The 288,358-nt window shown below is 42.2% G+C and overlaps 1 long non-coding RNA gene across 1 annotated transcript; it reads right to left on the minus strand.

Moving 5' to 3' along the window:
* Window positions 1–7,097: 7,097 nt before the first annotated feature.
* On the minus strand, window positions 7,098–220,368 carry LOC140204537 (uncharacterized). Its single transcript, XR_011887664.1, has 3 exons — window positions 220,302–220,368; window positions 43,299–43,389; window positions 7,098–7,158 (listed from the first exon to the last, which is right to left on the minus strand). It is a non-coding gene; the product is annotated as an uncharacterized lncRNA (long non-coding RNA).
* Window positions 220,369–288,358: the final 67,990 nt, after the last annotated feature.

Consider the following 288,358-nt stretch of genomic DNA (forward strand, 5'->3'; position numbering starts at 1 on the left):
TACCAACTTGGCTGACATCCCCGGGGCCAGTGCTGCTCCGGAAACATGCGAGGAGCAATAAATACTCCCCGATGGTTGAGAGGGTTCACTTACTTCATGTGAACCCCCAGTATGCCTATGTGGTTTTACTTGATGGGTGGGAGGACACGGTCTCCATCCGCGACCTGGTGCCTGCAGGAGCACCGGGCCCCTACCCTGAACACTCCGTGGTGACTATTAACCCTGTATTCACCAATATATATACCCACCAGACACCGCGCACTCCAAGCACTACACAGACACCACATGACACTCCCATACCGGCACGACACAAACGCACAAGGGATTACCAACGCCTAACGTGCTGACACCCCAAGTCAGGCCGGAGCCAGCACAACTGCCGTCACCGATGTAATCACCACTAGTGCTACGTAGGTCACAGCGACGGACTCAGCCGCCTGATAGACTTAACCTGTAAATATACTTGTTTTAAATATTGTCAGTCACTTCACCCTGCAGGACTCTTTTTTTTTAAAAAGGAGGGATGAATGTGGTAAACCATATATGTAGGTTGTAACTAAGTTACCTGTCTGGACACGCCCCTCTGCTGACTGCCCCTGTGGCTCCTCCCGCAGACCCCTGAATAAAAGCAATTGCGCAATTGCTCCTCCTCCTCAGTCCGCAGCAGATACTCAGCATGGACGTTGCTCCATTTACTGTTAATAAAAGCCTTTCAGTATTTACTCTACTTCCAGTCTTTTGGAGTAATTGTTAGTGCATCAGTGTTACAGGAAAGATACTGGCATGGATAGGCAGGCAGGAGGCAGTGAGTGGGAATAAAAGGACCTTTTCTGGTTGGCTGTCTGTGACTAGTGGTGTTCCTCAGGGGTCAGTATTGGAACCACTACTTCTCATATTGTTTGTCAATGATTTGGATAATGTATTTGATGGCATTGTGGGAAAATTTGTGGATGATATGAAGATAGGTGGTGGGGTAGGTGATGCTGAGGAAGCAATGCGGTTGCAGCAGGACTTAGGCAAATTGGAAGAATGGGCAAAAAAGTGGCAGATGGAATACAGTGTTGAGAAATGTATGATAATGCATTTTGGTAAAAGGAACAAAAGTGCAAACTAAATAGGGAGAAAATTCAAACATCAGAGGTGCAAAGGGACTTAAGAGTCCTGGTGCAAGACTCCCAGAAGGTTAATTTACAGATTGAATCTGTGGTAAAGTAGGCAAATTCATTTCAAGCGAAATAGAATATAAAAACAAAGAGATAATGCTGAGCCTTTATAAGGCACTAATCAGGTTGCACTTGGAGTATTGTCAACAGTTTTGGGCCCCATATCTCAGAAAGGATGTGTTATCACTGGAGAGAGTCCAGAGGAAGTTCGCGAGGATGATTCCGTGAATGAGGGGCTTAACATATGAGGAGTGTTTGGCAATTTTGGATCTGTACTCACTGGAATTTAGAAGAATGTGGGGGATCTCATTGAAACCTAGTGAATGTTGAAATGACTAGATAAAGTGGATGTGGAGAGGATGTTTCCTATAGTGGGGGTGTCCAGAACTAGAGGGCACAGCCTCAAAATTGAGGAATGACCCTTTAGAACAGAAGTAAGGAGGATTTTTCTTTTGGCCGGAGAGTAGTGAATCTGTGGAATGCTCTGCCACAGACTGCAGTGGAGGCTGAGACCGTGGGCATATTTAAAGCAAAGATTAATAGTTTCCTGACCAGTCAGGTCATCAAAAGTTATGCTGAGAACACAGGTGTATGGGGTTGAGTGGGATCCAGGATCAGCTATGATGGAATGTGGAGACAACTCAATGGGCTGAGTGGCCTAATTCTGCTCCTATGGCTTATGGTCTTATAAGTACATGTTTATTGCCCAGAAACTCAGTTTGTGGCAATATCTGAATGGTTGAGTTAAGCACCCTAGTTTAACTACAGATTGCCCTTTGTTGGCCTATGTTCTAATTTAAGTATATTGCTAAGTGGTCTCATTTCTGACTAATAAACTGATCAGGTTATGAATGATTCTCAGAAACTTTATCCTGTGGAGGATCTATATGTGTAATATTGTTTTTTATGGATAATATTTGAAAATATCCCCTTGTTACCAAGATATTCTGATGCACAGAGTTAATTGAATGGATTTTTGTCCAAGAGTTAAGAATAGATCATACAGCACATTAAACAAAATGGAATGATCATAATCTAGTCTCTCAGTGACTTTTTTACTACTGGAATCTTGTTTTACTCAGAACTAATATTAGAACTTTTAGCATTTCCTCTTATGCTTCCCATTGCCATAAAAGATGCCTGTAAATGCCATTGAAGATAATTTCCACAGAGTACACGAACTTTCAAAGAACATATTGTTGAATATAAAGCTAGCCAGCTGGATAATGTCCACATTTGTGGAACTCTGTGAAAATGCGGGAAAGGTTTACTGAATATTTAAAATTGTTTCAGCTCCGTAATTGTTTGCGCTACAGTGAGAATGCATATTTGGTTACAGGTATGTGTGAAGACTTGTAAAGTGCAGTCATTCAGGCATTGAAAGTAAAAGATGTTTCACAGATACTAACAAAGATAACAGTTGTTAAGGAAAGACTGGCAATACAAGTGGAGGGAGCGGTACAGAAGGATTATGACATGCTTGTTGGGATGTTGAACATTAAAGTCGGGTATCATGTTGCAGCTGGGTAAGAAATTGGTTAGGCCACATTTAGGGTATTGTGTGTAGTTCTAGTTACTGGTACTTGAGGGCACAGGTTTCAGATGAGAGGGGTGAAGGTTAAAAGAGATTTGTGTGGCATGTTTTTTTGCACAGTGTTTGGTGTCAGGATGTTCTGGCAGGGGTACTGGTAGAACAGATAAGAAATAACATTTAAGAGGCATTTAGGCAGAGAAATGAACGGATACGAGATGAAGACAATGTACAGCAGATGGGATTAGTTAGATTGGCACATACATAGTGGACAAGAAAGCTACTCCTTGCATTATACTGTTCTCCATGTTCTGTTCACTGTGAATGTCCTGCTCTGTTTTCACTTCTGAAAAGTCATGATGTCATATTTCCTTGAGTTAAGCTCCATCCTCTGTTCCTTGGCCTTCTTTCCCATTTGACTTAAGTGCTGTTGTTTTCTTTGACCACCTTCTTCACTATCTATTGTATGGTATAATCTTAAGCGTACTTATTATGTCACCTACCTTCTCTTCTAAATCATTAGTATGTATAACAAACGTTAGTGGACCCTGCATTGATCCCTGCAGCACACCACTGGTCACAGGCCTCCAATTTGAAAATTAACATTCCACTACAATCCACTCCGACCTGCAAGACATTTTTGTATCCAGTTGTCCAATTCCCCATGAATCGTGTGTATTCTAGCCTTCAAGACTAGCCTATTATGAGTACCTTTTCAAATGACTTGCTAAAGTTGATGTAGATAATGTCTACTCCTCTGACCTCATCAACCCACTTACTCACTACTTCAGAAAACTGTATCAAATTTTTGTGACATGATTTCTCATGCAATTACCTTATTCTGGCTTCTTTCCCTTTTTTTTCTAGTCCTGATGAAGACTCTGGGCCTGAAACAATTGATTCTTTATTCCTTTCTACCAATGCCGCCTGACCAGCAGTCTCCTCTCTTGCTTTCCATGATAGCATAGAACATGAACACATCATAAATCGAAGAACTGAGACCAGGAGATGGGATGCAATGTTGAAGTTGTATAAGACATTAGTAAGGCCTAATTTGGAATATTGTGTGCAGTTTTGATTACCTTCCTACAGGGAAGACGTAAATAAGGCTAAAAGAGAAAATTTACAAGAATGTTGCCAGGTCGGGAGGACCTGAGTTATTAGGAAAGATTGAATAGGTTAGGAGTTTATTTCTTGGAACGTAGAAGTTAAGAGGAGGTTTGACAGAGGTATACAACAGTATGACAGGTATAGATAGGGTAAATGCAAGCAGACATTTTCCTCTGAAGTTGAGTGGGGCTACAACCAGAGGTCATGGTTTAAGGATCAAAGGTGAAAAGTTTAAGGGGAACATGAGTGGAAACTTCTTCACTCAGAGGGCCGTGAGAGTGTGGAATGAGTTGCCAGCTCAGTTGGGCATGTGAGAAATGTGGTTAGGTACATGGAGGGGAGGGATATGGAGGGCTACGTCCCAGTGCAAGTTGATGCAGGTAGACAGTTTAAATGGTCGGGCAGGGACTACATTAGCTGAAGGGCCTGTTTCTGTGCTGTATTTTTCTATAACCCTATGTGTCCTAGATGGTCAGGTTCCAGGAATATTTCTACCTTAAGCAAGTTCAGGACCTATAACACCATCTCCTTCATAATGTTGATATGCTCCAGAATATCACTCTTCATCCTGAACTCACCAGCTTTCATGTCCTCCACTGTAAATGGCTAACATGAGGTGGCATCGTTTTAAGGTGCTTGGAAATAGGTACTGCGGGGATGTCAGGGTTAAGTTTTTCACACAGAGAGTGGTGGGTGTATGGAATGCACTGCCAGTGGTGGTGCTGGAAGTAGATACAATAGGGTCTTTTAAGACGCTCTTAGATAGGTACATGGAGCTTAGAAAAAGTAGAGGCCTATGTGCTAGGGAAATTCTAGGCAGTTTCTAAAGTAGGTTACATGGTCAGCACAACATTGTGGGCAGAAGGGTCTGTAATGTGCTGTAGATTTCTATGTTCTATGTTCTATGTAAACGTTTGTTCCCTCTTGAGAAATTCAATTAATGGGTCCAGATTTGCCTATAGGCAGTTGTCAAGAAACTGCAAAGTAAACTACTAAGTAAGGTCAAAACATTTGGAATCAGGGAAAATAATAAGATGTGCAAGAAGGCAGAAGCATAGATTCTGTGTAACTTTATCTATAACTGTTAATAGCAGAAGTTTGGGAATTGTATTCTATTCAATGCAATTGTTGACACCTTTTTATCAATGATTTAGGATTTGTGAATGGCTCCGTGTTGCGAGTGACTGTCCGACAAAAAAAGGTTGGCTGAAGCCAGCTGCAGTTTTTGCTGAGACACATTGAATATTTAAAGAAAGGTTATTACCTGTAATCTAAATGAGACAGAGAAGCAATGAATTATAGAGCACAAATACCGCAAGGACAAATCAATATCATGGAATAATTATGACACAGAAAGCCAGGGACACAAAGAGAGATGGACATCAAGTGTTGCTGGAAGATCAATGAAAGGCATCCTTTGGTCTCCCTGAAACTTGTTGGTCTGCCAGCACATGATGATGTCTGTAGAGGAATGCTGATGACGGCACATTCCAGGCTACAGGAGTATATGCTGAGGGATGCACTGAAGCTTGGTACAGCCACTGTAAGAGCTAGGTGATGGAGAACCACAGTATAGGGTCCTTCCACTACTGGGCAGGGAGGGGCAGGGTCGGATAAGGAAGCCCCTCAATTACTGTAATAGTGCACTACCTGAAGGAGCCACATGACTGACAGCAGTGCAATTGGTTTTAAGAAATGTAATAGAACACTACTTAATGAATTGACTAAGAATGTAAGAATGTAAAGGCATTATACAATTTATTCTTGTCAATAATTTTAATACAAAGAATTTTTATTAAAAAATTTATATTTCAGTTCTTCAAGTAAAACAACTCATTACATCCCACTGTTAGCCTTGCTCCATTATCTTGCAAAATTGTCACACTGCATATCTCCTCAATCCCACCAATGAAACTGCCTCCACCACATCTGCAATCAGTGTATTCAGCACTCGGCTACATGCTATGCATTTAAAGTACAGGTCCCATAAATGCTAAGCCTCTTACTCTTAATTTTATGTCTGTGACCATGAGTCTTCAACAACTCCACCGACAGGAATAATGTTCTACTGTCCATTCTTTCTGTGTGCCTTTATCATTTTATCTAATGCAATCAGATCTCCCCTCAACCTTTTGTTCTCTGAAGAAAACCTAAACATTTCATTTATTTCTAAAATAAGCTTCATTCATGAAATACATGCTAGAAACACAAAACAGTACATTGCTTTCTTCACATTCATAATGTTGTGCCGTCTATACAATTGTCAGGTCCATTCATTTATATTGTTATTAAATTAATATATTCTATGTACACATCACCAATGCAACTCATCTAGCTTCTTTGAACTACATACCTTCAAATATTTGTGAGACTGTTGTATTTGACCCAGGCCCTCAATCCCCAGTGTGTCAGGGTCTTAGACTGCAATACTTCCTCACATAACCTCTGTCTTGGCTGTATCCCTTGACATGTGCTCCCATGGCCCACAATGTGCCAGGCAACAGCATTTACTTACAGACATCTTGCTCTGCTGGAAGACCAACAAGTTTCGGGCAGACCAAAGTGTATCTTTCACTGAGTTATTGATCTTCCAGCACTACTTGATGTTTGCCTGTCTGCATGTTCTTCAGAAAAGCCTGTTGACCAGAGAGTTCTCTGCTATGCAGCTGCTAAGGACAAATCTCGACAAGCACCCTTGCGTCCTCATCCAGAACTTCTTTGCAAGTGCACAGTTCACAAAGAGGTGGACAATTGTCACATCTTTGACAAAGCCATTTTGAGGGTAGCCTGAATAGGGAGTGAGACTCTGAGACCACACAAGATCTGAGGAATGTCTTCCACACTGCCTGCAAAGTGGGGTCTTTGTGCTTGATTGTGAGTTCTGGCAATGATGCATTCTGCCAAGTAGTTCTAGCAGTCCTCACAGGAAATCATTCCACAGGATCCATAGTGTCCCATGGGACATTCCATGCTGACCACTCCCTGATGGATTTGTCATCAAAGTTATTTTTCCTGATTGTTTCCATAAAGGACAGGTACAAAAAATAAGTTCCACTGAATTACAAGGCCAGGCCCATCATCCACAGCGCTGTGGACAGGTAGAACTTCAATGACATATGGTGATACTTGGTGTTTGTCCACGTCAGTTCTATACCAGTCAAAAAAGGCAGCAATCAGAGAAGAGCACCGGTGTGATGTTTGTGGATCTGACTGTGACGGCTTTCAAAATGAAGAGGAAGCCTATCCAGGATGGGCTGAGGCATTGGGTATCATCCGTGAGAGTTACTGCTGTTCTCCATCCGTGAGTTTACTGAAGATCGGAGAAGCAAACACACTCAGCGAGTCAGGCAACATCTGTGGAGGGACACAGGCAGTAGATGTTTCAGAAGGAGACAGAGCCACGATTAAAACAAATCAATAATTCGTATTAAAACAAGAAAATCTTTAGATGCTAGAAATCCAAGCAACACACACAAAATGCTGGAGGAACTGAGCACACCTGGCAGCATCCATGGTTAACTAATCCTCAATAATTAGGATTTATTCTTTTATTGAACATATCTCTTATTGAACAACTTAAAGCACAGGAACAGGCCTTTGGTGCATTATGTCTGCACTGGACATGATGCCATATTAAATTAAATCTCCTCTGCTTGTGCAGGTTCCATCTCCCACCAGTCCCTGAATATTTATGTGTCTGTCTAACAGCCTCTTAAACACACTATTATATTGACCTCCACATTACTCCAGGCAACTTGTCCCAGGCACCTAGACATCTCTGTGCATTAAAAAAAATAACACCATTCATCTCCTTTAAACTTTCCGGCTCTCACCTTAATTGAACGTCTCAATTATATTAATATTTTTACCCTAGGAAAAAGTTTTTGACTATTTACCCCATCTATACCTCCAATAATATTTTTAAAAATTCTATCAGGTCTTCATTCAGTCACTGATACTCTAGAAAAAACATTCTAAGTTTATCTAAACCCTTCTTATAGCTGATTATAGCTAAATTAGGCAGTACGCAGAGTACACAGTACTCTGAGAATAGTGTATTTGAAGTTTTCTATAGCTGCATCATGACCTCCTTATACTTATACCCAATGCCTTGACCAATAAAGACAAGCATGCTGTAAACCTTCTTTACTACCCTTTTTCTTTACCTAGCCATTTTCTGCAAGCTATAGACTTGGACCTCAAGATCCCCCTCTGCATCACAGCTGTTAAGGGCCCTAGCATTAAGTGTATACTTTCCTTTATATTTAACCTCCCAAAGTAACACCACACTTGCTTGGATTATCTCCATCTGGTATTTCTTCACCCATACTGTAACTGACCCATATTCTGTTTGCATCCTTCAGTAGCTTTCTATATAGTTCAACACTCCCAACAATATACATATATCTCAAATTTCAGGCAGAGTAATTTTATTATGAAAGTACATATATGTCACCATATATAACCCTGAGATTCATTTTCCCACAGGTATTTACAGTAAATACAAAAAAAAAACACAATAGAATCAAAGAAAAGACTGCCCCAACAGCAAGGACAAACACGCAATGCGCAAAATACAACAAACCAAATACAAAAAGAAAACAAAAAAACACTAATAATAATCATCATAGTAATAATAAATAAATAAGCAATAAGTATCGAAAGCATGGGATGAAAAGTCCTTGAAAGTGAGTGCATAGGTTGTGGGAACAGTTTAGTGATGGGTTGAGTGAAGTTATCCCCTCAGGTTCAAGAGCCTGATGGTTAAGGGGTACTAACTGCTCCTGAACCTGGTTTGTATGGGTCCTGAGTCTCCTGTACTTTACTAATGACAGCAACAAGAAAAGAGCATGGCCTAGATGGTGATGGTCTTTGATGGATGCTACTTTCCTGCAACAGTGTAGATATGTTCAATGGTGGGATGGTAAAACCCTCCCAACCATTCAGCACATCGACATGAAACATTGCCATAGAAAAACATCATCCATCATCAAAGATCCTCACCAACCAGCTCATGCTCTTTCTCACTGCTGCCATCAAGTAGAAGGCACAGTGCCTCAGGACTTACACCACCAGGTTCAAGAACCATCAGGCTCTTGAACAAAAAGGGATAGCTACACTCATTTAAGGACTTATTTAACTTTTTGTTTCAAGCTCATTATTTACTGCTTTTTATTTACATCTAAATTTGCACAGTTTTTTGTCAATTGTTTACAATTGCTGGTCTATAAATTTGCTAAGTATGCACGTAGAAAAAAAATCTGAGGGTTGTATGTGGTGGCATGTATGCACTCTGATAATAAATATTACTTCGAATTTTGAACCCAGGATAGATAATCTGAAATGATAACACTGAGGAATTTAAAATTGCTGACCCTCTGCACTTCAGATCCCCCAATGAAGACTGGCTCATGGTCCTCTGTTTTCCAGCTCCTGTAGTTAATAGTCAATTCTTTGGTTTACGTATAAACAGTGGATTCCAGTTAATTGGGCCATTGTTTAATTGGGGCAGCTGCTTCTTTGGGACGACTCTTAAAAAGAACAAAAACAATCAAGAAAATAGCAGGGTTTCCCTTCATGTATTTGGACCACAAAGCCACTTAATTGGGACAGGAGAATGTTGCTGAGCAGTTTCTAACTTGCATCTATTGCGTGCACTTGTGCGGCCATAACACACTACACCATATTTAGTGTGAACAGTTTTTAAAATATTGTCAGTTTTGTGTCTTTGTGTTCAAAAAGCAGTGATTTTTATCACTGATACTTGGTGAGAGATAAGCAGTAAGTCAATTCGTAACTGTTTAGGTAACTCTGATTTCAAGCGCTTAAGCTTGGAGATGCCGGAAATGACTGGGAGTGAAAACAAAATGATTTCACTACTTCAATGAGTTAGGAATTATGCCAGTATCAACAGTCATCTTGAATTTTACAATGAAAATGCAGATTTGGAGGATGCAATAGTAAAAGTATTGTATGATGGCAGTCCATTATCTGCGCTCGGTGTCTGCATTGATTTTGTTAATTTACAATCAATTAGAAGAATATGGCAGCCAACACTGGATAAATTCCTTCATCAGTAGCTATTGGGAACAACTGCACAGTGTTATAGCACTGTAGAGGTATTGATAGTGTTCAAATTTGTTCTGTATTTCATTTAAGTACATAAATTGCTTCTCAGTTAAATGGCAATTTGCCTTTTTCCAACTATTTCTATGGAACTTTGGTTTTGGGCATCACGGTAGTGTAGTAGTTGGTGCAACAGTATTACAGTTGAAGGTGTCAGAGCTTAATCCCAGTATTTTATGTAAAGAGTCTGCACACCCTGTCCATGGAATGCATGGTTGTTCTCTGGATGCTCTAGTTTCCAGCAACAGTCCAAAAAGTCTTTGTCTCCTGTGATTCAGCCAATCGTCTATCCGTGCCAGTACTTTTCCTGTAATATCAGTTGTCTAGTAGCTTCATGTGTTGATACCTTGTCAAAGGCCTTCTGAAAATATAAGTAATCAACAGCCACTGACTCTCCTTTGTCTATCCTGTCTGTTATTTCCTCAAGAATTTCCAGCAGAGTTATCAGACAAGATAACGTCTTAAGAAAACCATGCAATCTATCTGTATATCTATACACACTCAGAGCTGACTTTATTAGGTACATCTGTACTTGTTAATGCAATATCTAACCAGCCAATCATATGGCAGAAACTCAGTGCATAAAAGCATGCATGCAGACATGGTCAGGAGGTTAGGTCATTGTTTAGATCAAGCATCAGAATGGGGGAGGAAGGTGATCAAAGTGACTTTGATCGTGGAATGATTACTGGTGCTAGAAGGAGTGGTTTGAATGTCTCAGAAACAACTGATCTCCCAGGATTTTTACACACAACAGTTTACAGAAAATGGTGAGAAAACCAAAAAAAGATATCCAGTGAGTGGCAATTTTGTGGGTGAAAATGACTTGTTAATGAGTGAGGTCGGAGGAGACTGGCCAGGTTGGTTGAAGCTGATGGAAAGTGAGTGTAATTCATATTACCATGAGTTACAACAGTGGCCTTGCCTTGGCTTGCTGGTAACTCTCGCCTTGTCTCGCCTGCAGTCTTGTCCTGGAGCCACCCTGTACCTAGCTCCCTTCCTGTCCCTTGCCTCCGCCCAGGTAAGCCAGGCCATCTTGCCATTACCTGCAGTTGGTTCTGTCCCTTCCTGTCCCTTGCCTCTGCCCAGGTAAGCCAGGCCATCATGCCGTTACCTGGGGTTGGTTCTGACCCTTCCTGTCCCTTGCTTCTGTCGAGTAAGCCAGGCCGTCTCGATGTTACCTGCAGTTAGTTCTGTCCCTTCCTGTCCCATGCCTCGGTCGGGTAGTGAACCGCGCCTTGCCCGGGTGAACCGTGCCCTTCCCCGGTGGAGCCTACCTAGCCTCAAGCCTGAAGACTCCAGCCTCCTGCCTAGCCTCAAGCCTGAAGACCGCAGCCTCCTGCCTAGCCTCAACCCTGAAGACCGCAGCCTGCTGCCTAGCCTCAAGCCTGAAGACGGCAGCCTCCTGCCTAGCCTCAAGCCTGAAGACGGCAGCCTCCTGCCTAGCCTCAAGCCTGAGGACCGCAGCCTCCTACCTAGCCTCAAGCGTGAAGACTCCTGCCTCCTGCCAAGCCTCATCTCTAGCCTCAAGCCTGAAGACTCCTGCCTCCTGCCAAGTCTCGTCTCTTGCCTCTAGCCTCAAGCCTGAAGACTCCAGCCTTCTGCCTCCTGCCAAGCCTCGTGTCTAGCCTCAAGCCTGAAGACTCCAGCCGCTGCCTCCTGCCAAGCCTCGCCTCAAGTCTCTAAGACTCTAGCCTCGTCCTTGCCTAGTTCTGGGGCCCCAGCCAGAGGCAAGACCCAGTACTGGGTCCTTGTCCAGTCTCTGGTTCGGAGTCCAAGCCTAGCCTCGCCTCAAGGCTCCTGCCCTCTGCCAAGCCTCGCCTCAAGGCTCCTGCCCTCTGCCAAGCCTCGCCTCAAGGCTCCTGCCTCCTGCCAAGCCTTGCCTCAAGTCTCCTACCTCCTGCCAAGCCTCACCTCAGGTCCTAAGACTCTAGCCTTGTCCTTGCCCAGTTCTGGGGCTCCAGCCAGAGGCAAGACCCAGGTAGTGGGTCCTTGTCCAGTCTCTGGCTTGGATGTCCATGCCCGGGCTCCTAGCTCTTTTGTTCAGTCTTGTTCCAGGTTCCTGGTTTTCCTGCTCATGTCCTTGCCCACAGCCTGTATCCTAGTCCTGTCCCTAGTACTCCAGTGTCTGCTTCTTGCACTTGGGTCCGTTCCCAGCCACCACCTTATGACAGAACAATCCAGCCAACCATGGACCCAGTGACACAGGCACTGTCATTTTCCTCTTGCCACCCGAGGTTCCTTTCTGTTAAATACCCTCCCACCCGCCCGGGTCGTCCATAGTCTGGATTCCCTGTTTGGTCACCAGGAGGCTCCCGTAGAGGTGGGTTATTGTCATGATCCGGTCCGTGAAGTTCGTATTCCGGGTCGTGGTCCGGTCCATCGACCCTTGCTCCAGTTTTTCCTGCCTACCCTGTTTCTGGCTTGTTGAGCTCTAATTGAGTCAGCTGATGCTCTTAGGGGCTGGCTGCTGGATTGTTCTTGTCCTTACTCCTTGTATCCCTTGCTCTGCCTTCTGTTTCCTCGCCTGAAGCCTGCCTTGTCTTGCCAGTAACTCTCGCCTCACCTGAAGCCCTCGTCTCGCCTTGCTTTGCCAGCAGCCTTGTTTTGTCTTGCGGGTATCTCTTGCCTCATCTGAAGTTCTCATCTCGCCTTGCATTCCCTGAAGCCTTGCCTTGTCTTGCTGGTAACTCTTGCCTTGTCGCGCCTGCAGTCTTGTCCTGGAGCCACCCTGTACCTAGCTCCCTTCCTGTCCCTTGCCTCCGCCCAGGTAAGCCAGGCGGTCTTGCCGTTACCTGGGGTTGGTTCTGTCCCTTCCTGTCCCTTGCCTCCGCCCAGGAAAGCCAGGCCATTTTGCCGTTACTTGGGGTTGGTTCTGTCCCTTCCTGCCCCTTGCCTCCGTGGGGTAAGCCAGGCCGTCTCACCATTACTTGTGGTTGGTTCTGTCCTTTCCTGTACCACGCCTCTGTCGGATGGTGAACCGCGCCCTGCCCAGGAATACCGCGCCCTGCCCCGGATGAGGCTGCCTAGCCTCAAGCCTGAAGACTCCCGCCTCCTGCCTGGCCTCAAGCCTGGAGACTGCAGCCTCCTGCCTGGCCTCAAGCCTGGAGACTGCAGCCTCCTGCCTAGCCTCAAGCCTGAAGACTGCAGCCTCCTGCCTATCCTCAAGCCTGAAGACTCCAGCCTCATGCCTATCCTCAAGCCTGAAGACCGCAGCCTCCTGCCTATCCTTAAGCCTGAAGACTGCAGCCTCCTGCCTATCCTGAAGCCTGAAGACTGCAGCCTCCTGCCTATCCTCAAGCCTGGCCTCAAGCCTGGAGACTGCAGCCTTATGCCTCCTGCCAAACCTCATCTCTAGCCTCCTGCCTCCTGCCAAGCCTCGTCTCTAGCCTTCTGTCTCCTGCCAAGTCTTGTCTCTAGCCCCCTGCCTCCTGCCAAGCCTCATCCCTAGCCCCCTGCCTCCTGCCAAGCCTCGTCTCTAGCCCCCTGCCTCCTGCCAAGCCTCGTCTCTAGCCTCCTGCCTCCAGCCAAGCTTCGTCTCTAGCCTCTAGCTTCCTGCCAAGCCTCATATCTAGCCTCTAGCCTCAAGCCTGAAGACTGCAACCTCCTGCCTAGCCTCAAGCCTGAAGACTGCAGCCTCCTACCTCCTGCCAAGCCTCATCTCTAGCCTCTAGCCTCAAGCCTGAAGACTCCAGCCTCCTGCCTCCTGCCAAGCCTCGCCTATAGCCTCAAGCCTCGTCTCTAGCCTCCTGCTTCCTGCCAAGCCTCGTCTCTAGCCTCTAGCCTCCTGCCAAACCTCGTCTCTAGCTTCTAGCCTCAAGCCTGAAGACTGCAGCCTCCTGCCTAGCCTCAAGCCTGAAGACTGCAGCCTCCTGCCTAGCCTCAAACCTGAAACTGCAGCCTCCTGCCTCCTGCCAAGCCTCGTCACTAGCCTTCTGCCTCAAGTCTCCTGCCTCCTGCCAAGCCTCACCTCAAGTCTCTAATTCTCTAGCCTCGTCCTTGCCCAGTTCTGGGGCTCCAGCCAGAGACAAGACCCAGGTACTGGGTCCTTGTCCAGTCTCTGGCTTGGATGTTCAAGCCCGGGCTCCTAGCTCTTTTGTCCAGTCCTGTTCCTTGTTCCTTGTTTTCTTGTCCATGTCCTTGCCCTCAGCCTGTATCCTAGTCCTGACCCTAGTACTCCAGTGTCTGTTTCTTACACTTGGGTCCGTTCCCAACCACCACCTTAAGACAGAACAATCCAGCCAACAATGGACCCAGTGACACAGACACTATCATTTTCCTCTTGCCACCCGAGGTCCCTTTCTGTTAAATACCCTCCCACCCACCCCGGTCGTCCATAGTCTGGGTTCCCTGTTTGGTCGCCAGGAGTTACTGTCATGATCCGGTCCGAGAAGTTCGTATTCTGGGTCATGATCTGGTCCATCGACCCTTGCTCCAGTTTTTCCTGCCTACCCTGTTTTTGGCTTGTTGCGCTCTAATTGAGTCAGCTGATGCTCGTAGGGGCTGGCTGCATAAATAACTTCAGAGACCAGGGTGTGGCCACTGGATTGTTCTTGTCCTTAATCCTTGTATCCCTTGCTCTGCCTTCTGTTTCCTCGCCTGAAGCCCTGCCTTGTCTAGCCTCCTGCCAAGCCTCGTCTCTAGCCCCTAGCCTCCTGCCGAGCCTTGTCCCTAGCCTCCTGCCTCCTGCCAAGACTTGTTTCTAGCCTCTAGCCTTAAGCCTGAAGACTGCAGCCTCCTGCCTAGCCTCAAGCTTGAAGACTCCTGCCTCCTGCCAAGCCTGTCTCTAGCCTCTGGCCTCAAGCCTGAAGCCTCCAGTCTCCTGCCTCCTGTCAAGTCTCGCCTCAAGTCTCCTGTCTCCTGTCAAGCCTCGCCTCAAGTCTCTAAGACTCTAGCCTCATCCATGCCTAGTTCTGGGGCCCAAGCCAGAGGCGAGTCCCAGGTACTGGGTCCTTGTTCAGTCTCTGGCTCAGAGTCCAAGCCTAGCGTCACCTCAAGTCTCCTGCCGCCTGCCTTGCCTCACCTCAAGTCTCCTGCCTCCTGCCAAGCCTCGTCTCAAGGCTCCTGCCAAGCCTTGCCTCAAGTCTCCTGCTTCCTGCCAAGCCTCGCCTCAAGTCTCTAAGACTCTAGCCTCATCCTTGCCTAGTCCTGGGGCCCCAGCCAGAGGCAAGACCCAGGCACTGGGTCCTTGTCCAGTCTCTGGCTCGGAGTCCAAGCCCCCGCTCCTAGCTCTTTTGTCCAGTCCTGATCCAGGTTCCTGGTTTTCCTGTCCATGTCCTTGCCCTCTGCCTGTATCCTAGTCCTGTCCCTAGTACTTCAGTGTCTGTGTCTTGCACTCGGGTTCATTCCCAGCCACCACCTTATGACAAGAGGCAGTGGTAAGGGTGCAGAAAAATATATAATAATAGTGAGGCTATATGGGAATAAAGGAAAATCTAGCTCCCTTTTCGTTTGAAAAGAGGATGCTCAGAAAGTGGCCATGTAGAATATTTATTTTAAGTTTGGAAGATTTTGACAGAATAAGTGTAGAGAGATTTTTTTTCCCACTGGTTATGAGGGGCCATTCACTCACACAGAATAAATTAGGGAAATAGATGCACTTAAGAGGAATCTAATTAAATAGATCAGACTGCAAGAAACAGATTGATATGCCTTAAGATTATAAATATGAAGAGAGGGCACATATGGAAAGTGATAATGAATTGCATGGGCTTACTGATCTCTTTTCCGAGAGGTATATTTTGAACAATTCTACTCCATATTAGAAAGGCAGTGTTTGAATTTGCGGGTGTTTCTATCTGGATATAGACAAAATACTTTATTATTCGAAAAATGATTTGCAACATTTCCGAAATATAAATGTTTTTAATTTCTCCAAACATTTAATTGAGACAAAAACTTGAAAGGAAGACCAGCAGATAGAGATAATCCTTTTAGATACACAGAAATATTCAGAAGGAGGAAACTGATAGGTCTTGTGGTTTTAAATGGGTTTTAAAAAGTTGAAAAGAGATTTAAGGACTGAATATACTCACTTAAGAGAAACATACTGATGAGATAACATTGTGCAGTGGTAATATAGTGCTGAGAAATGGGACTGTGAAGCCACCCTGATTTGTATCATTGACGTGGCAGCTGTTAATGTCATTGTCAATATACACACCAGATTATAGTTCCATCTCCTTTCACCTAGACAATTCACAAATATGTCAAAAATCTATTTTTAAGATTTCAGATATTTCCTCAAGGAATCGACCTTCTCAAAATGCCTTTGTCTGTTTATAAAATACAGAGATTCATTTAAAATTTGTCTGATATTTCAGATGTTGGGCTGAGGGAATATAATTCCCCAAATAGGATGGATTATCCATAAAGAGAGCAGTTGACAATCTTCAGTTGCTCAACCACCTTAACAAAATGTTAATATTATTATTTTAATTCTTTCCAAATATTAAAAGGAGCAAAGAAGCAGGAAAACAATTGTGAAGTCTAAAAACCCCTTAAGTCATATTTTTATTTCAATAAGCTGCCACAAATCACCTTAACTTGCAGCTTTTGTGATGTTAAAGGTTTAGAAATTGAGAAACTGTAAGAACTGTCCCAAAGTGATGGTTCTCACTTAAGCACCCACCAGAGAAATGATCCCTGATCCATGTGGCCAGGCCATTACCCACACTAGTAGAAGTCAACTGTCTTTTGCCTAGATTTTTAAATGATCTGAATTGTTTCTGAACATCTTAGATAGACCAGTGTAACATGGAAACAGGTCTTTTGGTCCTCCGATTCTGTGTTATTATCAAACACTAATGTAATCTACACTAACCCCATGAGAGCATAATACCAACTACATAGTAACAGAATTAGACCATTCACGCCACCAAGTCTACTCCATCGTTAATTATAACTGTTTATATTTTCTCAACCCCATTCTACCACCTTCTCTTAATCCTTAACCCTCTTACCAATTGAGAACCTACCAATATCTGCTTTAAATACACTCAATACACCAAGATCGTTTTGCTGAACACCTACGCTCTGTCCGCCAGAGAAAGCAGGATCTCCCAGTGGCCACACATTTTAATTCCACATCCCATTCCCATTCTGATATGTCTATCCACGGCCTCCTCTACTGTAAAGATGAAGCCACACTCAGGTTGGAGGAACAACACCTTATATTCCGTCTGGGTAGCCTCCAACCTGATGGCATGAACATCGACTTCTCTAACTTCCGCTAATGCCCCACCTCCCCCTCGTACCCCATCCGTTATTTATTTATATGCACACATTCTTTCTCGCTCTCTCCTTTTTCTCCCTCTGTCCCTCTGACTATACCCCTTGCCCATCCTCTGGGTTTTTCCCCCCTCCCCCTTTTCCTTCTCCCTGGGCCTCCTGTCCCATGATCCTCTCATATCCCTTTTGCCAATCAGCTGTCCAGCTCTTGGCTCCATCCCTCCCCCTCCTGTCTTCTCCTATCATTTTGGATCTCCCCCTCTCCCTCCCACTTTCAAATCTCTTACTAGCTCTTCCTTCAGTTAGTCCTGACGAAGGGTCTCGGCCCGAAACGTCGACTGTACCTCTTCCTAGGGATGCTGCCTGGCCTGCTGTGTTCACCAGCAACTTTGATGTGTGTTGCTTGAATTTCCAGCATCTGCAGAATTCCTCGTGTTTACACCCAATAACTTTGCCTCCATAACATCCCATGACAATGAATTCCACAGATTCACCCTTTATTCTGAGATTGTGATCTCAGATACTAGACTCTCATACTAAAGGAAATATCTTCTTCAAGTCCACTCTATCCAGAACTTCTGGTATTCGGTAACTTGAAATGTGATTTCCCCTCTCATCTGAACTCCATTCTGTGTAGGTACAGAGACATCAAATGCTCCTCATATGTTAAGCTTTTCATTGTTAGAGTTATTCTTGTGAGCTTCCTCTGGACCCTCTCCAGGGCCAACACATATTTCCTTAGATATGGAGCTCACAATTGCTCATATATTCCAAAACTGGCCTGACCAACACTTTATATAGTCTCAGCAGTACATCCTGGCTTTTGTAATCAAGTCCTCTTGAAACGTATTCCATTTTGCTCTTCCTATGTTGCCATAAACTCCAACCCCACCCCACCTTCCCATTCTACCACTCGGCAACACTCGAGGTAATCTACAGTCACCAATTGGCCTCCCAACCCACACAGCTCTAGATATGGGAGGATGTCAGAGCACGCAGGGAGAGTTGCACACAGACAGCACCAGAGGTCGGGATTGGATCGTAGTCAATGGACCTGTAATGCAGCAGCTCTACAGCTGTGCTAGCCACTTCTGAGTATCTTTAAAGACATTTAAAAACCCATTCCTACAAAAGTAATCCTTATTGTGCAGTAGTCATGTCTTACCAAAACTATCAATGCCAGAGAGAGGTAAAGATAAAGAACAGTTTTGTGTTTCGTAACTCCAAATCATAAAACAAAACAAAAACACAGAGCTGGAAATAACTCATGTATTTTCTTAGTTTTACTTTAAGTGAGGCACACATACTGTATCATGTGGTAGCAATGATGATGTATGCAATTCACTTATTTTTACATACAACCCATAATGAATTATATCAACAAAAAAGAATGCTCAATCGAACAATATATTTACAATAGTACTCAATTATTACTGAAATATTAAATACACGACAGTTCTCCCTGCTTAGCTATAAACTTTAAATCAATATAGAATGTATCTCAACTATATACACAATATACTAAATTGTACAACTACCGTACAGACATCCATGGCATAGTAAATTTTAAATTGTCCTATTCAGGCCTGAAGATTCAATCACAATGGAGGCCTTCTTACTCTTGTTGAATAATGTCTTTCCTGACAAAGGGATCATTCTGTTTGGTAGCAAGACTTGTGGCTGTGATTCAATCTCAGAGTCTGGAGCAACTTCTGTGGAGTTTGTAGGAGTTGACTCTGGGACTGAAGGAAATGGTTCTGACAGCTCATGCTACCTTTCTTCTCTAACAATTGAATCTGCTTTCCTCCACTGATCGATGTGTCATCTCCATATGATGTCAGACACAATCTCCACTGTGTCGGAGAGTGGACTCATTCTGACCTTAATCTTTTCAAGTACTCACTTCTGATCGCCTCTGTAGTCCTTCAGCAGGACTGCTAGTCAAGGAGTGAAACATCAAGCGTCCTTATTCAAGGAGCCTTCAGTTTGTCTCAGCTGTTTGCCCTGCATTCTCTTACTGAGATTGGGACTGAGCAGATCCAAGTGTGAATGCGAAGGTCGACCTAGGAACAGCATGGCTGGTGAGTTGTTGGTATGGAGTGTGCTGCATTGTAATATGCAAGGAGGAAATTGACGAGCTTCTGATTCGGCGTTAGTGTAATTTGTTTTGCTGACATTGATCACAGTGCATTCTTTAGATTCTAGACAAACCTTTCCGCCAAGCCATTTGTAGCTGGGTGGAACAGTGCAGATGTAACACGTCTTATTCTATTCATTTTCAGAAATGACAGAAACTCTTGTGCAACGAACTGTGTTGTCACCAATAAGTGTTCTGAAACACCAGTACTTGAGAAGAGGCTTTTCAAAACATCAACAGAATGCAAGGATGTAGTGGGGGCTATTGGGAACACTTCTGGCCACTTTGTAGCTGCATCCACTACTACCAAGAAATGTGTGCCTATGAATGGTCTAATATGAATCCTATGCCAGGGCAATGCAGACCATTCCCAGGGATGACGAGATGCTGCTCTTGGCATGTTATGGACATGCCGGCATCTCGAATAGCCAATGAGAGGCAAGTACCAATTTTGCTGAGTGCATTGGATTTAAAATTTGCTTAGAAGTCTAACTGTTCCAACCAAACCAGCTGAAATAAGCTTTGCTGATATTGTGAAATGAACGCAGGAACATTTGGAACTGAAACCATGATTGTGGAATGCTTTACTTTTCATAAGCCGAATCAAAAGGAAAGGGAGTCCATTTCTACTATGTGGCTGAATTGAAGATATTGTCTAAGCATTGCCAGTTTAGTAATGGGCTTCGTGATGCACTGAGAGATAATTTAGTTTGTGGAATCTTACAGGAAAGTATTCAAAAACAGCTCTTAACTGAAGATTGTAATAGCTGTATTAATGGAAACAGCAGTCAGCGATATATCGGAGATGCAGTCACTAATGAAAGTGACCATGAACAAAATTACAATGGCTAAACAGAAACTGGCCTGGCTGAACAAACTGTGTTACTGTTGTGACAGGGGATCACTTACACCAGACCAATACAGATTTAAAGGGGAAACCTGCAGAAAATGCAACCAAGTAGGGTACATTCAAAGAGCTTTTCGAGCAGACAAAAATAAATGGACTGTACAGGGAAGAGATAAAGTTAAAATCATTGCACTTTCAAAGAGAGCACCAGTCTGCATGCTCTTGATGAAAAATCTAATTATGATGTGACACAACACTGGTAGCCTTGAAAGCTACAATGTTGAAACAAGCTATAGACAAGCAATATGGCTTACACTGGAAATTAATGGAAAATTAATTATAATGGAATTGGACACTGGCTCTGGTGTTTCAGTTGTTCCACAAAATGAGTATGAATGGCACTTCAAAGATACTAAACTGAAGTCTTCAGATATACAGCTAAGAACTTATACTGAAGGACAGATAATTCCTGTGAGACTGATGTTCATAACCATGAAATACAACAGCCAACAAGCCACATTGAGCTTGTGTGTGGAAAAAAAACAGGAGGGCCAGCATTGTGGGACTGTTATTGGCAGAGACAGCTACAACTTGACTGGATATCCATTCAGCATTCTCATCCTTTGCAATAGAGTCAACTGAAACTGAAAACTGGATGATGCCACAGCAGTGTTCAAGGATGGCACTGGAAAACTCAGACATATTAAGGATAAAACAGGGTTAAATGAAAATGCCATACTCAAATTTTACAAAACCCATCTGGTTCCTTATATCATCTCTGATAAAAGTAGCCAGTGAGCTAGATTGAATGGAGGTTGCAGGAATTTTTTCCAAGGTTATGTGGAGCCCATGGGAAATGTAGGTATCCAGTGGCCAAGAAGAATAGGTCTGACAGCATTTGTGATGATTTTAAGGTCACCATCAACCCAGTACTGAAAGTAGATCCATACTCTCTGCCCAGGTTAGAGGATAGATTTACAAACCTTTCTGGACGAGAACACTTCAGCCAAGTGGACTTAGATGAGGTCTACCTTTGGAGGCAGTTGGAAGAAGTGTCAGATTCAGAATCAGAATCAGGTTTATTATCACTGGCATATGATGTGAAATTTGTTAACTTAGCAACAAATCTAGCAGAGAGAAAAAAATAGTAATAATAAATGAAATAAAATATAATAATAATAAATAAACAAGTAAATCAATTACGTATGTTGAATAGATTTTAAAAATGTGCAAAAACAGAGATACTGTATATTTTTAAAAAAGTGAGGTAGTGTCCAAAGTTTCAATGTTCATTTAGGATTTGGATGGCAGAGGGGAAGAAGCTGTTCCTGAATCGCTGAGTGTCTGCCTTCAGGCTTCTGTACCTCCTACCTGGTGGTAACAGTGAGAAAAGGGCATGCCCTGGGTGCTGTAGGTCCTTAATAATGGACCCTGCCTTTCTGAGACACCGCTCCCTGAAGATGTCCTGGGTACTTTGTAAGCCAGTGTCCAAGATGGAGCTGACTAGATTTACAACCTTCTGCAGCTTCTTTCGGTACTGTGAAGTAGCCCCTCCATACCAGACAGTGATGCAGCCTGTCAGAATGCTCTCCACAGTACAACTATAGAAGTTTTTGAGTGTATTTGTTGACATACCAAATCTCTTCAAACTCCTAATGAAGTATAGCTGCTGTCTTGCCTTCTTTATAAATACATCGATATGTTGGGACCAGGTTAGATCCTCAGAGATCTTGACACACAGGAACTTGAAGCTGTTCACTCTCTCCACTTCTGATCCCTCTATGAGGATTGGTATGTGTTCCTTCGTCTTACCCTTCCTGAAGTCCACAATCTACTCTTTCATCTTACTGACTTCGAGTGCCAGGTTGATGCTGCGGCACCACTCCACTAGTTGGCATATCTCACACCTGTACACCCTCTTGTCACCAAGTGAGATTCTACCAACAATGGTTGTATCATCAGCAGATTTATAGATGATATTTGAGCTATGCCTAGCCACACAGTCATGTGTATACAGACAGTAGAGCAGTGGGCTAAGCACACACACCTGAGGTGCGCCAGTGTTGATCGTCTGCGAGGAGGATATGTTATCACCAATCCACAAAGTCTGTGGTCTTCCGGTTCGGAAGTCAAGGATCCAATTGAAGAGGTAGGCACAGAGGCCCAGGTTCTGCAATTTCTCATTCAGGATTGTGGAAATGATCCAAAGTTCAAAAGAGTCCAAAGTGTTTCTCATCATAAAGGGCTTTATCACTACAATAGGCTTATTTTTGGAGTAGCATCTGGTCCAGCGCTCTGGTAGAAAACTATGGATCAGGTGCTGCAAGACTGCCCAGGCACTCAATGTTACCTGGATGACATCATTGTTATCGGTAAAGATGACAAAGAACCAATTCCCCGGGATCAATGAAGTATGACTAACTTTTCCAAAATCTCAGGACAGTGCTAAAAAGAATGGAGGATTATGGGCTCAGATCACAATGCAACAAGTGTGAATTCTTTAAACCAAGCATCGCTTACTGTGGTAACACCATTGTCATACAAATATTACGCAAGTGTGCTGAGAAAATTCAAGCGCTGGTGGATGCCCCAAGGCCAAGGGACATGTCACAGTTGTGGTCTTTTTTAGGATTTGTCAAATACCATAACAGGGTCCTGCCAAACCTGACTACTGTGCCCCACCCCTCGAACTCATTACTACAGATCGGGAAGAAATGGTTCCCATCCTCGAGCTACTGTTATGTTTTGTAAGTGAAAAGCATAAAGAGAGAAGGTAATAACTTGTGTAGGTTATTATTTTTACTTTTAGCAAGGCATGCACGTATGAAGTGATAGTGTCATGATGTATGCAGTTCACTTATCTTTATAATACATTAATGATTTTACCGTTGAGAATTCCACAGACTTCCTCTTCTTTTTCTCTATTCAACAGAAGGAGGAAACTGAGTCTTATTGATTTACCGCTAGCCTGTAGAGCCAGCAAATGCCTGCCAACCACAAACCAAACAGAAAACAAGATGGTGTCTGACCAAAATCAGGCAGAAGCACAAGATGAGCCCCAATGAACAAAGATCCCTTAGACATTACCACATCCACCAACAACCTTCCTCAAAGTTAATTCAGCATTAACCATTCCGCAGTACATTTTTTTAAAACTAAGGATCTCACATCATCCAGCAAATCTGCCCATTTTTAGATAGAAACCAAGCATCGGGTGGGGAGCACATGCCTATGTAATAGAACCAGGTGACCCGTATGTTAATCCCAGTGTATGGGACATCATTTACTTGCATTCTTTGGCAGGTGATCAGAGCTCCACTTGAGGCAAAACAGAATCTCTTGCTGTCTGACTTGCTCAAATGTCCAGATAAGTCACTAATACCGTTGTCCTGTATTCCTTCACCCATGGTCATTCCTGGCACCAGAGAGCATTCATGCTCCATAACATTTCCCTTCTTTGAAAATAATAGTTTATTCATAGGTTCTCAATGTAAATGATTACATTTCATCAGACAGGGACATCAGGTTTTTGTGCTCTGTGTAAGTAATAAAACGATATCCTTATGTGCACCTTTGGACCATGGCTTTCCAAACTTGATGCTAAACCTTCCTTATCCAGCCAGAACTGCTTTCCCTTTGCTACTGGGAGCTGTCTGGTCATATACCCCAGCTGCTTTTTAAAACTATCTTCAATTTAAGGGGATGTCAAAACACATGTGATGCTTCACAAAATAAGGTTCATTATCTGTCTGTTCAGCAGTAGACTAGCACAGACTGCAGTATTTTTTTTTGGAAAGAACCTTTGGAATGAAAAGCCATTTCCTGATCTACGACCCACCTCCATTTCACATCTTTGCATAGCAACTGATAACATTGGAACCAAAAATGTTAGTTGGTTTGGCAGGCAGTTATAATAATTCAAAAGTCCCATACTGTGGGTGGTTTCTGCTAAAGCTATTTTTTCCCGGAGTTTGGTCTGAACTACTCTGGGTGGTAAAAATTAAATGATGGTTACAGAGCAGCGCAGTTGGAAACTCCTTCAAACAGCTGAGTAAAACCTGGTCAAACACAAAACAAAAATGAAATAATATGAATACAATCACTATAATTGATACATAATAGTCTTGATAATTAAATGTTGCAAACAATTGCACTCTAACAAGAAATGCTGTAGTCTGCATTCGATATGTCTTAACTCGTAAATATAGCTGCTGGCTTCTTTCTGCTTACTGATATTGTAAGTCTGGTCAAACACAAAAAAGGGAAGCATATGTAAGATTTAGGCAGCTGAAACTGGATTTAGCCCTTGAGGGATATAAATGAAGCAGGAAAGAACTGAAACAAGGAATCAAGAAGCTTGAAAGGGAGCATGGATTATCCTCTAAATAATTATAAAATGCCTTCAGATGTTTCTTACTTAAATACAAAAGAGGTCAAATAGGGAGAGGGTAGGTTCACTCGAAGACACAGCCGAATATTTATGCCTGGATAATTATCTCTGCCTTATAGGATGTTGAGAGGTCACCTGATGGAAGTCTATGAAATTCTGGGAGATATAGTTGGGACAGATGGTCAGTCTTTTTCCTGAGGGTGGAAATAACGTACAAGAGGCATAGATTTAAGGTGAGATGGAGAATGTTTAAAGGAATTGTAGAGGGCATGTTTTTTTTTTGCAGAGGGTGGTTGACATGGCTCAGATTACCAGGGAAGTGGGAGATCGCCATGTTTAAGAAGCATTGGCACAGACCCATGAGCATACAAGAAATGGAGAGATACTGTATGTACCTTGTGCGGGCAGATGAAATTAGCTTAGAATTGGATCTGATCAGCACAGACCTCATGGATGTATTTCTGTCCCGTGCTGTAAAATTCTGGCACTGCAGTCTCACAGCACCTTGGGTTAGGAATATTAGTCCATTTTTTGATTGACTGTCCCTCTGCTGTCATATTTCTAAACAGTCCATGAACTCATGAGCATTACCTTGCTTTTCTCCTTTTACACAACTTACTTATTATCTTTATTTTAATTTGCAATCATTTGTTATGCCTGCACTGTACTGCTGCCATAAATCAACAAATATCACAATTTATATCAGTGACAATAAACCTGATTCTGAATAACCAAAATTCAAAGTTCAAAGTAAATTTATTATCAAAGTACATATGTGTCATAATATACTACCCAGAAATTAATTTTCTTGTAGGCATTCACAGTAAATACAAAGAAAAACAATAGATTCAGTTCAAAGTGCATGCAACAAGGACTGAGAACTAATGTGCAAAAGACAATACACTATGCAAATGCAAAAAGAGAAAGTAAATCAAATTAATAATAATAAAGAAATAAGAAATAAATATCGAGAACATGAGTTGCAGAGTCCATGAAAATGAATCCGTAGGTTGTGGAACCAGTTTTGTGTTGGGGTGAGTGAAGTTGTCCCCTCTGGTTCAAGAGTGTGATGGTTGAGGGGAAATAACTGTTCCTGAACTCATTGGTGTGGGACCTAAGGCTCCTGTACCTCCTTCTTGATGGCAGCAGCGAGAAGAGATCATGGCCTAGATGTGGCTGGGGTGGGGGGGGGGGGGGAGTCCTTGATGGTGGGTGCTGCTTTCCTGTGAAAGTGTTTCATGTAGATATGCTCAATGACGGGGAGAGCTATACCCATGATGGACTAGGATGTATCCACAACTTTTTGTAGGCTTTTCCATTCAAGAGCATTGGTGTTTCCACAGCAAGCTGTGATGCAGCCAGTTAGTATATCCTCCACCGCGTATCTATAGAAGTTTGTCAAAGTTTTAGATGATATGCCAAATCTTTGTAAACTTCTAAGAAATTGGAGTGGCTTGTTAGAGTGAGTTTTTTGGGTAGGTGATTCGTTTACACTTAAGTGACTTTGGGCACCAGACTTCTATTTGACAAAGTACTGTGGATTGAGTCCATAACAATGCGCTTCCTAAAAAGGTGTGAATACCAGATGCTTCTGGTGCTGTAGTTTGACCAGATGCTGTAGTTTCAAAGACAATATTATCTATAATTTATAAATATCAATTGTCTTCTATGTTAGCACGTAAAATGCCAAATAAATGTATTGTGGATTGAACTAAAGGCTGTGGATACCAACCCAGACATGTTGGCGTCGGAAGGAAAGGATGAAATCCGAAGGTGTGATGTTTGTCTGTAGCTTCAAAAGGAAGCATTGTCTGTAACTTTTTAAGTAGCAATTGCCTTTGTGATTAGCATATAAATATTGAGCCCACATTGAGCTAACGGACCTTTCTACGGAAAGTGTCTTCGTCTGTATGATGCCTGCTTGTTGTGTCGAATAAAGAAGCTGCTTTGTATCTACCAGTGACTGTCTCTCCCGTGACTTCATCCACGCTACAATATTTGGAGTCAGGAGTGGGATGCTTCATGACCCGTCGAGTGGACAGCGTTCCTAGCAGTCTAAGTTGGCGAGTATATTTCTAAAATAACACTCACACTTGGATCTGTTCGGTCGGTGGTGCATGGGTCATGAAGTATCACGAACATGGAGAGCTGAATTGGTAGATATAAAAGCAGTGTGTGTGTGTGTGTGCATGAGTGTTTATGTAAGTGAGGAATCTTTGCGTGTTAACTTGGACCACCAGTTGCGAAAGGTGGTAACCAACGGTATGGTTCAAGATGCCAAAGTAGGGGTGTGTATACTCATTCGGGGAGCTGCATTTTTGTGTATGCGTTTGCAAGTGTGATGCAAAGGAATACAGCAAGCATCATGAGTTCGGGTACTCAAAAGTGGCAAATTGTGGAATACATACTCTGCGGTTTTAAGTATGTATTGCTTAACTGCTACCTGCCTTTTATATTTTGCTTAGTGTGGGAATTAGTGTGTGGATATCTCAGGAAGAGGTTTTACCCAGACAGATCTACCAGAATGGCACCTACTGAGGTCAGGCAACGTCAGGTTGAGAACCCTGATGATCCGAGCCAGCCCTTGACCTTGATTACGACCATTCATAAGCCCTTCACCCCCAGGTAGAAACAGAGCATCTTGTCTAAGCTGCCCTCACTTAAAATTGCCTGTGGGAATTCAGAATTCTGTTGCAAGCTTGAGGAAATTGTTGAAATTCACCAGATGCACCCTAAAGATAGACATGTGTTAGTGAAAGTGAATTGCCCAAGGAATATGTGGGACAGTATGGATCAGGGGGTGTGGGATGGTACATGGGCAACTACCCGGAGTGCCAGTAATGAAAAAAGGTATCTCTCTTTTAAAGGGGAAGTGAGGCAGCGACAGGCGGAGGCCAGAGTAGCTGGGGAATGATAATGGCAGTGACCCAGAGGGCTGACGAGACAGCCATGGATTATGCAGAACATAAATACTGAGTGTACGTGGAGTATTCGGGGTTGGATATTCCAGGGAGGGATGACCCAGTCTTCCTAAAAATGCTGAAGGAAGGCCTGAGCTCAGCCCACCAGGACATTTTCAATTTAGGCATAACAATGGGGTCCAACTACTCTGCGATAGTTTTGTGGGCCAGTGAGATAGACCAAAGAAAAGGCAAGAGAAATCGTAAAGTGGGTATAGTGGATGCAGCTGCTATGATGTCCCAGAGAGTTTGTTTTGCTTGCCAGCAGCCAGGGCACCTAGCAAAGGACTGCCGGACCAGGTACAATACAGTGAAGGAGTTGATATGCTACAGCTGTGGCCTATCGGGACATGGCTGCAGACTGTGCCCAAAAGGGAGGGGGAAAACCCAGGCAAAAGTCACGGCAGACACCCAGTCACTCACCCCATCAGCAACCGGTCCTACTGTGGATCAGATCAAAGAACTAGTAACAGCGCCTCTTAAGGCAGAAAAAGATGTGGCAGCAGGTTCCACTGCCAGCGCTGGTGACCCGCGGACGTACACAACGGTATTGTTAGGGGGACGGCAATGCAATATGTTAGTGGACACAGGGGCATCGGTATCGATAACAGAGTTACCCTTACCAACAACCGGACAGGCCAGTTATATCAGGGGTGTAGGAGGGAAAACAGTAAAAGCAGAGAGAAGCGAGAAGCAAATACTAGAAATCGGGGGAGTGCAGCTTCCAGTGTACTTCTAGGTATATCCAAATAATGAGGGCACGAGTCTTGGAATAGACATCCTAAGGGAAGCAGGAGCTGTTATAGATTCAGGAAAAGGAGAAATAATATGGACAAGTCAGGGGCAGCGAACGCGCACAACCAACAGAACACATAGCCTGGCTAGCATAGGCCCAGCTGCCCCAATCATTAGAGACTGGAGCCAGGATGGTGTCTGTGAGTTACCTTGTCAGCAGTTCCCAGCAGTATGGGCTAGACACAAGCAAGATTGTGGTCGAGTAGAGATAAACCCAGTTAAAATAGAGGAGAGTCTGTATAAACCCCCGAAGCAGGACCCTGTACAAACTGACACACTGACCACTGTTCAGGGTATAGCGAAGGAACAAAAACACCAGGGGATACTCAGAGAGACTGCAGCCACTCCAGAACATAATGTTTTCCCAGTTCCTCCGAGAGCAAACATTACTGTGAATAAGGCAGCAGGGAAATAAGAGGCAATTGAAATTGCAAGTGTGCAGGAGGAAATGACAGAAGCCAGCTGAGTAAAATTATATGAAGAGGTAGAGGCAGAAGAGAAGGAAAAATGGAGGAGAAAAGGAGCAAAGGAGGGACCAGATGGGTGCTGGACACACGGGGAGGAAAGAGTCACGGTGGCCCCACCCTGTATTAGACAGATACTATTGAAGTTATATCATGGGGTGATGCATCAGGGAAGGCAGAGCATGATCACAACCCTCCAGCAGGACTGGTGGTGGCCAGGGATGTTGAGAAATTCTGCCGCCGTTGTATCATTTGTGCCCAGCATAATCCTGGTAAGGGCAGAAAGCTACAGCTGGCAAATCAGCCTCGGCTGAGGGGACCCTGGGAAAACATCCAGATAGACTTCACAGGGCCCCTGCCAAAAAGCAGGGGGAAAAGTTACTGTCTAGTAATTATGGATCACTTCACCCGGTGGGTGGAGGCTTTCTCAACAAGGGACTGCACCACCCGCACTGCTGCATGGATCCTAGTTCAGGAAATCCTCCCAAGATGGGGAACCCCAGTTCAGGTGGATTCAGATCAGGGAGCACACTTCACGGGGAAAGTGATGAAGGAAATATGCCAACTGCTAGAAATTCGACAGCGGTTGCACGTACCCTACCACCCCCAGAGTTCAGGGATGGTAGAAAGAATGAACTGAACAATCAAAAATGCATTAGCCAAAGCTGTAGCTGAGACAGGAAAGACATGGGTCGATGTATTACCAGGAACCCTGATAAGATGACATGCAATCCCGATCTACACTTTGGGGCTCAGGTCCTATGAATTATTGATGGGGCGAGCAATGCGACTCCCCTATGCGGTAGTTACGGGTTGCGGGGAGCCTGGGGCTTACAGGGATAGAATGACCCAATATCTGAAAGACCTTTGTAACCAGCTTAAAGTGTTCAAGGACCGAGCGAAATAACAGCAGCAAATTGCTGATCAGAAAGAGCCAGAGGGAAAGGAGATAGTCCTTCCACAGCCCGGCGACCAAGTTATAGTGAGCGTGCTGCTGGAAAGGCCGGGGTTTGCCCCCAGGTGGATAGGACCACAGACGGTACTTTTAACCAATGATATGTGTGGCTGTGTATAGACTCAGCAGGGCAGCCAGTGGAAACACTGGACCCAGATTAAAGCATATGACTCACCCTCTTGTTGCTCCCACAGACAGAGCGAGGGACCAAGTGTACCCAGTAACCATGTAATTACAGAGAACCTAAGAGAGGAACACCAGCCAGCCATGCCAGACCTGACCACAGCTGATGAAAACATACCCGGAGGAAACGCAAAGGCAGAAAACGCCGATAACATGGCAGAAAACACTGAGGGCGTGTTGGAAATCTATGAATAGCCTGCTAAAGAGTGATGACGGTGGCACTCTGTAAAGAAGGCTGGCTATTGAAGGTAGATGATTAATTTTATGGCATAGTATAGAAAATTATTTGGGAAATAGATGGGGAGGGATTTTTGAGTTAAAGCAGAGACGACGAGTTCCACCACTTCGATGGCATTTCAGACTGCACTCGGCATCTGAAAGCAGTCACCCAAGTTTGAGGAGCTGGGCCCTTTTTAGCAGTTGGGCCAGTGATCGACTGGGCAGTTCGGAAGGGGGTGCCACCGGGGAGAGGTCCTTGTAGACGTTTACTTAGAGGCCATCCCAACCTATTCCTGTACATCGATGACAGAGGCTGTGGGTGCTCCTGAAAGGAGAGTTTCAGCGACCAGAGGACAAAGGGCTGAAGATTGAGCTGCATGGAAAGAGCCCACAGGCACACGAAAGGAGCCACATTCCTAAAGACTTGGAACAGTCTGCTTAACATTTGGTAGGTAGCAATTAGGGAATGCTAGGGTAGATATCGAGGTACATAAAATTGAGGGGGGAATTTCGAAACAGGGCATTTTTGCGGCTGTATTTGAGCAGATCCTCCTAGGTTGGCCTTTCCTGATACAAATTTAATTTTTGTCCAGGAGGGCCAAGAGGAGGGGCTGATAGAGTGAGTTGTTTGGGTAGATGATTCGTTTACACTTAAATGACTTTGGCCACCAGACTTCTATTTGACAAAGTACTGGTGACTGAGTCCACAACAATGCACTTCCTAAAAAGGCGTGAATACCAGATGCTTCTGGCGCCGTAGTTTGAGGAGATGCTGTAGTTTCAAAGACAATATTATCTATACTTTATAAATATTAATTGTCTTGTATGTTAGCACATAAAATGCCAAATAAATGTATTGTGGATTTAACTTGCATTCCCAAAAACTGTGAATACCAGCCCAGACCTGCTGACATCCATGGGATGAATGTAATCAGGTGATAAGTTTTGAAGCTATATACAAAAGGACACATTGTCTATACTTCTAAAATTGTCCTTGGTGTTTAGCAAAAAAATATCAAGCCCATATTGGGCTAGCAGACCTTTCTATCAAAAGCGTCTCCGTCCGTATGATGCCTGCTGTGCCTTGTTTTGTCGAACAAAGAAGCTGCTCTGTATCTACCAGTGACTCTGTCTGTCCGGTGATTTCATCCACGCTACAACATGGCTGCTGTGCCTTTTTTCTAAGGGAGTTTACATGTTGGACCTAGGGTAGATTCCTCCGAAATGACACTACTGAGGTACTTGAAGTTGCTGACCCGCTCCACCTCTGATCCGTTGGTGAAGATTGGCTCATGGCTCTCTGGTTTTCACCTCCTGTAGTCAATAATCAGGAAGGAGTTACAGGAGCCTGAAGGCAAACACTCAGCGATTCAGGAACAGATTCTTTCCCTCTGCCATCCGATTTCTAAATGGGCATTGAATCTTTGGAGACTACCTCATTTTTTTAATATACAGTATTTCTGTTTTTGCACATTTAAAAAAATCTATTCAATATACGTAATTGATTTACTTGTTTATTTATTATTATGTTTATTTTATTTATTATTATTATTTTTCTCTCTCAGCTAGATAATGTATTGGATTGAACTGCTGCTGCTAAGTTACCAAATTTCACGTCACATGCCAGTGACAATAAACCTGATTCTGATTCTGATTCTGTTCTTTGGTTTTATTGATATTGAGTTAGAGGCTATTGTTGTGGCAGCATTCAGCCAGATTTCAAATTCCCTCCTCTATGCTGATTCATCACCACCTTTGATTTGTCTAACAACAGCGGTGTCATCAGCAAAGTTAAATATTGCATTGGAGCTGTACTTAGCCTCAACATCATAAGTATAAAGTAAGCAGAGCTGGGGAATAAGCATAGAACCTTGTGGTACAACTGTGCCGATGGTGATTGTGGAGGAAATATTGTTGCCAATCCGAATGCCTGCTTGCATTCAGCCTTCTGGGTGGACTGTTGAGTCAACTGATGCTGAAGACTGGGATTGCCTTTTATATTTAGATTTTCCATTCAGCCATGGCGTTGGTATCTAGCTTTCTATTTGAGGGTTGTAGTTAACTGCCCTATTTGGCCTAGCAATTATTGTTTTCTTTACCCTTACAATTCTGTTTGCATTGAAGTCTGAACTGTCAACCAGCATTCTCCATACTTGGGCTATATTCAAACATATTGACACTCTGTTTTCACAGTGTGCACTGTTGTTCCTGCCCTGTGCAGCTCCTTAGCTTGTGCTTGTGTGGTCTCCACTGCCCTACACATATTTACAGCCTTTTCTAGCATCAAATCTTTTTCATGGGAGCAAGCTTTATCTGAGCCCATTATCTGGGATTCTACAAACTATTTTGTCTCTGAGTAGTAAGTCTCCCAAATCTCCAAATTCACAGGATTTATTTAGTGTGAGAAGCTCAGTTATGTATTGGTCAAAGCTAACACCTTGTTTCTGGTCAGAGGAAAATAACTTGTATCTTTCAAATGTGATGTTTTTACTGGGGACAAAATACTCCTCAAATTTTGTCACCAGAGTGTCCAACGTAAAGGCTGTCTCATCAATTTGAAAGCTGTTATAGATGACTAAAGTATCATAGTCAATTACATGCTGAAACATACACGCTTTCAGTTTTTGTTCTGCCCCATCTGCTCTGCTCACCATTGAATATATATTGAATCACTCTTTGAAGTGTTTCAAGTAATCTATTAGATTGCTGGTAAACTGCATAAGAGTGGGTGGACTTTGGTTATCCATACCAGATTTTATCAGGCTTCTCTCACTTTAATCTCTTGGTTTCTGGGGGTGCTGGGGTGTCCCAAGTAAAGTGAGGTCAAGCTGAAGCCATTCTGTAAATAAGTGTAATGCCCTGGTTCATATTTTTTACTGTTACAGTGCTGCAAGCTGCTTGTTTGGGTTAATTGTTGAAGATAAGTGATAGGAGAATTGTGTGGCTTAAGGGGAGGTTTCTCTGATAAGAGACACTAAGGTTGGGCTTGGGGCTTTGGTTTGGGGGGGGGGATGAAGAGAGAAGATGCCACATAAAGCTAAATCTTTTAGTTGTATACGGTATACTGTCTGTTGTTTTGTGGTACCTATTTGTAACAGAGTAATGAATCACATAATATCCACACAGTGTTTTGGAGTGGTGTAATGTATTGTGTGAGTATTCGTAGCGTCAGAGCGCCTATGACGTCAGGACGTAAAGAAGTAAAAATGGAAACCTCGTGAATAAACTTGGTTGTTCAATCTACAGCGGTGTCCAAGTCACATCGATATTACATGGTGTCAGAAGAAATCGCGAAAAAAAAGGAAGAGAAGACACGTAAAAGATGTCACAGTTACAGCCACCGTCAAGTTTAACCTACAAGGTAATCTTGCTGAAAACTGGAAAATATGGATCCAGAAGTTTGAGCTGTTTAGCCAGCGGCCTAGCTGAAAAGATGGAGAAAGTGCAATGTGCTACGTTTCTGCATGTGGCAGGAGAGGAGGCAATAAAGGTTTGCAATACGTTTGTCTTCCAAGATGATGAGCAAGATAAAATTGAAGTGTTGAAGAAAAACTTTCAAGATTACTGCGAACCGAAAAAAAACCTACCATACATCCGACATGTTTTTCACGAGGGCTCAAGGACCAATAGAGACCATAGATGCCTATGTAACAGATTTGAAGGACAAGGCAAAAGACTGTGAGTTCGGACAACTGCATGACTCTTTAATACGTGACAGGGTTGTATGCGGCATACAAGATGATCAAGTGAGAGGCAGGCTATTGAGAGAGGTGGATCTTACATTATAAAAGACAATTGATGTTTGCCGTGCCAGCGAGATCACGTCAAGTCAGGTTAAAGTGCTCAATGAAGAGACTGAAGTGCACAAAATAAAAACTGTGAAAACTGACAAGAGCAGGACAAAGCCAGCTCCACAGGATCATCAAAAGGAAGTTAACTGCAACAGATGTGGTTATAAACGTGGATACAGAAAATGTCCAGCCTTACGTCAGACATGCAAGTTATGCCAGAAAAGAAATCACTTTGCAAAGATGTGCAAATCAAAGGAGCACGCAAGGAAAATGCATGCTGTGGAGCAGAATGAGGGCAACAGTGACATGTTCATTGGCACAGTTGAAGTGGAATAGGAGGTATGCATCAAGAATATTGACAATGCAGAGATGGAGGATGAAGATGATTAGACTCAAGATCTGATAACAGGAGGAATGTGATATTTAAGCTTGACACTGGGGCAAAGTGCAATGTAATGTCAGCAGAAACATTCAACTCACTGGACATCAGAGGAAGACTGAGAAAATCGACCTGCAAGCTTGTTGCCTATTTCAGCCGCAAGACGGTGCCACTGGGCAAAAAAGCACTCACCTGTGTGTACAAAGGTCAAAAATACAAGATCGAGTTTGAACTAATACAGTAACATGTTCCAGCAATACTGGGCAAAGCAGCATGCACAAAGCTAGGCCTGGTGAAGCGAATCTATGGTGTTGAAAAAGAAAATGACACTCTCGAAGACTTTGATGGCTTGTTTTCTGGATTAGGATGTTTACCAGGGAAACACCATATCCAGATTGATCCAACTATTGCACCAGTCGTGCATGTCCCGAAAAAGATTCCAGTAGCTCTCAGGGATCAAGTAGGGGAGGAGCTACACAGAATGGAACAGATGGGAGTCATAACAAGACAAATAGAACCAACCGACAGAGTGAATAGTATGGTGACAGTAATCACAGAAAAAAAAGACGAGGATTTGCATGGATGCACAAGATCTCAACCAAGCCATCAAAGCGGAGCACTATCCCGCTGCTCATGGTTGAAGAGGTTGTCTCCCGCATGCCTAATACAAAATGCTTTTCAGTATTAGACGCAAGTCAAGGTTTCTGGCAGATCAAGCTGGATGAAGAAAGTTCACTTTCAAGACACCCATAGGGAGATACCATTTCCTGCGTCTACCCTTTGGGATTTCCTCTGCATCAGAGGTATTCCAGAGATCCGTGGCACAGATGATTGAAGACCTGGACGGGGTGGTCAACATCATTGATGATTTGCTGATATGGGGTGATACAATTGAGGAACATGATCAGAGACTGAGGAAGCTCCTGGAGAGAGCACGTGAGTACAACCTAAAACTGAACAAAGGTAAATGTAAGATCAGAACTACAGAGATCAAATACATAGGTCATGTACTCAGCGCTGATGGGCTAAAACCAGATGATGAAAAGGTCAGAGCTGTGGTACAGCTACCACCACCCGAAGTCAAGCAAGAACTATTGAGGTTCATGGGCATGATACAGTATCTTGCCAAATTCGTTCCCAACTTATCAGAGGTCAGCGCTCCACTCTGGAAGGTACTAGAGAGCAACACTGAAGGGCATTGGAAATTCTAACGAAAAAAAAGTTTTGACACATTGCAGCAGTTGGTTACCAATGCACCAGTACTCAAGTTCTATGATGTCAATAAATCGGTGATGATGTCTGTGGATGCCAGTTTGGAGGGAATAGGAGCTGTTATACTGCAGGATGGGAGGCCTGTGGCGTATGGATCATGAGCACTTATGGACTGTCAACGCCGATATGCTCATATCGAGAAGGAATTACTCGCCATAGTTCATGGGTGTGAGAAGTTCCACCAATATGTATATGGTAAAGAAATCCAGGTTGAGAGTGATCACAAACCACTTGAGAGCATCTTCAAAAAGCCACTCCACCAAGCTCCTATGAGGCTGCAAAGGATGCTTCTCAGGCTACAGAGGTACACTCTCACAGTCACCTATAAGCCAGGAAAAGAACTGTACATCGCTGATGCTTCGAGCTGTGCTTACCTCAAAGAGCAATAGGAAGAGAGCTGGAGGTCAACTGGATTACACCTCAGCTACCCATCTCTGAGAAGTTGAACATGTTCAGGAAACCAACTGCAGATTATCCTGAAATGCAAATGCTAAGGGACATTACAATGAATGGATGGCCAACAGAAAGAAAAGATGTTCCAAAGGCAATGCAGAAATACTGGACATTTAAAGGGGAAATCAGCTATGCATTGTTGTAGCGTGGATGAAATCACTGGAGAGATAGAGTCACTGGTAGATACAAAGCAGCTTTATTCAACACAACAAGGTACAGCAGGCATCATACGGACGGAGACGCTTTCGGTAGAAAGGCCTGCTAGCTCAATGTGGGCTCGATATTTATATGCTAAACACAAAGGCAATCGCTACTTAAGAAGTTATGGATGATGCATGGATAATGCTTCCTTTTAAAGCTACATACAAAATATCACAACTCCTAACTTCATCCTTTCCTCCTGATGCCAACATGCCTGGGTTGGTATACACAGCCTTTAGGAATGCAATTAAATAGACAATACACTTATTTGGCATTTTACGTGCTAAAATAGAAGACAATTAATATTTATAAAATATAGATAATACTGTCTTTGAAACTACAGCATCTGGTCAAACTATGGCTCCAGAATCATCTAGTATTCACACCTTTTTAGGAAGCGCATTGTTGTGAACTCAGTCCACAGTACTTTGTTAAATAGAAGTCTGGTGGCCAAAGTCATTTAAGTGTAAACAAATCATCTATCCTAAAAAACTCACTCTAACAGTCCTTCCTCTTGGCCCTCCTGGACAAAAATTAAATTTGTATCAGGAAAGGCCAACCTAGGAGGATCTGCTCAAATAGGGCCGCAAAAACACCGTCTTGAAATTTAACCCCCCAATTTTATGTACCTCAATATTTATCCTAGCACTAACTAATCGCTACCTACCAAATGGTAAGCAGAGAGGTTGCTCCAAGACTTTAGGAAGTGCAGCTCCTTTGGTGTGCCTGTTGGCTCTTTCCCTGCAGCTGACTGCAGCTTAATCACATTCCTTTGTCTTCAGCCCTTCATCGTCTGGTCGCTGAAACTCTCCTTCTAGGAGCACCCACAGGCCTTCTCATCGATGTACAGGAAGGTTTTGGGGTGGCCTCTACGTAAATGTCTGCAAGGACCTCTCCCCGGTGGCACCCCTTTCTGAACTGTCCAGTGGATCACTGGCCCAACTGCTAAAAAGGGCCCAGCTCCTCAGACTGGGGGTGACTGCTTTCAGATGTCGTGTGCAGTCTGAAATGGCATCAAAGTGATGGAACTTGCCGTCTATGCTTTAACTCAAAAATCCCTCCCCATCTATTTCCCAAATAATTTTCTATACTATGCTATAAAATCAATCATCTACCTTCAGCAGCCAGCCTTCTTTACAGAGTGCGACCATCATCACTCTTTAGCAGGCTATTCATAGTTTTCCAACAGGCTCTCATGTCTTCTGCCATGTTCTCAGTGTTTTCTGCCTTCGCGTTTTCTCCGGGTATATTTTCATCAGCTGTGGTCTGGTCTGGCACGGCCGGCTGGTGTTCCTCTCTTAGGTTCTCTGTAATTACATGGTTACTGGGTACACTTGGTCCCTCGCTCTGTCTGTGGGAGCAACAGGAGGGTGAGTCATATGCTTTAATCTGGGTCCAGTGTTTCCACTGGCTGCCCTGCCGAGTCTATACACAGCCACACATATCATTGGTTAAAAGTACCGTCTGTGGTCCTATCCACCTGGGGGCAAACCCCGGCCTTTCTGGCAGCACCCTCACCACAACTTGGTCGCTGGGCTGTGGAAGGACTATCCCTTTTCCCTCTGGCTCTTTCTGATCAGCGATTCGCTGCTGTTGTTTCGCTCGGTCCTTGAACACTTTAAACTGGTTACAAAGATCTTTCAAATATTGGGTCATTCTATCACTGTAAGCCCCAGGCTCCCCGCAACCTGTAATTACCCCATAAGGGAGTCGCATTGCTCGCCCCATCAATAATTCGTAGAGGCTGAGACCCAAAGTGCGGTTCGGGGTTGCGCACAATCTTATCAGGATTCCTGGTAATACATCAACCCATGTCTTTCCTGTCTCAGCTATAGCTTTGGCTAAAGCATTCTTGATTGTTCGGTTCATCCTTTCTACCATCCCCGAACTCTGGGGGTGATAGGGTACGTGGAACCGCTGTCGAATTCCTAGCAGTCGACACATTTCCATCATCACTTTCCCCGTGAACTATGCTCCCTGATCTGAATCCACCTGAACTGGGGTTCCCCATCTTGGGAGGATTTCCTGAACTAGGATCCATGCAGCAGTGCGGGTGGTGCAGTCCCTTGTTGGGAAAGCATCCATCCACCGGGGAAAGTGATCCATAATTACTAGACAGTAGCTTTTCCCCCTGCTTTCTGGCAGGGGCCCTGTGAAGTCTATCTGGATGTTTTCCCAGGGTCCCCTCGGCTGAGGCTGATTTGCCAGCTGTAGCTTTCTGCCCTTACCAGGGTTATGCTGGGCACAAATGATACAACGGCGGCAGAATTTCTCAACATCCCTGGCCACCACCAGTCCTGCCCAAGCGTTGTGATCATACTCTGCCTTCCCTGATGCATCACCCCATGATATAACTTTAGTAGTATCGGTCTAATACAGGGTGGGGCCACCGTAACTCTTTCCTCCCCATATGTCCAGCACCCATCTGGTCCCTCCTTTGTTCCTTTTCTCCTTCATTTTTCCTTCTCTTCATCCTCTACCTCTTCATATAATTTTACTAAGCTGGCTCCTGTCATTTTCTCCTGCACACTTGCAATTTCAATTGCCTCTTGTTCCCCTGCTTCCTTACTTGCAGTAATGTCTGCTCTCGGAGGAACAGGGAAAATTTTATGTTCTGGAATGGCCGCAGTCTCTCTGAGTATCCCCTGGTGTTCTTGTTCCTTCGCTATACCCTGAACAGTGGTCAGTGTGTCAGTATGTAAAGGGTCCTGCTTAGGGGGTTTATTCAGACCCTCCTCTATTTTAACTGGGTCTATCTTTACTCGACCACAATCTTGCTTGTCTCTAGCCCACACTGCAGGGAACTGCTGACAAGGTAACCCATGGACCCCATCTGGGCTGCCGTCTCTGATGATCAGGGCGGCTGCAACTATACTAGGCAGGTCGTGTATTCTGTTGGTTGTATGCGTTCACTGCACCTGACTCGTCCATATTATTGCTCCCTTTCCCGAATCTATAACAGCTCCTGCTTCCCTTAGGATGTCTATTCCAAGACTCGTGCCCTCATTATTTGGATATACCCAGAAATACACTGGAAGCTGCACTCCCCCAATTTCTAGTATTTGCGACTCGCTTCTTTCTGCTTTTACTGTTTTCCCTCCTACACCCCTGATATAACTGGCCTGTCTGGTTGTTGGTAAGGGTAAATCTGTTATCGATACTGATGCCCCTGTGTCCACTAACATATTGCATTGCCGTCCCCCTAACAATACCGTTGTGTACGTCCGCGGGTCATCAGCGCTGGCAGTGGAGCCTGCTGCCACATCTTTTTCTGCCCTAAGAGGCACCGTTACTAGCTCTTTGATCTGATCCACAGTAGGACCGGTCGCTGATGAGGTGAGTGACTGGGTGTCTACCGTGACCTTCGCCTGGGTTTTCCCCTTCCCTTTTAGACACAGTCTGCAGCCATGTCCCGATAGGCCACAGCTGTAGCATATCAACTCCTTCACTGTCTTATACCTGGTCCGGCAGTCCTCTGCTAGGTGCCCTGGCTGCTGGCAAGCAAAACAAACTCTCCGGGACATCATAGCAGCTGCATCCACTATACCCACTTTACGATTTCTCTTACCTTTTCTTTGGTCTATCTCACTGGCCCACAAAACTATCGCAGAGTAGTTGGACCCCACTGTTATGCCTAAATTGAAAATGTCCTGGTGGGCTGAGTTCAGGCCTTCCTTCAGCATTTTTAGGAAGACTGGGTCATCCCTCCCTGGAATATCTAACCCCAAATACTCCGCGTACACTCGGTATTTACGTTCTGCATAATCCATGGCTGTCTCGTCAGCCCTCTGGGTCACTGCCATTATCATTCCCCAGCTACTCTGGCCTCCGCCAGTCGCTGCCTCACTTCCCCTTTAAAAGAGAGATATCTTTTTTCATTACTGGCACTCCGGGTAGTTGCCCATGTACCATCCCACACCCCCTGATCCATACTGTCCCACATATTCCTTGGGCAATTCACTTTCACTAACACATGTCTATCTTTAGGGTGCATCTGGTGAATTTCAACAATTTCCTCAAGCTTGCAACAGAATTCTGAATTCCCACAGGCAATTTTAAGTGAGGGCAACTTAGACAAGATGTTCTGTTTCTACCCGGGGGTGAAGGGCTTATGAATGGTCGTAATCAAGGTCAAGGGCTGGCTCGAATCATCAGGGTTCTCAACCTGACGTTGCCTGACCTCAGTAGGTGCCATTCTGGTAGATCTGTCTGGGTAAAACCCTTCCTGAGATATCCACACACTAATTTCCACACTAAGCAAAATATAAAAGGCAGGTAGCAGTCAAGCAGTACATACTTAAAACCGCAGAGTATGTATTCCACAATTTGCCACTTTTGAGTACCGGAACTCATGATGCTTGCTGTATTCCCTTGCATCACACTTGCAAATGCATACACTAAAATTCAGCTCCCCGAACGAGTATACACACCCCTACTCTGGCATCTTGAACCGTACCGTTGGTTACCACCTTTCGCAACTGGTGGTCCAAGTTAACATGCAAAGATTCCTCACTTACATAAACACTCGTGCACACACAAGCACACTACTTTTATATCTACCAATTCAGCTCTCCACATTCGTGATACTTCATAACCCGTGCACCACCGACAGAACAGATCCAAGTGTGAGTGTTATTTTAGAAAAATACTCACCAACTTTAGACTGCTAGGAACGCTGTCCACACGACGAGTCACGAAGCATCCCACTCCTGACACCAAATGTTGTAGTGTGGATGAAATCACCAGAGAGACAGTCACTGGTAGATACAAAGCAGCTTCTTTATTCGACACAACAAGGTACAGCAGGCTTCATACGGACGGAGACGCTTCGGTAGAGAGGTCTGCTAGCCCAATGTGGGCTCGATATTTATATGCAAAATACAAAGGCAATCGCTACTTAAAAAGTTATGGACAATGCATCGAAAATGCTTCCTTTTGAAGCTACATACAAACGTCACACCTTCTGACTTCATCCTTTCCTTCCAACGCCAACATGTCTGGGTTGGTATCCACAGCCTTTAGGAATGCAAGTTAAATCCACAATACATTTATTTGGTACTTTACGTGCTAACATAGAGGACAATTAATATTTATAAAGTATAGATAATACTGTCTTTGAAACTACAGCATCTGGTCAAACTATGGCGCCAGAAGCATCTGGTATTCACACCTTTTTAGGAAGTGCATTGTTGTGAACACAATCCACACTACTTTGTCAAATAGAAGTTTGGTGGCCAAAGTCATTTAAGTGTAAACAAATCATCTACCCAAAAAACTCACTCTAACATGCATCAGGACTAATGTTCAAAACGGCAAAACTCATCGTACCAAACCAAATGAGACAGGAAATGCTCAACAGAATTCATGAGTCACAACTGGGGATAGTGAAATGTAAAGAAAGAGCAAGGGACATTCTGTATTGGCCAGGCATGTCAACTCAGATAGAGGACATTGTGTCTCAGTGTGCTGTCTGTAATGAAAACAAAAACAGCAATCCAAGAGAGCCTCTGCTTCCCCACCCACTACCAGGAAGACCATGGGAGAAGATTGGCACAGATCTCTTTCACTACAATGGTGCAGAATATCTGCATTGTGTGGACTACTATTCAAAATATCCGCAGATCACCACATTAAGTGACACGTCAAGTCGAGGTGTCATTACCACAATGAAGTCGACATTCGCAAGACATGGTATTCCAGATATTGTCATTAGTGACAATGGTCCACAATGTGCCAGTGGCGAGTTCAGAGGGTTCTCGGAAAGCTGGGAATTTCAACATGTTACTTCCAGTCCAAAGCATGCTCAGTCTAATGGACAAGCAGAGAGAACTGTACAAACTGTCAAGAACATGCTCAAGAAGGCATATAGCAGCAACGGTGACCCTTACATTGCTCTGCTTGAATACCGCAACACCCGATTGAGGGTGTGGGGTTCTCTCCTGCGCAGCTGTTCAGATGTCGTCTGAAGTCCAAATTTCCAACATCCACAACTCTACTGACTCCTGAAGGTAATGCTCAAGTACATGACAAGCAAAAATACAAGCAAATAAAGCAAAAGAGCTACTAAGACAGACATACAAGACAGTTGCCAGATCTGCATACAGGTGAAAATGTCAGAATACAGAGTGGAGGCACTTGGCAACCAGCTGTGGTTGTGAACAGACATCAGCAACCAAGATCCTTCATAGTTCGCACGCCAGATGGAAGAGTCTACAGGAGGAATAGGACGCATCTGCTGAAGACAGGCGAGAGGGAGTTTCCATGCACAGATGCACAGGACATTTCCACATATACAGACATGGAATCAAACGACACCAAGAGTGATGCAGACCCCAAAGACACAGGGGTCACTCGAGAGACTGACACTGATGAAGGACAAGCACAGTCACAGTTGTATCACACACGGTCTGGGAGACAAGTCAATCTTCCAGCTAGATACAGAGACTAGACATACATGCAGTCTCACACAGTTTGAGGCAAAGTCACACATGTTATAAGTTCCAAGGTGTGAAATAAAAGGTTTATTAATCTATGTTAGTAAAAGAAAATACATTGCTGTTAGTATTGTAAGATACAATGCAGAATAGAAGGGTCTCGGCCCGAAACATCGACTGTACCTCTTCCTAGAGATGCTGCCTGGCCTGCTGCATTCACCAGCAACTTTTATGTGTGTTGCAAGAACTTAAGATTTTTCTTTAGTTTATGTCATGGTTGTTGCACTGTAGGAAGGGCATACTTAAGGCATTGTTTTGGTTATTCACAGTGTTGTAAAAAAAATCCTGAGAAGGGCGATGTAATGTATTGTGTGAATATTCGTAGCGTCAGAGTGCGTATGACGTCAGGACGGAAAGAAGTTAAAATGGAAGCCTGGTGAATAAACGTGCTTGTTCCATCTACCGCGGTGTCCGAGTCACATCAATACTACAAGTGGGCTCGAGCCTCAATCTCACACATTTGGCTGGGGCCAGAGATTACCTTCCTTAGACTTACATAGCTGACAGAACCAGAGAGTTTAATAAACTATGTGTTAGATCTTTTTTTACTGACACATTTGTCTTTAGTTAAAAACAAACGTAACATCATCATGCTGACCTCTCAGGTATTCTGTCTCTGACTTCTTGCAAAGGGTTCCTTGCAGCACTTCAATCCTTAACTGCAGCAGCTGTTTTCTCTCTCACCATTCCTATAAACCAAAAATCAAACCCTTAATAATTTCATTAATACAACTTTTCCTTCTCATTATACCACCTTGCATCCTGAATGCCGACTGTAGAGATGTTGAATGTACATTAACACAATAGCGTTGCTTTGGTGAATAATTTATTTAATTTTATCAGTAATCCTCATTAGCTCACAAATGCAATCAATAGCGAAGCTAAAACACTGCTCAAGCTACTTAGCGATGATTTGTTACATCAATGACATTGTTGTAGCATAGACCTGGACAAACAGTTTGTCTTTTAAATTGATACTTAAGGCCTTCCTTTCCTCACGGTCAGTTTTGGTTCTGACACTGCAACCCCACAGCATCTTAGAATAGGAATTTCAGTTAAATTTTTGATGTGTTTTGTTCCCCTCTGCCATTAGTTTACTAAACTGCCCATAAACTACCTTTGCTTTCTCTTTTTACTATTTATTTATTTTTTTAATTGTAACTTATAGTAATTTGATATGGCTGCACTATACTGTTGCCACAAAACATCAATTCATGTCAGTCACAATAAACCTGATTCTGATTCTGAGTAATGCATTCTTACTGCAAATATCTGACCTATAGGCTTCAATAGGTACATTTATTGTCAGAGAAATGTATACAGTATACATACTGAAATTCTTTTTCTTCGTAAACATCTAGGAAAACAAAGGAGTGCCCCAAAGAATGAATGACAGTTAAAACGTTAGAACACCAAAGCCCCCCCACCAGCAAAAAAGCATTAGCACCCTCCACCAGGAAACTCAAGTGTGCAGCAAGCATCAATAAAGGCACAGACTAGCAGTACCCCAAAAACTTCAGATAATTCCACATACCACAGGCTCTCTCTCTCTCCCTAATAAGGGAAAAAGAGACGTCCCCATTTCACAGTGCGAGTGGAGACATAACAAACAACTCACTGATTTACATTTTTAAAAACCTGTTGCTGCATTGCTTTTTCTGAACTCTGCACCCAGAGAGTTGGTACCAGAAAGGTGCAGCTCTCTGGACACACAACTCCCAGAAGCTAGTGATGTTCCGTGTTCTCCTGTGACGCTTCGGTCAGGGGCACCAGCCTAGAATCAGCACATTTCCAGAGCCATAAAAATCCAGAACCCTGAAGGCGCACTTGCCTTCCAGGCTTCATCCTTGGGATATCAAAAAGCTGCCGGTCGTGAGGCCTTGACAGCAGGTCCCATTCCCACTAAAAACTGAAGTCAGAGTGTAACTCCAGGCCAGGGTTTTCAAAAGAACCTTGAAAAGGGGAAAAAAGATATCAAAGATAGAAATAGAGCTGTTTCCGAAGATGCAAACAAAAGAATTACCGTTTAGCACCATCTTGACTTTGCTCCACCTCCAGAAGTCCCACAGATGTGTGTTCAGCTCAGTTACATTAGTAGGGATAGAATCACTTGAAGGGTTTTTATTTCTTGGTTTGGGGGTAGACCTTTTGCTTTCACCTCAGTACAGTAAGTGAGTTCATTTTCTGTTTGCACATAAGTCACTTTCTGACTTGTAAGAAGCATGAGAGAGGAGCTTGCCCAGGTTGACAGGAGGGGTTACTGGTAGGGATGACAGCAGAATAGAGATGGCTGAAGTTTCTGGGAATAGTTCACAAGGTCCAGGATAGATAAGTCCCACAGAAGTAGTAGTTCTCAAATGGCAGGGGTAGGCAACCGTGGCTGACAAGGGGAGTTAAGGATTGCAAAAAAAAAAGCCAGAGAAAGGGCATATAAGGCAGCAAATGTGAGTGGGAAATTGGATGATCGGGAGGCTTTTAAAATCCTGCAAAAGACAACTAAAAAGATATAAGGGAAAGGATGAAATATGAGGGCAAACTAGCCAGTAATATAAAGGAGGATACTAAAAGTTATTTTCAGCTGTATAAAGAATAAAAGGGAAGTAAGTGAGAGTTGATATTGGACCATTGGAAATTGACTCCAATGAGATAGTAATGGGGGTCAAAGAAATGGCAGATGAACTTAAGAAGTATTTTGCTTCATTCTTAATACTGTAAGGCACTAGCTGTATGCCAGAGTGTCAGAGAGCAGGAATGAGAGCCATTGCTATTACAAAGGAAAAAGTGCCAAGCAAACTGAAAGATCTTAAGGTGAATGTCATTTGTACCAGATGGACTATATCTCAGAATCCTGAAAGAGGTTGCTGAAGAGATAACAGATGCATTGGACATGATCTTTTACTTAAATATTGCAAATGTCACTCCTCTCTTTAAGAAGGGAGGAAGACCAAAGAGAGGAAATTATAGGCCAGTTAACCTAACCTCAGTGTTTGGGAGAGTATTGGAGTCTATTATTAAGGACAAGGTTTCCGGATACTCGTAGACTATTAATGAAATCTGCATGGTTCCTGTAAAGAGAAATATTGCCTGACAGATCTCTTAGAGTTCTTCGAGGAAGGAAAAGGCAGGGTGGACAAAGGAGAGGCAGTGAATGTCATTTACTTAGATTTTCAGAAGGCATTTGATAAGGTGCCTTACATGAGGCTGCTTAACAAAATAAAATCCTATGGTGTTGCAGGAAATGGACAGAGGAATGGCTAACAGGTAGGAGGCAGTGAGAGGGAATAAAGGAGACTTTTTCTGGTTGACTGCCAGTGACTAGTGGTGTTCCCCAGGGGTCAGTATTGAGACTGTTACTTTTCACATTGTTTGTCAATGATTTAGAAAGTGGATTGATGGCTTTGTGGCAAAGTTTGTAGATGATATGAAAATAGGTGGAGGGGTAGGTAGTGCTGAGAAAGCAATGCAGTTGCAGCAGGACTTAGGCAAATTGGAAGAATGGGCAAAAAAGTGGCAGATGGAACATAGTGTTGAAAAATATATGATAATGCAGTTTGGGAAAAGGAGCAGTATTGCAATCTATTATCTAAATGGAGAGAAAATTCAAACATCAGAAGTGCAAAGGGACTTAGAAGTCCTCGTGCAAGACTCCCAAAAGGTTAATTCACAGATTCAATCTGTGGTAAAGAAGCGAAATGCAATGTTGGCATTTATTTCAAGGGGAATAGAATATAAAAGCAAGGAGATAGTGCTGAAGCTTTACAAGACACTAGTCAGGCCACACTTGGAGTATTGTCAACAGTTTTGGGCCCCTTATCTCAGAAAGGGGTCATTGTCATTTGACAGAGTCCAGAGGAGGTTGACAAGCATGATTCAGGGAATGAAGGGGTTAATGTATGAGGAGTGTTTGGCTGCTTTGGGTCTGTACTCACTGGAATTTAGAAGTATGCAAGGGGATCTCATTGAAACTTCCTGAATGTTGAAAGGACTAGATAAGGTGGATGTGGAGAGGGTGTTTCCTATGGTGAGGGTATCCAGATCTAGAGGGCACAGCCTCAAAATTAAAGGGTGACCTTTTAGAACAGAAGTACGGAGGATTTTTTTTTAGCCAAAGAGTGGTGGATATGTGGAATGCTCTGCCACCAGCTGCGGTGGAGTCCAAGTCCATGAATATATTCAAAGCAGAAGTCAATAGATTCCTGATTGGTCGGGGGATCAAGGGATATGGTGAGAAAGCTAGAGTTCTGAAAGAGGTAGCGTTAAAGATTGTGGCGGCATTAGAAATGATCTTTCAAGAATCATTGGACTCTGGCATGGTGCCAGAGGAATGGAAAATTGCAAATGTTATTCTACTCTTTAAGAAAGGAGGAAGGCAGCAGAAAGGAAATTATAGACCAGTTAGCCTGCCCACAGTGGTTGGGAAGATGTTAGAGTCAATTGTTAAGGATGAGGTGATGGAGTTCTTGGTGACACAGGATAAGATAGTACAAAGTCAGCATGGTTTCCTTCAGGGAAAATCCTGCCTGATGAACCTGTTGGAATTCTTTGAAGAGATGACAAGTAGGATAGATAAAGGGGATGTAGTGGATGTTGTGTATTTGGACTTTCAGAAGCCCTTTGACAAGATGCCACACATGAGGCTGCTTACCACGTTAAGTGCCCATGGTATCAGAGTCGATGGGCCGAATGGCCGGCTTCTGCTCCTTTGTCTTATGGTCTTATGGTATTACAGGAAAGTTACTACCATGGTTAGATCATTGGCTGATAGGTAGGAGCCAGCGAATAGGAATAAAAGGATCCTTTTCTGGTTGGCTGCCAGTGACTAGTGGTGTTCTGCAGGGGTCGGTGTTGGGACCATTTCTTTTTATGCTGTATATCAGTGATTAAGATGATGGAATAGATGGCTTCATTGCTAAGTTTGCAGATAATACAAAGATTAGTGGAGGGGCAGGTAGTGTTGAGGAAAGAGCTAGGATGCAGAAGGATTTAGACAGATTAGGAGAATGGGCAAGAAAGTGGCAAATGAAATACAATGTTGGAAAATGCACGGTCATGCACTTTGGTAGTAGAAATAAATGTGCAGACAATTTTTTTAATGGGGTGAAAATCCAGGAATCTGAGATACAAAGGGACTTGAGAGTCCTTGTGTAGAACACCCTGAAAGTTAACTTGCAGGTTGAGTCAATGGTGAGGAAGGCAAATGCCATGTTAATATTCATTTCAAGAGGTCTAGCATACAAGAGCAAGGATGTGATGCTGAGGCTTTATAAGGCACTAGTGAGCAATGTTCCCTCTAATTTTTAGTAGTCATTGTGCACAAAAATCTTATGTTGTGCAATTTTTTTTCCTGTGACAGAAGTATGTGCACACTGAATGCACACATGGGAAAGATTATGTAGGTTTACAAAATATTTGACATAAAACTGCACAGCATAGCAACAAAATAACATACATATTTAAGTCACACACAAAAAATGCTGGTGAACACAGCAGGCCAGGCAGCATCTATAGGAAGAGGTACAGTCGACGTTTCGGGCCGAGACCCTTCATCAGGACAAACTGAAAGAAGAGATAGTAAGAGATTTGAAGGTAGGAGGGGGAGATCTGAAATGATAGAAGAAGACAGGAGGGGAAGGGATGGAGCTAAGAGCTGGAAAGTTGATTGGCAAAAGGGATACGAGGCTAGAGAAGGGAGAGGATCATGGGACGGGAAGCCTAGGGAGAAAGAAAGGGGGAGGGGAGAAGCCCAGAGGGTGAGCAAGAAGTTATAGTGAGAGGGACAGAGGGAGAAAAAAGAGAGGAAAAAAAGGGGAAAGAAAAAAAAAAGCATAATAATAAATAAATAAATAAGGGATGGGGTACGAAAGGAGGAGGAGCATTAATAGAAGTTAGAGAAGTCAATGTTCATGGCATCAGGTTGGAGATAGTTAATTTTTATTATATTTAAGTCACTTAGTTATTTTTTCTCTCTCCTGTCTTTGGCATTTACCCATTCTTCGTAAACTCTATCTTGACTAATAGAACTTCCATCCCATTGATAGCTTTTGATTCTCATTAACATATCCAAATGACATTCACCTAAACGGTTTCTCAGCTTGTTTTTGAGTTGATTCATTAGGCTAAAACCTCGCTCACAGTCTGCACTAGACGCAAGAAAGGTTCCCCCAATGTCCATCAACTGTGCAAGGTTGCAAAACTGTTCATTTTGAAGTACAAATACCACCATTTGAGCAAAGTTTGAAATCGGTTTAGATTTAATTTTTTCTTGCACAGAAAATTTGAAATCACTAAACTGTCTAACTATTACAATAATTTCTGCTAGAAAATCGTGATATTTTAGACTTAAGGCATTAACTTGTTCATTCTCAAATGTGAAGTCACAATCTGCAATTGCGGAGAAATCAAAAGCTGACCATTCTTGTACCTCAACTTTGATCTCTGGGTTTGATCATTTTCGCTCTCACTCATCTGCACTCAACCGTAACATGTGTAGCACTCCTGTAACGGGTAATGACGGGTCTCTTGTCTGAGCTTTTGTACACCGTCTAAATGCGATTTACTTGCCAAATGACGCTTCAAAAGGTCGAGTTTCCAAATATCATCCCACTTCTTTCCACTAGCAAATTCTCCAGCAACTTTCGCATCACGAAAATACAAAGAGATAACTCCAGTTTCCGAATCATACATAAATATTTCTCTTAGCTGAATGTTCATGACCTCATGAGCTTTCAGTGTAACAGTTTCTACTATTTTGTTAAGCCATTTAATGTTAAACACATTTGCTGTTCCTTTGCACTTTACACCCTTCGCTTCTTTTGAATTCGACATAGTGAATCAATATTTTTTCCAATAAAAACATAGTAAGCTAACCACAGAATTTGAAACAGATCTTTGTAAACTTTACGATATGAACGCTGTCTGCCAAACATGGCTGCCGCTGTGATGCAGCTGTACAAACCGGAACAGGATAGGTGAGGTGACATAAGTTAGTGACGTGCATTGTGGTATTTGAAAAACTGACTAACTAGTTAACAGAAACAGTTAGGTAAACGATTATTTTCAATAAGTATAATTATTACCGACTACATTATTTTAGGTAACTAACCTTTTGTGCGCACATTAATTTCCTTTGTTCGCTGGTTGAAAAACGTGTGCGCGTGCACACTTGCACAGCTTAGAGGGAACTATGCTGCTGAGGCCTCACTTTGAGTACTGTGAACAGTTTTGGGCCACTCATCTTAGGAAAGATGTGCTGGCATTGGAGAGAGTCCTGAGGAGGTTCACAAGGATGATTCCAGGAATGAAGGGATTATCATATGAGGAATGTTGATGGCTCTGGGTCTGTACTCACCAGAATTCAGAAGGATGGGTGTGATTTCATTGAAACCTTTTAAATGTTGAAAGGTCTAGACAGAGTAGATGTGGAAAGGATATTTCCCATGGTGGGAGAGTCTAGGACAAAAGGGCACAGCCTCAGGATAGAGGGGCACCCTTTCAAAACAGAGATGTGGAGAAATTTCTTTAGCCAAAGGGTGGTGAATTTGTTGCCACAGGAAGCTGTGGAGGCCAGGTCATTAGGTGTATTTAAGGTAGAGATTGATAGGTTCTTGATTGGACAGGGCACCAAAGGTTATGGGGAGAAGGCTGGGAACTGAGGTTGAGGAGGAGATAGATAAAAGGATTAGCCATGATTGAATGGTGGACCAGACTTGATGGACCAGATGGCCTAATTCTGCTCCTATGTCTTTTGGTCCTATGTTCTAAAGCAGGTGTATGGGGTTGAATGTGATCCAGGATCCAACGTGATGAATTGGCAGTGTGGACTCAACAGGCTGAATGGATTAATTCTGCTCCTATGTCTTATCACCTATGGTCTAAGTCGGCCTTTTCAGTCTGCTCAACACTTCTTCTAGTTTCTGGATTGGTGTGCTACAATGAAGGTTCTCATACAGAAATAACATCCAGTGACCCTGAGAATGGCTTGCAGCAACTCAGACCCCGAGGTACTCTGGATGAAAGTACATGTATACAAAATTCCAGAAACCAGTTGGATGTATGTGACTAAGCCCTGGTATGTGTTGACAGTCAAAGCCACATCCAAATAAACAATCTGTTGCCCTATTTAAACTACTCATGTTCATCCTCAAGCCATAACAACCCACCTGTCCTTTGATCACATACAAGATGAGTTCTTAACATAGCTGCAGATGCTTCCTTTGACATAAACAGTCACTCACACTGCAGCCCTGACATACACTCTCACACGCTACCTCCCACTGCCCACTCCCCCCACACACACACATATACATGCACACGTTCACATTCTCACACTCTACAAAAGCTGGCACACCCACACACAATTGCAGCCACATAGAAATAAAGTTCAAAATAAGTTTATTATCAAAGTATGAATATGTAATATACTACCTTGAGATTAATTTTCTCGCAGGCATTCACAGTAGAACAAAGAAGTACAATAGAATCAATGGAACACTGCACACAAAGTCTAACAACCCATGTATAAATGAAACAAAATGCAAATACAATAATAATAATAAATAACTAAGTAAATAAATAACACTGAGAACACGAGTTGCGTGGTCCATAGTTCAGTGATAAGGTGAATGAAGATATTCGTGCTGGTTCAGGAGCCTGATGGTTGAAGGGTAATAACTGTTCTTGAACCTGGTGTTGTGTGGGATCTGAGGCTCCTTTCCAATGACAGTGGCAAGAAGAGAGCCTGGCTTGAATGGTGGGGGTACAGGCTGGATGCTGTGTTTTGGTGGCTTTGTTCCATGTAGATGTGTTCATTGGTGGAAGGGCTCGTCCTGTGATGGACTGGGCTGTTTCTGCTAATTTTTGTAGGCTTTTCCATTCTTGAACACGGGTGTTTTCATACCAGGCCATGATGCAACCAGTCAGGATACTCTCCACTGCGCATTTATATACTTTTATCAAAGGTTAAGATGACATGCTGAATCTGCACAAACTCCTAGGAAAGTCAAAGAGCTGCTATGCCTTTTTGAAATAACACTTACACACCGGTCCCAGTACAAATCCTCTGAAATTATAACGCCAAGGAATTTAAACTTACTGATGCTCTTCATCTCCAATCCCCCTAATGAGGACTGGCTCATAGACCTTCATTTTCCTCTTTCTGTTGTCAATAATCAGCTGTTTGCTTTTGCTGATATTGCGTGAGAGGCTGTAGTGGTACCATTCAACTAGATTTTCAATCTCCCTCCTAAATGCTGATTCATCATCACTTTTGGTTCAGCCAACAATGGTGTTGTTTTAAGGGTAATATAATGGATGGAAATGTGTATAAGTTGAGTTGAGTTGGGGGTTCACTTTAAGAGGCTGGTCTGACAAAATGACATAATTACATGAAGTACTTTTACCACGCTTTGTGTTTAGTGTTCAATAAATGAGTTTTTTTTTAACATAAAATGCCTTGCGCCCTTTGATTTGCAAAAATGTACATTGGTGACTGTGATGCTCTAGGATGGTTCTAGAGCTATTGAACATGTGGTTGGACAACCCACAGTATGAAATGTGTTATCAAGCTACCTTTTAATCAGGACAACAATTAAGATTTTAAAGGCAGAGTTACTCACAATTTATGAAAACGCATTGATCAGCAATTGGCGTTTGGGATTGATTAGTAAGAGTAAATTAAAGGAAGGCAGTGGCAAGCACAATGGCCGTCGTTGAAGTGAATATCTTGAAGCTTTTTGAGATTTCAGTCAGTGAAAGTAAAGGGAAAAAAATCTCAAGATTAATTGTTCTTCTTTATTTAAAACAGTTATGGATGAGCATGTCTTCATTATATCATTCAGGGCTTTCTACAATCAGTAGCCCTGGATGAACAATGAAATCTGGAGCCTGCTGAGAGCCAGGTCAGAGAGATCCAAGTCTGCAGGTCAGGAATGCTACAAGAAGTGCAGGTATGATCTCCAGAAAACCATCTTTTGCGTGAAGTCGAGATTCTGGACTAGACTGGAATCAACGAGGGATGCTTGACAGCTGTGGTAGGGTTTGAATGCCATAACCTCCTACAAAGTTAAATTTTGCAACATAGGGAAAAGCAGGGCTTCTCTTCTAGATGAGCTCAATGCCGTCTATGCTCACTTTGATCATCAGAACAGAGCGGAACCATTGTGTACCCCACGTCTCCAGATGATCATTTGGTCTCAGTATTTGAAGATGACATGTGAATTGCCTTGAAGAGAGTGAATCCAAGGGAAACATCCATCTGGACAGATTACCTAGCCAACTGGTGTATTCACAAATATCTTCAACCTCTCACTCTGGTAGTGCGTGGTACCTGCACTGAAGCAGGCTTCAGTCATACCAGTGCCCTAGAAAAGCATGGTAACCTGTCTAAATGACTATTGCCCATTGGCACTTACATCCACACTGATGAAGTGTTTTAAGACACTGGTGTTGAAGCATATCAGCTCCTATCATAATGGCGAATTGGATCCACTCCAATTCACCTACCAAAGCAATAGGTCTACAGTAGATGTTATCTTGTTGGCTCTTAACACAACCCTGGAACATCTAGAGAGCAAAGATGCATAAATCAGGATGGTCTTTATCGATTACAGCTCGGCATTTAACGCCATCATCCCCTCAAAACTAATCAGTAAACTCCAGGACCTGGGCCTCAGTAACCCCTTGTGCAAATGGATTCCGGATTTCCTCACTTGTAGACCCCAGTCAGTTCAGATTCACGAAAACATCTCCTCTACAATCTCAATTAGCACATGAGTACCACAGGGATATGTACTTAGCCCCCAGCTCCACTCCCTTTACACCTATGACTGTGTGGCTAAGTACAGCTCCAACACCATATACAAGTTTGCTGATGACACCACTGTAGTGGGCTGTATCAAAGGGGTGATAATTCAGCATACAGAAGGGAGATTAAAAACTTGGCTGAGTGGTGTAATAAAACCTCTCACTCAATGTCAATAAGTCCAAAGAACTGATTGTAGGCTTCAGGAAGGGGAAAGCAGATATCCATGAGCCAGTAATCATTGGGGGATCAGAGGTGGAGAGGGTCAGTAACTTTAAATTTCTGGTTGGCAATATCTCAGAGGTCCTGTCCTGGATCCATTATATAAATATAATTGTGAAGAAAGCATAACAGTGCCTCTGCTTTCTCAGGAGATCCAGCATGTCATCGAAAACCTTGGCAAACTTCTATTGATATGTGGTAGAAAATTTGCTGACTGGCTGCATTATGGCCTAATATGGGAACAACAATGCCTTTGAGTTGATTTGGCCTAATACATCACAGGAAAAACCTTTCCAACCATTGAGCACATCTACATGAAACAATGTTGTAGAAAAGCATCATCCATCTTCAAAGATCCTCACCACCCAGGTCATGCTCTTTTCTTGCTGCGTCCATTGGGTAGAAGGTACTTACACAGTTGTTTACCGTTTACAGTTACTGTTCTATAGACTTGCTAAGTTTTCCCACAGAAAAGTAATCCCAGGGTTGTGTGTGAACTTTATCCTTTCCTTCTTTCTATCTACTCAGTAGAGATGCCAGGCAGGATAGTTGAATGCTCCTCTTGTGGGATGTGGGAAGGCAGGAGATACCCAGTATCCTTGATCACAAGTGCGAGAAGTGAATCCAGCTGCAGCTTCTAACAATCTGCGTTAAGGAGTTGGAACTGGAACTGGATGTATTCTGGATCACTCGGGAGTCTGAGGGGGTGATAGATAGGGCATATAGAACAGTGACATAAAACATATAAAACACCCAAGGTGCAAGACACAGGAAAGTGGGTAACAGTCAGGAAAGGGAAAGGGGTTAAGGAGCCAGTGCAGATTATCCTGTGGCCATCCCCCTCAACAACAGGTCTATCACTTTGGATGCTGTGGCGGGGAGGAGTGGTTTGACCTATCAGAGGAAAGTCATCGTGGTCAGAACTCTGGCATTAAGTCTGCCTCTGTGACTGAAATAGAGGGGGAGAGGAGGCATGCTGTGGTGATAGGGGTTCATTTATTAAGGGAATGGACAGGCGGTTCTGTGGGCAAGAATGGGATTCCCGGATGGTATGTTGCCTTATGAGTGCCAGGGTCTGGGATATCTCGGATCGAGTCCTCAGCATTCTTAATTGGGAATGTGAACAGCCAGAAATCGTGGTCCATGTAGGTACCAATGACATGGGTAGGACGAGTGACAAGGTACTGCATAGGGAGTTCAGGGAGTTAGGTGCTAAGTTAAAGGGTAGCATGTCCAGGGTTGTGGCCTCAGGACTGCTAACCATGCCACATGCTAGTGAGGCCAGAACGAGGAAGATTATACAGTTTAGTGTGTGGCTAAGGCGATCCTGTGTGCCAAAGGTCTATTAGTCGATCTAAACATCCGTCAGCTTGTCGATGACACGGACTTTCATTTGTTACTCTGCTCCCCCAGTAAGCCCCCAGAATGACTCTGTCAAGCGCATGCACAACCACATTGAGTTCACTCAACCACTGGGTGAATTCCCAATTATCACCCACATTCTACACTAGAGTCACAAAACGTGGGCTTGAGCAGCACATTTCCACAGCTGGGTCGCCAGTCCATGCTCGCGTGCATAGACTGAACTCTGAAAAGCTCCCCCTCGTACCCCATCCATTATTTATTTTTATACACACATTCTTTTTCTCTCTCTCCTTTTTCTCCCTCTGTCCCTCTGACTATACCCCTTGCCCATCCTCTGGGTTTTCCCCCCCTCCCCCTTTTCCTTCTCCCTGGGCCTCCTGTCCCATGATCCTCTCGTATCCCCTTTGCCAATTACCTGTCCAGCTCTTGGCTCCATCCCTCCCCCTCCTATCATTTTGGATCTCCTCCTCACCCTCCCACTTTCAAATCTCTTACTAGCTCTTCCTTCAGTTAGTCCTGACGAAGGGTCTCGGCCTGAAACGTCGACTGTACCTCTTCCTAGAGATGCTGCCTGGCCTGCTGCGTTCACCAGCAACTTTGATGTGTGTTGCTCTGAAAAGCTGGCAACCGCAAAGGCTCAGGTTGCCAACATGGAAAGACTTGGCATTGTATGCCGGCTGAATAGCCCCTGAGTTTCACCCATCCATATGGTCCTTAAGTTGGCACCCATGTGGCAACTACCAATGCCTTAGTGAGGTCACCACCCCCGACTGTTACCTGGTCCTACACATCCAAGACTCTTTGGCATGTTTAGCCTGAAAGTTAATTTTTTTCAAAGTCGATTTAGTTAGGGGCTGCCATCAGGTACCTATATGCTCAGAGGACATTCCCAAAATGACTGTGATAACCCTGTGTGACCACTTTGAGTTTCTGTGCATGCCATTTAGCTGAAAAATGCAGCATAGGCTTTCCACGGTTGATGGACTCTGTATTAAAAAACTTGGATTCTCTTTTTGCTTACCTGGATGACACACTTGTCACCAGTGTGTCCAAATCTAAACATATATTTAATCTCCGTTCACCTTTCGAGCACTTAAGCCAACACGGGTTGATTATTAATCCTGCTAAATGCTAGTTTGGGCTGTCAACCATTGACTTTCTTAGCCATTGCATCTCCACAGAAGGTGTAAAACCCCTCCATCAAAGGTAGCCATTATTATGGATATCTCACCACCTTGCACTACTGAAAAACTACAGGTGAACTTCTATTACTGCTCCATTCCGGGAGCTGCTGAACTTTTGCTTCCCCTGTATCATGCGCTTCAAGGCAATAGCCCTAATCACATGTTAGACTGGTCAGCAGAGATGACCAGGGCATTTGATGATACCAAATGAGCTCTTTCCAACGTGACTCTACTGGCACACCTACCTCCCAATGCACCTATAGCCGTTATTACTGACGCTTCAGAATTTTCTGTGGGTGCTGTGCATGAACAGTTGATCAGGAGCACGTGGCAGCCGCTCACCTTCAGCTGGCAGCTCCATCCCGCCAAAAGGATGTTTGACCATAGACTTCTTGGTCTCTATCTGGCTGTCTACCATTTTTTGTTTTCTTCTAGAGGGTCGCCATTTCACAGTGTTCACTGACCACAATCCCCTCGTGCACGTAATGGGTGAAGTATCAGACCCTTGGTCTGCACAGCAGCAACGCCAAATGGCCTACTTATCAGAGTTCACTACTGATATAGAGCATATCAGGGGGAAAATAATGCCCTGGCTGATTGCCTCTCACAGCCAGCTGTTGAGTCCATACACACAGGAGTTGACTATGCTGGTGTGGCACCCGACCAAGTTACTGACCCAGAGGTCCAGGCTTATCGAACAGCAGTCACGGGCCTGTGATTGGCCGACGTCACAGTGAATGTAAGTGCTATTGGATGATAGTTATTGAGGCAGGTTACCATATTCGCTCGGGAACCGGCGTGATTGAAGTCTGTTTGAAGCCGCTGGGTACCTCAGACTGCCAAAGAGAGAGTTTAAAGTTTGTCAGTAAATGCTCAAGCCAGTTGAACAGCACAGGCCTTCAGCACTCAGCCAGCTGCGCCATCTGGACCAGCTGCTTCAGGGGTTCATCCTCCGGAAGGATGCCTTCACAAGGTTGTCAGGGGCTGCGGGAGTTTGTGAAGGTGCCTCCATGTTCTGTCGGTCACAGTGCGCATAAAACGCTTTGAACTCATGCGTGGTTTTGCTTTGTAGGAAACGATAGCATTCAAGCCCTACCACAGCTGTCAAACGTCCTTCCGTGGTTCCGAGTTGATTCAGAATTGCTGCTTTGCATGTGAGATGGCTGGACCCCTTGTAATTTCCTCGGTCACTGGACCTGAACGCCACTGATCCAGCCTTCAGCAGATTGTGGATCTCAGGGAATACTCTGAATGATTTTGTGTGAACCCACTCATCCACAAGTGTCTTTATAAGGTTTTTGATAACCATCATTTGCTACCCTGAGGAAAATCAGGGTGGATAAATCCCCAGGGCCTGATAACTTTTCCCTTGGACCCAAAGGGAGGGAAGTGCAGAAATTACTGGGATGTTGCAGAGATCGTTAAATCATCCTTAGTGACATGGGAGGCACCAAAGGATTGGAGGATAGCCAGGTTTGTTCCGCTGTTTAAAAACAGCTTCTAAACATAAACCAGGAAACTATATGCCAGTGAGTCAAACATTAGTAATGGGAATGTTAAGGGAAGGTATTCTAAGAGACTGGATATATAAATATTTGGGTAGACATGGATTGGTGAGGCATAGTCAGCATGGCTTTGTGTGTGGTAGGTTCTGTCTAACCAATCTTATAGAGTTTTTTAAGGAAGTTATCAGGAAAGTAGATGAAGGCAAGGCAGTGGATGTTGTTTACATGGACTTTAATAAGGCATTTGACAAGGTCCCAAATGAGAGGCTGGTCAAGAAGGTTTAGTTGCTCAACATTCAGGATGAAGTAGTAAACTGGATGAGACATTGGCTTCGTGGAGATGCCAGAGAGTGGAAGTAGAGGTTGCTTCTCTGACTGGAGGCCTGTGACTAGTGGTGTGCCACAGGGATCAGTGCTGGGTCCGTTGTTGTTTGTCACCTATGTCAACGATCTGGATGATAATGTGTTTAACTGGCTCAGATTGGGGGCTGTAGTGGACAGTGAGGAAGGCTATCATGGCTTGCAGAGCGATCTGCATCAGCTGGAAAAATGACAGATAGAATTTAATGCAAACAAGTGTGAGGTATTGCACTTTGGTAGGTCCAACCAGAGTAGGTCTTACACGTGAACAGTAGGGTTCTAAGGAGTGTGGTAGTACAAAGGGATGAGGTGCATAATTCGTTGAAAGTGGTGTCATAGGTAGATAGGGTTATAAAGAAAGCTTTTAGCACATTGGCCTTCGTAAATCAATGTACTGAGTACAGGAGATAGGATATTATTTTGAAGTTGTACAAGACATTGATGAGGCCTAATTTGGAGTATTTTGTGCAGTTTTGGTCACCTAACTACAGGAAAGATGTAAGCAAGGTTTAAAGAATACAGAGCAAATTCACAAGGATGTTGCCAGGTATGGAGGACCTGAGTTATAAGGAAAGATTGAATAGGTATTCTTTAAAACATAGAGAGGATTTGATAGAGGAATACAAAACTATGAGCGGTATAGATAGAGGAAATGCAAGCAGCCTTTTTTCACTGAGGTTGTGTGGCTTGGAACAAAAGGTCATGGGTGAAAGATGAGAAGTCTTAAGGGAAACATGAGGGGAAGCTTATTCTCTCGCAGAGTCATGGGAGTGGAATGAGCTGCCAGCACAAGTGGCATATGTGAGCTCAATTTCAATGCTTAAGCGTATTTTGGATGGATACATGGATAGTAGGGGTATGGAGTGCTATGGCCCCAGTGCAGATCGATGAGGAGCAGGCAGTTTAAAAGGTTTTAGCCAGGACGAGATAGGCTGAAGAGTCTGTTTCTGTGCTGTACTTCTCTTTGACTGTAAGACCCACCCCATGACTCTGTGGGTTTCCTCCATGTGCTCCAGTTTACTCCCATTGTCCAAAAAAATACCAGTTAGTAGGTTAACTGGCTATTGCAAATTGCCCCATGATTCAGCTAGGGTTAAACTGGAGGTTGCTGATGGTGCAGCTTGAAGGGCTGGGAGGGCCTGTTACACACTGTATCTCAGTAAATAAATAAATCAACTTTCCCACTGCTGATGTCAGGCTGACTGGCCTATGAATTCCTTGCTTCCCCTTGCTACCCTTTTTAAATAATAGAACAACAGTAACCACCTTCCAATCTTCAGGGGCTAACAAAAAAATCAAGTATGACATATGGTAATGTGTTTGGAAATGGGGGAGAGTTTAGCATTAATGGAATGTTTAGAGCTTTGCCGGCAAGATATGAATGTTGTAAGTGAGTCTAATAAAATGCTCAGTACAGAAATTAATATAATCCAATTAACTGCATCATTTAACTGTATATGAATAAACATAGTTTTTTGGAAAATAAATCTTTTTTAAAAAAGCATACTTAGAAACTATTACCAACAATTGAGATGAGGTTTTATGAATTTTAGAACATATTGTTCTTATTTGCTTAAATCAGGTTTGTGCCTGTCATCATGGTAAGAAGACAATCAAGTCCAATCTGTCATTTGTAGATGCTACTTACGATCACTGCTCCCGCTGTCAGTTTGGTCTTATGCATGCAGTTAAAAGTCCAGGTGTCCATTCTACCATCCATTGCTCCATTTTTCCTCCAAACCTCATCACTTCATTTCTTGTTAAGATGAAATGAATGGCAGCAATTTTTTCCAAGAAATCCAGTTACATAACATTCATTTTTTCCATGACATAAGATGATCTGCAGCTTGCTTTTCAAGAGTTTAGAAACTCTTTCAAAGTACTTTGAGTTGTCATTCAAACTTGGAGATCCAGCCATGATTTTCATGCTGTGGATGGTGTCACAGGGGATGACATAATTTCTTGTTTGGCAGTGCATTAGGTAAGTGCTGAGAAAAACGGAGGATGGTGTACTGGGAGATCCCACTGTTGTGTGCTCCTGGAACAACTAAAGTACCTAACATAGGGACCATTAGATAAGGTAAACCGCTTACTTAGATATATCCGTAGGGCCCCTTCTGTAGAGAAATAATCAACCTAATTCCCATAATTTGATGACCTCCCTGCAACAACATCCACCCTGCTGCTTGAAACTTCCTCTTGCACCCGATCCATTCCCTGCAGGAAGGTCCACCCTTCCTACCTCCAATCCATTACGCAGTCTGACTACTGCTTCCTATTTCTCTCCTCCCCCCATCCTCAATCTGTCCTGATTTCCCAGTCCACAACCCAAGGACCCTAATACTCAATCCCACCACCCCCCCCGCCCCTCTGGAATAATGGCAGTCAGTCCCTCTAGCTGGAAACGTTGGCCGGACCTAACCTGACGCATAGGCTTGTTAATCCAAGTTTCCTGTTTGTCCTTCCAACACTCCTATAGGGTGCCAATGTTAGCTCCCAAACCCAGTTTGGGAAAATAAGGTCTGGGCAGTCAATGTTGGGCCTTGACACAACCGGAGCTTTCTGAAGATTAGAGTAGCCCGCATCAATGCTATTCTATGACCTCTGCTGGTCATAGTCTACCCAGCTGCAGTGCCGGCCACTAAACCAACAGGCACCATCCTGTGAGTTGGTAACATCTCTAGCTTAATGTCAAAGCCGTCTGCTTTGGTAAGTATTCCTTATGTATTGGTGTAGTGTGGGAAAGCCTGAAAATGGGACTATTTTAATAGCAAAAGTTAAAATTATTAATAACAATTGCTGTTGGGTGTATTGACTAAAAAGCAGACAGCTCATTCATTGGTATGAGGGGTGCAACATACAAAATCTTTGGTCATCAGGTATGTAATGTATGGATCTATTTCTTTTAGAGAAATGACACCCCTACCTTAGCACTACATATTGATCTGTTGTTGGCTCATGTTCGTTATTCTGTCACTCTCACTGCAATGTGAATACACCAGTTAAAGCCATCTCCCGCATGTGTGCTTTTACTTAATTGATATGTAGTTGTGCACAGATACGCCAAATTGGCGACGAGTATGAACCTGAATGTCGGAAAATTGTCATAGGTGGGGGCACTGGGAGCGGACCCAAATGCAAGACACAGACACTAAAGTACTAGGAACAGGGCTAGGTGTGTCAAGAGAGCAAGGGAAGTGGGGAAGAAATGATGCTGGATAAGACACAGGCCTCGGACAAGACTAGGATACAGGGCCTGGGCTAGGACTAGACTAGGATAGCAGAACCAGGACATGGAACTGGGAACTAGGAGCCTGGGCTTGGACTCTGAGCCAGAGACTGGACAAGGACCCGGTACCTGGGTCTTGACTTGGGCTTGGGCCCTGGATCTAGGCGAGGATAAGACACGGCTACAGGACTGGACGTGGCCACAGGACTGGACATGGAACTCCTGCACAGGACGAGAGCACAAAGCTGTGGCTTGGACTAGATGAGGTACTTGGATGTGGCTTGGACTAGATGAGGTACTCCTGGGCTGGGTGAGGCACAGGGATAGGATGAGACCCGAAAGCCTTGACTTGGTCTTGGGAGACATGAACGTGGAATACAGAGCCGGGACCCCTCCTTGGGAACAGGACTTGGGGCCAGGGCTCTACACAGAGTCAGGACCCCTCCTAGGGAGCAGAACATGGGGCTGGGACTCGTACACTGAACACAGAGAGACAGCTCCCAATACAAGGTAGCGGCAAACGGCCGACCTACCTAGTGAAGGCGTGGATATAAAGAGACAGTTCCAAACAACGAAAGATAGTTCCTTTTCTAGACACAGCAAGACCCTTATCTTGCTCTGGAGGTAGAACTTGACAGCAATACAAGCGAGGACACAGGTGAGGTTGCAGGCAAGGCTTCAGCCCAAGGCTTCAGGCAGAGGCTGCAGGAAGAAGGTGAAGGGAAGGGAACAGTCCAGCAAATGAAGCTGAACCCAGGAGCTAGTTATGTAACCAGCCCAAAATCAGAATCATGTGCCTCAATTAAGGCACACAACAGGACATTAGATTTTACATTTTAGGTTTTAGGTTGTACATTAGATTTTATTGCAATATGGGTTAAGCATAAGAGTAAAGAAGTCTTACTGAACTTAAAGAGGGTGCTGGTGTTCCTACCAAAGGACACAAGACTATATTTGTGTTAGATGGAATGCAATGAAGGTTTACCACTCTGATTCCAAGAATGTGGGGATTGTTGTACGAAAAGAAATTAAGCATTCTAGATTTACAGAATAGATTAAGTGTTTTAAAATTTAAGGAATGGGAAGCAATCTTACTGAAATGTACAAAATCCTTGCAGGACTAGACAAGATGGATGGTAGGAGGTATAGAAATATCCCTGCATGGATATCTGGACTGAAAAAACAGCTGATTTCCCAGGGCTGTCATGCAACTGCACAACGAACCCCCTCCCCCACCCACCCATGAGCCTTCGGCACTATAGACAATCTCTAAGTGCAATACATGAACATAATTCTTGAAACACACACAAAATGCTGGTGGAACACAGCAAGTCAGGAAGCATCTATAGGAAGAAGCAACACACACAAAATGCTGGTGGAACACAGCAGGTCAGGTAGCATCTATAGGAAGAAATACAGTCAACGTTTGGGGTCGAGACCCTTCATCAGGACTAACGGAAAAAAAGATAGTAAGAGATTTGAAAGTGGGTGGGGGAAGGGGAGACCCGAAATGATAGGAGAAGACAGGAGGGGGAGGGATGAAGCCAAGAGCTGGGAAGTTGATGGGCAAAAGGAATACAAGGCCGGAGAAGGGATAGTATCATGGGGGAGGGGAGCACCAGAGGAAGATGGGGAACAGGCAAGGAGTTATTGTGAGAGGGAAAGAGAGAGAAAATAAATAAATAAATAAATAAAGAAAGAAAGAAAGGATGGAGTAACAAGGGGAGGAAGGGGATTAATGGAAGTTAGAGAAATCAGTGTTCATGCCATCAGGTTGGAGGCTACCCAGACAGAATATAAGGTGTTGTTCCTCCAACCTGAGTGTGGCTTCATCTTTACAGTAGAGGAGCCCATGGATTGACATATCAGAATAGGAATGGGACATGGAATTAAAATGTGTGGCCACTGGGAGATCCTGCTTTCTCTGGTGGACAGAGCGTAGGTGTTCAGTGAAGCGTCTCCCAGTCTGTGTCGGGTCTCACTAATATATAGAAGGCCACACTGGGAGCACCGGACACAGTATATCACACCAGCAGACTCACCGGTGAAGTGTCGTCTCACCTGGAAGGACAGTCTGGGGCCCTGAATGGTAGTGAGGGAGGAAGTGTAAGGCCAGGTGTAGCACTTGTTCTGATATGTCAATCCATGGCCTCCTCCATTGACGAGATGAAGCCACACTCAGGTTGGAGAAACAACACCTTATATTCCGTCTGGGTAGCCCCCAGCCTGATGGCATGACCATTGATTTCTCTAACTTCCGTTAATGTCCCTCCTCCCCTTCTTACCCCATGCAGAATTTATTTATTTATTTATCTCTCTCTCTCTCTCTCTCTCTCTCTTTCCCTCTCACAGCAACGCCTTGCCTGTTTTCCATCTTCCTCTGGTGCTCCCCTCCCCCTTTCTTTCTTCCAAGGCCTTCCGACCCATGATACTCCCCCTTCTCCTGCCTTGTATCCCTTTTGCCAATCAACTTCCTAGCTCTTGGCTCCATCCTTCCCCCTCCTGTCTTCTCCTATCATTTTGGGTCTCCCCCTCCACCTCCCACTTTCACATCTCTTACTATCTCTTTTTCCTCTTAGTCCTGACGAAGGGTCTCGACCCGAAACATTGACTGTACTTCTTCCTATAGATGCTGCTAGGCCTGCTGCCTTCCACCAGCATTTTGTGTGTGTTGTTTGAATTTCCAGCATCTGCAGATTTTCTTGTGTTTGCATTTTTAAATTAACATCATTCTTGATGTTATTTTGTATTTAATTATTGTATTTTGTAACATGGACATGTGCAGCATTTGAATGGGGCAGCCACTGTTTCTTTTAATATTAAAGTTGTTTGTTTTTAATGCTTTAATAACATAGATGTCATTCTAAATAACTCAGGCATTATTTTTAATTTTCATCAGTGTAGTTTTGGTAATTGAATTGCCAGTTTACTGTTTTGCTCTGAGTGGATTAGCACTACAATCTCATTGTCCTCAGCAATGACAATAAAGCTCTAACTAACTGGGAGGATTTTGTTGAGGCAGTATCTCTCCAGTACTTTGGGGTGGCGATTGTTGTTGGACCTAGAGATGATATTGCCCATGGATTCTTTGGAAGTCAAGCATAAGGTGCCTATCTTGTAGTTGCAGCCATTTTATTGGATACTCATAACCAAGAAATAACAATAAAGTATTACAAACAACACAGCAGCAGGTAACTAACTCTAACTGTAACCAAACAACCTGCCTCATGATATCGCAATATACTGGGAGCTGCTGCATGCCAGGCAGATAATGGAATCTTCCCTGATACGAACAGCTTGTGAGGCTACAATGACAATCTTGATTTACGTTAACTAGATGTCTCAGGTTTGCAAAGAAACTATAGAAGTACATAACCGGCTACACTACAAATTACTGAAAATCCACTGGACATTTACAGACAAGCAGGCAATTATATAAACATAAGCAAGCATAAATAATGTTAAACTACAAAAAAGACAAATTGCAACCTAATCCAATACAGTAGATAGTCCAAAAAACAAGTTGGAAAATGATAATTGCTGCTACCAGATAGTTATAGGCTTTGGTCCAGGTTAGAGGTCTTAAGTTTCATATGGGGTCATAGCCAAAGGAGATAAAGTAGGTATTTAGTGCTGCGGTGAAGAGGAATTTCTTCGGCCAAAGAGTGGAGAACCCATGTAAGGCTCCACCACAGAGGGACAAATCATTAAAGAATGAATTAGATAAATTACTAATGGCTCAACAAATGAAGGGATATGCAAAAAAGAACAGATCCAGGGTACTGAATTAACCTCGATCCTCTTGAGTGGCAGAACATGCCCAAAGGACCGAATGGCCTACTCGTGCTCCTGGTTTCTGTGTTTCTATATTTCAAACATCCTTTGTTTCAGCTGTCTATAGATTACGCAGGTGACTAATGTTACTGATAAGCTTCATCACTCATATCTGCCTTTGCTAAGAGGATAATTCTAAAATACAAAAGTTCTCTGAGTTTTCTAGGACCTAGCTGTAGGCATTTTTTGTTAGAAGGTGGTGATGTTCACCTCTATCTGAGGGCAATTTGGTAGAGGAGTTTGGTTTTATTTTGTTTTGTTAGTATTAGAACTACTTTTCTATGGCTAAATACATATTTTCTTATATTTTAATACAATTTTGTAACTTAAATTCAGATGTTTTTAATAATTATAGCTGAATGTGAGTTTTGCTGTACTAGTCAGAATAATATAATGTTATTACTTACTCATTTATTTCGCTACAAAGTGGCCAAAATTATTAATCAAAATATATCTTCAACTAAAAGTTAATGTTCCATTATACACATTATAATAATAATATACACATTATAACTAATATCCTTTTAAACACTGAACAGTTCCAACCCTTATTGTCTGTCTGTGTCTGATTGAGTTAGCATGAGAGCAGTTACCTCAAAGTCAGAGGATCAGAAGTGGAAAAAGTGAGCATTTACAAGTTCCTGGGTGTCAAGATTTCTGAGGATTTAACCTGGTCCCAACATATCGAAGCAGCTATAAAAAAGGCAGGGCAGCAGCTATATGTCATTAGGAGTTTGAGGAGATTTGGTTTCTCACATAAAACACATAGAATCTTCTACTGATGTACTGTGGAGGACATCTGACAGGCTGCATCACTGTCTGATGGAGCGGGGATGGTGGGGTTCTACTGCAGAGGATGGAAAGAAGCTGTAGAAAGTTGTAAAATTAGTCAGCTCTATCACAGGTATGAGCCTTCATAGTATCCAAGACTTCTTCAAAGAGTGGTGCCGCAGAAAGGTGGTGTCCGTCATTACAGACCTTCACCATCTAGGACGTGCACTCTTCTCATTGCTACCATCAGGAAGGAGATACAGAAGCCTGAAGGCACACACTCAGCAATTCAGAAACAGCTTCTTCCCTTCTGCCTAAATAGACATTGAACCCATGAACATTACCTCACTTTAAAAAAAAACTATTTCTGTTTTTGCACTTTTTTAAATTTATATATATACTTGCTACAATTGATTTACTTATTTTTTTCCTATATTATCATGCATTGCATCATTCTGCTGCTGCTAAGTTAACAAATTTCAAGACAAATATCAGTGACATTAAATGTGACGCTGATTCTGAAGTCAAAGTGGAGTTTGTTCTCATTTGCACAAATACGTGTATTCTCAAGTACAAAGAAAGACTTACTTGGAGCAGCACCACAGGAAAGTAGCTTTCTTGAACCATGTGGTTTAGAACTTCAAGCTTTTGTACCTCATGCCCCATGGCAAGTGTGAGAAGATGGCATGTCCTGGATAGTGAGGACAAACCAATTAACTGTTGAGTCCCTTTCGAAGCAAACACATTGCCTGCTCAAATTGATCTGGCTTTATGATGGAAGACTACGAGTCAGCACAGGTTGAGGATACATTTCTAGACTGAGGTACACTGAAGTTATGCTGAGTTTCAGTGGCAGAAGCTTAGAACAGGAGGTTAAAGTGGGACAGAGAGTTAATGTGATAAGCTACTGGAAGTTCCAGATTTGCTTGCAGAGTGAAAGGCAATCTGCAATTTCAGGTAACTACATTGAGACCAGTAATAGTGTGTATGAAATGAAAGGGTCTATAAAACAATCACTCAACTCGAATGAGTACTATCAATTCTGGTTGGAGAAAAAGGAGGAGATAAAAGGATAACAGTTATAACTCTTTTGAGTGTAGAACTTTGAATGGAAATAGGGGATTGTAGAGTGGACTGCAGCATCATGAACACAGTCACTAATTCTTTCCACTCTGAGTGGAGTAATGAAGGTGAAGTTGTTGGCATTTGCCATCATTTGACAGGACTTCTGGAATTTCCTTTTGCGCATGCCCAAATGTAGAAATCCCAAAACTGGTCTGACTGACTTGCCATTAGGAAGCAGGCTGTGGTCCAAAGCTGGACTTTTCATGGAGTTCAGTGGGAGAATGGGAACACAGACAAACAGTCAGATGCTTTGAAATTGAACTCCTAAGAGAACTATGCACTAAGTCTAAGGATTTCTCCCAGGGATCTTAATGGAAGGAACATCTGTGAGTGCCTCAAGTAAGTATTTGGTGACTTAAAATATTTTAGGTGTTTTATTATTTAACAATGTTCTTATAAATGTTCTTATCTCCATATATCTTTTTCAAAGCACTATAAAGTGTTTGGAATTACTTAAAATAGTATTTAAATGTTATGAAACCTTAATTAAAAGTCTTTAAGCAATTCCAAAGATTTTTATTTTTTGTGTAGTCTTTCAGATGTTTTTGAATATCTTAAAAACAGGAAAAAAAATTCTTAAATGTCATTTCCATCTAATTCTGGGCGTAGGCTAGTCAAACAAAATATGGCCTTTTCATTTCCTGGAATTGTTAGTTTCAGCTTCTCCTTACAGGGATCCTTTTACAAATAATCCTAATCATGTTTACCAACATTAATCCTAATCATGTTTACCAAAATCATCCCATTTAAACAGAAAGCAACCTATGTTGCTAAAAGGAACAGAACTTTAGCACAGTCTTATTTTTGTTGCAAAAGAATGGAACTTCAAATATTATACCTCTTCTCAAAAAAGAGATTAGTGAAAGATAATTTCAGTAATTTTAGATGTGTCAGCCCACATATTACAAAGGGAAAATGGATTGTTATGTGCCAAGTAATGGGTTGATAAATGTTAGCATTTCATTCACAGTAGTTCACGACTGACATACCTATAGAGTCATAAAGTCAATATAGCAGAGAGGTGCTTAGTTAGCTGATTGATTCTGGGTCATTCCTCCACAGAGCAATCCAATTAGTGCATTTCCCTGTTTTTTCACTGTAATGCAATAAAATTAGTCCCATCAAATGCCTATCCAATTTTCAGGTCAATACCATATTTTCTTTGTATCTCTTATCCAAAATCTTGAATTTGTATTTTCTAGTCCTTGAACCATCAGCTTCTTGGTTTAACTTGTCTAAAATCATCCCTGTAAGAACTTCTGTCATTCTCCCTCACTCCAAGAACAAGTCTCAACTTGTGGGGCAGCACAGTAACAGAGTGGTGAGTGAGTGATTCAGGTTCAATTCCCGCCACTGCCCTGCAGAGGTTGTACATTCTCTCCAAGATCGTGTGCATTTTCTCTAGGCGCTCCGGTTTCCTCCCACAGCCCAAAGATATACCGGTTAGTAGGTTAATTGGACATTGTAAGTTATACCATGATTCGGCTAGTGTTAAATAGTTGGGTTGCTGGGTGGTGTGGCTCAATGAATCAGAAGGGCCCAGTCTGGACAGTATCTCAGTAAATAAATAAATAAATAAAATGCATCTGACTGAGTATTGTAAGCACACACCCCTGAGGTGCACCAGTGTTGATTGTAAGCGAGGAAGATATGTTATCACCAATTCGCACAGGTTGCGGTCTTTCGGTTAAGAAGTCGAGGATCCAATTGCAGAGGGAGTTACAGAGGTCCAGGTTCTGCAACTTCTCAATCAGGGTTGTGGGAATGATGGTGTTAAATGCTGAGCTATAGTCGATGAACTGCTTCCTGACGTAGGTGTTTGTGTTGGCCAGGTGGTCTAAAGCCATGTGAAGAGCCATTGAGATTACGTCTGCCGTTGACCCATTGTGGCGATAGGCAAATTGCAATGGGTCCAGGTCCTTGCTGAGGCAGTTCAGTCTAGTCATGACCAACCTCTCAAAGCATTTCATCACTGTTGATGTGAGTGCTACCGGGCAATAGTCATTAATGCAGCTCAAATTATTCTTCCTAGGCACTGGTATAATTGTTGCCTTCTTGAAGCAATTGGGAACTTCCGCCCATAGCAGTGAGAGGTTGAAAATGTCCTTGAGTACTCCCGCTAGTTGGTTGGCACAGGTTTTCGGAGCCTTACCAGGTATTCCTTTGGGACCTTCTGCCTTGCAAGGGTTCACTCTCTTTAAAGACAGCCTAACATCGGCCTCTGAGACAGAGATCACAGGTTCATCAGGTGCAGTAAGGATCTTCACAGCTGTAGTTGTGTTCTGTCTTTCAAAGTGTGCACAGAAGGTGTTGAGTTCATCTGGTAGTGAAGCATCGCTGCCATTCATACCATTGGTTTTCGCTTTGTAGGAAGTAATGTCCTGCAGACCCTGCCAGAGTTGCCATGCATCCGATGTTGCCTCCAACCTTGTTCGAAGTTGTCTCTTCATCCTTGAAATAGCCGTCCGCACATCATACCTGATATTCTAGTACAGGCCTGGGTTGCCAGACTTGAATGCCACAGATCTAGATTTCAGCAGACGATGTACCTCCTGGTTCATCCTCGGCTTTTGGTTTGGAATGTACAGTAAGTCTTTGAGGGCACACACTCACCTACACGGGTTTTAATGAAGTCCGTAAGAATTGCAGCACACTCATCCAGATTCCAAGATGAATCCCTGAATACAGTCCAGTCCACCGATTCAAAGCAGTCCTGTAGGCGCTCCTGTGCTTCCCTTGTCCATACCTTCTTGGTCCTCACTGCTGCTGCTGCAGTCTTCAGTCTCTGCCTATACTCAGGGAGTAGAAGTACAGTTAGGTAATCAGACTTCCCGAAGTGACGGCGTGGAATAGCGTTCTTGATGGTGGGGTGTAACAATGGTCCAGCGTGTTGCTTCCTCTGATATTGCAAGTGATCTGTTGGTGGTAGTTGGTCAGTAATTTTTTCAGACTGGCCTGGTTAAAATCTCCCAAAACGATGGTGATGGCGTTAGGTGCGCTGTTTCATGCATGTTGATCCCATTACTCAGATCATCTAAAGCCTACTTGACATTGGCCTGAGGTGGAAAGTAAACTGCTACCAGAATGACCCCGGAGAACTCCCGTGGTAGGTAAAAGGGACGACACTTTACTGCTAGATTTTCCAGGTCTGGTGAGCAGAATTGGGACAGCACTGATATATTTGTGCACCAAGAAGAGTTGATCATGAGGCATACTCCTCCACCTCTGCTTTTTAGAGACTCTATAGTTCTATCCTGGTTCATAAATTACTGGTATAATTTACATATTACTATTTAACTATTTATGGTTCTATTATTATTTATGGTGCAACTGTAACGAAAACCAATTTCCCCTGGGATCAATAAAGTATGACTATGACTTTGACTATGATTATGGAGTATAGTAAACCCATCTGTCTGAATCACTGCATCCGGTATGGAATGAGTTAACCAGGATTCCTTGAAACAAAGGACACACGGGGTCCTAATGTCCCTCTGATTCAGTGCCCTGGCTCTGAGATCATCGATCTTATTCACCAGAGACTGCACATTCGCCAGCAAGGTAGTTGGTATTGGGAGTTTAAAACCCTGTTTCCTTAAACACACTTGTAATCCTGATCTACACCTGTGCTTCCTCCGAGGTGTCCTCCATGGGCACTTCCGAGCACAATCGGTGTTATTTCCATCGGTTTTAAGCAGCGATAAAATGCATTAAGACATCCTTGTTGACTGTACTGACCTTGGAAGCAGTTGTGCTTTTTAGTCGTATCAGGCTGAAAGGGGAATATCCATTGAGAGTACTGCTACTACTCTATGTTCGTCCGCGTTACTAAATAAACATGATCTATATCCCTATTTACTAGTTATTATCCCTCACTATTCTTTCCCCTCGATCACATGCTCTTGCCTTGTTTGACCTTTTTCTTTGGGTTTCTAACCAGAGTTGGAAATGGAAGTACAGTATTTTTACATGTGTTTCACGCATAGTTTTTCAAATCATTATTTAATATGTAATGTTGTAGCGTGGATGAACACCGGAGAGACAGGGTCACTGGTAGATACAAAGCAGTTTCTTTATTCGACACAACAAAGTACAGCAGGCATCATACGGATGGAGACGTTTTCAGTAGAAAGGTCTGCTAGCCCAATGTGGGCTCGATATTCATATGCTAAACACAAGGGCAATTGCGACTTTAAAAGTTATAGACAATGCATAGACAATGCTTCCTTTTGAAACTACATACAAACATCACACCTTCTGACTTCATCCTTTCCTTCCGACGCCAACATTTCTGGGTGGTATCCACAGCCTTTAGGAATGCAAGTTAAATCCACAATACATTTATTTGGCATTTTACGTGCTAACATAGAAGATAATTAATATTTATAAAGTATAGATAATACTGTCTTCGAAACTACAGCATCAGGTCAAACTACGGCGCCAGAAGCAACTGGTATTCACACCTTTTTGGGAAGTGCATTGTTGGGGGCTCAATCTATTTATATTTTGTCAAATAGAAGTCTGGTGGCCGAAGTCATTTAAGTGTAAATGAATCATCTACCCAAAATCTCACTCTAACATGTAATATTTTTAATGATCTCTATTCATAAATAAAGATGGTAGTGATTGTGATTTGTACCTAAACACTTGATACATTTCCTATGGAGTGGAGCCGAGTAGTACATATTGTATTTTACAATGAGGGTTTATTGAGGTCTTAACATCTTGACATTTATATCCTATACCTCATAATAGAACCTAGAGTTCTGTTAGTTTTTTTTAAAGCCTTGTCAAATTGAACTACTGTCTTTAATGTTCTGTGAACCTGAGATGCTAAATCCCTCTGCTCTGCCACAGTACAAGCCTACTTTGATTCAGGGTGCTATCTTACACACTGATTTAAATCTCAACTGCAGATCACTAGTTAATTTCTCAGTCATTGACAAGAAATTTGTTTGCTCATTAAATAAACATTATACTCCTTAATTTGGTATTGTTTTAAATGGCAACATTCCTCTGCATGGTTTCCCATAGCAATCACTTTCTCCATGACTCCCTTGTCAACTCACCTTCCCCCACTCATCTCCCTCCTGGCACTTAACTCTGCAACTGTGGGAATTGCTACACCTCTTCCCTCAACAGCATTCAGGGTTTTAAACAGTCCTTCCAGGATCAAGGTTCCAGGTTCATTTCATTGTCAAAGTATGCACGTACAATATAATTCTGATATTTGATTTCTCCAGATAGCCATGAAATACACATGAACAAGAAAAAAAGAAACCAAACTTGCAGACCCCAGAATCCATGACCCCCTCCCTGCAGAAAAAAAACGACAATACAATCCCTGAACCCCTCCCCCACAGAAAATATAGCAATGATAACAATCCTTGACCCCTCCCTGCAGAAAAAAAAACAACAATAACAATCCCCAACCCTCTCCCTCACAGAAAAATACAGCAACAATAACAATCCCTGACCCCCTCTCTACAGAAAAAACGACGATAATAAAAATCCCTGACCCCCTCACATGCGGAAAAAATGACAGCACTAATAGAACACATCCCCAAACTTTCCCCGCAGAAAAAAAAGTGATAAACCCCTCACTCGCAAAAAAATGTACAGTGACAGTAGCATCAACAGCCCCTTCCTCTTCCCCCCCCCCACCCACACACACAAGGAACCTGCAGATCATGCACAGGCAATCAGTTACAAGAAGCAAAATGCCAAAAAATTGTAGGAGACGGTCCAATCACATAAATCTCAGAACATCGAATAGTCATTCTGAGACTCAGAACTCGAGCCTTGTCCGAACAGTGGCCTCAGTAGGGAGCGATTACTGACTCTCTGGCCCCATTGGGACTGTTTGCTGACCCTCTGGCCTCCATTGAGAGCGATCGCTGACCAGGCGTGAATGCCGTTGTCCTGGCGTTGCTTCACCTGTGAGTTGGTCGGGATCATTTATTGCTTCCAGTGCTCCCAGTGTAGCCACCTCTACATCAATGAGTCCTGATGCAGATTGGGGGCCAGTTCTTCGAGCACCTTCTCTCTGTCTGCTCAGCAGCCAGGATCTCCCAGTGGTCACCCATTTTAATTCCACATCTCACTACCACACTGGCATGTCTGGTTTCCCTATGGCCACAATAAGGCCAAATGCAGGTTGGAGGAGCAACACCATATATTCTGCCTAGATAGTCTCTCACATGATGGCATCAGCTTCGATTTCTCTAACTTCCGTGACTACTCCCCACTGTTTCCGACCCCCCCAACCCCACCATTTGTTTTCCTTCATTCCTTTCTTCCTCTCCTCCTTCCTTTTATTCAACACTGTTGAATTCTCCTATCAAATTCTTTCTTCTTCAGCCCTTTACCTCTCCCATCTGCCATCAACTGGCTTCCCACATTATTCCCTTTCATCTCCCCCTCACTTCCTCACCCACTTACCTTCTCCGTCGCCTGGTGCTACCTATCACATGCCAGATTGTGATCCTCTTCCTCCCCTTACTATTTTATCCTGGCTTCTGCCTTCTTCCTTTCCAGTCCTGATAAGGGGCCTCATCCCAAAACATCGACTGTTCATTTCCCTCCATAGAAGCCGCTCGACCTTCTGAGTTCCTTCAACATTTTGTTTGTGTTGCAATACTCCCTTTCATCAATTGTCCCAGTGATATAAAACAGAGAAAAACGTGCATTGAAATAATAGATGTATTGATGGAGTTTCATTCACACTTACAAAATACCCAAAATATTTTATTTCAAAACATTTTTCATTAACTATGTCATCACTAATGCACTGTAGGAAACATTGTCCAATTTTACACTGCAGTGCTCTACTAACAGCTGTTAAATAATTTAGTGAATTATCAGCATTTAGTGATGTTCGGTTCAGGGATAAGTATTTGTGAAGATATTGCATTGGAGAAGGGGCTTCAATTTGAAATGTTAGTTCTGTTTCTCTTTCCACAGATGCTGCCTGACCTGCAGCATGTTTCTCTCATTTTCTGTTTATACTTCAGATATGCAGCATTTACTGTTTGTGAAAAAGCTTTCCTGCCCTTCCTCAGAAGGTGCCCTGGATTGTTTTATATCACTTTGTAAGACAGCTAGGTGCTTGGTCTAATATCTCATGAGGGAAGAGGCACATTACACGGTGCTGCACTCCCTCCAGTCCATACATCCAGAATGGCTCTTGAACACACAAGCTCAAGATCACTACATCTGACCAAAGGAATCGCCCTCCCAATCACTATCAGCACCCATCTGGTATCACTACCCGCTGACAGCTCACCTTGGCAAAGCACACAACATAGTCCGGGTAATTTGACTTGTGACAAAAGTGTAAAGGACAATCAGTAAGATGCTTATATAATGCTGCTGCTGCTGAGGTGCATCCTAGGATTGCCTGAGGCACATCATCAATGGTGTAACCTGGACTCATCGGGTCTTTCAACATCAGACGCTCTCACCCAGGTGACCCAGCCAGTGTTGATCAGGCCTTGGCTTGTGCAGCAGCAGTACTAGTCCACCTCTTGATCCATAGCTATCTGGAGGCTCACTCAGCAGCCTCTGTGACAGTCCTGATGGCTCTTCTCTTTGCAGCCCCTATAATGCCAATGGGAGAGTAGGTTCTGCGCAGTGAGCAGCCAGAAAAACCTCCAAGACCCACCTCTAGAGGCTTGCATCATGCTCTCCACCCCTGTCTCTGGCACTGCTCTACTTGTTCCTGGTACTTGGCTTTCATATGCTCAACTGCCTTTGCAATCCAGTCTTCCCAAAGAACTGTCAGTTCTACCATGACCACCTGCTTTGAGATTTCTGACAGAATGACCATGTCTGGCCTCAGGGATGATGATGCAATGACGTCAGGAAGCTCTAATTGTTTGCCAAGATCAACTTTCAGTTGCCAGCGGAGCTCTGATGAGCAAGCAGGGTGGTGATCTGGGCTGAGGCTGTGGTTGATCTCCAGCTTTGACAAAACTATGGGCTTCTGGGTTGGCAGAGGTGCCTACTATTAATGGCCAAGGAGAAACTTTCTGCCATATCCTTCAGCTCCTGGTCCTGGTGCTGCTGTAGCAGCCTTCTCCCAGGGCTTTTGGGCAGCTGCTGAGGATGTGTTCCAGGGTCCCTCTTCCAGGGCAGAAAGGACACAATGGTGCCTCACTTTTGCCCCAAGCAAAAAGGTTCGCTGGACTAGGCAGGTTATTATACACCACCTGAATCATGAACCTGATATGCTGGGTTTCTGCCTGGCAGATGTTGGAGCAGGAGCTAACATTGAACTGCACAATTGCAAATAGTTCTCAACAAATGTGAAATCTTTCCTTAACTGCTTATGTTTCGAGCCTTCTAATCAATTTTCAGTTAATTTATTTTCTTGTTAACTTGCCCTTAATTCTATATCTCTAATCTTCCCTAGCAAAGTCCTTTTAGAATTCAGCCAGCTCACCTTTCCACCACTGAAAACATTTTCAAAAGATGGAACTTCAAGAAGGTGGCATCCATCATTAAGAAACTTCACCATCTGGAGCATGATCTTTACTCATTATAAACGCGAGAAATTCTGCAGATGTTGGAAATCCAAAGCAGCACACACAACGTGCTGGAGGAACTCAGCAGGTCAGGGAGCATCTGTGGAAATGAATAAACAATTGATATTTTGGGCCAAGACCCTTCATCAGGACTGCCTTTTCTCATTGCTACCATCAGAGAGGAGGTACTGCGACCTGAAGGCTCACAGTTAACCTTTTAGAAACAGCTTCTGTGCCTCAAGCATCAGATGTATGGATAGTCCATGAACACAACCTCACTATTTTTTTGTCGGCGCTAATTATTTACTTGTAACCTTATAGTAATTTTATGTCTTGCACTGTACTGTTGCCACAAAACAAATTTCGCCACATACTCTATGTCCGTGATAATAAACTTGATTCTGATTCTAGAACATTTCTCAACCATTTTCTGAGAGTCCATGCCCACCAATCCATTTTCTCTATCTATCATGTCCATTGCCATCACAAAGACTTATCTAAGTTTTGTTAAAACTTTTCATCTATTTTAAGGACTATGGGGGTTTTCTCCAATGATTTTTAAATTTATATTTTTATATTATAATTTTTATATGTATTCCAATTACATTATAATTCACATTTAGTTAAAGACCTTAAAAATTCCCTTCCACAGATATTAAGTTAACTGACTTACAATTATCCACGTTAGTTCTACCTACTTTTTAGAAAAAGTTTCATAATTTGGCTTTACCCCAGTCGAGCATCTATCTGTATACTCACACTCGAAGAGATCCGAACATATCATTTCCTGTTCCTTGTCAATTGCCGCCTCCAATTCCCTCAAGATTATGGGATTTTTTTCCTGTACTTTGTCTTTCTTAAGCATAATTAATTTAATCAATTTTTTCTTTTTATCCATCATAATATCACAGCTTGTTCTCACCACTTCAAGACCAGCTCAATCCTCTACAGTAAGGATTGATGTGAAGTACTTATTAAAAGCCTTCACTATTTTTAAATCATAATGTGGAGCCTGACAATGCTATTATCTCAGAAGTGCCACTTTGCTTTTAACATTTTTTTAATGCAACACTTGTAAAATCCTTCACTATATTGACCTTTTAATGCTCTTCCTACATATTTTCCTCAATGTTCACTTCTAACGTTCTAGTCCTTTAACCTGTTATGTCCTTATTTTCCTTCAGTTAATTCTCACAATAATTACTTTTTTTCACGCCCTTTATTTATATGTGATATCGTTAAGAGAGCAGAATGGATTGTAAATGGGAAGTGCTGTAAATGTTTATCAGGACACCTTTCAAGTCAGGCTGAAGCTCACATGCAATTGCTCCAACCCCATCTAATACATTCAGTGCTCCCAATGTTGTCTTCTCTACATTTGTGAGAGCAGGCATAGACCAGGCAATTCTTTTGCACAGCATCTGGATTCATAAGCAAAGGTCACTTTTGCATCCATTTGTATGTCATTTCAAATTCTTTCTGCATTCCCATCCCAAACCGTCTGGAAATGGCCTTCTCCACTGCCATCGGGTCAGAGGCAATCTAATGAACTATCTCATACTCCACTTTAGTAGTCTACAGTGAACACTGAATTTTCCTTTTTCAGTTAACACACATGTATGTTCCTTTCCCACTAGTTTCAGCCCATGTATGTTTTATGCCCTTTTAGTTCCCCATTCCATTCCCCTGTCCACTTACCTATATTTTTTACCCCCCACCCCAACCTGTTCCATCTGGTTATCATCCATGCACATATGCACTTGAATTTCTTCTCCCTCAGCCTACCCTCCTTGTCTCCTCCCCGATCTGTCCATTTTTCTTGCTTTATCTGGTTCCCCATCACTTTCCATCCACTATCTCTATTCCCCCCCAAAAGAAAATAACCTAGTTCCGCCTAACCTAGCCTAATTTTTTATTTGTTGTTCCTTATCTATTTCCACCTATCATCCACCAAACTCTGCCTCTACACTCTACTCCCCTCCCCCACCTGACTCCATCTGTCCATCATCCCCCACCTCACCTCTATCATCTATTAAACAATGCCTCACCCCTTCCCCTTGTCTCTTTATACTGCCAATCAATCCCCTGCTCTCTTAGTCATGACCTAAAGCCTCTAACCAATCCTTTGTCTCCACAGATGTTGACTTCTTCCAGCGGATTGTTTTTTGAACTTATATTCTCCCTCATTCTACCCGTATTCTCAACAACATCCCTCAGATTTTCCTTTCACCTACACAATGGAGGTAATTTATAGTGACCATTTAACCCACCTACCTTTGGATCTTTCGGATGCAGGAGAAAACAGGAGCACCTGGAATAACGGGAGCAACTGCTAACCTGTGTTTGGCAGCACTGGAACTTAGAAGAATGCTTGGGGATCTCATTGAAACCTACCAAACGTTGAAAGGTGGATGTAAAGAGGATGTTTCCGCTGGTGGGGGTATCCAGAACTAGAGGGCACAGCCTCAAAATTGAGGGGTGACCTTTTAGAACAGAAGTAAGGAGGAATTTTTTAAGCAAAGGGTGGTGAATCTGTGGAATGCTCTGCTACAGAATGCAGTGGAGGCCATGTCTGTGGGTGTGTTCAAAGTGGACGGTGATAGATTCCTGATTAGTCCGGGCATCAAGGGATATGGTGAGAGGGCAGGTGCATGGGGTTGAATGGGATCCAGGATCAGCCATGATGAAATGGGGGAGCAGGCTTGATGGACCGAATGGCCTAATTTTGCACCTATGTCTTATGGTCTTACGGTTACAGAGAAGTTGAATGTATCTCCATGCAGGCAGTACCTGAGGTCAAGATAGAACCTGGAATTACTAGCTGTGTCATTTGCCTTAATCTAATGTTTTACCTTTGGTACAGAATGTCTCCATTCCATTTAAATGTTAAGCTTTCCTGAATTGTATTCATCGCTCTCAAAGATCTCCTCTCATCTATTGGACATATTGTGGTAAGCATTTGGTCCATGATGACAGATGAGAAAAGCTCATTTATCTCTACTGCCATTTTTATTGCAATAAACACAATAGCAGACGGACTGCAATAGCTCGGTGAGAAGTAACTCACCCACGCACAAACGGGGTGGTGATTATTACGCATTCTGGTTACAGTCAGGATGGCACACAAACCCACAAGTCAGCAACTGTGTAACCCGAGCTAAAATAAATGAACTTGAGCATGTCACTACAATTCTATTGAACGTGCGAACAGCGAACACACTTTAAAACAGGAGGAATAAGTAGCGCTTGCCGTTAGGAGTGAGCCATGCCCCGGAGCGCCACACTGCCCCCTCCTGAGGGGTCAGCCAACCCCGGCAACTCCAGAGTCCGTAACATAGTCCGAAAGTTCCGGTGGTGGTTGATTGCACTGCCTGGTGCGTGCTGTGGTGGGGGGCAGGGGGGTGGTTTCTGGGGCTCTCCAGGGGAGGCACTGTTTGATGAGGCATGAGGCAGGGCACCCAGAGTGTCACCTCCTTCCTGCAGTCTCACTGGGTTAGTGGGGGCCAAGGGCCAGTACGGTGCTAGAAGGTCCGGTGCAGCACGACTGTCTTTCGCTGCTCAGGCAGCTGCAGACAGTACACCACACTGGAGATGCAATTGAGCCCCTCTCCTGGCCCCTTCCTGTTGCTTCACAGCTTGGGGGATAGTCCTTTCTTCCAGGTGGGCCATACCCATACTCGGTTCCCCACAGTAAAGCCTGCTCCTGGCTGCGGGCTTCAGAAGCTAGTTTTGGAGGCCGCTGGCTGCACTTTGGTTCTGCTGAGCTGCATCATGAGCAGTCCACAGGCGGCCCCTGACGTGGGCAGGAACCCCAACCCAGTCTCCCCAGAACTCTCTGGCCTGGGAGGAGGGCCAGCCACCAGATCCACCGGCGTGTGTCGCTCCCGAACATGAGCACAGCCAGCGTACACTTGGTGCTCTCCTGAACTGCTGCCCGGTACCGGTATGCCCACATTACTATGGTTAGGTGACCATCTGAGTCGCGCTGGTGCTGGCTGACCAGGGCGGCAAGCTGTGCAGCCAGGGTGTGGTTAAAACATTGCACCAGCCCAGCACTTTGCAGATTAAGAGGGGTGGCCTGCGTTTTGGTGATTCCCAGACACTAGCAGACCTCGCTAAGTGCCTGTGCCTCAAAGTTGTGCCCCTGGTCACTGTGGAGCTTCTCAGGGATGCCAAGGTGGCAGTAGAACTCCTCCACGAGTCTCTCAGCACTGGTGGTAGCACTCTGGCCCAGGACTATGTACACCTCTGAGTACTACGTGAAGTAATCCTTTGCCAGAAGAACGTAGTGGTTCCCGGCATCAGTGTGGGGGTAGGGCCAGGATGTCCACCCCTCCATACTCCAATGGGACCCCCACTAAGTACTCCTGCATTAGCGCCCTGGACTGGCGGCCTGGCTCCTCCTGGGATGTGCAAGCATGGCAGCAGTGCACGAACAGCTCCACATCCTGCCTGCACCCAGGCTGTAGAAGCGTTCGAGCAGCTTGCCCAATGTCTTTGCAACTCCGGAATGACCAGCCCCACCAGCCCCGTGGCGTGGATCCCCCGGGGGAACACCAGCTGCTGGAGATATCTGTCGCTGTTGGAAAACTGCTACCACTGGATTAGCAACCTGTCGCGCACCTCCAGCGTTCCCCACTGTGAGCACAGGGCTTTGGTCTCTGGGTCCAGGGCAGAGACCTCTGCCCACTTTGACTGCTGTTCCACACTCAGCTATCCCCTCGCCTGGGCCAGCATGGGACCTCACCTGTTCACTGCGCAGCTGCTGGTGGTCATTGGTTGGTAGGTCTACCTCACCGCCATCCGCCACCACTGCCTCTTGCCCCTGACTCCACTCCTCTGGGTGGTGACAGAAGCAACACTTGGTAGCCTCACAGAGACGGTGAGAGAGAGTGTCAGCATTGCCTTGGTGCCTTCTGGAGCAGTGATGTACCTCGAAATTGTAGTCCTGGAGAGCCTCCAGCTGTCCTCTTGGCACTGCGGAAGCTCCACAGCCAGTTCAGCAATGCATGGTCTGTGTGAAGCAGGACCCGCTGGCCAACGAGGTAAGGGGTGGACCACGGCCAAGAACTCCTGGCGGGTGGCATAATAGCTCTGTTCGGGGTTAGTGTGCGGCTGAGTGCAGCACAACATGTTTTCCTTGGTTCCCTTTCTGTGACGGCCCTGTGCTGAGCCCCTCCCCCCCAGCGCTGGCGCTGTGTCAACAATGGAGACCGCGCTGGATCGGGGTACACCAGCACGGGACCTGGGCGAGCGCAGCTTGGAGCCGGTCGAAGCTGGCAGTGCAGCTGAAGGGCCTTCCCCTTCTCGGTGAGCTGGTGCAGGAACTGGCGGTGGGGGTGAAATTTCAGTTTGCACAAATCTACCACCAACATTATTTTCACCGTTTCCTTGCAAACATCAGGCTAATATCATTTAATTTCTTAACTTTCATATTTTATGTTCAGTTGTGTTTATTTTACATTCCTGTCCATTTTACAATCTGACTCTGTTAATACAGTGAAATCTTCCATGCTTCAATTTATATGACGGTCATTTCACAATTCAGGTTTTAGAGCAATTTTTTATTGGTTTAACATCAGTCCTCTTCCCATTATATATTTACTGACATGTTTCATTTATATTTCAGTCTTTGTTGCTCACTTAGAATCACACCATTGCCTGGTGTAATTCCAAAATTGATTTTGCTTGACCTAAATCATGCTTGCAATTATTGCTAAGTGAAATTGTACCATTTGAGAAATTTGTCTTTAGAATATAACCTAAATTAGCATTTCCCAATGCAATTTGGGAACCTAATGATGCCAATCATCCTGCAACATGTTTCCAACCCTTCTGATGTAAATTGGAACTTCGAACTCCGGGAAGTGACCGTCACTGTTGGGCTCAGGACAGCTGGAAGCACATCATCTTACACTGTTCAGTTAGTTCCACTTTAAAGGGCCCCTCTGCCTCTTGGGGAGATTTCTCAAGGCAGCTCCAGATCTGAATGCAGATTCCTGAAACACTTGTCAGAGACCTTAGAGTGTGTTTGGTATAGAAGGGAGACACTGTTGTAGCTTTGAACTGGTAATAAAAACATTGATTTGGCATAAGAGTGGCAAAACAACCCTTTGGACTGGGAGTCATTTAGAGATAGAACATGGGGCATGATGGGGCACGATAAGGCCTGTGATGTCTGAGCTACCTATGATACCAAAATAACTAACCGTGTCTCTGCATATACTTGGCCTATATCCCTTCATTCCCTACCGGTCCATGTGTCTGTCTAGATGCCTTTTAAATACTGCTATTGTATCTTCTTCCACAACCACCCCAGCAGCTCTTTCCAGGAACCTACCACTCTCCGTGAATAGAAAATGTGACATTATCTTGTAACAAACAAGGGAAGATCTGCCCATGCTGGAAATCCAAGCAACGCACGCAAATGCTGGAGGAACTCAGCAGGCCGGTTAGCATCTATGGACATTACCTGCTGAAGGGTCTTGACCCGAAATGTCAACTGTACTTTTTTCTATTGATGCTGCCTGGCCTGCTGAGTTCCTCCAGCATTTTGTGTGTGCTGCTAACATATCTTGTAAATCTCCTTTAAACTTCCCCGTTCTCACTTTAAACCTACAGTATCCCCTCTGGTATTTGACATTTCCACCCCTAGAAAAAGACTCTGACTATCTGCTCTGTAAATGACTTGCATAGTTTTATATACTTCTATCAGGGTTTCCTGCAGTCTTTGACACTTCAGAGAAAACAACCTAAGTTTGTGTAACCTCTCCCTGTAGCTAATACTCTGTAATCCAGATAACATCCCAGTGAATTTCAGCACTCTCTCCTAAGCCTCCAAATCCTTCCTGTAGTGGGGGTGACCGAAGGACTGTCTACATGATGTTTCAAATGTGGTTTAACCAAAATTAAAGCCAAATGCTGCAGATGCTGGAAATGAAACGTCGACTGAAACTCTTCCAATAGATGCTGCCTGGCCTGCTGTGTTTACCAGCAACTTTGATGTGTGTTGCTTGAATTTCCAGCATCTGCAGAATTCCTGTTGTTGCAGAATAGAAATAAACCCTTTGGTCTACTGTGTCCCTGACAACCTTTATTCCCTGCCCCCCAGACATTAATCTTAATTTCATTTCAAAATGTTCCCACTATTTTCTGGTTTAAGATGCTTGTGAAGCAAAATGATGGCTTACTGACAGCAAAAACAGCTATTAATTAACATCTATTAATCAGCATCTAACAGACTCTTGGGTTGGCTGTGGACTTACTTTTGTGAACTTCAGTCCTGAATGTTATTTGCTTATTTTTATTGCTTGCATGGTTTGTTTTTTAGTCTGCACATTGGGTGTTTGATGGTCTTTTTTAATGGATTCTACTGGGTTTCTTTGTTTTGTGACGCCCTGTCAGGAGACAAATCTCAAGGTTGAATAATGTATACGTATTTTGATAATGTCCTCTAAACTTTGAACTTTGAAATGAGGCCATCCAAATCCTTGCTAAACTTTGAAAGTAAGGTGGTAAACTGAAGGATACTGAAAGGAAAGTAGTGGAAACATTTTGAGATCAATTTGGAATTAGTGTTCATTAGGGGAAAAAAGGTTGCCGTGGACACATTGGACCAAAGGAGCTATTTCTATGCTGTATAAATCTTTGACTCTATCTGATTCTATTTATTAAGACCTATCATAATTTAATACATATTATTTAAGTCTCTGCTTAGACTTTAGGTCTAGGTACAATTAGAAACTTACGAGCAGAAGACCATCATAAACACAAGAGATTCTGCAGATGCTGGAAAGTTTGAGCAATGTACACCAACTGCTTAAGGAACTCAGCTGGTTGGGCAGCACTGTGGATGAATAAACAATGGACAGATCGATCATGTCCTGACGAAAGGTGTCAGCACAAAATTTATTCCCCATCATAGATGCTGCCTGACCCACTGAGCTCCTCCAGCAATTTACGCGTGTTGCAACATTACATTTGAAATAACACACAAAACATGATTTACATATAAATTATATATGCAAAACAAGGCATTAGTGCAAATGAAAAGCACAATCTGAACCAAGTCCATGGTAGGTGCAAGAGGTAATTGTTGTATTGTTTGCTGAGGTAAGGTTAGGGTTGGGGTGGTATGAGAGAATAGCAGTGGTTTGATGTTTTCCATAGCTTCATCAGGTCATCTTTGCTCTTGTACTTTCTGCTTCTGTTTACAAAGCCCCATTTAACCACTTTCACAACATCTCCTGCCACTTATATTGCACATATAACCTGGCATCACACTATTACTGTGCCCCATTTAAGGATTGTGCTGTTTAGCTCAAATTGCTTCATCACATTTGAAAATTATGCTAACACCCCTTTTGTTCTGTGGCTTCAATCTTGATGAACATATTGCAATGTTTAGAAGTCCATATGTACCACATTGTCTTGCATATCTGCTGTTTCCTGCAGATCTGCCCTTGAATATCCGTCCCATTACTTAACAGCCCAATGAGTGGTCCCAGGTGTGTAATTGCAGTTATGAATTTATTTAACTCTAGACAGATAGATCCTGTTCTTTATTGTACCAGAGAATCCTCTTTTTCTCAAGGCACTGCAGTATTCTCCTTTCTCAATATTACCACTTTCCTTGCTTTTTCCCCTCCCTAATCTTTACTGGATGCCTTGATTCAAGGCATTTTAGAACACATTCCTGCCCCTTTTTTTTATCCAGGTCTCTGCTATTGCCACAATATTCTAATTCCAATTCGCCAACCTCATTGAGCCCGCTTCAGACATTTACAGGCAAACACAATGTACCTATTGCAGACCATGTACTCTCGCTTAGCTTGGTCCTGTCTATCCTGTCTATAGGTTTATTTCTTGTTCTGCTCTGCTCCAGTAATTATCTCTCAACGTAACTCTTTACAGTGGTTTTCTCCTTTTCAGTTCTACTTTTATGTGCCCAATCTCTATATGTTAATTCAACTCCATCCCTAACCGCACCAGCAAATCTTCCCAAGAACAGAATTGTTGCTGTTCTGTTGACGTTAATCCCATCCACCCAGTGTAGGACTTAGCTCTGTACATTAAGTCCATCTACTGTCATTCTCACCTGCCCTTGTACTGGCCCCAGTCTAAAACTGCACCCCTTGCACCATTTCTCAGCCACACATTTATCTGAGATACCCTCTTATTTCTTTATTGCCTAGCACATGACTCAGAGTAATCCACACGGATACCTTTTGAGGCCCTGCTTCTTAATCTTTTTCCTAGCTTCTTAAACTTTGCTCACAGGACTTCATTCTTTTTACACATTTCATATTGTTAGTAGCAGAAATCATTACCTTTGGCAATTCACTTTCTTCCCTTCAGGATGTTCGTTGTCTGATCAGGAAGATAACAAATTGTCTGTGACACAATTGCTCGATCCTCTACATTCAGTATTTGCTCACTTATTCTTCGTCAGCTCTTCCAGATACAGTGCTACGTTTTTGGCTCTGGCTGTGCTCTCTAGAGGAACCCGCTTCCTCAATCAAGAACTAGAAAGCATAGGTTTAAGGTGAGAAAGGGAAGATTTAATAGGAACTGCTGTGTATTTAATATTTGAGTAATCTTGTACATGTATGTTGGGTGATTAAGCATCTTGTTCATTTAAATAATTCATTATGAGATATGTATAAGTACGTGAATTACATACATCATCATGCTGCCACATGATATGTATGCACTATGCTTAAAGAAATAACAAAGTTACTAAACATAACATTGGTGATGAGGTTTTTTTTAAGCAAAACACGAGATGGCTATTGATCTGTTGAAGTACAGTGAGATGTTCGAACCTAAAGAGAAATACAGATAGGAAAAAACACAGCCCAACACTTGCAGGGACTGTTGAGTAAAAAAAAACACAATGCAACATGTGTCCTTTGGAAGGGAGACACAAAATATTAAAAAAGTGTTAGAATTCACAGATTCATAAAGAATGAGTGACAATGGTCAGAAAAAAGAGCAGAAATGCTGGCTACATTGGAAAGATTTGTGAGTTTGATTCCACAAGAGATAACTGGCTTGTTGAGCTAATTGAACAGTATTTTGGAGCAAATGAAATAGTCCATGAGAAATGGTTGTCATAAGAAATGATTTTAAAATGACATTTGCAGATTTTCCATTGAAAAAGTTCCATTCAATTAGGCCTACAAATACTCATTAATTTTAATGGTATTGCTACACGTATGCTTTAGCAATATGAAACCAACTATCTGGAAAAAAATGACAATAATTATTTGGAGCTGAAATGAACTGTAGTGAAATAAACCTTAGCAAGTGGTAAACAATCTTCTAAATGCTTCATGTGTGTCTGTGCATAACTGCTTCACCTTTACCTATACACTTACAATTAACTCACTTGCAATTGACCTTTTGAAGATGAGAATACAAAGTATAACAAAATGTACTTGTTGAAAATACTCGCTTTATAAAAATATCCACATCATGAAAGGAGAGCAAAGGGTTTCTCCCCATCTGATATTAATTTAATTAACATCAGCAAACAAAGTTATTCATTGTTATTTATAAGGTGAGCAGAAGATCTCAGTGGCTACGGCTTATAGTATCACCTTGGCTGGGAAGGACACCAAGTGACGCAGCATGGAAACTGAGAAGGAGGCAATCTAATGAAGGCACTTTGTAGATACAGCAGCATCTGTAGAGGAAGGAATCCCTTTTCCTCCAAAGATACCACTCAAACTACCGAGTTTTTCCTAGTAGATTGTACCTTGCTCCATATTACAGCTTCTGCATTCTCTTGCATCTCCATGTAAATGGCCATTTGCCCTACCACGTCCACACCAACCAGTGCACATCCATCCATATTAATCTCATCTACCAAAACTTGATTTATAGCCTTATTTTCTTTGGCAATTCAAGTACTGACCTGGACACTTCTTAAATGCAATGGTGTGTCTTCAGGCCATGAAAGTCAAGTATAAAGACTCATCTTCTCTTCATAGATGCTGCCTGACCTGCTGAGTTCCTCTAGCATTTTGTGTGCTTTGCTTAAAATAGGGACTCTCAATTTCTCCATAGGAAGCATACATTTTAAACATGACAAAAACTCCAAAACTATGTAGAGGGAAAAGGGAAACATTTTCCACATTCTTTTCTAATTCCTCGTACCAGCGATTATTGACTGGACATTCCCAGAAAGCTGACAGGAGAACATAAGAATCTTAATTTCATGGATGACAAATATGATCTGGCTTAATCGGAACAAATCAAGAGAAAAAACAAACTGCAGGTCAGGTGATGTACATAGTAAATTATTAGAACTGATCTTGATATTTTTCCACAAAAAGCTTGAATTTGCAGTGAACAAGAATTGCTTCCTTCTAACTTGCACTGTCTCCAGGGAGCTTGTAAGCGAACAAGTTTTCTAAGATAATGATAGGGAAACCAATGTCAAACTTATTGTATAGGGACTTAGGGACTTAGGAACAAAAGATGCAGCACCAGTGGTGAGGGTCAAGAAGGTTAATGTATTCAATATTTTGGTAATATTTAAATAATATTATTATTATATTTTTTGATTAAGCGTACTTTGTTTACATAATTCATTATGTGATACCTGTAAGAAGTAGGTTGAATGGCATTTGTTATTATGCCACCATGTCATACACGAATGCTTTGCTATTGATAAACTAAGCAGACAAACACATCCCAGCTCCTGTGTTCTTCTAATTAGTTTCTGATCGTACAAAACATAACAGTGACAATAAGTTTACAAAGAACTTGAGATGACCACCCACCTGTGAAGCGCAGCACGTTTTACTTTGGAAGGAAAGGGAGACATTTGAGTTTTTAAAAAAGCAGCAGATTTTTCTACAGAAGGGGACAGAGACATTTTAGTTTAAAATGTGCAGCATGTTTTTCTTTGGAAAGAAGAAGTGTTTGAGTTAAAAACCTGGGCAGAAAATTGATGAAGTTAGCAAGAAAGTTTTACAACCATAGGTTCATAAACAGTGAGAGCCATATGATAATAGTAAATTTAAAAAAAAACAGAAATGGCCAGCTACATTGGAAAGATAGATGTGTTTGTTTCCACAACAGATAACTGGATGATATATACTGAATAAATCGAGCTGTATTTTGAGGCAAATGGAATAACCAATGAAAAATGAGTGCCAGTGCACTGACACATTGGGTTTAAAGGCATACAGTTTACTTCAGAGTATAACTGCTCCAACCATACCAGCTGAAATGAGTTCTGCTGATACTGTGAAAGTGATACAGGAACATTTAAAACTGAAACCATTGTTGATTGCAAAACATTTTAGGTTTCATAAGTGAAATCAAAATGAAGGGGAATCCATTTCAGCATACGTGGCTGAATTGAAGAGATTGACAGCATTTTCAGTTTGGGAATAAACTTAATAATGTACAGAGAGATTATTTAGTTTGTGAAATCTAATAAAGCATTCAGAAATGGCTTCCAACTAAAACACATTTAAACGAATAGTTGGAATTGCTGATTGAATGGAAATTGCTGTCAGAGATGCAATTGAGTTGCAGTCAAGAATGACAGTAAGTGGGAGCAATATTGCAGCACCTAGACGGATGCCTGTCTGGGTGGACAAATTATGTTACCATTGTGGCATGGGCTCACAAACACCAGACCAATGCAGGTTTTCAAAGTGAAACTTTTGGAAATGCAATAAAGTAGGACACATATAAAGAGTATGTCAGGCAGACAAAAATAAATACACTGCATAGAGAAGAGAAAAAATCTAAAAGTCCAGTTGCAGTTTTAAAGAGAGCACTAATCTGCATGCATGCTGTTGATGAAATATTTGATAATGATGAGAGTGACACAGGACTATGTAGACCTGAGGTTTACATTGTGAAAACTAGCAACAGGCAAGCAATATGTTTTACGCAACAAGTGAATGGCAAATTAATTAAAATGGAATTGGACTCTAGCTCAGCTATTTCAGTCTTTCCACAAAATGAGCTTGAGATGCATTTGAAAGTTACAAAACAGAAGCCTGCAGATGTCCAACTTAGAATTTATATTGGAGAAAAGATAACTCCTGTGTGAATGGCATTTGCGACAGTGACATACAACAACCAACAAGCCACATTGAGTTTGAATGTGGTAAAAATAAGAGGACCGGCATTGTGGGACATGAGTGGTTGAGGCAACTACAACTTGATTGGAGATCCATCCACTATTTGCATGCCACATTCCCTACAATAAAATTAACTGAAAGCAAATTATGAAAGGTATTGAAAGATGCCACAACATCATAAACCATTTCCCAACAGAGGACAAACAGGTATTAGTGCCAATTGGTTGGAAAGCTTGTTGTACCAAGGAAGGACCATGCTACTCTGAGGAACAGTATTTGTGATGAAAGCAGTGGTCTGACGACAACAGTTTTTGTAGGCAACATCTCTGAGAAAACTAATAAGTTACTTGTGAAATGTAGCTTGTTTTTAAGCTGGAAGAGAGTTCAAGTATCTTCAGGAAAGTTGCAAGCATTCGGCTTTTGTGAGTATAAAGTACCAGAATTGGCTTTGTGTGCATTAAAGTTATTACATGAACTGCAATGGAAGACAAAAAATCTGCTTGGTAAAGTAGTTGCAAAGACCGAAGCCCAGTTGGATGAATGAACAGCCATAAAGAAAGGAATCAATGGAGACATGAAAACAGAGGATTCATTAGATGATGTTGTAGATGAAGAAACCAAGAGGAGAGTTAAGATTGTAAAAGGAGCATTAGAAGGATTAATAAGAGAATACTCCAGTGAACTAAATTCACCTTCCCAAGATCAAGATGCACAAACTAGAAGAAGAAGAAGAAAGCTGTCAGAACCATTTCCTGCAGTGTCAGAGTCAACTCCTACACTCGCTCTCAGAGGAGGCCCCAGGACCTGAGATTGCTTTCACAGCTGCAAGACTCATCTGCTAAGCAAAGTCATCCTGCTTGTCAGCAAAGACATTATCCCACAAGATTAAGAAATCCTCCACAGCAATTAAATCTTTAGGCCTGCATGGGGCAATTTAAAATGTACTATGATGTGAATGTCTGTATAGAGCAGTTGTATTAAACAATATACTGTGTATATCGTTGAGATACATTCTCTATTGAGTGGGAGTTCATAGCCTATCAGGGAAGAGTATTGTGCATTTAATATATCAGTAATATTTGAGTAAGCTTGTACATGTATTGGTTGATTAAGCATTCTTGTTTATTTAAATCATTCATTACGTGTTATATGTGTAAATAAGTGAATTGCGTATGTCATCACACCACCATATTTTATGTGCATGTCGCACGAAAAGACAACACAAAGTTGCAAAAATATAACAGGAACCTAAAGGCAATTTTTTCACATAGAGGTGGCGCGTATGTGGAATAAGCTGCCAGAAGGAGTAATTGTGGAAGGTACAATATCAACATTTACAAAATAATTAGACAGGTACATCGATAGGAGAATGTAGAGTGATGTGGATTAATCACAAACAAATGGCTCTTGGCCTGCATAGATGAGTTGGCTAAAAGGCTATCACTATGCTCTATGACTGTGACTCAAAGTTCAAAGTTAAAAGTACATTTATTATCAAAGTATGTATAATATATTCAAACTTGAGATCTGTCTCCTTACAGGCAGCCACAAAACAAAGAAACCCAATAGAACCCCTGAAAAAAAATCAGAATCAGAATCAGGTTTATTATCACCTAAAAATGTGCAGAAACAGAAATACTGTATATTTAAAAAAGAGTGAGGTAGTATCTGAAGATTTAATGTCCATTTAGGAATCGGATGGCTGAGGGGAAGAAGCTGTTCCTGAATCACTGAGTGTGTGCCTTCAGGCTTCTGTACTTCCTGCCTGATGGTAACAGTGAGAAAAGGGCATGCCCTGGGTGCTGGAGGTCCTTAATAATAGACAGTGACTTTCTTAGACACTGTTAAACATTCAATTTGCAGGGGGAAATAATCATGTAAATAATAAAAGTAAGAAAATAAGATTCAGAACTGAAGTTCATGAAAATAAGTCCATATCTATGATGCCAGGAGCCCATTAGTTGAAGGCAGGCCATAGGCTCAGTTCAAGACAGAGGTGAGTAAGCCTCGCGAACGGTTGGCTGAACACTGGCCAGTCCCTCTCCTCTTGCCTCAATACCCTCACCATTTGAATCTGGCCCAGTGCTTAAATTGGACAAACAGCAGGTCACTCCTCACTGTCAGACCCACGCACTGCTGCTTTGATAATGCACTCAGGCCTGGGACCTGCTGCCTCAAATCAGCCTATACCTAACCTTTCTAATTTAGCCCAGTTCTTAAATCGGTGAAACATCAGCTTGGTCCTTGCTCTCAGGTCCAGGTGCTGCTGCCTTGATTCTGCCTCTTCAAATCTCCTCCAAGTCCATTCCAGCAACCAAATATTAGCTTGTTCCCTGTTCTGAAGCCTGGACCCCACTGCCTCAGTTTGGCCCGTACTCGCCACAATTGTTCTACACCTTCGAGACTTCAGTTCACACTGCAAAAATGCCAGGTCATACATACAGTTCAAAAGCTCAACTCTGAAAAGGAAGTTACTGGCTGTTGATTGCAGTGATCGTTTACCAGAAAAAAGTATGATTAATAAAGTAATTAGTAGTTTTATTTGCTGCCAGCAGGTAAACACTGTACTTCACCAGGGCCATCTTAAACCATAAATGACCCAGGTCTGAAAAGGACAAGTCAATGAGCAAGGTGTTCTCAGGCAGTCTCCTGAACTTATCTGTTCTCTCTATCTCTTGGAGTATTCACCCAGACCATCTCTACTAGAGATCTCCTGATCTGCTGGATAAGCACCTCCTTAAAATGGTACCCATAACATAATTAGCCTTGTGGATGGGCGGCAATAAGGTCAGTTGTTCAAACTTCAAAATCTAAAACTCAAAATGCTCCAGATAATGCCACTTCCGGATCTGATTGTTCTCTTGGACAAGAAATGACCTGGAGATCCCCCGTTATAATACTGCGAGCAGAGCTGTACACAGTTCTCAAGCCAAGTTGTTTAAAGTTGACGCATAAATTTCTTGTTTTTCATATTCTATTCTATACCTTGGCTAATGAAGGTGAAATCTCCATCGACCATTTTACTCACATTTTTGTATAACCTGTTTACTTGAAGAGTCGATTTGTGTTATGTTTTGTAACTCCAAAGTATTGAACTAATTGAGTGCAAAAACACAGAGTTGGGAATAATGGGTCAAAGGTTCATTTTATTGTCAAAATATGCATGTGTGATACAACTCTGATATTTGTCTACTCCAGATAGCCATAAAATAGAGAAAGACCATGGGTGTTGATGACAGAAAAGACCTCAGCTCCCCCCCAAATGGTATGAAAAACAAAGGAAACAAAACTCATAGACCCCAAGATCCCCACCCACCACCTGCGGCAAAAAAAGCCACAAGAACAATCACTGATCCTCTACACATGACAATCCCTGACCTCCTCACTCGCAGAAAAGAACAGTGATAGTAGCTCCAAATCCCCAACTCTCCAAACACAAAAAAATTAACAGGTCACCCACCTACCAACTGACCACAAGAAAGAAAACACTAAACAACCAAAGGAAAGCAATATAAAGTACAGTCCATAAATCTCAGTATATGGGAGAAGTCCTTTCACTTCATGTGTGGAGAGCAGCCACAAGAACTCAGTCCTTCCATAAAGAGTGACCACCGACCCGGGCTCGTACGCTGCCCGCCCGGGGTTGAACATGCCGATCTAGGCTGAACGCTGCTCACCCAGGGCCGAACGCACTGAACTGGGTCTGAACACCAACCTGGGGCCCAATGTGCCAATCTGGTTGCCGACCGTCCTGCGCTGGGCCATCGCTGGCCCCCGGCGCAAGCATCTCAATGCTTCAATTTTCCTCACCACTTTAAGATGGAGTCGTTCATGATCCTGCACCTTATCTCCGGTCTTTTCCATGAGTGAGCTTCTCTGCTCAGACCTTTTCACCAAACCACCCCGCACCCCCTCAGTCTCTGATCTCCACAAGGCAGCTCTTTGGACACAGAACAGCACTAGATCCTTCGATCGAGATTCAAGCTGTATGTCACAGGCTCCAACAGTTTCTGTAACAGAAGCAAGACAAAAAGAAAAGCAGAAGCCATAGAGAATGTGAAATAATTGGGAAGTTTTGCTATCCGGAAGATGTCACCTGTGGAGTCATTGCTCGCTGGTGCCGTCTTGACCGGAAGTCTAAGACCAGAATGTATCTTAGTTTTGTTTTGACTTTAAGCGAAGTGTGCACATATGACATGGTAGCACACTGACATATGCAATTCACTTACTTTTACATAGAACTCATAATGAATTATTTAAATAAATGAGAATACTTAATCAAACAATATATTTACAATATTACTCAGATACTGCTGATATATTAAACACACAACACTTCTCCCTGCTTGGTGATAAACTCCAAGTCAATAGAGAATGCATCTCAACGATATACACAGTATATTGTTTAATGCAAACTACTATATACAGACATCCACAGCATAATAAATTATAGATTGTCCCATTCAGGTCTAAAGATTGAATTATCGTGGAGGTTTTCTTACTCTTGTGGGATAACATCATTCCTGACAAGGGGGATCACTGTGTTTGACAGGTGAGATTTGTGGCTGTGAAACAATCTCAGGTCGGGGGTCTGTGAAGCAATCTTAGCTTCTGGGACTGCCTCCATGATGGTTATAGGAGTTGACTTTGGAACTGCAGGTAGTGGTTCTGGCCACTTTCCTACTCTAACAATTGACTCTGTTCTCCTCAAATGATCACTGTTCCATCACCAGATGACATCAGATGTAATCTCCACTGTGAATTGAATTAACTTTATTTCTTACATCCTTCACATACACGAGGAGTAAAAATCTTTACACTACATCTCCATCTAAATGTGCAATGTGCAATCATAGTAATTTATAATTTATAATAAATAGAACAGTCAATATAACATAGAGTACACTCTAAGTCAGCATGAGTTAATCAGTCTGATGGCCTGGTAGAAAAAGCTATCCCAGAGCCTGTTGGTCTTGGCTTTTATGCTATGCTACCGCTTTCCAGATGGTAGCAGCTGGAATAGATTGTGTTGGGATGGCTGGGGTCTCCAATGATCCTACACACTTTCCTTGTAAATGTCTGAATCATGGAAAATCCACAACTACAGATGCACTGGGCTGTCCGCACCACTCTCTGCAGAGTCCTGCGATTAAGGAGGTACAGTTCTCATACCAGGCAGTGATGCAGCCAGTCAGGATGCTCTCAATTGTGCCCCTGTAGAAAGTTCTTCAGATTTGGAGGCCCATACCAAACCTCCTCATCCATCTGAAGTGAAAGAGCTGGTGGTGTGACTTTTTCACCTTATAGCTGGTGTGTATAGACCACATGAGGTTCTCGGTGATGTGGATGTCGAGGAACTTGAAGCTGTTTACCCTCTCAACCCCAGATCCACTGGTGTCAATAGGGGTTAGCCCGTCCTCATTTCTCCTTTAATCCACAATCAGCTCCTTTGCTTTTGCAACATTGAGGGAGAAGTCGTTTTCTTAACACTACTGTGTCAGAGAGATGACTTCTTCCCTCTAGGCCACCTCGTTATTGTTTGAGATAAGGCCAATCGATGTAGTGCCCTCGGCAAACTTAGTTAGCAGATTGAAGTTGTGGGTGGTGATATAGTCATGGGTGTACAGGGAGTAAAGGAGGGGACTCAGTACACAGCCCTGAAGGGCTCCTGTATTGAGAGTCAGAGGGTTGGAAGTGAGGGAACCCACTCTTACAACCTGCTGGCAATCTGACAGGAAGTCCAGGATCCAGCAACACAAGGCAAGGTCAAGGCCGAGTGTCGAGAAGAGTGGTCCAGTTTCTCACCTTAACCTTTCCAAACACCCACTTTTGATTACCTCTGCAGTCCCTCATCAGGACTGCTTGTCTAGGGGTGAAACATTGGACTTCCTTCTGAGATTGGATTTGAGGAGATCTAACTGTGAAGACAGGAACAGCACAGCTGGTGAATTATTACTTGTGGAATGTACTGCATTATGATAAGCAAAGAGGAAATTAACGAGCTTCTGATTCAGTGTTGGAATAGTGTGCTTTGTTGACATTGCTCGCAGTGTGTTCTTTAGACTCTGGACAAAGTCTTTTGCCAAGCCACTTGCAGCTAGTTGGTTCGATGCAGATGTAATATGTCTTATTCCATACATTTTCAGGGATGTCTGAAACTGTTTGATAACAAACCGTGGTCCATTGTCACTGACTAAGCATTCAGGAGCACCAGTCCTTCAGAAGAGCCAGCACTGAGCACAAGGTTACTGAGAACACTTCTGGCCACTTTGTAGCTACATCCACTACTACCAAGAACTTCCTGCCATGAGTGGTCCCATTGGAGATGAGAATGAACCATAGGAGAAAAGGAAGGAGGAAGGGGACCAGGGAGAGTTGATAGGCATTAAGAGGTAAGAGGCCAGAGTGGGAAATAGAAGAAGAGGGATGTGGCAAAGATTTTTTTCAGAAGGAGAAATCGATATTCATGCCATCAGGTTGGAGGCTCTTCCATCCTGTGGATGGCCTCATCTTGGCTAAAGAAGAGGGCATGGACCGACATGTCAGAATGGGAATGGGAATTGGAATTGAAATGTTTAGTCACCAAGAGTTTCGCCTTTTGGCAGGTGGAGCAGAAGTGTTCGTTGAAGTGGTCCCCCAATTTGCAAGGGCTTCACTGATGCAGAGGATGTCACATCAGGGGTGGACGGCCCCTGGTAGATCAGCAGATGAAGTGTTGCCTCACGGAGGACTGTTTGGAGTTGTGAATGGAGGTGAGGGAAGAGACGAACGGGTAGGTGTGGCATTTTGGCCATTTGCAGGGATAAGTGCGAGGAGAGAGATTAGTGAAGAGGAATGAATGGACAAGGGAATCATGGAGGGAGTGATCTCTGAAGAAAGTGGACAGTGGGAGTGAGGTAAAGATGTGTTTGGTGGTAGGATCCCTTTGGGGATGGCAGGGTTGTGGAGGATGATATGCTAGGTGCAGAGAAATTCTATCACAGTTAAGGCGGTGGGAAAATATGATGAACACAGATGTCTGGGAAATGGAGGAAATACAGGTGAAGGAAGTGAAACACTATTCTTTGAAGAAAGAGGACATCTTTCCCATTCCTTCCCTCCTCAACGTTATTTTTACTCTGGCATCTTCACCCTTCCTTTCCAGTCCTGAAGAAGGGTCTCAGTCCAAAACATTGTTTGTTCATTTCCACGGATGGTTTCGGACCTGCTGAGTTCCTCCAGCATTTTATGTGTGTGTAGCTTTGGATTCCAGCATCTGCAGGTTTTCTTGTGTTTACCTATATCATAAGGAGAGGTGTCACAGGCAAGTTTCACCGGACTATATGGATCATAACAAGTGAGAGTACAGTGTCTGATTCATCATTTCCTTTACCATTATGAAAGCCACCTCACCAGCTTTATCCATTGCTATTTCTTCTCAATCTGTAGTGATGAGTTGAAGGGATGAAGCACGGTAGCCAAGTTTGTCAGGAACCTGATATAGTAAATGACAACTTCTAAAAAGGATTGCAACTGTGACATGTCCTTTGGCCTTGGGACATCCATCACTGCTTGAATTTTCTCAGCACACTTGTATAATTCTGATGCATCAATGGTGTTACCACAGTAAGTGATGCTTGGTTTGAAGAATTCACACTTGTTGTGTCATGCTCTGAGCCCATAATCTCCTAATCTTTTTGACGCTGTCTTGAGATTTTGGAGATGTTTCTTGTCATCCTTACCGGTACAATGATGTCATCCAGGTAACACTGAGTGCTTGGAGAGCTTTGCAGCACCTTGTCCATAGCTTTCTGCCAGAATGGAGGTAGTGATGCTACTCCAAAAATAAGCCTTTATAGCGATAAAGCCCCTTGTGAATATTTACGATGAGAAACACCTTGGACTCTTCCTCTATTTCTATCTGTAAGTAGGCCTCAGCTAAGTCCGCTTTAATGAAGTGTTTCTCTCCAGAAAGCTTTGCAAAGTTAGCTTTTATCCTGGCAGAGGGTATTGATCTACTTTCAGTTTATGGTGACTTTTAAATCACCACAGATTCTGACAGACCCTTTTATCCTGGCTACTGGGAGTCCTGGTATTGCCCAAGGGCTTTACTCAAACATGGAAAGAGTTCCTTCAGCATCCATGCGATCTAGTTCACACAAAATAATCTGCAGATGCTGGGGTCAAAGCAGCACTCACAAAATGCTGGAGGAACTCAGCAGGTCGGGCAGCATCCGTGGAAAAGTTCGGTCGATGTTTCGGACCAGAATCCTTCGTCAGGATTGGGTTCCAGCCCAAAATGTCGACCAATCTTTTCCATAGATGCTGCCCGACCTGCTGAGTTCCTCCAGCATGTTGTGAATGATGTGATCTAGTTCATTGGCCACTTTATCATGGATGCTATAAGGTTCTGGTTGGGCTTAGTACAAATTATGTGTGACACTTTTTTTTAAAATTAGGAGGAGGAGAAGATGATGACGCGACACAGCGTGCAGCAGCCACTCCAGTGAATGATATCTGTAATCTGTCAAGTAGGGTGCCGTGCACAATCCTGATTTGATGGAGACAGACGTGAGAGAACGGAGGAACATCTGGAGAAACTTCTGAAATGCCTTTTTCGCTGCTGCTGCTACTGTGTGATTCAGATCTCCAGAGGAGAAGGCCCCAAGTCCTCGGCTTTGCTTGTTGCTCGGCGGCCGGGGTGAGGTTGGAGCGCTCGGCAGAGAGGGTGCTCGGTGCTCGGTGTTGGAGGGCTGGTTGGAAGCTCGAAATTTTCGGACGGACTAAGATTCGGCTGTGGTCGGGTGCTTCCAACGCAATGGCAGTTGTCGGCACCTGGAAGTTTATGGCAGGGAGAGTTTCTCCCTTCTGCCACCTGCTATCGGGGACTATCAGGAGTCGATCGGAACTTTGAGACTTTTTTTTTACTGTGCCCATGGTCTGCTTTTTATCAAATTTTTGTATTGCTGTAATTATATGTTATAACTAAGTGGCCTTGTCAGTGTTAGTCTTTGGTTTGTCCTGTTTTTTTTGTGATATCACTCTGGAGGAACATTGTATCATTTCTTAATATATGCATTTCTAAATGACAATAAGCGAGGACCGAGTCTCTTCATAATCTAATCTAATCCTTGATATTTTGAGTTTTCCAATGCCATCCTTGAACACTGCTGTGGCATTATCCAGTAAATGTCTTAATTCGTGTTCAGTTGATGCGAATTGCAGGGTATGTAGCATGCAAATGGTGGATGGATCTCCAATCAAGTTGTAATTGTCTCAGCCAGTCATGCCCCGACAATGCTGGATCGCCTGTTTTACCACATACAAGCATAACGTGGACTGTTGATTGTTGTATTTCACTGTTATGAATGCCATTCCCACAGGAATGATCTTTTCTCTGGTATAAGTTCAGACCGACGGTTTGAGATGTGTCTATTTTAATTCAAGGAGTATTATGAATAAAGCAGATGAGCTTAGAGCATGGATCAGTACTTGGAGCTATGATGTTGTAGCCATTACAGAGATTTGGATGGCTCAGGGGCAGGAATGGTTACTTCATGTGCCAGGCTTTAGATGTTTCAGAAAGGACAGGAAGGGAGGCGAAAGAGGTGGGGGTGTGGATCAGAGATAGTGTCACGGCTGCAGAAGAGGAGGAAGTCATGGAGGGATTGCCTACAGAGTCTCTGTGGGTGGAAGTTAGGAACAGGAATGGGTCAATAACTCGACTGGGTGTTTTTTATAGACCACCCAATTAGTTACAGGGATATCGAGGAGCAGATAGGGAGACAGATCCTGGAAAGGTGTAATAATAACAGGGTTGTCATGGTGGGAGAATTTAATTTCCCAAATATCGATTGGCATCTCCCTAGAGCAAAGAGTTTAGATGGGGTAGGGTTTGTTAGGTGTGTTCAGGAAGGTTTCTTGACACAATATGTAGATAAGCCTACAAGAGGAGAGGCTGTACTTGATCTGGTATTGGGAAATGAACCTGGTCAGGTATCAGATCTTTCAGTGGGAGAGCGTTTTGAAGATTGTGATCGCAATTCTATCTCCTTTACCATAGCATAGAGGGATAGGAACAGACAAGTTAGGGAAACGTTTAATTGGAGTAAGGAGAAATATGAGGCTATCAGGCAGGAACTTGGAAGCTGCTGTTCTCAGAGAAATGTACATTAGAAATGTGGCAAATGTTCAGGGGATATTTGCGTGGGGTTCTGAGTAGGTACGTTCCAATGAGACATGGAAAGGATGGTAGGGTACAAATCCATGGTGTACAAAGGCAGTTGTAAATCTAGTCAAGAAGAAAAGAAGAGCTTATGAAAGGTTCAAAAAACTAGGTGATGATAGCAATCTAGATGATTATAAGGCTAGCAGGAAGGAGCTTAAGAATGAAATTAAGAGAGCCAGAAGAGGCCATGAAAAGGCTTTAACGGAGAGGATTCAGGAAAACCCCAAGGCATTCTACAAGTATGTGAAGAGCAAGTGGATAAGACATGAGAGAATAGGACCAATCACGTGTGACAGTGGAAGAGTGTGTATGGAACCAGAGGAGTTAGCAGAGGTATTCAATGAATACTTTGCTTCAGTATTCACTATGGAAAAGCATATTGGTGATTGTAGGGATGACTTACAGAAGACTAAAATGTTTGAGCATGTAGATATGAAGAAAGAGGATGTGCTGGAGCTTTTGGAAAGCATCAAGTTGGATAAGTCACCGGGACCGGATGAGATGTACCCCAGGCTACTGTGGGAAGCGAGGGAGGAGATTGCTGAGCCTCTGGTGATGATCTTTGCATTACCAATGGGGATGGGAGAGGTTCTGGAGGCTTAGAGGGTTGTGGATGTTGTTCCCTTACTCAAGAAAGGGAGTAGAGATAGCCCAGGAAATTATAGACCAATGAGTCTTACTTCAGTGGTTGGTAAGTTGATGGAGAAGATCCTGAGAGGCAGGATTTATGAACATTTGGAGAGGCTTAATTGATTAGGAATAGTCAGCATGGCTTTGTCAAAGGCAGGCCATGCCTTAAGAGCAGTAGATGCAGTGTATATGGATTTCAGCAAGGCATTTGATAAGGTACCCCATACAAAGCTTATTGTGAAAGTAAGGGGGCATGGGATCCAAGGGGACATTGCTTTGTGTATCCAGAACTGGCTTGCCCACAGAAAGCAAAGAGTGGTTGTGGATGGGTCATATTCTGCATGGAGGTCGGTGACCAGTGGTATGCCTCAGGGATCTGTTCTGGGACCCCTACTCCTCAGGATTTTTATAAATGACCTGGATGAGGAAGTGGAGGGACGGGTTAGTAAATTTGCTGATGACACAAAGGTTGGAGGTGTTGTGGATAGTGTGGAGGGTTGTCAGAGGTTACAGTGAGACATTGCTAGGATCTCAAACTGGGCTGAGAAGTGGCAGATAGAGTTCAACACAGATAACTGTGAAGTGGTTCATTTTGGTAGGTCAAATATGATGGCAGAATATAGTATTAATGGTAAGACTCTTGGCAGTGTGGAGGTTCAGAGGGATCTTGGGGCCTGAGTCCATTGGAGACTCAAATCCGCTGTGCAGGTTGACTCTGTGGTTAAGAAGCCATATGGTGCATCGGCCTTCATCAATCGTGGGATTGAGTTTAGGAGCCAAGAGGTAATGTTGCAGCTGTATAGGACCCTGGTTGCCTCACTACAGGAAGGATGTGGAAACCATAGAAAGGGTTCATAGGAGATTTACAAGGATGTTGCCTGGATTGGGGACTGTGCCTTATGAGAATTTACCAGCATAATTTACATATTAACTATTTATGGTTCTATTACTATTTATTATTTATGGTGCAACTGTAACGAAAACCAATTTCCCCCTGGGATCAATAAAGTATGACTACATCTACTATTACTACTACTAGCTTTGAAAAATAGAGGGCTATGGGTAACCCTAGGTAATTTCTAGAGTAAGGACATGTTTGGCACAACATTGTGGGCCAAAGGGCCTGTATTGTGCTGTAGGTTTTCTATGTCTCTATGCTTCTATCAGTTTTTAGCTTGATACCTGCGGGCTGCAGTTTAGTATCCTTGAAATTCCATTCAATTCATTTTGTGGAATGACTGAAACAGCTGAACCAACGTCCAATTCCATTTTAATTAATTCACCATTCCCTTCTGGTGTAAACCATATTGCTTGTCTATTATTAGTTTTCATATTGTAAGTTTTAAAGTTACACAGTTCTGTATCACTCTCGTCATTATTAGATTTTTCATCATCTGTATGCAGATTAGTGCTCTTTTCAAAAGTACAACTTGAATTTTTATCTTTTTCTCTTGCCTGTGCAACCCATTTATTTTTGTCTGCCCGATATGCTCTTTGTATTTGTCCTATCTTATTGCATTTTATGCAAGTTTCACCTTTAAATCTGTTTTGTCTTGTGTATGTGAGCCTCTACCACTATGGTAACACAGTTTGACTAGACAAGTTGCTGTTTAGACCCTGCCATTTTTTTAATGTTTATTTTCATTCCTGACTGCAACTCTATTGTATCTCTGACTACTGTTTCCTTTAATACAAATATTTTAATTGTTCATTTAAATATGTTGTGCTTCAGTTAGGAGCTATTTTTGAATGATGTAAGATTCCAAAAACGTAAAGATCTCTCACTGCATCATTAAGCCCATCATCGAATGACAATGCTCAGACAATCTCTTCAATTCAGCCGTTTACACTGAGGTGGACTCTCCTTTTTGATTACGCTTATGAAAGCTAAAGCCTTCTGCGAACAACAATGGTTTTCCTTCTACATATTCCTGCATTACTTTCATAAGATCAGCAAAGATCATTTTGGCTGGTTTGGTTGGAGCAGTCAAACTTCTAAACAAACTGTATGTCTTTACATCCAATATACTCAGCAAAATTGGCACTCGCTTCTCATAGGCTATTACATTTTCTTCAAAATACTCCTCAATTTGTTCCGTATACATTGTCCAGTCATCCTTGTGCAATTGAATGCATTCATCTTTCTGATGTAGCCAGCCATTTCTTCCTTTTTTAATTTATGATTTTTATTACCTGGTACACTGTTTATGAACCTGTGAATTTGTCCTGTTTTCTGCTTTTTTATCTTGATTGTCTCAGTCTCCTTTTCTGAAGAGACATGTGCTGCGTTGTTTTTTTTTGACTGGAACATCTCATTGTGCTTCAACAGGTAGGTAGTCGTCTTGGGTTCATTTAAAACTTACTCGTTACCACTGTTTTGTAATTCCAAAATATTAAACTAATTGCAAGAAATAGACAGGAGCTAAACAGCCAGGGAGAACATGTCTTAGTTTCATTTTTTACTTTAAGCAAGGCACACATGTATCACATGGTAGCATCATGACATACACAATTCACTTATTTTTACATATAATCAGTAATGAATTATTTAAATGAACAAGGATGCTTAATCAAGCAATATACTACTGAAATGTTAAATACACAACACTTTGTACTGTTAATATTGATATATAGATTGATACTTTATTGATCCCAAAGTAACTTACAATGTTACAGTAGCATTACAAGTGCACAGATATATAAATATGCTGCCACTTATGGGATTGGCATCACTATGGGCTGCATAGTGGTGTAGCAGTTAGCGCAATGATTCAGAGCACCAGTGATTGGATTTCAATTCTGCCACTGTTTGTAAGTATTTGTACCTTCTCCCCTTGATCATGTGGGATTCCCCTGGGTGCTCTGGTTTCCTCCCACAAACATTCTAAAGATGTACAGTTTAGTAAGTTGAGGGGGCATACTATATTGGTGCTGGAAGCATGGTAACACTTGCTTTCTTCCCCCAGCACATCTTTGGCTGTGTTGGTCGTTGATGCAAAAAACACATTTCATTGTATGTTTCGATGTTTCAATGCACATGTGACCAATAAAGATAATCTTTATCATTAATCATTCATCTTTGCTGTGTATTCTTTCACCTTTTTACACCAAAGTACATCATCGTGCAATTGGATCAAATTTCATATGTAGCTTCCTGCCCAATTAACCAGATCACCTATAGATCACCTGTAGTCTTACTTTTCACTCTCAACCGCATGTGTATTTTTTATATTATCTACAAAATCTATTTACATTTTGTTGATGAATTGTTAATGCATACTGTAAAAAAGAAGAAACTCAATACTGAGTCTTGTGGAATCCTAATGGTAACAGATTCCCATTCACAAGAACACTTCACTCAATTTTGGATCCAATTTGCCATTATCTCTTTGATCCCTGGGTCTATAAACTTTTTTTTGACCAAGTTCCCAACTTGGAAATTGTCAATAGCTTTGTATCAAATTTGCATCAATACTTTGTCATCATCAGTTCTTCTTGTTACTTCCACAGAAAAATTCAAACACGAGGTACACAAGAACACAAGATTTGGACTCTTGGCCCCTCAAACTTGTTCTGCTGTTCAGTGTAATCATGGCTGATTTAACCTAGGCCTCAACAACTCTGCTGTGCAGTTCCAATTCTCAAACATAAATTTTCCTTAAAAAAACTTCATGCTGACTATTGCTGACTAGTTGAAGTATTTCTAAAAATGCAATGCTTCCCTACAATGTTTTGTAAGGATAACTGCCCCAGGTCAGAAGCCTTGTGAAACATATGGATCATAACTGGAAATGCCTGATCTAGTTTTGCATTAGTACATTTTTACTAATTTGAACTTCTCTGGGAGCACTAAAGCAATTTTCAATCATATATCATTTTTAATTAAGCCCCATGCAGTGCAATTTATGTCTATCTGAGAAGGAAGTCAGGATATGAGTTTAATATTTCACTGAAATACAGCTCTTTTGACAGCGCTGCATTCCCCATATTTTGTGCTGAGATTCTTTAATTTTCTGCTGGATGCAGGCATGCAGACAGTGTATTAGATATTGCATTCAATATCCTGGGAGGCTCTTATATTATCCCTGAAAAATTATAGCAGATATGGAAAACTGACAAATACAGGAACATATTTTCTTCTTATTTCATTGAAGGATTGTTATGTACATCAGTTTTATAAGAGAGCCCAAGGCAATCTATGTTCTCTGTCAATCCCTGTGCAATGCTGTCATTTAAAAATTACATTTTAGAAAGTGGCTGCCAGCTGATTTTTCTCTCCAGTACCAATCCTGGGAAGATAAGGTATCAGTTTACTTTACCAATCCTTGCTAAATTAAAAAAGGAACTGGACATAAAGTGTTATGAGGCCACTAAACTACCAAAACCATATGTTTTCCATGAAGTATGTACATAAGAAATGTTCCCTGACAAAGAAACAAAGAAATTATCAAGAAACAACTTAAATAACTGATCAAGGCAATAAGATAATTTTTTGAAAATAAGGAAATAAATCTGTAATTCTTTCAGTTGCAATCTCTCTATTCACCATTAAGTTGATTCTCTATTCTCTTGTAATTTCTTTTCCTCTGTTTGTCATTTCATTCTTTTGTGCTCTTGGAATGTTTTTCGATGTTAAAATGCTACCTAAATCCAAGTTAGTGGTGAATGCATTATTTCCCTGGAAACATTTCAATGTACTACTCTCAAAAAATTATGCAAAGATTAATTTATATTTTTTGTGACTGTGAAACATTTCATGTGTAAAACTCCATTTAACATAGATAGAATGGAAAATCTATAAATACTTACGCAAATAGAAATTTGAAATTAATTGTGCAATTGGAAATATATTTTAAATATTCCAATAGCCATACAATACATAGATAGAATGTTATAATCGATATCGTTCTCTAAACTGAAAACATTGTGGATCTTTAATCTGCATGTAGATATATCTGCAGCAGTGTAGTGTTCTGAATGGAAAATTTCAAGTCATCTGCAGAAATGACTGGCATTGGTCCTACTGAAATCTCATTCCTCTTTTGAGAGGCTAAAGTCCATTCCGTTTTTTGTCACAGACTCTCCTATCTGCTAAAGATACTCGACAAGGAGCGGTAATGCATGAAGGTTAGATCTGTTTCTGGCTGCTAGCTTCCTCATGGTGCTCCATTCAGACTGGCTTATGTAAAGGGATTAAAGAAATAAGCGGAGCTTTCAGCTGTCCACAGCTCTAATGAAGGAATTTGAGGTGGAATTGTCTTGGTGTCAGTATTGTTGGTTATCACACCATTCAGGTAAATGCTTAATTTTAAAACTTATCAAATATGCCACATTTCCAAACCCTTATAAATGATGATAGCAATTGTGAGCTTATGACTTAATGCTGTGTAGTAGAACAGAAAAGAAGTGCAAAAAAGACTCAGAAGGGTATCTTTGATTTGAGGACAATATGCTAATTGACAATTATATTTTGAATTTGTTTGGAATATGTAGTTTAGAATGCTGTATAGTCTTAAAAATGCAGAATGAAATCTAAAATGATACCTTAACCAGACCTGGCAAAAGCTGGCAAAACATTCAGCTGTTAAGTTCTTGTCTAGTTCTGATAAGATCCAGGCAGTGAAATATGGACCTTCTGTAGTTTATACAGATGTTACATTTAGCCAACCTATTCTCCAATAAGAAGGAAGGATATTGCGATGTTTGTGTCTTTGACTTTATTCTTCTATATTTATTGTCCTGTCTTTTTATTTGAACAGTTTTTAAAATGTTGCAGTGATGTACCATTTTGTGTGTATTTTAATATATTGTATGGCAGAAACAAAATGGGAAAAAAAAGCTCTAATTGATGTCATTCAACAAAACTCCAGATTTTTTTTGGACGGTAGCCTGTTAATGCTAGACATTGCTTATATTTTGTTTCAGGACATCATCTAGATATTAACATACTCTTCTTGCATATAAAACAGTTTCTTACAACGATATCTACAGTCACCAACTTTTAACCTAAGAACAGATAATGAAAACATTACTGCAGCTGTAGCTTTTTTGTGTTTTTGAATCTTGGTGCTAGTTATAATGCCTTTTTCATCAACTGTGAAGCTTTTTATATTCTCCCTTATCTTGTAACACCGAAACATCCCTAAGCAGTTCATTTGCAGTGCTGAACTCAATATTGCCACAGGTTTCTTTGAACTCTGCAGTCATTTTGTGCAGTGTAAGATTCAACAAATAGCAATTAATTTGTTTTGGTGGTCTTGGTTGAGGAAATCATGAAATTATCCAGCAAATTGCCAAGGGACTCAGTAGAACTCTGCTCATATTTGTGATATGTTTTAACATCTATTGGAAATTGCATGAGATAAAGGATAGTGCCTTCAGCAATACAGTATTCACTCAACACTATTCAGATATATCAGTTCAGATATGATTTAAATATTTCTGTAACATAAGTCACTAAATGAACTCAGTGATATGATGAACTTTGATTACAATAGTGATGTATTACAGTACATGAAATATTATTCATTGAATTTGGAGCTTAAATGATGAAATGTGTAGGAATTATTTAATTTAACAGCATTTTCACAAATTCAAAGAATTTTCAAGGTTAGTATGAAATACTTTTGGTATTCTTTTTGACTCATCTTCATAGTAACAATGAAAGCAGTTATTCATGAAATGTGTATAATACTTACCCACTTCACAAACAGAAAAGCTCTTCACTCTTGGCACAATTGTCTTTCAAACACGTATTGGGGAAAGCAAATTAATGTCTTTCTTTAAATCAAATTGATGGGTGAATAGATAGGGGATAAGCAAGTAGCAAACTACTTTCCCCTTCTCCCCCCACCACCCCACAAAACATAATGGTCATGAATTTAATTTTCTAGATATTAAGTGTCTCTGTCGGTCCCAAATTGACTTCAACTGGATATGATGTTTGGTCAAATAGCAGAAGAGGACTTGATTCACCAAAGGCTGCTGCCAGTGATCCAAAGAATAGTTTGGTATGCTTCGGAGTTGATGGCAGGGATTGGAATGGATCAGAGGCCTAAGCTTCCTTTTGGATCACAGAGTAGCATATTGGTCTTTCTGTCTGACAAGGAACTTAAAAGTAAAAACGAATCTGACAGCAGCCTCTTTTGTTCTCTGATGCCATAATGAAAGCATTTCTCAAATCTCCGACGGTTAGTAATGGTTAAATTCATGCTGATCTGCAAATCCCTTCTTAGCCAGATCATATTGGAATGTTTGAAAGCTTCTGGCATCTCCAAGCAACACCTAATAGAAGTTTTTGTAACCCTTCTCTTTAAAGTCAATTTAAAAATATGCTTATGTGCAGTATATTTCAGTTTTAATTTTCCACATATAGAGAGCAAGGTGGCCAGTGAACTAATATGTTTCTTGTTGATTATGATTAAATTCATCAGTCTTGAAATGTACACTTCTCCTGACTTCAACAAAGAGTCATGCTTAGGCTCAAATAAAATGTTATTTTAAGATTTTTTCTTTTATTGTGCTACCAGCAAAGCAAGTGTTTAAGCCAGATTATTCTCAGTGTATAGCCCCATGGAGAAGTTGAGGCTGGTGTTAAATGTTACCTCATTCAAAGAAAGCCCAGCTCTCCAATATGATTTCCCATTAATACACACTGAAAGGCCTCTGTGTCATCTGCAAAGCTGAACAGAGGATTTGGGTGACTAATACATTAGTTCAATTTCAATTCAAAAATTTCCTTGAATTCCCTATTGCTTTTAATGTTTAATGCATTGACTCCCACTTTTCTATCCTTTTTATGTGATTCTACAAACCAAAGATTCTTGACTATTTTAAGTAAAGCAAGTTAGTGAGCATAAGGATACAGACATCACTTATCCAAACTTTCAAGCCATACTGTATATATCAGAAAGTATGGATTAATGCTTAGGTGATAAAACGGGTAAGAAAATCGAATCATTGATGATCTCATTAGTGTCAGCTGAGCTTTCAGAAGTTGTATTTCCAAAAACTGTCCTTTGAGAGGGGATGTAATTTTATGTCTTTTGTATTACACTGCTAAAGTTCTCCCTCCAACATTTTGGAATGGTCATAACAATTTAAAAGTAAAATATCTTATCGAAAAAGTCTGCAGCTATAATATAGTGAAATTTATGGCAGCTTAAATAATTATAGGCAAAAACACATTTGTAATATGTTATGAATCATCTCATCTAAAAAAAGACTACTTTTTCATTTTCTTAATACCACATGAATTCCAGCTCCTTTGTCTCCGAAGCAGAGCATTTTAATACTATCATATCTGCTAATGTAAAATTAGTTTGCTTGGTACTTTAGAATGACATTTCCCATTATCAAACCTTTAAACATTTGTGGACAATCATCTTCTGCCTATCATGGAGGTCAATGAGCTGTCTTATCCAAATGCAAAGCTTCTATTACTTCATGACACAAGTAATTTGAGACGTGATGTGGGTGAAATATATTAGGGTAAAAAAAAGTGTTTAATCCTGAAGCTTCTCAGCAGCGGAACGTTTGTGATATTAGTTCTGGATATGCTGAAAATATTTTTTTATTATCTGATCAAGGAATGTAACGTACCAGCATTTATTGCTTGTTCCTAAGTGTCTTAATAGAGGAAGCAATTGAGAGTATGTATCGCCAATGGACCTGCAATCACATGTAATCTTAACAATTTAAAGACAATAGCTTTCCTTCCCTGAAAGCTACTAGTGAACAAGATGAGTTTAATGACAACCTAGTCATTTCAGGTAGTCGTTACTGAAGCTTGAGCAACACAAACATTGGAGAATTTCAGTGGGTCAGGCAGCATCTCTGAAGGGAAATGGACAGTCAGTGTTTTGGGTCAAGACCTTTCATCAGGATTGGAAAGAAAGAGGGGAGATGGCCAGCATAAAGATGGGGGGGAGGTAGGATGGAGGAAGAACTGGCAGGTAGTAGGTGGATGCAGATGAGGTGGGGGGTTGATAAGCAAATGAGGGAGGGAGGAGAGTGAGAATGAGTAAGAAACTGGGATGTGATAGATGGAAGGGGTAAAGATGATGGAATCTACAAACATACCAGAGGAAGATGAGGCATGGAAAAAGGCAGAGAGGGGAACCAGTAGGAGGAAAGTGTGAGTGATGGGGAGATGGATTTGTTGGGGAGGGGATAAGAAGAGTGATGGGTGCCAGCTGCATCAGGAAAAGAGAAAAGGAAAAAATAGGAAAATAGGGGATGTGGTTACCGGAAGCTTGAGAATTTAATTTTCATGCCACCAGGTTGGAGACTGCCCCAGGCAGAATATGAAATATGGAAGCTAGCTTTAATTCCAGATCTATTTAATCACAGGAATTAATTCCTCAGTTGTGTGGTGGAATTCAAACTTATGTCTCTGGACCAAAGGTCCAATAACTTGGACTACCTGTGTTGGTCCCTATCTGATCCGTTACATCACCCAGTGTGTGATTCCCTTGCTTGTCAGCAACTCTTTTATCACGTCATACCACAGGAAGATCTAAATTACATTTGTTTATTTTCATCTAGTATTGTCCATGTACCACCCTTCTTCAAAAAAAAATAGGGCAATCTGTGACCTTATAATAATAAGGGCTTCATATCATAAATGCCTGCTGCAGCAGAACAGTCCGATGAATCTATTCAATGGTGTGAACTGCAACTCTTTTTATAAACTGAGACATTGACCTTTTCCAAACACCAAGGCATTGTGTGATAGCTCACCTCATGAATAGACTCCATTGCTGACAGATAAACATACATGTAAGCAACAGAAAGCTAACAAAGAAGAAATGGGCAACAGCATAAACTGTGTGCCTACGTGGTGGGGGGGAGTGATATTTCATAGAAAACAGTTTTCTTGTGTCTTGACAACTATAGCTTACTCTGTGGGACTAATGGATCATGTGATTGTTGGACATGTGTAATTTATGTTCCATACAGTACTGCTGTCTACTATTTTGCATTTGCATATGGGACCATCAAGTATGAAAGGTGAAATGTTAATAGGTGTTGATTTTTGCAGTTCTTCAAGCTTCACAGCTTACTGAAATGTCTCAAAAAGCTATAAGAAAATTAAGCTATCTGACTGAATTCTATTATAGGATTAACCATGGAAAATATTTCTGTAAACAAAATGTTGATACCAGAGGCACTAAAGTGTCTCTGTATCTTACTTGTTTATTTATACATTTATAAAGGAATGTAGCCCAGTCTGGGTCACCTAGCAACGACTATTCAGGTTCCTTCCTCAGCACATCCCCTACGCCATCCAGTCTTTCCACTCTAAACTGATAGGAGGCTATAAAGGTCACAATTTAACTCAAAAACAAACACTCAGAAGCAAACCATATTTCTGCTAAGGTTTGCCACAACTTAGCAAAGAAGAAATTCAGACACAATGTTATTTCATACCCCTCCCCCACCCCACAGCAACTAGAAGGTAGCAAGGAAGCATTCCTGAGAACCTCAGCGATCATTTGAGTGGCTGCCTTCTAGAAAGGGGATTGAAATAGCTCCCTCTGGTTTCTGCAGCAAGGAAAGTCATCTGGAGCACTTATCAACTGACTCTTCTGGGTGGCTGAAGAGCTGTTCCTTCCATCACTGTGTCAAGAGGTATGGTGATCTTTGCTGCAGAACAACTCCAAGAGAAATGCTGAGAGCAGCATCTTACCTAAAATATAGCTATTTGACCCTACAAAAGGACTTTGATTCTGGTTGCCTCCTCAAATTTGGTTTTCCTCAGAAACTTGTATCCATTTTATATCTATACATGCTTGCCATGATTCAAGTCAAGTCCAGTGTATTGTCACTTGCACAAGTACTGTAGGGTACAGGTAAAATGAAAAACTTGCACACAGCAGCATAACAGGCACAAGGGTTCAGGTAACACACACAACAAACATTGTTTAAGTTATAAAAGAGACTGAGGAAAAAATAGACTGTTCAAAACAACGTTAGTGCAAAAATCTCCACAATCAGAGGTGTCCATTGTGCTTCAAGGTTATCTGTAGTCTTCCATGACTGAGGTGGCGTTAAGGGTTGTGCAGGTTAGTTCAGGTGTCTGCAGAGCAGAATAGGTGTTTCTGAACCTGGTAGTGTGGGGCTTCTCAGAATATAGAGATGCTAGCAGGCCTCCTTCATGATTGCATCTATGTGCTAAGTCTAGAACATTTCATCTCAGATGTTAATGCTAGGAATTTGAGGCTGCTTACTTTCTCCACCTCTGACCCATCAATCAGAGCTGGTATGTTGTCTCCCAACTTCCATTTTCTGAAGTCAGTGATGAGCTGCTTGGTTTTGTTGATGTTTAGATGGTACTGGAGGTGTACACAGTCACACAATCTTTGGCGTAAAGAAAGTGGACCAGAGACTGAGCACAACCCTTGAGGTGCACCTTGGCTGGAAGTCGTTGAGTAGGAGATGTTTTATGCTGATCCTTACTGACTGAGGTGAGTCGATGAAGAAGTCAAGAATCCACTGGCAAAGAGAGGTATAGAGATTCAGGTTGTGGAGCCTGATGATATATTTGAAGGGGATAAGAGTGTTGAATGTTGAGCTGTAGTTGATGAATAGCAGCTTAATGTATGCATTACTGTTTTCCAAAGCAGGAAAACAGTGAAATAGCATTTGCTACTAACCTATTACAACCGAGGGCAAATTGAAAGGGATCCAGGCTATTTCTAAGGCTGGAGCTGATTCATGCCATAACATACCTCTTGAAGCACTTCACTGCAGTGGAAATATGCGTTACTGGGAAGTACTTAATGAGGCAGATCTTTATGCCCTTCTTGGGCACTGGTGCTATGGAAGCTCTCTGCACTTGGCCATGTTTTCCATATGGGTGGAATACTTTTGAAGTGGTGGTGTCCAGCCACAGCTTTTGAACATTTGTCTGTGCTTCCAGTTTAGTATGATATTGTTTCATAATGCTTGTGATGGCCTTCTTCAGATCATACTTGGACTATTTGTATGACCCTGGATCTCCTTTCCTAAATGCCACAGATCTAGCCTTCAGCAGATTATGAACCTTCTGGAGCATCTAGGACTTTTGGATTCGGAAGAATTCTGGGTGCACAGTTATCCACATAGTCGTTTATGAAGTTGTGACAACTGTAGCACATTTATTCAGATCTTCTGGTGAACCCTTAACCATAGCCTTGAACAGAAATAGTCCTGTATTCGTTCCTCTGCCAGCCTTGACCAACTCTTCATAGTTCTCACCTCTGTACTGCACTCTTCAGTCTTAGTCTCTATGCAGGAAGACGAAACATATCTAGGCAGTTGGATTTGTGGGCAAGGGATGGAGCAATAAGTGTTTTTGATGATGGTATAGCAGTGATTGAAAGTGTGCAGGTACGTCGTCTGATCTTGAAGGTGACGTGTTGATTGTGGTGAGGCAAAGATATTTTCAAGCTTGTCCGGATGAAGTCCCCAGCCATGATACATAGGGAAGGAGCTGGGGTAAACAGTTTCAAGTCTGCTGATCACAACACTCAATTCCCTAAGTGTTCATTTGACATCTGCCTGAGATGGGATGTAGACTCTGATCAGGATAACAGCAGAGAACGTCCTCATTAGGTAGAATATTTGGCATTTAGCTGCCAGGTGTTCCATATCAGGGGAACAAGAATGGGGTAAAGGCTGTCACATCTGAGTATCTTGATGAGTCTATCTTGAGACAGACACTGACACCACTTCCTTTCCCTAATGATGCCATCTGGTCTACATGATGGATGGTAAGATCCTTGAGCAGGACCACCGTGTCTGGAGAGTTGGTCTGAGCTTTGCTACCTTGCTGTTATCACAATACTGCTGGTGTTTTACAGAGGCAGTGAGAGACACAAAACCAATATGTAGACAGATATGAAAGATATGCTATTTAAATAGGCTTGTAATAAAACAAGATTTATTTTCCTAAATATTAACTGGGATTGCCTTAGTGTAAATAGGGGTGTGGTAGAACTTTTGAGATCTGTTTTTTGACATTGTTAGACTTTATCTTGGGGAATAAAACTGGTCTAGGGACTGAAAATGGGTGTAATCAGAGGGGGAGCACTTTGGGAAAAGTGACCATAACTCCATCCATTTCAAATTGGTTATGGAAAAATGTATGGGTGAACCAGAAATAAATGTTTTAAATTGGAGGAAGGCTAATTTCATTAGAGTAAGTCAGGACTGAGACGAGTATGACTGGAGCATTGGCTTCAAAGGTAAGTCTATGTGAGAAGCATTCAAAGGAAAAATAACTTGAGTTCAAGGCCAACATATTCCTGTAAGAGCAGCATATTCAGGGAACCTTGAATGTCAAAGGTTGTTGAAAGTCAGAAATATAAAAAGGAACGTATGTCAAGTATGGGGTAGTAAGGATGAGAAAGGATTATCAGGAGTAGAACAAGTTTAGAGAAGCAATTAGGAAGGGAGAAAAGAGTGACAGAATTCCGTGGTCTGACAGGATTAAGGATAATCCAAAGAGGTTCTATAAATCTATTAAGAACAAATAAATTACCCGGGAAAGAGTAAGGCCCCATTAGGAGCAACGTGGGAAGTCTATGCATGTACCCATGTATAGGACTGGTCCTAAATCAATATTTTTCATTAGTATTCATTAAAGAAAGTGACTTTGTAGTTAAGAATTTAGCAAAGGAGAAGATGGATATTGAAGGGAAATGTGGGGAATAGGATTAAATATTAACTTTTAACATTTTGTTATTCCACCTTCCTCATGGATTTTGGAAAAAGATAGGCCCTCTAGGTAATGATAGAACAGGTCAGTTGCAGTTGGGAATCACAATCATTGTAAGCAATCTGAAGTAACATTTGTCATCCATTGCAGAAACTTGCCTGCACTGTGTATGGCCAGTATCCTCTGTGCGGGGAGGACCAGAATTGAATCTCTTGTAGGATGCTGTCCATCACAAAGAAGGAATATGATGATCGAGCACAAAGAAACAGGTTGATCTGTAGAATTTACTTGCTGCAGTTTGCTCCCATTCCTTTAAATTTGAGCATTCTGAATCTACAGTAATGCTGCCTTATCTAATGATAGCTGTGTGAGGGTCCTTCGTTGAAGCAAGTTAATGCCTTGAGTTACAAGGAGGAAGCTCCAAGGAAAAATGGGAAGAGGAAGTTAATCACAGCACTTCAAGTTTAGGACCTCTACCAAACTATTCCCACACTGTTGTAAACCCTGAACATGAAACAATTCTTTTAGCCTCAACACATGGATGATCAGTAGGCACTGTCGGGTTTACTAGTATGGCCACCTTTCATCTCGGACAGGCACTGACCTACACGATTTACTGTCTATGGTCACACCCATCAAGGTGTTCAGTTTTGGTATGGGGAAGAGAGAAGTGGAGTCAGCAGACAAATGTATTTTGTTAAAAAGAACAGTGCAACAGGAGGAGGCCTGCATTCCTAGAAAGCCAGAGGTTTTCCCCATCTGCTGGATTGGCAAGGGAAAACAAAATATAATTAGCTCTCTTTGAACCAAGAGCAAAGTACAGTACAGATACTGTGAGATCTGCAGTTCCAAGATGGAAGGATATTGAAACAGAAAATGTAAAGGCCACAGTTATTACTCTCACTGCATTGCCGCACTGAGATTGGAGTTGCACCTGCACTTGCTGAGAGATCTTAAAGATTCACAATTCAAGTACATTCATTATCGAAGTTTGTATAAATTATACAACCTTAAGATTTGTCTGTTTACAGGAGCTACAAAGCAAGAAACCTGAAAGAACCCAATTTAAAAAAAGAAAGAGCAATACCCAATGCACGGCCGAAGGGAATATAAACACAAATTATGCAAACAATAGAAGCAAGCAACAGCATTCTGAACCAAACTGAGTCCTGAGAGGTGAATCCTCGGAGCAACCAGAGTAGGCCCAAAGCTTCGGTCTCAAGTTTATTATGTAGTGGGGCAAGCCATCGCCAAACTCGCACATGAAGCACATAGCGGCAGAAACAGACTCAGAGCCCCAACGCCACGGAGAGAGGAGTGAACATCAAGGGAGAGTGCGGAAGATCTTAGCCAAAGTGCAGATGTCTCACATCTTGCTTAAGGAAACTCACTTCCATTGGATCTATGTGGCTGAATGTCCTTTTATACCACTTCCTTCTATCACCAGCATTTTGTCTTGCTCTATGCGTTGTCTGTATGGTAATGCATCTTAAAGCACCTATATCTGGAAGTTGATCAGGGGAGATCTGAACAAAAATATTCACGAGCCTTTGTAGCCTTCTGCAAATTGGGATGACCTTGGAAGGACCAAATCAACACAACTAGAAGAAATCAATCAGTAACAAATCTAAATAGTTGGATGGCAGTGACAGAGAGAGGTCTTTACTTAACATGTGGGATTGCAAAAAGATGTTAACTGGAGCACCAAACTCCAGTTGCAGCACCAATAGACTATGTCATTATGCAATTTGTACAAGAGCGGGAAACTCAGAACAAAAAGAGGTAACTAATCAGAAGTTCAGGAAATATCAGTGAAGAAACAGTAGTCAGCTAGTTCAATACTATTTTCTTTTAAAATGTTCCTAAACCAACACAACTGTTATTGGCAGAATCTTAGATGGTGACGAGCAGACATACAGGAGTGAGATAGATCGAATGGTTGAGTAAGTTGCAACAAGTAGTAAGGCCAAAGAGTTGACTGTGGACTTCAGGAAGCATAAGTCGGGGGAGCACACAGCTCTTTTCATAAAGGAGCCGCAGTAGCAAGGGTGGGCAGCTTCAAGTGCATGCATGTCAGTTTCTCTGACCCTGGGCCCAACATATTGATGCGATTACAAAGAAGGCACACTCAACTTCATTAGGAGTCTGAGGAGATTTGCTACGTCACTAAATACTCAGCAAATTTTGACATGGAGAGCATCCTGGTTGGTTGCATTGCAGTTTGGCATGAAGGCTCCAATGAATAGGAACGGAAAAAGCTGCAGAGGGTTGTAAACGTAGTGAGCTTCATAGTGGGCACTAGATTCCCACTATTAAGGATATCTTCAAAAGGTGATGCCTCAAGCATATAGCATTCATTATTAAGGATCCTTATCATCCAGAACGAAGATTCAGTTATTGTCAAAGTATGTACGTAGTATACAACCCTGAGATTTGTCTTCCCCACAGCCAGCCCTAAACAAAGAAGACCATGGAAACCGGTCAAACAAAAACATCAATTCCCCCGCCCCCACCCCCAGTGCAAAAAAAGACAGATTGTGCTATTGGCAATAAAAAAAAAAGACAAGCAAAAAACATAGAATATAAGCAGACAGAATTGAATGAGTCCAGGTAAATTCAGTTCAGTTCAGTTTGTTATCTGCAAGCCACACTGATTCAAAATTGTCCAGAATACCCGCAAAAAAAGAGTAACAAGAAACTAGAAGCACTTCATAATGTGATCTGCAGAGTCCAATCCACAAACTGCTTTGATTAAACCTTGGCCAAGACCCATGGACTCTGGCAGCATCGATGGAGAGAAAGAGAGACCATTCGGATGCAGGAACCTTCCTCTGGGAGCAACAAGCGAGAGAGAGAGAGAGAGAGAAAGAGAGAGAGAGAAAGAGAAAGAGGCAGTCACAGGCAGGCATCTTCCTCTGGGAGCAACAAGCGAGAGAGAGAGAGAGAGAGAAAGAGAAAGAGAAAGAGGCAGCCACAGGCAGACATCTTCCTCTGGGAGCAACAAGCGAGAGAGAGAAAGAGAAAGAGAAAGAGGCAGCCACAGGCAGACATCTTCCTCTGGGAGCAACAAGCGAGAGAGAGAGAGAGAGAGAGAGAGAGAGAGAGAAAGAGAAAGAGGCAGCCACAGGCAGACATCTTCCTCTGGGAGCAACAAGCGAGAGAGAGAGAGAGAAAGAGAAAGAGAAAGAGGCAGCCACAGGCAGACATCTTCCTTCGGCACTGAACACCCACTCGGCCTTCCGCACTCATCTCGATGATTTCAATCTCCTCGGCACATTAATGGACTCAGTCATAGACTTGTGCCACATCTCTAGGCCTCTTGGTACAAGAGCCTGCAGACACACTCTCAATGCTTTAGGAATAGCCTGTTTTCCACCCCACCATCTCATTTCTGATCTGCCCATAAATCCATGTATGCTACCTTACTATTTTGCTCTATTTTTTTCACCCATTTATTTATTTATTCTTATTGTTTTTTTTTGTAACATTTATGTATTATACTGCATTTCTTCTACAAAACAGCAAACTACATGACATACTAAAGCTCGTTCGGATTCTAATTCTGAGGCTTGACCTGAAATATTGACTGAACGCCATTTGTTGCTGTAGAAATGCCAAAAGGGTCAAGCAAATCTCCTTGTGCTTTTGGCCTTTGTTGAACAGGTTCAAGCACTGGGACAAGTAAAGGGAATGGTAAAAATACGAGAAATTACTGTTCATATTTATTTACGAAATAAAAGTCCTGATCAATATAAAAGGCAGCTTGACAATGGCATATCAGGTTTATAGAAATTGATTATATTTTATCAGCAATTCAACAGCAACAATGATAGTCTTTGTTCTATTTCAATAGATATTAAGACAAAGTGATTAATTATTCAGTCATGTTCATTTCCTTCTGTTTTACTGAAATGGTACTGAGGACTTTTCACTAAAATCTTGTGCATTTGTATTAATTAGCAAGTAAGCTAAGAATATTCATATAATGTGCTTTCCAGGAAGCTTTCCAGATTGCTGTTGCGAGCTGATATTCTTTAGCATTCGAAACAAATAACAGTAGTGGTAGCTGTTACGTACTCCGTAACTGGGTTGCCAAACTAGCAGAAATGGATCACTCAGTTGGAGTCTGGATTACTGGAACTAAAAAAGTTTTATTAAAGAAATAAGCAACACAGTACTCTAATCAAAAGGATAATAAATGCAACAGTTCAGCAATGATAAACACACATGTACACAGAATTAGGATAACAGGATCAATCAAGCTTTATCGTCGTCTAGGGGTAAATGACCAGTTTCAAAGTGACGCAAAGTTCAGTTCAATTGAGTTCAGTTCAGTTCACAGTAATCACTGCCGTGGCTGTGGACAGGGGCGGGGGAAGGAGGGAGAGAGCAAAAGCGAATGAATATTCAAACGGCTTCCACACAGACCTTCGATATTCTTCGCAGTCAGCTTTCGGGCGAGCCCTTTGTAATGTCTTCTGAGGTCACCGACTGTGCCCCCTCTGTTTTCAGGTACGATTGTTTCTCTGCAGTGAACCTGGCACCCAGGCAAGGGCGGACACACATCAGGTTCCCGCCGATCGTACCTTTCCACCCTGTGCGTCTATGGCTTGGTCCCACGACCAGCCCTCCAAAACTCCCACCGACTTGTGGGAGGCGCACCACTTCCAGGGTCTTGTTACCTCGTGGTGTCGTGTGTGTGCTGCCTTAGCGAACCTGTCCCTTTTTATCCCCCTGCTGGGGTATCGCCTGTCCATCACTTCAAACAGTTCAGGGTTCAAAGAGGAGCCGATCTTGACAGCTCTCAGACCGTGTCTCCTTCCGTTAAACTCTCCCATCCCTTCATTAACATCTCCAAATGCTGCTCCATTGTTTTCCTTATCTCTCTTTCTCCTGAAGACAGGTGGCAGACCAACTGCTGATCCCACTGGTGCCAGCACAGGACAGTTAACATCTTAGTCTATGTGTACTTTCGTCACAACCCTCACCTTTAAGGATTTTTACCGGGGTAAAAATTACAAACATAAATAATTTTGATACACACAAATATACATCTTCATCAGCTATTTGGCTAATACAGCGAATTTTAAGTTGTCAACACCTGACAGACAGTCAGCAATCACATTTTCTGTTCCTTTTATATGTGTTATTAATAATCCCTTAAACCAGGCTCTAATTTAGCAAACTTCATAGTGGCCGAAAACACTGATGAATTGCGATCAATGTAACCTCTCATTGGGTTTCGTCCCGGACCACAATACAAGGGTCGTCCCATCCCGACTTAGTTTTCTTTCGCAAGGGCTTAGTAGGAGGGGGAGGGGTAGTAACCGCAGAGTTATTGCAAAACTTCCTACAGTACCCCACCATCTCCAAGAGCCTTCTGAGGGCCCTCTTGTCTGTCGGGGTTGGGATGTCAGAGATAGCCCGCACTTTAGCTTGCATCGCTGCCAGCTGCCCCTGTGTCACCACAATTCCCAGATAAGTGACCTTCGTGTGGCCGAACTCATTTTTTTCAAGGTTCACTATCAAGCTGGCTTCAGACAGCCGTATTACATCGCCAATACACACCTCTGTGTTCGTCAGCCCTTTCGTCACTGAATTACTCATTCTATAAGGGTGTTGCTCACTAGGCTGACCTAGCATGTCAAACACCACCCAACGTCCCAGTTCTTTGCATCGCCTCGGGATAATCAAACACACGTGTGCGAGCCGTTTAATTACTTCTCCTAAAGAGTCGCTTTGTTCGGGGATTAAGGGAGAGACCTTATCAGTAGAGCTGGCCAAAACAATAGCCTTCTCCCATCTGGTCGAGACCATACTCATCTTTTCAAAATGGTTTTTTTCTCTTATCGGGGGGACCCTAGCTTCATTGATTTCCGCGCTAACACCGACTAGGTTTGTTAGCAAAAAGCCTGTGATCGTCTCAGTTCGTATCTGCCATAATCAATAACATCCTTCCTCCTGTGCAGCCGGTAAACCTTTTTCATGATTCCACCAACTGTTTCCTCCAGCACCTCAAAATGTCCACCGAGGGGTACCTTGTGAGCCAGGTTAAAAATCTCATCCCCATAACTCTTTTTCACCACCCCCTATTCCTCATCTGCGGGTACGGTACTTGGTCTCCCTTTCTTCCTTAGCACTTCCTCCTCCACACAATAGCCTACTGGCTCCCTTCTTAATTCTGCGTCAGAGAGAGCTGTCTCCGCCAAAACCATCAGCCCCTCGTCTCGCTCCTGCGCCTGCACAAATTCCTTCCTGGCTAATGCTAAGTCTGTCTCAGCTCCCTCACTACCTCTTGTTTCGCTACACTCGTTCTTTTCACTTTCTACCTCCTCCTGGTACGTCTCAGCTAAACTTACTTCGGCAGTCCCGGGATGAACCTGTGAGTCCATGGGCGGAGCCTCAATGCTGGCAGGCTGACCTGTCAATCTCACGGCTGGGAACACGATTCCCCCGGCGAGGTCATTACCGAGCAGGACTTCCACGCCTTTCATCGGTAATTCGGGCCTCACCCCGATCGTGACTAGTCCAGAGACTAGGTTGCTTTGTAAGTGTATCTGGTGCAAAGGGACTGCCTCTGTCTCTTCCCCAATACCTTTGACCTTGACCTCCCCAGTCTGGGTCTCTGAGCTAAACTCTAATACACTCTTCAGTATTAGTGACTGACACGCTCCCGTGTCTCTCCAGATCCGCACTGGAACTGGTTTTAACCCCTCCTTCACCGACACCAATCCGGCCGAGATAAACCTCTCGCGCCCTTCCTGAACTTTGGCAGACCTTTCCTCTCCTAGCAGTTTGTTCACCAGCTCAATACAGCTAGTCGAAATCGCCGTTTTTCCTTTCCCCATCTCCTTCTTTGGGGCAAAGCACCTGGACGCAAAGTGTCCGGCTTTCCCACAATTATAACAGACGACCCCAGGAGACTTCCTAGCAGACTGCTCCCGGTCTACCTTGTCCTTCTCACTAGTCCCCGGCTTACTTACTGACTTTTCTGGCGGACTCTCCCCACCGTCCTAACTACCCTTCTGGTAGCCTTTACTCGGGGCAAACTTCATTTTATGCGTCAATGCGTACTCATCCGCTAACTTAGCAGTTGCGGCTAACATGGCTGCCTCTTTCTCATCTAGGTAGGGCGTCATACCTTCAGGGACACAACCTTTAAACTGCTCAATCAGGATCAGCTGTAGCAGTCTGTCATAATCCCCATCTACCCCCTTCGAGGCACACCAACGCTCACAATATGTCTGCATCTCACAGGCAAACTCTAAATACATGCGGTCCCACTGCTTCCTCGCATTCCGGAACCTCTGCCGGTATGCCTCTGGGACCAACTCATAAATCCTGAGGATGGCCTCTTTCACCACCTCATACCTCTGGGCATCTTCCGCGGACAAAGCTGAGTAAGCTTGTTGGGCTTTCCCTTTTAGTACACTCTGAAGCAAAATAGCCCACTTATCCCTCGGCCAGTCCTGACTTGTAGCAACTTTTTTGAAATGGAGAAAGTACCGATCCACATTGGTATCGTCAAATGGGGGAACCAGCCTAACCTCCTGGGTCGCCCTGAACCCTCCACCTTGGTTCGGCATGGGCCCCTGCTCTGCCCTTATCTTTAACTTCTCCAGCTCAAATTCCCTTTCCCTTAGCCTCTCTTCTCGCTCCAACTGTTTATCCCTCTCTTCTCGCTCCAACTGCCTCTCTCTCTCTTGCCTTTGTCGTTCTAACTGTTTCTCTTTCTCCTGCCTTTCTAACTGCTTCTCTTCGTGTTCTAGCTGCCGTACCCGGAACTCGTGCTTGAGACTCAGTTTTTCAAGCTGCACCTGTACTGCGTCTCCAGCAGGTTTTTCAATAGACACCACCTCCAGCTCCCCTTGGGGAAACACACCTTTAGATACATAGTGCTCTACGATAGCTCTGTGTATCTCCTCTCTCCTCATTGTCAACTTCCCCTTAACAAGATTCAACCGTTTGGCCACAGCTGCCAATTCCGCTTTCCTGGCATCCTCTAATGTCTCCAAGGTCGGCGCCTTTAGAAATTCCTCAATCTCCATTTCTGCTGTTTGCCTTTTCTTTCTTTCGGGAATTTTAACCCAATCAATTTACTCCGTCCCAAATTTAGCGTTCAAAATCGCGGACGAGAACCCCACTTATGTTACGCACCCCGTAACTGGATTGCCAAACCAGCAGAAATGGATTACTCAGTTGGAGTCTGGATTACTGGAACTAAGAAAGTTTTATTAAAGAAATAAGCAACACAATACTCTAATCAAAGGGATAATAAATGCAACAGTTCAGCAATGATAAACACACATGTACACAGAATTAGGTTAACAGGATCAATCAAGCTCTATCGTCGTCTAGGGGTAAATGACCAGTTTCAAAGTGACGCAAAATTAGTTCAATTGAGTTCAGTTCAGTTCACAGTAATCACTGCCGTGGCTGTGGACAGGGGCGGGGGAAGGAGGGAGAGAGCAAAAGCGAATGAATATTCAAACGGCTTCCACACAGACCTTCGATATTCTTCGCAGTCAGCTTTTGGGCAAGCCCTTTGTAATGTCTTCTGAGGTCACCGACTGTGCCCCCTCTGTTTTCAGTTACGATCGTTTCTCTGCAGTGAACCTGGCACCCAGGCAAGGGAGGACACACACCAGGTTCCCGCCGATCGTACCTTTCCACCCTGTGCGTCTATGGCTTGGTCCCACGACTAGCCCTCCAAAACTTCCACCGACTTGTGGGAGGCGCACCACTTCCAGGGTCTCGTTACCTCGTGGTGTCGTGTGTGTCGTGCCTCAGCGAACCTGTCCCTTTTTATCCCCCTGCTGGGGTATCGCCTGTCCATCACTTCAAACAGTTCAGGGTTCAAAGGGGGAGCCGCTCTTGACAGCTCTCAGACTGTGTCTCCTTCCGTTAAACTCTCCCGTTCCTTCATTAACATCTCCAAATGCTGCTCCATTGTTTTCCTTATCTCTCTTTCTCCTGAAGACAGGTGGCAGACCAACTGCTGATCCCACTGGTGCCAGCACAGGACAGTTAACATCTTAGTCTATGTGTACTTTCGTCACATAGCGATCAGAGTGAAGGCTTGGCTTCTCCATTCATCTCTGTCAGAGAAAATAAATATCAGGCTTCAGAACTGGTAAATCAATATAAGCACATTTTTTCCCATTTCCAACATCAATAAGTCAATTTCTTCAATAGAGTAAAGTAGATAAATAATTAAAATGGTTCAACACAGACTAGATGGGCCAAAAGGCTTGTTTCTGTGCTGCACTTTTCTATGACTCTATCACTCTATTGCTCAGTTAATTGAGGGATGAGGTTTCTTGCCCAAGAAACATACTTAGTTGAACAACTGCATGCTGACCTGAAAGCATAAAGACTAATCTTTCTAGACCAGTAAAACATAAGCAGAGTTGTTAGATGGAGATGAACATGGCCGTAATAAAGCATAGTACATAGAACAGTATAGCACAGGAGCAGGATATTCAGCCCACAATATGGTACTGAACCAGCTAAAAAGCAATTGAAAATCACCCAAACCTACAAAATGTCCATATCCCTCTGTCCAAATGTGTCATAAAAGCCTCTAATGTATTTACCTCTACCACCACACCAGGAAGCACATTCCAGGCATCCCTGACTCTCTGAGTAAAAAAAAATTACCCCTCACAACCCCTTGACCCTACTGCCCCCCCCCACCACCACCTCACCTTCAATGCATGCCCTCTGTCCACTCTATCTATGCCTCTCATAACCTTGTAAACCTCCATCAGATCTTCCCTCAGACTCTGGTGCTCCAGAGAAAACAATCCAGCCTCTCCTGGCAGCACATGCCCTCTAAATCAGGCAGCATCCTGGTAAACCTTTTCTGCACCCTCTCCAAAGCTCCAAATCCTTCCTATAGTGGGGTGACCAGACTGTTTGCAATACTCTAGATGCGGCCTAATCAGAGTTTTATAAAGTTGCAACATAACCTCTTGACTTTTGAACTCAATGCCTCGACTATCAAAAGCAAACATTCCATAAGCGTTCTTATCCACCTTATCAACCTGTGTAACCACTTTCAAGCAGCTATAACCTTGGATCCCAAGATCTCTCTGCTCAGCAACACTGTTAAGGATCTTGCCCTCAACAGTGTACTGTCTCTTTGCATTTGCCCTACCAAGGTACAGCACCTCACATTTATCTGCTGACCCCATCTGCCATTTTTCTGCCCATACCCACTGAATTCTCTGCACTACCCTCTTCTTTTGAACCCAAGAAGCCAATTCGATGTGGATCCCATGATACTTAATCTTCTGGATTAGCCTCCCATGAGGGATTTTGTCAAACACCTACTAAAATCCATTTAGACAACATCCACTGCCCTACCATCATTAATCTCCCTTGAGACCTTGTCAAAAAACTCAATCAAGTTGGTAAGGCATGACCTGCACCTCACAAAGCCATGTTGGCTCTTCCTAATTAGGCCACAGTTTTCCAAATATTCATATATCCTATCCCTAAGAATTTTCTCTAGCAACTTCCCTACAACTGAGGTGAGACTCAAAGGATTTTCCCTTGTTCCCTTCTTCCTAGAGGTGGACCTTGCCTGTGCCTAAAGAGGACATAAAGATACTGGTCAAGGCTCCAGAAATCTCAACTTCTCCCTCCCTCAATAACCTGGGATAAATCCCATCAGACCCTGGGGACTTCTCCAATTTAATACTCATTGGAAGGCCCAACACTTCCTCCTCCTTGACCTCTAAATGCCATAACATATTTATATATTCAGCACCTTGCCAATGAAGATATGGGAGCAAGTTTTTTTGTATATACTGTTTTAAGGTCTGCTACAGCTCAACAACCGCATGGAGTTGATATATAAAAAATAACACTATGCACCCATTGCCTAATTTGGCCAGAAGTACCTGGGATCTTTATTTACTGGATAGCTGTTAGAGAGATTTCATTGGGGGGGGGGAATAGTAGGATGATCAGAGAAACAGGAAAATGGAAAACTGAGTAGAGCAACAAGAGAAGAAAGTGGAGAAAGAGCAGAATTCAATTTCTTAAATGCTATTTTCCATAAGATCCTTCTATCCCAAAAAAGCCTTTAGACCTGAAATATCGACGAATGACACTTGTGTTTCTTGTGTTTCAGAGGGGCAAATAAATCACCTTGTCCTATTATTTAGAACAAGGGAAATCTGTTTCATGCTTCAAGAATCTTAGCTAATTGCTAGGGTACATACTGTACAAATGCTTCTGTGGGGTTAGGCAATGGAATGAGATTGTTCCTGTGATAGAATGAAGCTGGCTTGTAGCAACAAGATCTAGGTAAGTAGCTTGCTTCCAGGATTACTAGATTAGATAAGAGAAAGGGAGTAGGCTTCATCATACAAGAATGCATGGTATTAATACATTAAATTATCTATACTTCTTATTAATCCCTACACTAAAACTGCACCCGGCTCCACACTGTCTCTAGGCACAGCCAAAGCTCTGAGTTGGAAATCATCATCAGGTTCAAAGTGAAATGCAGTACTCATATTAGCATTTGCTTTGAGTTATGCAACTTGGAAATTCATAACAAGAATTGAAGGTTAATACGTACATAGAGTGGATTTGTACATTTCTTTGAATTTTGACATGTAGCATGTCGAAACAGATATTGGCTAATGCGTAGCCAGTTAGTTCAAATTGGATATAATGATATAGGCTTGTTAAATGTGGTTTGATTTAGGCAGTTTCTCACAATACAGTAGAAACATCTTTCATTGATCAGGTTAAGAGGAAGGACTGTCAGAACTAATCACCATTACAGTGAAATGCAAGTTGAGCAGCTGGTGTCAGCTTCAGTTACCCAGTTTGATTGACCTCGGTCGTCTGTCTGTGTGGAGTTTGCTCGATCCACCTGTTCACAGTTTTCTTGTGATCGCTAGACCTGTTGGACACTGGTAATATAAAATACTGCAGGTCTGGTTTATTCGTTTATTGGTGAAGAAGCTGCATAGTCTCGTTTGTTGAATGGACCAGGCTCTCATGCTCTGGTGTAGCCTGTTACAGCCACCCGGGGGGGGGGGGGGTGCTGGAGTCATTGTGGGAGAGAATAAAGGCATGACAAGCGTGCTGCAATCTATACTGGACATGGGACAGCCACTGCAGGCCAGCTCTCCTGTGTTTGCTTCCTGGAAGACAAGCTGATTTGCCTTCATCTGCATTAGACCTAGCGCAACTAGGAACTGCTATATACTTGTTATTACAGAAACATGGTTCCAGGCCAATATCCCATGCACTATCAGTCTTCAGGCCATGCTGCTCAGGGGTTTGTACTAATATTAGTTTACTGACCATACGTGCTGTAGTTACTATATGTGCTGTATGCTGTGTGTGACTGTATGCACTGTGATATGCACCTTCGCCCCAGAGGAACACTCTTTCTTTTACAGAGCAACGCATACAAAATGCTGGTGGAACTCGCAGGTCGGGCAGGGCAGCGCCTGTGGAAAGGAATAAACAGTTGACATTTCACACCGATCCTTCATCAGGAATTGATAGGAAGGGGAAAAAGCCAGAGTACAAAGGTGGGGTGAGGGGAATGAGTACAAGCTAGAAGGTGGAGCAAAGGTGGGGGAAGGGGATGAACTTAGAAACTGGGAGGTGGTAAGTGGAAAAGGAAAAGCAGTGAAGTAGAAACCTAATAGGAGAGGAGCGTAGACAATGGAAGAAAGGAAAGGAGGAGGGGCACCAGGGATCTGATAGAAGATCAGGAGGAGAGGAGAAGATGTAAAAGGACGCCAGTGTGGGGAAAGGAAGAAGAGGGAAGGGGGAGAGGAAAAATCACCACATGCTCATGAAATTGATGTTCATGCCCCCAGATTGGAGGCTACCTAGATGGGGTATGAATATAAGAACATAAGAAATAGGAGAAAGAGTCGGCCATCTGGCCCGTTGAGCCTGCTCTGCCATTCAATAAGATCATGGCTGATCTGGCCATGGACTCATCTTCACCTACCTGCCTTTTCCCCATATCCCTTAATTCCCCTACTCTGCAAAAATCTATCCAACCTTGTCTTAAATATATTTACTGAGGTAGCCTCCAATGCTTCATTGGGCAAAGAATTCCACAGATTCACCACCCTCTGGGGAAAGCAGTTCCTCCTCATCTCTGTCCTAAATCTACTCCCCGGAATCTTGAGGCTACATCCCCTAGTTCTAGTCTCACCTACCATTGGAAACAACTTTCCTGCCTCTATTTTATCTTTCCCTTCCATAATTTTTTATGTTTCTGATAGATCTCCTCTCATTATGAGATGTTACTTCTCCGACCTGAGGGTGGCCTCATCATGTTAGTAGAGGAGGCCATTGACTGACATGTCAGACTGGGAATGGGGACTGGAATTAAAATGGTTGGGTATTAGGAAATACTGCTTTTTGTAGATGGAGTGAAGCTGCTTCACAAAGTAGTTTGCCAATGCGCATCAGGTCTCAGTGATGTAGAGGAAGCCACACTGGGAGCACTGGATACAGTGGACGACCACAACAGATTCACAGGTGCACTTGCAGGGATAGGTCCCAGGAGGAAGATTAGTAGAGAGGGACAAATGGACAAGCAAATCATGGCGGGAAACAATCCCGGCAGAAAACATAGAGTTATAGTAGAATCAGATGAAGGTGGTGAAAGTAGCGGAGAATGTTAGGAAACGAGTTAGGACAAGTGACGGATGTCTGTGTAGGGGAGCACTTTGGTTCCAGTGATCATAACACCATTAGTTTCAATTTGCTCATGGACAAGGATAGATCTGGTCCTAGGGTTGAGGTTCTGAACTGGAAGAAGGCCAAATTTGAAGAAATGAGAAAGGATCTAAAAAGAGTGGATTGGGACAGCTTGTTCTCTGGCAAAGATGTGATTGGTAGGTGGGAAGCCTTCAAAGGGGAAATTTTGAGAGTGCAGAGTTTGTATGTTCCTGTCAGGATTAAAGGCAAATTGAATAGGAATAAGGAACCTTGGTTCTCAAGGGATATTGCAACTCTGATAAAGAAGAAGAGGGAGTTGTATGAAATGTATAGGAAACAGGGAGTAAATCAGGTGCTTGAGGAGTATAAGAAGTGCAAGAAAATACTTAAGAAAGTAATCAGGAGGGCTAAAAGAAGACATGAGGTTGCCTTGGCAGTCAAAGTGAGGGATAATCCAAAGAGCTTTTACAGGTACATTAAAAGCAAAAGGATTGTAAGGGATAAAATTGGTCCCCTTGAAGATCAGAGTGGTTAGCTATGCGTGGAACCAAAGGAAATGGGCGAGATCTTAAATAGGTTTTTTGCGTCTGTATTTACTAAGGAAACTGGCATGAAATCTATGAAATTGAGGGAATCAAGTAGTGAGATCATGGAAACTGTACAGATTGAAAAGGAGGAGGTGCTTGCTGTCTTGAGGAAAATTAAAGTGGATAAATTGCCGGGACCTGACAGAGTGTTCCCTCGGACCTTGAAGGAGACTAGTGTTGAAATTGTGGGGGCCCTGGCAGAGATACTTAAAATGTCACTGTCTACGGGTGAGGTGCCGGAGGATTGGAGAGTGGCTCATGTTGTTCCGTTGTTTAAAAAAGGATCGAAAAGTAATCCGGGAAATTATAGGCCGGTGAATTTAATGTCGGTAGTAGGTAAGTTATTGGAGGGAATACTAAGAGACAGAATCTGCAAGCATTTGGATAGACAGGGACTTATTAGGGAGAGTCAACATGGCTTTGTGCGTGGTAGGTCATGTTTGACCAATCTATCGGAGTTTTTCGAGGAGGTTACCAGGAAAGTGGATGAAGGGAAGGCAGTGGATATTGTCTACATGGATTTCAGTAAGGCTTTTGACAAGGTCCCGCATGGGAGGTTAGTTAGGAAAATTCAGTCGCTAGGTATACATGGAGAGGTGGTAAATTGGATTAGACATTGGCTCAATGGAAGAAGCCAAAGAGTGGTGGTAGAGAATTGCTTCTCTGAGTGGAGGCCTGTGACTAGTGGTGTGCCACAGGGATCAGTGCTGGGTCCATTGTTATTTGTCATCTATATCAATGATCTGGATGATAATGTGGTAAATTGGATCAGCAAATTCGCTGATGATACAAAGATTGGAGGTGTAGTAGACAGTGAGGAAGGTTTTCAGAGCCTGCAGAGGGACTTGGACCAGCTGGAAAAATGGGCTGAAAAATGGCAGATGGAGTTTAATACTGACAAGTGTGAGGTATTGCACGTTGGAAGGACAAACCAACGTAGAACATACAGGGTTAATGGTAAGGCACTGAGGAGTGCAGTAGAACAGAGGGATCTGGGAATACAGATACAAAATTCCCTAAAAGTGGCGTCACAAGTGGATAGGGTGGTAAAGAGAGCTTTTGGTACATTGGCCTTTATTAATCAAAGTATTGAGTATAAGAGCTGGAATGTTATGATGAGGTTGTATAAGGCATTGGTGAGGCCGAATCTGGAGTATTGTGTTCAGTTTTAGTCACCAAATTACAGGAAGGATATAAATAAGGTTGAAAGAGTGCAGAGAAGGTTTACAAGGATGTTGCCAGGACTTGAGAAACTCAGTTACAGAGAAAGGTTGACTAGGTTAGGACTTTATTCCCTGGAGCGTAGAAGAATGAGGGGAGATTTGATAGAGGTATATAAAATTATGATGGGTATAGATAGAGTGAATGCAAGCAGGCTTTTTCCACTGAGGCAAGGGGAGAAAAAAACCTGAGGACATGGGTTAAGGGTGAAGGGGGAAAAGTTTAAAGGGAACATTGGGGGGGGTTCTTCACACAGAGAGTGGTGGGAGTATGGAATGAGCTGCCAGACGAGGTGGTAAATGCGGGTTCTTTTTTAACATTTAAGAATAAATTGGACAGGTACATGGATGGGAGGTGTATGGAGGGATATGGTCCATGTGCAGGTCAGTGGGACTAGGCAGAAAATGGTTCGGCACAGCCAAGAAGGGCCAAAGGGCCTGTTTCTGTGTTGTAGTTTCTATGGTTCTATGGTTCTGTGATATGCTGGATGCAGAATCCATGGGGTGGTAGGTGAGGACAGGAGGAACTTTACCTCTGTTATGGCAGCGAGAAGATGGGGTAAGCATTAATGTCCAAGAAATGGAGGAGATGTGGGTGAGGGCAGCCAGTGATGGAGGAAGGAAAGCCCTTTGAAAAAGTGAAACATCTCTGATTTTCTGGAAAGGAAAACCTCATCCTGGAATGAGGAAGAAACACGTGAGTAAATGAGATTGGAGTGAAAGTTGGCGGAGACTGGATAAAATAAATAATCTCCTCCAGTTACATAGAATAGAATAGTACAGCACATTACAGGCCCTTCGGCCCACATTGTTGTGCCGACCCTCAAACCCTGCCTCCCATATAACCCCCCACCTTAGATTCCTCCATATACCTGTCTAGTAGTCTCTTAAACTTCCCTAGTGTATCTGCCTCCACCACTGACTCAGGCAGTGCATTCCAGGTACCAACCACTCTCTGAGTAAAAAACCTTCCTCTAATATCCCCCTTGAACTTCCCACCCCTTACCTTAAAGCCATGTCCTCTTGTATTGAGCAGTGGTGCCCTGGGGAAGAGGCGCTGGCTATCCACTCTATCTATTCCTCTTATTATCTTGTACACCTCTATCATGTCTCTTCTCATCCTCCTTCTCTCCAAAGAGTAAAGTCCTAGCTCCCTTAATCTCTGATCATAATGCATACTCTCTAAACCAGGCAGCATCCTGGTAAATCTCCTCTGTACCCTTTCCAATGCTGCCACATCATTCCTATAGTGAGGCGACCAGAACTAGACACAGTACTCCAATTGTGGCCTAACCAGAGTTTTATAGAGCTGCATCATTACATCGCGACTCTTAAACTCTATCCCTCGACTTATGAAAACTAACACCCCATAAGCTTTCTTAACTACCCTATCCACCTGTGAGGCAACTTTCAGGGATCTGTGGACATGTACCCCCAGATCCCTCTGCTCCTCCACACTACCAAGTATGCTGCCATTTATTTTGTACGCTGCCGTGGTATTGAATATGAAATATCACTGTGTCTGTTGGCCACAACTTTTGTTTGATAAATAATAGGATGAAACATGTTTAAATGTTTGTATTAAAGGCAAAATAACTGGCACACCCAAATTGCAAATCTAAAACTTCTACCTTTGCAACATAAAGGGATGCTCTGCAGACTACAGGGGAGGGATATGGCAGATGAAGAGGGCAAGCATCAACAGTTTGGTGATTACTTTGCTCTTTTGCTGTTCAATAAGATCATACACTATCCTCCAACTTCAGGCAACTTTCCAGCCCAGTCAACATTTGGATGATGTCAAATAAACTGCCAATCTCAGCCATGAAAATACTTAATGACTGGACATCCATATCCCCTAGGCTCGAGTTCCAAAGATGCACTGAATCTTAATTGAAGACATTTCTTTCCTTCTCATCACTAAATACAGTGAGGCCACAGATTGTCAAAGGGTTCTGCTCATAATTATTCATGAGCCAATTTCCTAATTTTCTATAGAAACCCATATCATATTGCTCTACATACACTTACTATCCACCTTGCATTTCATTAAATAATTGCCTTAGCACTCTCTATAATTAAACTACTGGAACATGAATGAATACCATGAAATATTCAACTATTGTATTATTATTATTGCTACTAGCTTGAAACATTATTTAACAATGTGTGATAGAATTTGTTTCAAATCAGATTTCTGCAGGTCAAGCTGTTTGTAATTCAGGGAGACCCTGTATTCTTGAGACTATGTTCCTTATCTGCCAGGATGCTAAAAATAGCTTTCAAATCACTGCCTTCAACAAATTCCTTGTTTCATTCTTTGCACTGAAAACTGCACCAGACTCTGCTCTCGGCAACCCATTACTCCTTTATTTTAGACATGCCCAACCAGGAGGAGGGGGCAGTAATAATATAATAGCTTCAATTTACATTATTCCTCCTGCGCCTCATTGCAAACACCACTACTCCATCGGAAGCAGCTCCGAGAGAAACACCCTTGAGAATTAAACAGTGGGATATTTCAAAGTTCAAAATAAATGTATTATTAGGGTAGAGAGATCCTGCCAGGAAAAATGAAATCCAATAGAATTTTATGAAACCTTATACATAAACAGAAAAAGGCAGATGGAAAACCAATGTGCAAAAGAAAACAAACTGCAAATAAAAGAATAATACTGAGAGCTAGTTGTGAAGTGTTCTTGAAAATTATCCTGTAGGTCATAAAACTAGTTTAGAGAGTAGTGATTGCAGTAGGAGTAGTAGTAGTAGTGTTGAATACCCTGGTTCAGATGGGCAATAAATATCCCTGAACTTAGTTGTATGCGATTTAAGGCATCTGTATCTCCTGGCCAATGGTAATAATGTGAAGAGGAGAAAATAGCCTATACAAACCAGTGCAACCACACAGTAATCTGATTGTAAAGAATTAAAAAGGTTTCCTTTGTTTACTTGTGCCATTGTGTACACTGTACAAATAATTTGAAAGTGGAGCTGCTGCACTAAATAGGCAAAAATTCAAAATACAGTCTGTTCGCAGGTTATGAATGGTATGTATTACTATAAGTTCATTTTGTCCATCGATTGGACATAGAAAATCACAGATGTGGTAACCATACCTCCACAGTATTGTAATGAAAGGTGTTCATGAGAGCCAATTAACCTGAAGTTTTATTTGTGGTCTTTCCCACACTAGGTAATAGTATAGAATCAAGATGTCACAAACTCATTGTCTAGTTTCACTAGGTTTGATATACAAGTGAGTGTTACATTGCTTAATGGAGTATTGTTGTACAAGTATCAATAGAAGTAATACTTGTCAATTTCCCAAGAAACTCTCTTAAATGGCCTTTCAAGGTTTAACAGGTTCCCTGTGTTCTTTAGAAATGCTGTGTTTACTGCAGAGAGCTTACACATCAACAGGTTTTTTCCCTCAAGACTGGATCTCATTTGAATTCTACAATATTGATGCAAGCTTGCTCATATGTTTGGGTAAGTAAGAAAGTAAAGGCATCCGTTAGTCTTGCGAGACCATGGATCTGCGCCTGGAAAGTCTTCACTCTCCAGGGCGCAGGCCTGGGCAAGGTTGTATGGAAGACCAGCAGTTGCCCATGCTGCAAGTTTCCCCTCTCCACGACACCAATGTTGTCCAAGGGAAGGGCATTAGGACCCATACAGCTTAGCACCAGTGTCGTCACAGAGCAATGTGTGATTAAGTGCCTTGCTCAAGGACACACACATTGCCTTGGCTGGGGCTCGAACTCACGACCTTCAGGTTGCTAGTCCAATGCCTTAACCACTTGGCCACGTGCCCACACATGGGTACCTATAAGTCATTACCAGGGAGAGCCTGTAGTCCATTGATCAGATCAGAAAATATGGATAAATGGGTTACTGTAATTATGATGTCTTAATATCATAAATGGTATCAATGATGTAAGTTTTCTATTAAATCATGAAAAATCAGGGTTTGAAATTACGCTTCACTTTAAAATATTTGTATCATAGCCACTTATTTATTTTTAAATACGTATTAGCAACTTCCTTCATTGACAATTTCTGCTACTAAACATTCACAGTTGCTTTCACAGGTTTGATTGAAAAGGGGTGTTTACTCCACAGCAGCCATGCTGATTCGAGAAGTAAACAAACTGTCTTTGCAGCAGTTGAATAGTGGAGACTATCTGACTGTAGCATTGTCACTGACTGTCAATAAAATAAGTTCGTTCGTGTAGATCTGAGGAGGACTGCATGTTCTAGATCTATAAGGATATTGTAGTCTTTGGTAGAAATAGTGGAAGTACAAGTTGAATTAAAATTCAAGGTTTAAAAGTAAATTCATTATCAGAGTACGTACATGTCACCACATGCAACCCTGAGATTCTTTTTCTGTGACATACTTAGCAAATCTATAGAACAGTAGCTGTAGACAGGAGCAATGAACAACAAACTGTGCAAATGAGTGGGATAGGTGAGACCACATGATAGAAAGAGTGCCTTACCTGCAAAACCTAAAGTTGTAAGTCGAAGAGGAATCTAATGGAAAACAGTTGGATGTAGGACCATGGATCAAATCTAAGCGTAAAGTAATAAAGTTAATAAAATGCATGGGAGAATTTGTCGAAAGTTGGATGGATCAATATGCCCTCTTCCTAGGATCTAAATCTTACAAACAGTTACTTACATATATATAAAAAAAGATCTCTTGGATGTTCAAAACTTATTCTGCAGGACCTCATCTCTTGTTCTACCCTTTTCACTTGTATCAATTACCTCTGGCTGTTTGCCCTCCCCCTCGAGAATATTCTGAACCTGCTCAGAAACATCTTTGTCTCTGGCATCCACGAGGCAGCACACCATCCAGACGTCTCTCCTATTACCACAGAATCTCCTGTCTATCCTCTTGCCTGTCTTGCCTCCTATCACTAATACCCTGTCTAAATGCCCCTTCACTTTCAGCTTTAAAGACTCTGACAATGCCAGGGACCTGGCTGCTGCTGCCAGCCCTTGAAAGATCAACTCCGTCAACAGTAAACGAAGAGGTCCACCTGTTAGAGATTTGCCACCATATTTCCAGAATTAAAACAACTAAAAATTTGCAAAGTACTTCATTTGTTGTAAAGTAATTTGGGAGTCTCTGGTATTGAACAGTACTACACTCAGTGGCCACTTTATTAGGTACATCTGTACACCTGCACGTTAATGCAACTATCTAATCAACCAATCATACGCAGCAACTCAGTGCATAGAAGCATGCAAATGTGGTTGTTAGGTTCAGTTGTTGTTCAGACCAAACATCAGGATGGGGAACAAGTGTGATCTAAGTGACTTTGACCATGGAATGATTGTTGGTGCCAGATAGGATGTTCAGAGAATCTCAGAAACTGCTGGTACCTGGAATTTTCATGCACAGCAGTCCCTAGAGCAGGAGTTCCCAATGTTTTTTATGCCATAGACCCCTCCATGGACCCCAAGTTGGGAAGCCCCTCTCTAGATTTTACAGAGAATGGTGCAAAAACAAAAACACACGCAGTGAGCGGCAGTCTGTGGGCAAAAATGCCTTGTTAATGAGAAAGGCCAGAGGACAATGGCCAGACTGGCTCAAGCTTCCAGGAAAATGACAGTAACTCAAATAACCAGACATTACAACAGTGGTGCGCAGTAGAGTGCCTCTGAACACACATAATGTCAAACCTTGAAGTGGATGCAGCAGCAGAAAACCATGAACGTGCACTCAGTAGTTACTTTATCAGGGACAGGATGTACCTGATAGGGTGACCACTGCATGTATGTTAATAACTTGGATGTGAATATGGGAGATATGATTGTCAAGTGATTAACAGGAAAATTGGTAGACAGTGTTAAGAGGATACTGTTGGGCATAGATCAGATGGAAAATATGCTGAAGCATTGGCAGATGGAATTTAATCTCAGCAAGTATGAAGTGGTGAATTTTGGGAAATCAGGTAGGGGTAGGACATGTACAGGAAATGGCAAGTCACCAATAAGTGTTGATGTAAAGAGCGTTGAAGGAGTTCAAGTCCATAGATCCCAGATATTGCGACACAGGTTGATGGGGTGATAAAGAAGATGCATGGCATGCATACCTTCACAGGGTGGAACATGGATTATAAAAGTTATGTTGCAACTCTTCAAATCACAGGTTAGGCCACACTTATTGCGTGCAGCTGCAGTCACCGTCTTATAGGAAGGATATGGTTGTGCCAGAGAGAATGCAGAGAAGATTCAAAAAGATGCTGCTGCATGGACCGGATTTTCATTATAGGAAGAGATTGGACGGATTAGGTTTGGAGTGAAGAAGTCTAAGGGATAACGTGATGATATTATAAAAGGCATAATGAGGGTGGATAGTCAAAACTTTTGCCCATCATATTGATGTCAAAAAAGGTCATAGTTTTAAGATGAGACAAAGGAGTTTTGAAAGGGTTATGAGGGGGTTAGGGATCATCTGAAAAACATGACGCCAGCAACAACGCAACCAAAGGCAACGCACTTCAGACAGTTCAAACACCACTCTGTTTACTTCTTCTTGTTTCAAACTTGCTAATCATACTTCTTGCATTCACATCCAGGTTGCTATTATATATCACAAACAGCTCATGTCCCAGCAATGAATGAAGAATAGTTTCCTGTAATCATAAGACCATAAGATATAAGGGTAGAATTAGGTCATTCGGCCCATCATGACTGCTTCATTTCCCCCTCAGCCCCATTCTCCTGCCTTCTCCCCTTAACCCTTCATAACCTGACAAAGCAAGAACTTATCAACCTCCACTTTGAATATACCCAATGACTCGGCCTTCACAGCCACTCTTGGCCACAAGTTCCACAGATTCACCACACTCTGGCAAAAGAAATTCCTCCTCATAACCATTCTAAGTGGATATCCCTTTATTTAGAGGCTGTGCCCGCTGGTCCAAGACTCCCCCGCCATAAGGAACATCTCCTCCACATCCACTCTATCAACGCCTTTCAACATTAGATAGGTTTCAATAAGATCCCCATTCATTCTTCTGAATTCCGGTCAGTAGAGGCACAGAGCCATCGATTGGTCCTCATATTGTAACCCTTTCATTCCCAGAATCATTCTCTTGAACTTCCTCTGAACCATCTCAAATGTAAGCACATTCTTTCTTATATAAGGAGCCAAAAACTGCTCCAAATAGACCAATTGTCATTAATTAAGACATTAACCAATTCTACAATCTCTAAAGATCTTGGACTTGCACTCCAAGGTCCCCTGTTTCCCTATGACTGTCAGTTTGTTAGACTTCTCCAAAATTAACTTGCATTTCACTGGATTAAATTCCATTTATTGTTTTCTTGCAGGAGCAAGTGGGAGGAGGGGAAGGGCCAGAGTTGATGTTTCTGCTGCTGCTTGTGCTTGGGAGAGGAAGCGGGCTTTGGAGTGCAAACATTTTCTGTCATTCATTCCTTGTGTTTTTTTTTTCTGTTTTCTGTTTTTTGTTTGGATGTCTGCGAAGAGTAAGAATTTCAGGTTGTATAGTGTATACATTCTCTGATATTAAATTGAACCATTGATCTAGCCAGATCATTTCTATCTTCTTGCAAACAATATCTTCTCTTCTCATTGTCAGGCACCTGCTGCAGATCTAGTACATCCCAGGATGTGGTGGGACACAGCGTCAGTGATGTAACCTGGGGTCATCAGGTGTTTCAGGTCTTTCAACATCAGAAACTCTTACCCAGGCAACCCAGCCAGGGTTGATCAGGTCCTGGCTTGTGTCCCGCAGTATTGGTCTACGAGTCACACCTCTTAGTCCATTGCCTTTGAAGGCCCACTCAGTAGCCTCTGTAATGCTCCTGATGGTATTTGCAGCCCTGTAATGCCAGAGGGTAGGTTATTCACAACAATCAGCCTGCAAAACCTCTGCACCCCACTTCTATAGGTTCATATTGTGCCCTCTTTTCCTGTCTCTGGCACTGCTCGACCAGCTCCTTGTATTTGACTTTCTTACGCTCAAACGCCTCCTCAATCCGGTCTTCCCAAAGAACTATCAGTTACCACTTCATGACCACTTACTTTGCGGTTTCTGACAGAATGGCCTTGTTAAGCCCCAGGGATGACGACGTGATGAAGCCAGGGAACTTTAATTGCTTGCCAAGATCGACTTCCATTTGTCAGTTAGACACTGCAGTGAGCAAGCTGGCTCGTGATCTGGGCTGAGGCTGTGGTTGGTCTGCAGCGTTGACAAAGGCTATGGACTTTCTGTGTTGGCAGAGGTGCCTACTGCTGTTAATAGGTGTGCCAATACTTTCTGCCACTACTTTCAGTTCCTGGTCATGAAGCCAACTGCAGCACCCTTCTCCCGGGGCTTTTGGGCAGCTGCTGAAGATGTGCACTGGATCCCTCTGCCAGGGCAGAGAGGGTATGGTGGTACCTCACCTCTGCCCAAAGCAAAAAAGATGTTATACACAACCTGGATCAAGCACTTGATGTGCTGAGGTTTTGCCTGCCAGATGTTGATACAGGAGATCTCTTCAGCACATCCTTCCACCTTGAACAGGCCCCCTGCTACCCCATTCTGATCATTCTGGTGGCACAGAATTCCTTGCACCTCTTCATTGACAAGTTTGTGTCTGTCCCTGCCCTGGGTCCTGCTGTAGTGGGTTGAAGAGAAGCCGCCCATCCCACCTGACTAGATGGCACTGTCCCTACCAGATCCCTGTGCTTCAGACGTGATTCAGCCATATCTATCACATCCTTGTCCTTCCATTTACTGCCTGTCCAGATCTCAATGCCTGCTGATGAGACTTAGGGGTCACTGGAACCTCTGTACAGCAGCAATCCTCTTGTATGGAAAACCATAAACTTTTGTTTCAGGCTGCTGAGAGGAACCTGCAGTTTATTCCTCTTCCCATACATGGCAATGCTGCTCAGGCTATGTGGGAAACCTAGCCGTTTCCAAAGATGGCCATTAATCCTTCCTTCAAGAGCTTACTCTGCCTGGAGTTGGAGTTGCTGGCACTCGGAGGTCCTGGGCACTGTGGGGTGACTCCAGGTCGTGCTCCTCCTGCATCTCACCAGGAGTGAATCCTATGCACTGTGTTGCTCTCTCCTGCTCCAGGAAGTTCATTTTGGCCTAATGTAATTTTAAGCCATGCACATTCTTGCATCTCTCACTCATAATCGATGGTCCATTTACAAAAGTTGACATTCTTCGATCTGTTCTGGTGAGGAGCTCATCCTCCCCCCTCTCAGGCTCCCCTGGGGTTGTGTCTCCACAAGTTGTCCGTAGTATGTAGTGAATCTTCCTGTTGGAAACATGCAGGTTGGATTGCTAGCCCTTCCTGCCCAAGTTGCCATCTTTCTGAGCTGTCAACTGTCTCTCTGTTCGTCACCAACCTGTCCTTGGCCATCATCCAGATGTTCTTAAGTGTCACTGTCTGAGCCAGAGCTTTTGATGCTGAGATGCATCCTAGCATGTGCTGCAACACATCATCAGTGATATAAACTGTGGTCATCAGGTGTTACGAGTCTTTCAACATCAAATAAAGGAAAGAAAACAGATGTTGAGTTCTGCAGAACCCAATGGTAAGAGCCTTCCAGTTACAGCCATGGCTTTTAACATTGCACTCTGCTTCCTGCCACTGTGCCAAACCAGGTGGCCCTAGGTTTTGATTTACGTAGAGAAAATAGGTAAATGGAGTTCAGGAAGATCCAAACTCCAATTAAATCATGGGAAAGATTTGCTGGGCTCCACTCCCAATTCGTGTTCCAGTTCCTACACCAGCAATTTTGTGGAAATCTTAGGAAAAGAACAATAGCACTGATGATATTTTACTGGGTTTCTGTGTATTTTCTGGTATTCAGCGACATGCAAGAAAATTATTAAGGAGATTCACCACATTTAATTCAACAAATAACTAAGTAAATATTTGACCAAACTGGAATGATTAAAATAATGGCTGTTCTAGAATGAATTAATAATCTTGTACTCAATATTTTCGTTCATTCTCCTTTCAAATATTTACAGATAGGATGCTGATCCCTCTACCATGTGTACCACTGTTCACATCAAACTTCTTGTGATTTGTCTACAATGAAATCAAATTAAACTGTAATGTATTTAATTTTTCAATGATACTTGAGTAATATTGTAAATATATTCTTCCTCCAGCTCCGTCTTTGAACCTACTTCTTCAGCAAGGACTCTCTCACCCCACCGATGACCCCTTCTCCCGTCTTCAACCCTCTTCCTCTTCATGGACACCCCGCTCTGGTCTTTTGCCTGCTCTGGTTCTCTTTATTGCTAACTGCCGACAGGACATCAACCGTCTCGACTTCACCGCACCTTGTTCCCATTCCAACCTCACTCCTTCTGAACACTCTACTCTCCAATTCCTCCGCGCTAATCCTAACCTTACTATTAAACCTACCGATAAGGTGGGCGCTGTTGTAGTCTGGCGTACTGACCTCTACCTTGCCGAGGCACAGCGACAACTCGCGGATACCTCCTCTTATTTACCCCTCGATTGTGACCTCCCTAAGGAGCACCAGGCCATTGTCTCCCACACCATCACCGACTTTATCCGCTCAGGGGATCTTCCAACCACTGCTACCGACCTTATAGTTCCCACACCCCACACTTCCCGTTTCAACCTCCTACCCAAGATCCACAAACCTGCCTGTCCTGGTAGACCTATTGTCTCAGCTTGCTCGTGCCCCACCGAACTCATTTCTGCATACCTCGACATGGTTTTATCCCCCGCTTGTTCAATCCCTTCCCACCAAAGTTCGTGACACTTCTCACTCTCTTAACCTTTTCGATGATTTTAAGTTCCCTGGCCCCCACCACTTTATTTTCACCATGGATGTCCAGTCCCTATATACTTCCATCCCCATCAGGAAGGTTTCAAAGCTCTCCACTTCTTTTTGGATTCCAGACCTAACCAGTTACCCTTTACCATCACTCCGCTCTGTCTAGTGGAATTAGTCCTTACACTTAATAATTTCTCCTTTGGCTCCTCCCACTTCCTCCAAACTAAAGGTGTAGCCATGGGCACCCGTATGGGTCCTAGCTATGCCTGCCTTTTTGTTGGCTTTGTGGAACATTCTATGTTCCAAACCTATTCTGGTATTTGTCCCCCACTTTTCCTTCTCTACATTGACGACTGCATTGGCGCTGCTTCCTGCGTGCATGCTGAGCTCGTTGACTTCATTAACTTTGCCTCCAACTTTCACCTTGCCCTCAAGTTTACCTGGTCCATTTCCGACACCTTCCTCCCCTTTCTAGAACTTTCTGTCTCTGTCTCTGGAGACAGCTTACCTACTGATGCTTACTATAAGCCTACTGACTCTCACAGCTATCTGGACTATTCCTCTCCTCACCATGTCTCTTGCAAAAATGCCATCCCCTTCTTGCAATTCCTCCATCTCCGCCGCATCTGCTCTCAGGATGAGGCTTTTCATTCCAGGACAAAGGAGATGTCCTCCTTTTTTAAAGAAAAGGGCTTCCCTTCCTCCACCATCAACTCTGCTCTCAAACGCATCTCCCCTATTTCACGCACACCTGCTCTCACTCCATCCTCCCGCCACCCCACTAGGAATAGGGTTCCCCTTGTCCTCACCTACCACCCCACCAGCCTCCAGGTCCAACATATAATTCTCCATAACTTCCGCCACCTCCAACGGGATCCCATATCTTATAAACATATCTTTCCTTCCCCTCTCTCTGCTTTCCGCAGGGATCGCTCCCTACGCAACTCCCTTGTCCATTCGTTCCCTCCATCCCTCCCCACTGATCTCCCTCCTGGCACTTATCCTTGTAAGTGGAACAAGTGCTACACATGCCCTTACACTTCCTTCCTTACCACCATTCACGGCCTCAGACAGTCCTTCCAGGTGAGGCGACACTTCACCTGTGAGTCGGCTGGGGTGATATACTGCGTCTGGTGCTCCCGATGTGACCTTCTGTATATTGGCAAAACCCGACGCAGACTGGGAGATTGTTTCGCTGAACACCTATGCTCTGTCCGCCAGAGAAAGCAGGATCTTCCAGTGGCTACACATTTTAATTCCACGTCCCATTCTCATTCTGATATGTCTATCCACGGCCCCCTCTACTGTAAAGATGAAGCCACACTCAGGTTGGAGGAACGACGCCTTATATTCTGTCTGGGTAGCCTCCAACCTGATGGCATGAACATTGACTTCTCAAACTTCCGCTAATGCTCCACCTCCCCCTTGTACCCCATCCGTTATTTATTTATATACACACATTCTTTTTCTCTCTCTCATTTTTCTCCCTCTATCCCCCTCACTATACCCCTTGCCCATCCACTGGTTTTCTCCCCCATCCCCCTTTTCTTTCTCCCTAGGCCTCTTGCCCCATGATCCTCTCATATCCCTTTTGCCAATTAACTGTCCAGCTTTTGGCTCCATCCCTCCCCCTCCTGTCTTCTCCTATCATTTTGGATCTCCTCCTCCCCCTCCTACTTTCCAATATCTTACTAACTCTTCGTTCAGTTAGTCCTGACGAAGGGTCTTGGCCTGAAACATCGACTGTACCTCTTCCTAGAGATGCTGCCTGGCCTGCTGCGTTCACCAGCAACTTTGATGTGTGTTACTTGTAAATATATTGTTTGATTAAGCATTCTTTGTTTACGTAACTCATTACGGTTTATATGTAAGATGTATGTGAATGGCATTCATCATTACGTCACCAAGTCCTATGTAAACTGCTCGCTGAAAAAAAATGAAAAGGAAAACTAAGTAGATCAATATCCTGGCTTCTGTGTTTTTCTTCCATTTAGTTTCTGGAGTTACAAAGCATAACACAAACTAGCCCTATGTTTGGCAGTGAAATACAGGCTGAGGCGCATTTGACAATGCCAATATATTGTTAGTTCACTCAGGCCAGGCACAGTTGAAACACTAGGCTCAGAGCAACTCTGGTGCTCCGCATCTCCTTTCTTCAGACAATATGGAGAGTGGATAGTTGATGTCAGGTAGCCTACTGCAGATTTATTCTAGTGACACAAATAGTTCTATCATTAAACTGAATATTAAGTCATAGAGTTATTTGCTGTGTCAGCTGATGCATTCGGTGATTCATTGAACCAAATTGGAACCACTATTAATGAGGATTCTGTTGTAAAGTGTAGAGTCCTGTGAGTATTTAGCTCTAATCCATATATCTGGCATTTTATCAATTACATGAATGATGTCCTTATGTAATCTGCCTAATTGGCCAGTGAGTGGCAGTTAGCTTTAGCTACTAAATGGAGGGCAGCCTTTACATTTTATTCATGGTTTCTGCCAAACAGAAACCATTGAGAAAGACTGTCAGAGGTCATTCATTTTCAACCCCAGAACAACATTCCAGAAGCTTTGCATTCTCCACACAACTATATTTACCAGTTTCATCAGTGATTCCCTTGTAAAATGTAGGTCTAGTGGAGATATTCACCAGTGATTTTACAATATTCATTTATGCTTGCAACTTTTTGCCATAAGAAGCAACAAAATCCAGACAACATTAGACATGAGCTAAGTAGTGGAAAGTAAGGTTTGTGCCACCAAAGTACCTGCACTGACCATATCAAACAAGAGGGAGATTTGCCACTTATCTAGGACAGTAACAAGCTTGACAAGCCCTCGCTATCAACATTCTGGAGTCCTCATTTACCAGACGGAACCACAAACATAAATACCATGGCTACAGGAGCGCTGGGTATGAAAAATGTCCACCTCCAAACATTTGGCTTTCTCTCCATCAGCAAGGCACAAGTCAGGAATGTAATGGGTTACATTTCATTTGCCCTAATGAGTGCAGCAAAATCTCAAAATGTTTGACACATTCCAGGACAAAGCTATTTGACTGGTATTCCCTCAACCATACTCAATATTCATTCCCTACACTATTCACAACACCTTCTAAACCCACGATCTCAGTCAACAAGGAGAATAAGCAGACAGAATGGAAACATCACCAAGCCTAAGGTTCCCCTGTAAAATGCTCGTCATTCCTGTTTGGAAATATGTTCCTGGAACTAAATCCTATCAGAAGAATTATGAGAGTACCTGTATCAAATGGACCAGAATCATTCAAAAATATGGTTCATCATCACATTCTCAAAGGCAGTTAAGGATAGGAATTAAGTATCGTCCTTGCCAGTGGTTCTGGTTCTGAAGAGGAATAATAACATACTTTGCTGAACATAAAGCTCTTCTGTCTAAGGTCAGCAGTTTCCCTTACGAAATCAAAATTAACCCCACAGCCTGATAGATATGCCTTTCAATTGCTGGTTAGATCCAATGTCGCTTCTCTCATAAAACACTCATTGGAGTAAATTGACAGGTATTTATTAATGAAGCTCAGTCTATAAAATCAAGTAAATCTACTTGCTGGGGCTTCTTAGTGGATCAACTTTCAACTAAACTCTATCCCGCTTTAGAGTAAATGTATATTCATCGGCAATATAATTCTTAAATAAAACATGAGTGATTATTCATACTACTGATTCATATCTAAATATATTGCAAGAAAAATATTGACATTAGATACAATTTTGAACAGCATACTGAAAAAATGGTTATTGGAATTAACTAAGAAAGAAAAATGGAAGTTGTTGCAGATTTACAAGTTCTCAATGACCTCAGTCTAATTTATTATTTTAGTACATTTTCTATCAGAGATTTTTGAATCCTTTACAGAACATGGAATTGTACGAAAATTACCAAGACATTGCTTATTTGAAACAGATAAACTAGTTTTTCACAAATTTCAATATTCCTCAACAGAATTCAATTATTGCTTGGGGCAATTGTTCTGATTCATTTGAAAAGTTGTGTACCACCGCATCAACTAGCTGCAAATTCTGAAAGCAGGGCTTTGTTGAGATGCCACATTAGTCAGTTTGATAACTTGTTTTTAAAAGGGATGAGACAAACAGTCTAACTTATTTCACAGTAGCAATCAAGTAGCAACTGCACCTTCATGATTCATAATAAATCCCAACACCCACATATTCCAGCAGCTACCCACTTTGGGAACAGTTGTGACTTCACAGCATCTTCACTTCAGCTCCAGAGAGTGAAAAGGTCAGATATGTTTCATTTTATCTTATTCCTGTTTACCAACTTCCGGAGAAACTGACTACTTTAGGACAACATTGAGATTGTTCCCTCGATTACATGATGTTTCCTGATAATTTTGCAAAGATTTGAACTGGTAAGAAATAGCTACCTGGAAATATTGTTGCTTAATGCTGCCTTTTTCATCAGTACTCATATAGAAATCAGCATTTTCCAGAGTGGAAATTGATTGTGATGGTTTTCAGATCCAAATCTTGCCACTCTGGAAATTTAGCTTGGTGCTTCTCCTTGTGAAATGTACTTGAATGAATCAGCTGTTTTCTGGGTTGGATATGTGCATGGTGGTAATTTCCTGTGTAAAGCTCGCTTAGAAGAGAGCCAAGTGAATCTAGCTCTTGTCACATCCATGTTGGATGCCCTCAGCCCAAACAGGTTTTAGTAGCTCAGTGATTTTTTTTTTGGTTTAAGGAGAACCTCCCTAAGCAGTTCCTGGTCCAATACTAGATACCTGACTTGGATTGAATTCCCTTAATCCTTTTTCTTCTTTTTTACTATTGAGTTTTATTCTAACAGTTCACCATACTTTTCTGATTCTTATTCCTCCAAGCTCACTAGTCTCACCTGTTATCTCCACTCTTTTATCACCTGGCTCTACCGCCTACCAATTAAATAATTCCCTTTCACTGATCATCCCACTTCCAGGATTCAGTCATCAATGTGACATCTCAGGCCCTTAATCATCCACATTACTTTTCGTCCCTGGATAGTCTCAATCATCAGTTCCTTCCCAACCTAGAATTCCTTACCCCAAATGAGCATCCACTGACCACCAACGCCAGCACACCCTTTCTTACTAATCACCAATCATAGGCCCCTAGTTGTTCTTTATACTTATCTCTTGGCTGATAGCTTTACCAATTGTCAACTCTCAAGGAATCTTTGAACTGTACAGCACAGAAGTGTGCCCTCTTGACCCATCTCATCCTTTCTGACCATAATCCTTATCTTCGCTCATCCCAGTTATCAAAATGAGGTATGTCTCCATTTCTGTCTAAATTCCTGTACAAATATCTTTTAAACCACCTCTTTCTGGAAGATCTAGCCACCACACTTTGTGTGAAGTTCACTGCAGATAATGACTATACTCTGTGTGGCTTATTCTAGATAACCATCACCTTCTGTGAAAGCACTTTTAATTTAGGAACAAAATCAAAGAAGATAATAGAAAGAAAAATGGAGCTTCCTTTTCTTGGTCAAATTAAAGTGATAAGGCTAAGGTCAATAATCTTTAGTAGGAGAAGGAAATGACACATGATTTAGCTGTAATCTAGCAGAATGATAAAAATAGTTCTGAAACACTACTGATTTACTCATACTTAAAGAGATGTTGGGTAAAATTGATTCCAGGCTATAAACAGGAGCCTCTGAAGGTAACCAAGCAACTGTAATATATTTTTATCAAATTGTTGAGAATTTCCTGTTTGCTAGTAGATTGCCACAGATCCTGTGAATGAAAGCCTAAAGAATTTACAAGTATATAAGATTTAATTAGAAAATAATTACTAATTGAAATTAACACCAATTATCTTCGCTATTTATGGTAAGAAAAAAAAACAATTTGGCAAATGACATTAAGGTATGTGTGGATATTTGTTCATTCCTTTTGAAGAGGCAGTTGAAGATTCCTGAGGGAAAGAGATTCTGTTCCAAATGTTCCCAATTTTTTTTTGCCCAGCAACATTTTGATCAAATGATGTACTTTGGTAGGGAATTTTGGAGTGTTGGCATTGCTATACGCTGGTTTCTATGAATTAATAGGAGGAGTTGTTTTGGGTGAAGCTGTTAAATTCCCTTAGTGGAACCAGCAGAAGGTAAATACCATGGCTCCAGTGTTCCTCTGGTGCAGGAGAGAATGTTTCCAAAGTAGTAGATATGATGCTGAACAAACAGTATACTTTGATATGATGTGTCTCAAGTTTCTTGAATTTTTTTTTCCCAATTATGTTCATCCAGGCAGGAGGTGAGTTTTATGTTGCAGTTCTTACACGTGTCTTATAAAAATAATGGACAGTTTTGAGGTGATAAAAATCAATACCTGATTTCTGATCTTCTCTTGTAGTTAAAGTACTTTTGAGGAGGGACAGATACGAGTTTTGGCTATTGGTGATAGTAAAGGTGGTGATAAACTTTAATAAGGCTAATGAATGTCAAGAGCAGAAGAATAGACTGTTACTTGTTATTTCTTGACATTTATGTGGTGGAAAAGTTGCTTGCCATTTATCAGCACAAGCCCAAATATTTTCTTTCTTTTCTTTTCAAGTCTTTTTATTGTTATATTATACAGGAAAAATAACATGAGTACATTGAAGTAACAATGCTTACAAAGCCTTAAAAAAAATTATCTTAAAGATTGAAAAAAAAATTTGTGATAACAAAAAAGTTATACTTCTTCTACTAAGCAGAAAAGTGAGAGAAAAAAAAGAACCCATTAGGTGTACAACCCCGGAGTCATGCGTCATACAAAAAGCTTCTAAAAATAAACATCAAACCACCAGCAAGAAAAGAAAATGCCCAAATATTTTCTAGAGCATGTGGGTACATACCAAATTAATACCCTGTAAAATCCAGATGGAAATTAATTGTTGTGTAATTGTCAAGGTGGTTGGGGTTGGGATACTGTAGAAAACACCTTCAGCAGCAAGGTTCTGGCATAATGATGATCGATCTCCAACAATCACAAATACCTTTATCTAGTTGTGACTCAGGATGGTGGTGAGTTTTGCCCTTGATTTCCGTCAATGTTAATTCAACCAGGGCTCCTTGACGTACACTACAAAAGGAAGAACCCTGGGGTCAATGAAGGTGGAAAGGGTTAGTAACTTTAACTTCCTCACTGTTTTTATTTTGGAGGATCTGTCCTGGATATAGAATCTAAGTGTCATCACAAATCACCTCTACTTTCTTAGAAGTTTGCAAACATTTGGCATGTTATCTAAATCGTTGACAAACTTCTATGGATGCATGGTAGAGAGTTTACTGACTTATTGCATCATGGTCTGGATTGGAAATACCAACACCCTTGAACTGAAATGCCTGAAAAAAGTAGTGGATACAGCCTAGTCCCTCACAAGTAAAGCCCTCCGCACCGTTGAACACATCTACAAGAAGCACTGACGTAGGGAAGCAGCATTCAACTCCCATCATCCAGGCCATGCACTCTTCTTGCTGTTGCCATCAGAAAGGATGTAAATGAGCCACAGGTCCCACATCACCAGGTTCAGGAACAGTTATTACCTCTCAGCCACAAGGCTCCTAAAGCGGAACGGATAACTTCACTGCGACACTGAAATGTTCCAGATCTATCAGCTCACTTTTAATGACTCTGCAAGTCATGTTCTCAATATTTCTTGCTTATTTACTCATAATTATTATTTTGTTTTTTCTTTTTGTATTTGCACGATTTGTCAAATTTTGTACATTTGTTCATCTTTGTGTGCAGTTTTTTTATTGATTCTATTGTGTTTCTTTGCATTTACTGTGAATGACTGCAAGAAAGTAAATTTCAGGGTAGTATATGGTGACATTTATGTACTTTGACAATAAACTTACTTTAAACTTTGAGCTTTTTAAATGGTGCTTTTCTTTCAATAGCAGTTATTCTAACATCACCATTGAATCACCTCTTTTTCCTAACTTGAGCAGAACTGTTTTGTAACATGTAGCTCAGGGACCATTGATAATTGGGTTATTAGTTAGATTATTTGTTTTCTCAGCATAACCACTCAGAAAATTTGTGTACATTTTGTTGCAGATTCCTTGCAATCACCTATCTAGTTTTCTTCTGCTTTTGTAGTATCTGTTAGTTTAAGATACAGAGAGAGATAAAGAGACAGCTAGATAGATAGATAGATAGAGAAAGAGAGAGAGAGAGAGAACACGAAGATAGGAACAGTCTCTTAACCATCAACCACCCATTTACATCAACCTTACTTTAATTCCATTGTTTAATTCTCCCCCATATTCTCAGTTCTCCTCAGATTATGCCACTTTGCCGCACACTAGGGACAATTACAGTGACTAGTTAACCTACCAACTGCATATCTTTGGGACATGGAAAGAAACAGGAGCACCCAAAGGAAACCGGCATGGTCACAGGAAGAACATACATGCAAACTCTACATAAGAGGTCGAGTTGAGTTTTGTCATATGCAAAGCTACAGAATCAGAATCAGAATCAGGTTTATTATCACCAGCATGTGACGTGAAATTTGTTAATTTAGCAGCAGTGATTCAATGCAATACATAATCTAGCAGAGAGAGAGAAAAATAATAAATAAAATAAAACATAATAATAAATAAACATGTAAATCAATTACTTATATTGAATAGATATAAAAGAATGTGCAAAAACAGAAATACTGTATATTAAAGAAGTGAGGTAGTGTCCGAAGCTTCAAAGCCCATTTAAGAATCGGGTGGCAGAGGGGAAGAAGCTGTTCCTGAATTGCTGAGTGTGTGCTTTCAGGCTTCTGTACCTCCTACCTGATGGTAACAGTGAGAAAAGGGCATGCCCTGGGTGCTGGAGGTCCTTAATAATGGAGACTGCCTTTCTCAGACACCGCTTCCTAGAGATGTCCTGTGTTCTTTGAAGACTAGTGCCCAAAATGGAGCTGACTAGATTACAACCTTCTGCAGCTTCTTTCAGTCCATACCAACCAGACAGTGATGCAGCCTGTCAGAATGCTGTCCATGGTACAACTGTAGAAGTTTTTGAGTGTATTTGTTGACATGCCAAATCTCTTCAAGCTCCTAATGAAGTACAGCCGTTGCCTTGCCTTCTTTATAACTACATCGATATGTTTGGAGCAGGTTAGATCCTCAGAGATCTTGACACCCAGGAACTTAAAGCTGTTCACTCTCTCACTTCTGATCCCTCTATGAGGATTGGTATGTGTGTGGTACATGCCTGGACACGCCCCTCTGCTGACTGCTCCTGTGGTTCCTCCCACAGACCCCTGAATAAAGGCAATTGTGTCACTGCTCCTCCCTCAGTCCAGGACAGATATTCGGCATGGACGTGGGTCCATTTTGCTGTTAATAAAAGCCTTTCAGTATTTACTCTACTTCCAGTCTTTTGGAGTAATTGATAGTGCATCAATGTGCTCCTTTGTCTTAGCATTCCTGAAGTCTACAATCAGCTCTTTCATCTTACTGACGTTGAGTGCCACGTTGTTGCTGTGGCACCACTCCACTAGTTGGTATATCTCACTCCTGTATGCCCTCTCATCATGACCTGAGATTCCACCAACAATAGTTGTATCATCAGCAAATTTATAGATGGTGCTTGAGCTATGCCTAGCCACACAATCATGTGTATACAAAGAGTAGAGCAGTGGGCTAAGCACACACCTCTGAGGGGCACTAGTGTTAATCATCAGCGAGGAGGATATGTTATCACCAATCCACATAGACTGTGGTTTTCCTCTTAGGAAGTCGAGGATCGAATTGCAGAGGGAGGTACAGAGGCCCAGGTTCTGCAACCTCTTAATCAGGATCGTGGTAATGATGATATTAATTGCTGAGCTATAGTCGATGAATAGCATACTGACGTAGGTGTTTGTGTTCTCCCGGTGGTCTCAAGCCACCTTATCTGCAAAAGCATCATAGGCACAAGGCATCATATAAGCATCATTCATAAGGATAAAAAATATAAATTACACACAATTTTTACAAGAAAAAATTATGAAGTGATCATAGTGTTGCTAGACTGTGGTGATGATTGCATTTTCCTAGTTCATTAAAAGGAAGTAGCTGTTCTTGAACCTGGTTGTGTGTAATTTCAGGCTCCTGTGTCTCTTCCCTGATGGTGGCTGCAAAAAAACAGCAAGGCCTGGGTGGTGGGGATCTTTGATGATGGATGTTACCTCCAGGAGGCATCGTCTCCTGTAGATTATAACAATAGTAGGGAGGGATGTGCCCATGAAGTATAGATAATTTGAAATGGAAGTTATAGCAAGTAAAATCATTCCAAGTTGAATTAAAACAGAAAAAGCTTAAATAATATGGAAGTTTAAGAAAATATACTGAAAAAAGATGATAGGGGTAAAATCCTATCTGTAAACTTTACTGAAATATCAACATCTTTTATTCTTTCTCCTTTACAAATTTGTTTGCATATGTACAAGATGTAATATATCTCTATTTGTAGGTTTGTATAGCTGGCTAAATTACTATACTGTGTGAATCATGAGATGTCACTTGGCTGGTTTTATGAATGCTGGTAGACAGATCTGCAAATATCAGTCCTTAAATAATGTGGTCATTTATTTTATTTTAAATTTTACTTTAATCATTCAATAAAAATCTTTATGTTTGCATATCCTTTTAATTTTCCCAAACCTAATCATTTAATTCCGACTACTTTTGGATTCTTTTTCTCTCCCTTAATCAATTTCACCTGAATTGTTTTAGTCATTCTCAATAGCCTAGGATTGTAAAATAGAATTAGTCAAAGATTTCCTTAAATCATGGTTTTCCTATGTTTTCAGTCTCAGACTATTGGCATACTTCTTGCTGGTGCTTTCCTTTCCAGTCAACAACCATTGCTTCCACTTGTGTTTTTGTGGAACAGATGGAACTGAAAGTACAAGTACATCATTCTCTGAAGGCAGTGACATGGGTAAACATGGTGGTGAAGAACTGGATTTAGCATTCTGCAGTTGTACAAGACTTTGGTGAGGACACATCTGGAGAATTATGTTTACTTTTCATTACCCTGTTAATAGGAACAATGCCATTAGGTGGGAAAGAGTGTGAAGAAGCTTTATGAGAATGTTGCCATTGCTTTCTTCTGGGCAGTGTCTTTACAAGATGGGTGACCCCAACCATTATCAATACTCTTCAGAGGTTATTTGCCTGGCATGAGTGGTCACATAGCCAGGACCTGCGATATGCATCGGCTGCTCATTCAACCATCCCCACCTGCTCCCATGGCTTCTCATGACCCTGATCGGATGGGGAGGGGGATAAGCAGGTGCTACACCTTGCTCAAGGGTAACCTTCAGGCTTGCAGAGGGAAGGAGTGCCTTATATCTCCTTTGGTAGAGACATATCTCCACCTCAGCACCCATATGTTTGCTATACCTTCCTATTAACTGAAAGTTTGTGATGCAAATTGAAATAGGAAATTATTCCACTCTTGTTAACAAATATAGCACAAGACATGGCAAATTATAAACTATTTTTGCCAACTACTCAATTCCCTAGCTCTGCCAGAATGTATTCTTTTGCCATCTCTGAGTCATGAATTAGTTATCAGTCAAGTGATATTACTCCCCGCACTTTGGTTATTACTGTTGGATCTCAAACTGTTTTGGAATGAAATGTATGCATCATATGCTAGTGGAATAAATAAATAAAATTTATCTGAAACTTTTTATGACCTTAGGGTAGGCAATTAAGTATTTTTGAAATGTGGTAACCAGTGGTATGAAAGAAACAAATTTAGCAGGAAGCAGTCTTACCATCAGCAATAGGTAATGACTGGATAATCTCTGTTTATTTCTGTTTGTTGAAGGATTAATGCTGACCAAGACCAGGAGTAAACTAAATTGCTCTTTTGCAGAATATTTTTACACCCACCTAAATCTTTCTATTCTGTAATGTAATTATGTTTTGTCACTGTGATGATTCACAAGGGTACTATGTTTTCCATGTTCGCTTTAACAAATTATTGAGTCAAGGTCAATCGAATGGAACATCTGCTACTCCTGGGAGGAAAAAAGAACGAGTATTATTTTAGATGTCAAAGATACTCTGAATGCATTGCAGATGAACATCTATAATTTTAGATTAAATAGAAAAACTTTCTTGTCATGTTTTAATGTTCACACACACGGTTTTGCAACTGAAAGGACAACCAATGAACTCACTGTGGATTGTACAAATTTCTCTTCTTTTGTTGAAATACTTGGCTATCACCATTATACGAAGCTTAATATTTTGAAATCCAGAAAACCTTATAAAATGCTTGTATCAGCAGAATGTGTTCATAGTTGGAGAACATTTCAAGGAAATCTACTAACACAACATTAGACAAAGGTGGCCTGAGCCACTGAGAGTTATTTGGAGTGTGAAGATAAAAACAACTATGAAAGGCACAGCTGTAGAAATTCATTTGCAATTGCTCTTTAATGAATATTTTAAGCCTGAATATATGTTGCACATTCATGGATATTCAGTCTAAGGCTACTATCACATTCATAGAGATGGATGGGCAAATGCAGTGATTGATGTCAATGTGCAGTATGCTTGGCATCATTTTCAAGTAATTCTACTGGGGATATAAATTTCACGAGAGCACAGACCTTGAACACTAAAGCAGAGTGACGGTCTGATATAAAGGTCTAATACTGATCTTTCTCAACATGTTCATTTTTAATAACACACCCTTTTGCATTCTGATGGCATCTTTGAGACCTTTAGGATCTCTGATACCCTCTGAATTTCTCCCCATTCTCTTTCATCATCACATTTATTTGAATTTATTTCAATCTTACATCCAGTCCACAATATGAGGGAGTAAGAATCTTTGCACTATGACTCCATTGCAATGTACAGTCATGTGAATTTATAAGTCTAATGGTTTGTAGAAAGAAGCTGTCCCGTAACCTTTTGGTCCTGGCTTTAACGGCGTAGTAGCATTTGCCAGACGGAAGCAGCTGAAGCAGCTTATGGTTGGGGTGACTGGTGTCCCCAGTGATCTTCCAGGCCTTCTTTCTGCACTTGCTGCTATAAATGTCCTCAATGGAGGGAAGTTCACATTCACAGATGCACTGGACTGCCCGTATGTGGTAAACCATATATATGTTGTAACTGGGTTAACTGTCTGGACACGCTCCTCTGCTGACTGCCCCTGTGGCTCCTCCCACAGATTCCTGTATAAAGGTGTTTCGCCTTGCCCCTCCCCCTCAGTCCGCGGGCAGACACTCACCGTGGAGGTCGTATTGTACAGCGAATAAAAGCCTTTCGGTATTTTACCTAACATCAGTCTTCTGGAGTTATTGAAGGTGCTTCAATTTTATTTGCTGTACAACACGACCTCCAGGGTGAGTGTCTGCCCCCAGACTGAGGGGGAGGGGCAAGGCGAATTCATCTTTATACAGGAATCTGTGGGAAGAGCCACAGGGGCAGTCAGCAGAGGGGCGTGTCTAGACAGTTAACCCAGTTACAACATTTATCTGGCTTACCACACCGTACCAGTCTCTGCAGTGGCTAGCAATCAAGGTTGGTGCAGTTCCCGTATCAGGCGATGATACAGCCAGTCAGGATGCTCTCAACGGTTCTGCTGTAGATCTATATACTCCCAATGGTAAATTCAGTTCCCCCACTCAAACATCTGCCCTCCAACCATCCTCTATTTCATCTCCAACATATCAGTGTCCTCTGCCAAATTCTGATTCTGTTCCCAGATCTTTCTTCCACAGATGGGTAGTATCTCTGCCTCCATCCTGTTGCCTATTACACTTACTCCATAGTGCTATTCTACCCATTGACAGAATAGCCTGGAGAATAGTTTTGGTACTTGACTATACGAGAACATTGGTACCCTGAGACACATGCAGTATAATGTCAAAGGCTCAGCTTCATGCTCTGATGAGGGACACGGGTGTACCTTTTCAAAACTGTTTTCACACATTGATGAGATTCTCATCCATTAATGAGAATTTTAAAAAGGGGATAGAGGTGAAGAGAAAAGTACATTAGGTAAATTGGTAATTTGGTTTATTATTGTCATACTTACCAAAATACAGTGAAAAGAACTTGGTTTTACCAGCCTTTCAAACAGATCACTTCATTATATCATTGCATTGAAGGAGTATAAGGGAAAATAAACTGGCAGTACGAGGACATGATCTACTGTCGCTGATCTCAGTTCATAAAGACTGAGAAGGACATCACTTTAACTGGGACACTGTGGAGGTACTGACACAGCAAACACGAAGTAGGCACTAGAATTTTTAGAAGCGTAATTCTCTTCTGATAACTCCATAATCAAACACATCAAAATAGATTCCATCTACGAACCACTAAGAGCCAAAGAAACACAAGCCAATAGGATTCAAAGGTCAACTGTAGGGGTAGCCAATCAGAACAAAGGAAAGTGAATGGTGGCCTATATAAATGTGAGCACTCCTAGAGAGAAACACCAGCAATTGCCCACTGAGGATGTCACCTTGACTGGTGATGAACCCTTTGCGAGCTAATTGCCAAGTTCGGCAAATAATGCAATATCAAAGGCCTCGACCTGAGCTACCAATATTCAACACTATCTTAAAGGGAAAACAAAAACAGAATGGTGATTAAAATGTTACTGTTACACAGAAAGTGCAGTGCAGGCGAACAATTATGTGCAAGTCCACAGTGAGGTAGACTGTCAGCCATGAGTCAATCTTATCATTCTAGATGGCTATTTAATAGCTTTACAATAGCAGGATAGAAGCCGTTCTTGAGCATGAAGACTTTTGTATCTTCTGCTTGATTGGAGGGATAAAAAGAAAGAATGTCCGGATCGGATGGTGTCCTTGATTTACTGAGACTGCAGGCTGGTTTCCATGATGTGCTGAGCTGTGTCCACTGCTCTCTGCGGTTTCTTGTGGTCTTGAGTAGAACAGTTGCCATACCAAACCGTGATGCATCTGGATAGTACTTTCTATGGTACTTCAATAAAAATTAATGAGGATCAAAGAAGACGTGGCAAATTTCTTTCACCTACTAAGGAAGTAGAGGCATCGGTGCATTTTCTTGGCCATAGCAACTATGTGGTCAGACATGACATTTAGACACATTTCCTGAATATGATCTAAATGTTACAACATTGAGTTTCTAATGGTAAAGACTATAAGACCATAAGGTATCAGGAGCAGAATTTAGCCATTTGGCCCCACAGAGTCTGCTCCACCATTTCATCATGGCTGATCCATTTTCCTCTTAGCCCCAATCTCTGCCTTCTCCCTGTATCCCTTCATAATCAAGAATCTATCAATTCTGCCTTAAGTATACCCAACAATTTGGCCTCCACAGCCACCAAGACAACGAATTTCACAGATAGGAGTGAAAGTAAGAGTGAAGCCAACATAATGTAAACCTCCTCCAAGAGTTGTTGTGAAGTTGAAGAAAGACAAGTAAATGAATAGCTTTAAACAGGAAAATGAGAATTTTAATTGGAGGTTTTGACAGACTGAGACCCAAAGTGATAGGATGTGTAGTGTTTGGTGTAGGATAGGAAATAAGCAGCTGAGCATTGGATGAGCAGTACATTATGGAAGATGTCCATTGCAACAATACATCCTTTTCTGCCTATTGTCAACTTCGCAGTTATCTATGGAACCAAGAGCATAGAACAACACAGCACAGAAACAAGCCTTTCAGTCCACCATGTCTGTGTTGACCATACAACTGATTTAAACTAATCTTCTCTACCTGTACAAGGTCTATGTATTTCTGTTCCTTGCCTGTTCATATGCCTGTCCAAGTGCCTTTTAAATGTTGCTATTGTATCTACTTCCACCACTTCTCTTGGCAGCACGTTCCAGAAATCAACTGCTCTTTGTTTAAAAATAAATTTACCTCATAAATCTTAAAGCTTTCCCTCTCTCACATTAAAACTATGTCCTTTTGCATTTGAGCTTTCCAGACTGGGAAAAAGACTCTGTCTACCCTATGTATGCCTTTTGTAATTTTATATGGGGGTTGTTCCTGACTCTCCGATCCAAGTTTGTCTAACCTTGCCTTGTATCAACACTCCAATCCAGGCATCATCCGGATGAACCTCTTCTGCACTTTCTCCAAAGCCTCCACATCTTCCTGTAATGTGGTGACCAAACTACACATGGTACTCCAAATAAGGCCACCCAAGGTTTTATACAGCTGTAACATGACTTCTCTACTTTTAGACCCAACATTTCATCCAATGAAGGGAAAAATGCTGTGTGCATACTTTGCTACCCTATCTACTTGTCTTTCCGCTATTACAGAGATATGGATTTCTGCTCAGATCCCTCTGTACATCAATACTTGGAAAGATACCGCCATTTAATGCATACTTTCCCCCTGCATTTAACTTACCAGAGTGCGAAATCTCATGTTTGTCTTGACTAAACTCTGTATGCCATTTCTCTGCCCACATTTTCAAATGGTCTATATCCCACTCAATCCTTCGGCAACCTTTTTCATCATCCACAATGTGTCGATACTCTGTTGTATGCAAACATATTAATCAGCCAATCTACAATATTACCCCTATATATCACAAACAATAATGGTCACAGCACTGATGCTTACATAGCACCACTGATGACAGACCTCCAGTGAGAATGCCACCCCTCCAATACTGCATTCTGTTTTCAATGGCCAAGCAAATTTAAATCTAATTCACCAAGTCTGCATAGATCCCATGTTCCTTAATATTCTGCATCAGCCTAGCATGAAGGATCTTATCGAAAACTTTACTAGAGTCAAGTAAGTATCCACTGCCCTGTCTCTTAAATCATTTTCATCACCTCTTCAAAATATTAAGTCAAGTTCATCAGACATGACTTCCCCCACACAAACCCATGCTGACTAGCCCTCTGCTTTTCTGGATGTGAGCTGATCCTATCTCTAAGATACATCTCCAATAATCTCCCTAGTCCTGGTGTAAAACTCAATAATCTGTTATTTCCTGATTTGCCTGTATAACCCTCGTGAACAAAGGAAAAACATTGGTTATTCAGCAATGCTCTGGGAACTTATCTGTGACGAACGAGGGTACAAAGATCTCTGGTTAGCCTCTTCTTCACTAGGTAACGTGGGATAGATCCCATCAGGCATTGGGGCCTTATCCATTTTAATGTTCTTCAAGAGCTTCTCTTCCTTGATATCAAGTGCTCTAGTATATCTTCAATCCCCTACCTGATCTCACTCTTGCCCATGTCTTTCTCCTCAGTGAATACCTATGAGGAGTACTTGTTCAGTACTTTGCTATTTCCTCTAGCCCCATCCAGGCATAAATTCCCTTCTTTGTCCTTGAATGTCCTACCTTTTCCCAAGTTACATTTTTTATTCATCTATGTATGACATTTTTTGATTTTCTTTCATCTTTCTCTCTAAAGACATTTCAAAGCCACCTTTAGCCCCATTCCCTGTTGAAATTCTCACCCACTTCCTTTGTATTCTTCAAATGTCCTGTCTGATTTCAATTTTATAAATATTACATGCTTTCCGTTTCTTTTTGTCCTGGAGAACACTTTAGCGAATACTTGCATATTAGAATATCTAGCTGTTTCAGAATAATGTAAAACATGCATTTCTGTGTCTATGAAGACATCAAAAAAGCCTTTTGTTTAAGATGAAGCAATGAGTAATAAAGAGGGATTAGCTCTAATGGCAAGGGGACCAAATGGATGGAATATATATAATATAAAATATCCACATGTCAGAGTGACAAAGGAGAACACATAGGCTCGCTCACAAGATATTAAAATATATCGCTACAGGAAATTAGATGCATGACAGGTTTAAATATTTGTCCAAGTGAACTGAGAGCAAGTAGTTAATCAAGTAATTTAATGTAGCATTTTGTTTCAGTGATGGTAAGTTCCTTCTGAATAGACTGCATGATTTACTGCTGCTGACATAGAGTACAGCCAACTCCTGAGCAAGCAGTATTTCTTATATGTATTGATATGCATGACATGGTCATCAATGTCCATGTTGTTTTAAATGTACTGTAGTTTGATGTTGTGTTCGGCCACAACTGTGACTGATTAATGAGTATTTCATCTGATACTGTCAGATCTGAGATTAATGAGAGAGACTGAAAGCCAATTGCAGCTTTCAATTCCCATACATCTTCACATAGACTTCATAACAACTAAAACAGAGGTAATGATCTGCTGGAGGAACTCAACAGGTCGAGCAGCATTGGCGGTGGGCAGGGGAGAATTTACATTTTTCAGACTGATTCCCATCCCACAAATGCTGTTTAATTGTTTGTTGCTGCAGACTCCAGTATCTGCAGTCTCTTGCATCTCCAGAGCCAAGCTGTATTTAAAACTAATGCTAAGAATTTATATTTTTTAATTTTAAACTTCTGCAGTCCTCTGTCATCCTTTTGAAAAAAATATATTTATTTTAAAGCAAAGGTGAATCGGAAACAGCTTTTGGAGATCATTAAAATAAGAGGGTTTTTCCTCAGTAATGCATCTAGCCCAATGCATCCTCATTTATCTTGAAGATGTATTGTGCAGTCGTCACAAGCCTAATATCTGAAATACATCTTATGGAAATGTTTGCTTGATGATGGACGTCTATAAAAAAATAAATTACAAAAAAAAGAAAGAAAAGGATCAGACATATATCACGTTTCCCTTTTGCACTGCGGGACTAATGCTTACATAACCATAGCTGTATCATCCATACCCAACCTAATCCATTGGAATATAAACTGGAATGTCAATATGAATACCACATGCAAATATTTTATATTGTCATATGAATTTTTGAAGAAATGAAGCTCAGATTCAGCAGAATGACAAGTGTGTGCAATGTTGAAAGTAGTTTATTTAAACTGATGATACACCCTTGAGTAAGGAAGACTCAGGGGTTTACTAGTATGAAGAGTGTTATATTGTGTAATGGTGTATGAGGATGTTGTGTAAGGAGATACATATAAAGACTTGTCCAGAATTTGATGTATTAACAGGCTTCAGGAATATTGAAAAGAACAATTTGTACAGAGGCCGAGGAAACAGTCTGTAATCATCCACTTTTGTGCTAAATTTAATGTTGATTAACAAAGAAGTTTGTCATTGTTTAGCCAATGGGTTATTAAAATATTCTAGTAGATAGTGAAGTTCTTCTAAATTTCCAGAAAAAAATCAAACTCAGATATTTTCTTAATGTGGCATCTTTAATACAGAAAATCACACCATTTAAATTGAAGATTAAACTGAAGGTTGTGTGGGTATATATATTGTAACAAAATAAAGAGTAAAGACTAATTAAGAATAATTAACTTTCTCTTGGGAACAAGATGTCTTTGCTAGTGGGCATGTTTATTTAAACTGAGCTGCATTCGGTAACTTATCAAGCCCTGATGTACTCGGGCCCAGGAAATAAGAAATCACGGAGTCATTGCAGCTGTTTGATCACCAAGAAGCTGTTTCTATGTTGGAGCTTGTATAATGATCACAGTTATAGATTGATACCAGCGTACACTTGCCTTAATCAGTCAAGGCATTGAATATAGATGTCAGGAAGTCAGGTTGCAGCTGCATAAGACTTTAGTTACACTACATTTGGAGAGCTGTGTGCTGTTCTGCTTGCTACATGACAGGAAAGCTGTGGAAGCCTTAGAGAGGATGCAGAAGGGCTCACCAGGATCTTGCCTGAATAGGAGAGTATTGGCTATAAGGTGAGGTGTGACAAAGTTGGTTTATTTTCTCTGAAGTTTCAAAGGCTGAGTGGCGATCTGATAGAGGTTTATGGGAGGCATAGATTGGGTAGATGGACCGAGTCTTTCTACCAGAGTGGAAATGTTAAATATTCAGTGAGTGGATGGCTTAATTCTGCTCCTTTGTCTTATGGGCTACCAGAAGACTGGTTTAAGGTGAGAGGGGGAAATTTTAAAGGGGTTGAATGAGGCAAGTTCTTTCTTACATAGAGAATGGTAGTCACCAAGGAGGGTGTGAGAAGCAGATATGCTAACATCATTTAAAATATTTATTTATTTATTGAGACACAATGCAGAACAGTCCCTTCTGGTCCTTAGAATAATGCTGCCCAGCAATCCCACCTCCCCCTCCTCCCTCCCCAGTTTAAACCTAGCCTAATCATAGGACAAATCACAATTAACCTACCAAACCGTATGTCTTTGGAATGTGGGAGGAAACTGAAGCACCCGGAGGAAACTCATGCAGTCACGGGAGAATGGACAAACTTCTTACAAGCAGTGGCGGGAATTAAACTCGGGTTGCCCGTACTGTAAAACAATGTGCTTTACCACTATGCTACTGTGCCACCAGACACCTTTAGGCAAACATATGATCAGGCAGGGAAAAGACCATGGGCAGAAGATGGGATTAGTTAGGTGAGTGTCAGATATGGTGGGCTATGGGGTCTATTCCTTGGTATGTCGTTCCATGTTCTACATTCAATATTTTTAAAAGGAAGAAGTATAGACAGGGCTGACACAGATACAGTATACTGAAGGGCCTGTTTCTGTGTCATGTGAGTTCATGTAAAAAATTTTAAAGCAAAGTGTTAATTCTTGAAGTTATTTTCAAAGTGAAAGGGAAAACTTTAGTTGGAATAGGGAGCTACAATTAATAGTTGTATTTAGTTCAGTTCAAATAGATACTGAAACTGTAAAATGGGCACTTCAGAAGATACATCATGTTATACAGTCTGACCAATGCAATTCAGCTACAGGTCTTGGCCTTGGATTATCTATTTGTGTGAGAAGTATCTGATGCATGAAACAGAACGACAGGAACACAATGCTGAGGGTTGAGGTGAAAAGCTGCGTGATTGGCCTCATTATGAATAGCAGAAAAAGCTTTTTCTTAGTAATATGTTTATGCATTTTTACAATTGTAATGCTTGTGGAAAGTAATTTGTCCATCTGACATTTAGCACCATTGGGTCACATTTCCTTTGTTGAGCTCTAGATGCAGAGTTGGGAAGTTATGGCCACAGTGCAAAATCACTGGGGAATTGCCTGCATTTTCCTGCTTGTTTTTCTGTTTTCGTATTGTTCAACACCATTTTCAACAACTATTTTGTTCAGTCTGGGGAATATTCTTTTATTCCTACTTTACTCAAATAAGCAATGCTCTGAAAGATCCATTCATTTTATATTTCCTTATGAAATAAGAACCAAGAGCACCGAGTTTCTTGGCGTGCACATCATTCAGTCCCTCAACACCACCTCTTTAGTCAAGAAAGCACAGCAGTGCCTTTACTGCCTGATAAGATGGAGGCCAGCATGGCTTCTCGTCCCCGTTCTAACCACATTCTACCAGAGCACCATCGGGAGTGAGCGACCAGCTGAATCACTAACTAGTCTGCAAATTGTAAGACATCTGACTGCAAGGTTCTGCTACGGATTGCGAAGACTGCTAAGAGAATCACTGAGGTCTCTCTCTCCCCACCGCCATCTATGACATAACAAGAATCACTGCATTTGCAGAGCTCTCAGCATTGTCAACGAGCCCTCACGTCCATCCCACAGTCTCTTTGACCTCCTACCATTAGGCAGAAGGTACCACAGTTTAAGAACAAGGTCTATTATGCTGGGTAATTCCCCCAGGCTGTGCGACTTTTGAACACCCTGCTACAACCACCCAGAACAAATTATTTATGACAGCACCAGTAGCATTATACTGCTGTCTATATGATGTATATGTATTTATGCCAACTTGGACTTCTGCAGAATTTTTTATGATATGTTACGTTTTTAATATTACTTTATGTGCCATATGTGAAATATGTACTGCATTTTGAACCTTGCTCTCAGCAGAGTGTTGTTTCGTTTAGCTGTGTATGGTTGAATGACATTAAACTTGAAGTTGAACAGACCCATTGTGCTTATGCTGCCTCGTGGACCGATTCTATCAGTTCCATTCACCCAATTGTGAAATGTACCAATTGCAAACTGTTTTGATCTTAACATGGTTTACAAGTAAACCTTAGCAATTGAAATAATTATGAATTTACAGTCAATATCATTATGGATGCTTTAGCACCAGCACCAATCAATGCAATGTATTGGGATATATTGCAATACTTAAACAGGAGGCACACTAGTTGAAGCAAATGCTGGTAGCGAATCAACAACTAAGGGAATAACTAAGGAAAACTGTAAAGAAAAGCAGGATGGAATAGCCAGCATCTGTTTCTTGTATGGTATACTGGAGACTATCATTGAGCAGGAGAAATGCCTCGTATCCACGGAGACCCACTTCCATCTTATAATTTCTAAACATTGAATGACAATCATTAATATATTTCCTTTGCTTTTTGCAAGAAAGGTTTTCAGACAATGGGAAATGAACTGCAATGGGCACAGATACAATACAGGACCATCGGAGTAGGTGCCAGCTAGAACTAAATCTCCTGTTGCTAAGACTCAAGTCAAATTCAAGCTTATTGTCATTGAACCATATACATGTATACTGCCAAACAAAACAATGTTCCTCCAGACCAAGTTGCACAACACAGTACATAACTCACACACAACAAAGTAATATTATCACAAATAAATTAACAAATATTAAGGTGTATTTACGGCACAAGTCAAAAAGTAAACAGTATACACTACTGGCATTCATACATGATGAGTCCTGGGTGATGGCAGGGAGCTCAGTAGTCTGAGGGAAGAAGCTGTTTCTAATCCTAACAATCCTTGTCTAATGCTACTTAAAGGGTCTCAATGTTCTAACGTTGTCAATGGCGGGATCTGAAAATGATTATCCTACAAAAATGAAAAAGATGAAAATCCTACAAAAAGTAGTGGATACAGCCCAGCCTCTCACAGGCAAAGCCCCTGCCACCATTGAGCACATCTGCATGACATGCTTGTGCAGGAAAGCGGCATCTGTCATCGAGGACATGCACCACTCAGGGCGTGCTCTCTTCAAGCTGTTGTCATCAGGGAGGAGGTACCAGAACCTCAGCACTCACTACACCAGGCTCAGGAACAGTTACTATCCCTCAGTGATCAGGCTCTTGAACAAAAGGGGATAACTTCACTCAACTTCACTTGCCCCATCGCTGAAATGTTCCCATAACCAATGGACTCACTTTCAAGGCCTCTTCATCTCATGTTCTTGATATTTATTGATTATTTATTTATATTATTCTTTCTGCTTTTGAGCTTGTTGTCTTCTGCACTCCACATTCTTCTGTACTTGAATACCCTAATTGATTCAGAAATAGTTATTATTCTATAGATTTATTGAGTATGTCCACAAGAAAATGGATCTCAGGGTTGTATATGGTGACACATCAGTACATTGATAGTAAAATTTACTTTGAACTTATACTCCACCTTCCCCTGTATTTCTTCCAATTGCAAACTGAAAGTACAAGAGGCATAAAATTCTTATTCTACCCTTACCTCTGTTTACATGATTCCTCCAGACCTCCCACTGCTCACTCTGACACTAGCAGGTATATGGGCAGAAGGAAAGGGTAGACTATGTGCCAGCTCACTCAAAGGCATCAGTTCGTCTGTAGAGAGCAGTTGGAATATTTTGTGACAGCTTCAAGAAAATGGCCGGTGGGCATTTAATTAATTTCAGAGGAGACGTCTGAAGTATGTTTGAACAGTACAGAGGAATCACAGAACCAATGGCAGTACCAGTATAAAAATCCACAAATAAGGTAAGAATCAAAAGGCTCAAAATGGGGCTCATTAATGAGATCATATTATTTGAATAAAGTCGAATGTATGCTGAAGCACTCAATGTTTACAGAACTGCTGTCACAGAGCTGATGAAAAGCTTGAATCAAGCGCAAACTGAATTAGATGCATCAAGAGAAAATTACTTTGCAATGAGAAATTAGTCTCAGAACCCTAAAAATCCTATGACGAATGCCATAACAGAAATGGACTTAGTGATAGCAGCTGATTCACAGCGTAGAGCACGCCTCTGCTTACATCAAAGCATAGATTGAGATAATCCAAAATGAGTTAAACAGAGATCGTGACGCTGTGACTTCAAGGAGCAGGAAAGAAGAAATAAGACAGGATGTTAGAGTGGGCGTTAGGATGTAAAACAATGTTAATCAGAGGCACATAATGGGGAGCCTTCAAAGCACCTTATGTAAACCTTATTGTGATAAATTATATGGGATCCAATAATGTACAATGCCCAATGTACAAATTACTGCAGTAGATAACAAGCCTATTTTAAGTATTATGTGAACTTATTTTTGTTTAGAATATGTAATTGTATTTATTCATAATTATGATGAAGCAATAATTGCAGGACAGGAATAATTGTAATTAAATCTATCTGGAAGAGCAATTATCAGTATGTAGAGTAAATATTTCAGTAACATTACTAACCGCTTACATTGACAGATCAGTAAGTCTAGAGAATAAATGAATATATATTTTATCACAGTTATAAATGTGTAAGGTATATTTGTAAATAGTTAATTATTAATAACGTAACTGCAAGAAGTTAACTGCATATGTTTATGAATGTAAATAATTAATTGCATGTATTTTTAAAAGGAAAATAGTGTGGAGTGTAGGTGACCTATATATTAATGGAAACTTTGCCTCATTTGCACAGTTACAAGCAGTTTACAATATCCCTGCAGCTAGTTTTTTAGATATTTACAAATTCGAAATTATGTTTAGAAAGGTATACCTAACTTCGAAGTTTTAGACAAACATGAGTCCCTGGAGGCAATAAATAAATTTGATCCTGTCACTCATAGTGCAGTATCTTATTTTTATCAGATCCCACATTATGGAGCTCCAGTGAATACTGCAGGTTTTAAACAGGCATGGGTGGATGAATTGGGTATAGAACTGACAGAGGAGGTCTAGGATGAATGTTTAAAGAGTAGACATGATTGTTCGGTCAACGTCAGACACAGACTTATACAGTTTAAAACAATACATAGACTCCATTATTCCAAAGAAAAGTTGCACAGTTTCTACCCTGTTTCACCAGTTTGTAATAGATGTAAATCTGTGAACAGTAATTTGTCACAGCAACACACATCAAAGTTGCTGGTGAACACAGCAGGTCAGGCAGCATCTCTAGGAAGAGCTACAGTCGACGTTTCAGGACAAAGGGTCTCGGCCTGAAACGTCGACTGTACCTCTTCCTAAAGATGCTGCCTGGCCTGCTGCATTCACCAGCAACTTTGATGTGTGTTGCTTGAATTTCCAGCATCTGCAGAATTCCTCTTGTCTGCGTGAGTAATTTGTCACATTCATTCTGGTCATGTTGTAAGCTTTATGTGTACTGGAAAAGTATTTTTCACTGTTTCTCTGAGGCTTTTGGGAAGCGGTGGAAACCAGACCCATTCATACCCATCCTTGAAGCAACAAGCTCCCTACCTTCAGCCAATATGTATGAAAAAAATGGTTGTATTGTTTGGAATGGTGATTGTTAAGAAGTTAATCCTGCAAATGTAGAAAATGGACTCTGTGCCCACATACGATCTGTGGCTGAGAGAATGGCAAATACTTTACATTTGGAGAGACTGAGACTATGTAATGAGGACAGAAGGAACATCTTTGAAAGGATATGGGCTTTATTGGACTGTATTGGACTTTCTTACGGGGTGAGGACTGAGGTTTTTTGGTGTGGTGCACCTCTGCTGTGTATGTTTACTTTTGCCTTATATTTTTCTCCCTTTTGCTGCTCAATATTTAATTAGCTTTTGTTAAGGTCATGGTTTTTGTAGATGCACTGTTTTTTTTTTGTTTTTTTATTTGTCTGTTTGTAATAAAAATATATAAAGAATATATAAAAAAAAAGCCATGAAGTTTGGTTGGGTTTTTACAAACCTTATCAAAATACTGAATTATGCTGCTCTGTGACTTGCATATGGCATAACATCTGAAATATCATTTCATCAGATACTGCTGTTAATGGAAAATTTACTGCCTTACAAAGATGCCATATTGGTACTTCTACTTCTGTTACATGTCTTAGTAATTAACAACATTAAAGAGCCGAAGGACACTACAATGGCAGAAGGAAGCACATTGGAAGGTAAGGTACACAGAAATCACCAGGTATAGGGATTTGATCAGAGCTTAGAGGCATTCTGTTCTACAACTGGAACTATCATATCTGCCAGTGTGCAATGCTATACAAGGAGTTCAGCAAAGATTCATCTGTAATGTGAAGAGATTGGGATGATTAGCTTTATCTTTGCCAGTGTTTTGAAGAATTGGAGAGGACTTCACTGAAACGTAAAATTATAATGAGAGTGGACAGACTAGATGAAGGGGACTCCCCCAATAATAAAGAAGTCCATTTCAAGCTGACAATAGAAATTACCTACTGGGATTCATATTTTATAACTCTGTGTTCCAATGATCATCCCTTTGGTCACAAGGGGACAGAATTGTACCAATTTATAAAGATGTCAGGTAAGACCCAGAAGGTGCATTCAATAGGACCATAAAACCATAAGATATAGGGGCAGAAGGTCATTTGCCCCATTGAGTCTGCTCCACCATTTTATCATGTGGATTGATGAGCCTCCTCTCTGTATCCCTTCTTGCCCTGACTAATCAAGAATCTATCAACCTCTGCCTTAAACTTAACAAATGACTTGGCCTCTACAACAGTCTGCAGCAACCAGTTCCACAGATTCACCACTTTCTGCCTAAAGAAATTTCTCCTCATCTCCATTCTAGAGACATGTCCCTCTATTCTGAGGCTGTGTCCTCTGGACTTAGACTCCCCAATCACAGGAAATACCCTTTCCATATCTACTCTATTGAGGCCTTTCTAGTTTTGAAAGGATTCAAAGAAATTCCTACCTCATTTTTCTGAATTCCAGTGAATACATGGCCAGAGCCATCAAATGCCCCTCATATGATAAGACTTTCAATCCCAGAATCATTTTTGTGAACCTCCTTCGAATTCTCGCCAATGTCAGCACATCTTTTCTTAGATAACTGCTCATAATACTCTGAGGCCTCACCAATGCTTTACAAAATCTCAACATTATAGCCTTACCTTTATATTCTAGACCTCTCAAAATGAATGCTAACATTACATTTGCCTTCCTCACCACCAACTCAGCCTGCAAGTTAACCTGTAGGGAATCCTGTATGAAGACTCTCAAGTTACCTTGCACCTCAGGTTTTTTTAAAATTTTCTCTCCATTTAGAAAATAGTCTATGCTGCTATTTCTTCTACCAAAGTGATGACTATAGACTTCCTAACATTGTTTTCATCTGCCATATCTTTGATCTTTGCGCAATCTCCTAATCTAAGTCCTTCTGCAGCTTTTCTGTTTCTTCCACATTATCTGCCACTCCACCTACCTTTGTATCATTCGCAAACTTGGCCACAAATCCATCAATTCCATCATCCAAATCATTGACATATTAACGTAAAAAGAAGCAAACCTAACACAGACCCCTGTGGAATATCACTAGTCAACGGCAGCCAACCAGGAAAAGCTTCCTTTATTTCCACAGTTTGCCTCCTGCCAATCAGCCGATGCTCTATCCATGTGAATTTTATTCCTGCAATATCAAGGGCTCTTAGCTTATTAAGCAGCCTCGTGCATGGCATCTAATCAAAGGCCTTCTGAAAATCCAAGTACACAATATTCTCTTTTGTCTATATTGCTTGTTACTTTTTCAAGGAATTCTAACAGATTTGTCGGGCAAGATTTTCCCTTAAGGCAACCATGCTGACTTCAGCCTATTTTATCACTTGCCTCCAAGTACCCCAAAACTACATCCTTAGCAATTGACTCCAACATCATCCTAACTACTGAGGTCAGACTAACTGGCCTGTAATTTCTTTTCTTCTGCCCGGTCCTCTGAAACAATGCTAGAATCTATTGATTCTTGAAAGATCATTACTAATTCCCACACAATCTCTTCAGCCACCTCTTTCGGAACCCTAAAGTGTAGTCCATCTGGTCCAGGTGACTTATCTACCTTCAGGCCTTTCAGTTTCCCAAGCACATTCTCCCCAGTAATAGCAACTTAACTCACTTCTGCTCCCTGGCATTCTCGAACTCCACAGTGAAGACTGATGCAGAATACTTATTCAGTTCTTCTGCCATTTCCTTGTTCCCCATTACTACATCTACCGTATCACTTTCCAGTTAACTGATATTTACTCTCACCTCTCTTTTATATTTTATACATCTGAAGGAACATTTGGTATCCACTTTAATATTATTGGCTAGCTTACCTTTGTATTCCATTTTTTCCATCTTTATGAATTTTTAATTGCCTTCTGTTGGTTTTTTAAAACTTCTGGATTTTCTAACCTTCCACTAATTATTGCTCTATCACATGCATTGCTTTTATGTTAGTGTTTACTTTTCTTGTAACGGACACTTCGAAACTTTCTTAGTAGTATCAGGTGTCAGTCATTTAAAACTGAGGCATGGAGAAATTTCTTCTCTCAGAAGGCAATGAATTTCTTGAAATATTTTCCTCAAAGGTAATGCAAGCCAGATAATTAAATGCATTTAAGGTAGAGATCAATAAATATTTGAAAGATTAAGGCATTGAAGGTTATTAGGAGCTGGCATAGAAGAATTAAAACTGGTATGAATTAGCCATGATTGTATTAAATGGCAAGGCAGACTTGAGGGGCTGGATGACATATTCCTGCTCTTATTTTCCTGTGCTCTTGTGGAGAACATGGGCCTACTAAGCCTGACCTATGCTTAAAGGTGTACAGTAAGATGCTACCCTCCCTGCTGTGCCTTCTTTTTAGCTTGCTTCTGACAATGTTAAAAAAATTGCTAGAATTATCTTTTCACTGTTCATTATAGAGGAACATAATCCTGCCTGAATTCTAACTACAGAATATATTTACTTCAAAAGTTTAAGATATGGGTGGTTGAGGGGAGACAGGATAAGTTACTGAAGGGTCGTCACCTAGACTTTGCTGCGATACTTTCTGGAATCTGGCCTTGGATAATGAGTGGACAATTTTGAAAACTGTACATTGGAATTTAGGAATATTCTTTAATCACACTTCATAAAGATCTAAGTAGTAACCAATGCCAGGATGAAAGCGCGAGCTCATTAGCTGTTGAATCCGGAGTCCCCCATTGAGTGGAGTGAACAAGTTAAGATATCTTGTCTTGATGTATACTGTAAGTTGTCAGTTTGCTTTAATTTCACTTCAATATATCATAGCGACTAGCTACTGCTTTCTGTTTATAACCATATAACAATTACAGCACGGAAACAGGCCATCTCGGCCCTTCTAGTCCATGATGAACTCTTACTCTCACCTAGTCCCACCGACCTGCACTCAGCCCATAACCCTCCATTCCTTTCCTGTCTATATATCTATCCAATTTAACTTTAAACGACAACATCGAACCTGCCTCAACCACCTGTGCTGGAAGCTACCACTCTCTGTGTAAAGAAGTTCCTCCTCATGTTACCCCTCTGTTTGGTGTTCTACTTCCGATAACACTTGCAGAATCTGAATGTACCAGGTCAAAAAACAGATCATTCTGTTCTGTTACAAAATGACAATTCCTTTATCCCCAAGAATGAGGTATATAAACATTGCTCCATTCTGTTTATCACAAGCACATCCTTTCTAAGGAGGCTGGATAAATATTCCATGTGTGGTCTCATCAGGGCCTTATATAATTGTCATAAATATCTTTTATTCATCTTACTCAAATCTTCTTGCAAGCATGTTCTCTTTAATACTCAATATCCTTTCAAACCCATCTTCCAATACATTGCTGCACTGAGTCATCACATGTTACTCAACAGTCCTTCAGTTTCCCTCATTACAACATCTTCCAACTTTGGCAAAGTCATTGTCTCCCAGAAGATCTAAATTTATTCCCCATTCATTTTCTCTGGTCATTTTTTGGCATACGCAAAAGTGACAAGTTGTGAAAGCAGCTAACTAAGGTATCCCATTGAGATTTTCTCTATGTCCACATCTGAGACTTCATTTGTACATGTTGATGATAGTAGAATCAGCAACGTCCATTCCAGCAAGGGCAACAGTTTCCTTCATCTGCTCACTTATAGCAGGTTTGCGTTGTTATGTGACCTTCCTGACATGTTGCAGTTATTGTTAGTCCTCTAGACCATGTGTGGGAATGCTGTATATTTTCCCTTCGCTCAAACTTCCAATGTTTTTGCTATGTCTACTGCCTACCATCATCAATGTACTATGAAGAAAATATGGTTCTATGCGAACCGAATCATGGTCCTGCCTCCCAGTTGAGTAGCAGCTTCCAAAACTTACTGCCAAGATGTTGTATGGAGGTTATATTGTTTTGCTAATTGCATTGACAAGTATGGAAAAAGAGGCACCAATAGAGCATTCTTTATTAAAAATAGTCACTCCCAAATAATCAGTGTTTGGTACAATGATATATCAGAATAAAGCCATGTAATCTCGTCAATCTTTGTAAATTGTAGATTTGCCTATCAAATTCCCCAGGACACCCCGAGAGTGTAACTGGTGTGCAATCCTGAATTTTGGACAGCTGACACAAAGCTACATGGTAGAATCTGATACTTGAAATGTGGCTCCATGCCAACTATCCAAAATTCAGGGGTGCACACCCAACACACTTTCAGAAAGTCCTGAGAAAAGCATTCTGGTATTTGTGCTGAAAATTTGATCTCTCTAAAGGTGTTGGACTTTTGTTTGATGGCAGTTATGTACATCCCTGCTACAAAGGTTTGAGTTAACTATAATTATCAGTGGAATTAATTCAACATGATCTCTGGAAAGGTTAAAACAGTGCACAAAGTTTATCGGAAGTAAAGGAAGTTAGAACCATTTTTGATTACATGTGAGGTTGAGATAGAGCCCATTACATTTTTTTAATAAAGAAGAACTAGATAGCTGTTTGAGAAGAGAAATTTTAGAGGAGTGTTATTGACCACTGGTATTGGACAACAACTGATGTGGAGCTAAGAACTGGTATTGATTTGATTAGTCAAAAGACCCATTTCTGTGCAGCAATATTCAATGATGAAAATGGTGAATGTAAAGTTTAATCACAGTGGTAGCTGCACTGCATGTTATAGAAAGGTTTACAATTTAAATAACATCAGGAAACACAGATTCACCTCCCTATTAATCAAAGAAACGCTTCCAATCTATCTAAATAAATCTAGCTAAAGTAATTACATTACTCTTTCGGGCTCCATTCATTTTTCTTAAACTGTCATGGCATTGCTCGTGGGTTTCAGGATCCTGAATTGTTTTTGATGCTTAGTTTGGGTCTGGTCTAATCAAATCACCCATCACAATGCAGCAATACACAGATTGAAGAGGTTCAGCTCTCTCCCAGTTAATGAACAGGTACACAATTAATTTTAATGCAACAAGAGGTATAATTTAACCTCATTGATCAGAGAATAAAACCTCCTTTTGTTGGAACCAAAGTTAGAGAAACCACTTTACATCTCACACAGCACCGACTCCCACAATAAGCATTGCTTTTCACCAGCATCTGTCTGCATGGAGCAGTGATATATTTAGTAAAGCTGCTGCCTCACAGCTACAGTGACCTGGTGCTGATTGTGTGGAGTTTGTTCATTTTTCCTTTGACTGTATAGGTTTACTCACAAAGTTCTGGTTTCCTCCTAGATCCCAGGGATAGTTCAGTAAGTTAATTGGTCACTCTAAATTGCCGTAATGTGAGGTAGAGTGGTAGAATATAGCAATTTACCACCCGTTTACACTAATCCTATTTAATTCTCCTTGCAAGGGAATACAATAGGGCTAACGTAAATGGGTAGTTAATAGTTGTGTGAACTCAATGGGACGAGAATCCTGTTTTCATGCCAAGTGATACTTTAACAATCTCCTAGCATCAGTTTACAAATTATCAGCTTTCCTTGTGCATGTTTCTGAAGCTAAGCAGCATACTGACAAATTTTTGCAACCCTATCCAATGAATATGATCTTCATACATCCCAGTGAAGAAAAGGAGGAGCGCTATAACACTCAGGATGAAGGCCGATGTGCGAAAAGGGAAGATTGAGGAAAAAAGGCACCATCTCTGCCCGGCAATGGTGGAGTGTACCATCATCATTACAGTACCATTATGACAAACAAAGAGGGTGAGCAGTATAGTAAACTTTCACCATAAGAAATGTGGAGATCGGATGATAGAGGAACTAGAGCAGACATTAAACATATGGATCAAGTGCCCACTGTTGCCTTCTTTTCATTAGCATCATTCAAGGGAAGATATGCAGCATTTAATACCACAAAAATTGGTCTGCTGGACTGGAGGGACCCTCTACATCTGTTGAGCAGAAGCAGCCAGCTGAAAATATTATTACTAGCCATAAGTGACTTGATCATCATTGAATAATAATTTAGAATCAATTAAGGTGGCCATAGAGGATTACAGCATTATTATATTCTGTAGGCCAAAGACATCCTGATGAGCTGTGAGAGCCATGCTCTGGGATAAATGTTTAAATTCAGTGAGGTGAATTTAAAGGCAAAATCTGGATGTCAGGAAAGCAACTGAGCAACAGATATCTGTAACATTGTATATAATTAAATAGAACATATTGGTTTATCTTTATTTATTTGGACTTCAGGTTACAAAGGATCGTAGCACCAAGTCTGAGATTATTTTCCTCCCATATAAAAGCTACCACCTGTCATTTGATTTTCATATAATGAAGGGTACCTTAGGAATTTAACTGCTTTACTAACCAGCAGAGGGTTATATATGACATGATTGTACAAGGTGAAAATAATCTTGAATGACAGATGACTGAGTCATGCAAAATAACAGTAGCCAGATATGTTGAGCATGATAAAGATTGGTGTGCTCTGGTGAACAAATTAACTAATCTAGAACTTCAGGCATGATGAGCTGGAGTCACAGGATCCTACATAAAATAAGATTAAACTTTATTTATCCTGAAGGAAATTATACTTTATACTTTAAAGTCGCCAAACAATTGATACTAGAACGTTGAATCATCACAGCTATATTTGATTCTGCGCTTCCCACTCCCTGGATTACAAATATTAAATATTTAAAATATTAAAAATAGTAAAAATTAGTAAATATTAAAAATTTAAATGACAAATCATAAATAGAAAATAAAAAAATGGAAAGTAAGGTAGTTCAAAAAAAACAAAAGGCAGGTCTGGATATTTGGAGGGTACGGCCCAGATCTGTTCAGCAGTCTTATCACAGTTGGAAAGAAGCTGTTCCCAAATCTGGTCGTACGAGTCTTCAATCTCCTGAGCCTTTTCCCGGAGGGAAGAGGGATGAAAAGTGTGTTGGCTGGGTGGGTTGTGTCCTTGATTATCCTGGCAGCACTGCTCCAATAGCGTGCGGTGTAAAGTGAGTCCAAGGACGGAAGATTGGTTTGTGTGATGTGCTGCACCGTGTTCACGATCTTCTGCAGCTTCTTTCGGTCTTAGACAGGACAACTTCCATACCAGGTTTTGACACACCCTAGAAGAATGCTTTCTACGGTGCATCTATAAAAATTAGTGAGGGTTTTAGGGGACAGGCCAAATTTGTTTAGTTTTCTCAGGAAGTAAAGGCGCTGGTGGGCCTTCTTGGCAGTGGACTCTGCTTGGTTGGACCAAGTTAGGTTATTTGTGATATTGACCCCGAGGAACTTAAAGCTTTTGACCTGTTCCACTTGCGCACCACTGATGTAAATGGGGTCGTGCGGTCCGCTACTCCTTCTGAAGTCAACAACCAATTCCTTTGTCTTGCTGACGTTGAGGGATAAGTTATTGTTTTCGCATCATGCCACCAGGTTCTTAATTTCCTCTCTGTACTCAAACTCATCATTACCCGAGATACGGCCTACAATTGTTGTGTCATCAGCAAACTTATATATTGAGTTTGATGGAAACTTGGCTACACAATCATGGGTGTACAGTGAGCACAGCAGGGGGCTGAGTACACAGCCCTGTGGGGCACCGGTGGTCAGAGTGATTGTAGACGAGAGCTTGTCCCCTATTTTTACAGCCTGGGTCCTGTCTGTGAGGAAGTTGAAGATCAAGCTGCAGATCTGAGTGCTAAGGCCCAGGTTCCAGAGTTTAGGAATCAGTTTATTTGGAATGATGGTATTAAAGGCAGAGTTGTGGTCAATGAAAAGGAGCCTTACATATACGTCTTTATTCTCCAGGTGTTCTAAGGAGGAACGTAGGGCCAGAGAGATGGCATCTGGCGTTGACCTGATGCTCCTGTAGGCGAATTGCAAAGTGTCGAGGTTGACCGGTAGGCTGCGGTAGATGTGTGCCATAACCAATCTCTCGAAGCACTTATATTATAGTTGCAAGGTTGTTCAGTCAGCAATATATACTTTAAAATACAAAAAATTAAGCTTTGAGGTATGAAAAAAAAATAAAATGTGTGTTAAAAACTAATAGTGCAAATACAGATGTGCAATGGAATTGTGTACTTATATACTTAAGGAGGGGGAGAGTAGAGTCTTATAGCCACAGGAAGAAAGAATCTCCTGTGGCATTCAGTGGTGTACCTCAGTGAAATCAGTCTGTAACTAAAGGTGCCCTTCTGTTTGTCCAGTACTTCATGGAGAGGGTGAAAGGGATTGTCCATAATGCTCCAAAGCTTTGACAGCATTCTTCTCTCAGACACAACCACCAGGGGATCCAGTTCCACCCGCAGAATAGAACCAGCCTTCCTGATGAGCTTATCTATTGTCTTCCCCTATGTGTGTTTTAAGGATACAAGGCACGTTAACTCCAAGATATTCAGTGATTCTGATACCTCTTGTATACTGTTTCGCAGTATCAATGACTGTTCACTGCAGCCTAACACATTTCACTCCATTCGATTATCCATAGATCTCTCTCCTCCTGTTTGAAGTTTTGATGTTTCTCTCGCACAGTTAACTGGAATTCAATCAACATGGACCTTTGCCTCAACTATGGCCCAATGCTCCTTGGAGCTTTTACCCAACCCTTGCCATGGTCATGTCACAGTTTCTGTGTCCAAATATTGAACAGATGCCTATCTATACAGAGGGGAAAAAAATCATTGCCTTATCAGTTTGCTAACCACTTATCGGGAATGACTTGTTTTGTGACCATGCAGATTATTCTTCACAGAGAGAAGTGTTTGTATAGCACTGAGCAGCAATAGGGTCCTTGAGTCCAGCAAGTCCTTATGTAGTATTCATTCCTTCAGCCTAAAAAACAACATCAAAATATGCATTTCGTTCTGGTTCTAGAATAAGCAGGATGCATAAACAGAATGAGTTTGCATTTGTGAGGTAAATATTTTTAAAGTAACACCAAATATCTTGGCAGCCTCATAACAAGTGATGGCAGGTGTGACACAGATATCAAATACAGAATAGCAATGGTAAAAGAAGCTTTCCAAAAAATGAAGACCATATTAACAGACAGAAAGATGAGCATGTACACTAAAAACAGAATACTGCAGTGCTACATTTATTCTATCCTGACTTATAGAAGTGAATGCTGGACCATTTCCCCAGCAATGGAAAAGAGACTAGAAGTAGCTGAATTATGGTTCTACAGGAGAATGTTAAAAATATCATGGACCACACACACGTCAAATGAAGAAGTTCTCAGAAGAGCCCAAGGGGTTAGATCACTCATACCAACTATAAGAGAAAGACAACTCAGATTCCTAGGACACATCATGCGGAGAGATAAGCTAGAAAATCTCATACTATCCGGAAAGATCGAGGGGAGCATGTACATCAAAAGCCTAGCCAGGTGGCTACATATCGAGGAAATGGAAGTCATCTGAAGAACAAGGGATAGTGCTATGTGGAAAACCATCGTCACCAACATCGACATCGGATATGGTACCTAGACAGAAAGACAACATCATAGATTTACAGTAAGCCTTCATATAATGCATTAAATGGTGTATTGTTTTCTCATTAATTTCCTTTTGCTGTTTTAGACTCAGTTTCTAAACAATCTCTAGTTAATTTGCTAAATGTGCATTACTACATAATAGATTAAGAAATTTGATTCACATTATATTTAATATTTATTCATAGAATGTAGATTTTACACAGTAATTATATCAATGTAATTGGATGGTTTTAATTGGGAACACAGAAAATGTACTGACATACTGTATTTGAATTGAAGGACCACCTTAATCATATCTTGCTGTTCAAGCAAAGCAGGGCAATGCAGAACATTTGTGTTAGTTTACAGACACATTTCATGTTGCTTTTAAACGCAAGTGCTAGTATTATTTTAAAAGTCAATGTCAGGGTCATCCTCACTCTCAGAAACCTTGCTCCGTATCCTTACAACTTGTCTCTCTACTGAGTTACGTCATATTCATCATTTTGAGTCCACTGTTATTTTTCAGAAGTCACAAAGACTATTGCTCTCACTATTATTGGCTATCTTTCTCTAAAACAGAAGAACGCAAGTAAATTGGAGCAAGAATAAACTCATCCAACCATCATTAGGGTCCTAGCAATTTGTCAATTCTCTCCTGTACCAGCCCTAGCTCTGCTTTCTTACCCTTACAATTAGCCAAGTGAAACCAAGGAATCTTTTTAGATTTTTTTTCCAAGCTGCCAAATATGAAATTGCTGTTAGTTTGCAGGGCTTCTTCTGGGATTTTTGTCCAACTGGTATTGAGAGTAACTCTCTGATTCAATCTTGAAGTCTGGAACCTGGAAACCTCATTTGAGTCAGTCTACTTGATGCATGTTTACAAATATGTGAAGCAACAGCATGGGAAACCATCTTGGCTCCTCAAGCTTGTTATAATATTTAGTAAGATCCTGACTAATTTCAACTGCACATTCCTTCTCCGAGGGTAACCTTCCTGTCCCTCACTGATGAAGTGTCTGTCTATCCCTGCTTTAGAAGTGTTCCCTATTGTTTTATTGGCTTTTCAAAGTTAAAACTTTTTTTTCAGAATCAACCTGGAGATGGGGTTACCACCAGTCCCATTCACTATAACCTCTCCTTTTATCATGTCCATTTACTCTGACCTAATTTTCTTACCATCCTGTGTTAATGGTGTTTTTAAAGTAACCTGCTAACCTTTCAACTTGCACATCTTTAGAATATGGAAGTAACTAGACCAGCAGGAGAAACCTACATTATCACAGAGAGAATCTGCCAGCTTAACACACACAGCTTCAGAGATCAGAATTGCAGCTGGGTCTGAGGAACTGTGAGGCACCAGCATTACCCACTGCAATATTGTGGTACTCGGAAGGAAAATCTTCCTCTTCTGATCTCAGTACTTAAGATTATGACAAATGTCCAAAATCACCATTCTAAGGTCAGGGCATACTCCTTCAGTTTATCAATAGGATTGTTCCCCTGGTGTGTGAAATGTAAATTTGTTCACTCCCAGGCATAAAAGATACTTGGATTTTTAATTGTAAACTTTTAAAAGCACTTGTCTGTATTCATAATGCGATGATTTATTAAAAAAATGTTTTATAGATCCACATAAAATGAGTGGAATGTGAAATATCTTGACCATACACTGACTTATAGATATAGGACCATAAGACATAGGAGCAGAATTAGGCCACTCAGGACGATCAAGTCTAATTTACTATTCCATCATGACTGATTTATTATCCCTGTCAACCCCATTCTCCTGCCTTCTCCTTGCAACTTTTGATGCCCTGACTGATCTAGAACCCATCAAACCTCAATCCAAATGCACTCAATGACTTAGACTGAACAGCAGACCATGTCAATGAAGTCCACAAATTCACCACCCTCTCGCTCAAGAAAGTTCTCCTCATTTCTGTTCCAAACGGACATACCTCTATTCTGAGGCTGTGCCTCTGGTTCTAGACTCACTCACAATAAGAAACAACCTCTCCACATCCAGTCTACCGAAGCCTTTCAATATCCCATAGGCTTCAATGAGATCCCCCTTCGTACTTCTAACCTCTTGTGAGTACAGCCTCAAAACCATCAAATGCTCCTTTCATTCCTGGAATTATTCTCATTGATTTGCCTGGACTGCCATAGGTGCTTGGTCTCCCCTGGTTATCCCGATATAACCCACAGATTGATTAGTCTCTTATAGCACTCCAAGAGTGGGATGTGGGATGCCTCCCTATCTGTCTGGACCCAGCTCAATTTCCAGTCCATGAATCCCCTCCTGTGTCAGCTAAGGATGTGGACCTCTTTGGTATTCTAGTTAAATGTGCTGATCTTCTGAGGTCTTCAGTAAAAGACAAGTCACCTCCCAGCCTCCACACCAACCATCCACCTGTGCCATAGACCTCCTACCTGCACTAGTTCTCCCCAGGGCTGCCTCTTTTCCCTCTTTCATCCTGAAATGGTGGCCATGGAAATTTACATAAAGGAGCCAAGGGGTTTATCCATCCACCAACCTTGTCAGCAGGAGCAGGCTTCTTCTTCATGAGCAAGAAAGATGGTAAGCTCCATCCCTGCATTGATTATCGGCACCTAAACAATATTACTGTGAAGAACTGCTACCCTCTTTCCCTGTTGGCATCTGCCTTCAAACATCTCTAGGGACCAACCATGCTTTCCAAAATTGATTTGCACAATGCTTACACTCTGGTTTGCATGACAGAAGGGGATGAGCGGAAGACAGCTATCAACACTTCTAATGGCCACTATGAGTAGATTGTGATGCCCTTTGGTCTGGCCAACACCCTGCTGTTTTCCATGTCTTAGTTAACAAAATGCTCAGGAACATGTTGAACCAGTTTATTTTTCTGTATTTAGACAATGCCCTTATCTATTCCTGCTCTCATCAGGAACGTGTGCTGATTGTCCAGAGGGTTCTCAGATGTCTCCTCGAAAATAACCTGCATACTGAGCCCCAGAAGTGTGTGTTCCATAAAGAGCAAGTGCTGTTTTTGGAAAATATACTTGCCCCGTACAGTGTTCAGATGGACCCTAGTAAAGTTGAGGCAGTTACAAAGTGGCCCAAACCCTCTACAGTCAAACAGGTATGGTGCTTCATGGGTTTTGCAAACTTGAAACGTCACTCCATCTGGAAATTCTGCTTTACTGTGGCTCTCATAAATGCACTCCCCAGGAAGACCTTTGCAGGATTCCATTGGACAAAGAATGCCAAGCAAGCATTTTTGGAGTTAAAATGACGTTTCACCACTGCCCCAGTGCTGCGACATCCAGACCCCTCATGGCCATTCATAGTCAACATGGATGCATCTGATGTCGGCATTGGAGCTGTCCTCTCTCAGCACTCTTCTGAAGATAAGTCAGTTGCACCCTGTACCTTCCTTTCCCATTGCTACACTCCGGCTGAGGGTAATTATGATGTTGGGAACTGGGAACTTCCGGCTGTTAAGGAGGCCCTGGATGAATGGCGACACTAGCTGGAGGGGTAGCACATGCTTTCTTGGTCGGGACAGATCACAAGAACTTGCCCTATATTCAGGATGCAAACAGACTCAACTCCTGACAAGCCTGGTGGGGTCTCTTCTTCACTCCGTTTGGTTTCATCCTCACTTTAACTTCCCGACAGAAAGAGTACCAAGGCAGAAGCTCCCTCCTGGCAGTTTTGACAGATGTGAGGACAAGGCTGATCAGGAGCTCATCCTTCCTCACTCATGCACTGCAGACAGTGATCTGGGGAATAGAGGTGGAGGTGAGGGCCACCCAACAGTCAGACCCAGGCTCAGGTGGGGGGACCTCCCAAATAACAGTTTGTCCCTGCTATGATGCACTCCAAAGTGTTGGAATGGATTCACTTCTCCCTTCTGGCTTGGTCATTCAGGAACTCAACAGGAGTTTATAAAGAGATAATTTTGGTGGCTTTGTCCCACAACGTCCATGGCTTTGTATCTACCTGTCACACCCGAGCTCAGAACAAGATATCCTGCCTGCATCCTGTGGGGCTGCTATGTCCGCTGCCTGTGCCCCACCACCAGTGGTCCCACCTCTCAGTGGATCTTATCACTGGGCTGCCTCTGTCTAGCAGAAGCACTACCATTCTGGTCACTGTGGTTCGATTCTCCAAGGCAGGCCATTTCATTGCCCTCCCTAAGTGTGACAAGGATCCTAGATGAGGATGGCTTGGCCCCAAATGCTAGAGTGTCTGAAGCAAAGATCAAGACACGGTATCAAACTGGATCGAGAACTGAGCACAAAACAGATACTAGACAGAACAAACGCTCGATGAAATCACTAGTATGGCTTATGATTGAGCACTGAATCCAGCACCGTTCCTCAGGTCTGAATCCCTCCCAGTCCACAAGGAACTGTCGAACACGCCAAGCAGTTCTTCCTGATAAAGATAGATAGATAGATAGGTAGACATACCTTATTGATCCAGAGGGAAATTGGGTTTTGTTACAGTTGCACCAACTGAGAATAGAGTATAAATATAGCAATATAAACCATAAATAATTAAATAATAATATGTAAGTTATGCCAGATGGAAATAAGTCCAGGATCAGCCTATTGGCTCAGGGTGCTGGCAATCCCTGGGTGAGCAGTCATTCTCGCGGAATGTCCCCATTGGAGTACCTAGGACCGGATAGAACTTGGGACGAACAGCCAACGCGAAGGATCGTTCTTACCTCCCTTTGCCCTTGGACCCTCCGAACGAGGGTGTCAATTCCCCAACAAGTTGCTGCTACAACCCTGGCTTGGTGCCAGATGGCGGTGGGCTGCTCTTCTCATTCTGGTTCATCAAACTGACAGGACAAGACATCTGGCTTCTGGTTCTTTGACCCCAGTTGATAGGCCAGCATGAAATTAAAGCAGTTAAAGAATGAAGACCACTAGGCCTGTCTGGAATTCAGCCTCTTGGCCTCCTGAATATAAGCCAGGTTCTTGTGGTCTGTCCAACCAAATTAGTTCTTGGCTCCCTCCAACCAGTGCGGTCATTCCTCCAAAGCTAACTTAACTGCAAGTTCCTAATTCCCAATGTCATAGTTCACCTCTGCTGTGGATAGCCTCCTGGAAAAGAATGCACATGGGTGCGTATTATTGTCTAAAGGTGTCCATTAAGACAACACTGCACCTACTCTGACATCTGAGGAGTCCACCTCCATGATGAAGGGAAGGTCCAGGTTACGTGCAACCAAAATGGAAGCTGCCATGATCCGCTGTTTGTGCTCTTCAAAAACAGCCTCCGCCTCGGTAGTCCAAACACAAGCCCATTGATTTCTTGAGGACTGTCAGCAGAGCTGCCACTGAGCTGAAGTTTCTGATGAACTTTTGGTAAAAGTTGGCAAATCCCAGGAATCATTGGACTTGTTTCACACTGGATGGCTGTGGCAAATTTCCAACTGCCTGCATCTTACTAGGGTCCATCTTGAAATTGCCATTAGAAGTGATGAAGCCCAAGAAAGAAATGGTGGTTATGTGAAATTCAGACTTCTCCAGCTTGATGTAAATATCGCGATCAAGAAGCTTCTTTACGATATCCTTGACATGAGTTGCATGCTCCTCCTTGGACTTCGAGAGAATTAGGATGTTGTGCAAGTCGATGAAGGTGTACTTATGGAGTGCATCCTGAAGCACATCTTTTACAAAGACCTGGAAAATTACTGGCGTATTCAAAAGGCCGAACGGCATGACCAGGTACTCACAGAGCCCTGTTGGTGTGTTGAATGTCACCTTCTATTCGTCACCCTCCTTTATGCAAACCAGGTTGCATGTACTCTGCAAGTTTAGCTTAAGTGTACTCTTGCCCCTTGAAGAATCTTGAAAGCAGTGTTCATGACTGGAAGAGGATAATGATTCTTGATCATTATGCAATTCAACCCTCAAAAATCAATGCATGGCTGCAGTCTCCAATCCTTTCTCTGTATGAAGAAGAAGCCAGCACCAGTTGGAGAAGTGGAGGGCCAAATCAATCCCAGGGCAAGAACTTCCTTTATATACTCCACCACAGAGCTTCTCTCTGGGCTTGAGAGCACGTATAAGCAACCCCATGGAAGACTGGCACCAGGCAGGGAGCTATAGCACAGCCGTGAGGTGGAAAAGTCAATTCCTTTTCATTACTAAAGACTTCTTCCAAATTCTTGTAGACAGAAGTGATTTGTACTGGCTTGGGTGCTGCAATTACCGCTGGGGACGACTGCTGAGATTCCGTCGGTGGTGGGGTTGATTCAGCAGACTTCAGAGTCTCCCTCATAGGTTCACTAGAGTCTTTAGTGCAAGCAGAGACCACGTCACAGTCTAAATCCTCGTGCATCTCCTCAGACATCGGTGGTGAGGTGTGACAAATGGTCCTTGTGCTCCTGGGATTTGGTTCCAAGGGTCTACTCTTTGGAGCCTTCCCCTTAGATGGGACCTAGCAACTGGAGCCCTTTGGCTTAGCTGCTAGTTTTCCAGACTACTTGGGCACCTCCTTGGTTTGCTCCTGAACTAGATATCTAGTTCTGAATTGACTAGGTTGGGACTCGCACAGACCTATCTGGAGATGGCTTGTTTTCCCTTGAATGTAGGACTGAGTTTCCAAAAATCTGTCTACTTTTTAACTGCTGATGCAGGAGAGTCTGGGGATTGGAACACAAAGCCAAAAACATACCTTCTTACAGCAACTGGATTATGCAATGATCCTCCCTTCCTTCCAGTTGTCAGAACAGTTATGTTGGGACAGCCATACGTGCCCAAGGATCAAGGGTATGTGAGGAGATTCAATGATATAGAAACTAATAACCTCCACATGATCTCTACCCTCACCCACAAGACCAATGTCCATTGGCAACCTGCCCATAACAAGCAAACAGCTATCCTCGACAGTTGTGGGCATGGGCTGGCTCAACACCTGCAGCAGTACGTTGAGCCAAAGGGCAGTCTCCAAGTCCAGGAAATTTCCCAGTGCTCCAGAGTCCAAAAAAAAACATCTACCTCCCATCAGTTTATACTTCCGGCGATCTCCACCCTCAGTGTGACACCAAAATCCATGAGATTGGGGGTGGTAGCTGCTCCTGTCACAGTCCTCCCAACACTAGTCGGTTTGAGCAGTTCTCCTGACAGCTGCAGCTTCAGACATTCAGTCCACAGCTGATCTGTTTCCCCACGGAAATTGCAGCAAACTTGATTCGGAAGCCAGAACCTCTCATCTGTGGAGATTCTTATGTGGCTGATTAGCATGGGCTCGACAGGATCCTGAGCAGGAGACGGGCTGGTCATGGTATGAGATCAGGGGATGGAACAGCTATGTGTTGAGTCCGGGCTCGGACTAGCCCTCTTTGATCTCTTGATGTTGTTCTACTTACACTCTGTCAGACGATTACCTAGACGAGTGGATTAGTCGATCAGAACCTCTAAGTCCTCAGCTGGTTCTCCTAAGGTGAGGACAACCTTCAGTTCATCTCGGAGCTGATAAAGTGGTCAAGACCTCCCTGTTCCAGCCAATCCCTTGATTGTAGTCAGCTGATGACCTTCCACCCTGTCCAATCTTCATCAGGTGGTCTGAGGCTCACTGGCTTCAGCAAGGTGATGGAACACCTTCCTCATGATGCCCACAAATTCCCCTGAATCCGGGCAAATTTCTGAGCTACGTTCCCAATGCTCTTTTAGTCAGAAGAGAGATAATGAAGGCCACCTTTCTGTGCTCTAAAGAGAACTGGGTAGTTGGAGTTAAAACAGTAATAAGCACTGGATGAGGAAGCTCTGGCAAGAGCCTGGGTCACTGTCGAATCTCTCCATGGTTGGAAGATGGATGAGCTCCATAGAGTGACCGACAGCTTCACCCAAGCGACTCTGACTTCCCTCCTACAAAAATTGGCACACGGTGACCTGGAGGTTGTGTATCTTCAGGCTCTGTCTTGAAATTTTCTTGCTGTGGCAGGCCACATTTGACAAAAGGCTCCGCTACCCCACTGGGTCCACATTGGCTCAGTGGTTCTGTGACAAGAGTCCTTCCTGAGAACGAATTGGATCCAGATGGAAGGATCGAGGCATGGTATCAAACTGGATCAAGAACTGAGCACAAAACAAACGCTAGATGAAATCACTAGTAAGGCTTGCAATTAATCACTGAACCACACTTCAGGTGCCCTTTAAATACTCAATTCTTGGTGCCCAAAACATGATTGTCAATTAGCGGGACAGTCCTGAATCTTTAAAGGAGTCAGCTATCCATACTCCAGAGATTTAGAGTGTCTAAACCCCAGAAGCTGGCATGATTGGGTTTCTGTCGTAACGCTAAGCTCTCATCGGCTTGTGAGACTGCCACTCTCGTGGTTCAGGCTCTATAGTTTCCCTCAAGCCAGAGTGTCTGATCATGGACCATAGTTCACTTCCTGCTTTTGGAAGGCTTTCTCCTCTCTTGTACGAGCCTCAGCCAGCTTTTCATTTGGTTTCCACCCCCAATCTAAGGGCCAGACTGAGAGGGTGAATCAGGAGTTGGAACAACCCTGCACTGCTTTGTCTCTTCCAACTCCACATCCTGGAGCTCCCACTTGGTTTGGGCAGAGATCACCCACAATAACCTCCAGTCATTCTCCACTGGTATGTCTCCCTTTGAATGCCAGTAGGGATTCCAGCCACTGCTCCTCCCTGACCAGGAGATTGATGTAGGAGTTCCTGCCACTGACAGCTGATCTAGTGCCACAAGCGAACCTGGAGATGAACTGGGGCTGCACTGCTGTGTGCCGAGAAACAACATGCCCAGCAGGCTGATCGGCTCCTCGACAGGTGAGGCCTTTCGAGCTAGGTCTGGTTGGCATCAAAGGACCTTCTTCTGGAAGTTGGGAGCTGCAAATTGGCTCCGTGCTATGTAGGACCATTTAAAGTGGAAAAGGCTGTCAACAAGGTCTCTTATAGATTGCGTCTGTCAGCATCAATTAAGATCCATCCAGTATTTGTCATGGTCTGGTCTGAAGTCTGCATTCCGGTTCACGGTCCGGTCCACGGATTCCGGACTCCGGGTCTTCCGGCTGTCCCTTGTTTTGGTTGGACTTAACCTTAGGCACCTAATGCTCATCTTGGGGCTGGGAATGTAAGTGGCCCTGGGATCGAGTGTGGTCATCTCGTCAGTCTCCCCTTTGGAGCAACCCACCGGTGGAAGGCTAGTGCAGTCATCGAGATATGGATTTGGCTGTTCCGCCACCCGCCGGGGCTACAGGCCGCATCGAGTCTTGGAGCCACCCTGGACCAAGCACCCTTCCTGTCCCTTGCCTGCGTTGGGTAAGCCAGGCTGTTTGCCGTTACCGTGCGGTTGGTTCTGTCCCTTCCTGTCCCTTGCCTCCGTTGAGTAAGCCAGGCCGTTTGCCGTTACCCTGCAGTTATTTCTGTCTCTTCCTGTCCCTTGTCTCTGTTGGATAAGCCAGGCCAATTGCTGTTACCCTGCGGTTGGGTCTATTCCTCCCTCTCCTTGCCTCCGTGGGGTGGAGTCCCATGTCCTGCCCAGGAGTCCTGCGTCCTGCCCAGGAGTCGCCTTGTCTTGCCCCGTCATGTCCTCGTCTAGCCTCCAGGAACCCGAGCCTCATCACATCTTCGCCTGGTCTCCAAGAACCTGGGCCTCGTCACATCCTCGCCTGGTCTCCAAGAACCTAAACCTCGTCACGTCTTCGCCTTCTCTCCAAGAACCCAAGCCTCGTCTCGTCTTCACCTGGTTTTGGGGTCCGAGCCCAAGTCAAGACCCAGGTTCTGGGTCCTTGTCCAATCTCTGGCTCGGAGTCCATGCCCAGGCTCCTTGTTCCCAGTCCCTCGTCCTGGTCCTGCTTCCCTAGCCTAGTCTGTGTTCCTGTCCCAACTCCTCGTCTGCGTCCTGACCGTCATTTAGTTTTGTCCGTTCCTGTTCCTAGTACTTCAGTGTCTGTGTCTTGCATTTGGGTCCATTCCCAACGCCCCCAACTATGACAGTATTCCATGTTTCCCAACTCCAGTCAGTTTCTACTTCTCACCTGGTTCCAGTCACTCCACCTCCCCCTCCCGCTGGTGAGTAGTTCCCTGGTCTATACTGTGCGGTGCCACCTGGCATCTCGCCGGGTATGGGGTAAGGTTCAATACCCTGTGGATTGGGAAGGGTATGGTCTTGAGAACATTCCTGGACCCTGGTGAAGAACAGCGTGGGACTTCCTGCGGGCACAGATCTATGCTGCTTCAGGAGCAGCACCCAGGGAAGGGGGCCCTGTTTTAACAATGGACTTTGCTGCAGGGTCTTTGCGCCCCCGCAGGCGGGCTTCACAGCAAATTTGGCGATTTTGTTCATGAATATGCACACTCCAACTCATCACAGTTTTATTATGGCAGTTATAACTCCCTCCTTTTTGTTGTAGCGCTTGTTGAGACTTGAGCAAAGTACAGGAACATTACGCTACCTGCTTGCATTTGGCCTTGACTGAGAAATTGGACTGTCAAATCGATTGATGTTGAAAACTAGCAGTATTCATTTTATATTTTGATATTCCTTTCTGCTGTGCTACTGGCATCTAGTTTTCTGTCTTTTAGTTAACGGCCCTGTTTAGCCTAGCATTTATTGTTTTCCTTTCCCTTAAAATCCTGTTCGTATTAAAGTCTGTGAAGTATCAATCCACTTCAGTGTCTCTCTCTCTCTCTCTTTCTGCAGTTAGGTCATATCCAAACACCATCACAGAAAATTTACAAGGATGCTGCCGGTATTGGAGGACCTGAGTTATAAGGGAAGATTGTATAGGTTAGGAGTGTATTTCTTGGCACATAGAAGATTGAGCAGAGAGTTGATAGAGGTATACAAAATTATGACGAGTATAGATATCGTAAACGTAAGCAGGCTTTTTCTTCTTAGGTTGGGTGGGACTAGAACTAGGGTAAAAGATGAAAAGTTCGGGTGGAACATGTTAGGTTAGGTCTTTATTTGGAGCGTAAAAAGTTGCGGGGGGACTTGATAGGAGTATTTAAAGTTATGAGGGGGATAGATAGAGTTGATGTGGATAGGCTTTTTCCATTGAGAGTGGAGGAGATTCAAACAAGAGGACATGAGTTGAGAGTTAAAGGGCAAAAGTTTAGGTGTAACATGAAGGGGAACTTCTTTACTGAGAGAGTGGTAGCTGTGTGGAACGAGCTTCCAGCAGAAGTGGTTGAGGCAGGTTCGATGTTGTCGTTTAAAGTAAAATTGGATAGATATATGGACAGGAAAGGATTGGAGGGTTATGGGCTGAGTACAGGTCGGTGGGACTAGGTGAGAGCAAGAGTTCGGCACGGACTAGAAGGGCCGAGATGGCCTGTTTCCATGCTGTAATTGTTATATGGTTATAAGATAGGCTGAAGAACTAGTTTCTAAGTTGTACTTTTCTATAACCCTGCAACTTTATGAATAGGGACCCAAAGATGCTCACAATGCTCCAAGTGCAGTGCGACAATGTTTTAAAAAGCCTCTGTATCATATCCTAGCTCTTATGTTCTAGTCTTCTCAAACTGATAGCCAACATTGCACTTGCCTTCCTTACCACTAACGTAACCTACAAATTTAAATTTTAGGGAATCCTGCATATGGCCTCCCAAGTCACTTTGCACCTCTGATTTTTGATTTTTCTCCTCTTTTAGAAAATCGGCTATTCCATCTACCAAACTGCATTTCCATACACTTCCCTATGTTATAATCTATCTGCCACTTCTTTACCTATTCCTCCGATTTTTCTAAGTCCTTCTGCAGACTCCTTGTTTCCTCAATACCACTGGCCCCTCCAGCTAGCTTTGTATTGTCTGCAAACTTGGCAACAAAGCCATCAATTCCATCATCCAAATGGTTGACATACAACGTAAAAAGACGCAGTCCCGATACCGACCCCTGTGGAACACCATTAGTCCCTGGCAGCATCTAGAATTGGCTCCCTTTATTCTCACTCTTCACCTCTTGCTAGTCAGCCAATGCTCTATTCATGCTACTATCTTTTCTGCTCTTATCTTGTTTAGCAGCATCATGTGCAGCACTTTGTCAAAGGCCTGATAATCCAAGTAAATAACATCCACTGACTCTCCTTTGTCTGTCCTGCCTGTTATTTCCTCAAGGAATTCCAACAGATTTGTCAGGCAAGATTTCTCCTTAAAGAAAACATTATGATTTTGGTCTATTTTATCATGTAGTTACAAGTACCCTGAAACCTCATCCTGAATAATGGACTCTAATATCTTCCCAACCACGAAGGTCAGACTAACAAGCCTATAATTTCCTTTCATTTGCCTCTCTTCCTTCTTAAAGAGTGGCATGACATTTGGAATTTTTCAGTTCTCCAGAACCATTCCAGAATCACTTAATTCTTGAAAGATCATTACTAATGCTTCCACAATCTCTTCAGAACACCAGGGTATACGCCATCTGATCCAGGTCACTTGTCTACCTTTGGACCTATTAGCTTCCCAAGCACCTTCTCACTAGTAATAACAACTACTCTTACTTCTGCCCTCTGACTCCCGAATTTCTGTCATACTGATGGGAGTCTTCGACAGTTAAGTTCACTCACCATTTCTTTGTCTCTGTTCTGTACCACCCTCCCTCCCCCCATTACATTTTCCTCATTTGCCTCTCTTTTACTATTTATACTGTACATCTGAAAAAAAACTTTTGGTATCCTCTTTTATGTAGTTGGCTAGCTTATCTTCATATTTCATTCTTTCTCTCATAGTTCTTCTTTATTGCCTTCTGTTGAATTTTAAAAGCTTTCCGATCTTCTAGCATCCCATTAAGCTGGTATACTATATGCCCTGTCTTTTGCTTTTATTCTCCCTTTGACTTCCTTTCTCAGCCACGGGTGCCTCATCCTACCTTTAGAATACTTTGAAATGTATCTTTCCTGCGACTTTCCACTGCCTCTGCCTAGCTGTCTATCCTTTAAATATAAGGAGTATCCTTTGATGTTAACCTCCTAACTATGATCTTCTTCCAGCCATAACTCGGTGATGCCTACAATGTCTTAGTCTTAGCTGCCAATCTCTAACTGCACAACAAAATAATCTATCTTATTCTGTCTACAGCATTCATTCAAATATAACACCTTCAGTCCTGTATTCATCACCCTTTTTGATTTTGTTCTCAATTTTACACTTCAACTCATCCCAGTTCCTGCAATTTTGCCCTATCATCAGCCGATCCTTCCTCACTGTTTCACTACACAATGCATCTACTTGTACCTACTTGTGTCATGCTCAGCCTATCACTCCTGTTCCCACCCCCCTACCAAATTTGTTTACCCTCTTAAATATTCATAAATTGACCAATGGAAAGAAGCAGATAATGGACAGTGACCAATTAAAACAACAGTAAACCAATTCCTTAATTCTATTTTTAAGATTAACTGAGCAAATGTGTTATTTTTAAAAGTACAATTCCAATCATTCTATTTCTATATGAAGGGGATGATAGCTTGATCTTTCCTCTCACATACCAATTTATTTGAATTAATTTAATTGACAAAGTGTATCCAACCTAAACATACTTTTAGTGATAGGTGTTTAAATCCAGACAAAATTAAAATACATTTAAAACACAGCGGTTTTCTACTTTACAGAAAATTTCCAAATTACAAACCATTTCTAAAACACAAAGGATTTCCAAACCTCTGATACAATTGCTATAAACCAGGGATTTCCAACTTTTTTTTATCCCATGGGCCCCTACCATTAACAGATGGATCTGTGGACTCCAGGTTGGAGAGCCCTGCTATAAGCTAAAAACACATAACAGTAAGTTGTAAGTGAACACATTGTCCACTGTATAAATCGAAGAGAGAATAGATTCTGGTCTCCTATCTTCCTATCATTCTTCTTGCTATTCTGTGACCATTCTTAACAAGTTTGACAGCCCTCTTACATTTATACTTTTTTTTTGCCACGAGTGATTTTTTTTTCAAATACCTTTTTACACAAGTGGTCTAAAAGCTTCTGGGGACAGAGTTCCAGATACCCAAACTTAATGCTGTGAAGCAGACTCTTCGAGCACACAAACCTTCCAACTATTATTTGATCAGTTATCAAGGTTGAGAGTAATATATCATCTTCAATGTATTGAAGGCTTCCTGTGCCCTATAGGCAGTGCTGTTTATTTTCAAAGCTGTCCTTTTAACTTCAGATTGATTATTGCTTGCCATCTAAATTAAGAACTGAAAAATGGCTCCTGTTCATGATACAAAGCTGAACAAGGAATATTGATTGGAAATTTATCTTATTTAAAAACAATTCTTTGATCTGTCAAGTGTCAGCTGCAATGTTAGAATGGCGTAAAAGGTGCTGTACCGTGGACAGTGAATATCCATCATAACTGCAGCAAGAATTATACAGAAAGAAAAGTAAACTTCTGAGTGAAGTTGGGGCAGATCCTAGGCAATTTCAATCCTGAAAATTTCTGGATATATGAGTCCCACAAAGTCTCTACTGTGCAGTTACATAGCTCTGTTTATAAAGCGAGAGTGATTTTTTTCTTCCCTGACATCTCATGCCTATACTGCCAATCATTAATCGTAGATCTTTCATGCCAGTGCCATTTCCCTGCACTAAATCTATTTCTCTTCATAGCTTAATATCTAAAAATCTATCATTCTTTGCCTTGAATGTGTGCTATAAAGTTTCTACAGGCATGCATAATATATTTTGAAGATTCAGCACCCTCTGGCTATAGAAATTTCTTTGCATCTCCTTGCTGTATGGCTGATCTATATTCAGACTTTGATTCCTAGTTGTAGACATTTCATACCAAGGAGACATCAGTGTCACAGAGACCATTTCAAGACCTGTAAAAAATAAAATTTAATTGTTTTAATGAGATCACTTCACATTCTTCTGTACTCAAGAGTATAGGACAGCTTGCTTAATCTCTTCTTGTACATCAAGTCCACACTGTCATAATGAAGACTCATGCAAGGTTGAGGAGTAGTACATAATCTTCAATCTGTTGCAGGCTTCCAGATTCAGTGTCAAATTCTCTGACTTCAGATAACCCACTTTATCTGTATCTGTCAGAACAAGCCATGTGATATTGGTTCAGTTTTTCACTCCCCGTCAGTAAAGCCTGGCCTGCTGGACATGACCTACAGCTGAGTTCTAATTATGATACATTCTACCACATCTTTTAGTTGTGTTTATTAACCAGAGGATCTCCACCAATAATTTGCATAGGAATTCTGGTCTTCCACTAACACAGATATTTCCTTTGTCCGGTCAATCTTTCATCACAATCTCTCTGCAATTTAAAGTAAATTGTTATTCTTTATTTCTTAGTTCTGATGATGGTCCCTATCCTGAAGCATTAACACTCTCTCTCTGTTTCCATAGATGCTGTCAGACCTGCTGAGTATTTACAGCATTTTCTGTATTTTTCATTATGGATTTCTAACATCTCACATGGACTCTCACAGTATCTTGGCTCAACAATACTGTGTTGAACAGGGAAACTTGGTTGCACTAATTTTACCTAATGCTATTTCATTCCCCTGACATTCCTCTAGATTCTGTCACTATCCAACACTTAGGCTAGTTTGCATCAACGAAATAGCCAACCCCAGCTGCACACCTCTGGGATGTGGAAGGAGCTGTAGCACTTGGGGATGACTCACACATTCACAAGTAAAATGTCCTCCACGTAATTCCTCATGTTTCAAACTTAATTTTAGCTTTTATATTCTATATATCAACTGACATGCGATTTTCTTTATTACATCTGCACTTTTAAATTCTGCTTTCCCTTTCCTTATCGCTGCCTTGGTCTTCTTTTGCTGACTTATGCAAAGTTCCTAGGTCTAGTTTCGTCAGTGAAGCACATTCAACCAAACAACTTCCACTTTCCTACAACTGTTTGTAATGCCTAATGAAGTGAAAACTGTCTTCCACACTCCAAATTTCAAGTGCCATAATCAGTTCTTGGATCTTATTTACTTTACACTAGTTTGTATCTGGATAATGTTCTGCAGTTTGTTATCATTGTTGATACTGATTTTTTGTTAAATTGGACCCATACAGTATCCCTTAGCGGAACCTCCCTTTATTGTCTCATTTCATTGTTTCCCATATGAATGACCAACTTAGTCTTTCCCCATCCATTCTATTATTGCAACACTATTATCACTATGTTTCTTTTTCCAATCCCCCAACTCATAGCCATAGTGTTGTCATCATCTACACAGTCTGTATAAACTTTATAGCTGTTGGACGGGTGTAAGTGCTATGGCTCCTCCAAAGCTCTCTACTGGAGCCCATAACTATTGTCCTGTCCCTCTTAACTGGTTAATTTTACATGACTTAATCGAATTTGGGAAGAGAGGAGGTAGCTATCTGTCAGAAAAAAGAACCTAATCTCTTCCAGATGCAACACAATGTCTAATTCTTGGATTCAAGAACCTAGAATTGACAATTAGCAAGTTACAGACACGTTACAGATATACTTGCTACAGCTTACAATAATTTCCATCAACTCCCAGATACTTACTACAACAGCAACATGTCACCTGCTTTGTCATGTCTATTTATGGAATTTAACCTTTTTCATGTAATTCAGTTACTGTTGCCTTAATCTCACCAAATTCTACACTCGAGGGATGCTGCTAAAACAGACTGCAGTTTAGCTAACTGCATTGATTATACTCCCAGATACTATGATGCTATGTGCCTGTAGTTCTGCTGCAATGTTTTCACTTCGCCTGCACTTTCATGTGCTTGTGCATATGACAATAAATTGAACTTTGACTTTGAAGCTGTGGTGCCAGTTTTCACTGCTTCCTACTTTACATGAGTGTTATCTAAAACTACAAGCTCAAGAGAATTTAACTTTGAACCTAAATTAAATGAATAAGTATTTAAACTTAAAATTAAATCAGCAAAGTGTGTACTCTGTAGACACTACAGCCAGAGGATAAAGTATAAGTTGTGAACTGAAAATTAAAAACTTTAAAGTAACAGCAAGATATGATAGAAAAACTCAGAAAACGTGCAGCATTTGTCGGGAAAGAGACAGAATTACTGCTTCAGGTTCTGCTTGGCTGATGGTGTATTTTGAGCATTTTCTGTTTTTGGCAAGTTGTGCTCTGGAGATGAGTTGCCAGGCAACATGTAACAACAACTTCAACTTACAGTGAATGATACTGGTTGAGAATAAAGGCCTTTAAGGTTGAAATCAAATGTTAAAGTAACTAGTGGGAAAATTAAGGATCAAATAATAGCTTAGGATTTCCTATATAAAATATTCTGTCACTGGGATATTTCCTGCTGAAATTGTCAACCCATTTTCTTCGAAAAGGTGACTGATGTAATAAAATCAAGTTAAAGATTAAAAGAATATCTTGGATGGTGACTGTTTCGGTAAAAGCTAATCTAGTTACTGTTGTCAATGTAAATGTCGGTTTGGTTCTGATTTTTCCATGAAAGAAGACCCAGGGCTGTCAAATCAGAGTTTAGAATGAACAATAATCCACCGATTTTACATGATATAAGTTCCCTACCTAGAAGCTAGATCACGTAGAGACCATTTTCTGTTGAATTGACAAGTACATTGAATTGAACTATAAAAGATTTGCTCTAGCAATCATCTCGAGATAAGAACGTCCCCACTAGGAATTTGGACTGGACTCCAGTGCAGTAGTACTAACCTGATATCTTCTGGTACCAGGTGTGCAGTTCATTATGTTATTATTTATCCAAAGTCTGCTTCAACCCTTATTGATATAATTTGGAGATTTTGGATTAATTTATGATCTTGCACTACTTTCCTGTATAATTGATCACTCAAAGGCAGCTGACATACAAAGTGGGAGGCTTCAAACCTTACAACTATCTTAAAATGCCTCACCCAGTCCACAGATTGAACTTAGCACCATAGTATTCTTCTAGATTTTAGCTACTGACCCTGTCAATGCGTGCATCATTGTGATCACCACTGACAGTATTATGTTACAGAGCATTATTATGGCAAAGATTGTTGGGTTCTGGATCTTGGGGAGAAAGGTAAGGATGTGGCTATCTACCAAGGTATCAGTGAAACCAAATCAAACCTGGACCTTTCATTATGCAAAGGTTTAGTTTTCCAAGGCTCTATCTTTGAGATTTGTGAATTACAGAAGGGTGATCTTTGGAGAGGCTGTCATGACTGAATTTCTCTCTTCGTCCAAGACTAGGACACATTGACTCTCAATTTCAAGATCATGGGATCTTTATAAGCTGCCTCTGATCTCTGATTACTTTTGAAAATTTTAGAAATCTGAAATAAAATTGCTGGAAACAGTCAACAGATTAGGTTGCATGTGGAAAGAGAAACATAGTTAGCATTTCAAGTAGAAACCCTTTGTTTAAAATTTTAGTTATCACTCTTCTAAGTTTTTTTATTCTTGTTCCTAAGCCTATAGAATTTATTAAAAATTCCCCATTGTATGTTTTCTCATGGTCTCTTACTTCCCCACCAATATTTGCAGTCAGCTAAATCCTCAGTTGTTTTAATAATCTTCCATCTGTCCTACACTCATTTTTTTCCTGTTCCATTAAACTCTTGATCTGCTTGTTCATCAGGGATGTTGGACTTTACTTTCCCTACCCCGCCCCCCCACAATGGTAGTGCACCTAGACTACAAATTAAATTTCTTTACTTTAAAGTCACCCCAGTTCTTCAATTCAGTCTGAAATTATGAGAAGTTATTATTATTTATCTGGGTTAGACGTATTCTCTCCCCATTGAATTGGCCTTCCTTTCTCCAACATTTACTTGAAATCTTCAAGGTGTATTTCTATTGTCGTTCTGATCTTAATGATATTACGTTTTCTGTTTTCTAGATGTTACCCTGCTTGTTGCACTTTGTTTGAACTAAGACCAACAAAGGAACATTTCTTGTTGAAACCTGGCTCAAACCATTCAAAAACACATCATTCAGAACATCCACTTCTCCTTTGACTGTTTTTTTATTTATTGAGATACAGCATGGAATAGGCCCTTCTTCCCCTTTGGACTGCACTGCCCAGCGATCCTGGATTTAATCCTAGCCCAACCAGGGGACAATTTACAATGACCAATTGACCCACTAACTAGTATGACTGTGGGAGGAAACCAAGGCACCCGGAGGAAATCCATGTGGTCATGGGCAGAAAGCCCAAGCTTCTTACAGACAGCGGCAGGAAATTGACCCAGGTTGTTGGTACTGTAAAGCATTGTGCTAACCACTATGCTACTATGGCTCCCTATTACGGTATTGCCATTCCATTATATATTTTGATAGCTGAATTTCCCCATAATCACTAGTTCTTGCACAGTTCCGTAATTTCCTTCCAAATTAGCTCCTCCATATCCTCCCGACGAGTTAGTAATCTATTGCTTTCTCTTCTCGCCCGTCCTAATTTACTCCCCCACCAATACTGGCTTTTAACTTCATTCAGATAGCTCCTACTACTGGATTCCCTATATAGTAACAGTTTATAACACCAGAAGGATGAAATGCAAATTTTATGTCCTAACTACTTTAGGAAAGTAAGGACCCGCTCCCCCCATACCCATAGAAGTGTGCAATATTTCTCTTTCAAAATTCCTCATGCATCTTGTGTTCTATTTGTAGGGTGAGGGAATTTCTTTTTCCAGTTTGCCTTGTTGGTCTACATATAAAGATTATATCTTTTTGTTCCTCACCCAAAACATGTTTTACCAACTCCAAAATCTTTATATCTTTTCTATTCAAGTACTCTATTACAACGTCTCAGACCATCCAGTTTCCCATCCTACGTGCAGAATTCTAAGTATATTAAGCCACTGGAGTCATGATCAAATGGGGCTATCATAGTTTTATTTCCGAACATGTAAATACCTGTTGCGGTTTCTCAGTTAACAGTTATTATGACTCTGTACTGGGTAATGCTCTTGCATTTCAGGAGCTTAGACTGTCATTCCCTTCGTTAAACATGATTAAACTGTGATGGCAAGACAGTTCCAGGAATTTATTTTGACAGGAATGAGCTAACTTGTTCATGTTTCATTCTGGTAGCAAGAACAACTTACCCAGTCTTTTTCTCAGAACTGGATAGGAGGCTAAAGTTTACTGAGGTGAAAGGAGCAGCAGTACTTTTTGATCCATTTTAAATTCACTAAAACTCCTTCTTGGAAAAAGGTGAATGCACGTGCGAGTTCTCAATCTGACAGTATTTCCATTATAACCTATCAAGGACGAAGGGCTGGCTGCCAAATATCAGTACTGATCCCCATCTGTGTAGTAATTTGAAATCTGAATCGTGTTCTCCTAAGATGCTGTTTAGGAGCTTCATGGTTCATTAACAACCTTCTATCAGGGGATGGCTACATCCGACATTCACTGCCGATAATACACCTGAAATTCTGAGAAAGTTAAGGTAAGTTTTAAGTTACAGAGAAAAGGAAGAGGTGATGATAAAACAAAGGGATAGTCTGTGATTGGGGAGCAACCAAGAGAGGATGAATAACACTCATTGTGGTGACACTGCTGAATGTGGATAATGGTGCTAATCTGTCTGCAGTAGGCGTGTACAGGAGATGACTGGAAACAGAGGAGAGAGAAAAACAACGCAGGAAGTGTGGGAAATGATCAGCAAGCTAGCCAGCCAGCATTTGTGATGTGTAAAGTAAACAGAGTTCACACTATACGTTGATGATCAGAACTGGAAGTTCTGATACAAGCTGAAAATCCTGGTCCACTGAAATCGTTGAATTCTATTTTGACTCTCAAGTTTAAGTTAAAGTTTATTGTTGTCATTTTCATGCATACTGCAGTATAAACATGAAAATCACCTTTTTGTAGCAGCACAGTACAGTACAAGATGAGGACAAAATAAGTTCCAAATAACCTGACATAATTGTACATAACTTACACTTGCAAATTAAACAATGAAACGAGTACAAGATTGAGCGGTATAAAAAGATTCAAATCTGAAGGTGTAATGTTAGAAGCTGAAGTGATGCTCTTTGAGCTTACATTTGATTTTGTACTAAGAGTACAGACTTTGTATGACCCTGTCAGAATAAAAGGCAAGGATAACAGGTTTAGGGAACCTTGGTTTTTGAGAGATATTGAGGCCTTGGTTAGGAAAATGGAGGTGCCTAGCAGATAAAGGCAGGAAGGAACAAATGAGGTACTTGAGGAGTATAAGAAATGCAAGAGAACTCTTAAGGAAATCAGAAGGGCTAAGAGAAGGCATAAGGTTGCTCTGGCGATTCCTAAGAGCTTCTGCAGGTATATTAAGAGCAAAGCGTTAGCAAGGGACAAAATTGGACCTCTGGAAGATCAGTGTGGTCATCTCTTTCATGGAACTGAAAGAGATGGAAGAGATTTTAAATTGTTTTTTTTGCATCTATATTTACTTGGGAGATGGACACAGACTCTATAGGTGCGAGGAAAGCAGCAGTGACGAAATGAATTATATACAGATTTCAGAGGAAGAGGTGTTCGCTATCTTGTGGCAAATTAGGGTGGATAAATTCCCAGGGCCTGACAAGGTGCTCTTTGGACCCTGTGGGAGGCAAGTGCAGAAATTGCATGGGTCCTAGCTGAGATATTTAAAACATCTTCAGCCACAGGTGAGGTGCCGGAGGATGGGGGGACAGCTAATGTGGTTTTGTTGTTTAAGAAAGGCTCTAAGTATAAGCCAGGGTTTTATAGGCTGGTGAGCCTGACATTGGTAGTGGGTAAGTTATTGGAAAGTATTCTAAGGGAACTGAGATATAAGTATTTGGACACACAGGGACTGAAATCATAGAACATAGAACATAGAAATCTACAGCACATTACAGGCCCTTTGACCCACAATGTTGTGCCAACCATGTGACTTACTCTAGAAACTACCTCGAATTACTCTACCACATAGCCCTCTATTTTACTAAGCTCCGTGTACCCATCTAAGAGTCTCGCAAAAGACCCTGCTGAATCCACCTCCACCACTGTCGCCAGCAGTTCATTTCACACACCCACCACTCTCTGTGTGGAAAACTTACCCCTATTACCCCCACTGTACTTACTTCCAAGCACTTTAAAACTATGTCCCCTTGTTTTAGCCATTCCAGCCCTAGGAAAAAGCCTCTGGCTATCCGCACGATCAGTGCCTCTCATCATGTTATACACCTCTATCAGGTCACCTCTCATCCTCTGCTTGGACGGTGACACTTGTCCTGTGAAACAATCTCAAGTTCTGGAGTTTCCTCCGTGATGGTTGCAGGAGCTGGCTCTAGGACTGCAGGAAGTGGTTTGGATAGCTCTGGACACCACTCTTTTCTAGAAATTGACTCTGCTCTCCTCAACTGATCTACTGTGTCCAGATGACATCAGACACAATCTTCGCTGGGTAGGAGAATGGTCCAGTTTTGTCCTTAATCTTTCCAACACCCACTTTTCATCATCTCTGTAATTCCTCACCAAGACGGTTTGATCAGGAGTGAAACATCGTGCCTCCTTGTTTGATGAGCCCCTAGTTTGTCTCAGCTGTTTGACCTGCATACTGCTTCTGAGATTGGGTTGAGGAGATCCAAGCACGACGAGCACAAGGGACATTCCAGAAACAGCATAGCAGCTTGTCGGTTGTGGAGTGTGCTGCATTGTGAAATGCAAGGAGGAAATTGGTGAGCTTCTGATTCAATGTAGTGTGTTCTGCTGACATTGCTTGCAGGGCATTCTTTAGTCAGAGTCATAGTCATAGTCATACTTATTAATCCCGGGGGAAATTGGTTTTCGTTACAGTTGCTCCATAAATAATAAATAGTAATAGAACCATAAATAGTTAAATAGTAATATGTAAATTATGCCAGTAAATTATGAAATAAGTCCAAGACCAACCTATTGGTTCAGGGTGTCTGACCCTCCAAAGGAGGAGTTGTAAAGTTTGATGGCCACAGGCAGGAATGACTTCCTATGACGCTTTGTGTTGCATCTTGGTGGAATGAGTCTCTGGCTGAATGTACTCCTGAGCCCACCCAGTACATTATGTAGTGGATGGGAGACATTGACCAAGATCGCATGCAACTTAGACAGCATCCTCTTTTCAGACACCACTATGAGAGAGTCCAGTTCCATCCCCACAACATCACTGGCCTTACGAATGAGTTTGTTGATTCTGTTGGTGTCTGCCACCTTCAGCCTGCTGCCCCAGCACACAACAGCAAACATGATAGCACTGGCCACCACAGACTTGTAGAACATCCTCAGCATTGTCCGGCAGATGTTAAAGGACCTCAGTCTCCTCAGGAAATAGAGACGGCTCTGACCCTTCTTGTAGACATCCTCAGTGTTCTTTGACCAGTCCAGTTTATTGTCAATTCGTATCCCCAGGTATTTGTAATCCTCCACCATGTCCACACTGACCCCCTGGATGGAAACAGGGGTCACCGGTACCTTAGCTCTCCTCAGGTCTACCACCAGCTCCTTAGTCTTTTTCACATTAAGCTGCAGATAATTCTGCTCACACCATGTGACAAAGTTTCCTACCGTAGTCCTGTACTCAGTCTCATCCCCCTTGCTGATGCATCCAACTATGGCAGAGTCATCAGAAAACTTCTGAAGATGACAAGACTCTGTGCAGTAGTTGAAGTCCGAGGTGTAAATGGTGAAGAGAAAGGGAGACAAGACAGTCCTCTGTGGAATCCCAGTGCTACTGATCACTCTGTTGGACACACAGGGTTGCAAGCACACATACTGTGGTCTGCCAGTCAGGTAATCAAGAATCCGTGATACCAGGGAAGCATCCACCTGCATCACTGTCAGCTTCTCCCCCAGCAGAGTGGGGCGGATGGTGTTGAACGCACTGGAGAAGTCAAAAAACAAGACCCTCACAGTGCTCGCTGGCTTGTCCAGGTGGGTGTAGAAACGGTTCAGCAGGAAGACAATGGCATCCTCAACTCCTAGTTGGGGCTGGTAGGGGAACTGGAGGGGATCTAAGTGTGGCCTGACCATAGGCTGGAGCAGCTCCAGAACAAGTCTCTTCAGGGTCTTCATGATGTGGGAGGTCAATGTCAACAGTGCTACCTGGCGTCCCAGATACACGCCCCCCCCCCCAGTTCCATACCCTCCTGTCTTCATCTTGCAGCCCAGTTGCTGTCTTTCCTTTTAATCCAAATCCAATTGCTGCTTTCTTCTGCTGTGTTTGACAAGGACTTGATTGCTTGTTGGAGGGAGTGACCCCTCACCTCCATCTTCTTCAATAGACTGGTCATAGATGTAGCAATGAATCCCCTACATCCCACTTCGACAGGGAAAATCTTAGTCTTCCAGCCATTCTGGGCAGCTTCAGTTGCCCGTTCAGAGTACTTGGTCTTTTCCCTCTCATAAGCTTCTTCGACACCATCTTCCCATGGTACTGTCAATTCCACAACATATGCCAGCTTGGCTGTTATGGACCATAGGACCATGTCTGGCCAGAGTATTGTAGCCACAATGTCTGGGGCAAACACAAGCCTTTTTTCCAGGTCTACGTCCATTTTCCAATCCCGAGCAACCTGCAGAATGCTTACATCTTTTGATGTTGTATGGTGCTCTGGAGGTTGGCCTGCTGGTACAAATCGTGTGATGTGGACATTTCCTGCCGATGTTTGTGGGAGAGCATTTGTGGTGATTCGACTCTGTTCCAAGATTGATGCCAGCTGTCTGAGAACTTGGTTATGCTGCCAAGTGTACCGCCCCTGGGTGAGGCTCGTGGTGCATCCTGTTAAAATGTGCCTTAGTGATCCAGGTGCTTGACAAAGAGAGCAAGCGGGGTCTTCTCCCCACCACTGGTTCAGGTTCTGGGGTGGAGGTAGGAGATCATAAGTGGCTGTGATGACAAAACTTAGCCGAGATCCCTCCATCTCCCAGATGTCACGCCAGCTAAGTTTCCTCTTTTCCAGGCTCTCCCAATTAGTCCATTGGCCCTCCTCGGTCATTGAGACAGCCCTGGCGTGTCACTCTGCCTCCTCCTGTCTTCTCAACTCCTCCACCATGAGTCGTCTCTTCTGCACTGATGTTGCCTTGTGCCATTGAGGAGCCTTTGGGACAAGCCCGAGCCCGGCTCTCCCATGCTGGACTTGGCCAACCACATCCCTGAAGTGAAGAGCAGACTTAGCACTCTGAACGGCTTCAGATGGGGTTCACTTCCTCCCCATTACCACACGGGGGGCCACTGTTCGAATAACAGTATCTTCCGATTCAGTGAGGGTCATGACCAACCTTGCTTTGGTGCATTTGAATTCTTCCACAAGACTTGCAATTGGTAATTCCAATACAGTCCAACGGGACTTAACCATCGTGGAAGTCCAAGCCACTGCTTTACATGTGTGCTGATCATTCTTTCGAGCTTTTCAAACTTGCTGATGGGGATTTCATACACTGCTAAAGGCCGCGTGAGTCTTGGGAGTACACATGTCATGTCATCTCTGAGCCCATAGACTTCTAATCTTTTTAATACTTTTTTAGATTTCTGAGATGTTCCTGATCATCCTCACCTGGAACAATGATGTTATCCTGGTAATACTGAGTGCCTGGCAGCACCTGGTCCATAGGTTTCTGCCAGAGTGCACGTGCAGATGCTACTCCAGAAATAATCCTGTTATAGCAATAAAGCTCTAAAGCAGTAAAAACTTTGGAGTCTTCTTCCACCTTTATCGGTATGTAGGCCTCAGCTAAGTCCACTTTGCTGAAATGGTTCCCTCCAGATATTCTCTATCCTGGGCAGAGGGTATTGATCTACTTTCAGTACTGTGTTGATGGTGACCTTAAAATCACCACAGATCCTGACAAGTCCATCCTTCTTTGCTACTGGGAACACTAGTGTTGCCCATAGCTCGACTCAACAAGATAAAGCTACAGGGAAACTACCTGAACAACGGTTCTGGAACTCGGCTGTTCTTTTACTGATCAGACATTTTATTCGAAAAGAAGACCTCTCACTAATAATTCAATACTAATGTACTTGAATTTCCACCAATGCTACTGATAATAACTGGTCACAGTTTATGCCAATACTAGATTATTTATTATCACCTATTTTCCAGTTTAGAAGATAGGAATCATCTCAACCTACAAGTACAAGACCAGCAAGACTTGTGTTTTCTTTTCTTCTCTCACTGAAGTGATTTGGAGAGCATATTTTACCCCCTTTTTAAATCACAATGGCAGAAAGGAGCTTGAAACACATCATGAGCTCAAGTGGAATGGGTGGTTTAATTCCATTGCCATTGAGACGGAGCTAACAGAGCTGAGGCTGATGGTCTCCGATAGGCATCTGATAAATGGTGTTGGCGGGAACAGGGCAGATTTGAGGTCCGTCAATCTCAGTAAGTAAAAGAAAAGTATCTATTATTATTCCAACAATAATAAGGAACGTAAATTCATCTCAATGGTTTGTCTGGAGCAGGCTATATTTTACAGTATGTGCCTCCCACCCCTTTACTGGCAGTGTAATAGTCTATTATCATTCATTGATTATAACATTGTATTGCTGATTGATTTGAATACAACAGAATATAAGAAGCTGCAGAGTTTATTGGATTTAGCCCAAAACACTACAGCTACAACCCTCTCCAATACTGGCAAATTCTATCATTAAAGATCCAGGATATGCCATCTTCTTGCACCTACCATTGGACAGGGCAGACAGAAGCCTGAAGTCCCACACCACCAAGCTCAAGAGCAGCTACTATCCCATTCTGTTCTTGAACTAAGATGAAGCTTTAGGTTCAGGGTGTCAATATCTCGGAGGAACTTTCCTGGGCCCAACATACTGATGCAAGTATGAAAAAATTATGAGGACCTCTTCGAAAGGTGGCGCCTGAAAAAGGCGGCATCCAACATTAAGGACCCCCTTCACCGAGGACATGGCCTCTTCTCATTGCTACCTTCAAGGAGGAGATACAGGAAGTTGAAGACACACACTCAACATTTTAGGAAAAACTTCTTCCTCGCTGCCATCCGAATGGCCAATGAACTCAAGTACACGACCTCACTCTGTCACTTCCCGCTCTTTTTGCACGACTTACTTAATTTAATGAACATTGTTATATATGTGTGTGTATTCATATATACATTTTTTCTTATTGTATGCATATATATACACATACACACACACACACACACACACACACACGCACACACATATATATATATATTTCTTATTGTAATTTATAGTTTTTTATGCATGGTAATGTACTGCTCCCACTGAACAATAGATTTCACGACATATAGGACCTATAGACATTTAGAGAATCATGGTCTGATCAGGGACAGTCAACATTGCTTTGTGAAGGGCAGATCATGTCTAACAAGCCTGATAGAGTTCTTTGAGGAGGTGACCAGGCATATAGATGAGGGTAGTGCAGTGGATGTGATCTATATGGATTTTAGTAAAGCATTTGACAAGGTTCCACACGGTAGGCTTATTCAGAAAGTCAGAAGGTATGGAATCCAGGGAAGTTTGACCAGGTGGATTCAGAATTGGCTTGCCTGCAGAAGGCAGAGGATGGTGGTGGAGGGAGTACATTCAGATTGGAGGATTGTGACTAGGGGTGTCCCACAAGGATCTGTTCTGGGACCTCTACTTTTCGTGATTTTTATTAACGACCTGGATGTGGGGGTAGAAGGGTGGGTTGGCAAGTTTGCAGATGACACAAAGGTTGGTGGTGTTGTAGATAGTGTAGAGGATTGTCAAAGATTGCAGAGAGACATTGATAGGATGCAGAAGTGGGCTGAGAAGTGGCAGATGGAGTTCAACCCGGAGAAGTGTGAAGTGGTACACTTTGGAAGGACAAACTCTAAGGCAGAGTACAAAGTAAATGGCAGGATAATTGGTAGTGTGGAGGAGCAGAGGGATCTGGGGGTACATGTCCACAGATCCCTGAAAGTTGCCTCACAGGTGGGTAGGGTAGTTAAGAAAGCTTATGGGGTGTTAGCTTTCATAAGTTGAGGGATAGAGTTTAAGAGCCATGATGTAATGATGCAGCTCTATAAAACTCTGGTTAGGCCACACTTGGAGTACTGTGTCCAGTTCTGGTTGCCTCACTATAGGAAGGATGTGGAAGCATCGGAAAGGGTACAGTGGAGATTTACAAGGATGCTGCCTGGTTTAGAGAGTATGGATTATGATCAGAGATTAAGGGAGCTAGGGCTTTACTCTTTAGAGAGAAGGAGGATGAGAGGAGACCTGATAGAGGTGTACAAGATAATAAGAGGAATAGATAGAGTGGATAGCCAGCGCCTCTTCCCCAGGGCACTGCTGCTCAATACAAGAGGACATGGCTTTAAAGTAAGGGGTGGGAAGTTCAAGGGGGATATTAGAGGAAGGTTTTTCACTCAGAGAGTGGTTGGTGCGTAGAATGCACTGCCTGAGTCAGTGGTGGAGGCAGATACATTGGTGAGGTTTAAGAGACTACTAGACAGGTATATGGAGGAATTTAAGGTGGGGGGTTATATGGGAGGCAGGGTTTTAGGGTCGGCACAACATTGTGGGCTGAAGGGCCTGTAATGTGCTGTACTATTCTATGTTCTATGTTCAACTTTGGAAAAAATTCCTTCATCCACCATGCTATCAAACTCACTAGATATTTTATCACTGGATGGGCTTGGTAAAACTTGGTTGTAGCATTTTCATTTATCACTATTTTACCCTTGATATGTTTGAGTTTTCATTGACATCCTTGAACACTGCTGTGGTAACATCCAGTACCTTCCTTAAATCACTTTCAGTTGACTCTATTGCAGGGGTTGTGGAATGCAAACAGTGGATGGATCTCCAATCAAATTGGAGTTGTCTCAGCCAATCATGGCCCTGCAATGCTGGCCTTCCAGTTTTTACTTCAATTTTGCTTGTTAGTTGTATTTCACTGTCATTCCAACAGGAGATACAGTATCTCTTCTCTAGTATCAGTTCATAGTTGGATATCTGCAGGCTTCAGTTGAATATCTTTGAAATATTGTTCAAACTCATTTTGGGAAATGACTGTAACAGCTGAGTCAGTGTCCAGTTCCATTTTAACTAATTTACCATTCACTTGGGGTAAACCTCCATTGCATGTCTTTTGTTAGTTTTCACATTGTCACTCCTAAGGCTACCTAGTCCTGTGTCACTCTCATCATTATCAGATATTTCAGCAACAGCATGCAGATTAGTGCTCTTTTTGAAACTGTAACTTGACTTTTTTAGATTTTTCTCTTCTTTGTGCAGTCCATTTATTTTTTGCTTGCTTGACGTGCTCTTTGTCTGTGTACTACAATTATTGTTTACTGTAAGCTCAAGCTTTTTGTGGAAGAATATTAAGGTCAGTTCTAATAATTTAAAATGTACATCATCCGGCCTTCAATTTATTTTTTTCACTTGATTTGACAGATCATACCTGTGATTCTTATGTTCATCGGGTCAGCTTTTTCGGAATGCCCATTCAGTAATCGCTGATATGAGGGATTAGAAAATAATGTGGAAAGTGTTTTCCGTTTCCCTTTACATAGTTCTGGGTATTTATTTTTGTTTAACATGTATGCTTGCTATAGAGAAATTGTGAGTCCCTATTTTAAGCAAAACACACAAAAAGCTGGAGAAGTTATGCACTAGCTTTGGGGGGGGGCAGGGTGGAGGAGCTTCATGAGACTTTTCACTTGATGTAAAAACTTTCTTCTCAAAACACTCTATTGAATTTAAGAAGTGTCTAGGTCAGTACTTGAGTTGCCTAAGAAAATAAGGCTATAGAGCAAGTACTGCTCAATGAGATTAATATGGATGAATAAGTACTGGCTGCTGTGGATATGGTTGGCCAAATGGCCAGTTTACATGGAGATGCAAGAGACTGCAGAGGCAGGAATATAGAGCAAGAAACAATCTGTTAGAGAAACTCAGCAAGTTAAGCATCCTGCACAGACACTACTCGACCTACTGAGTGCCTCCAGCAGATTGCCTTTTGCCAGGTTTCTATGCCGTGTCACCTGGAGACTTAATATCCTTCCCAGCCAAGGTGATACTTTAGGGCCAGGGGTTTCCAACCTGGGGCGAGCAGACGCCCCAGTTAGTGGTAGGGGTCTGTGTCAAAAACAGATTGAGAACCCCTTCTTTAGGCTGTAGCCACTGAGGTCTTGTGTTATCTTATAAATAACAATGAGTAACTTCATTTGCTGATGTTAGTTGAGTAATATCAGATGATGAGAAACCCTTTGCTCTCCTTTCGCAATAGAACATAGAACATAGAATAGTACAGCACATTACAGGCCCTTCGGCCCACAAATGTTGTGCCGACCCTCAAACCCTGCCTCCCATATAACCCCCCACCTTAAATTCCTCCATATACCTGTCTAGTAGTCTCTTAAACTTCACGACTGTATCTGCCTCCACCACTGACTTAGGCAGTGCATTCCACGCACCAACCACTCTCTGAGTAAAAAACCTTCCTCTAATATCCCCCTTGAACTTCCCACCCCTTACCTTAAAGCCATGTCCCCTTGTATTGAGCAGTGGTGCCCTGGGGAAGAGGCGCTGACTATCCACTCTATCTATTTCTCTTATTATCTTGTACACCTCTATCATGTCTCCTCTCGTCCTCCATCTCTCCAAAGAGTAAAGCCCTAGCTCCCTTAATCTCTGATCATAATACATACTCTGTAATCCAGGCAGCATCCTGGTAAGTCTTCTCTGTACCCTTTCCAATGTTTCCACGTCTTTCCTATAGTGAGGTGACCAGAACTGGACACAGTACTCCAATTATGGCCTAACCAGAGTTTTATAGAGCTGCATCATTACATCGCGACTCTTAAACTGTATCCCTCGACTTATGAAAGCTAACACCCCATAAGCTTTCTTAACTACCCTATCTACCTGTGAGGCAATTTTCAGGGATTTGTTGACATGTACCCCCAGATCTCTCTGCTCCTCCACACTACCAAGTATCCTGCCATCTACTTTGTACTCTGCCTCGGAGTTTGTCCTTCCAAAGTGTACCACCTCACACTTCTCCGGGTTGAACTCCATCTGCCACCCCTCCTCCCCTTTTCCCCCCTTTCTATCCCTTTTAAAGCACTGAAATCCAGGAATATTGAGAATCCATTCCTGCCCTGGTGCCAGCCAAGTCTCTGAATGGCCTCTACATCATAATTCCATGTATGTATCTAAGCTCTCAGTTCATCACCTTTGTTCCTGATGCTTCTTGCATTGAGGTACACACACTTCAGCCCTTCTGCCTTACTACCTTTACACCATTTATTGTGCTTCTCTTTCCTCAAAGCCTCTCTATGTGTTAGATCTGGCTTTACTCCATGCACTTCTTTCACTGCTCTATCGCTCTGGGTCCCATCCCCCTCGCAAATTAGTTTGAACCCTCCCGAACCATGCTAGCAAACCTACCTGCAAGGATATTGCTCCCCCTCGAGTTCAGGTGCAAGCCATCCAATCTGAACGGGTCTCACCTTCCCCAGAAGAGATCCCAATGATCTAAAAATCTAAAACCCTGCTCCCTGCACCAACTCCTCAGCCAGGCATTCAACTGCCATCTCCTCCAATTCTTACCATCACTGTCACGTAGCACTGGCAGCAACCCTGAGGATGCCACCCTTGAGGTCCTGTTCTTCAGCCTTCTGCCTAGTTCCCGAAACTCACACTTCAGGACCTCATCCCTCTTCCTGCCTATATCATTGGTCCCTATATGTATCACGACTTCTGGTTGCTTTCCCTCTCGTACCAGGATGTCGTACACCTGGTCAGAGACATCCCGGACCCTGGCACCCAGGGAGGCAACAAACCATGCGGGTGTCCTTCTCACGTCCACAAAATCTCCTGTCTGCTCCCCTGACTATACAGTCTCCAATGACGACACCTCTCCTGGATTTTTATAAAGCAAGGCATTTCATCAAGTACATATTATTAAACTTTGTATTCTTATCTTCAGAAGGTCAATCAGGAGATTGCAGTATGGAATGTGGGAGGATGTGACAAAGGTTCATGGAGATGTCAGCAGAGTCAATGGCAAAGTTGTGGCTGAAGGAATATAATGTGAGAAACTATGGGGTCAGTTATAAAAATAGAAAAGGAAAGTAGTTATTAAATGGTGAGAAATTGTCATGTATATGTGTTCAGACAATCTGAGTTTCATTGAATTTGTGTGATGAATCAATGAGAGTTAGTGTGCAGATAAAGTGATCAACAGTACAATGGTGTGTCGGCTTTAATTAAAACAATGTGAATATAAGCTAAAGGGAGAAAATCCAAAAATCTGAGATGCAGAGGGACTTGGGAGTCCTTGTGCAGAACACCCTAAAGGTTAACTTGGTGGTTGAGGAAGTGAGGAAGGCCAATGCAATGTTAGCATTCATTTCAAGAGGTCTAGAATACAAGAGCAGGATGATGTGATGCAGAGGCTCTTAAGGCACTGGTGGGGCTTCACCTTGAGTACTGTGAACAGCTGGGGCTCCTTATCTGAGAAATGATGTAGGATGATTCCAGGAATGAAAGGGTTGTCATACAAGGAACGTTTGTTTGCTCTGGATCTGCAATCACTGGAATTTAGAAGGATAAAAGGTGGATCTCATTGAAACCTTTTGAATATTGAAAAGCCTGGACATGGTAGATGTGAAAAGGATGTTTCCCTTGGTGGGCAAGTCTAGGACAAGAGGGCTCAGCCTCAGGATAGAGGGGTGACTATTCTGGTAGCAGTTTGCATTCCACCTCAGGCCAAGGTCAAGCAAGCTTCAGATGATCTGAGCAATGGGATCAACATGAACGAAACAGCGCATCCTAACGCCTTCACCATCCTTTTTGGGAGATTTTAACAAGGCCAGTCTGAAAAAAATCACTAAGCAATTACCATCAACAGATCACTTGCAGTACCTGTGGAAAAAACACACTGCACCTTCGTTACACCATCATCAAGAATGCTATTCTACCATGCTATTCCACGCCGTCACTTCGGGAAGTCTGATTACCTAACTGTACTTCTACTCCCTGAGTATAGGCAGAGACTGAAGACTGCAGCACCAGCAGTGAGGACCAAGAAGGTTTGGACAAGGGAAGCACAGCAGCGCCTACAGGACTGCTTTGAATCGGTGGACTGGACTGTATTCAGGGATTCATCTTGGAATCTGGATGAGTGTGCTGCAGTTGTTACCAACTTTATTAAAACCTGTGTGGATGAGTGTGTGCCTACGAAGACTTGCTGTACATTCCCAAACCAAAAGCCATGGATGAACCAAGAGGTATATCATCTGCTGAAGGCTAAATCTGTGACATTCAAGTCTGGTGACCAAAGCCTGTACCAGAAAACCAGGTATGATTTGCGGAGGGCAATTTCTAGGGTGAAGAGACAATTTCGAACGAAGTTGGAGGCGATATCAGATGCATGGTAACTCTGGCAGGGACTGGAAGACATTACTTCCTACAAAGGAAGCTTTTCACAGAGCTGAAATAGCTGCCACAACAGGGCACAGGCTTAAGGTTCTGGGGAGTAAGTACAGAGAAGATGTCAGGAGTAAGTTTTTTATGCAGAGAGTGGTGAGTGTGTGGAATGGGCTGCTGGCAACAGCGGTGGAGGCGGATACAAAAGGGTCTTTTAAGAGACTTTTGGATAGGTACATGGAGCTTAGTAAAATAGAGGGTTATAGGTAAGCCTAGTAATTTCTAAGGTAGGGACATGTTCGGCACAATTTTGTGGGCCGAAGGGCCTGTATTGTACTGTAGGTTTTCTATGTTTCTATGTTTCTAAAGCGAAACCCAATAGTATGAATGGCAGTGATGCTTCACTACCAGATGAACTCAACACCTTCTATGCACGCTTTGAAAGAGAGAACACAACTACAGCTGTGAAGATCCCTGCTGCACCTGATGACCCTGTGATCTCTGTCCCAGAGGCTGATGTTAGGCTGTCTTTAAAGAGAATGAACCCTCGCAAGATGGAATCTCCCAATGGAATACCTGGTAAGGCTCTGAAAACCTGTGCCAACCAACTAGTGGGAGTATTCAAGGACATTTTCAACCTCTCACTGCTATGGGCAGAAGTCCCCACTTGCTTTAAAGGGGCAACAATTATACCAATGCCAAAGAAGAATAATGTGGGTTTCCTTAATGACTATCGCCCGGTAGCAGTCACATCAACAGTGATGAAATGCTTAAGGAGTTTGGTTATGATTAGACTGAACTCCTGCCTCAGCAAGGAACTGGACCCATTGCAATTTGCCTATCGCCACAATAGGTCAATGGCAGACGCAATCTCAATGGCTCTCCACACGGCTTTAGACCACCGAGACAACACACACACCTATGTCAGGATGCTGTTCATCAACTATGGTTCAGCAATTGATATCATCATTCCCACAATCCTAATTAAGAGGTTGCAGAACCTGGGCCTCTGTACCTCCCTCTGCAATTGGATCCTCGACTTCCTAACCGGAAGACCACAGTCTGTGCAGATTGCTGATAACATATCCTCCTCGCTGACGATCAACACTGGCACACCTCAGGGGTGTGTGCTTAGCCCACTGCTCTACTCTCTGTATACACATGACTGTGTGGCTAGGCATAGCTCAAATACCATCTGCAAATTTGCTGACGATACAACCATTGTTGGTAGAATCTCAGGTGGTGACGAGAGGGCTAGCTAGTGGAATGGTGCCACAGTAACAGCCTGGCACTCAACGTCAGTAAGCCGAAAGAGCTGATTGCGGATTCCAGGAAGGGTAAGATGAAGGAACACATACCAATCCTCATAGCGGGATCAGAAGTGGAGAGAGTGAGCAGCTTCAAGTTCCTGGATGTCAAGATCTCTGAGGATCAAACCTGGTCTCAACATATTGATGCAGTCATAAAGAAGGCAAGACAGCAGATATAATTTATTAGGAGCTTGAAGAGATTTGGCATATTAACAAATACACTCAAAAACTTCTATAGTTGTACTGTGGAGAGCAGTCTGACAGGCTGCATCACTGTCTGGTACGGAGGGGCTACTGCACAGGACCGAAAGAAGCTGCAGAAGGTTATAAATTTAGTCAGCTCCATCTTGCGCACTAGTCTACAAAGTACCCAGGACCTCTTTAGGGAACGGTGTCTCAGAAAGGCAGCATCAATTATTAAGGACCTCCAGCACCTAGGCCATGCCCTTTTCTCACTGTTACCGTCAGGTAGGAGATACAGAAGCCTGAAGGCACACACTCAGCAATTCAAGAACAGCTTCTTCCCCTCTGTCATCCGATTCCTAAATGGACATTGAAGCTTTGGACACTACCTCACTTTTTTTAATTGTAAGGGGTTTTTTCTTGTATGTTACTGCGAAGGCTAACAAAATGGCTTCCTTGTTATGTTATAATTAAAATGGCTTTTCTGTAATAATAACTGCGATGTAAGGAGTTCTCTCTCTCACTCTGCTCGTTTGGTTTATATTATTGGTAGGAGCGAGAACAAACCAATTGGGATAGATGTTATTCTTTCTTGTGTGTCTGTAAGCTATCGTTTTTCGCGGGCTTTGGGGTAGAAGGCAGATGGGGACAGAGAGGAGATGCGATGCTGTAAGCTGGGTGGCAGAACGGACCCTGAGCAGGAGTCCGAGGCCCAAGGTTTTGGGGAGGAGAGGAGACGAAGACAGACTCGTGTGGAGTATCTGGTCGACCATCGTGGTTGATCCCAGGCGGCGGGTCGAGGGGGTTGGAGGAGATCAAATGGTGGAAAGAAGACTCATTAATTGAGCTCCAACTGTTGTGCACAAAATGATTGAACTTTGATAAGTTTGGCGCTTTTTATTTTCCTTTTATATTTTACCTCTATTAATTACATAGTTCCAGTAAGATCTATAAAGTGTAATCATTTAATCGCATATGGTGTATTATCTGTTATTTGGGCGGGGTGGGGTACATCACACAGCATCCACACAAACTTGATTAACCAGTTTAGAGGGGCCGAAGGCTGCTCCCCTAAACAACAGCGAGTTGAGCGAGCCTGACGCTTACCAGGGGGCTACATAATATACAGCATTTCTGTTTTTGCACATTTTTAAAAATCTATTCAATATCCGTAATTGATTTACTTGTTTATTTATTATTATGTTTTATTTTATTTATTATTATTATTTTTTCTCTCTCTGCCAGATTATGTATTGCATTGAACTGCTGCCGCTAGGTTAACAAATTTCACGTCACATTCCGGTGATAATAAACCTGACTCTGATTCTGATTCTGAAACAGAGATATCGAGAAATTTCTTTAGCCAGGGTGGTGAATTTCTGGAATTTGTTGCTACCTTATGTTACGTACCCCGTAACTGGGTTGCCAAACCAGCAGAAATGGATCACTCAGTTGGAGTCTGGATTACTAGAACTAAGAAAGTTTTATTAAAGAAACAAGCAACACAGTAATCGAAAGGATAATAAATGCAACAGTTCAGCAATGATAAACACACATGTGCACAGAAATAAGATAACAGGATCAATCAAGCTCTATCGTTGTCTAGGGGTAAATGACCAATTTCAAAGTGACACAAATTCCAGTTCAGTTCAGTTCAGTTCGCAGTAATCGTTGCCATGGCGATGGACAACGTGGGGGGAGGGAGAGAGAGAACGGGAACGACTGATCATTCAGAACGGCTTCCACACACAGACCTGCGATATTGCTCACAAGCAGCTTTCGGGCGGGTCCTTTGTGATGTCACCTGAGGTCACCAACTGTGACCCCTCCTCCAGATGCGGTCAATCCTCTGCAGTGAACCCCGCACCCAAGCGAGGGTGGACACACACCGGGTTCCTGCTGATCGTACCTTTCCACCCTGTGCGTTTAAGGCTGATCCCCCGATCAGCCGTCCAAGAGCTTCCCACCGACTTGTGAGAGGCGCACCGCTTCCAGGGTCTCGTTACCTCGGGGTGTCGTGTGTGTCCTGCCTCAGCGAACCTGTCCCTTTTTATCCCCCTGCTGGGGTATCGCCTGTCCATCACTTCAAACAGTTCAGAGTTCAAAGGGGGAGCCGCTCTAGACAGCTCTCTCTCCCCCGTCCCTTCATTACACATCTCCAAATCGCCTGTCCATCACTTCAAACAGTTCAGGGTTCAAAGGGGGAGCCGATCTTGACAATACCCAGACTGATAGCTCCTTCATTAACATCTCCAAATACTGCTTCATTTTGTTCCTTATCTCTCCCCTTAGGACAGGTGGCAGACCAACTGCTGATCACACAGGACAGCTAACACCTATGTGTATTCTTGTCACAATACATTTGTGGAAGTCAGGTCATTGGGTGTATTTAAGGCAGAGTTTGACAGGTTCTTGATTGCACATGGTATCAAAGGTTACATGGAAAAGGCCAGGAGTGGGGCTGAGGAGGGGGAGAAAAGGATAAACCATGATTAAATAGCAGAGCAGACTTGATGGACCAAATGGCTTAATTCTGTTGCTATGTCTCACGTCATATGCAATTAAGCAGGGTTCTGATAAAAGTTCACCTGGAACACGAAGTACGGGGCTGGGTTCCTGTTAAGCAAAGGCATGACAGAGAGAGTAAATACATATGTAAAGGTGAACCAATTACGCACAGACACACATGACATATCTAGAAGTTTGTATACCACTTACTAAATATTATTTCACTGTGGGTATGGTATCTCAGATAATTATTGTCAATTTTTTTCAGTATTTCAATGTTGTATTGCTTAAAGATATGTGTGTTAATACAGTTAAAATTAATGATATTTGTAGCCCTAATTGAATGGAGCTTTTCCAATAGAAAATCTGCGAATGCCATTTTTAAGTCATTGCCTATGGGGACCATCAACTTACATGCAGTTTTCTTATTTCCCCCTCCCTCTGTACCTTGCTTAAAAATAAGTTTTACCCTTCTACAGATTTCCTCTTTGTACCCACCATTTCCTGGCCTTGATGACTGAACAGTACAAACAGCTTTTGTTTCAGTGATGCAGGTCAGTTTTACTGCCTTTGATAACTTACTGTTACCTGGAATAGTCTTCATTGATAAAACAAAATCTGGGATAAAAATAAACAAAAGCAGAAAAAAGTACATTGTAATGGAGTTTTTAAAAGCTGGTTACAATTGATTTAATGGTCAATAAATGTCATATTGGTTAGAAAAAATTCCTGATGGTCCTAATTATCTTTAGCTCAGTGAAGCAAAATGCAAAGATGAAAGAAATTTCTTTTGTGTTATGGATTTAAGAAAGGTAAATATTTGCTGTCAGTTTTCATATTCTTTTATGGGATGTGGGCCAGCTTATAGTACCATGCTTATTTTGTTCTTGGATGGTGTTAGTTGCTGGGATCTCCAGAGTTCACCCTGTTAAATCATTGACTTGCATGAAGGGAACAAGTGAAATATATCAACATAAGTACAGAAAGTGCTGGATACACTCCAGAATTCAGGCAGCATCTGTGGAAAGTGAATCAGAGTTAGCATTTTACAGTAAATACTTTTCATGAGAACTGAAGTAGAAAACAGGTTAGTTTTAATATATCCATCTCTACTGATGACACAAAACAACATGACAGTATGGAATGTGAGAGGACATCACATAGATTCATGGAGATGTCAGCTGAATCAATGGCAAAGTTGTGGCCGAAGGAACATAATGTGAGAAGCTAAGGGGTCAGTTGTAAAAATAGAAAAGGGAAGTATTTATTAAATGGTAAGAAATTGACATGTATAGGTGTTCAGACAATCTGAGTGTACATGAATCTGTATGATGAATCAATGAGAGTTAATTTGTTGATAAAGCAATCAATAGTACAAATAGTGTTTTCTTTTACTAAAACAATGCAAATGCAAGTCCTTTGTTGGAGCTCCTCCATTCAGCAAGTTGATATTTGTTCTTTTACCTGAGTTCTAACTTTCTTCAACTAATGTCATATTACCTGATTCCTTCTCTAACATGTCAACCTCTGCCTTGAATACACTCACCAACTGAGTTTCAAAGCCCTCTTAGTTGGTGATTTCCCCCCAAAAAATTCTTCTCTTCTCAGTCTTGAATGAGTAACCCTTGTTTTGAAATTTTGCTTCCTGGTTCCAGTCACCTCAACTATCAACTGTGTACCCATTCTGTCATGTCCATTGAGAATTTTGTATGTGAAATAAACATTACTAGATTTAGTTTCAGAATGAAGTGGGGTCCAGGGTGAGCAGGGAACAGAGGGAAGAGTTGTCCTTGGAGACCGATCCGTTATTTTGGAATCACAGATCTGCCAAAGCTGCACAAGGGGCAGAACAGCTTATTTCTGCTTCTATTCTTACTGTTTAAAGATGCATTTAATATTATTGGTGTAGGGATACATATTTGACACATACCTGGAGAACATTTACCTGCTCTTGATGAGCATCTGCCTCCTTTCTCATGGAAAACACTTAAGACCAGATTGTCCAGGCCTGCAGAAATTGCCTTTCCTAATCTCCTGGCTGCATTGGATTTTTGTTGCCATGAACCACCGAAATATCAAGCTGGCATTATTACCCCCGCTCTTCCATGAAGTGCAGTAAGATGCAGGGGAAGGGAGTTCTTGGCCGCAGACAGCGGAAAGGAGGGCATTGTCCATAGTTCCTTCTGTTAGCCTGCAGATGGTGGTACAGATGAAGCCTTGGCCGACCTAAAGGTTAGTGCTGCCAGAAGGCTTCTCTCATTTTCCGCATGTCTCTGACCATGATTACCAGAGTAGGTCAGAGTCTGGACATCCTGTGGCAATAACACACTTGACGCCGCAAGTGGGTTGCAGCAATAGACATTTTCAAGAAACTGTGTAAGGGTACACATGCAACCGGGTGACCATCAGATCTAAATCAGTATCATTAAAAGTATACTTAGGCATCCATCCAGGTAATGCTAGAATAGTTGTCTGTGCCTTTAAGGGACACAGTGATGTCATTACACACACGCGGGATAGTGGGGAAACCATTTTGCTTTCTGCTGAAGACGTGGTAAGGCGTTGGAATTGGGTTCTTCCCAGAATGTGCTGGGCATGATAAGGAAAGAATTCCACGAGTGAAGAAATCAAAGCTGTTAGCATGGCTTATACCAAGTTCCTCACCATCCAAGTAGGATTGCCACTACCATATTTGTACTGTACTTGTACCGTATTAGTTCTGGTATTTTTGTACTGCGTAGGCAATTCTGTTCATACACAAGGGTGTGGATCGAAAGTTAGACTGAGATTGTAACGGCATAACTGGGTGTAAATTCGTTCGTTTTGTTTCGCAACCCTCTTCTGGTACTTAAACATTGAAAACCGATAAGGGAATTAAAACCAGTAAAAGTCTTTGTTGTCCTGCGTGTGTACTTTTCCCCAGGCAACACACATACATCAATAATTTAGTTTATCTTGCTACAATCTTCCTCTCATCACTGCCTATTCCCTTTGGATGAGATGAGGCCTTCGATGTGTAAAACAATTCATGTTTGATGGCTGAATGTTGATTATGAAGTTCATAAATGAAGTCACTTAGCAATATTACAGATCTTGTTCTGCCTGTTCAGACCTGATGTCTAGTGTATTTTCTAATATGTAATGGTATTTGGAAATTTGTCAACCAATTTTACACAGCAGCCATTAGTTTGGTATTGCATGTGGATTGACAATTTGCTTCTGTGTTATACACATCGTTTATATACTTGTGACAATGTGCTCCAAACTGCAATATAAAATCAAGTGTAACAATTCCATTCTACATCTAATATCATACTACTTAAAAATGTGAGCAGCACAATTGAGATTTGTTCATTAGAACCCTAATTTCTACTACTCTCTTGCTTAAGTTAACAGAGATAAAGCAACAGTTAAATATTTTGTATTAAGATATTTCTGATAAATATTGCACAAATGTACTAGGCTTTGCTCAGACAGAATGATAATTCATCACTTTAAAATAAATGGATTCTTGACTTCAGACAACAGTTAATTCATTTGAGCTCCAAAGATTCTTTAGTATCAACTCAGTGCAAACATCAAAATCTCTTCACTCGGGCCTGTTTCTCATTACCACAGAGCAAAGTTGGTGCCTTTATTTAGGAAGGGATGCAAGAACAAGCTGATAAACTACAGACTGCGAGCCAGACATCATGGGTTTGAAAATTATTGGACAGGATTGTTGGACACAATCTTCCTGCATCTAGCCTGTCCAATCCCTTTAGGATTTTATACGTTTCGATAAGATCCCCCCTCAATCTTCTAAATTCCAACGGGTATAAGCCTAGTTCATCCAGTCTTTCATCATATGAAAGTCCTGCCATCCCAGGAATCAATCTGGTGAACCTTCTTTGTACTCCCTCTATGGCAAGGATGTCTTTCCTCAGATTAGGGGACCAAAACTGCACACAATACTCCAGGTGTGGTCTCACCAAGGCCTTGTACAACTGCAGTAGAACCTCCCTGCTCTTGTACTCGAATCTTCTTGCTATAAATGCCAGCATGCCATTCACCTTTTTCACCGCCTGCTGTACCTGCATGCCCACTTTCAATGACTGATGTACAATGACACTCAGGTCTCATTGCACCTCCCCTTTTCCTAATCGGCCACCATTCAAATAATAACCTGTTTTCCTGTTTTTGCCACCAAAGTGGGTAACCTCACATTTATCCACATTAAATTGCATCTGCCATGAATTTGCCCACTCACCTAACCTATCCAAGTCATCCTGCATCCTCTTAGCATCCTCCTCACAGCTAACACTGCCACCCAGCTTCATGTCATCCGCAAACTTGGAGATGCTGCATTTAACTCCCTCATCAAAGTCATTAATATATATTGTAAACAACTGGGGTCCCAGCACTGAGCCTTGCGGTACCCCACTAGTCACTGCCTGCCATTCTGAAAAGGTCCCGTTTATTCCCACTCTTTGCTTCCTGTCTGCCAACCAACTCTCTATCCACATCAATACCATACCCCCAATACCGTGTGCTTTAAGTTTGCACACTAATCTCCTGTGTGGGACCTTGTCAAAAGCCTTTTGAAAATCCAAATCCACTGGTTCTCCCCTATCCACTCTACTAGTTACATCCTCAAAAAATTCTATGAGATTCGTTAGACATGATTTTCCTTTCACAAATCCATGTTGACTTTGTCCGATGATTTCACCGCTTTCCAAATGTGCTGTTATCACATCTTTGATAACTGACTCTAGCAGTTTCCCCACCACCGATGTTAGGCTAACCAGTCTATAGTTCCCCCGTTTCTCTCTCCCTCCTTTTTTAAAAGTGGGGTTACATTAGCCACCCTCCAATCCTCAGGAACTAGTCCAGAATCTAACGAGTTTTGGAAAATTATCACTAATGCATCCACTATTTCTTGGGCTACTTCCTTAAGCACTCTGGGATGCAGACCATCTGGCCCTGGGGATTTATCCCTTCAATTTACCTAACACCACTTCCCTACTAGCATGTATTTCCCTCAGTTTCTCCATCTCACTGGACCCTCTGTCCCCTACTATTTCCGGAAGAATATTTATGTCCTCCTTAGTGAAGACAGAACCAAAGTAATTATTCAATTGGTCTGCCATGTCCTTGCTCCCCATACTCAATTCACCTGTTTCTGTCTGTAGGGGACCGACATTTGTCTTAACCAATCTTTTTCTTTTCACTTATCTATAAAAGCTTTTACAGTCAGTTTTTATGTTCCCTGCCAGTTTTCTCTCATAATCTTTTTTTCCCTTTCCTAATTAAGCCCTTTGTCCTCCTCTGCTGGACTCTGAATTTCTCCCAGTCCTCAGGTGAGCCACTTTTTCTGGCTAATTCGTATGCTTCTTCTTTGGAATTGATACTATCCCTAATTTCCCTTGTCAGCCACGGGCGCACTACCTTCCTTGATTTATTCTTTTGCCAAACTGGGATGAACAATTGTTGTAGTTCATCCATGTGATCTTTAAATGCTTGCCATTACATATCCACCGTCAACCCTTTAAGTGTCATTTGCCAGTCTATCTTAGCTAATTCACATCTCATACCTTCAAAGTTACCCTTCTTTAAGTTCAGAACCCTTGTTTCTGAATTAACTATGTTGCTCTCCATCTTAATGAAGAATTCCACTGTATTATGGTCACTCTTACCCAAGGGGCCTCTCACGACAAGATTGCTAATTAACCCTTCCTCATTGCTCAATACCCAGTCTAGAATAGCCTGCTGTCTAGTTGGTTCCTTGACATGTTGGTTCAAAAAACCATCCCGCATACATTCCAAGAAATCCTCTTCCTCAGCACCTTTACCAATTTGGTTCACCCAATCTATATCTAGATTGAAGTCACCCATTATAACTGCTGTTCCTTTATTGCACACATTTCTAATTTCCTATTTAATACCATCCCCAACCTCACTACTACTGTTAGGTGGCCTGTACACAACTCCCACCAGCGTTTTCTGCCCCTTAGTGTTACGCAACTCTACCCATATCGATTCCACATCCTCCCGGCTAATGTCCTTCCTTTCTATTGCGTTAATCTCCTCTCTAACCAGCAATGCTACCCCACCTCCTTTTCTTTCATGTCTATCCCTCCTGAATATTGAATATCCCTGAATGTTGAGCTCCCATCCTTGGTCACCCTGGAGCCATGTCTCTGTGATCCCAACTATATCATATTCCTTAATAACAATCTGCACTTTTAATTCATCCACCTTGTTACGAATGTTCCTTGCATCGATACACAAAGCCTTCAGGCTCGCTTTTACAACTCTCTTAGCCCTTATACAATTATGTTGAAAAGTGGCCTTTTTTGATTTTTACCTTGGATTTGCCGGCCTGCTACTTTTACTTTTCACCTTACTACTTTTTGCTTCTACCCTCATTTTACGCCCCTCTGTCTCTCTGCACTGGTTCCCATCCCCCTGTTTTGAACTAACCTCCTCTCTCCTAGTCTCTTTAATTTGATTCCCACCCCCCAACCATTCTTGTTTAAAGTCACCTCAGTAGCCCTCGCAAATCTCCCCGCTAGGATATTGGTCCCCCTAGGATTCAAGTGTAACCCGTCCTTTTTGTACAGGTCACGCCTGCGCCACAAGAGGTCCCAATGATCCAAAAACTACACGCAACCCTGGGGAAATGTACACATAACGCTGGGGAAAGTATTGGTTACATGCACGCAACACTGTAAAAGTATTAGCAGCAATAGAACACACTTGGAGTCTGTTTTTGATGTTAAAAACTATTTCTTTATTAGTAACTACTAAATATAGTAACTTAATCAGTTGATTAAAAAGTTAGTGGTGCTGTGCGTATATAGGTGTATAGATAAAGTTCCCAAACTTATTCAAGCTCAGGTGGCAAGAGTTACAGTCTTATGATGGTATGTAAGAAAGTTCAGTTCAGTCCTGAGGTTAATCCAAAGGCGAATGCTGTGAGAAGGCAATTACGTCAATATTCCACAAATTCCACGGCAGCAATACAAAATAACAACAGCAGTAGGTTTTATCTCCGAAGTTGTTCCACTCTATACACAAAGTATCACCAACAGTAGCTTATCACAAAGGAAACCATCTTCAAGGGAACCACCACCCAGGCAAGGGTATACACACTGGTAGATTCCACATGGTTACCCCAAGCACACACTGTGATAGCCACTTATCCAGGTCCACGACATACAAAATAACTCCAACATTGATTTGTCACAGGGGTGCCTTTCTCAGTGAAATACCACACCCAGTCAAAGGGTAACACACACGTGGTATTCACAAAGGTTTTCCCCTCACCAGAGAACTAACTCCTGTGGATTAACTATGTGACAATCATACCTCCGTATTTGAATGGAATCAAACTCACCCTTATGGGCTACTGGGAGAGAGTCCAAACAGTGACCTCTTTGTCACTAGGTTCCTTCTGCTTCAAACCTTCCTCTCCCCTTCTCTCTGCCAATTTCTTCTAGTTGCATCACTTGTGAAAGTCAATTATCAATACTCTGGATCGATTTCAACTCACCCCTTTTGAGCTACTGAAAGTTTAAACCAGCGACCCCACTCACTGGTGTCTTTCATCGATCGAAACCATCTCGACTCTGAGCATGTTTCTCTCTATTCATGTCTGCGAGAGGATCATCTGACCTTTCTTATTCAAAACAAGTTACGAGAAACTATAATCATTCATTGTTCATCTAACAACTCCGCCTCTCTCACCATAGTAACCAAGCAATTTTGTAGTCAGTAGAAATCCAACAGTGTCCAAAAGTCAGTCTCATTCTCTCGGCATTTTAAATTGACAGTCCACAGAAAAAATGAACCCTAGGGGTGTATAGTACAGTGAGCAGTGCTGGCTTAGTCTTCCTAAAATCTGTCACCATCTCCTTTGTCTTACTGATGTTGAGCTGCAGGTGATTTAGCTTGCACCTTTTGACAAAGTCCTCCACCAAAGCCCTGTATTCATCCTCCCATCCTCCCTTTATACACCCAACTATTGCTAAATCATCGGAGAATTTCTGCAGACAACATAGAAACATAGAAACATAGAAAATAGGTGCAGGAGTAGGCCATTCGGCCCTTTGAGCCTGCACCGCCATTTATTATGATCATGGCTGATCATCCAACTCAGAACCCCGCCCCAGCCTTCCCTCCATACCCCCTGATCCCCGTAGCCACAAGGGCCATATCTAACTCCCTCTTAAATATAGCCAATGTACTGGCCTCAACTGCTTCCTGTGGCAGAGAATTCCACAGATTCACCACTCTCTGAGTGAAGAAGTTTTTCCTAATCTCGGTCCTAAAAGGCTTCCCCTTTATCCTCAAACTGTGACCCCTTGTTCTGGACTTCCCCAACATCGGGAACAATCTTCCTGCATCTAGCCTGTCCAATCCCTTTAGGACTTTATACATTTCAATCAGATCCCCCCTCAATCTTCTAAATTCCAACGAGTACAAGCCCAGTTCATCCAGTCTTTCATCATATGAAAGTCCTGCCATCCCAGGAATCAATCTGGTGAACCTCCTTTGTACTCCCTCTATGGCAAGGATGTCTTTCCTCAGATTAGGGGACCAAAACTGCACACAATACTCCAGGTGTGGTCTCACCAAGGCCTTGTACAACTGCAGTAGTACCTCCCTGCTCCTGTACTCGAATCCTCTCGCTATAAATGCCAGCATACCATTCGCCTTTTTCACCGCCTGCTGTACCTGCATGCCCACTTTCAATGACTGGTGTATAATGACACCCAGGTCTCATTGCACCTCCCCTTTTCCTAATCGGCCACCATTCAGATAATAATCTGTTTTCCTATTTTTGCTACCAAAGTGGATAACTTCACATTTATCCACATTAAATTGCATCTGCCATGAATTTGCCCACTCACCCAACCTATCCAAGTCACTCTGCATCCTCTTAGCATCCTCCTCACAGCTAACACTGCCACCCAGCTTCGTGTCATCCGCAAACTTGGAGATGCTGCATTTAATTCCCTCATCCAAGTCATTAATATTTATTGTAAGCAACTGGGGTCCCAGCACTGAGCCTTGCGGTACCCCACTAGTCACCGCCTGCCATTCTGAAAGGGTCCCGTTTATTCCCACTCTTTGCTTCCTGTCTGCTAACCAATTCTCCATCCACATCAATACCTTACCCCCAATACCATGTGCTTTAAGTTTGCACACTAATCTCCTGTGTGGGACCTTGTCAAAAGCCTTTTGAAAATCCAAATATACCACATCCACTGGTTCTCCCCTATCCACTCTACTAGTTACATCCTCAAAAAATTCAATGAGATTCGTCAGACATGATTTTCCCTTCATAAATCCATGTTGTCCGATGATTTCACTGCTTTCCAAATGTGCTGTTATCACATCTTTGATAACTGACTCCAGCAGTTTCCCCACCACCGACGTTAGGCTAACCGGTCTATAATTCCCTGGTTTCTCTCTCCCTCCTTTTTTAAAAAGTGGGGTTACATTAGCCACCCTCCAATCCTCAGGAACTAGTACAGAATCTAACGAGTTTTGAAAAATTATCACTAATGCATCCACTATTTCTTGGGCTACTTCCTTAAGCACTCTAGGATGCAGACCATCTGGCCCTGGGGATTTATCTGCCTTCAATCCCTTCAATTTACCTAACACAACTTCCCTACTAACAAGTATTTCGCTCAGTTCCTCCATCTCACTGGACACTCTGTCCCCTACTATTTCTGGAAGATTATTTATGTCCTCCTTGGTGAAGACAGAACCAAAGTAATTATTCAATTGGTCTGCCATGTCCTTGCTCCCCATAATCAATTCACCTGTTTCTGTCTGTAGGGGACCTACATTTGTCTTTACCAGTCTTTTCCTTTTTACATACCTATAAAAGCTTTTACAGTCAGTTTTTATGTTCCCTGCCAGTTTTCTCTCATAATCTTTTTTCCCCTTCCTAATTAAGCCCTTTGTCCTCCTCTGCTGAACCCTGAATTTCTCCCAGTCCTCAGATGAGACACTTTCTCTGGCTAATTTGTATGCTGCTTCTTTGGAATTGATACTATCCCTAATTTCTCTTGTCAGCCACGGGTGCACTACCTTCCTTGATTTATTCTTTTGCCAAACTGGGATGAACATTTGTTGTAGTTCATGCATGCAACCTTTAAATGCTTGCCATTGCATATCCACCGTCAATCCTTTAAGTGTCATTTGCCAGTCTATCTTAGCTAATTCACGTCTCATACCTTCAAAGTTACCCCTCTTTAAGTTCAGAACCTTTGTTTCTGAATTAACTATGTCACTCTCCATCTTAATGAAGAATTCCACCATATTATGGTCACTCTTACCCAAAGGGCCTCTCACGACAAGTTTGCTAATTAACCCTTCCTCGTTGCTCAAAACCCAGTCCAGGATAGCCTGCTCTCTCGTTGGTTCCTCGACATGTTGGTTCAAAAAACCATCCCGCATACATTCCAAGAAATTCTCTTCCTCAGCACCTTTACCAATTTGGTTCACCCAATTTACATGTAGATTGAAGTCACCCATTATAACTGCTGTTCCTTTATTGCACACATTTCTAATTTCCTGTTTAATACCATCTCCGACCTCACTACTACTGTTAGGCGGCCTGTACACAACTCCCACCAGTGTCTTCTGCCCCTTAGTGTTACGCAGCTCTACCCATATCGATTCCACATCTTCCTGGCTTATGTCCTTCCTTTCTATTGACTCAATGTTTATGTAAATTTCGAGATATACAGGATAAACAGGAAGGGAGCCAATACAGTCCCCTGTGGGCCCCCAGTGCTGCTTCTAGCCATGCCTGACACACAGCTCTGAAGCCGCACAAACTGTGGTTTGCCAGTCAGGGAGTCCATTATCCAGGATACAATGGAAGTGCTAACCCCCAGTACTTTCACCCCAGCAATGAGGGCTGTATGGTATTGAAGGCACATGAGAAATCAAAAAGCATGATCCTCACGGTGCTGCCCTGCTTATTCAAATGGGAGTAGGCTCTGCTCAGCAGGTAGATGACAGCATCGTCAACTCCAATGTGCTCCTGGCAGACAAACTGCAGGAAATCGAGGGCTGATTTGACCAGGGGTTGGAGGTGAGCCAGCACTAGTCTCTCTAGCATCTTCAATGGTGTGTGGCATCAAGGACACTGGACATATATAAACCATATATATGGTTCCTCAGTATCTCATCAAAACTGAAGTGAACATTTATGGCCAAGATTATAGGAAAAATAATCTCAACACTAGCATTACAAGAATATAAAACTTGCAATTGATGGAAATCTAAAATAAAGGCAGAAAATTCTGGTAGTACTCAAAAAGTCAAGCCCAATTTAGTGTATTTGAACATATGTTTTGATGTTTTCATATACTGTACATGTAACAAATAAAGCAAGTTATTATCCTTGTCTTTATTTGTTCATGTTCCAGATCAAAGATCTTTCATTAGAAAAGAAATTTGTTCAGCTGTGTGTCCTATATACCTCGAAATTTAGAAAAAACATTGAATCATGTTGTTTGCAGAAATTTTTTGATGATTTAGTACTAGTTGGGTGTATAAAGGGAGGATGGGAGGATGAATAGAGGGCTTTGGTAGAGGACTTTGGCAAATGGTGCAAGCTGAATCACCTGCAGCTCAATATCAGTAAGACAAGGCTCGAAGGGCCGAATGGCCTACTCCTGCACCTATTTTCAAAGACAAAGGAGAGAGGAATGTCTTTGAAAGAGGAAAACAAGGTGACCTTGGGTATAAGCTGGAAACAAGATGACCTAATTGATGACTGAATGGGAGCAGGAACATAAACAAAAGAATGGGGGAGTTGTGAGAAGCAGAGCAGGAAGACACACCCAAGCAGTCAGGCTAACCTTGTTCACTACTCCGAGACAAAATAAAAACAAAAAAGGAACAAAGAACAAATTGAGCCGATGTGTCAGTGAACCACCTGCGATATTGGATATGCTTGTTTTTCTTTTATTCCTCAGAAAGTGGAGTACACACCCAGCCTGACCTTTCTGCTCGGTGGTTTACAACACCCATCATTCTTTAGGCTGCATTCCCACTTTCACTGTTCCCATTGGTCATGTAACTTGTTTATAGCTTATCCCCATTGTTACCCTATCAGACATTTTCCCCACCCAATCTGCAGTTTAATGTTGTCTCCTTTCCAATACTAAAGGAGGATCTTTGGCACAAAATCTTCCATTCAATTCAAGTACATTTATTATCAAAGAATATATAAATTATACAACCTTGAGACTTGGTTGCTCATTCAAGAGAAATGATAATTCCATTTCTTCTTACTGTTGAGTATTTCCAGCATTTTTTTTGTTCAAATTAACATTGTGCGAAAAGATAATATAGTGGTTATAGAACAGGATTCAGAAAGCAGAAACATGAGGTTATTTATTTATTTCTTTATTGTATAAATACAGAATAGGCCCTTCCAGCCCTTTAAGCCATATCACCGAGCAATCCCCCAATTTAATCATAGCATAATCACAGGACAATTTACAATGATCACATAACCTACCAACTGGTACATCTTTGGACTGTGGAGGAAACCGGAGGACTTGGAGGAAACTCACACAGTCACAGGGAGAACATACAAACTCCTTACAGGCAGTGGCGGGAATTGAACCTGGGTTGCCTGTAATGTAAATTGTTGTGCTAACCACTACCGTACACATCATATCAGAAAATTGCATGTTAAATACAGATAGTTAAATAATTAGGAACTAGTATTGGTGTTTTAAGGATCTACCTATTTTCTAAAGGCCTTTGAGAGAGGAAGACTGCCATCCAGATCAATTTCTAAATATGACTCCTTATGCATATAAAATTCTTGTCCTAACATGAGGTACCTTATGCTGCTTGGGCAATCTAAACACGGACCCAGATAGACTGGAAAGACAGGGTGACGGGATCAGAGGCGAGAGCCGATTTCACTCGTTCTCCGCAACATTCACTCCTCTCTCCATGGCACTGAGGCTATGAAGGCTGCCCAGGCTGCTGTGCCCCATGCCTGCGAATATGCTGAACTAATACCAGGGAAAATTATTTATCTATGATAAATATTACCAAGGGGAATAGCCTATGGCTTAATGTCAAAGGCAATGTTGAGTCCTGATGAAGGGCCTTGGCCTGAGATGTTGACTGAACTCTCTTCCATAGATGCTACCTGGCCTGCTGAGTTCCTCCAGCATTTTGTGTATGTTTCTCGGATTTCTAGCATCTGTAGATTTTCTCTTGGGTTGAGATTATTGTCATATGCACAAAAACGTATGTGCACAGGTGCAATGAGAAACATACCTGCAGATGCACCAGAGACACCATATAAGCAACATTCATAAGACAAATACAAAAAAAACACACTTTTATGATAAAGAACAAATTAGAAAAAGAACATTTTAGTGCAAAGTGGTCATAGTGTTGCTAAATTCTAGTGATTGGTTTGTGCTGGTTTCTTCAAGAACCAAAAGGTGGAAGGGATTTTAATTCACCAAACATTTGAACAAATGCAGGGTGAATACCATCTGTACACAAAATCTCATTTGGTATTTATACACAAAAATATATGATTCTTCTTTTAGGAATCTTTGAGTTAGGGTCTTTAATTTATAGACTAAAAATAGTGAGAGTATGCACCAGAATATATAGGTAATGATCTTGTAAATCCCTATTCTTCTTTGCTATGTGATAATAAAGGTATTAAAGTGTTTAAAGGAAGTAAATCCATATTTGCATTAATACCTGCTAGCTATGAGGCCACAAATCTCCAACATTGTATGTCAGGAATGACATATTGAAGTTTCAAATACAATGACAGCCTTTGCTAAAATGTCCTGTGAACAGTAGTGTGATAATAGCGAGATAATACATTCACGCTAAATCATTCTTTTTTCTTTTATTTCAGTTTTTGAGGAATTATTTCTTCAAATCGATATGTAATGACCTTATTCATGCTGGGGTAAATTGGTTGATTGAATAGCAGAGGGATATTTCACATTACAGGTTGGGAACCTACTTCAGGATACTGAGAGGCAAACTCCATGTGGAATTGGAGAACACAAGAAGAATTAAATTAATTCTTCTTATTTACATTCACTATAGAGGGATATTGTCCTGGTAGAATTTGGGGAGGAATATGTGTGCAATCTTCTCTTCACTTACACAAGAGAATTTAGGGATAGTCTACATAATCTTGTAAGGAAGTCTCCACGTTACCAGAAGCAATGGAATAGACATTTGTTGCAGTCCCTGTATTGCAAGTAACCCATTTGTTAGGGAGAATTCTGGAACGCCCACTGTATTTCCATTATGGTCTTAGGAAGGTCCTACTCAATTTCAGTAAGACATCTTTACTTTTATGCTCAAATCCCCTTGCGGTAAGGGTTGTTTGTTTTCATAGTTCCTTGTTACAAGTGAATTGTATGGAAAGAAACCCACAGTCCTCAGAATATCAGCCTCTTTTCAAACACCCAACAGTTCAAAGGATAGTTTGTTTTTCTATCTTTTTCCTCAGACCTCATATTTTTCCATATTGTATTCCTTCTACCATGCAGTTAGCCTGTCTATATCCCCATAAAGCTTCACACTATAACCTAGTTTTGTATCTTGAGACTTGGATATAGCCTCACTTCATCTTAAACATTGATGTAGATGTGAACAGCTGGAACTGCTGAAATAAACGCACACACACAGCTTCCCAAAAATGATCTGTTTATTTGAATTCACCATGTATTATCTATTAGAGCAAACTAGTATGTTATGCGTGCTAAGATCCAATCTAATTTTGTTGAATATACTCTTTGTAGCTCCTAACTGAAAGCCTTCTGAAGTATATATACTTCAGAAATAGTGGATGCATTAGTGATAATTTTTCAAAACTTGTTAGATTCTGGACTAGTTCCTGAGGATTGGAGGGTGGCTAATGTAACTCCACTTTTTAAAAAAGGAGGGAGAGAGAAACCGGGGAATTATAGACCGGTTAGCCTAACGTCGGTGGTGGGGAAACTGCTGGAGTCAGTTATCAAGGATGTGATAACAGCACATTTGGAAAGCGGTGAAATGATTGGACAAAGTCAGCATGGATTTGTGAAAGGAAAATCATGTCTGACGAATCTCATAGAATTTTTTGAGGATGTAACTAGTAGAGTGAATAGGGGAGAACCAGTGGATGTGGTATATTTGGATTTTCAGAAGGCTTTTGACAAGGTCCCACACAGGAGATTAGTGTGCAAACTTAAAGCACACGGTATTGCGGGTAAGGTATTGGTGTGGGTGGAGAGTTGGTTAGCAGACAGGAAGCAAAGAGTGGGAATAAACGGGACCTTTTCAGAATGGCAGGCGGTGACTAGTGGGGTACCGCAAAACTCAGTGCTGGGACCTCAGTTGTTTACAATATATATTAATGACTTGGATGAGGGAATTAAATGCAGCATCTCCAAGTTTGCGGATGACACGAAGCTGGGTGGCAGTGTTAGCTGTGAGGAGGATGCTAAGAGGATGCAGGGTGACTTGGATAGGTTGGGTGAGTGGCCAAATTCATGGCAGATGCAATTTAATGTGGATAAATGTGAAGTTATCCACTTTGGTGGCAAAAATAGGAAAACAGATTATTATCTGAATGGTGGCCGATTAGGAAAAGGGGAGGTGCAACGAGAGCAGGGTGTCATTATACACCAGTCATTGAAAGTGGGCATGCAGGTACAGCAGGCGGTGAAAAAGGCGAATGGTATGCTGGCATTTATAGCGAGAGGATTCGAGTACAGGAGCAGGGAGGTACTACTGCAGTTGTACAAGGCCTTGGTGAGACCACACCTGGAGTATTGTGTGCAGTTTTGGTCCCCTAATCTGAGGAAAGACATCCTTGTCATAGAGGGAGTACAAAGAAGGTTCACCAGATTGATTCCTGGGATGGCAGGACTTTCATATGAAGAAAGACTGGATGAACTGGGCTTGTACTGGTTGGAATTTAGAAGATTGAGGGGGGATCTGATTGAAACGTATAAGATCCTAAAGGGATTGGACAGGCTAGATGCAGGAAAATTGTTCCCGATGTTGGGGAAGTCCAGAACGAGGGGCCACAGTTTGAGGATAGAGGGGAAGCCTTTTAGGACCGAGATTAGGAAAAACTTCTTCACACAGAGAGTGGTGAATCTGTGGAATTCTCTGCCACAGGAAACAGTTGAGGCCAGTTCATTGGCTATATTTAAGAGGGAGTTAGATATGGCCCTTGTGGCTACGGGGGTCAGGGGGTATGGAGGGAAGGCTGGGGCGGGGTTCTGAGTTGGATGATCAGCCATGATCATAATAAATGGCGGTGCAGGCTCGAAGGGCCGAATGGCCTACTCCTGCACCTATTTTCTATGTATGTTTCTATATATACACTGTTTCTACTGGTTTGTGCTTTCTGTTCTATTCTGTACTTTGTAATCTCATAAAGCTTTAAAACATGTCAACATAAATAAATAAAATATTTTGAAAGAAAAAAAGCTTGCTGAAGTGAGGCAAAGTGGTATTGACTTCATGGACCCAGTACAGATACAGAGGAGGAGGTGTTTGCTGTCCTGAGGCAAATTAGGGTGGATAACTTCCCATGGCCTGACAAGGTGAAAGACAAGTGTAGAAATTGCAAGGACTCTGTCAGAGCCACTTAAATCATCCTTAACGACAGGTGAGGTACCAGAGGATTGGAGGATAGCTAACGGTGTTCCGTTGTTTAAGAAAGGCTCGAAAAATTAAACAGGAAATTATAGGCCGGTGAGTCTGATAACAGTAGTGAGAAATTTGTTGAATATATTCTAGGGGACCAGGTACAGTATATACAGTTGAAGTCAGAAGTTTACATACACCTTAGCCAAATACATTTAAATACAGTTTTTCACAATTCCTGACATTTAATCCTAGAAAACATTCCCTGTCTTAGGTCAGTTAGGATCACTACTTTATTTTAACAATGTGAAATGTCAGAATAATAGTAGAGAGAATGATTTATTTACGCTTTGATTTCTTTCATCACTTTCTTAGTGGGTCAGAAGTTTACATACATTATTTTTTTGGTAGCATTGCTTTTAAATTGTTTAACTTGCGTCAAACATTTTGTGTAGCCTTCCACAAGCTTCTCATAGTAAGTTGCTGGAATTCTGTTCCATTCCTCCAGACAGATCTGGTATAACTGAGTCAGGTTCGTAGACCCGAGGAAATCTGCAGATGCTGGAATTTCAAGCAACACACATAAAAGTTGCTGGTGAACGCAGCAGGCCGGGTAGCATCTCTAGGAAGAGGTACAGTCGACGTTTTGGGCCGAGACCCTTCATCAGGACTAACTAAAAGAAGAGATAGTAAGAGATTTGAAAGTGGGAGGGGGAGGGGGAGATCCTGCTTTCTTTGGCGGCCACACATTTTAATTCCACGTCCCAGTTCCATTCTGATATGTCTATCCACGGCCTCCTCTACTGTCAAGATGAAGCCACACTCAGGTTGGAGGAACAACACCTTTTATTCCGTCTGGGTAGCCTCCAACCTGATGGCATGAACATTGACTTCCCTAACTTCCGTTAATGTCCCACCTCCCCCTCGTACCCCATCAGTTATTTATTTATATACACACATTCTTTCTCTCACTCTCCTTTTTCTCCCTCTGTCCCCCTTGCCCATCCTCTGGTTTCCCCCCCTCCCCCTTTTCCTTCTCCCTGGGCCTCCTGTCCCATGATCCTCTCATATTCCTTTTGCCAATCAACTGTCCAGCTCGTGGCTCCATCCCTCCCCCTCCTGTCTTCTCCTATCATTTTGGATCTCCCCCTCCCCCTCCCACTTTCAAATCTCTTACTAACTCTTCCTTCAGTTAGTCCTGACGAAGGGTTTCGGCCCAAAACATCAACTGTACCTCTTCCTAGAGATGCTGCCTGGTCTGCTGTGTTCACCAGCAACTTTTATGTTAGGTTCGTAGACCTGTCAAAGGGGGCATGCTGAGAGCAAGAGTGAACCCAAATGCAAGACACTTTTTGTGCAGTTAGCTTAAATTAAGTTTATTGCTCGTTGCAAGGAGAGCAAAGCAGAAGCAGGAATAACGTAATGGACAAGGACTCAGGCCTTGGACTAGGCTGGGACAATGGGTCTGGGCTAGGTCTCCGAATCACAGACCACCGGGGCCAGGGCTTGAGACTTGGAGCCGCCGGGGCCAGGAAATCTACTTATTCACGGGACAGACTCAGACACAGGACATAAAACACTGAGCCGGGAATCCTCCTTAGATACAGGATGGAGTCGGAACACTTCTTGACACAGAGTCAGGACCCTTCCAGGGTACAGGGCCGGGACCCCTTTTAGACGCACGACATGAATACAGAGACCACATAACGATGGACAGTACTATAACTGGGCTCAAGTACGCTCCAAGCTGCGGCGAGCTCTTGACTCACCCTAGCAGGTTAACTTTGACTGACCCATACTGACAAGGGAAGGCGGCTTGCTGGCACTTGCTTTGGGAGGAGACTAGGCTTGCTCCGGCCAGATGACATTGGCTCGCAGTACCTTCGGTGACTTTGTTAACGCTCTCGCGCTGAACGGCTGAAAGCCAGAGACTTATAAACTGCCGGTTCTGCCGAGAATAAATTGCCTCCAATCACCAAGTCCGAGGGACATGGGAAAACAGGGAACCAAAGGGAAACAGGGAGTCAACAGTCAGGATCGTAACACAAAAAAAGTAAATTTAAAGGGAACCCGATCCGGACCATGACAAGATCTCCTTGCTTGCACACGCTTTTTCAGTACTGCCCATGAATTTTCTATCAGATTGAGGTCAGAAAATGATGTCAAGTCTGGTTCATCCTTGGGAGCAATTTCCAAACGCCTGAAGGTACCACATTCATCTGTACAAACATTATGCAAACATGGTATAAATACCATGGGACCACGCAGCCGTCATACCGCTCAGGAAGGAGACGCATTCTGCATCCTAAAGATGAACGTACTTTGGCATGGAAAGTGCAAATCAATCCCAGAACAACAGCGAAGGAGCTTGTGAAGATGCTGGAGGAAACAGGTAGACAAGTATCTCTATCCACAGTAAAACAAGTCCTGTATCCACATAACCTGAAAAGCTGCTCAGCAAGGAAGAAGCCACTGCTCCAAAACCACCATGAAAAAGGCCAGACTACAGTTTGCAAATGTACGTGGGGACAAAGATCTTACTTTTTGGAGAAATGTCCTCTGGTCTGATGAAACAAAAATTGAACTGATTCGCCATAATGACCATTGTTATGTTTAGAGGGAAAAGGGTAAGGCTTGCAAGCCGAAGAGCACCGTCCCAACCGTGAAGCATGGGGGTGGCAGCATCATGTTGTGGGGGTGCTTTGCTGCAGGAGGGACTGGTGCACTTCACAAAATAGATGGCATCATGAGGAAGGAAAATTATGTGGATATATTGAAGCAACATCTCAAGACATCAGCCAGGAAGTTAAAGCTCAGCTGCAGATGGGACTTCCAAATGGACAATGACCCCAAGCATACCTCCAAAGTTGTGGCAGAATTGCTTAAGGACAACAAAGTCAAGGTATTGGAGTGGCCATCACAAAGCCCTGACCTCAATCCGCTAGAAAATTTGTGGGCAGAACTGAGAAAGCGTGTGCGAGCAAGGAGACTTACAAACCTGACTCAGTTACATCAGTTCTGTCTGGAGGAATGGAACAAAATTCCAGCAACTTACTGTGAGAAGCTTGTGGAAGACTACTCAAAACACTTGACCCAAGTTAAACAATTTAAAGGCAATGCTACCAAATACTAACAAAGTGTATGTAAACTTCTGACCCACTGGGAAAGTGATGAAAGAAATAAAAGCTGAAATAAATCATTCTCTCTGCTATTATTCGGACACTTCACATTCTTAAAATAAAGTAGTGATCCTAACTGGCCTAAGACAGGGACTGTTTTCTAGGATTAAATGTCAGGAATTGTGAAAAACTGAGTTTAAGTGTATTTGGCTAAGGTGTATGTAAACTTCTGACTTCAATTGTAAATATTTGGATAGACATGATAGTCAGCTTGGCTTCGTGCATGTTAGGTCATGTCAAACAAATCTTGTAGCATTTTTCAAGGAAGTTACCAGGAAAGTTGATAAAGGCATGGCAGTAGATGTTGTCTACATGGACTTTAGCAAGGCATTTGACAAGGTACCACATGGGAGGCTGGTCAAGAAGGTTCAGTTGCTCGGTAGTCAAGATGAGGTAGTAAATTGGATTAGACTGTGGCTTTATCGGAGAAGCCAGAGAGTGGTAATAAATGGTTGCGTCTTGGACTGGAGGCCTGTGACTAGTGGAGTGCCACAGGGATTGGTGCTGGGGGTCTCTGGTTGTTTGCTACCTATATCAATGATCTAGATGACAATGTAGTTAACTGGATCAGCAGATTTGTGGATGTCATCAAGATTGGGGGTGTAGTGAATGGCAGGGAAGGCTATCATGGCTTGCAGTGGGCTCTGGACCATCTGGAAAAATGGGCTGAAAAATGGCAGATAGAATTAAATACAGACAAGTGTAAGGTCGATTTCAATGTTTAAGAGAAGTTTGGATAGGTACATGGATGTTAGGGGTATGGAGAGCTATGGTGCAAGGTTGATGGGAGTAGGCAGTTTAAATGGTTCAGCACTGAGTAGATGGACTGAAAGGCCTATTTCACTGGCTCAGGTGGCATTTGTGGGAACTGTACTGTTCGAGGTTATTGCCTTTCTATCTAAACCTGCTGATTATTCATCTATTGTTTGTTCTTATTTTAGATTTCTAGCACAGATAAAGTTAATTTTAACCAAATAAAGCTGTATGTACTTCATTGGCTGATTTTTTAAAATGGAAAAATGAAGTGAAATAGTATGAATTTAAGTGGAAACATTCAAGCCTTTGTGGTACTTTGATAAATGCCTTATTATCACATGTACTGAAATACACTAAAAGGCTTTGTACTTGATGTATTAAAATGGAAAGGCAATAATGGAATGCAGAATGTTGTATCCCATTGAAGAGAAAGTTCACTGCAGGTAAACAAATACAATGAGGGGGCTACCACAAGACAGAATGAGACATCGAGTTCATTTTTATCCTGGTGGTGAATTCTTTTCAAACTTTTGTATATTCTGTGCAATGGAAGGACATAAAATGAGAATCACTGGGAGGAGAGAACATCAATGATTATGTTGGCTGTTTTTCCATAGGTACAGTCTATGGAGACTTTTTGTGATGGACTGTGCTATGCCCACAGCTGTCTGCAATTACCTGAGCTCTTGGGCAGAGTAGTGGCCGCACCAAGCCGTGAAGCATCTAGATAGGATGCTTTCTGTTGTGCCTCTATAAAAATTGGTGAGGGTCAATAGTGACATGCTGAATTTCCTCATTTCTCTACATGGTTGGACAAGGACCAGGAGAAGCTATTAATGACATTTATACCTAGTAACTTGAAGCTTTAGACTATCTCCATCTCAGCACCATTGATAGATACAATGTCCCTGTATCAATGTCCCTGTATGTATCTGCCCTATTTCTGAAGTCAATGATCAGACCTTTTCTTTTGTTGATGCTGAGGAATAAGTTGTTGGCTTGACACCATGGCACTTGGTTCTCTATCTCCTTCCTGTTTTCTGTCTCAGTTGTTACATACCTGAAGGAGATCTAGTGACTTTCTTGTGAGATTGATGTAATGATCTTTAGGAGGTCACCTGATGTAATTTTCCCGCCAATGTGAGGTCATGTGATGACATGTTCACCACGAGTATAAAAGGGAAGACCTCTGGTGACGCAGTTAGTTTTCCAGCTAGAACATTCGTCAGTCTCTCCGTTCCGGTGCGTATTTGTTTTATGACGCAGTTTCATTTTTAAAACGGAGTTTTACATTCTGTTGCAAGGTACAATAGTACTGGACTGGCAATTTCTGCTAGATTTGTACCTTTTCAGTAGTATTGGAGAGTGAAGACTTTATCGAGGTACAGGACCTGAAGGATTAAGAGAAGTTGGTATCGTTCGGCAGTTTAATAAAGGATCGACCTTATTGAATCTTCGTTGAAGAAGTAGCAACCTGCATCAAGATAACTCTTGCCAAAAGAACAAGATAGTTCATGCAGGATTTGGTCTCTAGAAATTAAGGTCAGTTGTTTTAAGCTGTTTATTTCCCTCCTCGTGAATCCTTTGGACAGAACCAGCAGGGAAGTCGCGTCTATGAAGAAATCCTTCTCCAGAGAAGTCTCTCCCAAATGAATGTATAAATCTGTTGGACTTTCAAATTTACCATTTTAAGAACTGTATTTGACTTTACCGCTTTAAGAACTGTTTTCGCATTTATCACTTTAAGAACCAGTACCGAGTGACGATTTGTTGAACAGCTGCATAGTGGTTAACTTCCAGTTAAGGTTTTCGTTTGTTTTTATTGTTTATCTGTGTTTAGTAAATGTTTGGTTGTTTTTATATAACCTGACTCGATTGATATTCATTGTTGCCGGTTACGTAACACAGTGCTGTTGAGATCTGGCCCACTCCAGTGGTATCATCTGCAAATTTGCAGATGAAGTTAGACTAGAATCTGCCACACAGTCATGAGTGTAGAAGGAATAAAACAAGGGTTTGAGGGCACAGTCTTGCAGGGCACTGATATTAAAGATAATGGTGATGAGAGTGTTGCTGCCTGTCCTGACAGATTAAGGATTATTGGTCAGGAAGTCAAGAATCCTCTTGCAGAGAGGTGCTGACTCTTAGGTCTAAGAGTTTGACAATGAGTTTGTTTGGAATCATGACACTGAAGGCAGAACTATAGTCAATTTACAATAAACTGACATCAACGTCTTTATTACCCAATGTTCCAGAGATGAAAATATGAGCGGGGAGATGATCTCCCGCTGTGGACTTGTTTCAGCAGTAGGCGAAGTGAAGTAGGTGCAGGTTGTCTCGGAGGCCAGAGATGATGCGTACCATGATAAGCCTCTTAAAGCACTTCATGATGGAGCATGTCAGAGTCACTGGGCAGTAGACATCAAGACATTGTCAAAAATGTCAATTCCTAACATCCTTTGGAAAAAAAAACAGAAAATATGAAGCATGCCAAACTAACAGTGTGGTCTTGTATCTAAAACTGTGGTGGGGTTAAATTGCTGTTGTATGTAATTCCATTTGATGATATTACAAGCAATCATCCTTGAATTAAATCACTGCTGGGAATTGAAAATCATTTAAAGCTATAAATGTTTCATATATTGATTTGTTGCCAAGTAGAAAATAGATTAAGTGGAAATTTTCAAGTGTGAAAACATCATAATTTAAGTCATGTCGCACAAAATTGCAAAGTAAATGGAAAGCAAATTGCAGTAAATGGACGTAAGTGCTGAATTAGCCAACAAAAGGCGTAATCTAGTTTTGCCATTAAGACACATGACTCAAGGCAAAGAAAATCTAAAACATAGCAATAAACTGTAGAATAAAGACATTCTGTTTTACTAATAATTATTAGTAAAATTATAATTTCTTATATATCTTTTACATTTCAGGGTAACTGAATGATTATGATCAAGTTCCAATCTCAACAAGTATTGCAATTTCCTCTTTCCTTTGCTTGATAGCATGTGTACAATAGTCAGTTCTAAAAGTAGCATATGCATTTCCACTTTGCATTAGATATTTTAATTACTATTGGGGGTTGGGGGATTGGTGGGGGTGCAAAAGCACACTACCCTATGAGTTTCTTGCATTGAATTCCTCAGATCCTTTTGTATTTCTGGTCTAATTCCAGTTGGATAATAATTTATTCACCCAAACTAGATTGTAGGTTTTCACAAATAACATGACATGAGGAGTCTTAAGTTTAAGAAAACTGTAACAACACATTTATTGAACTCCAAAACTTGAACACAAAGCATGCTAAGAGTTCTTTACGTAATTACCCCATCACATCAGATCAGCGTCTTAAAGTGAACCCCAACCCAATGTCGGTGGTTGTGAATATTGTACATTTTCACCAATTACATTACCCTACAAAATAACTTCCATATGCTAATTTCTTGACAATTTACTTGACCAGTTTATATTTTTTCATAGGTACTTTATGTTCTTGGAATTTGCTATGCCACACATTTTTAAACCATCTACAAACTTGATTATAATACATCCAGTCCTTTCATCCATATCATTAAATATTTGAAAGCCTATTTCTGATTCTATTTGCTGTAATGTGAGCATTATTAAAAGTAAGTTAATACTAACTAGGATAATGGGGGATTTACTTCCATTCTTTTTACATCAGGTGTTCTCTGTATATAGTGTTCCTGCCATGCCGTACGGGTTGTGAAAGCCTCTGTACATACATAACAGTTTTGATGTTCGAGATAAAGTTGTTTCTTTGGCATGAAGTTGTCGAGTGTGACTTTTTCAAAGTAGAAGTTACTACATATTTTTGGCGACGAGGTAAACTGGTTTTGTGGATGTGTTGGCATGTTTTGAGCGGGAGCAGCAGTGCCGATAAGGGGCCTCATGTTCGGATAGCTACATTTGGAACTATCGTTGAATTTGTGGAGTTAACGGAAGACTGGCCGGAGAATGAGGAAAGATTGGGGCACTTTTTCTGTGCTAATGGAATTACTGAGGAGGTTAAGAAGTGCTCTATTCTTCTGAGTGCGTTTAGGGCAAAGACTTACAAGCTAATAAGGAATTTAGCCGCACCGCGGTAACTGAGGGACATTCCATATGACGAACTGGTCAGTCTCATGGGGAACCACTACAATCTGAAACCTTTTGTGATAGTCCAACATTGTAAGTTTCACAGCTGTTTCAGTAAGCCAGGTCAGTCTGTGGCCGAGCTTCGGCAGCTGTCAGAGCATTGTGATTTCAGAGCGGTATTGGAAGACATGCTCTGTGATCGATTGGTATGCAGCATTAATAATGACGGCATACAATGCCGCCTGTTAGAGGAAACACCACCTTTGACTTTCAAGAAAGCCTTAAAGATTGCCCAAGGCATGGAGATGGCTGCTAATAATGTCATGGATATCCAGAAAGGACATGGGGGGGTCGCAGTCGGTGGTCATGCACCAAGTCAGGAGGAAGACTGGTAAACAGGCAAAGCAGGTAGAATGTTTCCGGTGTAGACGGACACACTATGCATGTGATTGCAAATTCAAAGACACTGTCTGCCATGCTTGTAGCAAGAAGGGACATTTAGTTAAAAAGTGCAGAAGTTCAAAGGGTAAGGTTCAACCTGGGCAGGGGAAAGCTCAACAGGCTCGGGCAGTCACACACCATCTAGAAGAAGCAGGTGAAGAGGCAACGTGTGCCTACAATATGTTTGCAGTGGAAACAGATGAGGAACCACCTGAACTATATTATGCCACAGTCACTGTCAGGGGAAAGGACATTAAGTTTGAGATTGATTCAGGGGCTACTGCATCAGTCATCAGTGAGGAGACCTACAGGAGGACTTGGGGGTCTAACCTGCCTCCCATTAGACCGTCAAAGCTCAAACTCAGGACCTATACGGGGCAGCCCATACCTCATTTAGGGGTGTTATATGTGGACATTTCAGCTGGGGGTCAGAAGGCTGAAGTCAGGCTAGTGATAGCTAAGGGCAGGGGGCCCAGTCTTTTCGGTCGCAATTGGCTTCGCAAAATCCGGCTAAACTGGCATGAAATTAAGTATGCACACACGGCGGAGGACATTCTGCAGCGGTACAGTGACGTTTTCAGGGATGAGCTAGGAACACTGAAGGGTGTGACAGTGAAACTCTATGTCGACCCTGAGGCTACACCACGCTTTTTTAGCCCAGGTCGGTGCCCTATGCCATGAAAGGCAAAGTCGAGGGGGAGCTGGAGCATTTACAGAGGCTGGGCATTGTTGAGCCCGTCCAGTTTTCAAGGTGGGTGGCTCCCATTGTTCCAATTTTGAAGGCAGACAAAACGGTGAGGACATGTGGGGATTATAAGCTTACGATGAATCAGGTCTCCTGGCTGGAGGAGTACCCATTGCCACGGGTGGATGACCTGTTTGCGACCCTGTCGGGATAAGCTGTTCACAAAGCTGGACATGAGCCACGCCTACCAACAGCTGCTGCTCGACGAGGGTTCAAAGGAGTACGTCACAATTAATACACACAAGGGATTATTCAAGTACAATCGCCTGGTGTATGGAGTGGCGTCCAGCCCTGCCATTTTCCAAAGGACAATAGACACTTTGCTGCAGGGGATTCTGCACGTAGCAGTGTACCTTGATAATATTTTGATCACGGGGACTATGGAGGTAGAGCTTCTGGCTAATTTAGAACGGCTGCTGAAGAGGCTCTCAGATGCAGGGCTGCAGTTGAAATGCGGAAAATGTGTGTTCCTGGCATCGAGTGTGACTTACCTGGGACAGAAGTTCACAGCTGAGGGGCTTTGCCCTGTGGAGGACAAAGGGAGAGCTATTAAGGAAGCCCCAAGCCCTAAGACTGTCACTGAACTCAGATCATTTTTGGGCATGGTGAATTATCATGGCAAGTTTCTTCCTGACCTCTCAAGGGTTTTGACCTCACTGTATAAGCTGCTTCACAATGACACTAAGTGCCAGTGGGGTGAAGAGCAGGAGAAAGCTTTCAAGAAAGTGAAAGAACTTCTCCACTCAGCGAAGCTGCTTGTTCACTATGACCCAGACAAGGAGATCACCCTTGCATGTGATGCCTTGCCCTATGGAGTCAGGGCAGTTCTCTCACATGTAATGTAGGACCGTTTGGTTTTGCTTCACGTACCCTGACAGCTGCTGAGAAGGGATATTCACAGCTAGACAAAAAAGTTCTGGCCATTGTTTTTGTTGTCAAACGCTTTCATCAGTACCCTTATGGACGCGTATTTACAATTTATATGGACCATAAACCACTGATGAGCCTGTTCAGTGAGACTAGATGCATCCCACCGCTAGCCTCAGCCAGGATACAGCGTTGGGCTTTTACATTATCAGCCTACCAGTATACTATAGTGTACAGAGCGGGTGGGGATAATGCAATTGCCGATGCACTGAGTCGACTACCTTTACCTGAGACACCTGTTACTATATATGTGCCTCCAGACACTGTGTTTTCATTGGAGAGGCTGTCAGAGACACCTGTCAAGGCAACCCAGATCAGGCAGTGGACAGAGAGGGACCCAGTCCTGTGCCAAGTCAAGACTTTTCTTTTATAAGGTTGGACCAGAGTTGTGGAAGGAGAGGAACTGAGGCCTTATGTCAAATGCAAGACCGAATTCAGTCTGCAGGATGGCTGCATTTTCTGGGGGGGGGGGGGGGGGGGCGAGACTCATCGTTCCTCCCCCTGGCCGTTCACAAATTGTGGAGGAAATTCATGAGGCTCACCCAGGAGTGTCTCGAATGTAAAGCCTTGCAAGATCCTACGTTTGGTGGCCAAGAATGGATCAGGATCTGGAGAACATGGTAAAATCATGCACAGAATATCAGACTGATCAGAATATGCCACCACCAGCTCCTTTGCACCCATGGGAGTGGCCAGACCACCCCTGATCTAGGCTACATTTGGACTTTGCTGGCCCTTTTATGGGGCAGATGTTTCTTGTAATGGTAGATGCACATTCTAAATGGATCGAAGCTCACTTCATGAACAACATCACAGTCCCCTCAACCATAGACAAACCCAGGCAAGTGTTTGCAGTCCACGGGTTGCCTGACACTCTGGTCACTGATAATGGCCCGACGTTCACCAGTGGACTGCTCAGTGAGTTCATGCAGCAGAATGGCATTCGTCACATTCGGACGCCCCCTTTCCACCCAGCATCCAATGGTTTGGCTGAGCAGGCTGTTCAGACAGTGAAGGAAGGACTGAAGCGGATGACAGGGGTAATAACACCACTGTTTTTATTTCCTAGTTTTTACATTTGGGGAATGTTGGATTTTAAAGGGGGAGAAGTGTTGTAATGTGAGCATTATTAAGAGTAAGTTAATACTAATTAGGATAATCGGGGGTTTTACTTTCATTCTTTTTACTTCCGGTGTGCTTTGTATATAGTGTTCCTGCCTTGCCATACGGGTTGTGAAAGCCTCTGTATATACATATCAATTTTTGACGTTCGAGGTAAAGTGGCTTCTTTGGGCATGAAGTTGTTGAGTGTGCCTTTTTCAAAGTAGAAGTTACCACACCACTGGTACTCCATTATTTGCAGATTGCCTTTTCTGAAAAGGACTCATTTATCTCAGCTCTCCGCTTTCTGTTAGGTTGTTAATCCCTTATCCATGCCAGTATGGGAGACTTGTATTCTCTTGTAAAATAACCTTATTCCCAGGAGCAGTTCTGGTTGACAATCTGCAGTACTTCGAAATTACATCCCCTGGTGTCCTGCTGGTCAGTCCAATATTGTAACCATTCACAATAACTCTTGTATTGAAAGCTATTAAATTGTGTATAGTCATATAGACTTTTACACTTTATGTACTTATTGATATTTATATGATAAAAGGACTCGACAAAATTTAAGTTGAAATTGGTTGTGAAAGCTGTGACACAAATGGAACATCTAAAAAAGCAGATTTACTGACATGTAATGTAGAAAATTATGTAACTCACTAAATGACTGAACAGTATGATTGGCAAAATTTACGCATGATTTTATAGAGAATTTCTGCATTTTTAATCTGTCTAATTAGAGACATTAAAACTAATTTTCTATAAAGTCTGCAAAATAGGGTAATTAAATCAAAGTTTCTGCCTTTTTCACATGGACTTTTGATTTAAATCCAGTTTAGTGCAAGATCAAAGTTTTATTTTTCTGTTGTTTTATTATCCAGTCTTCCAGAGTAAGAAATATACACATATTTATAATGTCAATTGTGTGCTTATTTGATGCAAGTATAGTGTAATTATACATGGAAAGTGACCATGCTGTCATAGGTTTATTCAGCACAGTAAAATGCCCTTTAGTCAAATATCCATTTACATTAGGCAAGGTAAGTTTATTTGTATAGGACTTTGCAAATGTGAGGCAGTTCAAAATGCTTTACATAAAACATAAAAATCAAGCATCAAAGTTCAGACAGTATAAAGAGAATAAAATCACACATGAAATTAAAGGAATAAAATTTACAGTGCAGGAGATTCAAATCGATATCTACAGTTAAAAAAAATGTTTTAAACTGGGATTTAAAATAACTTAAAGTTGAGACGGACTTCAGATAATCTGAAAACAACAGGAATTCTGCAGATGCTGGAAATTCAAGCAACACACATCGAAGTTGCTGGTGAACACAGCAGGCCAGGCAGCATCTCTAGGAAGAGGTGCAGTCGACGTTTCAGGCCGAGACCCTTCGTCAGGACTAACTGAAGGTAGAGTGAGTAAGGGATTTGAAAGTTGGAGGGGGAGGGGAAGATCCAAAATGATAAGAGAAGACAGGAGCGGGAGGGATGAAGCCAAGAGCTGGACAGGTGATTGGCAAAAGGGATACGAGAGGATCATGGGACAGGAGGTCCGGGAAGAAAGACAAGGGCGGGGGGAAACCCAGAGGATGGGCAAGAGGTATATTCAGAGGGACAGAGGGAGAAAAAGGAGAGTGAGAGAAAGAATGTGTGCATAAAAATGAGTAACAGATGGGGTACGAGGGGGAGGTGGGGCCTTACATGCCCTTACACTTCCTCCCTTACCACCATTCAGGGACACATGCCCTTACACTTCCTCCCTTACCACCATTCAGGGCCCCAAACAGTCCTTCCAGGTGAGGCAACACTTCACCTGTGAGTTGACTGGGGTGATATACTGTGTCCGGTGCTCCCGATGTGGCCTTTTATATATTGGCGAGACCCGACGCAGACTGGGAGACCGCTTTGCTGAACATCTACGCTCTGTCCGCCAAAGAAAGCAGGATCTCCCAGTGGCCACACATTTTAATTCCACATCCCATTCCCATTCTGACATGTCCATCCACGGCCTCCTCTACTGTAAAGGTGAAGCCACACTCAGGTTGGAGGAACAACACCTTATATTCCGTCTGGGTAGCCTCCAACCTGATGGCATGAACATCGACTTCTCTAACTTCCGCTAAGGCCCCACCTCCCCCTCGTACCCCATCTGTTACTCATTTTTATGCACACGTTCTTTCTCTCACTCTCCTTTTTCTCCCTCTGTCCCTCTGAATATACCTCTTGCCCATCCTCTGGGTCCCCCCCCACTTGTCTTTCTTCCCGGACCTCCTGTCCCATGATCCTCTCGTATCCCCTTTTGCCAATCACCTGTCCAGCTCTTGGCTCCATCCCTCCCCCTCCTGTCTTCTCCTATCATTTTGGATCTCCCCCTCCCCCTCCAACTTTCAAATCCCTTACTCACTCTTCCTTCAGTTAGTCCTGACGAAGGGTCTCGGCCTGAAACGTCGACTGCACCTCTTCCTACAGATGCTGCCTGGCCTGCTGCGTTCACCAGCAACTTTGATGTGTGTTGTTCAGATAATCTGGAAGGTTATTCCAGATATGTGGTGCATAGTAATTAAAAGATGGTTCACCATGTTTAATTTTGACTCTGGGGACGGTAAGCAGACCCATCCAAGATGACCCGAGAGCTCAGGAAGGTTCATAATGTAGCAAGAGATCAGAGATGTACTTTGGCCCGAGACCATTCAGTGCTCTATAAACCAGTAGTAATATTTTAAAGTCAGCGTAGTGATCTGAGAACTGAAGAGATGTGAGCTACTGTCATGGTCTTAGTGAGGACTCTAGCAGCAGTATTCTGAATGAGGGATTTTTTACAGAGGCTGCAAGATGCAAATACTGGAAATCCAAAGCCACATACATGAAATGCCGGAGGAACTCTTCTGCAGATGATGGAAATCCAAAGCAAAGGTTGACTGCCTGTATAGAGTGGTATCTATTTACATGAATCCCTCTTTTATTCTCTCCTTAACTACGCCCAGATTCTATTACTCAACACTATACTGGGAGCATGTTACAAAGGCCTACTATAATTAGTACATCTTTTGGGAAGTGAAGGAAAGCAGAATGCTCAAAGGAAAACTACATGATCTCAGGGAGAAGGTAGAAGCTCCATGCAGACCATACTGCATGTCAGAAGTTTACCCAGTCGCTGGAGCTATGACACAATTGCTCTCTTCGCTGTAGCACTGAGCCACTATATCAATTTGTAAAAATCATAGAATTATAGAAATATACAGCACTGAATTGTTGTGTGTAATTTTCATCACCTACCTACAGGAAGGGTGTAACTAAGGTTGAAACAGTACAGAGAAAATTTACAAGGATGTTGCCGGGGTTGGATTACCTGAGTTTTAAGGAAAGATTGAATAGGTTAGGACTTTATTTCTTGAAACATAGAAGATTGAGGGGAGATTTCATTGAAGTATACAAAATTATGAGGGGTATAGATAGAGTAAATGCAAGCAGGCTTTTTCCACTGACGTTGGGTGGGACTGCAACTAGAGGTCATGGGTTAAGGGTGAAAGGTAAAAAGTTTAAGGGGAACATTAGAGGAAACTTCAGCACTCAGAGGGTCATGAGAGTGTGGAATTAGCTGCCAGCACAAGAAGTGCATATGAGCTTGATTTCCATGTTTAAGAGAAGTCTGGAGAGGTAAATGGATGGTAGGGGTATGGAGGGCCATGGTCCTGGAACAGGTCGATGAGAGTATGCAACTTAAATGGTTCCACACAGACTAAATGGGCTGAAGGGCCTGTTTCTTTCCTGTACTTTTCTATGACTCTATGGCTCTAGATGTGAGATCTTTAAGCCCACCTTGCTCATGCTGACCGTGAAGCCTAACTACACTAATCCAATTTGCATGCATTAGGCCTGCATTCCTCTCTTCTTTTCCTATCCATGTGCTTATTCAAGCATCTTTCTAATTGTTGTAAACGTTTCTGTCTCCACCACTTCCTCTGGCATCTCATTCCAGGTACCATCCATCCACCGTATGAGAAATAGAGGGCTGAACGGATAGGTTGGCAGATTACAAATATTTGCAGACCGATTTGATTGGCCATACAAAGTTTAAGAGTAACACTGAAAGCTAAAGAATGGTCTTCAAGGGAATGGACACAGGGTTGCTTGCCTGTGCAGAGTTATAGAGTCACAGATGTATAAAATCAAACAACACGGGAGCATATCCTTTAGCCCTTCAAGTTAATGCTGACCTTTTTTTTTATCTAGCTACACTAATCCCACTTGTTTTCAATAGGTCTGTAATCTTCTACACCTTGCATTATCAACACTTATTTCAGAGTCATGGAGTTGTACAATATAGAAATGGGTCCTTTGAGCTCACTATGTCCATGCAACACACTGCATATGCACATCAGGTCCACAGCCCTCCATGCCTTAGCGATTTAAGTCTAGATGCTTCTTAACTATCTTGATGATATCTGCCTTTACTACCTTCGAGGCAACATATTTCAATCTCCAACCACTCTGCTCAGACAAAGATCCCTGCTCAGACTCCCCTTAAACTTCCTATTTCCCAATTTAAACCAATGGCTTCTTGTCTCAGTCACCTCCATAATGGGGGAGAAAAAAAGAATTTTACATTCTATGATATTTACCCTAGTCACAATTATATGGACCTCTATCAGGTACCCCTCAGCCTCCTCCATTGCAGGGAAACAAACTCAGCCCATCCACTCTATTCTTATTACCATAAAGCTCCAATTCAGAAACATCCTTGTGAATCTCCCCTACACCTGCCTCAGCTCAATCACAGTGTGGTGACAAGAACAGCACCAAATCCACCCAGTGTTTTATAAGGTTGTAACATGATGACCCGACTTGTAAATTCTATGCCAAGTCCAATAATCTTGTATGCCTTCTTCTCCACCTCATCCAACACATTGGGACAATGGACTTGTACTGTCTGGTCAGCAGTACTCCTTAGGGCCCTACCATTCATCATGTATCCTCGTTTGCCTTCTAAAGTGCACCACCTTCCATTTGCCATTGTTATATCAAGCTGCAACTTTAGACAGACTTCTTCATTACCTGCATCTTCACCGATTTTTGTACCATCTGCAAACTTACTTATCCTAACATTCACATCCAAGTCAATAACGTATATTACAAACAGCAAGGTTCACAGCTCCAAACTTTGTAGTGCCCTGGTTAGAAAAGCAACCGTCCACCATGACCTCCTGTCTCCAGTAATCAACAGAATATTGGATGCATTTCAAAGGTTCAAAAGTTCAAATGTTCAAGGTTCAAAGGTTCATTTAATGTCAGAGAAATGTATCCAACATACATCCTGAAATGCTTTTTCTTCGCAAACATCGAGAAAACAGAGAAGTGACCCAAAGAATGAATGACAGATAAACATAAGAACCCCAAAGTTCTCCCCAGCTCCCCCTCCCTCCCATGCGTAAGTGGCAGCGAGCAACGATCACCCCTCCCCCCACCAGTAAAAGAAAGGAAGCATCAGTACTACCACCGAGCACTCAGCACGAGCAACAGCAAAGACGCAGTTACCCCCAAAGACTTTGTGTTTCATCCAGCATTCGACACGCCACAGATTCTCTCTCTCCCCAATAAGGGAGAAGGAGGTGCACCTGTTAATTTCCCTAGCGAGCAGGAAGACTTAACAAACAACTTGCTGATTTACGATGTTAAAAGTTTGTAATGTTAAATTTGCAAGCCTTTTTTTGGATTCCAAGTGTTTTAAACATCTGGACAAGCTTACCATATAGGATCCTGTCAAAGTCCGCAGAGACAAGCCCGCCCCATTTGCTAACACGTGGCCCATATCCCTCCAAACCTTTCCAATCATGTGTCTATCCAACAATGCTTTAAATGTTGTTATTGCACCTGCCCCACTCAATTGATAATTGACAATTAGGTTTATTATCACCGACGTGAAATTTTTTAACTTAGCAGCAGCAATATGCAATACATAATCTAACAGAGAAAAAAATAAAAATAATAAATAAACAAGTAATTCAATTACGTATATTGAATAGATTTTAAAAAACATGCAAAAACAGAAATACTGTATATTAAAAATAAGTGAGGTAGTGTCCAAATGTCCAATTAGGAATCGGATGGCAGAGGGGAAGAAGCTGTTCCTGAATTGCTGAGTGTGTGCTTTCAGGCTTCTGTACCTCCTACCTGATGGTAACAGTCAGAAACGGGCATGCCCTGGGTGATGGAGGTCCTTAATAATGGACGCTGCCTTTCTGAGACACCACTCCCTAAAGATGTCCTGGGTACTTTGTAGGCTAGTACCCAAGATGGAGCTGACTAGAATTACAACCTTCTGCAGCTTCTTTCGGTCCTGTGCAGTAGCCCCTCCATACCAGACAGTGATGCAGCCTGTCAGAATGCTCTCCATGGTACAACTATAGAAGCTTTTGAGTGTATTTGTTGACATGCCAAATCTCTTCAAACTCCTAATGAAGTATGGCCGCTGTCTTCCCTTCTTTATCCCTTCTGATCCCTCAGTGAGGATTGGTATGTGTTCCTTCGTCTTACCCTTCCTGAAGTCCACAATCAGCTCTTTCATCTTACTGATGTTGAGTGCCAGGTTGTTGCTGCGGCACCACTCCACTCCAATCTGGCAGTTTGCTCAATATATGTGCCAGCCTCTGTTTAAAGATGTAGCCCCTTCAGGCCCCTTTTAAATCTTTCCCCTGTCACTTTATGTCTATGCCCTCTACTTGTTTATTTCCTTCCCCTGAGAGAAAGCCTGTGCACATTCATCCTGTCAATGCTCCTGGTGATTTTATATATCTCTATGAGGCCACAGCTCAATCTCCTACAGTTCCAAGGAATAAATACCCAACCTCTCCTTATAACTCATTCCCTTGAGTCCTGACAACATACTCTTAAATCACTTTTTCACTTTTTATTTTAGTAACATCTTTCCTCTAAAATGCTAGCCAAAAGTGTACACATTGCTTACAGAATCCTGTATAAGTGAAACATAGTGTCTTAACTTTCATATACAATGCCCTGGATGAAGAAGGCCAGCATACCTAATGTGTTCTTCCCAACCATGTCCACCTGTGACACAACTTTCAAGGACTTCTGTACTTGTACTCCTAGGTCCCTCTGTTTGACAATACTGCCCAAGCCCTGCCATTCACTGTGAAAGTCCTATCCCATTTGACTTCACAAAATGCAACACCTCATAGTTAGGTAATGAAAGTCTTTTGCTAGTCCTTAGCCCACTTAGCTGATCAAGATTGCCCTGGGTTTTTAATAAGCTTTCTCACTGTCCATGACACCACTTTACTTTAGTGCTATCCACAGACTTCCATCCGCTGAAGAACATTGGGCCCACCAGCAGTCCCTAATGGGCATTACTGGGCATAAACCTCCTGCCTGCAAAATGACCCTCTACTATTCATCCTTTGATTCCTACCATAAAGCCAATACATATCCACTTAGCTTGTTCTCCCTGGATCCCATGTGATCTAACCTTCCAGACCAGCCTTCCTTGAGGGTTTTGCCTAATGTCAATAAGTTAGAAACACTGCAGCTGATAATAGATAAGAAAGTGCACTGAATCTGTCCTAGCTCACCCAGGAGGTTCCCATCAGATTGCAATCATGTCATCCAAATATTTTGTTTGACGTTCACTTACAAAATCAACAAAAAGTTCAAATATCAAGTGAATCATTTTGTATAAAAAAATCCAGACAATTTATGGGCCTGTTTATTCCCTAGTATAGCAATGTGTTCCTTGCCATTCTTGTTATTTGGTGCAGTTCAATGGGAAAAACAATTTTGGTACATGTTTTCTGTGCTTCCATGGCACAACTTCAGAACTTTCTTTATCAGGGCTTTTCTGATAGTTCTTCATAGCTGTCAAGGATTGCAATCAAAAATGTGGATTTCTCAGCACCAGTTTTTCCTCTGCAAGTCTTTTTTTGAAGCATTTCAACCAGTTTGATTATTAGCAGTCCTTTCTCGATAAAGTCGTGGCCATCCAGGAGATGTATTGAGAAATTCAATCTGTTTTATTGTTTTAAATGTCATGTTATTCTGAGATGAAGGAGCCTTATCATTAGAATTACGTGCATTTCCTTTGTGTGTTTTTATTACAATGAATGCAGCCATTTTGGTCCATTGAGTTTCAGCTGACAGTTTAATCCCATTAATTCCATTCCCCAACCCATTTCCCTGAAGGCCATTTTCTCCCGTGTGCCAGTCAATCTCCCACTGATTCTGCTACCAGCCACTGATGTTCTTAATTACCCAATTAACTGATCAACCAATATCTCTTAGGGAAATGAGATGAATACAGATCAGCTGTTGTGACTCCTACAGTATGTAGTCATGGAGTGACCATGCAAACTCGATGCAGAAGAGTGTAAAGGCCAAGGAAATCTATTGAATATTGAAAGACCTAAATAGGCATGAGAACACCAATACCTGCAGACTCCCTTCCAACCTGACTTCTTGCTCTTCTTTTGTCATTGCTGGTTCTAATTCTAATTTCCTCTACAACAGTGTCGGTGGAATAACTTTAACAAAAGGACAGCATTTCACTACCATCTTTTCTTTGATAAGTAGGGATGAGCGATGAATGGTGGCCTTGTTAGTGATGTCTGCATCCCAAATAATTTGAATAAATTTTAAAAAATGCAGGTTCAATTATTCTATTTTTGATACAATTCAATTTCACCTCTGAGGGAAGGAGCAGGATGTGCTGTTTTCATGTAATTTAGCCTTATGTAACTGGAAATCAAAGTGATTGACTTAACAACTCTCTAAAATAGACTAGTATTCCTCTTAGCTATATCAGGCTGATATATCAAAACACGTTAAGAAAAAAATCAAATGGACCCTGATTATGACATAGAAACATAGAAAACCTACAGCACAATACAAGCACTTCAGCCCACAATGCTGTGTTGAACATGTACTTACTTTAGAAATTACCTAGGGTTACTCATAGTTCTCTATTTTTCTAAGCTCCATGTATGTACCTATCCAAGAGCCTCTTAAAAGACCCTGTCATATTTGCCTCCACCACTGTCCCCAGCAACCCATTCCACACACTCATCAACCTCTGTGTATAAAACTTACCCCTGACATCTTTGTACCTACTTCAAAGCATCTTAAAACTGTGCCCTCTTATGTTAGCCATTTCAGCCCTGGGAAAAAGCCTCTGACTATCCACACGATCAATGCCTTTCATCATCTTATACAACTCTTATCAGGTCACCTCTCATTCTCCATCACTCCAAGGAAAAAAGGCCAAGTTCACTCAACCTCTTCTCATAGGGAATGCTCCCTAATCCAGGCAACATCCTTGTAAATCTCCTCTACACCCTTTCTATAGTTTCCACATCCTTCCTGTAGTGAGGTGACTAGAACTGAGCACAGTACTCCAAGTGGGGTCTGACCAGGGTCCTATATCGCTGTAACATTACCTCTAAGCTCTTGAACTCAATCCCAAGGTTGATGAAGGCCAATGCACCATATGTCTTCTTGACCACAGAGTCAACCTGCATAGCAGCTTTGAGTGTCCTATGGACTCAGACCCCAAGATCCCTCTGATCCTCCACACTGCCAAGAGCCTTACCATTAATACTATATTCTGCCATCATATTTAACCTACCAAAATGAACTACCTCACACTTAACTGGGTGGAGCTCCATCTGCCACTTCTTAGCCCAGTTTTGCATCCTATCGATGTCCCGCTGTAACCTTTGACAGTCCTCTATACTATCCACAACACCCCCAACCTTTGTGTTGTCAGCATATTTACTAATCCACCCCTCCGCTTCCTCATCCAGGTCACTTATAAAAATCATGAAGAGAAGGAGTCCCAGAACAGATCCCTAAGGCACACCACTGGTCACTGACCTCCATGCAGAATATGACCCGTCTACAACCACTCTTTGCTTTCTGTGGGCAAGCCAATTCTGGATCCACAAAGCAATGTCCCCTTGGATCCCATGCCTCTTTGCTTTCTCAGTAAGCCTTGCATGGGGTACCTTATCAAATGCTTAGCTGAAATCCATATACACTACATCTACTGCTCTACCTTCATCAATGTGTACAGTCACATCCTCCAAAAATTAAATCAGGCTCTTAAGGCTCGACCTGCCTTTGACAAAGCCATGCTGACAATTCCTAATCATATTATGCCTCTCCAAATGTTTATAAATCCCGCCTCTCAGGATCTTCTCAATCAACTTACCAACCATTGAAGTAAGACTCCTTGGTCTAACCAAAGTTCAGCGTATGTCACATTACCTCTGTGGACTTTAAACATATAAACTGAAGATTATCTGCTTTGTAATTTCACATGGAATCAATTATCGTGACATTGAAGACCCAGCGTCTGCGAGTCTGAAAGCCTGGGGCCAAGCGCTGCAAGTCGGAGACCAGTGGCAGCCCCTCCTGTGGTTGGAGGCCTGTCTGTGTTTGGGGGCTGGGTGGTTAAGAAAGGGACTTGTCTTGCTGTTGCTTTGTTTTGTTGCTTTTGTTGTCGTAACTTGTGATGTTTTGCTGAACCTTTTGGGGATGCTATACTGGTGCTTGAATGTGCGGCAAAACTTGCAGGCTGCCCCTGGCACAACCTTAGGCTGTGTAATTTATTAATGCAAATGATGCATTTCATTGTGTGTTTCAATGTATATGTGATAAATAAATATATGAATCCAAATCTCAATATAGAATATCACTTGGAAGAAACACTAAGAAAATTAGGGGCTTCTCATCCATTCCATCCAAAGTCTTGATAAATTCTCACCAGTTCTCTGTTCTTTTCAACAGCATATTTAACTTACACTCCTGTTTTCCCAATCTTTACAAATTCTCATTTGATGAACTCCTATGACTTATAAATGCTCATCAGTTTACTATTTCCATGAATATTTATTGGTCTCCCACTATATTCACAACTCTTTCACAGTCTTTCAGATTTCCCACTAATTTTCTATTGTTTATCAATTCTCAGCAATCACTTCTCCATTTTAAATGTTCATCAGTGTACTGGTCTTAATAAATGATTGCCAATCTCCCACGCTTCAAACAAAATACTCTCTAATCTCCTACTCCTTGTAATAACACTGATTTCCTGTTCCATATAATAACACTGATCTCCTGCTTTTAAAAGTAACACATTGAAACACCCATTTTTTTCAAATCTGACCAATCCCCTGCTTGTTATAAGTGCTCACCAATCTCTTTCTCTCAATAAATTCTTCCTAATCTCCAACATGAGGAATTCTGCAGATGCTGGAAATTCAATCAACACACATCAAAGTTGCTGGTGAACGCAGCAGGCCAGGTAGCATCTCTAGGAAGAAGTACAGTCGACGTCTCGGCCCGAAACGTCGACTGTCCCTCTTCCTAGAGATGCTGACTCTCCCTAAACTCCCACTATTTAAACACACTCCTTACTCCTTATAAAAAGTATGAATGATCTCCTTTGGATTAGAAAAGCCCATCAATCTTCTACTCTGAATAACACAATGATTTCATTCCTCCCAAGTTATCACTGTTCTTCCACTCTTTATTGACAATCCACTCTCTCACCTACCTCTCACCCTTTAGAATTTTTCACCATCTCGCACTCATTGTAAAAACTCTGGTCTCCAACTCTATAAATGCCGACCATCTCATTCTCTTTATTGGTTGAAATCCCATACTTCATACTAACAGACCAGTCACCCATCCTTTAAACATGTTCAAGATATCCTGCTTCATATAATCACTTTCCAGTCCCCTGTTCTTAACTGAAGTGCAATCTTGTAAGTACAGCTATTTATGTTGAACTCAACAACATTTTGTGATTGAGGGTTCGAGTTGATAGAAATGAATATTTTTGGGTAATATGGTGTAATCTAACAAATTTCACCACACATGCCAGTGTTAATAAACCTGATTCTGATCTTTTAAAAAGGGACATTTGAGTAGAAATTCCATTTGTAATAAATACACAAACAGTTTGAAAAGGGCTCTGAAAAACATCATTATCTTTTGATATCAGTAATAATATCTTTTCCTAAATCATTAGAAGTAAGTCTCATTGCTTCTAAATTACTTAGCAAAAGTTCCATAAACTTTGTGGCCAGCGACACAAAGATTGGGTAATGTAAGGAAAACTCAAGCTGTGTCATAGAAAGGCAAAGCAAATTATGCGGAGAGGTGAGGACAGCAATTGAGAGAAGAAGGAGAGAGACAGTGAAGAGAGTGAAACAACAATTGGGAATAAGGACACAAGAAGAAAATAGAGAGGTGTAGTTGGCTGATTGGGGAAACAAAGTTTGAGGAGGGGCAGAAATAGGACAGTGACTCTCCAGCTAGTAGAACCAATTTCTTGGCATTTTGCTCTGATATCTTACATGTCTTAAAGTTATTTCTTTCTTGGTAGAAATAACTGAATTCCACACATTATTCTTTACAGAACACCGGACCAGAGAAAATAAGCAAAATATTTGATTTATTTTTTAGTTTTCCCAGATTTGTGTCCTGAACATTAATCCTCCATTCCTGGAAGATTCAGGGCAGTCTTGCATTGTGATTCCTTCTACATGTACTCAAACACAAGAAGACTAGCTCTAACTTTCACAGCAGCTATGAATGGAAACACATATATGGAAGGTTTAAAATTTTCTGGTTTTGATAAAAATCAAGCCAGGAGAGTAAAATATAGAGTGGAAGATTAAATGTTACCAGTTTTGTCACATGTGCATTGAAACATCAAATCGTGCAGTGAAATGTGCTGTCTGCGTCAGCAGACGACACAGTAGAAGGATGTGCTGGGGTGTCATCCCCAAGTGTTGCTATGTTTCCAGTGCCAACATAGCATTTAATTGTGCAAAGTACTCATTTAGTTGGTGCACATACCAGTTAGTGTTTAGACAATATTCTTCCTATTCCCTCAGTAATACATTGGTTTCTGTGAAGATAAGATTATACATACACACTGAGGCTAATTAATTGCAGACTGCAAATACCTTTCTAGCATTTATGTCCCTGCTGAAGTGCTCCTCTTCAATTTTCCCACCACAGTGAAAATCACAAAGGAACACATCACTCATCCTGTTGTCATGAGCTGAGAGGTAGATCAGCATGTAGTGGAAAACACATTGACTACCTAAATAAAAACCCCACTTCTAAATGTTGACTTCACTGTTTTATTGGGTCACTTTCGGAACACAAAGCAAACAAAGTAAGGGTTATTACAAAAATAGTGACTGCAATTGATGGAGGTTTCAAACATATTAGGTGTTCTGCTCTCTGCACTCTCCTCATGGCTTAAAACACTGTACCCAGTGGAATTCAGAATCCTTGAAAGGTCACAGAAGATCAAAAATCAATAAGCAGTAAATATGCTGCAGATGATCAAATATAATAATACTTGCCTTGAAAAAAATAATTAGTTTTTTTGAAACGATAATTAGGTGAAACAAGAGAACCTATTAGAAACCGATTTATCAATAAGTTGCATTGAATTTTCTCTAATGCACTTATGATGCACAGTACTACTATTACTTATTTGTCTTCTTCATCATATACTCTTCCCCTCCTCCACCTCCCCCTCCTTATTATTCTCCTCCTTCTCCTCCTCCTTCTTTTGCTTCTCCTCCATAGCCTCTTCCTTTTTATCCTCCTCCTCCTCCTCTTCTTCTTTCTTCTCTTCCTTCTGCTTCTCCTCCCTTCCTCCATCTTCTTAACCTCCTTCTTCTTCTCCTTCTCCTCCTCCTCCTTCTTCCCTTTCCCCTTCTTCTCCTTCTCCTTTTCCTCCTCCTCCTGCTTCACTTCCTCCTTCTTCTCCTCCTTTTCCTCCTCGTCCTCTTTCCCCTCCTCCTCCATTACCTCCTCCTCTTCCTTGTTCTTTTTCTCCTGCTACTCATTCTCTTCCTTTTTCTTCTTCAGTCTGTGATTGACATGACTTGCCTCTATACCAGGTTTATGCACTTCAAGCTGGTTAACGATGACAATGTGAGAACCACCAACTCCTCCAAATTCCAAATTCCAAATTCAGTGACTATACATACACATTAAACCCAATTAATTAGAAAGTTCAAATAATCTTTGAGCATTTTATGTCCTTGCTGAAAATCTCCTCTTCAATTCTCACTCCACAGTGAAAATGACAAAGGAACACATCACTCATTCTGTTGCCATGAGGTGGGAAGTTATGTAGCTGACCAGCATGTAATGGAAAACACAATAGCTCTGAAAATAAAACCTCCACTTTTAAATTCTGAGCTTCACTGTTTTATTGGGTCACTTTGGGAACACAAAGCAAACAAAATAAGGGTTATTACAGAAACAGTGACTACAATTGATGGCGGTTTCAAAAGTTTAGTGGTTCTGCTCTTTGCTCTTTATTCACAGCTTAAAACATTGTACCTAGTAGTATTCAAAGTCCTTGAAAGGTCACAGAAAATCAAAGATCAGTGAGCAGAAAATATTCTGCAGATGATCAAATGTAATAATACATCTCTTGAAAAAGCAAGCAGTTTTCTTGAAGCTCGATAATATAAGTGAAACAAGAGAACCTATTGGAAATTCATTTTCAATAAATTGCATTGAATTTTCTACAATGCAATTATGATGCACTGTACTTCTATTACTTTCTTATCTTCTACTTCCCTCCTCCATCTGCTCCTCCTTCTCCTTCTCCTTCTTCTCCTCCTTCTCTTCCTCCTACTGTCCCCTCTCCTTCCCTTTCTTTTCCTCTTCCTCCCCTCTCTTCCTTCTCCTCTCCTCCTCCTCCTTCTACTCTTCTCCTTCCTCTACTCCTTCTCCTCCTGCTCGCCTTCTTCTCCTCCCCCTTCTCATTCTTCTTCTCCTCCTCCTCCCCTCTCCTTCTCCTTCTCCTCCTACACCTCCTCCTCCTTCTCCTACTTCTCCTCCCTCTACTCCTCCTTCTTCTCCTCCTTTTTCTTCCCCACCTCCTCCTTTTCCTCCCCTTTGTCCTCCTCCTCTTTTTTCTTGTCCTCATGCTTTTTCTCTTCCTCCTACTTTTTCTTTGCCACCCTCCCCCTTCTTCTTCTTCTTCTTCTTTTTCTGCTCCTCCTCCTCTTGCTTCAGCCTGTGATTGACAGTGAATTGCTTCCATTCCAGCTTTATGGGCTCCTAGATGCTTAATGGTGCTGACCTGAGAACCACTGACTCTTCCATGATCAATTTCAAATTTGAGTTTATTGTCACATGACCAAGTACATGTGAACACAGGTGAAATGGAAAACCTACTTACAGTGGCATGACAGGCATGTAACATCAAATAACCAGCAATCATAAGTAAAACATAAATTGTACACATTTATGTTGACAAGGTAGAAAAAAATACAAAATCCATTTATTGGAAAGGGTTCAAAATGGTGCTAGTGTTCCTGAACTGCAGTGGTTAGGGTTGTGCCAGATAGCTTAAGAAACAAATGGCCATAGGAAAGTAGCTAGTTGGAACCCGGTCATTCGGGACTTCAGGTTTCTGAACCTCCTGTCCGATGGTAGCTGTGAGGGAATGGATTGGCCTAGATGGTGGAGATCTTTGATGGTGGTTTCTGATGGAGGAGTGCAGTGGTTAGCTTGTAAAACCATGCATATCCTCCACTTCTTACCTTTGGCCTTTGATGCATGGATATCAGGCTCTCAATAATAAAAAAATCAGAAGTTGAGTTTATTGTCATATGCACAAGTACATGTGTGCATAGGTGCAAAGAAAAACTTATTTGCAGAGGCATCATAGGCATGGGGCATTGAATAATAGCGTTCACAAGATATACGTAAATTAGACAAAATTCCTGCACAACTTTTACAAGTAAGAACACATTAGAATGAAAATAAAACAAGGCTCATTGGACTACAAAGTGGTCACCGAATTCTTTCTCCATTTTGTGTGGGCATCAGTGAGAGGTTCCAGGAATCAATGACAAGGATGCAATTCATTGAGAATACTTTGAGCATATCTTTGCATTTTTCTCTCCATCTGCCCAGTAATCTCCTTTTGTGACAGAACTTGGAAGAGAGTCTATTTGTGTCAGTCTAGTGCAGGTATGTGAATTATATTGCTTGTCCAACGTAACCAACTGAGAGTAACGAGAATATACTAGGTACTCTTTAGATACTTCTGAAATTTACAAAGGATTTGTTTTGCCCAGTTTTCTGCCTGCAATCATTAAAGTCAGTGAATAAATCTGTTACACCAGCTAAAAACAATAACAAAAATCTGAAATTTGAAAATATTTGCAAATATTTATTTAAACTAGTCTCAACCATAAAAAGAACCTAAGGGGTCCTCTTAATCCCAGAAAATAAAGGTGAAAACTACAGAAGATATTTCAGATATTAAAAATTTCCAATCTCATATCTGCCAGCATCTACTTTTAAGGGTACTGGGCAATGAAGAGATGATAACCATTTTTTCCCAGAAAGCACATTATTTAATTATTGATTCCCATCAAGATGCAAGACTTTACCCGTACTTAGTTTTAACTTTGCTTGGCTGGGTTTGTTTGGCCCTAGTTAAGGGGAGTTAGGACCAAGAGGAGCAAAAGTACATCCTCCCAAACCACCAGCCTTTAGAAAACTCCCTGAGGTTTGACTTCAGGTACCACCACTGTTACTGGAACTGTGATGCAAATTTCAGAGAGACCACTTGCTAACCACATCCTTCCTGGTTACATGCCTGCAACTTACACGGAGAAATTCAACAAGAAGCTTCTGATTCAGTTTGGCCCCCCTGTTGTAAGCTCTTCATGAAATGTGACAAAGATTATGATGTTAAAAACATATTTAGAGCATATTTCTGTTTAAGTCATTTCCCCACCACTCAGTCTAGTCATGAAGCTCACCACAGTAATTATCAGAGTTTTAATATTTGAATATTCTGCAATATTTCAAAAATGAGTTTTAAAGTGGCTACATAGATTTTAAAATAGAAACAAAACTGCTGAAAATACACTGTTTGTCAGGCTATATCAGTGGGAAGAGAAATAAAACCATTGTTTGGTGTCAATGGCCCTTCATCTGATGAACTGTTGTCAACCTGAAGCATTGACTCTGTTTCTCTCCTCGGAAGTGTGGCTTGGTCTCATAAGCATTTGCAGCACTTTTCTGTTTAATTCTAGATTTCTATCATCTACTTTTTGTTTGGTTTTCATCTTCATGGTTTAATTTTGAGAATTTTTCATTTAAAACAGCCATATCTCAATTGCTGTTCATAGGAAACGTATTTCGATATGTCAGTCACTTAGGCATATTGTTTTTGTTAGGGAATTGAAATTCATGGCATTCTCTGAGGAAAAACAATGGCTCATTATTTTCTTGAAATCTTTTAGAAATTAGTTTCTGGAAATGCTTGTGGCTATGAAATTCAATCCTTATGTGGATGTAAAGATTTTGTTACAATCATCAGCTTCACTCAATATGCACTTCTTTTATCCAACATTCAGTTCTAATGAAGTTGATGAGTGTATCAGTACTGCCCATTGTCTCCTATAGCTTAAATTTCAGTGTCCATGTCCCTGCATGTGTTTATAGTTATATTCATAATTCAATTCTAGTTAATGAGGTTCAGCGTTTGTTCTAAAGACTGAAGATTCTTATAGAGTCATACAGCACAGAAACTGGCCCTTTGGCCTATGAAGTTGATGCTAACCATCAAGTATCTTCAGTAGAAACTGAATTATCTTTAATTTTAAAACCCAGAGTGGTTTACCTTCCTGCGTTTTACAAATGTTCCAATGACATCAGCACAGCTGAAGGTTCCTGACCCAAAGAGTCAACTTTTTTGGATCATTTCAGTTTATTCCAGTCCAAAGAGTCAGTTCAAATCCCTGCACAGATGTTGCCCAACCTGTTGAGTTCCTCTGGCATCTTGTCCGTTGCTTCATATTCTAGCATCTCCATTCTCTTGTGTCCCTCAATGACATCAGATCCTCAAAAGAATTCTGATATTTCGTTATTGTTCAAACATTCTCTTGATTAGAATGCAGGAACTTGCTTTTCCAAAGGATTTCAGATATGTCCCAATCAGAACAAAGATGATCATGTTCCTCTGCCAAACCCCTGGAAGTTGATTAAAAGAGTCATTGAAGACAGGTCCAAGCAAACAATTTGGTCTATCGAGCATCGTTTTTCCTACATTACTATATGGAGCCAAATCATGGTCCATCTGTTGTGGGCACCTGAAAGCCCTGGAACAATACTACCAACGATCTTCACAAAATATCTTGAAGATCAGCTGGAAGAATGAACAAACTAACACCAGCATGTTGAAGGAGGCCAACATAAACATCATCTCCTCCACAGTAAAGCAACACTAACCCTCCGATGGAAAGGCCATGTCATCTGGATGTCTAAATCACATCTTCCCAAACACATCCCTTACTCCCCGTTGAAGGATAGCCAGTGAGCCAATGGTGGGCAAAGGAAAAGCTTCAAAGAAAATATCAAAATCAGCCTGAGGAATTTTGGCATTACATCTAAAAACTGGGAAGACATTGCACACAATAGATCCATCTGGCATTAATCTATTCAAGAGGGTGCTGCACTGCATGAGAATGATCAGAATATGCTGCAGAAAACAATCAGTAGCTGTGAAAGGAGAGACTGAACAAACAAAAGATCCAACCACTAATCACAGCCACCACCTTCCCTTGCCCATACTGCAGCAGAATGTGTGATCCCAGATCGGCCTCTACAGCCTCCTGAAGATCCACTAATAGGCAATGACTTGGGAGAACATCATATTCAATCACGCTACTACATATGATTTATATTTTTAAATTGAACTGCATCCAATATATTTTACTGCGGAAGTAAAATTGAATCTCATGTCCTACTGTCAACAAATGGTGGGAATGCTTAATCTGATATTTTAATATATATCCATATTTTTCATTGTCAGCATAGAGTGACTTCAGAATCAGAAACAGGTTTCTTATCACCAGCATGTGACGTGAAATTTGTTAACTTAGCAGCAGCAGTTCAATGCAATACATACTATAGTAGAAGAAGAAGAAGAAGAAGAAGAAGAAGAAGAAGAAGAAGAAGAAGAAGAAGAAGAAGAAGAAAATAATAATAAATAAGTAAATCAATCAATTACAGTATACATATATTGATAGATAAAAAATTGTGCAAAAAGCAGAAATAATATACTGTATGTTCCCTCATCTTACCCTTCCTGAAGTCGACAATTAGCTCTTTTTGTCATACTGACATTGAGTGCAAGATTGTGGTTGCAACACCACTCAATTAGTTGGCGTATCTCACTCCCGTGTGCCCTCTCCTCTCCATCTGAGATTCTAGCAACAATGGTTGTATCATGAGCAAATTTGTAGATGGTATTTGAGCTATACCTAACAACACAGTCATGGTTATAGAGAGAGCAGAGCAGTGGACTAAGCACTCACTCCTGGGGCATGTCAGTGTTGATCATCAGCAAGGAGGCAACATTATCACCAATCCACACAGATTGTGGTCCTCTGGTTAGGAAGCTGAGGATTGAATTGCAGAAGGAGGTACAGAGACCCAGGCTCTGTAACTTGTTGATTATGACTGTGGGAATGATGGTGTTAAACACTGAGCTATAGTCAATGACAGCATCCTTGTCCGATTAAGATCCCCCAAAATGATGGTGAAGGCATCAGGGTGTTTCATGCATATTGATCCCATTGCTCAGATCACCTAGAGCCTGTTTGACATTGGACTGAGGAGGAATGTACACTGCTACCAATATGATTGCATAAATCTCCCATGGCAGGTAAAATGCACGGAACTTAATTGCAAGATATTCAGCTCTGGTGAGCAGAATTAGGACAATATTGATACATTTGTGCACCAAGAGGAGTTGATCATGAGGCATACACCTCCACCTCTGCTTTTGAGAGAATCGACAGTCCTATCCTGATGGTGTATAGTGAACCTGTCAATCTGAATCTCTGCATCCTGTATGGTTCTGGAGCTTTTCAAACAGAACTGTAGGAATAATATTCATTTAACATCATTTATATACTTCATTCAATGTAGTGAAACATTTGAAAGCATTCAAGAGAAGCATTATTTGACAACATATGAGCATGATAAACAAATAGGATATTGTCTAAATAATAATTTTAGGCACTGAAATTGAGGTTGATGATGGGAGGCTTGAAGAAGTGGGTGTAATTGGGAATGGAATTCCAAGTCTTAGGGATTAGGTACTTGAAACCATTCTGTTCATGGAAAAGCTGTTAAATTTGCTTGGCAAAAGGGAATAGCTGCAGGGAAATACAAACTCGCAGAGGCCTTTAAGGGAAGAAGAGCTCATGGAGAATGGGAGAAGCACAAATTTGCACTCAGTGTTGACAATGCCAAGGAATTAATTGTAGACTTATAGTCATAGTCATCGTCATAGTCATACTTTATTGATCCCGGGGGAAATTGGTTTTTGTTACAGTTGCACCATAAATAATAAATAGTAATAGAACCATAAATAGTTAAATAGTAATATGTAAATTATGCCAGTAAATTATGAAAAAAGTCCAGGACCAGCCTATCGGCTCAAGGTGTCTGACCCTCCAAGGGAGGAGTTGTAAAGTTTGATGGCCACAGGCAGGAATGACTTCCTATGACGCTCTGTGCTGCATCTCGGTGGAATGAGTCTCTGGCTGAATGTACTCCTGTGCCCACCCAGTACATTATGTAGTGGATGGGAGACATTGACCAAGATGGCATGCAACTTGGACAGCATCCTCTTTTTAGACATCACCCTGAGAGAGTCCAGTTCCATCTCCACAACATCACTGGCCTTCAGGAAGGAGAAGCCAGGAGAATACAATGCAATCTTCATTGTGGGTCAGTGGTGGAAAGGGTGAGCAGTTTCAAGTCCCTGGGTGCTAACATCTCAGAGGATTTGTCCTGAGCCCACTGCACTGATGCAATCATGATGAAGGCATGGCAATGGTTGTACTTCATTAGGAGCCTGAGATTTGGCAAGACACCAAATACTCAGTAAATTTCTATAGATGTATGGTGGATAACGTTCTGACTGGTTGCAAGGTTGCCTAGTATGGAAGTGCCAATGTAAGAGGCTTCAGAGGGTTGTAGATTCTTCCAGCTTCAACACAGGCACAAGCCTCTCCACCATCGAGGACATCTTCCAAAGGCGGTGCCTCAGAAGTTGGCATGCATCATCCTGTACATGTCCTGTTCCCTTTACTGCCATTAGGCAGGAGGTACAGGAGCCTGAAGACCCACACACAATATTTAAGGAACAGCTCCTTCCCCTCTGCCATCAGATTTTTGAATGGTCCATGAGCCGGTGAAGACTACCACTCTATAAACCTGACAAAGATCATTGAGGGTTTTAAAATCTGATATTTAGTTAGAGAATATTACTGCTCACCCAGCATCAGTTGCTAACCATCAGACCAAGAAGACAGAGTGGTTAATTTAGTGCAACCAAATACTGTTATCAAAAGGTTGATTGCACCAAATATACATGAGACTTACTATAAACAACAATCTGCAGTGGCTGGAAATCTGAGAATTTTTAATATTTCTCATATTTTGTGAGATGTGGGAACCTTGCAAGATCTCCAGTCTCCCCGGAGGTAACCACATCCGCATGAAATGTTCTGAGCCACAGCTCCTTAGAGACCATGCTCCAGAACTGGAGCTGCAGCTTGAATACTTTCGCCTCATGTGGGAGAATGAGGAGGTCATAGATAGGAGCTACAAGGAGGAAATCACCCCTAAGTTGCAGGAGCCAGGTACGTGGGTGACTGTCAGGAGAGGGAAAATGAATAGGCAGCCAGTGCAGTGTACCCCTGTGTCCATTACCCTCAATAATAAGTATAGTGCTTTGGATACTGTCGGGTGGAGGGGTGGGTGGGTGACCTATCAAGGAGAAGCCACAATGAGCAGCCCTCTGCCATTGAGTCCAGCTCTGTAGCTCGGTAGGGAAGAGGAGCAAAGAGGATTGCAGTATTGATAGAGGATTTCATAGTTGGGGGAGCAAACAAGAGATCCTGTGGATGTGAAAAAGACACCGAAATGGTATTTTGCATCCCAGGTGCCAGAGCTAGGGACGTCTCAGATCAGTTCCTCAGCATTCTAAAGGGGGAGCACGATCAGCCAGAAGTCATGACACATACTGGTACCAGCAACGGACCTGTTAATAGTGCATGAGAGGCTGTTCTGAAGAGGGAATATAGGGAGCTCGGTAGAAAGCTGAAAAGCAGGACGCCCAACACAGTAATCTCTGGATCACAGCTTGTACCACTCATCATTGAGGGTAAGAATAGGATGGTTTTGCAGATGAGTGCGTGCCTGCAGAATTGGTGCAGGGGACAGGGTTTCAGATTTGTCATTGTGATCTCTTTTGGGGAAGGTATGACCTGATTGAAAAGGATGGATTACACTTGAACCTGATGGGGGACCAATATCCTTGCTAGAGCTGTTGAGGAAAGTTTAAACTAATTTAGCAGAGGGAAGGGAACGAGATGGGAGGGGATGGGACTGAGGATGGGGTAGCTGGTATACAAGTAGGTACAGTGTGTAGTGAGACTGTGAGGAAGGGCAGGCAGATGATAGGGCAAAATTGCAGTCAGTGCGATAAGGGAATTACAGAGGCATGAGAGAGGAGCTGCCCAAGGTTGATTGGATAGAGATACTAGCAGGGATGAAGGCAAAACAATAATGGCAGGAGATACTGGGGGCAAGTTGGAAGGCGCAAGATGAAGAAATATTTTAAAGGGAGGATGATGCAACCGTGGTTGACAAGTGAATTCAGATACAGTATAAAAGCAAAAGAAAGGTACACAATATTGCAAAAATTAGTGGGAAGTTAGAGGGTTGGGAAGCTTTTAAAAACCTAGAGAAGGCACTAAAAAGCCATAAGGAGAGAAAATAATAAGTATGAAGGGAAGCTATCCAATAATATAAAAGAGGATACCATAATTTCATTCAGATATACCTGTATAAAGAATAAAAGAGAGGCAAGAGGGGTATTGGACCTCTGGAAATAATGCTGGAGAGGTAGTAATGGGAGAGAAAGAAATGGCAAAAGAATTTAATAAGTGTTTTGCAACAGTCTTCACTACGGAAGGCACTAGCAGTATGCCAGAAATTTGAAAGTGCCAGGGGGTGGAAGTGAGCATTGTTGCTTTTACTAAGGAGAAGGTGCTTGGAAAGATTAAAGGTCTGAAGGTACATAAATCATCTGGACCAGATTTACTACACCCCAGGGTTCAGAAAGAGGTAGCTGAAGAGATTGTGGAGGCAATAGTAATGATCTTTCAAGAATGAATCGATTCTGGAATGGTTCAAATTGCAAAAACTTCAGATGGAGTAGCGGACCGCACGACCCCATTTACATCGGTGGTGCGCAAGTGGAACAGGTTAAAAGCTTTAAGTTCCTCGGGGTCAATATCGCAAATGACCTGACTTGGTCCAACCAAGCAGAGTCCACTGCCAAGAAGGCCTACCAGCACCTTTACTTCCTGAGAAAGCTAAAGAAATTTGCCCTGCCCCCTAAAACACTCACTAATTTTTATAGGTGCACCGTAGAAAGCATTCTTCTAGGGTGCATCACAACCTGGTATGGAAGTTGTCCTGTCCAAGACCAGAAGAAGCTGCAGAAGATCGTGAACACAGCTCAGCACATCACACAAACCAATCTTCCGTCCTTGGACTCACTTTACACCGCACGCTGTTGGAGCAGTGCTGCCAGGATAATCAAGGGAACGACCCACCCAGCCAACACACTTTTCGTCCCTCTTCCCTACGGGAGAAGGCTCAGGAGCTTGAAGACTCATATGGCCAGATTTGGGAACAGCTTCTTTCCAACTGTGATAAGACTGCTGAACGGATCCTGACCCGGATCTAGACCGTATCTTCTAAATATACGGACCTGCCTCTCGGTTTTTTTGCACTACCTTACTTTCCCTTTTCTATTTTCTATTTATGATTTATAATTTAAATTTTTAATATTTACTATCGATTTGTACTCCATGGAGCGTGAAGCGCAGATTCAAATATCGCTGTGATGATTGTACGTTCTTGTATCAATTGTTTGGCGACAATAAAGTAAAGTAAAATATCACTCCTCTCTTTAAGAAGGGAGGGAGGCAGAAGAAAGAAAATTACACTGGACAGCATTTTTTTTCAAAGTGTTGCTTCTTTAAAAATGTATTTTTTGTTTACAATAGATTGCTTGAAGCTGAACACAAATATAATTTCAATATAATTATAATGTAGAAATTTGGAGAAACAATAAATTAATGTTTCTTGAATATGATGTGTTTAATTGCATAACAGTGCTGATGCTGTGCATAGTTCAACTAAGCTAAAATATTTTCTTGATAATTTTTATTTGTACTCAGTGTTTGAGGCTTCTCACTTAAGTGTCCAACAATAATGACTCAGCATTGATGGATTCCATTTGTCCTGATTCTGTTTCTCCAATGTCCTGGTGAAAATTTCACCATGCTCATTACTGACAATGCCAAGATTTACAGTGAAGTATTCTAAATCGGAGTGCAGAAAATGATTCTTTAGTGACATGTTGCACTTCATGGTTTTATTATGCTTGAAGCATGTTTCCAACCAGCTGCACATAGTTTTGTGCTCTGTAGTTGCCAAGAAAATTTTCAGCAATATCCTTGAATGGAAGGATATTGCCTTTTTAAACTCACGAGAGAGCATAGGCCATCAATTTTTTGCTGTTAATGTTTCTGTAACAGGCAATTCCTTTTTTACGAGGTCGAGTTGTTAGATCAACGCTGAACCCAGCATAGATGGAAGGCGTGCCTGGGGAGCCGGCTGGGTTCGAACGCAGGAGCCTTCACTCCGAAGTCCGGCGCTGATGCCACTACGCCACCAGCCTTCCATGCAACTTTCTCCGGTCTCACTAGAAGTTCTTCAAATTGCCTGTCACTGATGAACTTTTGATTTGTGCCTCCCTAATCTTGCAATTCTGGGAAACATCTGTCTCAAATATCGAAATCCTTCTCGGAAATTTTGTGCCTGTCGATAGCAGATTCCATCCTTCCATTCTTGAACACAGTGATTCTACTTTTGCGTTTGACAAACCCAAGTCTCTGACCAAGTGATTTAACTCAGATTGAGTTAGCAGATGAGGCTCACTTGACATAAGGGGTTCAAAATCTGTATCAGCATTAGTGCATTTTCCATTCCAGGCTCATGCATCATGGTATCTTCATCTGCCTCCTCTAGACTCCATGTCTCTAGTGGCTTTAGTACTGGAAGACTATCGTCATGTGCCACAGGTCTCATGGCTGAAGGGAGATTGGGGTATCCAATGGATTTCTTGTTTTTAGCTGAGAAACCAGTCACACTGGTCAGACAGATGAAGTAGTCTGTCACATGATCCTTCTGCTCTTGCCAAATCATCGGGACAGTGAAAGGCATTGATTTCCAAGTACCTCTGAGCGAAATTCTAAGATCGATAGTGCATGTGGCCTAACAAATGTGAGGAGCCTAGACTTTGTCTTGGTTGCCAATTTTACACCCATAGTAAAACTCATAGTCTTTCTTAATAAGAGGAATTAGGTTCCGTCTTTGAGATTTAAACATGTACTCGCCACAAGTATAACAGAAAGTATCATGGCTGTTGCAAGACATTTGCTATCACAAATATTCCTGAAAATAAAATTACTTTATTATAATGTGTACACAATATGTTATGCACGTAGAGCATGCACATCAATGTGATCTCAAACTGATATATATGTAAGTGCAATGTATAGAATGGTAAGTGCATGAGGCTTTTATAGCCTTTCTAAAACCTGTCCTGCAATGCAGCATCCACTCTGCCTAAGCATGCACAAGCATACTTGGACAAGATAAAAAACTTTCCAGCTTACAGTACATTGTGGGTAAAAATTTAATTGACTTGAATTATAAATTAAAATAACAAATAGAGATGATTTTTAAAAATGGTGAATTATAGGGAAATTTCATGGTAATTTTCATGATCAGCAGCCTTCATAAGGTACACCCAAAAGTATCTAGGAATCAAAATATTTGTTGTTAGTGTTAAAGGCAGTCAGCCTGATTTCAGTGGTTGGGAAGATCTTGGAATCCACTATTTAGGATGAGGTTTTATGGTAAGTAGAAGCACACGATAAAATAGGCCAAAGTTGGTATGGTTTCCTTAAGGGGAAACCTTGCCTGACAAAGCTGTTGAAATTCTTTGAAGAAATAACAGACAGGATGGACAGACAAGAATCAGTGGATGTGTCTTACATGAATTTCCAGAAGACCTTTGACAAGGTATCATACATGAGGCTGCTTAACAGGCTAGGAGCCCATTGTATTACAGGGAATATACTGGTATGGATAGAGGATTGAATGACTGGCAGAAGGCAAAATGTGGGACTGAAAGGAGCTTTTTCTGGTTGGCTGCCTGGTGACTCATGGTATTCTGCAAGCATCGATGTTGGGACCACTTCTTTTCATGTTATATGTGAATGATTTAGATGAAGGAATTGATGGCTTTGTGGTTAAGTTTGCAGAGGATATAAAGGTAAGGGGAAGGGCAAGTAGTGTTGAGGAAGGACAGAGTCTGCAGAAGGGCTTAGATTGGGAGAATGGGCAAAGAAGAGGCAGGTGGATTATAGTGTTGGGAAGTGTATGATCATGCACTTGATAGAAGGAATAAAGATGTGGACTATTTTCTAAATGGGGAGAAAATTCAAAAATAAGAGTTGCCAAGGGACTTGGGAGTCCTTGTGAAGGATTCGCTAAAGGCTAACATTGCAGGTTGAGTCAGTGGTAAAGAAGGCAAATGCAATGTTAGCATTCATTTTGAGAGCTCCAGAAGATACAAACAAAGATGTAATACAGAGTCTTTATAAGGCATTGATCAGACCGCATTTAGAGTACTGTGAGCAGCTTTGGGCCTTTTATCTAAGAAAAGATATATTAGCATTGGAGAGAGTCCAGGGGAGGTTCACGAGAATTATTCTGGGAATGAAAGGGTAATGTGTGAGGAGAATTTGATGGCTTTGGGCCTGTATTCACTGGACTTTAGATGAGTGTTGGGGGGATCTTATTGAAACCTATTGAATATTAAAAGGCCAGAATAGAGTAGATGTAGTGAAGATGTAGTTCTATTATGGGTGAGTCTAGGACCAGAGAACATAGCCTCAGGCCAGAGGGATGTCCATTTAGAATAGAGATGAGAAGGAATTTCTTTTAGCCAGAGGGTTGCGACTCTGTGGAACTCATTGCCACAGGTGGCTGTGCAGGCTGTCATTAAAATGGAAGTTGTTCCTTTGTTGATTAGTCAGTGCATCAAAGGTTACAGGGAGAAGGAAGGAGAATGAGAGATAATGGATTGGCCATGATGGAATGGTAGAGTAGACTAGATGGATATAATGTCCTAATTCTGCTCCTATCTCTTATGGTCTTATTCCTCAAGTTCCAAATGTCATTTGTCAATCTGCCCATCAAGTGATAGATAGGACATAGGACATAAAGAGAGGTAATTATAACACAGGAGACTGGGTGATGGTCAGAAAGGGAAAAGGGCTAAACAGCCCATGGAGGTGACCTCTGTGGCTATCGCCCTCAACAACAGCTATACCACAATGGATACTGTATTCGGGGTGGGGGGGGCACGAAGATGACAGTGGTCAGGTCTCTGGCACTGAGTCTGACTCTGTGACTCTGAAGGGAAGGGGTAAGAAGAAGTGAGCTGTGGCAACAGGAGATTCATTAGCTAGGAGAATAGTAAGGAGGTTCTCTGGTAAAGAACGAGGTTCCCAGATGGTATGTTGCCTCTTGGCTGCCAGGATCAGGACATCCCAAAATCCTCATTGTTAAATGGAACCTTGAACAGCCAGAGGTCATGGTCTACATAGGTACCAATGACATACTACCTCTGCCACATGTTAGTGAGGTCAGAACTAGGAAGAGCATATTATTTAACACATGGCTATGGAGTTGGTACAGGAATGTGGACATCGGATTTTTGGATCATTGGGCTCTCTTCTGGGAAATGTGGGACCTGTAGAGCAAAAACAGTTTACACCTGAACTGAAGGGGAGCTAATAGCCCAATAAGAAGGTTTTCTTGTGTTGCATGTGGTGGTGGGGATGGGGGGTATGGAAGGAAGGGTATTTAAACTAGAAATTCAGGGGATGGGAATCAGCGTGCCAGAACAGATTGTGGAGAGGTTGTGGAGACAGTTGTTGTAAAGATCTCAGACAAAGTCAGGAATCAAAAGGTTCAACATGATGCCACTAATATCCTGAGCTGCATATATTTCAATACAAGAAGTATTGTAGGAAAGGCAGATGAGCTCAGGGCATGGATCAGCACATGGAATTATGATATTATAGCCAATAGTGAGACTTGGTTGCTTTAGATGCAACAGAGCGGGAGGGATTAAAGGAGGGATTAACTGCTGTTACTAGTCAGGGAAAGTGTCTTTGCAGTGCTCAGTCAGAACAGACTGGAGAACTCATCTACTGAGGCATTATTGGTGGAATTAAAGAATAAAAGAGGTGTGACTGCCTTAATGGGGTTCTATCACAGACCACCCAACAGTCCACAGGATTTAGAGGAACGAATTTGTAGAGAGATCACAGACTGCTGCAGGAAACTTAAGCGTGTTATTGTAGGTGATTTTAACTTTCCACACATTGACTGGGAACCCCATATTGTAAAAGGACCGAATGGGATAGAGTTTGTCAAATATATTCAGGAAAGTTTTCTAAGTCAGCCCGAAGAAGTCCCAATGACAGGGTGTATGAAACTCAATCTGCAGACAAGTACAAAATGTTGCACTTCAGTATGACCAACCAGGGTAGGTCTTACACAGGGAATGGTAGGGACTGAAGAGTGTGGAAGAGAAAAAGGATATGGGAATACAGGTACATAATTCATTCAAAGCTGCATCAAAGATAGATAGGATCGTAAAGAAAGCTTTTGGTATATTTACCTTCATAAATCAACTTATTGAGCACATGAGATGTAATGTTACACTGAAGTGGTATAGGACATTGGTGAGGCCAAATTTGGAGTATCATGTGCAGTTTTGGTCACCTACCTAAAGGAAAGATGTAAATAAGTCTGAAGGAATACAGAGAAAAGTTACAAGGATGTTGCTGGGAATGGAGGACCTGAGTTATGAGTAAAGATGACTAGATAGGACTTTATTCCTTAGAATGTAGAAAATTGAGGGAAGATTTGATAGAGGTGTACAAAATTATGAGGGATATAGATAGAGTAAATGCAAGTATGCTTTTTCCACTGAGGTTTGGTGGGACTTCAAATAGAGGTCATAGGTTTAGGGTGAATGTTGAAAAGTTTAAGGAGAACGTGAGGGGAAATTTCTTCACTCAGACGGCCGTGAGACTGTGGCATGAGCTGCCAGCACAAATGGTGCATGTGAACTCGATTTCAATGTTTAAGAGAAATATGGATAGGTACGTGGATGGTAGGCGTATGTAGGGCTGTGGTCCTAGTGCAGGCCTGTGTGAGTATACGTTTTAAGTAGTTCGGCACAGACTTGATGGGCTGAAAGATTAGTTTCATGCTATACTTTTCTATGACTTTAAGTCTATGCCAGCTTTCAGAGTACACCCATCCCATCTCATTCTTATGCTTATTTCTCTAAGCTATTTCCCTCAAATGCACATCAATATCCTACTGGTTCTCCAGTTACCCACAAATAGCAGGGGCAATTTAGAACAGCTAATTAATCTGCCATCAATATTGTGCTTAAATGTGTGCTATTTGTGTTCACCTCTGGCACTAAATCACCAACGAATCTGATTGTACATTGAAAATTTAGCCAGCTGTCCAAACATGCACAAAATGCTGTGCTTACAACCAATGTCAATTTTATTCCATCAAATCTGTCACATGAAGACCGCATAATCATAGACATTATTTCCGTGTTGTTAATCTTTCATGGAATATTGAACATAAGGATTTTACTGCTTCACAGATCATTTTCTGGGAAATCTAGACTTTTTTGATCAGTTGAAATACACACAGATTGACTGCTGCACCTCAATGCACTGTCCTCAATTCAGTGAATATTTCAGACTACCTTATTTCATTTGCACAAATCAATCACAGAAAACATCAATCAAAAGAAAAGAGTAAAGGAATGTATTTTGATGCTGTTAGCCACTAATTACTGAAATGAAAAGAGATGCTAAATTACATACTTACAGGGAAATATTCAGCATAAAATCACTTCAAGAAAACAAGACAATAAGACGTGTGAAAATGAATTGAAATGCAATAACAAGAATTAGGGGATTTATATAAACATTTACAGAAGTAATGGTCTATAAGCATGAGGGATTTTGCAAATACTGGAAATTTTGAACAACACATGCAAAATGCTAGGGATACACAGTCTTTGTTTCGAATCAAGACCCTTCATCAGTACTGTCTACCCAATATATTTCTACGTAAACATGAGGAATTCTGCGGATGCTGGGAATTCAAGCAACACACATTAAAGTTGCTGGTGAACGCAACAGGCCAGGCAGCATCTCTAGGAAGACGTACGGTTGACGTTTCGGGCCGAGACCCTTCGTCAGGACTAGACGAAGTCCTGACCAAGGGTCTGGGCCCGAAACGTCGACTGTACTTCTTCCTAGAGATGCTGCCTGGCCTGCTGCATTCACCAGCAACTTTGATGTGTGTTGCTTAATATATTGCTAACTCTATTACTGTGGACAGTACAGCAAAAAGAGAGGATGTGAAAGAAAGGTGTGCTTCAGTTCTGGAGAATGTGGTTTTATATTTATGTCAAAGCACTATATAATTTAAGAAAAACAGTGAGAAATCTGGTGAAGGCTTGTTATTCTATATTCAGTCCTCTTGAAGTGAAATGTTCCCATCTACGTATGACCCAAAATATTGAAAGATATGGCTGGGTTGAAAGGAAGGATTACTGGATTCACCCAATGCTGACATATCTGAAGCAGCTTTGCATCTTTCAGATGTTGTAGTTGCAGGGAATGGAATCTAAGCCTTCATTGTTATCGTCAATATTCTGTTATGCATTCTGATCTGCCCACTCCATAGAGATCATAAGGCAAAAACTAGCACCCAATCCACAAGTAAACTACATTTTACAGCTGGATAGCATTCATTTGATGAGTCTAACTAAAGCTGGAAACTTACTAAGACTGGAAAATACAGCTGCATGGTACCCATTCCTTGTCTCGTGCCAGTCACCGCTAACAAGTTTACAGACTTGGAAGATTATGAAACCAGCTAAATGACAGAAAGTCTCATATTCCCCTCATTTTCTTATGACATAGAAGAAGGATATTTGGCCCACCGAGTTGATGACACCACCTGCCACATTCCTCATCTATTTCCACATAACACTTGTGTTCTTGTTACGTCCATGCCTATTCCTTTACAATTCATCTACCTTATGGTTATTTACATGAGCTAATTAAGCTACTAAGCAGTCCTTGGGATGTGGGAAGAAATTGGAGAAATGGGTAAAATTCACACAGTGACAGGAAGAGCAAATTCCACACAGATAGCACCAGAGATCAAAACTGAACCTGATCGCTGGAGCTGTGGGACAAATGTCATCTGTGGAGGCAGACCTTCAGAGTGAGGGTTTTGAGGTGACTGGTGTGCAGGACATAAAGAGATGGCTGGCAGAGTCCTCTAGAACTATGCAACATGAGGTGATAACTGAGAAGCTGTTCCTAGGTTGCTAGATACAAAAGCATGACTAGGGCCTTTGTTTCTGGGTGCACCTTCATGCATTTTCAAACATCAATGCATACAAATTCTATCGCTTGCCAATTAACAATCTCTAAATGAATTAATACATTTGGTAATGATTAAGAATAGACCACAAATTAGGTCCCTGGACTTGGGGGTGTGAGGGGAGGTGGTGAAGGCTAATTTCAATTACATCTAACTGGACCTGGAAACAATATGCTCAGAGCAATTTCTTGTTGGTAACGCAGACATTCACAGGTGTAGTAGTGAAAGTTCAGGTCCAATGTGTTCCAAATAAGGTGAAAGGAATTCCTGGATATTAAGGGATAAAGCTGGATCAAGAAAATGAAAATTGTGGTAAGAATAGTGAATGGATTTGACAACACAGTGGTAAGGACCTAGAGATTATTGAGAAACTGAGGGCCTTGGTGTATAAATCTAAGGATCCCAGAAGATAGTTGTACAAGAGATGAAATTATTCATAAGATATATGAGATTCATTTACTGAGGCATAGAATGGAAGAGTGAGACAACTATGGTGAAACATTATTGAACAGTTATTTGGCACACATCGAGTACTAATGGCAGTAAAGTTCACTATACAGTAACCAGAGGGTAGTGAATATGTGGAATTTATTGCTGTAAATAGTTACGGAAGCCAAGTTATTGGGTATATTTAAAGTGGATGTTGACAGGTTTTTGATTAGTAAGAGTGTCACAGGGTTTGTGGAAAAGATGGGAGACTGGGGTTGAAAGGGATAAATTCTGCTCCAATGTCTTATGGTCTCATGGTCTTGTAAGAGGTTGATTTCTGGTAACTGGGGTTAGTATAGATGGGTGAAAACTTCAAAGTAATTCTTATTATTAAAGTACAACTATGTTACCATATACAATCCTGAGATTCATTTTCCTGTGGGCATCCTCAGCAAACCTATAGAAGAGTAACCACAGTATCACAGGATCAATGACAATAAACTGTGCAAATACAAAAATAACTAAGTAGCAATAAGCAATGAGAACATGAGATAATGGGTTAAAGAGTCCTTAAAGTGAGATCACTAGTTAAGGGCAACATCTCAGTGATGGGACACGTGAGTCTAGTTGTCCCTTTTTATTCAAGAGTCTGATGGATGACGGGTAGTAACTGTTCTTGAACCTGGTGGTGTGAGTCCTGAGGCTCTTGTACCTTCTACCTGATGGCAGCAGCAAGAGGAAAGCATTACCTGGGTGGTAGGGATCTCTAATGATGGATGCTGCTTTCATACGACAGCATTTAATGTAGATGTGCTCAATGGTTCAGAGGGCTTTAACCATGATGCACTGGGCTGAACCTAATACCTTTTGTAAAGCTTTCAATTCAAAGGCTTTATGGTCAACATGATGTGGTGGGCCAAGCAGCATATATATAAATTTATGTGTGTGTGTGTGTGTGTGTGTGTGTGTGTGTGTGTGTGTGTAAAATTTATTTATTTATTGAGATAAGAGCAGAATAAGCCCACTCAGCCCTTCAAGCTACACCGCACAACAATCCCCTCAATTTAATCCGAGCCTAATCACATGGTAATTTATAATACCTGATCGGTATGTCTTTGGACTGCGGCTGGAAACTAATGCACCTGGAGGAAGTACACACAGTCAGAGGGAAAACGTACAAACTCTTCATAGGCTGCAGCCGGAAATGAACTCGGGTGGCTGGTACTGCAACGCATTGTGTTAACCACTACCCTACTGTGACACCCCAAATGACCAATACTCTGTATATCTTCTGTACAGACAAGTCTCTACTTGAGGTTGAGGGAAAACATTGAGCTAATGTGACGGCTAATTATACGAACTTCATTTTCTCTGTAACCCTCGATGCTCCAAACTGGTCCTGTGCACTCATAACCAACATGAATTAGAAACAGCTTCAGAATCAGGGAAGAAGCTATTCTTGAAATGTTGAGAGTGTGCCTTCAGGCTCCTGTACCTCCTCCTTGATGGTAGCAATGAGAAAAAGGCATGTCCCAGGTGATGGGATCCTCAATTATGGATGCTACCTTTTTGAGGCATCGCCTTTTGAAGGTGTCCTTGATGCTAGGGAGGCTAGTGCCCATGATGAAGCTGCCTGAGCTTACAACTTTCTGGAGCTTGTTCTGACCCTGTGCAATGGCTCCTCCATACTAGACAGTGAGGAAACCAACTAGAATGCTCCCCGTTATACATCTGTAGAAATTTGTGAGTGTCTTTGGTGACATTCCAATTCTCCTCAAACGCCAAATGAAATAGAGCCACTGTCATGCCTTCCTTGTGATTGTATCAATATGCTGTGCCCAAGGATAAATCCACAGAGATGTGAACACCTAGGAACTTGAAACTGCTCATCTTTTGCACTTCTGATTTCTCGATGAAGACTGGAGTGTGTTCCTTTGACTTCCCCTGCCCAAAGTCTAAAATCAATTCCTTGGTCTTACTAATGTTGAGTTCAAGGCTGTTGCTGCAATACTACTCAACCAGCTGATCTATCTTGCTCCTGTGTGCCTCCTCATTACCATCTGAAGTTCTGCCAACAATAATTGAATTGAATTGACTTTATTACTTACATCCTTCATATACAGGAGGAGTAAAAATCTTTATGTTACGTCTCTGTTCAAATGTGCGATGTGTAATTTATAGTAATTTATAATAAATATTATGTACAACAGGATAGTCAATATAACATAGAAATACAGTAGTATCAGCATGAATTAATCAGTCTGATGGCCTGGTGGAAGAATGTGTCCCGGAGCCTGTTGGGCCTGGCTTTTATGCTATGGTACTGTTTCCCAGCTGGTTGCAGCTGGAACAGTTTGTGGTTGGGGTGACTCAGGTCTCCGTTGATCTTTTGGGCCCTTTTCACACACCTGTCTTTGTAAACGTCCTGAATAGTGGGAAGTTCACATCTACAGATGTGCTGGGCTGTCTGCACCACTCTCTGCAGAGTCCTGCAATTGAGGGAAGTACAGTTCCCAAACCAAGCATTAATGCAGCCTGTCAGGATGCTCTCAATTGTGCCCCTGTGGAAAGTTCTTAGGATTTGGGGGGGGGCATACCAAACTTCTTCAACCGTCTGACGTGAAAGAGGCCTTTTTCACCACACAGCTGGTATGTACAGACCACATGAGATCTTCGGTGATGTTTATGCTGAAGAACTTAAAGTTGTTTACCCTCTCAACCCCAGATCCATTGATGTCTATAGGGGTTAGCCTATCTCCATTCTTCCTGCAGTCCACAACCAGTTCCTTTGACGGAGACGTCCTGACGAAGGGTCTCAGCCTGAAACATCAACTGTACCTCTTCTTAGAGATGCTGCCAGCATCTGCAGAATTCCTTGTGTTTGCCTTTGAGGGAGAGGTTGTTTTCTTGACACCACTGTGTTAGGGTGATGACTTCCTTTCTGTAGGCTGCCTCATTATTATTTGAGATTAGGCCAATCAGTGTCGTGTCATCAGCAAATTTAATTAGCAGATTGCAGCTATGGGTGGCTATACAGTCACTGAAGGAGGGAGCTTAGTACACAGCCCTGAGGGGCGCCTGTATTGAGGGGCAGAGGGGCAGAGGTGAGGGAGCCCACTCTTACTACCTGTCGGTGATCTGACAAGAAATCCAGGATCCAGCTACACAAGACAGGGTAAAGGCTGAGGTCTCTGAGCTTCTTGTCAAGCCTGGAGGGAATTATGGTGTTGAATGCTGAACTGTAGTCCAAGAACAGCATTCTCACATAAGCATCCTTCTTCTCCAGATGTTTAAAGATGGTGTGTAGAGCTGTGGCTATTGCGTCATCTGTCGATCGGTTGTGTCGGTAGGTGAATTGTAGGGGGTCCAGTGTGGGTGGTAGCATGCTGCAGATGTAGTCCTTGGCCAGCCTCTCAAAGCATTTGCTTACTATTGAAGTGAGTGCGACAGGACGCCAGTCATTCAGACACCTTACCTTGGTATTTTTAGGTGCAGGGACAATGGCGGATATTTTGATGGAGGGGGGCACTTTACACTGGGAGAGGGAGAGATTAAAAATGTCTGTAAACACACCTGCCAGTTGTGCTGCACACGTCCTGAGTACCCGCCCTGGGATGCCATCCAGTCCCACAGCCTTGCTACCTTCCACCCATTGAAAACACCTGCGTACTTCGGCCTCGGAGATGACCAAGCTGCCCGTTGATCATCTGCATGTCTCCTCAGGAGCTCAGTATTGGCAACATTGAATCGAGCATAAAAAAGATTTAGCTCCTCTGGGAAAGAGGCAGTAATGTTGGAAACACCAATGTGTCCGGCTTTGAGACTTGCAATGGTGTGCAGACCTTGCCATAAGCATCAAATATTTCATGGGAAAATATACAGATGCCCTTTGAGCTGTGCTTATCCATACTGTCATGGATGTAGAGAGTAGAGAAGTGGGCTTAACACGCATCTTTGAGATGCACCAGTACTGATTGTTGGCAATGAGGAGATGCTGTTTTTGAACCATACAGACTGAGATCTCCCGGTGAGGAAGTCAAGAATCCATTTGCAGAGGGAGGTACAGAAAGCCAGGTCTCTAGAGCTTGTGGATTGGAACTGAAGGTGCATCTGTGCTGAAAACTGAGCTGTAGTCAATATACAGTAGCAAGATGTAATTATTACTATTGTCCAAATGATCCAAGGCCCAGTAGAGAGCCAATGAGATTGACCTCCCACATCATGAAGACCCTGGAGAGACTTGTTCTGGAGCTGCTCCGGCCTATGGTCAGGCCACACTTAGATCCCCTCCAGTTCGCCTACCAGCCCAGACCAGGAATTGAGGATGCCATCGTCTACCTGCTGAACCGTGTCTACGCCCACCTGGACAAGCCAGCGAGCACTGTGAGGGTCATGTTTTTTGACTTCTCCAGTGCGTTCAACACCATCCGCCCTGCTCTGCTGGGGGAGAAGCTGACAGCGATGCAGGTGGATGCTTCCCTGGTATCATGGATTCTTGATTACCAGACTGGCAGACCACAGTACGTGTGCTTGCAAGACTGTGTGTCCAACAGAGTGATCAGCAGCACTGGGGCTCCACAGGGGACTGTCTTGTCTCCCTTTCTCTTCACCATTTACACCTCGGACTTCAACTACTGCACAGAGTCTTGTCATCTTCAGAAGTTTTCGGATGACTCTGCCATAGTTGGATGCATCAGCGAGGGAGATGAGGCTGAGTACAGGGCTACGGTAGGAAACTTTGTCACATGGTGTGAGCAGAATTATCTGCAGCTTAATGTGAAAAAGACTAAGGAGCTGGTGGTAGACCTGAGGAGAGCGAAGGTACCGGTGACCCCTGTTTCCATCCAGGGGGTCAGTGTGGACATGGTGAAGGATTACAAATATCTGGGGATATGAATTGACAATAAACAGGACTGGTCAAAGAACACTGAGGCTGTCTACAAGAAGGGACAGAGCCATCTCTATTTCCTGAGGAGACTGAGGTCCTTTAACATCTGCCGGATGATGCTGAGGATGTTCTACGGGTCTGTGGTGGCCAGTGCGATCATGTTTGCCGTTGTGTGCTGGGGCAGCAGGCTGAGGGTAGCAGACACCAACAGAATCAACAAACTCATTCGTAAGGCCAGTGATGTTGTGGAGATGGAACTGGACCCTCTGACGGTGGTGTCTGAAAAGAGGATGCTGTCCAAGTTGCATGCCATCTTGGACAATGTCTCCCATCCACTACATAATGTACTGGGTGGGCACAGGAGTACATTCAGCCAGAGACTCATTCCACCGAGGTGCAACAGAGCGTCATAGGAAGTCATTCCTGCCTATGGCCATCAAACTTTACAACTCCTCCCTTGGAGGGTCAGACACCCTGAGCAAATAGGCTGGTCCTGGACTTATTTCATAATTACTGGCATAATTTACGTATTACTATTTAACTATTTATGGTTCTATTACTATTTATTATTTATGGTGCAACTGTAACGAAAACCAATTTCCCCCGGGATCAATAAAGTATGACTACGACTATGTACGACTATGACTAGATTGCCAACCCATGTTGCTTAGGCAATTTGCAGTGGGTTCAGGTCCCTGCTTTGACAAAAGTTTATTCTAGCCATGACCAACCTCTCAAAGCACTTCCTCACCAAATGCGAGTGCCAGTGGGTGACAATCGTTGAGGCAGCTCACCATGATCTACTTCGGCACTGGTATGATTGTCACTCCCTTGAACCTTCAACTGCAGCAGCGAGAGATTGAAGATGTCCTTGAACAGTCCCACCAGTTGGTTGGCACAAGTTTTCTGTGCCCTACCAGGCACATCATCAGGACCTGATGACTTGCAGAGGTTCACCCTCTTGAAAGATGTTCTGATGCCGGAAACTGAAACGGAGATTACAGGGTCACCTGGTGCTGCACAGGGGTTCACAGATGTATATTTTTATTCTCCTTTTCAAAGCATGCATAAAAGGCAGGGAGTGAAGCAACATAGCCATTCATGATGTTTCGTTTTGCTTGTAGGAATAGCCTGCAAACCCTGCCAGCGCTGACGTACATCGGAATCTGTTTCAAAATTGGAATTGTTTGTTCACTAAATAGAAATTGTCTCTTCACTCTTAAAGTAGCCTTTCATAGATCGTATATGGATTTCTTGTACAGCCTGGATCACTGAATTGAACTGAATTGAATTGACTTTATTTCTTACATCCTTCACATACATGAGGAGTAAAAATCTTTACGTTATGTCTCTGTCTACATGTGCAATGTTAAGTAGAACAGTCAATGTAATGCAGAGTACACTCAGATCAGTATGAGTTATTCAGTCTGATGGCCTGGTGGTCCTGCCTTTTATGCTGCGGTACCGTTTCTGGGATGGTAGCAGCTGGAATAGGTTGTGGTTAGGGTGACTCGGGTCCTCAATGATCCTACGGGCCCTTTTTACACACCTATCCTTGTAAACCTCTATCGCTTTACAAGGCTGTGTGGTGAAATGTTTTCCTCAGAATTGTTCAGTGAACAGGAACCTGTAAATAAATATTCACAGAAAGCTGCTGGAATTCACAACACACACAAAATGCTGGAGGAACTCAGCAGGCCAGGCAGCATCTATGGAAAAGAGTTCAGGTGACGTTTCAGGCCGAGATCCTCCAGCAGGACTGCCCGAAACATCGACTACACTCTTTTCCATAGATGCTGCCTGGCTTGCTGAGTTCCTCCAGCATTTTGTGTGTGTTGCTTGGATTTCCAGCATCTGCAGATTTTCTCTTGTTTGTGATTGGAATTCACAATGTGGTTTTGTAAGTGTGACTTTTTAAACTCCAAACTTAATGTTATCCTTTAATTAGAATTGAGATGGTCAGCATGCCAGTCAATTGATGGACATATGTTTTCAATTCCAAAAATCAAAGGATTAAACAAAACAATGAGTATTTTAGATTACCTAATGATATACCCAATAAATAAAAAGCTTGCTTCATGATCTTACTTACATAGATTCCAGGAGTTAGGGCCAATGAATTTCAGTTTTAATCCACTGTTGTTTTGCCATCATATTAGCTTCAAAAACAAAACATACAACAGTCTCTTGTCAAATACGCCACAGGCTGGATGTAGATTACAGTTCTGTCACTACACCACTGATGTATTTAACTAAAATGGGGAAGTTGGTTAGGGTAGAATTAGTGCTCAAGTAAGTGGCTTGATGGTTAACAAAGGGATTGTTTTCATGTTTTATGACTCTATACACAAACTACTCTCCGTGGCCATAATATATAGGAACAGAATTAGGCCATTTGTCCCATCAAGTCTGCTCCACCATTTCATCGTGGCTGATCCATTTGCCTTCTCAGCCCCAATCTCCTGCCTTCTCCCTGTATCCTGTCATGCCCTGACCAATCAAGAATCTATCACAGAGCAAAAGTTCCAAACTCCTGACCATAGAAATCATAGAAAGTACAGCACAGAAACAGGCCTTTTGGCCCTTCTTGGCTGTGCTGAACCATTTTCTGCTAGTCCCACTGACCTGCACACGGACCATATCCCTCCATACACCTCCCATCCATGTATCTGTCCAATTTATTCTTAAATGTTAAAAAAGAACCCACATTTACCACCTCGTCTGGCGGCTCATTCCATACTCCCACCACTCTCTGTGTGGAGAAACCCCCCCCAATGTTCCCTTTAAACTTTTCCCCCCTCACCCCAAACCCATGTCCTCTGTTTTTTTTCTCCCCTTGCCTCAGTGGAAAAAGCCTGCTTGCATTCATTCTATCTATACCCATCATAATTTTATATACCTCTATCAAATCTCCCCTCATTCTTCTACGCTCCAGGGAATAAAGTCCCAACCTATTCAACCTTTCTCTGTAACTGAGTTTCTCAAGTCCTGGCAACATCCTTGTAAACCTTCTCTGCACTCTTTCAACCTTATTTATATCCTTCCTGTAATTTAGTGACCAAAACTGAACACAATACTCCAGATTCGGCCTCACCAATGCCTTATACAACCTCATCGTAACATTCCAGCTCTTATACTCAATACTTTGATTAATAAAGGCCAATGTACCAAAAGCTCTCTTTACGACCCTATCTACCTGTGACGCCACTTTTAGGGAATTTTGTATCTGTATTCCCAGATCCCTCTGTTCCACTGCACTCCTCAGTGCCTTACCATTAACCCTGTATGTTCTACGTTGGTTTGTCCTTCCAACGTGCAATACCTCACACTTGTCAGTATTAAACTCCATCTGCCATTTTTTAGCCCATTTTTCCAGCTGGTCCAAGTCCCTCTGCAGGCTCTGAAAACCTTCCTCACTGTCTACTACACCTCTAATCTTTGTATCATCAGCAAATTTGCTGATCCAATTTACCACATTATCATCCAGATCATTGATATAGATGACAAATAACAATGGACCCAGCACTGATCCCTGTGGCACACCACTAATCACAGGCCTCCACTCAGAGAAGCAATTCTGTACCACCACTCTCTGGCTTCTTCCATCGAGCCAATGTCTAATCCAATTTACCACCTCTCCATGTATACCTAGCGACTGAATTTTCCTAACTAACCTCCCATGCAGGACCTTGTCAAAGGCCTTACTGAAGTCCATGTAGACAATATCCACTGCCTTCCCTTCATCCACTTCCCTGGTAACCTCCTCAAAAAACTCCAATAGATTGGTCAAACATGACCTACCACGCACAAAGCCATGTTGACTCTCCCTAATAAGTCCCAGTTTATCCAAATGCTTGTAGATTCTGTCTGTTAGTACTCCCTCCAATAACTTACCCACTACCGACGTCAAACTTACTGGCCTAATGACCACCCTAATGATATCTCCATTTAGTGTTTATTTTAGCAGTGTATTGGATTCACAATCATTAAAAACTGAATTGAAACCTCAGAACACATAAAGTAAAATGTTGCCAATCTTTGTTATCTAATATCTACGTAGAAAATGGTGGAAGTGTTTTTTGAACTATATAGCATTCTTAAGGGAAGAATACCAGTTGGTGTTTAAGGAAGATCCATTCCCAACAGCTGCAATCGAGCTCCACCATGTGTCACATCTTCCCACTCTTTTCAGTTCTTTCTGGTTTCCACAGAGACTGTTCCCTCTGTGACTCACTGGTCCACTCAACCTCCCCACTGATCCTTCCCCACCCGGTGTCACTTTTCCCCTCATCATCAGAGGTGAAACACTTGTCATTGCAGCAACACCCCTCGGGACCTACACATCCCAGTCCAGCTGAGGAAGACGTTCATTTGCACCTCCTGCAGTCTTGTTTATTGCATTTGGTTCTTTTGATGTGGCCTCCTCTACATCAATGAGATGAAGCAAGGAATAAGTGACCAATTTATAGAGTGTACATCTTCTCTCTCTCTCTCTCTCTCTCTTCTCTCTGAACATCATCTTGAGCTTTCTTTTCCAGTTATTTCAACTATCTTCCTTATTCCTGCAATAACCTTGGCTTTCTCCACTGCCAGAGACAAACTTCAAGAATACCACCTCACCATTTACCTTTTGCGGCCTAATCTAATGGTATGAATTTTGAATTTTCTAATTTCAGGAAACCCATATCCCTGTGTTCCTTCCCCAACAGACACCCCCCAATAGTTCTGCCAGATTCTCTCTCCCTTCGTTCACTTTTTTCATTCATCCTCTCCCCCCGCCCCACCACTACCTAGATTTGTTACCATCCTTCTTTCCCCATCTGATCCTCTGCCCACCACCCACATCCCAGCTACATCATTTCATCTCCTTTGGTTCACCTTTCCGAACTCTCCCCCATCTTGTCCCATTCCCCATTATCCTCCATCTAATTCCACTTATCATATCTGATCTTCGACCTCTATCTTCCCCCTCTCCTCCTGCACCTGGCTCCAACTGTCCATCATCCTCCACCTTACCTGATCCCACCTATCACCCAGTAGCCCCTGCCTCACCTATCCCTCTCATCCCTTTATACTGGTTATCTTCCCTTTACACGCTCAGCCCTGATGCACATTCTTGACTGGAAACACCAATCATCCCTCAGCCTCCACAAAGCCTACCTGATCTACTGAGTTCTTCCAGAAGTGTGTTTTTTCTCTCTCTCTGGATTCTAACATGGTGTCTGAATTTGTATTGAAGCCTGGTAAAGTAAGGAGAGCATGGAAACATCCATTTCACTGAATTGCAAACTGATATTATAGTTTGATAAATTATTCATATTTGGGAGTAAGCTCATAGAGTTATAGGAAAATGGAACACAGAAATAAGCACTTTGGTCCACTGAATCTGTACTGATTATCAACCACCCATTCTCCCTAATTTCTCCTTAACTCCTCCTACCGCAGACATGCACGAGGTGAAAATTACCTACAAATTATCCTACCAAGCTCCATTTCTTTTACATGTGTGAAGAAACTAGAACACCCAGAGGAAACCTATGTGGTCACAGGGTGAAAGAGCAGACGCCACACGTACGCCACCCAAGGTCAGGACTGAACATGGGTGCTCTACCAGCTGCCAAAAGACAATTTATATTTACTTTACAAGCTGGTTTAATCTACTTGAAATGGTAGTGGAAGAAACATTTATATTCTAGTTATAAAACTTATATAGTTATTCGGAAACAGTAGGACACAACAACTTTTAAAGACCTGGCGCAGATATATTCAGCTAAATGAATACCTTATGTGCTGTTATTCTGAGATTCAGTCAGTGATTATTCATAATGACTACAGGCAGTTAACATTTTAGATGGTTTGGTAATGAGTATGTAGATAGAATATCAATTTGCCTTTTTCCTTTTAGGACAGCATGCAAGAGCAGATCTGTTTTTGCAGTTCTCCTTTGATGGAAGACTAATTCAGTGAACGAAGGGAAATAATATTGTATGAAATAATTGGACACGACTAGAGGTAGCTGGTTGTCATTTTGACAGGTAATTCAATCATTAAATGTGCCGTGTGTTTCTGTTTGTTACTATGGCAATGAAACTCTGTGCCTTTGCAATCTAATACGTCTTCACAAATATATTTAAACTGATGCATTCAAATCATTTGGAGCCATTCAATCATGCTTTAATTACTATCACGCAATTCTGGAGATGTAGGATTTCGAAAATCAAGCTAGTAAGAGAAACCCTGAAGGATTACTAAAAGAAATTACGTTTCAGACAAAAACTCCCAAAGGCCAAAACTATAAAAAAGTGGTAGGATAATTTTCCCCAGAAATAAGGTGGAACAACGGAGTACAAAGGATATCATCCAACCTAATGGATTAGTGCAGGCTTTGCTGCACAAGGTCTTCAGACCTCAGACACAGTCCCAACATTGCTAGCAAGCATAGGCACCAGTGACACACATAATAGTAGCAAGACTGGACAGAGAGGTCACAGTAAAGAGAGCACGAGCTCCGTGATCCAGCCTGCCTGACTCACTATATTTTTATTAATGTGGTAGCGATGCAAGCTACCTTTTCAATCATGTCTGCACTCAAGATTAAAAAGGCAGAACTTCATGGAAGTTCTTCAGAGTTGGACTGCAACCAATCACCGGGCAGGATTCATTAGAAAGAGCGAATAAAAATAACTCTGGAGTAAGCGGAGCGCCGTTGCGGCGAATGAGTCAGTGTTGGAGTGGCTTTGGCTCATCAGACTTAGGTGATATCAGGCTTGGATGAGGTAAAGTATCTGATAAGTTTCTCTTTTTGTCTTCATCTGTTAGGACATAGTAGTACAGTGAGAATGTCTCTAGGGTCAGTGTTTTGTGGGATAAACATATCTGCACCAGGTATACCAAGCTGCAGCTCCCCCAGAGACCGTATTAAGGAACTGGTGCTGCAGATCAATCTGCTTCAGCTTATCTGGGAGATTAAGGAGGTGATAGATAGGAGCTACAGGGAGATAGTCACCCTGTTGCAGGAGACAGGTATCTGGGTGACTGTCAGGAGAAGGAAGGGAAATATACAGCTAGTGCAGAGTAGACCTGTGGCTGTTCCCCTCAATAATAAGTATATCACTTTAGAAAGTCCTGAGGGGGAGTGACCTACAGTGACCAGGTCTTTTGCCACTGAATCTGGTGCTGTGGTTCAGAAGAGAAGAGGGATGAAGACAGCAGAGGGAATAGAAGATTCCATTGTCAGAGGACCAGAGGTGAGATTCTGTGGACATGATAGAGACAACTGGGTGGCACGTTGCCTCCCAGCTGCCAGGGTCAGAGATATTTCGGATCGGGTCCATGGCATTCTAAAGGAGAGGGTGAGCAGCCAGAAGACTTGGTACATATTGAGAAGGTTCTGAAGAGAGATTTTAGGGAAACGGTAGAAGGCTGAGAAACAGAGGTTCCATGGTCATGATGATAATGATGATGGCATCTGTCTGTCTTCAAGGACAATGGAGTGACTTCTCCAGGGCACAAGCCTGGGTGGAAGCTATGGAGATCCTGGGAAGCCCAGTTGTCAGGATCCCCCTCTCGATCTCACCAGTGTAGCCTAAAGGAAAGTGAAGCAATATGTCTGGCACCAGCTTGGCTGCAGGAGCTGCCGATAGGATGTTCAGTGATGTCCAGCCGCCTTAGGGGCTCCGCTCCGGATTTGCTGTCTGGGTTTACTCCTGTAGCCTTCGTCTTTCATGAGGCTGCCCACAAGGCAGTGGGACTATTTACCCATAGCTGGGAATCGGCTTCAGGAGCACCAGAGCGTGAGCACATGCCAGTGGGCATGTGTACTGCATGTACAGGGGTTAGACCTCCTCCTCCTCCTGGTCCTCTGTTGTTCAGCCCCAGTCTGAAAGCGGTTCAGTTTCCATGTGTTGCTAGCAAGGAGGCATTACACGAGACTTGCTGTTGGAGAGGCTATGTACTGGCAGGGAGAGACTTGTGCATTCACCTCTCCATTTCGCGAGACTGCTAGCCAGCAGTGGAAGCTGAGAGCACGAGAGACAAGCACTACCCACTACACTACCACACAAGATGAGTCACAATAACCATTTGACATCTCAGGATTACTGCCTGAGCCCCACGCCAGTGCGGGTAAGAATAAGATAATTTAGTAGGTGAATGCATAGCTGAGGAACTGGTGCAGGGGGCAGGGGTTCAGATTTATGGATCATTGCAATCTTTTCTGGGGAAGATACGACCTGTACAAAATAGACGGGTTACACATGAACCTGAGGGGGACGAATATTCTTGCAGTCAGGTTTGCTACACTTGTTCGGGGGGTGGGGGGTTAAATGAATTTGGCAGGGGGATGGGAACTGGAGTGAGACTGCTGAGGATGAGGTAGTTGGTTTAAAAAACACAGGCAGTGTGTAATGAGACTGCTAGCAAGGGCAGGCTGATAATAGGCCAGAATTGCAGTCAACAGGATATGTTGCAATGTAATTGACAGACAAAATTAAGAAGGGTGAGTACAGGACTGAAGGTGTTATATTTAGAAACATAGAAAACCTACAGCACAATACAGGCCCTTCGGCCCAAAAAGCTGTGCCGAACATGTCCTTACCTAAGAACTACCTAGGCTTACCCATAGCCCTCCATTTTTCAAAGCTCCATATATCCATCCAGGAGTCTTTTAAAAGACCCTATCATTTCAGCCTCCACCACTGCTTCTGGCAGCCCATTCCACGCACTCACCACTCTCTGCGTAAAAAACTTACCCCTGACATCTCCTCTGTACCTGCTTCCAAGCACCTTAAAACTATACACGATCGTGCTAGCCATTTCAGCCCCGGGAAAAAGCCTCTGACTATCCACACGATCAATACGTCTCATTATCTTGTACCCTTTATCAGGTCACCTCTCATCCTCTGTCGCTCCAAGGAGAAAAGGCCGAGTTCACTCAACCTATTCTCATAAGGCATTCTCCCCAATTCAGGCAACATCCTTGTAAATCTCCTCTGCACCTTGAATGCACATAGTATGTGGAATAAGGTAGATTAACTTGTTGCAGACAGGCATGTATGATGTTGTGGGCATCACTGAATCATAGCTGAAAGAATATTATAGCTGGGAGCTTAATGTCCAAAGATACACATTGTATTGAAAGGACAGGCAGGTAGGCAGAGGGGGTGGTGTGGTTCTGTTGGTAAAAAATGAAATCAAATCTTTAGAAAGAAGTGACATAGAGTCGAAAGGTGCTGAACAGTGTGGCCAGAGCTAAGGAACTGCAAAGGTAAAAAGATTCTGATGGGTGTTATATACAGACCCCCAAACAAAACTAAAAATGTGGTCTACAAATTACAATGGGAATTAGAAAATACATGCGATAAGGGCAATGTTACAATAGCCACGGGTGATTTCAATTTGCGGGTGGATTGGGCCAATTAGGCTGGTGCTGGATCCCAAGAGGGGGAATTTCTAGAATGCAAACAAGATGGCTTTTTTCGAGCAGCTTATGGTTGAGCCCACTAGGGGATCAGCTAATCCGGATAGGGTATTATGCAATGAACTGGAATTGATTAGAGTGCTTAAGGTAAAGGAATACTTTGGAAAAAGTGAACATGAAATGTTAGAATTTACCCTGTAATTTAAGAAGGGAAATCTAAACTCAGATGTATCAGTATTGCAGTGGAGTAAAGGGAATTACAGAGACCTGAGACGAGAGCTGGCCAAAATTGATTGGAAGAGAACACTGGCAGGGATGACAGCAGAGCAACTGTGGCTAGAATTTCTGGAAGCAATTTGGAGACACAGGATATATATATATCCCAAAGAGGAAGGCGTATTCTAACGGCGAGATGACACAACCATGGCTAACAAGAGAAGTCAAAGCCAACAGAAAAGCAAAATATAGTGATGCACTAACAATTACTCCAAAAGACTGGAAGTACAGTAAATACTGAAAGGCTTTTATTAACAGTAAATGGACCAACGTCCATGCTGAGTATCTGTCCTGGACTGAGGGAGACTCAGTGACACAATCGCCTTTATTCAGGGGGGTCTGTGGGAGGAGCCACAGGAGCAGTCAGCAGAGGGGCGTGTCCAGGCATGTCCAGACAGGTAACCCAGTTACAACCTATATATATGGTTTACCACTTATAGTGCATCAGTCTTCACTGTGGAAAACAATAGCAGTATGTCAGAAGTTCAAGAGTGTCAGGGGGAATATGTGTGTGAAGTTGCTATTGCTAGGGAGAAGGCTCCACCCCAGTGTTCTGAAAAAAGTGGCTGAAGATTGTGAAGGCATTAGTAATGATTTTCCAAGAATCAAAAGGTCCTGGTGTAGTTCCAGAGGAATGGATAACTGCAAATGTCATTCCATTCTTCAAGAAGGGAGAGAGGTGGAAGAAAGAAAATTATAGGCCAGTTAGTCTAACCTCAGTGGTTGGGAAGATGTTGTATTTGATTGTTATGGATGTGGTTTTGGGGCACTTGGAGACACACGGTAAAATAGAGCATAGTCAACATGATTTCCTCAAGGGAAATCTTCCCTGAAAAATCTACTGGAATTCTGTGAAGAAATAACAAGCAGGATAGACAAAGGAGAATTGGTGGAAGTTGTGTACTTGAATTTTTAG

The sequence above is a fragment of the Mobula birostris genome, chromosome 10 (assembly GCF_030028105.1).
Source record: "Mobula birostris isolate sMobBir1 chromosome 10, sMobBir1.hap1, whole genome shotgun sequence".
NCBI lineage: Eukaryota > Metazoa > Chordata > Chondrichthyes > Myliobatiformes > Myliobatidae > Mobula > Mobula birostris.